At 39.8% G+C, this 266,498-nt stretch overlaps 2 protein-coding genes and 1 long non-coding RNA gene across 7 annotated transcripts; 2 read left to right on the top strand and 1 right to left on the bottom strand.

Annotated features, from left to right (window-relative positions):
* Positions 1-26,046: 26,046 nt before the first annotated feature.
* On the bottom strand, positions 26,047-256,548 carry LOC113744455 (uncharacterized). Of its 3 annotated transcripts, none has more exons than XR_003461545.1 (3): positions 256,043-256,548; positions 65,130-65,160; positions 26,047-27,210 (listed from the first exon to the last, which is right to left on the bottom strand). It is a non-coding gene; the product is annotated as an uncharacterized LOC113744455 (long non-coding RNA). The 3 variants fall into 3 exon arrangements; XR_003461547.1 differs by lacking the exon at positions 26,047-27,210 and adding an exon at positions 62,855-63,027; XR_003461546.1 differs by lacking the exons at positions 26,047-27,210; positions 65,130-65,160 and adding exons at positions 154,878-159,243; positions 159,503-159,721.
* Positions 67,350-84,904, top strand: si:ch73-206p6.1 (phospholipid scramblase 1). 2 transcript variants are annotated; one of them, XM_019258576.2, is made up of 8 exons: positions 67,350-68,171; positions 68,903-68,987; positions 77,711-77,800; positions 79,336-79,378; positions 79,516-79,736; positions 79,922-80,083; positions 80,613-80,774; positions 81,254-84,904. In XM_019258576.2, the coding sequence occupies exons 2-8, from the start codon at positions 68,943-68,945 to the stop codon at positions 81,281-81,283; spliced, it is 753 nt and encodes a 250-aa protein (XP_019114121.1). In that variant the 5' UTR covers positions 67,350-68,171; positions 68,903-68,942; the 3' UTR covers positions 81,284-84,904. The 2 variants fall into 2 exon arrangements, with proteins under 2 accessions (XP_019114121.1, XP_010751757.1); XM_010753455.3 differs by lacking the exons at positions 67,350-68,171; positions 68,903-68,987 and adding an exon at positions 76,657-77,128.
* plod2 (procollagen-lysine, 2-oxoglutarate 5-dioxygenase 2) lies at positions 91,304-120,342 on the top strand. Of its 2 annotated transcripts, XM_010753467.3 has the most exons (20): positions 91,304-92,098; positions 102,154-102,245; positions 103,038-103,174; positions 105,717-105,880; positions 108,097-108,209; positions 108,302-108,365; positions 108,665-108,762; positions 109,899-110,000; positions 111,830-111,955; positions 112,073-112,194; positions 112,790-112,894; positions 113,835-113,960; positions 114,635-114,776; positions 115,510-115,572; positions 116,824-116,937; positions 117,220-117,285; positions 117,497-117,601; positions 118,256-118,402; positions 118,634-118,759; positions 118,916-120,342. In XM_010753467.3, the coding sequence occupies exons 1-20, from the start codon at positions 91,996-91,998 to the stop codon at positions 119,069-119,071; spliced, it is 2,271 nt and encodes a 756-aa protein (XP_010751769.2). In that variant the 5' UTR covers positions 91,304-91,995; the 3' UTR covers positions 119,072-120,342. The 2 variants fall into 2 exon arrangements, with proteins under 2 accessions (XP_010751769.2, XP_010751776.2); XM_010753474.3 differs by lacking the exon at positions 115,510-115,572 and having other exon boundaries at positions 118,916-120,341.
* Positions 256,549-266,498: the final 9,950 nt, after the last annotated feature.

Below are 266,498 nucleotides of genomic sequence, written 5' to 3'. Positions count from 1 at the left end.
GAAGAGGAAGAGGGGGGTGAGGAGGAGGAGGAGGAGGAGGAGGAGGGCTGCCTTTTAAAGGAGCCCAAAGAATCCTCCGCTGATTTGTGTTAAACGCTCTTTCCTCTTATTTGGAATCAGGTTGAGAAATCAGCATCTTCCTCCTCCACCACCTCCTCCTCCTCCACCACCTCCTCCTCCTCTATCCACCATAAAGCGGGTAATCACATCCCCCTTTAGAAACGGAGGTAGCTGCAACTCTTTGTCCCCGTTGTGTTGTAGGTGAATCGGAGCACACTTGAACTGAAAGAGGACTTGACCTTTGCCTTTATGTTTTCCCCCCAATGTTTGTCTAAATCACAATTGTCTTTTGTGCGGGGACATGCGCTGCCGTGACACGTCCCATTGAGCGGATGGATGTTCGCAGTCAGGCTGGATTGGAGAGGACGTCAATGGCTCATAGGTGTTTGTAAACTTTTTTTTTGGGGGTGAGAAATATGGCAGCGTAGAAAAGAAAACAAACTTACAGAAATAAATGTTGCTGCAGGTGTCTGGATGCTCACTTTCCTTTAGGTGATTAATTTCTCGCTCGTGTGTGCTGTAAACACGTTTGAAACGCATGTAAGGACCCCCGCGATGCTCCTACACGCACATGCTTCATATTGCGGGGAGGGATAAACTTGTTACCATTCATGTCACCGCGTAGGTCTACCTACATCTCTGCTGGATGGACATACGGGTCAGTGGAGCTCTCGGAGGTGGGATTCCTCCAGGTTTCTGTCATTGTTCTCTTATGACTTGACTGTAAACAAACACTGGCCTCCATACAGTCATGAAGAGGCAGTTTAAAGGCAAAGAGGCAAATTAACAACGATGGGAATGAAAGAAATGACAAATTCAAAGAGTGTGTTTGTCTTTCATTAGAATAATCTAAGATGTATACTTAAAAATTAAGACATGTTTACAATAAAATTCAAAACATGTAACTTCCAGAAATCCACCTGAACTGTTTCATTTTGTCAGCTTTAAACACTCATTCAAATAAGCACTGATTCATTCAGGTGCAGTGTGTAAATAAAAAGTAATAAAAGCTTCATGTTTTCCTGTTTAAATAATTCAAAGACTTATTTCCATGTCATCAAAAATGCGCAGGGAAACATTCAGAACTTTTCATTCACACCAACCCAGCCCGATACTAAACCTATACACTGTGTGTTTAGACTTATCATGGTTAAACAGTGCAAGAAAAATGGGTCATAATAATGCCCCCCGTCCAAAAATACTTCAGGCTAAAATTAGTATGTACCATCACTGGGGGGGTTATTTTGATGCACCCACCAGCAGCAGCATAGTGTGTCTGACCCTCCTCCTGACAGGCTTTCTGACACGTTGTAACACTCGACTTGTCACTTTTCACAGTATCTTTATTTCTATGTTGCACTTACTCTCAGCACTCACTCAGTAAACCGCGGGGAAAGTTGCTTGGGAGCGATAGAAATACTAACGGAGCCAGTAAAACGACTGCTGTTTATGACAGGAGGGACATGATTGCGTTGCTCGCAGCCTATAAGGGAGCAGGAATGTGTTCATTTATCATGAGTGGCAGCGTGTGATATGACACGCAGACCCCCCCTCTCTATTTTTTCTTTTCTTCATCATCATAAAGCTTCATCAAACGACTCTATGTGACGATAATTACGCTGCTGAGTGTTGCCATTTTTTTTGCGTGTGTAGATTTACGCAATGTAAATGCAACGGTGTAACGTACATGTGATGTTCATTTGCGTGCCGCACCGCAAGAATGAGGCTCATGCAACATTTTGGGTGAAACTAAAAAAAGCTGCTCTAATAAGAGCTGATAGATGAATGTAAACTGTGCATGACTCATATAGAAAAAGTCTCCTGCTGATGAATATCAAGTCGCTTTATGAGACTGAATTGTGCAGAAACACGGTGCATGATCCACACAATAAATCTATACATTATCCCCAAGTATAAAGAGAAAAACATGCAACTCCAAAAGCATCTCCACTTACCACTTCACAGCTCTAATAAGTGTACAGAGTGATGTCTTAACTCTGCCTCTGATGCTGCGCCTTCAAAAGGTGAATTGTGAATATTTTGGCACCAGTAAACTGTTACTAATGCATACACTACTTGAGCTGTACAACAGCAGCCCTGCCAACACATTTCAGGGGTATGAGTGTTACCCCAAAGAGGAGCTTATTGCACCCTTTACTTCACTTCTGTATGTTCTTACAGTGCGGCTCAGAGGTGAAGATCAGAAGGTGAAAACAAGGATTTACCCAGACTGTGTCAAATGTTAAAGCTCCCACGAGACAGAGCCTGAATATCATAATTAATGTTCAGGGCAGATTTTTTTTTTTTGAAATGTAGACTCTTGACGGCCTTAAGGGCACAGAGGGGGAATGTGTGGAATTTCATATGCCTATCATTTAGCCATGCTGGAAGACCTGCAAATTGAGTCACTGCTCACACTTTCCCGGTCATATTTTCACTCTGTTTTTCCATCTCTGTACAATAATTACAGGTTATAGTCTGTTATAGCCTCCTTAAGAAGATGGAAGGATGGAAACAGTAGATGTCAGAGAAATCACGCTGTTGCGCTCCATAGTCAGTTTACTTTTGATTCCTCTCTTTGCTCATACAGTAACTGCATGAAGCATTACATAAATTTAGCATGTGAGCTGCTTATTGAAAATTATTACAGTTATTTCTCATGTGAGATGACAGTGGGGGGAGTGTGATTCTTTATGGGTTGTACTGATAATCAATTTCTGTCTTTCTGCTTTTTTTTTTTTTTTTTTTTCAAACATGAGACCAAGGGGAGGGGGAGGGAGTGAAAAAAAAATCCTCCTCTATCATCTCCTTCTCTCCATAACTTTGTTCCTTTCGGTCTGCAGATCAAAGCTCTCTGAAATTGGTGTCCCGAAGATGTACATTGTTGAGATGACAGGGCGACAATGCGGAGAGAAAGCGTGGTCTATCAGACATGTCAGGCCGCAGAAAGGAGAGAGGGGAGAGGCTGAGAAAGGCCTGGGTGTCGATTTAATACCCCAACTGGAGGAATTTGAAGCTTTTAGCTGTGGCCAAGTCGTTTCTCCTCAGTATTCTTCCAGTTAGCATCTGTGATCCATGTCTGGGAGGGGGGCTGCTAAACACGGGCAACAACAGGACACAAGGGAGTCCAAATATGACATTGTGGATTCTGTGATGTTTGTCGAAAGGAAAATATTCAGCGTTGACGAGTATCTGGAAGTCATAATTTATGGAGTGATATATATCTCCTGCAAACTGTGTGAGTCATAGCTTACTATGCAGCCCATGAACTATGAAACAAGGCGCTTAAAGTAGATAAAATGATGGTGCGTAAAAGTCAGATCTGAATGCAAGAGACAGACAGACTCTGCGTCCACACATTGGAGCGTCTTGGGCGTTGCAACCTGCTGCTCCGACAAAGACTTTAATAGTTTGAAAAGCATCCGAAGTGACAGAAGCGCAGACATTCACAGAATAAATATTTGTATTCATTTGAGAAATGAGGATTTGAACAACGAGACAAAACCCGACACAAAAAAGAAGAAGAAGAAGGAAAAAAAAAAAAAACAAGCATGAATGCAAGTATTGTCCCCGGCTTTGAAATTCTGATTCACCATATCATAACCCCTGCGAAGAAAAAAACATCAATATCCCCGCGGAAAGGACACGTTTCTATGGAAAACTAAAGAATTTTAGCGCATAACAGATCTGGCGTAGGAAAAGGGGGGAAGAGAGGAGGGTGAGGGGGGGAATGAAAGGGATCAAAGGCTCGGCTCGAGAAGGCTTTTTGCGTGAAGAAAAGATGGACGATGTTGACTTTTGAGTGTTGGCAAGATTTTTTTTTTTTTTAAGAGACCTATTTTCTGCAGCATGTGTCTCTGAACGTGTCCTTAAAAGCACTTTACCACTAAAGTTCCGTCATTACGCAGAAGTTATTGCTTATTTATTTTTTAATAAATCTGTACACACTGTATATTTGCATTAAATGCTTTAAGAAATTTAGAGAGAAATAAACCCAAACATACATGGAGTTTTTATGCACTAAAATGCTCATAAACACATGTCAACGGATTAAACATGAATTATTATTTTATATAATCGGGGGAAAAAAGAATTCAGTCATATTTTTCTTTTATATGCTCGATCTGCGGTTTGAAAACAGCCGCAGCACACCTGGCACATAAATAAAGTCGTGTTAAACTGTTTTTTTTCCTGCCTATAATAATCCCGACAGGACCCGGGGAAGCTGAAATGTCTCAATTGTCAAAGTCCTACGCACATTTTTATCCATACGCCCTTTCAGGTACCCTGACACGCAGGCGGCATAGAAACAACACTAAAGTAAACAGGACTAACAGGAGACTAGTCCCTTTGTTGTGCCAAAGGCAGCTGCCCAGCCCTCTATTATCCAGGAGCAGACTGACCGCATCCTTCCCCACTGCCCCCTCACCAACCCACTGCACAAAAAGAGAGGGATGTTCTGCTTGCATGGGTAACACTGTCGTTCCAGCCCTTAGCAGTCCTCTTACTCGCTATTGAAAAGAGTGGGAGTAGTGGACACAGCCTGATCTGCCGAGTACAAAGGCTCTCCGTAGAGTCCCATTGGAGTGAAAGGAATGAAGGGGCTGGGCATTTCTGAAAGAGGGTCGGAAGATTTAGAGAAAGAACGGAAGTTTTGTTGTTGTGCTTGATTTCCCTTCCTAACTAGGGATGGAGTGGATGGATAAACCCACTTAAACTGAGTTTACTCACCTTTTAACAAGCAGAAAAGAGTTTGCTCACCTGTTTAGTCTGGAAAAGATACACAAGATATAATATTTATTGGCCCACTGCATATTATAGCCTATTTAACATAGTTTAAGCTGTGTTACTACTGAACTTAATCATATTTTCTACTGCATTTGACCATGTGTAGGAAAACAGTTTAAGATTTTATGTATTGTATTATGTGTAACATTTAAGGCCCTGATTGACAACATTTACTCACCAAGTAAATATAAAAAGAATATTTCCTCCATCATAAGCCAGATTTATGTACATCAGTAAACAATTAACTAAGACACAATCCCTCAAAGTTAAGCATAAACGGCATAAATGAGTTCACAAGCCAGCCATTTTAATTACCGGTAATGAGGGATTATAGGATACAATTAGAAGAATTCGATATGAAATTGTTGCCTGGCAGAGATGGGAATGGGAGACCAGCGTGCCCTCGGGGGAGTCCCATGCTGGCAGGGTTTATGTGGACACACACACTTTCAACAAGGATTGAATATGACCCTGTTGTTTCAAAATGGCCTCCTGATTTATATCCATCAGGGTTTAAAGGGCCTGTCATGTCTGCTGAAATAGAGGTGTTGACAGCCACACTTGACAGCTTCTCGCTCATACTGTTTTAATGTTGCTGTTGCTGTCTTATGTGCTGTATACTGTCCAGGCATTCTGGGCTGAGGGACAATACGGTTCTGGGGCTCATGTTGCTTTGACTTCCTGTCTGGATCACTGTGTGTCCACTGTGTGGAAGTTTGCAACATTTTGCAGACGAATAGATGAAATGGATGCTACTTTTTCAGACCTGGGTTCAATGATTGGTGACATTAAAGGGACAGAAGTGAGTTGGGGGTTCTTGTGCAACAAAAACAAATGAGCATTGACATATTGCACTATCAATATCATAGCCTGCTCTACATTTCTGGGTAAACCCCGGTGAATAAACGCTGGTTTAACATAGTGCCACAAGACTGAAATCCTCAGAGAAATCCACACAGCCTGAGAATCCTCTTTGAAGGCACATTCCATAGGTCACAGTGCAGACACCACGCAGCCGTTGCCGTTTCATCCTCATCAACATTTGTGTGGGCCACACAGCCCCGAGGACTAAAGAAACACGCTCGGGATTTCTCAGTCTATAGTTAGCGAAAGGCCAGCTCCTCTGGCTCCACTGAGCAGGGACAGGACTGACATCAGCACTGCCAGCTCTCTGATTGGTGCAGAGAATGAAACAGCAAAATCAGAAAACATTTGCTGCCTGATTATGTTTCAACTTTATACTACGTGCACTGTAATTGAGATTCATTGTTGGTGTACTTATACTGTATGCACAGCAGGTCTTGCATACATTGTGTAAATAAAGGGGAGCCTATGTTTTGCTGCCAGGTTATTCCAGACTCAAGCGTGTGCTATTTTAACTCTGTGTGCATACTGTGACGGTTCACGCACTTATAAAGCCTCTCGTGTTATAATTACATCATCTTGAGCCTTGTCATTCAGACACTAGCATGTGAAGCATGTAAACCCCATGGCCGGCTATATATCAGCCTGCTTTGTTTGACATTTATACACAGCCATGGTCTTGTGTAATTATGAGCTTACTGTTCTGTCAAATATTTAATACCTTGTAAAACAGCTAGCTATTTGTAATGTACAGTGAATGCTGCAGTGTTATCTGTGAGAGAGGAAGAGGCCGAGGGTTTAAAATACAATCCTTGACATGTGCCCAGTAAACATGATTATAGCTGTAACTGTGTGCAAGTTTAAGATGCCAGCAGACACCAATAACTCATCACACTTAGGTTTGGACTCAAAAAACAACACCCATATATTATACAACTCAGCGGAACAAAGTATGCTGCATTTCACATAAGTATGAATCCATTTCTACATCATTTAGATGCATGTGCTGTGATCTGAACCCTGAAAATGATATGTACAGCGGTGGGAGAACAGTTCAGATCCTTTAATTACGCAAAAGCAGCAACACAGCGATGTAAAAATACTCAATTACAAGTATAAGTCTCACACAAACCCAAAGAACAATTAGCAGCACAATTACATCAAGGTTTAAAAGCAAAAGAACTAAATTTCTTGTGTGCTTTGTATTATATTTCATGTAAACAAATCATTTTAATATTACAAGGAGGAGACACTGATATAACTTATTTATGAGGTTATTATATGAGTTTATGTACTTCTGATGTGGTGTGATAAGTATAAATCTGCACATAATGAAAATACTAAAGTACAAGTACGTGTACATGAAGTAGCGGTGAGTATCTTTTGAATTTATTTCATAAAATACAATAAAAGACTTTTCAATACTGATAGCAAAACTACTTTTTTCAAAATAATACGTTCTGATTTTTTTTCTTATTTCATTAAAAAAAGAGCCAAAATTTTCAAATGTTAAATGAAGCAATGTAATGTAACTAAGTACATTTAGTACTGCTAAAAGTACTGTTCTTCACAAATGTGTTGTTCTGCAATTCACTGGGAAACACTGCACTATTTACTGCACTACATTTTAGCAACTAGTTACTTTTACAAATTAAGATTCTATATTAATAAAAAAAAATGCTAATGCTAATGATCCACCTTTACACACAAAACTACCAAAATAAGTGTAAAATAAGACAAAAGTAAAATGTTACTTAGATATCCATGCATCAGCAATAATAACTGATTGACTTATTGATTATATAAGAAGGGCTATTTTGCTGTGATGAGTATTGTTACTTTTGACACTTTGTATGTTCAATACAGGGATTTGACTTGTAACACAATATTTTTTTTATAGCTATAGAACCAAAATAAGATGTAGTCTAAAAATGTCAAAACTGTATAGAACAGAATAGTAAATACTGGTTCAAAGAATAAATGACCAAGACTACAAATCCGATTAGGCGTTCGATGTCTACTTTCAGTACATTACAGCTTTCAAGTAGAAAATAAATGGCAGATTCAGATTCGCTTAGGAAAACACAGTCGAAACATTCTCCATTATTAGTAAGATTTAAAATGTTGTAAAGGATCAGTGTGTAGGATTTAGTGGCATCTAGAGGTGTAGTTGTAGATTGCAACCCACTCGCCCTCCAGTTCCAAAAATAACAAAAAAAGTTACGTGCCATATTCGATAGATCAGTAAAGTACAGAAGTATTAAAATATCCAAAAATATAAAAAGTAAATGCATTAACCAGAAAGTCTTCTTTCACAGTGTTAAATCAATATAGGATATTACATTATATTTTGTAGTCAATGTGGAGCCAATTTTAGATCCTTAAACTACTGGGTAGATAAGACATATAGTACCGCATGTCATATAAGCATATCATATTTTTTAATGTGAAATGTATCTAGAAGTGTCAAATGAATAAAATAAAAAGCACAATATTTCCCTCTGAAATGTGGTGTAGAAGTATAAAGTAGCATAGAATGGATTTAAGCACAAATATGTCAAAATTGAACATAAGTACAGTACTTGTCAAAGGAGACTGCTGCATGAATCCAAGTCTAAGAAAAACTGTGGTCTAGTGGTCAGTGCGAGGGCACAGAGAAAGTGCTCTAAGTAATGTTGAACACATGGTGGCTGAACATGTTATCTCAAAGCAGTGTCCGTCTCGACTTATGTCAGTTTCCCACCACAGGGAGCTTGACGTGTGGGAATAGAGGTTCCATGCATGGCTGCCATGCATTGGCCCTTACGTTTTGCACATGTAGGTAAACAATCCCGCCTTGTCTGCTGAGAGGCCTGCGTTCATACATGGGTGCAAAACATGTGTTGCGGCCAAAGTCGCATCAAAGGTCACTAAGCTATGCTTTGAACACTTCAAAGCTGGGGGATGAGACTGTAGCTTTTAAGTTTTATGGCAGGTGTAAGCAGGGGTTGCTGACCAGCACAGGGTGGTCTGCTCCCTGGTCTGCGAGAGGCTGCTGGTGGTTAGCATGGTAGAGGTGGTGGTAGTGTGTAGAGGGCCAGGGTGTCGGGGGTAGGGACATAACCGAACGACCAGGCTGTGTCCAAAACGTCTTCATGCAGCAGGCCACATTTGGAGTCCTCGGATCTGAAAGGGTTTCTGGGAGCAGACTGGACCACAGGCAGACGTCCACTTCAAGGGTCTCTTGTTTCAGAGGACCTCAGCAGGGTACGTCTAAGGCCTGTGTCAGTCCCATTTGGAAACAGATACACTGGCAGAGAGGAGCGGAGGGGCCAAAGCCTGATGACCATACCACAGAGTGACCACAACACTGCACCCTCCCCTGACAGAGCAGAAACAGACCCTATAGCAAGTTCAAAGGATCCAAAGGGGTCTTGCCAAAGTTCATTTGCTGGAGTTCATTCATCTCAGCACCTGATGTGGTTCACTGCTTCTTGTTTCGTGAGGCATTTCAGTTTAAAGCTCGAGACTTCAAAGGTGGCGACGTTATTAAGAGTTCTTATTTGAAATGAGTCAGTCTGTCTTTTTAACAACTGCATCACCCCCCGTAAAGTTTACACTCCTTATGGACACGGACAAATTCGTTAATAATGAGCAAAAATCGATTTTTTGCACATTTCTCTCCTGAGCTCGTGCTAATTTCGCCATCAATGGATTTTTGTGACAAGGCGAAGAATCTGAATATAGTGACTATTGTGGATGGCAGCAGGGGATTTTGTTGAATTTGGCCTCGACACAAACTGAATGGATACTGCTCAAAATGACTCCACTCCACAAATATACTTCTGCCTCAAGCTGCACAAATCCATGTTCTGCAACAGAGCTCCAAATTCACGCAGTCGGGCGTGCTTTAAAAAACCACATTATGAACATTGAAATCAACACAAAGTGGCTTAATAACTCCTCCGCTGACAGAGCCTGCTAAATTGATCATTTTGAACGCTTTACAATATCCATAATTATGCGAGTGGAATACAAGGTGCTGTGCGTCTGGTTGATGATCCTGGAATGACAGGTCTATAACAGCCCCCTCTCCTTGAGATAGTTGGAGACCCACATGCACATTGAGAAAAGCCATTACAAGCCCAGGGTGAAGCAGGTGTGTTTGCGGCACTTCACAGATGGCTGGGAGCGTTGTTAATGAGAGAATAGTAAACAGCAGAAAACTTTTTATCTTTGATGCGAGATTGTTTTACCAAGTGAGCTGTAACTTGTCAGAAGCGAGTGGAATTCCAGGTCAGTCCACACACATGATTTGATTGACCGCCGCTGCTAATAAGGTCCTGCCTGGATACTTAGCATGCAGTTTATGGACTCGCTGACAAACATTTTACTGGAGGTATTTACAGTCTTTAGATGAATAGCTCAACAGCTCTTTTAACTGCATAACACATAGCACACATGTCACAAGTACGGTCCAAGGATGGTGGACCTCTTACTGACTCCTTATTAATCGTTTCCTTTTAGAAAGGAACATTTTGCAACACCCAGAGAAACATTATCCTCCCAGAGAGCGAGGCTTCTCTCTATTTTACCGTTGCACTGAGGTGCCGAAGTGAGATGATTAAAAGTGCATTACCTGGGCCTGGTGATTCCCTGAATGAGCTATGCTAAATTGGTTGTTTTCTATGTTGTGATTAATTGAACTTCCAGGGCCACATTTCAGCACGCTTTGTTTTTCTGTCCCCAGTCATCACCTATTATTAAAGACAAATTTTCAATATCTCTCTGGGAGTCCAATTAAGGATTTACATTGTGACAGTATTTTTCACTTTAATTACTATACATAGTGCAAGTGTTGACGTACTTCCTTATTTATCAAACAACACAGAGGAATAGAATTCATCAAGTAAACGGATAGTTAGATTCTGTAATTGCAGCTTCTTCTTCGGCTGAGGAAAAAAAAAATCTGAATCTGATGAACAACTGAATAATATCTCCACTGGAAAATGACTACACAGCATATTCATGGAGGAAGATAAACTGCAAAGAACAGAGTAGCACAAAGGATGTGTGGCTCATTATGGTTGTGCTTTTAGTAGACCGTACATAGATGAAAAAGAAATGAAAAGAATGGAATTTTATTATTATAATCCTCAAATACTCGACAGTAACTCAACAACTGCTGTATTATTACACCACAGGTTTCTGAATCACAATAGCTTGTGGGACTTAGCACAAAATGTATGGTCAGTGATATTAATTTCATTTTACCTCATATTGGGAAAACAGTTGGAATCCTTTTGTAACTAGCGGTGCTGTAAAGCATTAGTTGATGCCAGCGTTCGCAGGGATGCCTCGTGGCCACTGCACTTGACTGGTATACAGCGTTTGACACTGGCATTCTGGGATTCCCTCCTAATACTTAAAACCTAAATGCCTCATTGTTGGAGACGACTGCAATAGTGTTGAAGTTAAGTGGCTTCAAATTGAAATTTCCTGTGGGTTTGCAGCCTGCATATGGAGCCAATAAAAGTCCTGTGGCCCCGAATAAATGTAAATTTTTCTTTTTGTGGGTCTGCAGGGTAAGAGAAATGATGACAGTTCTTCTACTAAACATGCAGATATTCTGTGAATAATCATCTCATTTCTTGAAAGAAAATTTAATAAATAAAAAATAGTACGACAATCCTCTTTCAGTGATGGTTCCCTAGAAGCAAGGCCCGCAGTAGTTTGAAGCTACCCATGGCATCCTGCTTAATGCCCAATTTTCATTCAGCATCTATACCACCTCCTTTGTGTGACCCTGCAAATATCCTCTGGGCCTCTTCATTAGTCTATGGGGCCTGTGTGCAAAGGCTCTCTAGTTAATTTGCCCCGGCAGGACTGTTTCCACTACTGGAGATCAGCGAGGAAAGAAAAAAAAAAAAAAAGCCTGCCTCAGTCACAGAGGCACGATGGATGCAAATATATACAGCGGGTTTCTGTTTCTCCATTTTTAACATATTCTCTTCATCCATTTTAAGTGCTTCAGCAAATCTCTCACACCACTCATTGGCTTGTTTATGGCCAGCTTTCTGGTCTGATCTTGTCACGCACTGGTGATATGAGCACGGCGGTGGATCATGGCTATAACAATTTTTTTTTCTTTTTTTCTGTATTGTTTGGCCGACCACTTGCTGCTACAATTGACCTGCGAGTGGAGCTGATGACCAAGATGACTAACCCCTGGGGAGCCCGAGTCAGGGAAATCATGCGAGAGATGGAGAGAGACAGAGAGGGAGAGCAAGAGACCAAGACCAACTTGCACAACACAGGCGTGCAATCACACACCAACACACACTGTACTGTGTTCTCAGCAGCTGAGCCCAGTGTATTTCAGGTGGAAGCGTATGGGAAAGAGAAGAGATGCCACATTTATGCAGCAAAGAAGGCCTTCATTTCTTTTGGGTTCAGGAGCTCCTAGCGAGACGCTGGCATGATGCGCCTGGCTCTGACAGGTGCTGCCATCCCAACAGCGCGGCTCGGCCACCAACCAGACAAGAGTTGTCTGCTTGAGCTGCAGAAGACCCAGGACCGTGCTGGGAGCGTGATCCCAACTTGGCACTGACCACAGCACCAATCACTGGAGCTGATTTAATTGTGTCACTCTTGGGGGAAAATGGAAGTTTGGGGAAAGCAGAATTGAAAGGCACGGTTGCAGTAGAGTATAAAACCATGGCCGCAACATTTATTGTTACACTTTTACTTTAACACGACTCTAAAATCTCTCCTCAGCCTCCAGTAGGGACTATTTTTTCTTTGCACAAATTGTCATGGTAGGGTGCGTACTGCAATAGGTGTAATGTTGTTTGTTATCAGAGGTAGACGTGGAAACTGAGTGAAGGAACTTCTCACCATGAAACATTTGGAAACATGTCTTTCTCCACTGCAGGGCTGTGAGGTTGCACATGGAAAACATTAAGCTCTTTACAGATTGAATAAGGATGGGCCAATAAATGTCAGGAATTTCTGAAAGCGGGACCAAATCAGACAGGGTGGGACTCCATCACTTGCCTCCAATCCGGCGTTGCATTCATTACGAGAACAAGCATTCCTCACCACATCCCACCTTGCAGTTTTGCTGTCTGCTCTGTAATTAGCTCAGGCAAGCTATTGTTTCCATGACAGCAAGAGCAAGCAAGAGGCAGACAAAACACAGACAGGGAAATAAAGAGGGAATGAGGAAAATACAGACCAGGTGGACATTTTGGACATATCTATAAAACAGTAATGAGACATTCACAGTTCACCTGGCAGATTCTCAGTGGCACTCCTCTCTACAGTGAATGGAGAGCGGTGGGGTTAAAGCTGCAGAAAGAGAGAGGGGGGGGGGGGAGAAACAACCTTTAAAAGAAATGAGATTAACATGGTGCCGCAAAGAGATCAGGTGACAGTGTGAGAAAGACACATTAAAAATACCATGTTGATGAGATTGAATGTGTCAGCTTTAATTTGGGGGGACTTTGGCTTAGCTCGGGCTGCAGATGATCCGGTCCATACTTTTGCTGGACGGCGTCCAAATCTGTCTCCTTGGAAGAGTTACTGGGCCATGGGACTTTGTCCAGACACCCCAAGGAAGGCAATCTACACCACAGTGCTTCAGATGGGCTCAATTTAGATTGGTTGCAAAGGTGGAAGCGCTGTGGGTTTTTTTTTATGATCAAATGTTAAATATCTGCATGGAATTTGTCTTTTTTTTTTTTTTTTTTTTTTTGCTTTTTTTTTCATCATCAGATGCAAAAGTTGGCTGGCTGCTCTGGTACTTGATCAGTCTGAACAATCTTTTGATCTGCACATCAGACTGTAAATTTTTGTTCTTTTTATGTTTTTTTTTTCTTCAGTAAGTTTGCACAGCGCCTACTGTGTCTGATGCGTTTAAAGTCAAAGATTTGTCAGTTATGCTTATTTAAGCATCTTACAGTGGACACAAGTTGATAATTAATATTATTTTGATTTTCCTCAGGTCCCAGCAAACCCCCTCTATAAAGCATCTTATTGAGGATCCTATTCTCCTGCTTCATCTCCCATTTGCCCATTCAGACTAATGATATGACATAAGTTTACTTCTTATAGTTTAACTTTGAACAGTTTAGATCATAAAGTTGTACTTATCAAGTGACCATTTTTCTGCTCATCCCTCAGCTCCGAGATTTACGGGGGGTAGAATCGTCAGAGTGAAATCATAGGTCTACAGATGTTTTCAAGATGTTTTTTCTGTCAGTTGCAGATTATCCCCTGTAGCAAAATCTCATTAAAGTGCAATTTACAGAGCTGCACTGATGTTGCCATCAACCAAAATTAAAGGCATTAATTTTTCAAAGAAGTTCACCGAAGTCCTCACAATAAATGATGTAGCACTTTGTAAGAATGATTTGCCAAAGTATTATTTTGGAGGAAGAAATTAACTCACATTAACGGAGCGAGGGGATTGGACATAGGCTGCAAAAAAAGATGTGCAAATGTGGCCATTTAGTCAGAGCGTGTCGGTACGGAGACATGCATATTAAGGCTACCATGCTGGGACAGATGAGGGAAGAGGGAAATATGAAACCCTGATGGAGGTTATGACACAGACACATAGAGAGACGTGTACACTGGAGGGCTAAGGCGCCCACTCTGCTGCACTCACTGCTGTTTTGTGCAGGAAGACTGAAAACAGCCAAAACTTACATGTAGTTTAGTTGAAGAAAAGCTAATTCTTCAACTCGTATGTTACAAAATGTAAAAATCAGAACACAATAATAAATGTTTGTCTCTGATTTTAAATTGTTGCTGTGTTAGTGACAACCTTTGATATCTACTTCCACTTTTTTTTAAAGTTTAATCATTCAAAAAAAATAAATGTTGTTTGAATTGATAAGACTTCCCACTGTGGACAGTGTTTCTTACAATATCACCACAGACGTTGTGCCTTTACAAGTTAAAAGCAGGCTGAATTCCTGTGTTTTCTGCCCTTATTAATTTGGATAGTTTGGCTTTATGAAGTATTAATAAATTATGACCTCAAAATTAATTTCAAAAGATTGAAATTCTACTTAGAAATTCTGCTCAAATAACATACATAATTCTTTGAAATTAAAATAAGGGAACCCACTAGAAGAGAAAATGTCAGTCACTGAGAACATTTAATTAAAAAATCTTAAACATTTTCAAGATGTTAAATAAAAAAAGGTTGAGATTCTCCATGAAATGTTTTAACATCACAGTGAGTGTCTACACACTTTAACACTTGTTCAATATTTTGACTGCTTGTCAAATGCCACACTTTAACACTTGTTCAATATTTTGACTGCTTGTCAAATGCTTGCATATTAAATAAATAGTCGACAAGTAATTGTTAAGATTTAAGCTGAAATAATCTTTAAAGTGGATTTTATTTTAGAGTCCTAGAATAATAATAATAATATAATAATAATAATAATAATAATAATAATTCACATTTTATTACAGTTTAAAACGAATCCCTCTGCCATCGTTTATTCCAGTGACTTATCACAGAAATTACAATTACCCTGGCTGGATTTTAATATTCCGTGATGTACATTATAAGTCATGATTGATTACTAAATGGACATCGAACATGGGAAGTACAGCTCCATCTTTTAAGTACATTAAATTAATACCATGAATGGGCTCTAAGCTGTGGAAAGTGTGCGGGCACTGCTCGGTCCCTGCAACCAGTCCCGGAAGCTGCAGGGATGTGATTTATAGTGATGAGGATGTACTCCTGCAGACCACGTAGGGGACATAAAAAAAAAAAAAGAGAAAAGAAAAAAAAAAAGTAGAGCATAATATTGTATAGTCCGATGATTTATGTTAGTATTTATGATTCGGAAACGGTGCAATTAACATTCATAGACTCGTGGTCTGAATAAATGCAGCCTTGCATGAAGACTATAGGCCTGTGTGGAAAATGGCAAGATGCTTTAATGAAGTTAAGCAAAGATTATTATTATTATTATTATTATTATTATTATTATTATTATTATTATTATGCTACAATTGTGTGCTTTTTTCCCTGCAAAGTGAACCCCCCCTCCCTTGCAAAGCAGTGGCGGGACAGACCTTTATTTCAAAGACCAAAGTCTGTCTGGGCAAAACAATGTAAGGCGGATATACGTTTAATTAAGTTAACTCATGAAAAAGATGTCACAGCATGCCGCAAGCAGCCTGCCCGCTGCACATAATGTAGGCGAAAGAGCAAACGCAGGGCTCTCTATATAGCTGGACGCTTCTCTGAGGCACTTGTTTTTGTCCTCAGCTCACACCGTCGGGGCGTCGTGCCAAAGCCTATCAACTAAATATCAAAGATGCAGAGTGTCGGATCTTTTCCACTCTTTGCATTTTTACCTTATTTCATCCGATCCCACCTGCTGACGCGGGTTAAGTTATTTAAATGCACTTTCTATTGGGAGGCTGCACACGCACGCACGCTCAAAAATGCCATTGTCTTTTTTTTTCTTACCTCTTTCATCCTCAAATACAGAAATCATATGCAAGGAAATTATAGGCCTCGCGAGGGCAGGTCTTTTGCATACTAATTTTGTTAGACTTACCTCCCGTGGTCAATGTTCGATGTGACCATTAGCGAGAGCACTAGAATTTATTTTATTCGATTGAAAAGACAGTGTTTGGAGTAATGTGGCGGAGGCGCCTTGTGTCAGCTTTAAGATAAATGGTTGAAAACGGTCTTTGTCTGTTCTTGGACTCAGGCCTGCTGCAGATATGTCTCAGGAGTGTTTGAGTGGCGACTTGAGGAGATTTAAGGAAAACACGTGGCCTTTGTACGAGGCAACAATGGCCTCATCATCAGGTGCCTCCTCAATATGAGAGGACTTCCTTTTCTTTTTTTTTTATTGGAATAATGAAGGTTGCAGAACTTGAAACCGGATCTCCTCCACCATCACTGACCATTTATCTATGCGCTGACCTTTATATCTGCAACCCCACCCTGTCTGCACCCATCTCTGTGCATGACTGAATTACACAGGCCCCCATATTTCCACTCATATTATGTCTAGAAGTTTTTAAAAGGTGAAAGGAAATATTTTTTACAGGCTAAAAAATAAACACTACTCCAGCTTTGGGATTTGTAAGAAAGAAAGAAAAAAAAAGAAAAGAAAGCAGTGGAGTGAAGCTGGAGGCAGGAGAGATTTTACTCTTGGTTACTTTGGGGGGTTGGTGTGTGTGTTTGAATGGCAGAAAAAGGGGAGAAGGAGGGGTGGAGAAGGCTTCAAAAGCTGCTTACCAGCAGGTGGCGGCAGCATAACGTTTGAGCAGCCCCACCCCTTCAGATTCTGGGTTGTGGACTTTCTGGTAATATTGACAGGTGTTTTATCCTCCAGCTCAGGAGAAATTAAAACTGTCAACATGTCAGCAAATATGATATTATTGATCATCGGTGAGTGAAATTCAAAGCTGCTTTTACATCTCTGGATTTTATGAGTTGATTATTTAAAAAAACAAACAAAAAAAACACACTAGTTTTTGGTCAGTATCTTTATCTTAATTGCAGACCTTATGCACTCATGTGTCTGCTTTGACAATAAAGCATCTTCGCTTGTTGAACAAATCATAACAAAAAAAAGTCTCAGCATCGCTGGATGACACCTGGACCAGACAGGATAGTCATCAAGGTCCTTTGTGATGACTTATCCCCAGTGGTCACGTCCCTTATGTGGTGGGAGTCATTCAGAAGATGAATCACATGATGCATTTTTAATTTCCCTGCCGTGGCCCCAGTCCAGGACTCGGTGGGTCAGATGGAAATGAGCGCTGGACAGGCCGGCGACATCAGCCGACGAGGGCTGCAGCACTTAAGACATGATGTACGACGGTCATTACCGGAGGCAGGTCAGGAGGGAGTCCGGGTCATTCTTGCCACCAAAGAGAAACAGCAGAGGAGGCAGAAAGTGTCTGGCCAGTTTAGAAAATGCCACATCTCTTCAGACCTTCTCCGGGAACGCACGCAGGGCCCCTGATGGGTGAATGGTCCCTCAAGACAGCAAGGGATTATTACCCATCCTCACCTCTGCTCTTTGTTCTTGTACAGTATACGGCAGCAGCACTTGGCATGCTCTCTCCCTCAGAGTTGCATCACAAATAATGGCTTGACATATGTGCCACTTATCAACACGTCTGCAGACAAGTTGGCAAGTCACACATCTATTTTAGTTTGAGGTCGGCTGATTAGTGGTGCAGATACGGGATTGAGCATATGTGTCACTTGCACTCTTCGGATTGGCATGGTGCAACTCCAGCACAGTTGAAGCTCCCGGCTAATTACCAAACGTCTGACGGTCTTTTATTTCTCTAAGTTTGATTGAAAGCTTGACCTTTGCCTCCTGAGCGGCGTTGTCAAATGGCTCTTCTTTGTGTACGTGCTTCTGGGTGGTGCACAGAGCAACCGGCCCGCAATACTGGGGCCTCGGTGTTGTGTCTTGGTGTCACAATATTTGGGGTATCAGAGAGAGCAAACAGATTAGAGCAAAGCAAGGTGTGAATGTCTATGAATATCACCGCATGTATCTCTGCTATGAGATTTGATCGCTTCCTTATTATGAGCAAAGGGTTCATTCAAAATTAAACAAAAGTGCCTAACAAGTAGAAAGTTAATTGCATTCAAAGCCAGTTCAAACCTTGCATTCCTAACGCAAAGAGAGGACAGCATGTCAAGGAGATTAAGAAGTGAATCAAGCAAGGAGAGAAAAAGGGGAGGAAAAAAAAAGAAAGGAAATAACCAAAATGAAATAATGTGCTGGACCACCTCTCGAGCGAGTACAAGCGTGGCATCTGTGTCAGATGTTGTTAATTAATGTCAGTATGTTCCTCGCTGGCACTTGGCTTCCTGTCCTTCGTGCAGGGCAGATCCTAGAGTAGAAGTGCTTGTGGGGAACAAATGTGTGTGCATGTGTGTGTGTGTGTGTGTGTGCATTGAGGGGTGGGGGGGCTGAGGGGTTAGAAACAGGAGAGGTAGGGGGTGTTAATCCCACTCATTATAATTCCAGTCTGTGGCCTGTCTTGGGGAAGGGACTACAGGGGCCTACCGCCGCATCTTTTCAATATGTATTTCCCCTTTTTCACCTCTCCAAGTGGCCCCTGACTGCACTGTGGCTAACTAGCGTCTCTCACTGTCTCTTTGTCAAGATAGTGTCCAACTCATCATGGCAAAGAACATGATGTAAACCTGTGACGAAAAATGACGACGCAAACTTGAGGTGTCGAACGCGAAAAGTCTGTCCATAGAAATGAATGACCACATTTAGTTACACACCTGCTATAAATTTAAACTTAAATATTTGACATATCTTGTGATACTGTTTATTAATTACTATAGAAACCTCCATGTTCTCATCACTGTACTACGGTGTGGTCAAGAGGAACACAATGGCACATTAGTTATGTAGAAATGGACCCTGCATACTATATTCTTTAAGTGTATGATTCTTTTACAATTTACGGGATACTTTATTGCATATTATCTAAATAATAGTGTACTATTTTGACTCTAATTTAGGCTAGATCCACTGAAAACTTACCTAACACAACATGCAGTGTTAAATTCATGTTTCATAACCTACATAACTACTCATAGTAGGTGATTTTAAGTTTCCCCTCCAGTGTTTTTCTTTAGTTTGTTTTCTGCAACACAATAAACCCTATGTCAAGTTGTTGTACATTTTGTCATGTCTTTGGGGAAATCAAAGACTTTAAAGACAGTAAATTATTTTTAATGCTTGCACAAAAATAATAGGCCATTTTCTAAATGATGTGCCATGCTGGTGCCTGGGATCATCAGGATGCCAGTTTTGCCTCCCTGTTGATCGGCTAATTTGAGACTGAGCGCACCTGGTGTGTCTTATTGCGTGCACAAGTGCCGAGAAATGGCACTCTATCTACTGGGTTTGGTTATTTCCATGCAGAGCGGAGGTACTGACGATGTTAGCATTAACGGGCCATTAAAATGAAGAAGGATGAAGTCATTGCCACGAGAAGTTGCTGCGCCTTGCTAAACGAGAGACCAGAGCGGGACGAGATAAAGAGGAAGTGGAGCTTTCAACATGGCCACCATGTCCTGTAATGACCAGTCTTCAGCTTTTATAAGCCCTCCACTGAGCAGGGCCTCAGATTAATGTAGACAGGAGCGTGACAGCAGTGGTCTGAATGGACTGCTGTAGGGACCCCATTGGGGCTTGTTTCAGACAGCCAATGCCTGGTGGTAAAAGTGGAACGGCTGTGACATGCAGATGTTAGAAGCATCTAGAACTGTCCCATATCCAAGAAAAGCTCTAAAACATTTAAAAGGACTACAGTGGGTACTGGTTATGATTCTGACTATTAGATCTGCTGTTTATCACTTTCACCTGCCTTGCTTTGGTGTGCTGTGGCGTCTAGCTGGCGACTGCTTCCAGGGGAGCGTCAGGAGCTTATCTTTTCAACAGGTTTTTGGGTTGTTGTGGACAGCAAATCAGGGCAGGCTCAGCAAAGGAGTAGAGCGCAGTTTGGGGTGGCGCCACACCTCTGCACTAATTTCAGGGTTAGCAGAACGCCCAACAGGAGTACAGCATTGCCATGGCAACAGTTAACAGCTAAAAGCACTGTCTACAATCTGATAGGAGCCCCAAAATAATCAGTCATCATGACACACAGGCGATTATAGCAGTCTTTTTCCAACATGGAAAATGTAGGTAAGTTAAATCTGTTTTCGGTTTTCGACCTGTTTAAACATTTCATTGAATTTATATAACACTATAAATGCAGAGGCACAAGAGTAGCACATTTAATACATTTTTATTCCCCTTTTGTTCAAGCCTAATCTTGTCTTCATCTTCAGATCTTGTACAAAAGCTCCCATTATTTGGCATTTGCACACTATCACGGAGTAATAACACAGGAACAATAGCTTTATCCATTTGGCTTTTCTCATTCATCTTTTAGCAGACGCACTCTGTAATAAAAACACTGTTACATTTGCTTTCCAAACCAACCAAGCAAATTTACTCTCTCCACGTCTGTACTTGATATTGAAATGATTTTTTCACCCCCCCCAGCATACAAGTGATATAAAAAACGAATGAAATACGTGAGAGTACATGGCAAATCGGAGAGAGGGAGTGATAGTCAGTCAGGGGCAACCACAATATACTTTCCATCAGGATCTAGTCAATTTATCAGAGGGGAGATGTTATTAGCTTCCAGATAGCTGCAGCAAAAGCATGTAGGTATTTTCCTCCCCATCAGTCTCCTTTATATTTTTAGATGTTTTTTTATGTGAGTACAATGGCCTCAATATCAAACATTTTAAATGATGCTTGAAATACCAGTCACTTGACTTTGATGTCACAGGCAATTAAATCCAACCTTACCCCTTTCCACCGTTAATAACAGCAATCTCGCCCGGCCTAGTGCCTAATTAATATGTGCTATTTGTCACTTTGCCTTGACACATGTATATCAAAGTGGGGGTGGGGAAGAGTGGCTGCAGTGGTGAGGAGGTGGCTTTGGAGAAGGGAGGGAGGGAGGGAGAAGGGGGGGGGGGGGGAGGCGGAGGGCAGTGGTGTAAGAGTTGTATGCTGGGCTTTCATTAGGTGGCAAGGGAGCGCTCGTCCTCACTCCATCTCCATGCTGCTAAGTGAATGGCAGGTGTAGTGTCATTTGATTTCATAAGGGGGCATAAAGTAAGACATTTAAGGTGCGGATAAGGTGCTGCACAGAACTCAGACAGGGATTGTAAAAGCAGGGGTAAAATAATGTGGATGCTGAATTGAATGTCATGATATCTGAATTCTGGGAAATATTAGACAAGACAGAGGATTAAAATAATGAGTAAATAAATAACAGCGTGAATCATATCTTGATTTATTCTTCTGATATGAGACATTACTTGTGATGGTGATTTACTTGGCATGTAATGACACATTTTCATATGGTGGATGCTTAATTTTGGTATGAAAAATGTCATATTGTCTATCTGTCCGTAATTCTGCGCCTTTTAGGAAATCATCATCCTTCACTGGAGTTTGACTGTGGCAAAGCGGTGCTTATAATTAGGCGTGTGTTTGTTTGTGTGTGTGCATGCATGTGTATTGCGCATTTGAGCACATGCCTTGTCATTGCCAGTTTCCACTATGGCTCGGCGGGTGGGAGGGCAGCACTGCAACATTGCAATGAAATCAATGATCCATGCTTCTTTAGATGTGACCAACAAACTAAGTTGTCATCTCATTCTGAAACAAAAGGGGTGACGGGGGGAAAAAACTGAGAGCACAGTGCAACGAAGCTACTAAGATTGCATCGCAAATGTGCAGGGTTTCATGCCAGCGTAGCTCTCAGTGGGGTCAGCAGACGAACACCAAACGTTCATACATATACATCCACACTGTACGTCTCTCTCTAAGCCCACCCCCCGCCCCCCTTCAGTCCTCTCCTCACTTTCCGCCTGAAACCTTCTGCCAAATGCTGCCAGACTCTCACATCTGTGCCGAAAATGAATTGTATCCCAGAGCCCTCTGAGTCAAGGATTCACTTGTAAAGAATGCAGTTTTATTGGATGAACAGACTAATGTACCATGCAATGTAGTTGCACTAGCATTTTATGCCACATTGAAAGAGTCAATTAATTTGCATAATTCAAACGAGCACGTTCTTCCACTTTGAAGGCATGGCTAGGCATCTTGGCTAGTCATGTCAGCTCCTCCATTTCTGATAAATTAATCATTCTTGCCATACAATTAATTACATTTATGACAATTTGAACCTTTGTCCCACCCACCGGCCCGGCAATTTTACAGCTAGGCTGCAATATCAGAGCATCCTGATGAAACCCTGGTGATTTAGTGAACACCTTAACAGAGAGCCCGTGCCTAGGGCTGAATAAAATTAATATTTTGTTTCCCATCTGGTGGAATCAGCAGAATTAATGAGGGAAGGAGGCCCGTAGCTACGCAGAATCCAGGGATCAATCTGCCTCTCTCCGCTGGTGCTACTCTTTGCTGGAGGTGTGTGTGAAGCTGGGTGGGGGCGGGACGAGAGGCGGGTGGGATGAGGGAGATAGTGGGTTGTACACTTTTACAGCGTGGGCATCCGTCACCCACAATGCACTATGGTGATCACTACTGTAAATGAGTGATTACAGCAGTGCCAGTCACTCCTCGAAGCCCCTGACAGACAGCACAGTTCCTTACCCACCACCACCCTACTGATTAATTTTCAGTCGTGGCTGCCCGTCTGTCTGTCTTTGCCTTTGTCACTTGTTTACAGCCTCTAATTGAATTGCAGCGGGGCAAATGTCTTGGAGCTTGCCGGCGTGGAGCGCTGGCGGTACAGTGACGATTGTGCTGTGGCAGAGCGAGGCTAGTTTAATGCGAATAGCTCAGCATCTGGACTGCATGTGGTTCTTGTCGCCATGGGGATGGCTGGGGGTCAAAGGGGTTTTGATGCTGTCAAAACAGGAAGAGGGGAATTTGCAAACTCCCTCATTGTTCAGGATGTTCTACATTATAGATTATTCTAGAATTTTCTGGGTCACTGTTTTTTTTCTTCTCTTGATGAGGGGTTATTGTGTCAAAGCAGAAGGAGGGAAATTTGCAGACTCCCTCTATTTTTACATTTATTACATTGCAGATTTAGTTTCTAGGTTTTCATGTTTGTTTGTTTTTTTTGTTTTTTTTTTCTGAATTACTGGGATTTCTGATACGGTTGTGGCAAGGCGTAAGGAATTCACCCACTCACTCAATAATCAGGATTTATTGCATCGTGGATTTGTTTTTCTGGGTCAGTGTTTTTACTATTTTTCTAGATTTGTGGGGTTTTGATGCTCGCAAAAATTGGAAAGTCTGCAAAATCACTCAATCCTTTGTGAATTTTTCTGGGTCAGTGAGATATTTCTGATTCGGTGGGGAGTCAAAGCGGCAATACAGTTTATAATGATGTGTGTTTTCTATTTTCATATGTGATTTTGGATTACAACATGTGAATGATGATGATCATAGCAGCAGAAATGATGAACGCATGCATCTTCATGACGACCTGCGTGACCCCATTTGTCAGTAGCAACAAAAGTCATGAATAATGATAAATGTTTGAATACTGTAAAAAAAAAAGAAAAAGAGATTGAATATATGCAAAATAATACATTTTGGGATTTTGACCCCATTAACACCTTTCCCAGACACTGGAGTCACACTCATGCATGCATAATGAACACATTAAATCTTTTCAAAAGTTTGAGTTAGTGGAAGCATCTTGCCCAAAGAGACTCATTCAGAACTTCTCCCTGTTTTTCAAATACTTTCAGTTCATAGCAGCGTGACTTTGGCTGCACACATAAAACGCGCCTGTGTGAAAGCATCACATGTTCATTTCATTTATTCATTTGTGGCTGAGATGCAATTTGGCATTTTGGTCATCCATTTACCAGAGAGAAAGAGAGACAGAGAAAACACTTGTATGACAGAATAGGCACTCACACGGTGTCATCCAATCTGGGCACCCCATTACCTCCTTCTTCTGCCCTGTGTGTGTATATGTGCGTAAGCGCCGGTCTGTGTTTATGTGCGTGTGTGAACTGCTCCCCCACGTCTGTCTTGCTTGCTCCATGCAGCGTTTTGCCGCCTAGAGAAGGTGGTAGTCGTCTCTTTGAAGTATCACTTCAATTACGGGGTTTAACCCTACAGGTCAGCCCTTGATTATTTACACAAAGCTGGTGTAATTCTGCTGGAAAGCTTCGCCTTTGCCATGAATACAAAGCCGGGCTTCAGTCTAATGGAGTGAATTTCACATCGACGCTCGTCCTATTTTGACCTGTGTCTGATAGGGTCACATCATGTTTGGAAAGTTACACCTGACAGAACTTACACTGCATCTTGTAAAATGTAGACACACCTGACATACAGATGTGTAAGTGTGTAATATGTGATGTTTATAGGCGAGCTATTATTATCTTCTTGCCCTGGAGCTGTATTAAAATCAGTTTAAAACACTCTTGATGGGCATTAAGTAGTTCTATTTGGTTGTTTCTGATGATGTGTCACCATCAAAGATTTTTTTTTTTTTATCACACTGAAAGCTTGTTTATGTGTTTTGTCTGCTTGGCTTGCCTGATAAATTGGGGCCATGTAAAAACTGATCTTGCCAAAAATGGCATTGAATAATAGATTGTTTTGTTGATCAGGTTGCTTGTTTACTTACCCTTTTAAATCCCTATTCTGCCTCCTCTCAGCTGGTGGCCTTCTATTGACTTCTTGTTATTTTTTCATGAAGTGAAGTGGGGGCAATACCAAGCGCTGCTATCACTCCTTCTTAAATAATATAAACAAGGGAACAACAAAAAAAAAGGTATGGTCTAAGTCATCTTCCCTGTTAGTTCATTTCAGCCTAGATGGCCCTCGTTCACTGGAGCATGATGCGTGCAATGAAAATACGAGGGTCCTCTTCTCTCTGTGGCCCTGTGTGCACCACCCCCATAAAAGTTGCAACTGCCAGCTCAGGTGGAAAAATGTTGCAGAGTAAAAGATGTATTCAATAAATAGAGAGGGACAGCATGGGGCCTGGGGAAAGAGCGCATGAGACGGAGGTTTGGAGAGTGGAATAATGGAAGAGAAGGTAGATGGGGCATGAGTGTACATTAAACAGCGGTGCTTGACGCCTGTGAGAGGAAGCATACCGCTGGGAATATAACTCTTAACTAGCATTGTCTCCTTTCAATTTAAAGGAGGAACCAGGGCTGTCATCTATATAATTCTTTCTTTTTAAAGGAGGATATCAATGAATTTCAGCATTCAAATTTTTTTGTGCCCCGGGATATGTCAGCTGGCACAATGTGAGCATTTATGACTGTCCCTTCCAGCCACACATAGATTTTTATGGCCGTGAAAATAGTAAATGTTGTAAAATATAGTTGACAAACTATTAGCAGACTTGTTAGGAGCATGAAATACCATGTATTGGTATAAGATGTATACCGTCAGACAGATTACAGACCATTTTTGGAGAGCACATGAGAACTAGCTGGCAAGTATAGAGAAGTCTAAACAGTTAAATTAATGGCTGAAATAGTGAGATACAAAATTGAGAGATGCCTGAAATGGTTGGAACGGTTAACAAGAACAATGGTTGCAATAATTAACTATGAGAATGGAGTTTTGGTTGAAATAGTTAGCTATGACAACAGCTAAGATAGGTGATGGAGAAATGGCTGAAACAGTTAAAAGGTAGAAATTGCTAAAATAGCTAGAAGTAATGGAGAGTTAGTTAATGCAAGATAAATTGGTTGAAACAGTTTTCTTAAAAATAAGCAAAACTAAAAATAAATAGACAGAAAATGTAGCTAAAATAGACAAATTAAACAGAATATAAATGACAGTGCAGCTACAGTGCTATGCGAGATGTGAATACATTTAATTAGTGTTGATATTTAATTAATAGTGTTGGCATCTGCTTCAAAATAAATTAAAATGAACACGTTTGGAACAAGATGGATGGTTTTGAAGAAGAGCTCATCTGACAGAGCTGTATATGTCAGACACTGATACACACATACAGTATGTGGCCTAACGAAGTGAATAGTTTCCTTGATGGCACTCGAGCCCATAAGAAAACGTGTTGTGCGCTTTTATGTCTCACAATGAGGATGATTACAGAGGATATTTGGGTCTTGATGAAAGATTTTCTGCGATGCCAATCCATCAAACTGATACATACCTGTCAGAAACAGAACAGAAATGTGCCATTGTAGTCATGTGGTCGTCACAAGACTCGACGTGGCAGGGCTGGTGATGGGGCTATGAATGACAGCTGGTCCCTTGATTGTCAGCTCAGCACTCCCATGACCTCCCATGAGTCTATTTGAACACCACACATACAGTAACATGGTCTCCTGGCAGTGAAAGATTTCACATAAAGGACAAATGATTCAGTTGATATGTGGAGATGACAGCGTGCAGACTGAAGAAAATGACATTCATTTTAATCTTTTGTCCAAATTTCAGCTGTATATGAAGAGAAAATTCAAGCAGTGTCATGGAAAATACTTTTCAATGTAGACTGATTGACCAAAATATCATAAAGAACGGTTTTAGAAATGGATGCTTTCGCCCAAACTATTATCCCCCGCTACAGTAGATGGACACACATTTTCTCCAACCGCTATAAATTTGAATAACATAAACAGCTGGCCCTGCGTGCTTTAAAAAGCAAACCAGTCAGAATGCTCCAAAGCTGAGATCCAACAATGTCCTGGTGGCATGTCTTTGTGTCACCGAAGCACATTCATTACGCCTCCTTCTGTCTATTTCAGACAAGGCATCAATTTGAAGATGTAAGGTATCACAGAGCAGAAAATGTCACATTTTCCCTGTCAACGGTGCCAATGTTTCTCTTTCTGTAGCCCGGAGAAAAAGGAGTGGCCTCTGCATGCATCTCTGCCATCTTTTCATTCCCCACGGAGATATTTGAGTGCGAGATGAGTCTCCTTCCATGCTGTGTACACACAGAGAAAAGAGAATTGGTGCCGGCGCATATATACTTAGGAAGAATAGCAAGTTTTTCCTCACCAATAGAAACAGAGCAAAAGTATCCCATTTGCAGCATCTGCTGCACTTCAATAATTCATTGCATTTGAATGTTTTATAAGTAAACGGTGTGATCTTTGCTGATGCAACTCTGTCTTTCATAAACAAGAACGGGATGATGATGTATTTTTCCTCACGGTTAACCCTTTCCGGCTTGACCCTTAACGCCTGACAGAACGTTATTTTGAACTTGTTAGCACTGGATGGTTTAGCTTTAGACGGTGAGTATGATTGAACGAATGATGAATGATTTTCACTTTGATGAAATTGAATTATGACAATTCCTCCGCACATAATAGTTGTTGTCTTTACTGCCTGAAGACAATAGCCTAATAGGATCAAAAATGAGGCAACAGTGATTTCAGCCATGCAGCCCAGCTTTATTAACATCCCTTTATCTCTGATATCATCAAAAGGCTATCATCAACTAAAAGTTAACAGCACAAACCCTGAGCTCCTCTATCTCCTGAATGCGACGCACCATCATTTGCTGTGTTTTTTCTGCCCCCGTGACTGATTATCATTACCTTTTCTTGCAAATACCATGCTCATTACGTTAGTGTACAGCCAAAACATTAGTAGAGGGAGCCTATCTCTCTCCCATGAAGGGAGAGGGGAGGAGAAGAGCTATGGAGGCAGATTTTCCCCTAGCCTCAGCAGCCAGCCCTGGCGCGCTTGGCTATTAACCACAATGAACATGGGCTTTGTTATTAACATCTGTTCATCAGGGATCGGGCCCAGGCCTAATCACCCCTCACACCTTCTGTTTCTGCACAAGAAGAGAGGCAATCAAGGGCATCATTTGGCAGCTGGCTGGAACTACTAATGCTTTTTTCCTGCTCTACTCTGCCCCCCCCTCCCCTCCTACCCCTCCTTCCCTTCATCGCCTTTTCTCTCTTCACTGCCATCATTTTTTCCTCTTTTCTCCCCTTATCCTCAAAAAATGTCTCTCCCACCCTCTTATGGGATTATGTTATTTGAGAAGAAAACACACACATACAGACAGGCGAGGACTTGCACTGAAAAGACATGGACAGACACCACACACACACACACACACATATATATAGATATAAACGGACACAGAGGCAGAGAGTGAACCTTTGATAGCAGTGAGATGGTAGATTTACTGATGGCCGTAACAGTCCGGCACCATGGGTGGTTCACATGAACTCAACCTCATCTCAGTCTCTCTCTCGTCTGTTCCTCCCACTGTATCGCAGGCAGATGTTCACAGGTTCATATCAGCCCCCAAAACGACATTCAGACAGGGTGTGAGAGAAAAAAAAGACAGACACAGGAAGAGACAGAGAGAAAGATGTGAGAACCGACAATGGCGGTGAGAAAGCAAGAGGTAATAGCGAGACTGACAGATTACCAGTGGGAGATACTATATGTCAATAACAAAAAAAACATCACTGCCACAGATTCATTCCCAGAACTAACGTAATAGGTTTCTTGAAGGTAATTGTGGTGCTAAAATCTGTGACACTCATACATCTAGGACAGCAAACTATTGAGTTTCTTTTCTTTTTTTTAAAATATTCTCTCATGATTTTTATTTTTTTGGACGTTTCTGGCTCTCTGTGCATGTTTGTCTGTGTCAGTGCTGTTGCGACCATATGATATGTATTTTTCTGCCGCGACTTATGCCAGAGATTGCAGCATTTGTTGTCATCGGATTAATCCCTTTGTCAGCTCCGGCCTCTTGAACACATTGTGTCTCCTTCTGTTACCCACAGGAAGGAAGGACTGGGGCATCTGTGTTTGGGTTGGCTATGTCTAAATCAGCACTCCTTGTCCTATCGCAGAAAGGATGCACGCGCACGCACACACACATATATGCACACACTCTCTCTCTCTCACTCTCCCAGTCTCTCTGAATGTCTGTTTCTAACTGAGAACAACATGTCCTCTTCTGTCTCAGTAGAGAGGCTTCACAACACAAAGCCCTTTCATGTGTGGATGTGGGTCTGTGATGGCTGTCACATTCTGCCTAAGTTCTCCAGGGCTGTCAGCTTGAGATGATGTTTACCAGGATGCTGCTGTCAATCAGAAAAAGTTGCTATTACTGATATTGTTTAAAAATCTTTCTTTGCTGTTAAAGGGTTGGTCCAACCAAATCACAAAAAAACGAAAATATTTTAGAGGTGTGTATCTCAATGCCTGGGCACATGAAACCAAAAATGTGCATGGCTTGATATTACTATGCTTTATAATCTTTGAATCAATTTAATTATCACTAACTCGATGCGGTTACATGAGGTTTGAGCCAGGTGAACCTGTCTAGTTTTTACATTCAGAACTATTTTAGGGGTTTTAATCGTGAGTTCATGTCTTGTTACACAAAAAAAGATAATAACACTTAACACTTAAATTTTTAGGGACCTAATTATTGTATTAGCATACTTCCCTGCATGGACTATATTTGGGTGAACATTCTCCAGAGTCTTCTTTTTCCTAATTTGATTTAAGTAACACTGTGTAGGCTTGTATGTGTATTTTTCTACAAGTGTTTAAGATAAGAAACATTGTTCTATCATTGTTCATGATGCTGACTTTCTTCCACATCCATTAGCTTCAGTTTTTTAGCACCATCAAATATGTAGCCATCAATTGCATCTTTAGAGGATGCTCATTTCAAAACGAGTAAGCACAAAAAGAGACAGACAATGCACTCAGCAAACCCAAGGAGCTATGGTTGGTTAAATGAGCTAATTAGCTATACAACTGATCAAATCTGCCAGTGACAGTTGTCATTATAGCTGTCCAAATTGATGGTTGCAAGCTAGAGAGCACAAGCCTGCTTGTGTCTGAAATAAATTACCCAATTTTAAGGCCTGACAGGAGTGGCAACAGGATTAAAACGTGACACAAAAAAAACAAAAAAAAAACTTGTCAATACCTGGAGCCTACATTACCCACACTGCAACTTGAATGCTGTTATGCTAGTAGCAGTTAATTCAGCCTTGAACCGATTTTTTTTTTAGCCAGCGTTGACTCAAGTGACATCACTTGAGGCAGTTTGTCAAACCATGCAGCTCGCTATGGTGCTAAAAAGGCTTTATACAACTGTTTTCACATATGCAGTAGTACTCTCAAAGACCTGTAAACAGAATTTCATGTGTAAAATCATTCCCCTTTAACATATTTACGTGACTCCATGACTTTCATATTAGAATAACTGTTAAATCAACTAATTAAACTATTAATTAACAGTTCAGCTAATTCAAAATTATAAAAACACTTTTTTAAGTTGCTGACAACTGAATGTTTTAACAGTGTAAATAAGAATGGTGAGAGGTTTACTGATTTGGGTGTACTTGGGTGACCATTTAAACTCTCAGGTTTACTAAAAGGCCTTAATATAAAAATCTATTAATAGTTTGTCACGTGAAAACTTACTTTATTTCTTTTAATCCTCCATCCTTTTATAGACTTGCTGTCCTTTCAGTGAGTTATGTCCCCATCCATCCATAACCAAAACTTAACGCATCCATATGTCCATGTTCGTGTATTTTAAGGTGTTAATTCAATGTGTATCTCTGTATCAGTTTGCCTTCCTGTTTCACAGACTTAATTGACTTTAGATGTTTGCACCAAGATCAGGCGTAAACTTGCTTTCTTACAACATTTAACCAACACATAAACACGATACGATCTCTTGCAACCCCCCACTATGTGTAGTACTGCTAAGTGTGAGCAGGATTTGTCTAATTAGCCTGTTTGCAGGCTTGGAGCATCACTTTTAATGAGGTATCAGGTCCTCAAGGTCATTTCCGTTTTTTTAGCTTGTGTGTACGTCTTTGTGTGCAAGTGCGAGTGTGTGTTTTCTCTTCCCTTCTGTTTGTTTGTGTTCTCTTTTTTAATTGAAAAATGTTGACTCAGGTTGTCTCCATCTGTTAAGTGAGGAGCAGCATGACCGCAAATAATTATGACCTTTGCAGTCTGTCTTCTCCCAGAATGCCGTTCTGTCATGGAGAGCACTGCTTGTAAAGAGAGAGAGAGAAAAAAAAAGTGTTGTTGCACTTTCTTTATGAATACAAATATATTACCTGAGGATACTTACTACTGTGCAATCATTTAGAGAATTGACTCTGAATGTGTAAAGACTCGTTTCTTTTCCTTCCATTGCCATTTTACCACATGTTTGTCTGTAATTCATATTTGCTTCCTTCCTTCACTCTCTTTTCCCATTTCCAGCCGCAGGGGTCAAAGATAACGCACTCGGTTGACGTTAGTCAACAATAGCTTTTTGGTCATGGCTCACAACGTCCACACTTTACCTCTACAGACAAGGGTCGTCAATTTTATTGTTTAAAAGTCATTCTGGCTAACCTTTATTGACTCCATTTTCTTTCATTTCTTGACCTAACTACCCGTTCAGTTCTCGTCTCCTTCTCACTCGATGGCTTCAGTGCATATGTATTCACCACGCAAGACCTCTTTCGTTTCCAGCGTTCCCTTCATTGTCGTCTCATTCTTCACGGACAGTTCTATTTCTGTAATGGTGCACGGTCAGCCATTATCTCTCTATCACACATTTGTCTGTCTGAGGCATTTGCCCATATACAGATTGAGTTTTTCACCTTGGTGTCACCTAGACTTGCTTTGTCCAGAGCATTTTTACTTGTCTGACACCTCGAACCATGTTTGTCTTACAGAGCTAGCACAGCTAGCTAAGCTAAACTGCCACCCACATAAATACCTATGATTCAAGGGAAGGAAGCGTGCCCACAGTGGAAATGATAACAGTGGAACTGGTCTAGGCCCATATAGCCAGGGGAGTGCTAGTGTCCCTCCTCTGTCAAAGTAAAAACAGTGAGGTGCTAAACACCTTCCATCCCAGCAGTGGCGGGGGGCTCACAATGCCATTAGAAAAAGTGTGGAGAAACACTTGGAGTGTCAATTCCTCAGGCTGGTTATACTGCAAGTCTCTGTGTCCAGGGATGCTATCGTCATAGCAGTAGGACACAGAGACAGGGGGTGGGTGCTCTAGGAATTATATATTGAGGATCAAGGAGAGATGGGGGTAGAGGTGGGAGGATGTGAGGGATGTACTACGCTACTGTATATGTGGTCTGACCCCAGGATGGCTATTTAACTACTTACCGGCAGGCGCGGCGTACTGAGGAGCCCACCAACACAAACAGGAGAGAACGGAGCATGGCACTAATGACTGTGCACGCATTAACTTACACACAGACACGTGCACATGCAATGACAGAAGCATACACCATTGCAGACACACACACATACACAGTCGCACGTGATAGCAAAGAAAAGTAGACCGGGCCTTGATGGGTTAAATGGCCTTGTCCCCCCTGTGTTGAGGGGGAATGTGCTCCTGTGCTGTGAGCGATCGCTTCCTCTCTCTGGGGCTCCAGCATGGGGCCAGACTGGTGGCTGTTAGCTGGAGATGGATGACTTCTCATCCTGCCCCTTCCGACAAGTAGTGTGCACAGGCAGAAAACAACACAGAAAACCTGAACATGCAGCCAGGAGTAGCACTTTTGTTTATACAGTAGGCAGTGCTGCGTGGTTTTTGTGGAGGGAAACCCACCCCACACCAAAAAAAAAACCTGACAAGTGAATCAAATGCATGAATCAGCTTTAAGATTAGGATACAGTATTACCTAATAATTTAACATGATAGCTAAAATAATGTGGCCCCTAAAATATCGAAATTTGACGAACAGACCAGAGCACAAAAAGTAGAAAGTAGAGATAGTACACCATAACTACCCACATTTCATCACATAGGGGGCAATTTGGGTGGTTTTAATTTATATGTCTAACTGAGGTGTGATAGAGAGTAAAATCTTCAGTCAAGTTCTATGTAATTGGATATTTTAATAGAGTAAATCAGGTGGAAATTCAGTTTAACCAAGATAAAATATCTGTTTTAGCTAACGCAGTGAACCAGATACCTGATAAAGTGTTTCATCATGTTAATGCAAAAGTGCAGTAAATCCAAGATTGCCATGAATTGGTGTTGATTTGCAGCAATGGCACCCCAGGGCTATTACTTTTGATTTGAAATTGGATTTACTGCTGAAAATGAGAGAACTATTTGGCCTGTAATCATCTGTGTTTAAGAGCTACAGGCCTGGTACACCAGTGGAGTTCTTAAAAAGCATTGTCCTTCTCTAATAATAAACAACACTACTGTGGCTTTCTAAAACTAGCAAGTCGTGCTGAAACTAAAACCATGACACCAAACTATTCGAGACGGTCAAAGGAATTACATGTAAGTTTGGACTTGTAGCCCCACTACACCCACTGACGGCTGCCTGGGTATAAATCTGCAAAGTCAGTAAAGCAAATTCTGTTGACGGTTTGCAGATTTCTATGTCATGTTTGTGAAATCGCCCAATCTCATGTATTCTGTAGACTGTATAGAACCCCAGTGACTGATTGCAACTTAAGAAATTAAGCTCAAACATACCCTGAAAAGTGTAAGAAAAAACGTATCCCATTCTGCTCGGTCCATGTGTGTGACGGCATGAGTTACTGCACACTACATGGTCCAAGAATGGAGGTCACCCTCAAAGCCCAGTACAAAGAGTGGACTGATCCTGTGGTGTTGACTTTAACATAATGTCCCACCTCCCCTCTGCAATGTTCAGAGAGGCCTGAACAATGTATCTAAAGTGAAGTTCTCTCAGCAGGTGGAGGTTCAAACGGGTCCCAGACCAGAGGCACCTCGGTAGGGATCGGATGGCTGCCGCCTTTAGGCCTGGCCAAAGTTTGACCCGCACTAAAAAACAGGCCTGTTCCAGACCATTGCTGCTCTCCCCCTGCTAAAACAACACCAGGGAAAGTGTGCGTCAATATGGGTATAGGTTTGGGTGTAAATGGTGTGTGTGTGAGCGATTATGAGTGGTGAAAGAAGGGCATGTAAAGGTGTATATGCACCTGAAAACACTGACCCAAACCTGGGTAAACACACAAATGACCACCTCGTGGGTTTCCTTCTTTGAACTCATGTGACGTGCAGCTGAATGTGTCAGTGCACAAAGCTATGACCCATGTGTGCGTGTAGCATTCTTCATGCGAGGTCAAATGTGTTATTTCTATAGATCTACATGAAAGCACGCTGATAAACTTGCCTTGCAATATGCACTTCTAAAGTTTATCATAATGAGAATCATAATGATACTCAAGTGGCTATATGTATATTTATTAATTTATTTTTAAGGCTTTTTAGGCTTAACAGAAATAATGTCAGACATGTGATAGGGCTGGGACTACTGAACATCTTAACGGCCGTTGACGGCCACCAGCTGCTAGGCCCCGCCCTTTGGTCAGTGACTGATGGGACAAACTTGACCTTCTCTCAGAGCAGCGAGGGGGTATGAGGCTGGGGGATTGAAAACATCCTTTCGGAGTGATGGCTGTTTCAGGGGCTGGAGACACGAGAAACATGGGCTGCCAGTCATACACTCTCTGTGGTATCAAAAAGAGCCAGCAGTGGCATGCCAGACATGTCACCCGTGCGCCAGGAAGACTTCTCAGGCCAAGCTGAACCAGCCACCGTTGGTCAATAACTTTACCATATAGAGAAAGGTTATGTTTACAGAAAAGTAGCTGTAAAATGAGCGTTTAAAGTGAAAAAAACTTTCATTGCAGATTGCACTACACTACGTACGTATGTTCTGCAGCTGAACAGGCTGCAGAAAGTGAGACTGCTCTACTGTGGATTCTGCCTCTTGGAGTTTAGCCAAGATTCAGCAAGACATCTGCTCTATTGACAGAAATGTCATAGCCTGGAGACTGACAAAAAGGAAATATGAAAAAAGAAAATATGCATAGTGTATGTCAATGTGCATGTACCGGCATGTGTGCAGATAAAGGAATGGTCTGGAGATTACATTCATTAGTACATTATACTACATATACATGACTATATGATAGAGGACTTTCAGTACATTTTATCTTGTGATTGGGAAATTGTCTAAACAAAAAGAATATTATGTGTTTTTAAATACTATAACATGCTCATATAGGAGGTCTGTGGCCCTAGCTGGTGGTTATTTACTAAATCAATATGGTGTAGTACAGTGACACACGCTAATAATGTTCCTAATGCATGGATTTCTATTAAGGATCCAGTGTATACAGCATTCTGTGATTTGAGCAAACACATAAAAGAGAAAGGAAAGGGGGGCGACGACAGTGAAAGTGCCCTTGATTGTAATTGACAAAAAGCCAATTTTGGGGATATGGGGGTGGGTTATATGTGGATTGGATGTTTGATTTGCCGTTGATTTGCAGAGTCCCGCAATTTAAATCAGCAACAAGAACTCCAAAAGGCATCTAGAGGTGATTTTTCTTTTTCTTTTTTCTTTTTGGGAACCAAGACTCTGAGACAAAAAGAAGAGCTCTAAAAACATTATTTATTATGTATTTAGGTATATATTTATAGCACATTTGAACTTTGTGTGGGAAAGTAAGTGATCCAGATTACGGGGAGTTACGCAGTTTAATGCCAGTTCAACAGACTCCCTCTGCTACCTCAAGAAGTCATCCTGGCTTCTCCTGCAGTTATCAGGTGATAATGGGGAACTCGGTTGATCAAATTGCATCTATGGTTTTTGGTGACCTGGCAGGAAAAAGTGACATGTGAAAGTGTCACAGAGCTCCGAGGTCACACCGCCGTGTGGAGAGATCTCTCTCGCCATGGAAGCAGGCATGACAGAGCGAGCTGTGCAGCCTCACTGAATGAAAAGAAGCTATAGGTGACTTGGGGATTGGGTTGAGTTAGCCACATATAATGTTAACGGGGACATCTCCTGATAGTCATGCTTGAGAAACTGCATGAGAAAATGATGTGCACCCAGGTGGTCAAATGCTCTTTTTGTCTCTCAGCAGACAACCGGTGCTGCTTTTATTGCTGTTCATCACTTTAAAGGAGGACCCATGGCGGGTGTTTACGGTTCCTCGCTTCCCCTCGGTTCTGCATGCTTCCATGCTCCCCTCGCCAAACGAGCAGGAGCTTTTGTTGTAGAAGGGGAAGTGAAAACTTGTAAGGGCTTATAATATATGGTGTGAATATATGGTGTGTGAGTAATAAAGCACACATCTAGTTGGAGTCCAGACGTATTCTACATGCCTTTCAGGAAGACCCCATATGGGCACCCAATTTAATCTATACAATAACAAAAAAAAAAAGAACACTCCATTTATTTTATGCCATATGATATGTATACAATAGCGGTCCTATTGGGCACACAGGCTGGAACATATTGTTGCCAGTCATTAGGCCCAGATTAATACTTCCATGGATATACATAAAACCCAACAGAATGACAATGCTCTGAGTTGGCATCCATAAATTGTGGAGATATAGTGTCACCAGATAGAAGGCATATGGCCATGGTAGGACACTGCTCCTTGTAATTGAGCAGCAGAGCAAGCAGTCCATAAAGATGCCAAGACATAGTTAAATATTTATGTAGATGAATGGAGCAATAAATAAATGGTTAAATGAATAATGGCTCGACTAACGTGATCGCAATAGATAAGTCATGTTTTATTCAGGACCTCTAACCCGTTTAAAGAGAAAAGAGGACATTATTCTAATGAGTCGTTTGTTTAAATTCCCTCTGAGTGAATGTATTTTTTGCATTTTCAGTGCTCAGTTTAATAATCTCATGGCCTTAATAAAGTTCTGCGCACACCCTTTAATGCCGGGATACTCCACAAAGTTGACAAAGGTGATTCCAGGTAATAGTTCTTTGGTTTCAATCAAATGTAGTTTCCTAAAAAATGTTCTAAAATCTGAGTTAATCAGCACAGCTCCTAGCTTCATATTCTCTGTATTGTAATATTAGTATTCCTCTATCTAACAAAACCATTTCCTCCCTTTATAGACAGATGAAAGTCGCCCTGTGCTTTTCTTCTGTGGGGATATTGTATGTCTCTGGACTCCCCACTGAGCTTGACCAGATTGCTGTTTTGGCATGCCCTCTACAGGCTAAAACTGGAACTGAAAGTCCACAGGCAAATGGATAAACTGTCCTCTGAGATCATCTTTTCAAAAATAACTATTAAGGGATATGAACAGAGGCATTTTTAATCAGAAGACAACATTCGGTTATTCAATCTCCAAATTGACAAACAATATTACTACAATTTAAAACTGTTGTTTGTTTTTTAAAGTTAAAAATCCAAAAAGTGGTCAATGTTATTACCGCATCGTGCTCAGAGATACTTTGCCGAGTGGACACGAGGGAAAAGCTGTCAGCAGCATAGACACACAGAGTCCCACTGTGAAGTCAGGACCACATCAGACATGAAGCTGTCCACAGTATGCCAGCAGGGCTTCACTCTTTGTCCTTCAGATTCCTCCCTCGTCTACCCATGGATGAAAAAAGGATTCCATTATACTATTTCACAGTCACAAATACGTTTAGTCATAATGTGGTTGTGTCAATAATCTTCATAACAAGGAAGCTCAAATCCAGACAAGCACAGTAAATGAAAATATTTTTGTCATTGTGGATCTATTTTAGATTTTTCTAATGAGAAGGCATCTCCCTGGGGGTCCCTGGTAGACACCAGTCCACATTTTAAGACAAGACTTTAAGAACCACATACAAACATATCTGCACAGAAGCAAACTAAGCGGTTATATAAAAGCAAAGAGGCTGTGTTACTTTCAAAAATTAGACCAGAACTCTTTAGGAGGAATTAAGTGAAAGGAAGGAGAAGAAAGAGGAGAAACTCAGCACGATCTCATGATTTGTCTGTAAAGACTGCATGATATTTTAGTGGAGTAAATTATTTTCAGAGGGTATTGTTCGTGTTCATGTGCTTGTTTGCCTGCATGTCCACGAGTGTGTGTATTTGTCTAGCCTTTAAAGGCTCTGCCTTCCCCTGTGTGTCTTTATTCTGGGGCAGCTGAGGCCCTGCCTGTAGCTCTGTCCAGCACAGAGACTCAGACACCAGCTGCATTCACTGTCACAGACCTCTACCGGCCTTTGATGTCCGCTCTGCTGCCCAGCCCATGACCACAGAGACACCGCGTATCCACCAACCATCTCCGGCGAAAAAAGACAGAAACAACTCACTCCTATTAACATGTTTTTATTATCTAACGGGAGAGGAGAAGTTGTTTGATATCCGTGGACAAAAAACAAGCTGTTCGGGTCTGGGCACTCTGGGGTGTCTGACTGATTGACTGCATGGGCAAAGTTCCCAGGGTCTGTCTTTGTGTCCAACTGCTTTTCAAACAGCCCCAGGCTTGAGAGAGTTTTGCCTCGGGCAGAAAAATGATAAATTAGAATTACATTTTACCAAATCTGTGTCTAGGTTTGGACTAGAAAGGTGCAAGAATGAAATGAGATAGTCTTTTATCATGTGGAATCAAAGCACAATGGTGTTGACGTGAATGTATTTGTCCTTTGGACGAGTAATCATATGAATATGCAAAATAAAAGACAGGGCTTCCCGCTGCTGTGTTGATGCAATTGATAGGACACTTTTGAATTTGATTTGGTTTGCATTTTTGCACATTAGCATTGAAATGCACAACCTAAGACACCTTGATCATGTGCAGTTTGCCTGCTGAAGGAAATTAATAAGATTATGCGCATGCACATTTATTTTCCAAACCGATTTGGAAGTTTATAAACTTATTTCACGTAGGATTTATCATGATACACACCTAAGATTAGATTTATACAGGAGAGAGGAAACTGTTCTGTTCAGTTTGCAGGTTCGTCTTTGCTCTCCACACACTACAATTCACGTTCCAAACTAAAGTCAGAGAAGTCCTCAAATTTGGCCGTACCTCCCTTCCCCTTTCTCCCTTTTTCCTATAGTTAGCTACTTAGAGTATAGACTGTCCTTCAAGACAGCAAGGTGAGTACAGAGCTGTCCAGCCGGTGATGAGTGGAGCAGAGGGGCCGCCATCAAAGATATGCCTTCTTAAGAGAAAGAGAAAACGAGTAAAAAAAAAGAAAAAGAAAGAAAGAGAGAGAACAATATGTACTGATCCTGTTATCCTTTGTGCTTTCATTGGAGAGGTTTTAGAGACAGAGTCTGTATCATAACCTCTCAATAATTCACTGTGTTCAGTATAATGACATTTCCATCACAGGCTGTGCTGTAGTGCAGACAGATGAAACAGACATCCATGTAAACCCTGGATAGTGGCTCGCTTCACGATCATTGTTAGCCTTAAAGCCCTTGCGCAAGCAACTCACAAATGCCTAATGGTCTTTATCATAAATATCAGTACTGCAAAGGTTATACTTAGATAGATATGTCCCTGTGCCCCATTTAGTTGCATAGCAGACACTTTTGACTGATGCTACTTTCAAACAAGTAGAAGCACATTGATAGAGGAGGCTTAGAGCTAAATAACAAGTAGGTTACTCTCAGGGTAATCTTAATGCAGGTGAAATATCTACTCTTGCGTAAAGGTTATCTCAATATAACTTCTACATTGTTCTCTCAAATCTCAGCAACCTCCTCAGTTAAACTAATGGAGGATCTTGCCATTTTACAATAACATGACTTAGGGGCAGGACTGGGAACTTAGAAAACAGTCTGCATCAACACATGACCCGAACAAAGACTCTGCAGCTGGAGGACTGTAGACAGACTAGAAAGACTATTTAAGTTTTGACTAATGGTTTACTCCACTGAATTATAATCACATGATAATATCTATTGACTATCATTGATTTGCTATTAGAGGACTAGTTTAACCTTGATTTATAGTGCCAGACCTGTCAAGTCCAAAGCCATAAAGGGTTCATTGACAAGCAACAATAGCCCTTCTTAACATGCCCCTAAGGTCCCCTTCAGCACCGGATCAATAGCTGACCTCTATAACCATTATTTACAGGCAACAGCAGTTCACCTCTTTCTGGAAATGATGTACAGTATCTGTCTGAGTGGAAAGGGGGACACATTGTTCTTAACTGAGCTAATAGGCTTAAATATTTTTGCTGTGACCGATGTGTAGGAGAAGTGAAGACAGGTGTAAAAGCTGAGTAAATTATCTTTGACTGCATTCATAGGGCTGCAGCTAATAGTTATTTCTATTTTCTTGATCGATCTTTTTTGTCAATAAAATATCAGAAAACTGGGCATCTACTGGCTTGGAGGTTAAGAAGCTGTAATCTCAACGTCTCCAGTTCGATTCACAATCTCTCTTCCCTCGTTTCCTTTAATCTCTCGACTGACTGCCTTTAAATAAAGACACAGCTGTCCAAAAATATATGGTATATAAAAAGTAAAAGATGAATAAAAAGTGTCCATTTAAAAGAAAAAAAAAAAGCTACCAAAACAATTTCCCAGAGACGTCATCATTACTTATTTTGTCTGACAAACAGTCCAAAACCCAAAGATATTCACTTTAAAATAAAGAAAAGCAAAATGATATATATAAAGCGAGTTACAAGCCATTGTTTGGCATTTTTGCTTGAAAAGTAACTGACTATTATCAAAATAATACTTTCAGCTCTATGCATATTTCCCTGTAGCACCTTTTAAGCAGGAGATCAATGCCACCGTGACAATAAGCTTACTAAGTCTCTCTTCCCTGTGTGTTAGGTCAGAGGTCGAGAGAAAGAGAAAAGGAATATGATGTTTTGTTGCCATTTTTACTTTGAGGAAAAATATTAGTTAATCGTGAATTAAATGTTGAAAAATAATGAGACGTGTGTGCAGTGCTTTACATACATGCTGGAGTATCTAAGTCAGTAGTGTGCATTTGGTTATAAAAGGTACGGCGGCTCCCCATTAAGGAGGACCTGGGGGGACAGGGTATCTCTCACCGAGTGACCTTTATTATGAAAAGAGCCAGTGGGTCATTGGATGTGACACATATGTATTAGGCTGATTAGGACTGCGGCCCTGACCGGGGTCCGCAGGTGTCCAGCAGCATGACACCAGCCTTTCTCTCTGTCCGAATTAAAAGTAAATGACATAGATGTGACCTTTTTAGTTAGCAGAGAAAACGACTTTACTTGCCATCCAGTTAGCGGAAAGCTTGATTCTTAGGGTGGAGCACTGTTTTGGAATAGCTCTTTTACAAAGAAAAAAATTATAGTGCTGCCTACATTAAATTTGATGGTAATGTTGCTTTGATAAAGGAAGCTTTGATAATGCAAACTTTCTTGAAGGTTGTACATGCACAAGAGTACATGTCTGCACGAAGTGCGTGTCTGTCGGTCAAAAGAATCCACTCAGACAGGTGATGTGGGTGAGTAATCCATTAGAAGGATACAGAATCCCTTCCTCAGCAGTGCACAGTTTGAGTGCACTCAGCAAGACCTTGACGGGCCCCAGAGCCAGGGCCTGTCAAGCCAGGAGGCAGAGTGATGGAGAGCCCCCACCATGGTGCACTGGACCCTGGCTCTCACCCACGCACTGCCACTGAGGCCGCACACTCAGGGGCCTATGGTCACTGCAACACAATCCAGATGTACTCTACTGTGCGTGTGGATGTGTGCAGGTATGCGTGTGCTGGGTGTACATGCACATGTTCTTCTCACTAAGGGTATGGGACTGTGCCAACAAAGGGTCAATGCAGATTAAGATATTTCCTGCCAGTCTCCTGTCTGTTTGTCTCAGGGGCTTGAGATATTTCCATTATTACAGGAAAATTCACTCAAATCCCTAAACCTTGTCAGCCAATGACATGCAGTCCCAGAGGACATTAGGCTTTAACACTGAGGGACATTAATGAAAAGGCAACTAGTTCCCCGAAGAAATAGCACGAGCACTGCACCAGATAATGGCCAACAGAAACTGAACGAAGAGCTTTCTTACAGAGAAAGTTTGCAAAAGTTGGAAACTATATTTTTTTGAAGTCATCATTACTACCGATCTGACATAAGCAACCACAAAAAATTCACAAGAACTACACTGGATAAACAAAGTGTTCAACAGTGAGTTGACAGATTCCTGACAGAAAGCCAATGCCCTCCCTGTAGTGATTGTTGTAGTTGTAAAAAAAAAAAAAAAAAATCGCATTAATGATTAAACATAAAAGTTTTACTCAACAAGATGCATCTTTCTTTGTGTTTTCCTGTGCGCATACAATTCCCTGCAAAATGGCCTGTGTACATACTTGTAATGTGTGATATACCTCCTAAACGTTCAGTAATGCAGTAAATGATTTCAAATTAGCAATAAGCCATCGCCACCGTGAACACAATGCTGTTCTCATTATAAATCAGATCTCAAAGGACTGATTAAAGCGAAAAGGAGAAGCTCCAACTTCACTAATTGGTGCAGTGATTTTTTAAATAAGTGTGTGTGATTCCTCCTTCACCAATTGCAGTGAATAAAGACACTCTGGGTTGTTATGAAACTGAATCAATAATGTAGAGCACTGCTGTGCCTTTATTGCATATCTGGGGAGCTACCGATTCATAAAAAAAAATAAAAAAACATTACATTATGGGATTTGCTTGCCCAGGGGTTTGGCTTATTGAAATTAACAAAAAAATAACATCGAAGTCTTTTGTAAATATGTCTGTTAATTTATTGATGCATGCATCTATAATAATGATTCATTAAAGAGTAAAAAGTTATTAAGAAGTGATTCTTAGTTGCTGACACATTGCTAATCACAGCGGTGTCTAGGAACGCTTGACTTAAACTTGAAGCATCAAATTATTAAAATAATTATCAAGAAGTACTGTAGATCCTGTGATTGGAGAATATAACAGTTACTTAAAAAAAATACAATGCATTAACATCTCATCACCATGACATGATATCGCTGTGTTTTTTATGTGTATCTCTGTGTGAGTGTGTGTGTGTGTGAACCCTGCCAGCCTGAAAATCAGTTTGGGCTGTGAAATCCCTGTCAGTGCTCAGGGCTTAGGCATTCTGATCTGCTTGGGAAAGCTGCTACACTAATAAATGGCATTCACCCGGAACGGTCACATTGTCTCACTGTAAACGTTCTATTCATTTTTCATACTTTGAGTGCAGCAGTCCCGCTCTCTCCAATATTGTGTGTTACTGAAATCAGCAAAAAAATAAAAATAAAAAATCCCTAATATCCTTCCAATAGAACCCTCAGGGGTTTGTTTGTTTGTTAAACTGTCTGATATTTTGGAGAAAAATGTATGTTTGCTGTCAAACCCCAAAGTCAGATGAGAAAAACGTGCATCCACACAAAGAGATAGCTCTAGGAGGGGTTTAACTCAGTGGGCAAAAAGACAGTTTGCACGGTTACATTTTATCTTGTTATTTAAAAGATAATTCTGGTTTCTGACAAACTTTTTTGCAGTTGTGCTCATTGTTTCTATTGGTTATGAAAATGACTAAAAAGAAATCAGGCAAGAAACACAAGCAGTGAAAGAGGCTTTAAAGAAACCCAACAAATTAGCAAATAAGTGGATAAGAAATCAAAGTAATGATTACTTAAACTGCATCATACACACACTTTTATTTCAACTATGACCTGCCCTTCTTGACGAAGCAAACCTGGCTAAACCTTTGGTCTTTTTTTACAACCTCTCTGATTGTCTCACCACTGTTTCTTGCCCTGGAGCACTTATGATGTCAATATGTTTCCAAAACAGCAATTACCTGTAAAGTATGATGTTAACCCATAGACATGATGACCAACACCATGAAAACAAAACAACAGTTGTAATAACCTAGAATTATCTTTTAACATGTCAGGGAAAATACATTAAAAAACAGATAGGGTGTTCTTTTAAGAATGAAGGTATTCTTGGCACACTTACAATATCGCTGTCTCATATGGTTGTTAGGATGGTACCTCGACCCTACCAGAAGTAAAGCCCATGTAACAGTGTATATATTGTGGATTAGCTGCTAACAAACTAGATAAAAAGAGGAAACATGTCCAGCTTTTGTTTATGCATTAAGGGTTTATTAGATATATATTTGATTTTTTTAAGCTCACAGTTTCCTTACAATTCAAGTATTTGTGCTAATGTACACTAAAGGAGCCATTCTCATTAGACAGTGTGTTTGCCTGCAAACATTTGCAAAATATTTAACTGTTCCTTTAAACCCTTTGGGCTACAAACCCACATACTGTAGATTTTGAAGATTTCACCATCAAATATTTGTACAGCTGTATACTGACGGTTGCATAAGTTAACCAGCTACCATCAAAATATCATTAACAATAATTGAAACTCTCTGTGGATCTCTGCCCTCTAGGTGTTAGGGCAGTCAGTGTTAGTTATGTAAAGGAGGACATGATGACAGTGGATGATGGTGTGTGTGTGTGTGTGTGTGTGTGTATGTGCGTGTGTGAAAGGTGAGCGTGGTCGGTAGCTTGGACAGTTCGCGACCCAGCGGGGACATTGGCGCTCCGGCTGGGTAGGTAATGATATCAGATGCCACACTCCACAACAACAGGTGCCTTGGCACTGCCACCTTCTACCTCCACGCTGTGTCAATGACATCAACACCGACCCACTGGTTAATTATAGATCACCAATCCCCTGCTCTTCACTGTTCAGCCATGAGAGGAGCATGAGGCTATGGGGGAGATGTTCTGTTGAGGCAGGTTGTCAGGTTTGGTAAAGAACATGACACCGCGAGTTGAATTTTTTATTTCGCTTCCTCCCGCTGTGAGTTTTTTTAGATTAATGTCACAATGTCCTGCATCCACAGACACTCCCATCTCAGTATCACACGCGTGATGGTTAAGTGATTTTTGCTTGAATTTCCAACTATCCAACCATTTAATGCTAGGCTAAAAAGTCCTAAAATGATAATCATTTCCTACAACTAAGAAGTGAGGTAAATGGCCATGAGTTCACTCTTTCTGGTAAATGGTCCACACAATTGGAACTGCTCACAAACTTGAGGAAAAAAATAGACTGCATTCTAAACACAGCTTCTGTTTTTGTTTTTCATTTGTGGCCATAGATACGTCAGTGCGATCCAAACTGTTTCGTGGCATTCTTGGGGCAAGCCTGGTCTGTTATTTCCACCCAGTTTATTATCCCTTACAAAAATCCCAAAGTAACACTTCAGTGCAACAACAAACTCTGAAACTCATTCCCATTGCAAATCAGCCCGTGCGTTGGAGATCATTTGCCACATCTCTACAAAGGCAGTCTGAGTCGCAAGAAATGTGAATGATATGTTTACATGTTTATGTCTGCTAATAAACTCCTGTTTCTCATCCACTATTGCACCCCCTACCCTGTTTTTTCCATGAAGGACATATGATTTTTGTTGTCTTGTATCTCATATGCTCAGAAGCCTTGTGACTAATTCAGTAGAAGTGCTCAGCTCCGGGGTGGAGATTGGGAGCAGATTTAGGTGCAGCATTTGGATGACCATATGGAACTCTTTGTGGCGCCAAGAGACCATGCAGCTTGGAAACCTGATCACCATCTCCCTGGTGACAGCTGGAGCCTTTACACCATCAGAACATTTGTAGACTTCTAATTTGTCATAACCACCTCCTGTGGCAAAGAAATATGCTCCAAAAATTAGGTAAGCAAAGTTTGGAATTTCTGGGACAGAGCAAGATGTCGGGAGCGGGGCCAAGGGAGATAGAGAAGTGTGTGTGTCAGTGCATGCTGGAGTCTTATTTTATGCTTACATAATTCTCAAATTATAGGGGTGTTTTCATTGCATAGGATAATAAAAAAGGGTGTATGTATGCAACCATATGTAGACATTTTTGTCATGTCTCTGGCTTTCTCAAAATACACCCAAAGACTGCTCTCAGTGTCCTCTGGAGGTATGAGAGGGGTGCTGTCCAGTTATAATTTCACAAGTGTGTGTATGAGTGTGTTTCTGTGTCTGTATGTTCAGGTCATGTGCATGTACCTCTGCAGCTAGTGGTTGTCAGTCAAGCGCAAGCGCTCTCTCTCTCTCTCTCTCCCCGAAGCCCTGAAGAGAGCTGCTGGTTCCAGTAGCTTGTCAGTAAATATATCCCATTAATATTTCATAGGACTGTTTTTTTTTGTTGCAGCTTTTTCTCAGTGTACCTTGTTGTTTCTCCCCATTTGTCTGAATGGACCATGTACCTTATGCTCATCAACCAGAAAATACCCCCCTTCCCCATTCTCCATCTCCAGTGTGTAAAGTGTTTTCTGCCTGAAGGCACAATTCTCTTGTCATTGTTGTACACTCAGGACCTTGTTGTGCTGTGATGTAATTGTTTTGCTCTGAGACCTTTCATGTTGCACGGTAGAAAACAAAGGATGGTTTCATGATCTACACAACTCTAAACCTTTTAAACTCACAGTTAGAGCGCTTTAACCATGATTGTTTAGCTAACAAATTAATGACTCTCTAACAAAGGCTCACAGTAACAGAACAGTAATTACTTGAATACAACTCGGGTATCAGTGGTCAAATTGGTGTTGTGGGCCTGTGACGCTGGCAGTAAACAGAGAGTCAAACTCTCATTGCACTTAGAAGAGCTCTGGGAAAGGCTTGTAGGCCAGCATTTCCAAGTGAGAAATAGCCTAAGTGTTTTTTTTGTTGCATGGTGGTAATGCTCTCTAATGCTGATGGTTGGCTCTCTGCAGGCAGTCTCACAATTCTCAGGTGGGTCTTCCTAAAGCACTAGCTGAATTAAGTGGATATGGCTGTGAGATTTTTAAAGTGCGTCACAGCATACAGATCGTTGGTCTACCGTGACATTACTTGGTTGTTAAGTGTTCTTTAGCGGATTACAGCAGGCTTTGGCATGTTTCTGACAAAGCAGAATGGGGCCATCAAAACCAGTTGGCCTGATAGTGGACGGAGAAGTGATAGATTCTGTTTCTGTTCATTTGGCTCAAGCTGGCACCTCTGGGAGAACAGCAGACAGAGAAATGTCCAAGTGGGCATCAGGGAAGGTTTTAAAAACAATAGATGGGAAGCCAGACGTTAGGAAGCGTAAAATGGAAGCTGTGTGGCTGTGTTTGGTCCACAATGAGCGTGATAGAAACAGTACATTACTGTACATCTGTAAGGCACATTTCGCCAAAAAGAGACAGCTGTATTTGTATCAGTGACCACAGTGTGTAAAAATGTCTTTTTCTCTTCTGTCAAAGAAAATAATGAAGATCTGATACACCAGATCGGTATCAGCACCAATACTGGCCTGATAAAGAGGACCAGAGAAAATCGATTCACATTAAACATATTTTTTTTTGTCAATGCCATTAGGGAAATTGAGCGTTCTGCTATCAGTTAAATTCATTCAGTCCTGGTGGGCTGCCAACTCATTTTATAGTGTCACAGCTATCACTGCTCTCTGCCTTACATAATCCACACGGTGAGGTATGCAGATTTTAACTGGTATTAGATTGGTACTCATATTGGTAGATACCATGAGGTATTAGAAGAGAGGAAATGGTCTCAGTGCATCCCAAAATAGCAGATTTGTCTTTAAAAAAATTTGATGTTAAACACCGTCTGCATTTGTTGAACATGATGATCACTGAAACAGCTCTGACACTAAGTGAGGCAGTAAGCTGTAGTTGCGGCTGTCACTTCTTTTATTTGTTCTGCGGCTCCTGAATCAAACAGCCACCAATCCACAACCATTTCCGGACAAGAATAAGAAGTCTTGTTCAATGTTAGCGGCCAGGCATAAAAGTCAGGGTGAGAGCAAAGAAGAGAATAAAGGGAAAGAAAAGAACTGGCTTTAGAAATGCTCAGCTTCAGTGGCAAGCTAGCTGAACTGTAACTTAGATATGTAGTTCGGAGAGTGTGTGTGTGTGTGTGAGAGAGGGCTATGGATTTTAATCCATCAGTCGATAAAGGTCAGTGCTCGAAAGGGCTTTATTCCTCAGCTCCACATCAAAGTGTAAATCCGCTGATTGCAGGCGCTGAATGGGAAGACAACAAGGCTCCATTTGTGGTCTGTTTCTATGGCTCAGTGTGTGTAAGACCCCGCGTGCGCGGACCCATAATACAGGGGGTTTCTATCAGGGGCCCCCTAGATCAATGGGCCGCATGACCTTTGCATTGTGCTGCTGGCTTGGCCCGTGATGTCATGCCATCTATCCGGTGCTCCACTTAAAGGGGAGAAAGAAAAGCAAGGCAAAGTCCCACACCTTCCTCCCACTGAGTCACAGAAAAGACAGCATGAAAGGCATCATCTGCAAAATGTATCCACCTGAAACACAATTTATTCCTCTCAAAACACACCTTCACAGATTAGGGAGCTCTCTGAAAAGTGTGTAGGTGTTCGAAATGAGATGCCTGCTGGTTAAATGCTGCATGGAACAACCACAACTGTAGGTTAATGCTGAATCACTATTTGAATGCATGTTTGCTGACGTTAACAAAAGTCCCGTTGGGTGATTGAGATCAGCCCTATCACTTATGGAGTGTTGTTCTGCATTGATCTATGGCTATTGAAATTAAACATGGTGTGGCACAGACTCCGGGCCAAGAGACAAGAGAAGCCCTCTCATTGTTCCCAAGTGAAAGGTCCTCTTTATAGTGAGGAGAGACGATGGCAGCTGGTAGGTTCTTCCCTCTATAGAAGATAGAGCACTTTCACAGAGTTGTGGAGTGCATTTGAATGGAAATCTAAAGAGGTAGGCGTGAACCATTTGTTTTGCTATGTTTGTGTTTGCTGTCAACATGTCTGTCTGTGTTGTGGGGCGGCCCCTTTTTACTGCACAAAGTGGCCAACCCACCCCCTCCACCTCACCCTACCCACACGACCCCACCAACTTTGCATCTCTACCCCCCCCCTCCAAACCCCAGACATAATCGCGGGGGAGGAAGAGTTGCCCCAAAAGAGAGTGTCGGAGCCATCTTTGTGGGCAGCTTTGTCATGGCGACAGATGTTGTAATTGCCAACTGATGGATCACTTGTCAAGGACGTCATTAGGATTTTGGTGGCCGGGCCCATTGGAAGAAGAGAGGGGCTTAAAAGAACGACTGGGAAAAGATGGAGCTGGCTTAGGCGGGAATGGATGGGAGACCGGGTCACATCTATCAGCCTTTTGACTGCAGCCATGGAGATTAATAATGTGATTGGCCACGCGTTAGAGGAGACACCACAGAGGATAAAAGAGTCTCTACTACTGCCTCCTTGTGATGGTCTGAAAACTTTAAAGGATGGGTGCATAAACAAAACAAGGCTTCTATGGTTTTCTATAAAACCTTATATTACACATTGACATTGTGCTCCAAGCAACAGATTTTGGCTCCCACATATACTTAACTATTTATATTACTCATATCTGATTTATGCTTTATTTTAACAGGTTCAGAAGTTGGTTAAAATATTAAAAACATAAACATCTATGTCTCTAAAACTAGGGCAGCTTTCCATTCTGAGTGCCGTCTCAATGTGAAAGATAGTGGGGCCCCCTAAGAGAGCAGGGCGAGGCTTCTGAGGGGCCCAACCCAGAGAGAGGCGCTATTCTCTGGTGGCACATTCAAGGTCATTTAAGCAAGTGTCCCCTCGTTCTACAGAGTGTCACTCTACACCAAAGTAAATTGTCAGTTTGTTTATACGTGCCATTCGATTATGTAAGGCACCCTCCAATGCACACACATACACACCCACGCACACACACATACGCACACACCAAAAGCTCCCCAGAGGTCAATTAGTACAGACAAGGGGCTTTCAAACAAAGGGTGCTCATGGCCCAGAGCAGCCAAGGGAACCACATAATTAACAGTTATAAAGTACTTTACTCTGTTAATTTAATTAGTTAATCCTTTTATCAATGATTCTTTGTTGGAGGGAGTCATTACAGGGCTCCTCTTCCGTTGTCACATGTGGACTAGGGCTCCTCTTCCAGTGTTCCAGGGCTGAATGGCTGGTAATGGAGCTTCAGAAGTGATCTGATCTGCGATGGCTACAAAGTCACTCAGTATGCTGGGAGAATTACACACCACATCTGAGGTTTGTGAACTTGCAGAATAATGACATCAAGAAAATGTTGTGTTATGTTAATTTTCCTCATTAACCTGGTATCTCTGCCCCGGTAAGGTGTGGGGATGTTACGGCGAATCAGTGTTTGAGACGATTGAGATGGCTATTTCACTTTTGATTGTACAAGCACTCAATAAGAGAAGAGACGTGCACAGATCAAATATATTTGAGCATATGAGGTTTCTCGTCTCTGATTAAATGGGGACGTTTGAAGTCACATGATCATTTTCATGTGCTGCCAAGTCTCATCCCTTTGTCCCTTTTGGAACCCCCCCCCTTCTCTGCCCAGAACCCATATCTGTCTTCGCACTCTGGAAATTATTCAAATGAGCAGAGCTTGCCATCACATTTATTTTACAGCACCACTTGAAGCGATGACAATAATGTGCATGTAATCCTATGTGATGTAGCTGCACACAGTGTCACCTCTTTTCAGGTGTAGCACCTTTGAAAATCAAATTATTATTTTTTTTGGAAAATATTTTAATAATCACATCCACCGCCCCCTGTCGGGAGGTGAACCCACCATCCAGGGTTCAGGGGGGGGCACTAGGCAGACACCCTCCAGCCCCTCGCTTGTACTTACACAAGCATTTAACTCACACCTAAGGATAGAAAAACACTCACATTCAACTTCTGATCACTCCCAGAAATACGCACACACAAAAAAAAAAAAAAAAAAAAAAAAAAAAAATCATCAACAGGCTCTGTGTGTGCCTGCCATCACCCCCCTATTCCATATTAAAGTGGTACACAGGGTCCTGCTGATTGCTACAAGCCTTACAGTCACAGCATAACACCATTACAGATGAATGTGGTGAGCTGAAGATAGATTTCATAGCTATTGTATGTAAATATTCTGGCACACAGTTTGTAACACCTTCATATTTGCTATGGTACATTTTATTGACAAAACACAAGTGGTGAGGTGTTTGTGCAGCAGGATGGACCATTGAACAGCAGCTATTTTTTTTCTGGTGCACATTCACAACAGTTAAGTCATGTATATATATATAAAAAACGTATTTCTATGCAAACATATTATTGTTTGTTATTGTTCTGTGGCAAGGCGGCATGATGTTTTGCAGTAGGTCAGTGCCAGAGTTTGCAATCAAACAACAACTCCTCATCTGACCAGATGGCTGATTGTTTATTTGGATGATAAAAAAAAAAAGCATATCTCTGATTGCAATCACTCTCAACCATCGCAGCTTCATTAGGCAGTGAAATCATGACGAGGTAGATACAAAAACACCTGTTAGCTACTATTAATGTTAATCTGGACCATGTGCATCTTCCCGACATGTCAAGATGACGTCTTGAACATGTGTCATTTACAACACTGGAGAATTAGCTCCTGCTTAATTAAATGCACCTGCTGAAGAACCCTCCAGCCTTTCATTGGAGAGTTAACAAAATCGCTAAACATCACGCACACAAAAAAACTTCTCTTTTCGTTTAGGTGTTTTCCCCTTTCACCAGGGTTCCATGTAAATGATGCACAATGGCACAAACAAAATTACTTACTGTCAGTACAAGACAGAGTTCTGAATTTTTAATAAGGACGTGCGCACCTGAATAACACAAACCTTTAAAACCTGAATGTTTCATGCTCACTCTGTGGGACGAGAAGGCTCAGTCTGTCACATGAAGACAAATAAAACAACCGCTGAACGATAAAACTATGAGAGAAGAAAACACATGCTTCAAGCGTAGTGTGTAGTCAAGCACATCTGATTTTACTTTATACTTCTCCACTATGTTTCAGAGAGAAATATTGTACATTTTAATATTTATTTTACAGCTATGGTTACTAGTTACTTTACTGATACTTAGTTTTTTTTATATAAAAACATGTGATGAGCATATAAAACGTGACAAGCTGCAGTGCACAGTATAATGCAGCCTTCACACTGCATCAATAATGCAATCAATTGCAATTACCCATATTATTGTATTCAGTATTTGCTATACTAAACAACAATATAACAATTAAGCATGTCTAAGAAATAGTTTTACTAAGTATATTACTGATATTGTACTAATAAAGACTTGATAATATTTTTACACTTTTACAAAAGTTTAGAATATTTTTTTCACCACCGGAACTTAATGTATATTAAATCCAATTTCTCTAAAATATTAATAATAATTGCTAATCTTTACGAAAATTCAAACTGTCCAAGACAATGTAATCCGTACTATAACCTGCATAACTTCAGGCTATAGGATCAAGTTTACAAACTCCCTCATCCATGAAAAAATGGCTCCTCTATAATTTCTGGCAGTCTTTGATGGGGATTTGTGCCCAAATGAAAATGCATCCGAAATGAGCAGCCCTCTGTGGCCCCCACAGTGTGCAAAGATGGCATACAGCAATAATCTTAAAAAATGTAATTAAACACAGATAAGATTAATACAATCAGGGAGAGATGATTGAAAGATGCTGTTGTTGTGTGGGAGGGTGGTGAGGCCCCCGGGCCCCTGGGCCCCAAAACGAGGCGGCTAGCTGTGGGGAAGGGGGCCCTTCGCACTGGGATTAGCTTAGCCAGGTGGGGGAGCTTCGTGGTTTGAGCATTTAAATTAGCGGTGAGATGACAACCCCCATTAGGAGGGATTAAAGGCCTGCTGGCAGGCAGAAATGCACTGGCACTGGCAGGGGCATCCGTCACACAAAACCCAAGGCGATGTGGCACAAGTCAGTCACTTGACAGCCGCTGTCGTTCTCCTCATCACAACCACATAAGATGGTGTAATGCAATTTCATAAAATTTATATTAACTTTGGATTTTTATTTACTTATATCCATGTTCCAATAGCATTATACTGTGATGCAAATGCACTTTATGGTTAATAAGCAGAAGGTAAACATGGATATTCATGCTGAAGGTGCTTTGTTTTTTTTGTTTTTTTTACTGTATCTATTTGTTCAAAACAACACAGGTGTTTGCAATGAAGCAGTTTATCGCATTATGTTCGGACCGGATAGCAACTTTGTCTTGTGACCTTGCCTCATAGTTTGGTCCTGAAAACACCTTTTGTTTTATGGATTTCATTTATTTTTTTATTTATTTTTGACAGCTGCCCTCTTCATGGCTCCATTTCAAATGTGGAAGCTGTAGCAGCCCAACTATGCAGCCCTCTCTTAAAGTTAATTCAAGAGGACAGCGCCCAGGTTCAGGGGTGAGATTGCACAGAAGCCCAATCACCGTGGAGGTCCCCGCAGAGAATCTGTCTGTCGGTGGGATTGTGCTAACGTCAAAAAGCTGCAAGAGGAATTACTGGCTTACTGCCACCTGACAATGGCACTTTTTGTTCCTGATGTACTCCCAAGTTCTGAAGGCAGACGAAAACAAAACAAAAACCAGCAATCCGATTAAAACAATCTCCTTGTGTCCTGATTAACGTACATTTACATGAGAATAGCCCTCTGTGATTAAACAGTGGTAGGTGAGTCCGGCGCTCTATGTGGTGTTATGGCCAGAAGGGAGCCCACAATGCACTGCACTGCGCTGCACGCCACGAGAGGGGAATCTTCCCCTGCTTGGCTGTATCCAGGCTGTTTGGCCTGTGCTGCTCATCGTAAATGTGTCATCTCTCCCACGGCAGCTTACAAACAAGAACTTTTAAAGCCCACCACCTGCTGGACTAAGAACTGGGATCAGTGTGAGATGAGAGGATCGTATCTCTATGCAGACTAACCGATGACAAGCCCCAGATAGACACAATGTCAGTCCAGGGTAGAAATCAAAACACTAAGTGGAGGTGGGACTCTCCCTTTAAAATATGCACTTTAAAAAGCTAAGATTTATGATTTAGCATTTCATGGTTTCATTGATTTCCTTGTATGATCAACATACAGACATAGAGTTATGTCCTTACCTTATTAGTGAGGTGAGGGCTGCAAAACAAACAATGGCAGGCACTGCAAGGGTGTCAGTAACAGCTTGAGATGGCGGAGAGGGGGGAAAAAAAAGCGGAGATGATAAAAAAGGAACTGTAGACAGACAACGTCAGATGTCACTGTTTGGTATTTCTACAAAGCTCCAGAGAGAGAGGCTAGCCTGGAGCCATCGCAGTGTTTGAGACAAATGAAGTGAGAGTGTGCAAGCTCCTGTGCCAACCTGGGCCTTCTCTCTTCCCCTACAGTACGCCGAGCTCTCCAGCGGCAACAGGAAATCAAACAATTAGCAGGAGGGAAATAAAAGGTCCTATTTCGCCCTCTGGCACTTGTAAACATGGTAACGGTGTTTGGAAAATGCTGCCGTCATCATGCAAAGTTCTGTTTCCCGCTGTATCTGGCAACACTATCAAACAACACTTCATGGCAAAGAAAGAAAACACGATTAAAACAAAAAGGAATTTATAGATTGCAAGTGAGTAAACTGTTTATCATTTATACTCATTTGGAGAAAAGGCATTAAATCCCTTAAGTAAAATTCCTGGATTTATAGACACATTCTAATTTGCTTATTTATAATTTATACACTAACTGGAATTAATCATTTGCATATTTAATATGAACACAATTCCCACGTAAGACTATTTGACAAATCAGAAATTAAAGATGTAAATGCACAGATTAGAAAGCACTTTTCCGTTACGGCTATTTTAATTATTTTATTTATGCAGTTCAACAGCGACATAATCTCTGAAAGTTAATCTTCTTACCACATGCCGCAGTGTACTGTAGTTATTATTGTATAATGTTAAATGTTGACCATGTCTTATTTAACAACAATTAAATCAACATAGCTTCTAATGTACACATTAATTTACTTGCATTGAAATCAGTGGAGGTGCCGACAAAATTAAAAACTCGCAAATGAATAAAATCATAAAAAGTAAACAAGTTTGTCACTTAAGCTGAATTGTTTATTGTACTTATACACAGTCAACTGGGCATTGAGACTACATTTAGAGCTACATGAAGTAGCTTTAAAGCAAAAGGCAAGAACATGAATCTCCCCATATCGCTGCAGAGTTCAACGTGCTCTCTAAGTGGAATTCTTAACTATGGGACCCCTTCACAGCGAGGAGTTTCTGTTTACATAAAAGAGCCGGCCAAGGTCTGGGACATTGCACTCGGGACTGGGGCATCCCAGTTCTCTGTCTAAATGGAATGGAGAAAACATGGATGTTAATGTACAAGCAGAAAACAAGGAACATGTGTTTTCTTCCCGAGATGAAAGTTTACAGGCTGGATTGTTGAGAGTGAATTGAGAGCTACTTAAATGTAGGACAAAGTGCTGAACCCGATGTTTTTCATTTTAATTTTTCAAATTAATAAATTTTTCCATCTGTGTTAATTCCTTACTTGCAAACAGTTATATGGTAGTTATAACTGTTGCCAATCGTGTTTAATTTACTCTTTTGAAAATAAAATTGCTGCAATAAAATATTAAAATTATAATATTGCGGCAACATATACTAATAATTTCAAACAGTATGTCTATTACATATATTCAAATTTAAATGAATACTAAAATGCAGACTACATAAAAGATTCATATGACGTTGGTGACACTGCCACTAAGGACATCATAATGAATGGCTCTGTTAGAAAAATAATATAAATGCAATTTTGCAGAAATAAACTGTAAAAATCAAATTATTCAAAATGATATAGAGGCTATTTCGATAACATAATTCTTCGTATTCTGTTGCGCCTTAGGAAATAATATTCATTCCACACAGAAATGAGAATCATAAAGGGCAGAAATTAAACTTTTGAGTAACTTTGGAATTTTCGGAGAAGTGTTCGAATGCATATTTCATTTGTCATAGTTTGTAACAGCCATTCGACATCTGAAAGATGACTTTGAATCTGGAAGTGTTCACGTAACAGTGTGTCTGCTCTGTATTAAATGGGGTTTAAGGCTCATTTGAAATGAAAGTAGATTATTGGCCAAATGCATTTGAAGGGATTTGTATAATACATGTAACAGTGGAGCTGATGGATATTGGCACAATTTCCTTACAGTATTGAACTGTTATTGAAAAAAGGATTAGAGGATGTATGTCCAGACAAAAAAAAAAAGGTATAAGTACAGCTGTCTTTTCTTTTTCTAGAAGGCTTTTAAACAAGAGTATTGAAGTGCATTGACTGCTCTCGGCTGAATAGTGCTGACCTTAGATGTCCTTCTGCAAAAATGACAGGGAGTTATTTGCTCAAAGGACATACAGTAGATAATAACTTTATGATTAGGAGAGTTATGCTTTAAAATCCAAGACTCAGCATATAATGTTGAAAATGGAATTTTATCATGTTTTGTGACACGTTGGTAAATGCATAATGTGGAATTTCATGTGTATTGATGAGCACTCTCAATATTATAACGTAAGAGACACTTACATTATTATATGCATAAATATAATAATCAATGAGCTACTGGCTAAATGCAAATATTATATAATAATTTCATTTTGTTTCTGTTTAATGTTTTATTTCTAATATCCACTTTTATTCATGTGTAACTGCAATTACCCCCCCTCCTTTCCATGGTCTTGTTTCAGTCAGTCTGTCTCTTCATATAAAGCTGTGAGCGCACATGCTGCACAGAGTCCATAGAGCCACTGGAGTCCAATGTTGGCCTGACCTGTCCACATTTTCCCCAGCCTGTCTCTGTGCTCCCAACATCCCTCTAAGTAGTGCTTTACACTCGGGCACCCTCTGGGGCTACGGGGGCCACTTTGATAGAGATGGATGCGCTGGTGCTCTACTGCCCTCCAATGGCAGCTGCCACACACACTCAGCGGCACTCCACACCGTTCTGCCTGCCAGTGCTGGGCAGTTAGCACTCAGCACTGAGAGGATGGACTGGAGACCATGAGACTGACCAAAGCGGGGGCCAAAGGAGAAAGGCCTCCACACAGGAAAACTAGTTCAAGCAGATGATGCCATGCAGGAGAGGCATGTAGTGGAAGGCTGTGAACAGGTGTAAAGAAGCATGCTTGCATGATGGATGCTATGGCCAGCCACTGCTCCCCTCCTGCATTCACAACTGCAGATGGTTATGGTTTAGAAAGCAATGCAGTATGGCTTATTAATTTTTACTCTATTATTTTCATCCCATTTGCACTTATACCCGCATGCAGGAGGGCACACAAATACACACAAACACAAGCATGCACACAGAGCCACATATAGTTCATAGAGATAAATGTAGACAGTGTGCTGAGGCCCAGATGGCTCAGTCACAATGGCGGTGCAGGGCAGCCTTTGATGGGTGTGAGTGATTGATTTCAGGCTTGACTGGCTCTGATAGAGTCACCTCAGGAGGCGCCTGGCAACCACAGGCCCACGCCAGAGCCTTTCGGCAAGAAACAAGATGGAGCTGAAATTCGCTGGATGCCCAGCAGCTTCATTCGCGTCCCCATAGAAGTCCAATACATTCTGGGTACTTACAACCACTGGAATTGGATAGATTTTGTCACTGGCTTCAACTTTCAATAGCAAAGCGGTTTACAGTAGAGTAATAGGTCATTCAATGTGTCACAGCATGTTGCTCTAAACACAAAACATGCCTATTTTCATTTGGGAACTTTTTTTCCTCTTTATTCTTCATAGAGCATACGTGCAACTGTGAAATCATGATTAACTATCAAATCCACAAATAAAGCACAATTTGGGAGTTATGAAGTCCTCAAAATATGCTTCCAGTTTGTTTTATATCCATATGGCTCTTCCTTTGTTACTTTATGCACCGCTGAAACGCTGTAATTTGCCCTGCATGAAGATATTGAGCGATAGCTGTAATGGAATATGACTGTCATCTTGGGGTGACATTTTCAGCACTGCCACTGTGCTGCGACTGACTCCGCTGAGCTCACTGGGCAGGAGGGCACCGTGATCACGAGGACGTATTTGCCCTGGAGTCATCTCAGTTACCCTCTACACTATGACATGATTTGACAATCAATTAACCGTCCCCTCGCTAAACAAGACTCGAACGATTCCAAATCCCCGGTTACTGAAAAGTAGTCAGTCCACGATGTCATCATCAGGCTATTCTCCGCTGTCAGGCATTGACAGCGTGAAAAAGTATGTTTTTATTTCAAAAACAATAAATAGAAACTGTTCATAGAAAACACTATTGGTTTTCAAAATGGCATATTAGCTGCTGAGCCATGATGATGGCTCCAAGGTTGTGTTTTGACTTTGTTCATTTCCTTGAGTCGAAAAGCTTTTCTTTGCCAGTAAAAACAAAAGAAATATGACCCCGGGTTTTACTGTATTTTCTATACTACTGCATGTACATATTTGTATTGAAATATTTAAACACTGCCATGAATGCTGGTGACTGTGGGGGGTCGTGTCAAAGGTTACGAAGAGAAACATACACAAAAAAAAAAAAAAAATGAAACCGGCCACCAAAAGTGAAAAATCGCTTTAAATTTGCAATTATGTTTGTATTTCTAATCACACTCTAATTGCTTTAACTAAATAAATCACACTCTGATTCGCCATGGCAATAGCATTACCATGGTAATAATTACTACTGTGATGACATTGACATCAGGCAGGTACATTTTGCCTCATTTGAATAATTAACATCTTAAGAGCCACTGCTCTTTCTCCTTTTCCCTTTTTTCCTCCCCATCAACCTCCATTTATACTACTAATTGTGAGTTTATTAAGGAAGGGATTGATGAGCCCTATGCATAATTTACCAATTAGTTCTACACATTTGTAAAATTGCATCCTCAAATAACACGTGTCACATTTATTTAAGATTAAAGTTTAATGTGTGTACTTGCTTATGACTCGGAAATTAATTTGTCTCAGAATATCCCCCAGCTATTGGAGAGGAGCTTCGATATAAATAGTAGTTGGTTTATGATGAAATGAAATATATACATTACATTATAATTACATTATAAATATAAAGATATAGATGAACTGTTGGTGAAGTAATTACAGTGAAGTTTGCTGACAGAAAACTAAAATAAATTCACATTTGAAAGAGTAATAAAACTATTACTGTAACATAAAGTGCACAGCATGAGAACTTTTGCCACAACAGTACTATAAATTATACTGTTAATGTAAAACAACATTTTGAGGAATGCTTTTCAAAAGCAAATACTCTCAACTGTCTTAACCCAGATCTGTAAGGAAAGTGAAGAGTAGTATCTTTGCCGCTGGTGTAGCCCTGGCTCCAAACAGACATATATCTAACTGGAGACAGAGGGGCGGGCAGAGAGGTGAGAGAGAGGGCAGGGCAGTTCTGCCCGCCTGGGGAGTTTGGCATGTGCCCTCCCTGGGCCTCCCGTGGACCTGGGGTCAAAGTAAATAAAGGGACGATATGGACCGCCTCCAGCAGCCCCCTTACCAACCCCTTTTCCGCCCTTCATCCCACAGCCCAGTAACAGGAATCGGCCTCTTTATCCACTGACCACGCCTTCCTGTAGCCATCCATACCTCCACTGCCACATGCCGCCTTTTCTACATTCTCCAGCTCCATGTCCAGACATGAGGCCAAGGCCCCTTCTCCACAGTCTGTAACAGTCTGACACTGAAACACAGTTGGGTAGCTGCAGTATATGAGCTCCGGTGGTGCCGCAAACAGCGTTACACCATGTGTGTAAAATATTCACAAATGCAAACACGTTGCTCTATAAAAACACACGCTCACATACAAAATGTACTGTGTTACAGCCGCACATGTACATACATCGCAGCTATCGCAACACATGAGCGTGCTTCGGAACAAATTGCATGCACGTGGTGTAGCCACAAGTGCACGCTACCTTAAATTAAAAGGTTTTTTCAAGTGCGGCTGACTCCTCCATCTTGCACACAAACATATGTGCACACAGATACACACAAACTCACCGGTAATGAAATCCAGAGCTGCGTTTCATTGCAACATGGGTGGAGAAAGTATAGAAAGTGATTTGGAATTGAGGCGATGGTGGACAAAGTTCCCATTCCCCCATAGCTTTTTTTAGAGAGTGGAAAAATGCTTTACACGTAATAAAAAACAATAGGTAGCCATAGAGCTTGCTGAGCTCATAGCAGGAAACACAGGATTTGCAGTTTGAGCAGGGTCTAAGAGAGCTTAGCAGCTTTATAACGTCATGTTAAATGTCTATTAGTCTACGGTTGTTGTAGAGGTTAACACTCTCACACACTGTTCCCCTTAACAAGTTCAATGTACCACTACATATAATATAATGCAGCAACCTTCCATCCATGTTACACGTTTTGTCACCCTCCCTCTAATCCCGCTTCACCCAAATCCACTTCAAACTTTCATACATCTTAAATTATTCAACCCTTTCAACAAGACACCAGTCATGTCTGACAAAAGGACAATATGCCAACAACCTCTCCAAGTTAATGTCAGGGCGCCGCAGACACATGGAGACCGGCAACTCTTCCTCCTCCTTCTATCCCTCCATCTCCCCATCCCTCCTGCTGGAGGAATTCCCAACCCTCTCTGCAGGTAGCCAGCCAGCCAAGACCAGCAGAACATGTGTTTTCCTCCCCTGGTCGGGTCAAAGTGAGGTCGTTCATTCATTCCCAGTGATATAGCGGCCCCGGCTCTCCCGCTTGCATGCTTATCATGTGCCGCGCCCTCGCAACAGATGATGAATTCCACTCAGCCCGATAGATAGAAGAAGAGAGAGGGATGGAGGAGTAAGAGAAAGATGGAGAGAGACCCCCCTCCGATGCCTCCAGACGCATCTCGTCCCAGCCAGTTTGCAACTCAATCAGTGACATGTGCGATTTTAAGAGGGGAATTGTATGTTATGCCACTCTTTTTTCTTCTTTTTTTTTTTTCAGATGTTCGAGCCGGGGAAGGTTTTGAACTTTGACCGCAAAGTTATGAATTTTCTTTTAAGACTCAGAGGAACTTAAGGAAAATATTTTCAGGACAATGTACACAGGATATTCATGTTTCAAAGCATGTTTAGATTTCAATAACGTTGGGAAGTCTGCCTTTTAACCATGCTGCTTCCACAAGTTTGTTCTGTTCATTCTTTCGATCATTCATAATATTGTTGCAAGGAGTTTAGACAACCCGAATGCAATACTGTTACACTGCTGATCACAGGATCCTTATTAGCTCATTTACTCAGGAAGAGATCTTATTTATGGCAGATTCTTTGCACCACTAATTTTGCCAAAAAACACAACAAACGGGAGAATTAGGCTTTCAAATTTTATGCTCTTATTATTGATCAGATTGGCTTTGCTGTACACAGCAACCTCACCACATCCCCATGGCTTGTGATCATGCCAGAGGCAGCCACTCAGGGGGTGTAATGCTTGCCAGGAGGACCAAAGATGCTGGAAGGTATTTTGTATGTGGTCAAATGGATCGCAAGGGACTGTATGAAAATGCAGGAAAAAAAGGACAGGGTAGTGTAATTTCTGTTGGTTGAAGGTAAAGGAGTTTGCAAATTGTATATATGTTTAGAAGAGCAGGTGAGGGTCTTTTCTTCCTAAATGTATTTTTTTCTTTTGCAATATAGTTAGTTGTATAGTAGTTATAAATAACTACATCAGTTACTAACTACATATTTACTTACTTACTTTTGTCCTAACACTAGACGGGTTGAGAGAAAATCTTAATAACAGTCATAATTTCCATACAATCCCTGAAATAGTGGTAAAGTTCAGGCGCTTGACCCACAAGGAACAAAGTAATCTGAATAACTTGGCTAATTAAATCTCAGAAACAACTTAAATCTGGAATCTGGGCTACAACGAAGCGACTTCGCTTTCTCTTCTGGTCCAGAGAAAAGTCAACTTAAAGACAAGCAAGCCGCCGTACCGCTCCCTTATCTTAGCAAACGACAGCTGCAGACAGGCTGAGGAGGCTGTAAACCGCTAAGGGGACATAAAATAAATAAACAACAATAATAACACTTAGGTATCACAGCCTGTACTTAATGTTTATCAGGTGTCGTGGCGGCCATGACACCGTGCTGAGTAAGATTCTCTACAGGAGGCATCCTCTTGGCCTCGTCGCCAGCATGTGGGCACCGACGGGAGCTGAAAAGGCGAGACAAGAGATTAAGGAGGCAAGAAGCTTTGTCTGTGCACCCTCCCTGCCTCAAACACAACAACCTCTCCATATACCCTCCCTTCCCCCTTACAACACACACGTAGACTCTTCTCTGCTCCCATTTTTTCTTATTACCGTAAGCACGAAGGGAAAAAAGGACAAAATAGTACTTACTAATGGACTAAAAATGTCCCCGACTCCCTGCCCTTTCACTCCTCAACAGCCAGAAAAACCACTCACCAAATCTGTTCTCAGTCTCACCGTTGAGGACTGCATTCAGTCAATCACACAATTCCCTATAAGGAATGGATTTCGGGACATCTTGTGAGACTGGGTGAAATGTGAGTTAATGGGAAGAGAGTCGGTGGTTGAGTGAAGAAGCCAGGCAGAGTAGGTAGTTAAAGAGCAGAACAGTGCCTTAGGGGTACTCAGTGTATCCGGACTCACACTGGGAAAAGTGTATTTATCAACTTAATAGCAGGTGTCTGATTGAACATGACTATGATTACAGTAAGTTGTTCCTTCTTTTGGCTCCTCTCCTCCTCCTCCTCTTCCTCCTCATCATACTCCCCCTCAACGCTCCCTCCTGTTTTCCACCTCGCCATCCTGTACCTTCTTTTTTAAAGCTACAGGAAGATGGTATGGTGGGTATTATCAACGTCAAGACTAAGTGATTTAATTATTTTAAGACAGCATAACACACTAAAAGCACAGATCATTTATAATTCACTTTACGAGGCTTGTCAGCAACCTGTGTGCAGCAACGTTTTCAGAACTTCCTCTTCTGCTGCTGTCTTTTTCTCTGGTTTTTAAGTGTAACCCGCCAAATCTGGAGAAAAAAAAAAGTGTAATATCAGAAGCAGGACTGGTGTTCGGAGAGAAAAACAATAGTGAGTAAACAAGAAGAGGAATCTGACTTGTGGAAGATGGGGAGTGGGAGCCATTTAGCTGATAAGGCAGGGAAGGCCCTTCAGGTGTCTCCTGCTCCACTGCTGTGTAAATGAGCTCCAATTAAACAGGCGGCCCCTGGCTCAGGGTCTCCCCGCAGCCCTCCCCAGCCTCCTCCATCCCCTAAGCCTCCCCCAGCCCCTCGCTGCTCGCCGTAAGGCCCAACCCACCCCATGGCTCCTGCAGCTGCTCGCGCTCACTCCCACTCTCTGTTTTTCACTCACACTGCGTGACCCAAAGGCCTGCTTAACTCGCGTGTGTACGTGTGCTTCTCTATGTATGTCTGCGTGTTTGTGAGCCCTGCAGCATTTCAGCTTATTGTCAACTCTCGATAAGTGACAGCATGGTGGAAATGCTGCATCCCAGTGTCTGGTTGATTTGTGTATATTGCAGTAATTGCTCTGAAACTGGAAACTTTGTCTCACTGTTGAAAATCAACCATGAAATGGAAAAATTAGGTTTAATGCTCTACTGATCCAAACTTCTTTTTTGTTTTTCCCCAGGACCTTATAACCTGTGTGTTCCTGACTGTTGGAAGGGTCTCCGAACACTGACCAAACACAACATTAACAGTTTACAAACATTGCCTGATTCCTCAGAAGGCCTTTGCCACGCAGCAATGGGGGTCTAAGAACAGCGGGTGATTTGGCCAATTAGATGAGGCGGTGATTTAGGTGGCCAGATTGGGAGTGTCACTGTTGGCTGCTGGCCAGGACACTGGGGTTGCCACCCCTGAACCTCGAGAAGCCATGCCACGGGTTCCTAAATGACCACAGCGAGGGAAGAGGAGGGAATGAACATTTGACGACTAGTACTGCAGTCAGTTTTTGTAAAATATTAGCTTCTTGTTCACAAAGAAAACCTGAAGGGGCTTCGATTTAAGATTATTTAGGTGATAAGTTGATTATTTAAACAATCAATTGTACATAAATTGAGTAAAAAGGTCATCACAATTTACCAAGATATCTTAAAATTGCTTTTTCTCTGACACATTCACAACATTTTGCAATGATATTAAACCCAAACAGGCAGCAGAAGAGGCTGATGTTTGGCAGTTCTGTATCATGAATGACAATTAATCATTAAAAAATAATATACCCAACTGGATACAGACAGCAATAAATAACAATTAACTGATAATCAAAACTGTTGGTGATAAAATTTCTTGGCCAACTGATTAGCAATTAGAATTTAACTACTGTCTTGTAGAGTAAAATAAAAAAAAGGACAGCGCATTCTCACGCCTTTCCTTATTTGATCATATGGATGAAAACTGAGTTTGGTCTGAAAGGTGCCATTGTTGACAATAGATGGGTCAGAGCTACAAGTCAAGACTGCAGCTTGTGTGTAACAGATCGCTCCCCTACCTCCTACTGTACGAGGAAAGCACAATTACCTGTTCTTGTCGAGGCATACAGGCCCTGTCAGCAGCACCTCGTGCATAATACATACCTGACATTCTGCTAACGTTACCTGCCACATGTAACCAGTCACAATGTAAAAGGTGTTTGTCTGCTCCCCCGCCACTCCAAATGCTAGATATTTAAAATTAATGGCTGTGATTAAGATACTTTAAAACCGGCAAATGGTATATTTAAATATTAAGTCACATGTAATTAAGCAGGGAGAAATATTCATTCCTGTTGTTAGGGCAATTATAACAATTTCCATCAAGGGATTTCTCAGCTTGACTTTTGTTCTGAGCAATAGTGATTAACATTATGGTTAATTGAAGTCATTTTCTAAGACTTGGGGTATTTCTTATTCCCTGGCCTTAGAAATAAGGAAGCTGGACAGAGCGAACGCAGCAGGCCTCGTGTAGAGTCTTAAGGACATGATTTTCTCCTCTCTGGCACCTTCCTGTGAGCATATTTAACGGTGCATAGGGGGGTCGTCCCCAGGTGGCTGAGGAGGTCAGTCTCCCCCTGTGGGAGCGGTGAATCAGTGGACAGTCGGAGATGAGGACCCAGTGGGGAAACACACCTTGGGTTTGCAGCCATTTCCTTACATCACTCTAGGGGGAGAAAAAAAGAGGGTTCAATGGTGTGATGTCCACCTTGTTGGGCCATAACAGCCCTGTTATAACACACCATGTAATGTTTTTCTTCTCATTAGAAAATCCCATTTCAACTATATCAGTAATTAAGCTATTAACTGAGTGGTAGGTAGAAATTACAGTATAATGGTTTCCCTACAATCAATGCTTATTGTCACTTGGATGTTTGACCTTCACCATTCAGAATGATGCATGAACATCCACTGAAAAAAAGAGAAATAACTTTGTGCTTAAGACGTGCGTGTAGCTAGTCTAACTAGTGTAACTAGTTTGGAAGCTATCATTGGTCTAGTATGCAACTGCGGTGCACAAACACAGAGAATAAACTTTTCAGTAAAGTAGAAAACATCTTATGTTTCATATTTAAAGTTTGAAACGATAATTGCATAATCATAGATTTTGGATTTTTCAATGAGGGAGAACGAGTAGATGTTTTTCTTTTAAGAATTTAAAAAGTTAATTGAACTTTTTTTGGCGGAAAAAACACATCAGACGCAAATTATCATTCCAAGCGGAGTAGTTTTATACGCTCTTAAAAAGCTTGTCCAGAGGGGGCCTTTAATATGAGCAGCATTGCATCAGCTCATATATTTCCAGCATCGGGATCTGCTGAAAGGAAAATCCCACTTTTATACTTCACAAGAAGTTTGCCCACTGCCTCATGTGGTATTCATAACTGCCAGTGCTGAGATTAAGTTTTAATGGTGATGTGGTTGAGCAAATCATATAATGTGAAGCAAAAGTAACTACGGCTGACATTGTCAGTCAATCTGACAAACTGCTAGATTGAATTTCGAATCCGTTTATGCGACAAGTTCTCCTTTATTGTCTGTCATTTGGCAAAATTGACATTTCATTACTCTAAATCTGTTTACGTGATAATGTGCCTCGGTATCAGCTAATTACTCTTGTACAGAGAGCACACAGTCACATGGTTGCCCCTCTGTTAAGATGCTCAAATCAAGACATAATTGTCTCCCAGCATTCACGTCAGACACTACAACTCCATTTCCAAATCTGTCTTAGTGTAAGTAATACGCCTGCATACTGTCATGAGTGACACGGGCCTCTTCTCTGCAGCGCCATGACCCGTTTTAAAGATCAACGCCAGCCCATGAGCACGCACCCAGCAGTTGTCCTCCCTCTGAATGTTATTACAGAGGGAAGCAAGGTCAGATTGCAGAGATGATGATACATGGGAAGCACTTTTGAAATAAGAAAGTCCTCTCTCTTTTTTTTTTTTTTTTGCTGCTGCGTCGCATATTGACCTTGGCATTTCTGACAATAGCATCCATCACACACATGAAACCTTTCCAACAGGCAACACTGGTCTGCTGAGCAGCCAAGTGAATCAGATTAAGGAATAACACCAGTAGATGGATGCCTGACGTCAAAGCGGCAGAGGGATCAACCTCCCTGTTCCTCATGCATTCCACTTCCTCTGCATGCCCCCTGTGCTGTCTGGCTGGGTTATGTTTCTCCCATTTTGACACAAATGATTAACGGCCATAGGATTACTGTGTTTTTGATCGATACTGCAGCATTATGGCAGTAATTAATTCAGTGGAGCATTGAGAGGTTGTCGATTGAATCATCTGCCTACCACGGTCCAGCAGTTTAGGAAAAGTTCTGTGAGAGTAAAGTCTATCACTCATGCCCTCCGTACTTTGCTTGTTTGCTTTGTTGAGCATTATTTTTATCACAAGTTATTACAATTTATTGTAATATAAAAGGCCTGCCTTGTAATAAAGTGAAACTCAGTACCTTTATGGGCTTTCCAGCTAATCACTGCAGGACATCCCTTATAGGACTAATGAAATACCCAGTCACTGCACAAACCTTGTTTTTCAATATCTTGTATGTCTGGTTTCAATTTTCCTGGACCATTAATGGTCACATTATTGTAAAATAAATATAAAAAGAGATCTCACGGAGAAATTACTCATTTTACGGGGATCCCTAAGTAAGATTGCTTTCCCCGAACAAGACAACTTTCTACAGACAGAATTGAGGCAGAATATATCCTGCAGCACCTGTATGACTTGATCGCTTCATTCTTTTGTTTAATTTAAGTACATTATTGTTTTCTAAGGGTTAAAATGCCCCAATAAAATTAAACCGTAAACAGAATTGGAATTTCTGACTGATTTGTCTAAATACTATTAAAACATTTGACTATCAAGATTGTTGTTCTTAGCAACAGAGGCAGCATTCCCTCACCCGTCTAAGAATGTTTTTGTGACACAATTTTTACTGATTGTATAATGAATGAGAAAAACATTCAGTTAATGCTCGAGTTTCAGAGAGAAATGCAGACTACAACATCGCCAAAGCTTTGTACAGGGTGCCAGCATGGAAAAAGACATTAACACAGTGCATGTGCGGATGTGTGTGTGTGTGTGTGTATGTGTGTGTGTGTATGTGTGTGTGTGCATGTAGGTGTGCGCCTGTGCGCATGTGTGTGTTTGAGAAGGGCTGCACTGAAGTACTCAGCTGGGAGCATCCAGTCAGTGACCCCTGTCTTTCCAACTGTGTGGAGAGAACTCTTCAGTGTGCGTGCATGAGTGTGTGTGTGTGTGTGTGTGTGTGTGTGTACGTGTGTGTTTGCAGGACAGAAAGAGAGAGACAAAGAGAGAGTGAGATAGAAGTACAGCACAAAGAACAGAGGAGCATTGTGCGCTGCTGAGCCTCCTCAGGGCCACTCCGAGCACGTCGTTCACACGCTGGGGCTCACGTAGCACGGCCTGAGGAGAAGTCCTGATCCGCACTGGCCTTTGCACTTTGCACCAACAACGACTCACACAGGGCAAAGTGGCCGCCTCGCTGTATCTGTCTGGCCAGGCCAGGTTCAACACACACACACACCCTGAGCAGCACACTCACTGTACATGTGTTGTTTCTCATTTAGCATTCAGTACTGGTGAACTAACCTCAGCAGAGGCATCTCGACGAGCATTTCTTCAGCACGGGTATGGAAAATTAAATTGAATCAATTTGAATTTGAAATTAATAATGAATCCTAAGATTTATTGTTTGATTTCTAAATTTAGAAAAGAAGAAGTTGTAGAAAAATGTGGAAATTACAACAGAAAAAACCCATAAATGTTTAAAAATGCTTTTTTTTTAAAACGAAATATTAAATAGAAAATAATCACTCTTAAACTAAATTGCACTGTATTTGCAGATGCAAACTGCAGAATAGATGACAAATGTTATTAATTAGAACATGTCGAAGCATCTGTGGTCCTTGGCATGCAACATTTTTCTTCTAAAATAAAATCCCAATAATTTATATTTAATTCAAACTCTGACATAATATCTAGTTATTCTCTATATGTAGAATATAAACAATATATATAGGAAAAGAAATTGACAAAGTACAACAATTGCTAATAATTTTTACACACTAAATATCCATAACTGCGCACCACCTAACAATTTTAGAATATTTCACAAGTTAACCTTTATCCACACTGTCAGATCATGTGCCAATGCAACCAAGTTGATTGTTTTCAGAAGAAAAAGGGCAACAGGCAAAATTAAATAAAGTTTCTGGACTCTTAACATTTGTCAGAAATCCACAAGGGGTTTTGGAAATAAAAAAAATAAAAATGTTATTTGAACAACAATTTATTTCCCTCCTCTGCTGTTACAACCAAAATTTGAAAATAAAAACATCTCCTATTTTTCCTTTTATCAGTCTCAGCGTGGTGGTGTTTTCCACAATCAAGTTTTACGGTATGCCAGCAGGACACCATGTCCACAGGGACTCTCCGGAGAAAGAGGTGAGTACCAGGTGCTGCGAACCCTCTCATGCTATTACCACCATACTGTCATGGCTTTCTGTCCCATTTTACCTTGCATACACCCTCCCCCCAAGCCGCAAGACAACAGGATGGCACCACAACAGCTGCATGTTCTGCAGCTGTGTCCATTTACAGCATATTTCATAGGCTTCATGGATGTTTTTTCCCCCTTTAGTTTTGTGAAATGGAGACCGCGTTGTAGCACAAAACATGGAGGACTCATTTTGTGTAGGCAACTTGTGAGCATAGAGGCACAAAACTAAAATGGAGAGGGCGATTTCATTTTTTTGGAGGGGGAAGAGAGAAGGCAGTAGTGTAGGGTTGCAATGCACAGAACAACGTTCACTCTTCAAACATGGACTTGGAGCACCCTCTACCCATCGCAAGTCAAAGTGCAGGCCCACTCCAGAGTCCTCCCATCACTACGTCTGTAATTGTCTGGGAGCCAGGCCTTGCTCCCGCTCCCCAGAATTTTAACAGAAACCATGAGAGGGGAGGCTTCTTTAAAGGCTTCATCAACTGTGACCAACCGCCGTCAGCAGTAACCCATGTTATACAGGCCGCAGTTATGACACCCTCAAAGGGCTGCCCCCAAGGAGGCAGGCGACAGGGAGGGGGGTACAAGGGGAACAGGGCCTCAGAAGTTTCCCACCTTCCCTTGAACCGCAGCCGCACACCCTCGGCAGGAGGTGGACAGGGCCAGCTTTGAAAAATAACACCTTTGTGATCCCCAGTGTTTGGGGATGGATCGTGGTCTGCAGATGGCTCCGGATACTTTCTTTATGGATGGATGGGAAAGACAGAGTGAAAGAGAAGGAAAGCAGACTAAGCTCTTTTTCCATCCATTTTGTACCTGAGAAAAATGTGTAGAAGTGAGAAGTGTAATGTCTAAAAAAGCTTCCAATTAATACAATTTCTGAATCTTATCTAATCTTGGCAAGTATGAAGCAAGTTGAGCAAGCTTATTTTTTCATCCTACCAATGTAGCTTCAAGTTTGTGCCAAGATTTTATGCAACAGAACAGAGTAGTCCATGCCCAATACTGCTGACAACACATGCAAATACAACATTGAAAAACTACCTCTCTAAACGCATACAAAGATGCTCAACAGTAAGCAGTTTTGCAATAATGCCTCCTCTTACACAGTCACGATGATGAATATGGGCTGCAATTAAGTTATACGAAGAGCCGCCATCATTCTTAAAGTTCACACGTGTCCTGCATGTGGCTAGCTAATGGGCGTGAGTGCTAAAACTAAGAAGCAGACGTAGGAACGGGGAGCCAACAGAGTTTTGTACAGGGGGGAATAAATTATTACAGGCCCAGCAATGGTGACAGCGTTTTTCCCTCAGTCTGGGGGGAAAAAAAACAGCGCGCTGAACTTCTAACCCCGGATTCTGAAATCATTTTTAGCTGCAGTTGACAGTCAGTAACCGGCACTTGACAGCATGCTCATGAAGGCTGGTGACACTTTCCTGCGGCTCAGCGGGCTCCTCGAATGATCCAGCCCCTCTGTAAAGGTGATCGGCTGTTGTGCTGTTTTTCTTTCCCTCCTCCTGGCTCTCGCGATGGAACAGAGCAGGTTTGATCCCTTTTCCACCTCATTTACATCTTTCTCTCTTGTTCGGTTGCTAGCGTCATATAAAGATCAAGTGACTCAAAGGCAAATGTCACAGTATGAACGTCCCTCCTTTTAGTGACCAGTTAAAGCCCAATGATAAATATCAGTAACAAAACTGATGGATTTTATTCAAGCAAAATAGCCAGCCTTCTTTTGGTAATATTATTTTGTTTAAACTCGATTCACATGAGCCTCGTCTTGGAAGGTTTTCTACCCGCAAATTTAATGTGATGATTGTGTTACAGTATTCATATAACAACTCGGCTTACAAAGTCAGCGTGAGTGCCAGTCTGGGAGCTCAGTGCAGAAGACAGTGCCTCGTGAAGGCTTGTGTTGCCTCCAAACAGCTGTGGTGCCTCTTTTGTGTTATTTGGAGGGCCTGTTGCCCCGGCTCTATTCAGGGCTTTCACACCAGTCTCACTCACTTCTCACTCCCTGGGTTCCTCCTCACAGGTCATAAATTAAGCGGAGGGAGGGGAGGCTTGAGATCAGAGAAAAAAGATCAGTCAGGACCTCATTTCAGTTCGGTTTTTATCACACATTCTGTGATATAACAGTGCCGAAAGAGGAACATTTCATAAGCAACGGTAAGAAGTAAACGTGCTGCTCGGAGGGAAATTCTCTGATGCAAAGACAAGTCTGAGGATTTGTGAGTTAAGACGGAGCATTTTGGGTTTATCCACTTGGGGCCACACTGCTGTTGACACTATATGTTATTTTAATGAGTGTTGCGGCATAGTGGTTAATGTGGCCACAGCTCATGGCTCAGAGGTGCTGTTAGTGTGTGTGTGTGTGTGTGTGTGTGTGCGTAAGAGAGACAGAAAGATGGCTGGGGGATGGGGGGGGTCACAATATGGTTATGGTGACAAGCACTGGGATAACTCATACCGACTCTCCTGTCAAAACAAAGACAACTTGAAGTGAATGAGGCCAGCAAAAACGTACTTTATGGCAAGTGGAGAAAGCTTTTTGGTGCCGGACACTTTTATTTTCTTTCATGCGTTCAAGATGGACTTCATTCTCATTTTCACTATTCAGATTTCTTTTAAAAAAATGCATCATGATGGACATATTGTATTCAGTAGGGTCGCCATACTCCACCCAGCAGTGCATACTGTGACAATGACTTAATGACATGAATAGGGGAAATATTGCACAGTTCAGTGGCTTGTATTGCGTGCTATTATCCCTTTGTGAAACAGAAAGATCAAAATTATGAAATATCATGCGACACATGTGGGATCTATTCAGCGGTATCACAAAACTCCCATTGAAATACGGTTAAATGGCTTTGCGTGAGGCTGTGTACAGAACCATATGGACGCCTCCACATCTCCTCATTTCATACATGTTTCTTTTGACATCAATAATGCCTCGGTATCCAGTGGCGTTTGGAACGCATCCAAAACAATTATAAAGTTGCCGTGGAAACTGAGGTCCTGTGCCAGGGTGAGGCATACTGTCTCCGCTCAGATAACCGCATGGAAAGTCACAGCAAACAAAGCACTTGACAGGGGTGCAGAAATGGGAGAAATAAAAAGAGGGAGGGAGGTGAGGGATGGGCAGAGGTGAAGAGACAGAGACGGAATAACAAAAGCGGTGAATGTGGCAAATTTGGACATCCACAGATGATGGAAACATACCCAATATATTTGCATATTTTGTGTGTGTGAGGGTGAATTACAGACATATTGCATTAGAAAGCCTTTGTGAGGTGGACATTAATACAACCCATTCTTCAAACATCCCAAAGAAAGAGTCACATTCGGGTTGAATGCGAGTGTTATGTTGAGGTTCAGTCAGGGGTTAAGTTTAGGCAGGTACAGTAACACTATGTAATGCATTTGTGTGTGTGTATGAATGAACATTATCATGGCAAACTAACACACAACCCCTCGGTGACACATGCAATTTTGTGTGCGGAACATTGGGACTGGCGTAATGTATTGTAACCTTATGCTAACCTAATGAACAAGAGGATGAAAGCGGTGTAATGGAGGCATTTTTACATTCATCTTTAGGCTCCTCATTATGCGGCGAATATGACAACCTCGTTAGGAGTGCACGAAAGATTACCCATGCGGGTAAAGAGCACCACCTTCACGCACAAAAGAAGAAAAAAAAACAACATACAAAAACACAAACACACAGACAAAACAGGTAAGAATGTAGACTGTACAACTGGTTCACACATACACACACACACACACGCAAACATACAAACCCCTAGTGGGAGTAACTGGGCTCTTGGAGTCAGAAAGACAATCTGACTGGCTTTCAAAGACCCCTGACTGTCCGGTCTGTTTATTCAGATGGGAGCAGAGAACACCGCCATTTCAAAGTCATTGCATTACTTTGTTTTGACCTCACTGATGAAGAACATAAGTTTTTAGTGTTCTTGTTGGGCAGTTGGGGGGCAACTGGTGCTACCAGCAGTTGAGTGTTTAAAGCTTAAATAAATATATAAATAAAATATAAAAAATAGCAGCAGAAAAGGCACTACTTAATGTGTATGCAGTGTTTTCTAGGTTGTGTAAGGTCACTATGGGCAATTACTGTAACATGAATCAATTAAAATATGTTTTTAGTTGTCTGCACCTGAAGTGTCAGCAGATCTGTGTGCGAGTCATCATTTGTTCTCATTAGTGTTTCGTAGAGAAATCAGTAGCGCTTGAGGAAATCAGGTAATTTGTATTCGCAAATAAGGATACTCGACCCAACAACGTCATGTCATTTGTAACAGAGTAGTAAGTGTATTTTTTGTGTGTTTGTGCGTACTGTGTGTTTATCAGTGTGTCTATTTGTGTCCATTTTGTTTTACAATGAAAAGGCAATATCTGCATTAGTCTTAGTAATGGCCATGAGGCCGGGCATCATTAGCTCAACACTGCTCTCCAGTGGACACTGAGCATAAATGAGCGGCATATAAAGTTCAAGTTCAGCTGTGTGTAATGATTTTTCTCTTAGATGAAGTTATGTTACTGCATTGAGCTTTGTAATGGTATTTATAAGTGTTTTTTGGTTTTTTTTTTTAGATATTATGAGATGAAATTACATTTTTTGTTACATTTCTTCTTGTTTCTGACATAAAATTCACTCAGATAACTCAGAACAAAGTTTATGATGTTCTTTAGGAAGCCCATCTTTAAGTTATCTTCCATGAGAGTTATTTTCTTTACTACATGAAATCTCACATGATCATTTCACACATAATGAATTTGAAAAAGTTCACTCGACACAGGACACATTTCACATGTGCCTTTTTTTAAAAAAACGGATTTGATTTTTCTTTCTCTACATACCTGCTGACACTGAATTGATCAGATCACAACAACAGAGAGCCTGCAGCTAAAAGTGTGATATTTTCAAAATGAAAGAGAAATCTGGTTTAGTACTGACAAAATAATAAGCTGCCTGACCAATGTTGCTATAGCCACCTTCCTAATTCTGACCTGTACAAAAAAAACTAGAAAGATGAGAATGAAGCTCACAGAAACAGACATTCATAACTTAGTTAACACACTTTGTATCATCATCACTCCATCTTTTCTCAGAGGAAACCACACCAACAACTCCCTAAAAGATGCCATGCCTATAGGTTTAAAAAAAAAAAAAAGGATGCACAAACATATCCAGAGAACTTTTACCATCATGCCTCCACTGCCTGTGCATGCAAGCATGGCGGTTGCAGCTGTTAACAATTATTCTCCCACTGCATTGTAGTGTAGTGTTTCTCATAACATGCAATTTGCTAGAACAAAGTAGATATAGTGCAAACATTGCTTGACATTCGATAGTATAAATATGGCCTTTACAGTGGAGCGATGCTATTCTTGAAAGATAGCATTCATTCGATCCTTTTGTGTTGTGTCTACACATGTTGTTTTTGTCATTTGTTTTTTGTGAATGATCTGCACAGATTCTGACTGTTAGGATGATTTACAGCGATATTTACAGGGGCATTAATACTTATTAATACTATTAATACAGTATCTGCTTGTAAATGTTTGAACAGGGTTGGAATCCTGTTTGGGTTCTCTTTCCAGGCTAGTATTTATGTGAATGTATACAAGGATGTGTCATCAGCATACATAAACGGTACACTATACATAAATAAATTCAGTACTTGCTTCTTACACTGCAGTTGAGATTGTGTCCCACACTGGTGACTTTTTCAATTTAGTCCAGCATTAAGTGAGAGCACTGCATCATCACAGCCACAAAATGGGCTGCAACGTAATCCTTGCAGGCAATTATGTCCACTAGAAGTAATTGTTCAGAGTGTCTGTCATCACTATGGACAGAAAAATTAATCATTTTCTGAACCTCTTCCTGATCAGGTCTGTGAAATCTCTTCTGTGGGCCACAGCACCCACGGGAACACCACCTGTCTCCAGAGTTTCACAGTCTTGCAGCAGCTGTTTGACCTCCTCTGTCCTTTGCCCCTCCTTGTCCACTCTTCAGTTTTTAGTCTTATCTATATACTCCAGCTCAAATTATTACGAGCAGCCATTGCATTCAAAGGCCTTATCCACATTGTCAAAATCAGCTTAACATTCAGCTAGGACAACAATGGAGGAGCTATGTTGTCTGTTCTGAGTCTCCAGCATCACTCCAGTGCATCACTACACTCATATTTCCACCAATGACTTCCTGCAACAAGTCACCTCAGAATGAGAGTTCTCCTTGACTCACAGTGGATCCAGCAAAACAGAATAGAAAATGTTTAATTTCTCTGTTTGGTCTTATGGTCAGAGACCTATAATAACAATCTGAACCAGTCAGTCACAAAAACAAGCTATTTTAATGGAAATATTTTGACAGTGTGCACTTGCCCGTAAAGATTACATTTTCGCAGCTGCCAGCTGCAGTGTTCTCATCCAATTCTGGACCAAGTTCAAAACGTCTTATTTCCATTAATCACTTTGACACTAAAAACATTTGAGAATAAATAAATAAAAAGGTTGAAAAATGCCTAAGTTACCCTTTAAGGTGATGCATCTTGAGTCACGCTGGCTACAAATATCTTATGGCTAATGTCTAACATATTTGTATATATGTATGTACACATGCAGTGTATAAATGTCATGTGGTTTTGGGTGAATGTTTTGGTGGAAGGCCTCATGCTTTCGTTTGTTCAACATCTGTTGTGCCAAACACAACAACAGAACCTTTGAAATCATCAAACTGTCATTTGTCATCAGTGTTTAGTTCTAAACTCTACATCCAGTAGTTTTATTTTTTTTAGTCCGACAAAGGCCAGCATTATTGTATGAGGGTGGAAAGTCTTACTGTAGACATGGCAACATGAATAAACTCATTGAAAACTGTAAATGCATAACATATAACAATAAAATAAATAACATTATTATTCGGGAGGACAAAACAAAAACACTTGTCAATGCTTAATCGTGGCTTTTATGAAGTTTTCTTATAAATCTAAAGTAAAAGGGGGACCCTACAATAAAAATGTGTCTTAATGGACTGAATGAGTTCAAAGTTGTTTTTAGCTTACTACAGAAAGCAAGGAAGTGCATTTCCCAAAATATTGAATGGGTGATTCCTGCACTGGGGTAACCAGTGGGTACCTCTGTAGCTGCTGGGTAATTAGTTAAGTAATGGATAAAAGTAATAAGTGATGAATACATCTTGTTTAAACAAGCTGAAATGAGCTCAGACATCCGGAGGGAGCTCTGAATGGAGCCACTGAGGTGGTTCAGGCATCTGATTAGATTCAAGGCCTCAAAGTTGCACAGTTCAGCGAGATCTGCCGACTTCATATAAACCTCGCAGAGTATCAACATCAACCCTCATATATATTAGAGAGGTAATAATTTAAGCATAGAGTGTGCGTGAGTTGGAGTGAATGTCTGAATATGAGTGGTGGAGCAGGTATGCAGAGGTATGGAACATGTTAGACCGTGTTATACACTATATTCTTCAGCAGAAATGAAGACACAAAAACAAACAACACTAGATAGACATAGAGCAAAAATGGCACGACTAAAACTATCTGAAATAAACAATAGTGTATGAATACAGATGCTAATTATTAGTTTTATTTGCGAGATATTGATGTAACATCTTTTCACTCTGCTTTAGTTGTCTGTGGGATTGTTAATTATTGTCATATGTTAACTCATCGCCACTATAAACACTTCTAATAAAACCTCTTTGAAGCATCAAACGTGTGCCTATTCATCAGAAAACAACATCAGATACAGAAAAAAAAATCATTGCTGTTAATATGAACTGTGTATGCTTTCTATACTCTATATTTCTGCAAACTGTCACTTATATGATAGTGATATGTTCTAATATATTCAGTTCTAGTCCATTCTGCTCTGTTCTGTTGAGTTCTCTTCTATACTCCCCATCTTGTCATTGGCGCATGGAAATGGGAAGTACAATGACGTCGACCAATGAGATTATAGGTTTATTCCGTAGGCTTGGTTGCGGAGTGGCCTGTTATTATTTTAAGTAGCAGGTGAAATATCGGTGAGTACTTCTGATTCTGATAAAACAGCTGTCTCTTTCGTGGCTTATATAAACTGTATGTGCTGTAATGTAAATGTTGACGATGTTTAACTGAACTCGACGCTTTTAACAAGAAATGAAAAAAGTATGCTGGTGAAACCACGCCGTGCGCTCTCTTTACCAGCTCAGGAAACCTCCACAAAACACCCTACTTTGAGCACAATCAGCCACAGAAAGCTGAGATGTAGTGACCTACATAAAAGTGACGGGCGGCTTTAGGCCTGCTAAACAAACGGAGTAAAGAGGATTTCTCATGGTGGTGTCTTCCCGTCAGAAGCCCCCGTCACTTCCAGATAGAAGATTATCTGTGTCGCCCACCATGTACGGTCTGCGGCGGCTCCCCTCCCCCGAGGCTGCTGGACTCGTTTACACCCCCCCGACATGGACGGATGTTTGGCAAGATAGTTAACTTGACAACATAGCACTGATATATGAACCGCTGCTGTCCATCTGCTGCGATTTATCCCCATTTGTTTATGAGTGTCACCTAAATAAGCACAAGATGGCGCCATATCTCATTTTGAACACTCCATTTATCAACAGGTCTCCCTCGAGTCTAACAAAATGAATATGTATGCTGTGCCCAACCCGGGAATGCCAGGCTGTCCACCAGGATTAGAATACCTGACCCAGGTAAGGCATTTTTTTTTCTTTTCCTTATTTTAAAGTAGGCTAATACTTGTTATGAGGGAGGTCTTTTTTATTCTAGCATGCCACATGTGGAGGTTACAGTGTTAAACCTTAGATAGGGACATTGACTTCTCCTGGAGATACAAAGCAGGCACCATTGTGATCATTATTATGGCAACCAAGGTCAGAGGATAGGGTTGTGTCACTCTCTAGACACAACTGTAAAGTATTATCTGTATTATCTGTAAAGTAATGACCAATACCTCATACCGTAGATGCATTGAGTATGACCGTTTAAGTACATAGAGTAGTTGTGATACTATTCGAGAGGGCCAGAGAGGACATCTTCTTCAGGATAGAGGCGATATCACGTCACAACAAGCGTATTGATGAATCCTTCATTCTCCTTGGCCAAGCTTCAATAAACCTTTCAGGATAAGACATCTCAGATTCCTTTGCACTTTCTCTCCACTGGCTGACTGTTAGTGCCACTTAGTCCTGCGGCTTATAGTCTCCATACTATAAAGTCTGTTAATCGAGACCAGGGGAAATGAGCAAGTTTTTATTCCTTTAGTGTTCTCAGGATATAGTACCACCATCAAGTCCAAGTAGCACAGGGGAAACCTGAAGAAGTAGGACGTTTCCTCTCAAGCAAATTGGTTTTGAAACATATTTCACACCAAAAATGTGAAGAGGCTGATATTACAATGCACCGATAAAAGAAAGGGTCCTCATCATGACGTCATATGATGAATGATGGCTGAATTTCATTAAGCTTTCAGAGTCCTCTATTGTGCATGTTGGCTAACAGTCAAGTCTGGCTGGGACATAGAAGATCGTTAATCTTGTGAATAACACTTTGCTGCTATGACAGGTCAAATTGTCAGCTGTAAAAATAGTCTGATGGGAAGGGAGTAGCTTATTGACCGACCCGTCTACCACCCCTCTCTTCTGTAGATTGAAAAAATTTGAGTATTTATGTATAAAACAAGTATTGCTTGGAAAGTACATAACAACACCCACTGGAAAATACAAAAGGTACAGAGGTATTTTAACAACTTAGTGGCCCACACCATCTTTTGCGTTATGTGAGCATGTTTATGCCAACTTTTTTCAAGCACTCTTACATAAACCACCAGTGTGTAAGATTTAGGTGTCCCCATTTACATAATATATTGGAAAAAGAATGCAATATGCACAACTGTGTTTTTATTAGTGTATAATCACCTGAAAATAAGAATTTTGTTTTTGTTACCTTAATATGAGTCTTATATCTCTTGGCGAGATATCTTATATCTACAGACGCCTCTTCCAAAGAGTTCGCCATGTTGAACTGTAATGTTTCTACAGTACAGTAACCCAGAACAGTCAAACTAAACATTGGCTCTAGTACAGCCTTTCATTTTTCCTGGTTACCATAGTAGCAATAGTAGTAACTGTGCCACTAGATTCCACTAAATCCTACACACTGGACCTTTTAAAAGTAAAAAAAAAGCATAAATTTAAATCCAGTGTATGTGGTAATCTGATTTTTCTAGGTCGATCAGCTACTCATCAAACAGAAAGTTGAACTTGTCGAAGGTAAAGTATGTAGATATGCATCGACTTCTGAAAAACTATATAATTCATGCTGCTAGCTCTGTTTCATACACATGGCACATTTCTAAAAGTCTGTTTAACAATGACTTCATCTTTATACGTATTGTTTATCCACGCAGCCCTTGTTGGTTTCGAAAGCAACAACAAGTATGAAGTCCGTAACGTAATGGGCCAGAATGTGTTCTACGCTGTTGAAGAAAACGACTGCCTGAGTCGACAGTGTTGCGGCCCATTACGGCCCTTCAACATCCACGTCCTGGACAATTTTGGACAAGAGGTCATCTCTGTAACCAGGCCGCTTAAGTGCATGTCTTGCTTCTTCCCTTGTTGTCTACAAGAGGTGAGTGAAACCACTTTTAGGCACACTCACTTTGTGTCCATAAAATTACAGTGTTGAAGGTGGTTTTTGTGCACCACGCCTAGTATTGTTGTCTAGTCTAGTCTAGTTTTTTATGTTTCTTGGAAACACAATATCTTGTGAGGATATCACTACAAATCACACTCTGTTCTCAATCCCTCACTCAGCTTGAAGTGCAGGCTCCCCCTGGTAACACAGTAGGGTATGTTATACAACAGTGGCACCCGTTCTCCCCTAAATTCATCGTTGCAAACGAACACAGTGAGCCTGTACTGAAGATCCATGGGCCCTTCTGTGGATGGAGCTGCCTTCCAGATGTTGACTTTGAGGTGGGTTTATCTAAACAGAGAAATCCATTAAATTTGTGAAAACATAACACGACACGGTAACATTCTCGCCCTCTGGGCATTTTTTTGTAAGGGATCCTCCTCGTGCACTGAAGCAGGAAATATGTTTCCAATCAGAGCGGGCTGTAGCTTGGATGAAGCCATCGCACAGGGCATGCTCTTGTGTGGTACAGTGTGGACATTGTTCCACAGCTCAGCTGGTTTTATTAGATTGAACTGTGAAGGGGATTTGGGTCAGTGATACAGACCTTTTACCAGACCCAGAGGAGGGTTAACTGAAGCATGATATTACCATCTCTGTTCCTCCGTAGCTGCTTTGAAGTCATTACTGGGGATACAAAACTTCAGTTATTGTGGCAGCAGGCAAAAAGCTGCCAATGGATGGGACTATGAATTGTACCATGATCTCCCTCCAATGAAAGCAAACACGTTTAGTGACTGATCCTGATCCTAATGCAACATATGTCAGCATCTTTTTCGTTTCGTTTCTTCTCTGTAACTCTTTCTGCAGATTTTGACAATGGATGAAGTCAGTAAGATTGGGAAAATCAGTAAGCAGTGGACTGGACTTCTTCGAGAAGCATTTACAGATTCAGACAACTTCGGTATCCAGTTCCCCATGGATCTGGATGTGAAAATGAAGGCCGTCATGATCGGTGCATGTTTTCTCATTGTAAGTAACAAGCATTATTTTATATATATGTCTTTAGTTATTGATTCAGCGTGTCAGAAAAATAAGTTATTTATAAAGTTAAATTCCCTTTTTAGGATTGTCCAGTTGCCTATTTGTTAAAATGTGGCTGTTACAGATGCAGTAGCCTCATACGACCCAGATTTTATGTGTTTCTCCTCACTGGTAGCCGGAAATTCCGTGTACCTACCACTTAATGTGCCACTTAGTCTACATTTGTGGGAAATGTGACCTGAAACCACCCCAGTCACCACAAATGCCTAACAGCTTGTGAGACTTGTCTGTAGTAGCATGTGGTCCATTTGCTAAAATGCTTAAATGCTAAAATCTCAGCATGTTTTTACAGTGAATTTGGCAGTGACATATCGGTGAATAGATTGTACACTTGATATATTCTAACTGCAATTAGGCATTAGATCTGTCTAATTTGATTTTCACTTTCATTGTATTCTCTCTTACAGGATTTCATGTTCTTTGAGAGTACTAACTAGGAGCCAAACAGGATATCCATGAAAGCATACAACATTCCTGGAAGAACAAGGCCATTAAGCCATAATGATCATTCCCAAATGCCCTAACATAGGACAACCTTCAAACAGATAGTTTAAAGAATGTACCACAAGGTACCTAAATGTTATAACTTTGCATGAACAATGAAATAGAAGGTTTGTTTTAGTCTTTAGCTGCTCAGGTTGGTTGTTCAAACACGTTATCAGGCTGTGAGTGCACAGTGCAGTGTTTTTTTAGGCAATGTTTTCAGGAGGTATTAATTTCAGTTTACATTATGGTTACTGAGCCCATCTGGGCCCACAACCTATAATTACTACTTTAAAAAAATGAATAGAAGGATAGTATTAATATACATGTAATGAAAAGGGAACACCATTACAGGCAAGTGCTGTTATACAGTTTGTGAAAGACAGATTGGTGTTATTATGGTTAGTATGCAAAGTGGGTCAGCCAAATGGCAGAATTTGGTCATATTAGTAGTTGAGATGTTAATTTATATAGAACACTATGCTTGTAGCTATATTGTGTGAGAACTGAAGGACTCATGTAATGTAGTAGTATGTAGTTCAAATATTTAACGTTCTTATTTATTGATTTATATTTTGGTCTGTTTTGTTAACAAAGAGCAATGCGTGTGTGTGCACTGCTTTGTGTGTGACCTTGTGTGTCTGTGTGCTATGAGAGTTCTTGTGTGTGAGTTAAAACAAACTATCAAAGGATTTAATAATATTTTCAGATGCCATAATAATTATGCATTGTCGACCCTGAGGTGGTCTTTGGGAACAGATGGGTTATGGCTTGATGTCATGTCCCAATCTTGTCCACAAGAGGGAGCTAGCTTTTCATTTAAGAATAACCCCACACAGATACACTGCCTGCTTATGCCATAGGTTTTTATTCAGATATTAGTGTCTGGTGACATTGTATATTTTTGGACAAACTCAGGTTGAAATGCATGCTACTGTATTATAGTGTTGGATGTTGTTGGCTCCTGGAATTACACACCTGCACCTGATACTATGAATATTAAGATTAGGGTTTTGTCATTCAATCATCTAAATGTACATTTTCTGGTGTATCAACTTGAATTTTTACATTACACATGGTGACACAGCTCTCCATGTGTCAAAAATGCTAAATAAAATCTTAATTTCCATTAAATGATTTAACTGATAGAATTCAAATTCAAATAGGAGAGTGGCCATGAGTCAGATTAGGGATCGTACAAAGTATTGTAGCAAAGACATTATGTATGTGCTCTTTTTGATATTTGACATTATGATATAATATGATTCATCCATATAAAGTCATCTGTGGTTCTGGAGGACTGGAAAGAAACATACAGCTTAGGTCATTTATTAACATATAGCGGCATAGCTACAGTTTCAAGCAGTATTTTATGCTTTTAATATATTCACTTGTTTGTAGAGTTACCAAGTGGATTTATCTTAAACCTGATGAGAAGCAACTTGATAAGAGAATAAATTCATGATTAAGCCTTATCGTGGATGTTTTTTGCAGTCTATTCTCTTTTCGTGGCTTAAGTTGTTGAGAAACTACTCAATTTAAGTAAACATGGATAAGATTCTTGCCATTAAGATTAGCCTGATCATTTGACATGTCTTGTTCGGTTGCATTTATTGTATAAGATGCTGGTGCTACATCTCTGAAGGCTATTTGATTGTGTTTAACAGCCAAAAATTAAAGTCAGAATGTGATACAAAGGGAATTTTGCTATTCCCAGTCAGTTATATATTAAAAGAAAAAGTACTTATTCTTCTACTTTTGCACTACTACTGTGAACTAATAAACCATTTAGTCATGCCATGAATGCAAATAAACTCTTTGAGCTAAGCTTAAATTGTGCAAATAGTCCATGGAAACACTTCAATAAAAAATAATATTGTGATGTGTGCTATTCTTTTGATTTTTGTTTCTTCAATCACCAAATGCATTTGGCATAAAAACCACTGATCCTCAAAAAAGATTTTTATAACAGCACTCGTTACCAGGCTCTACAGTCAATTTAATACAGTTTATATGAGTGTTACCACATAAATGGTCATGTATAACAGTAGCCATGATGTTAATCAGTAGGGGTCTACCTACAGTACTGTAATTGCCACCTTCACCTTTTTTAAAGCATTTTTTTTTTTTCTTGGAACGTTCCCTGTGAAATGTAAATGTAATTTCCCACCCTTTTTTGCTTAAAAAAATTTGGCTTGTAGAGTAATTGATTGGGCCGATTACATCAAACATAGATGTCCTTGAAGGATAACATGAAAAGGGAAATGAGAACATTTCATTTTCTGCCTTTTCAAGTAAGCCATTAACCTGAAGCTGTTAACCTTGGATGAACCTAAAGAACTCTCATTAAAACTGCCTTTTTAAGCTTTTTTTAATCGCACATCAATGAAAAGAGCTACTTTGGGGCTGAGTAACTTTGCCTTTTCTTTGGAACAGCTCATACATGTACGGTGTTTTTTCACAAACTGGTAAAAAAAATAACGATATACGATTGGAAATATTCCAACATTTGAAGGTAACACTTTATTTGGATATTCCGCCTACAAACAAGTATTTGCACGATTTCAATTGTTTCACTTTGTAGAGCTTAACAGATTAACTAAAGAGTATATGTGACAATTCATTAACATACCCTGATATGAGAATGCAATATCAGAAAAAAACATTTGTGAAGCAGTATTACCCATTTTAAATTTCACATGAATATACTGTCATTTTTCTGTGAGTCATGGCAAATACCACCACATAATAATGATAGATTTTACACATTGCTTGGCATGGTTTTCTGGAATATACGACACAGCAGTGCTGTAGTTATTGAAGTTGGTTGGAGCAATGCTAACTGTGGATGCATGCACATGAAGGCTCAGAGGGGACATGGATAGGGATGATTTTTTTTAATCCATTTTCTTGTGATCATGAAAAGAGTTTTAGTCATGTATGGTCTTGGGGACAACAATGACGGTCTGTCTTTTGCTTACCAGCATCACTTAACAGGTCGAAATTCTAATTTGTTCACTACTATCATTTATGACCAATTACCTGCTAAACTAATGGCAGTCCCATTGGCCTAAACTGCTGGGCCAAGTGTAGCTTTACCGACCCAAAAGCCTGGCCAAAGACTTTTGGGTCTGTGTGATATGTGATCACAGTAAAATAAAGAGAAGTGCACATCTGGATCATGGTCTGTGTGCCTTATATACATCATGACAGACTCGATTTTTATTCCAGTAACTGCAGAAATTCGTGGGAATCTCTTGTTAAAATTCTTGGATCTATACTCATTAATCTCTGCCCCCAAGGTTTAGAGTTAGCTAACAGCCAAAAAGAAATTTGTTGTGCTGCCTTACTGGCAACTGTAACACGTGGCTATCTTTTAGCCACATTTTCTCTGGTCTGCTCTGCAGAGACTTCCTTAGAAATCACACTCACTGGGGGCATTTCGCAAGAAAACATTTGCAGGAATTGTGCTGCGATATTACACTACACAGGAACTCTCTACATTTGGTATGGATTAAATGGTCAGACCACACATAAATGATGTCGCTGATGTCAGTAGTGTGCAGCAGTGATTTTCTGGCTGAGATGACGCAGACTGGGGAAAAATGCATATGATCGCTTGAAGTACAGAACATTGGGTTCTGTGCATCATCCCACTTCATTTATAACCTTATAATTAAACACATATTCTAGCTTTGCAGTACATCAAATGTGTGACCACTGTACATGGTATGTACAAATGACACACATCTGGTTACACAAACAACAAATAAAAGCAATTTTAACATGCTGTGCTTGGGTGGTTGAAGCAGACTCAGTTGAGGCAACTAGACATCCAAAGTAAAATGTTTACACTACATTCACTTTCATTCAGGCTGAGGTGCGTACAGTTGTTTCATTGAACTACTTAGTTGTGGTATTGGCCACATTTTGGGTATTGCTGAAAGACCATAAAATGAATATGAAATGACAGTGTGAAGCCTGATTGGTGTCAGCATGTCTTGTTACAGTTACAATTAACAAATCACTGAAGCCAGAGTCTTAATGGAAAGTCTGTTTAAACTCTGGCTAACTCAAATATACTGATTACTTACTGGAACTAAACACACACTGTCAAGGGACTCACTACAGACAGCAGAACTACAGTATCTGGAATTTCTGGTATCTGTGCTTTAAACTCACTTTGACAAACAAATGACTAAAGCGACATCTGTGCAAACGCAGCCTAAGAAAACACCATATATACACACAACTGGGGGAAAGAGAGCAGATGTAAAATTTAAAGGGGGGGATGGTTATTTGCTTTTACACTGGCATTCCCAGAAACAAATCAAAGACCGGAGGTATTGTTGTGACTTTTCCGTGGCTGCCGAAGTCAGTCTGTGGATGCTTAAAAAGAAAAGAGCCGGGTGCATTTCCTGATTAGATCCCTTCCAAATCTCCATGCCAATTCCTCTCAATTGCCCTCTCCCCCTTCTTCCGGGCTAGCTTTTATATCACCAACACTTTTTGTAAAGTACTGCCAAGCCAAAAGTCATAAGAGAGGATGCATTGACTTTTTACAAAATGTAACCACTATCTAACCAAAAAGTAACCTTTACTGAGTGTTAAAGTTCTAACAACACGTTGGACACAGGACCAGAATTAAAAGTCCTGAGATTTGTACCCACCCTGTCCTCCTCCCTATGACTTCAGGGCAAAATAAAGATGCCACCCTTCCCGATGAATCAAGTCCAAGTAACAATTAAATTTCCTCCAAACTGTTTTCGTCAAAATCAGTGTAAACATTTCTTCTTCTTTTTTTAAAGATTTTTTTTTGGCCTTTGGCCCAAGCTTTATTGTATAGATGCAGCTGAAGAGTGACAGGAATGAGGGACGAGAGATAGGGGGAATGATATGCAGCAAAGGGCCGGCGGTTGGATTCGAACCCTGGACCGCTGCGGCAAGGACTGAGCCTTTGTACATGGGCTGGCTGCTCTACCAAATGAACTAAAAAAACACCCCAGTGTAAACATTTCTTAAGGCAATAAGGTGGTACTGGAAGGACAGGATTAATGCATGGTTGAATCATCCTCCCCTCAACCTACTTCTGGAACAATTTTGAAGCCTTGTGGTTTCAACGTGGCTGCCTAATGATGACATTCAAATGAAAGGCTAGCAAAGGAGCTCATTATGTGTAATTTTGAAGCAACACTGCCCTAAAACCCTAGTCTATTCAGGAGAAATGCAAATTTATAGGACGGAAACTCACACAGGTTTGGAAATTGCAAACATCTTCAGCTGTGAATTTTATATAATTTGCTGCTCAAATCTTACGTTAAGCTCATGCTTCTGGTTGGAGACAATAGATGAAAGACCGCCCATGATCAAAGTGAATTAATCTATGTCAAACCTCTTTCCCCTTTTGCGGCCAGACTCAGGGTGAGGTGACATTAAAAATGTACTTGCTGTGCTTGTTAAAGTTCTTCGGTCTTGGATTAAATGTGGTGTTGATGAAATCCCCTTCCTTTGCACCCTCCCAGAACCCCTGGACCACACCCTGGGCCAGTGGATGCCCTGTGGCCTCATAAGCGGGACCAACGTAGACAGAAGTAAGCTGGGGATGACGTAAAAGATAAATGCTCATGAAGACGAGCTGACTGGGTAATGGAGCGCTGCCCTTTCCATTGATCTGGACTAGTAATTAAACCTTCTGTGGACTGATCAAAGCATTTGGGATAAAAATAAAAACCCATTCTTTTACAATCATGGTGCAATTGTGGGTTCTAAAGCAGGGTTTAGGGGATCAACTGACTCACCAGGCAATTGCAAAACTATCCGGTTGTACCACCAAAGGAGGGTTACGTCAAAAATAGAGTAGAAAGTAGAAAGAAATCTAAGGTGTGTCCCAACCACTGACAGTTCTGTGATTTTGGCTTAAATATCGGCTCAAACAATGTATGTGTGTGTATATATATATATATATATATATATATACACACACATATATACACATATACAGAAATGAGACAAAGCGCTGGTTTCAAGGTCGGCTGAGACACTAGGAGACACAGATACAATCCGACTGTAAATGGAGGCTTGGTTTAATGTTTGGTTTCTATTTTTCTGTTCGTTCTTAAACATGAACCCTGCTTTTCTCTTCATTTCTCATTGTGCATGCGTGGGTGTAAACACATCTGCAAGATCATTTAATTTTTTTTTTCATCATCATCATCATCATCATAATATAAAATATATATATATATATAATATATATATATATATTATATATTATAATATATTATATATATATATATATATTATAATATATTATGTGGTGTGTTGGTGGGAATCCGGATGGAGGAACAATTTCAGCAGCATTATCCCACGTGTACCTTTTCCCAGTTCTCTTTTTCCTCATAGGAGTTTTATGCTCGAAATTGGGCATCTTCTTTATAGTCTGCCACCCTAATGAATCATCTGTTTCTTCTTTCAGCTTGATTAAATTTAAACAGAGCCTGTAAACCCTCTGTCTCCACAGCAGTGCTGAAAATAGAGGATGGGCTAACGTCATCAGGAAACTGCAACACTGTTTAGTCTTTTGCTAATGCAAGGACAGTGGAGGCTGGTGGTTTGTGTGTTTTATTTGGCGTTGAAATAAGCCAAAATGAAAAAGCCAGCTCAAGAGCATACCACCTGTGCTGTTAAAAAGGTTCCATGCAGTCTATCCTCCCTTTTAAGGTTGACAAACAGCTGTATTTTAGCTGCACGTCAATATGTTCTGCATTCCAAAGTAGTCAGTGTCTTCTACTGACACTGCGGAAGAAATAAAGTGTGGGGATTGTTATGGATAAGTATTCTTCGATGGCCTGATGAGCTTGTGACTTTCTACTCTGTCTTCATCCCACTTACCGCAGCAGTCTCCTAGCTTCTGTATCCGCCAACTTTTGTGTAATTAAATGTAATTTTCTCACCCACACCACAAGCTTCCCAAAGTTAATCTTTGGTGCCACTGCCACCACCACATGCATAAAACGTGTCGCATTACTGCAAATCCTGATTCAGAAAGGTAAAAGACATGGCCTCATGTTTCTATACAATATCTCACATCTTCCAGTAGAGGCCTCTAATGGGATATTAAACTGCTTATATAACTTCAGTACATTTTGGGGGTAATCAAATCCAGAGGGCATTTTACTGACTATTCCAAATGTTTGGTGGGTTCTCAGACTTGGGCCAGTAAATACATTGCCTATTCCATATCACTTGCTGCCAAGGTTTAGTATGAGGTTCTGTACCACAAACACTTACATTATATTTTCCAGCAGTTAGAATTCCCTCACCAAACCATAGGGCAAAAATCACTGTAAGCTGTTTGTCACTGAGCTGTTTAATTGTAAATAATCAGACTGATATCTTTACAAATCTGGGTTATCTCTGTGTTGTTTTGTGTTTGCTAGAGTTTCACAGTAGGATTAAGTTTTTTGCTGAATGTGTTTCTACTTGAGACAGTTAGATAGCAAAATATGAGGCAGTAATTTTCTCATGACATGCTTATTTCCATAAAAATCCCTGCCCGGTGCTCTTTTTATTGTTGGCCACATGCATACAATAAAAATATTGTCTAAAGGCCAAGTATTGTATGTTCAGTTTTCTGGCACGGCTCTCCGTTTTTGTGGTTTATCACAGCCTCACTGGATAGAAGTAATTTAACTGACTTTGGCTTCAACTCTCTCTGTATTCAAAACTGGAATCTGGTGATGTCATGAAGTAAAAACAATCTGGGCACTGGCAGTTCAACTGCTACACAAAGTGTTTGCCAGACAGGAATGGTTTGAGCCAGGGGGCAAGTCTGTTATTTCTAATAAAGAATGAGAGACAGAAATGAGACAAAGCGTTGGTTTCAAGGTCGGCTGAGACACTAGGAGATACAGATACAATCCGTCTGTAAATGGAGACATGGTTTAATGCTTGGTTTCTATTTTTCTGTTCGTTCTTAAACATGAAGCCCTGCTTTTCTCTTAATTTCTCCCTTGTGCATGTGTGTGTATATACACTGCTGTAGGGGAGAAGGAGCCACTCTAACATCTGCAAGATCATTTAATAGTTTCATCATCATCATAATCATAGGGTTATCTACTCACTGTATAGAGTAGGGATTCCCAAACTTTCTTTGGAAATTACACTGCACTGCTGCTTTCACACCACTGCCTCTGCTTATTTTAACAAGGGGGCGGCAGCAGAGGGGAATCAGTTTTGATCGTGGCAGTTTACATTCAAATAAATAAAGTAAATAAAGATATGACTGACTGTCGGTGGGTTGGAGAGAAGGCGGAGGGGCCCTACATGCTGATCATCTGAGCAGAACAGACCAACTTAGAAAACATATTACAGTAACTCTAGTTGAGCTTAGGCCTCTAATTTCATAAATTTACATTTGATAACATTGTTATGCACTTTATTCTGCCAATTAGGGATCCCATAAAAACAGGTCTGCAAATAATAGTGTCCCAACCTTGATTTTGGGAAACACTGATATTGAGAAATGGTGGAGAAAAGAGCTGAAGTCAGTAGTTCATTAATCAATTGGCAGAAAATGCGATAGTGCATTAATTAATTAAAAAAGCAATTTGAAGATAGCATCTTGGATTCTGGGCATTTTTCACTATCTTCTGACTTTTCAAAGACTAAATTATTTGTCTATTAATCAAGGAAATAATCAGTGGTTGCAGAAACGGAGGAAATAGAATGCTCAAGTGGTAATTGGTACCTGAGTATTTCGATTTTATCCCACTTTATACCTTTACCCAGTGGTCGAGGAAACATCTAGATCCTGTACTTAGTAAAATACTAATACCACACTGTGAAAATACTAAAAGAGTAAACAAAAGTAATGAAAGTTCTCATTAATTAATGTAAAAGCAAGATTTTACTGTTGGTGCAACTCGTTTTCAAAAATGTTGATAAATAACTAATTATGGAAAAATCTTGATTCTACATTCAACACTGTAGTCGCGATTAAGTCTTATTTTGTCCAACCAACAGCCCAAACCTCAAAATGACTTAGTTTGCAGTTTATGGACAAAGAAATAAAGCAAATTGTTACATTTGAGAAGCTAATACCATGAAATACTTTAATGAATCAGATATCAAAACACTCTCCATTTTTGGATAACTGATGGATCAATTAATTGACCAAAACTGACCAATTATAATGTGTTTTTATAAGTTTAGAATGTGTTTTGCTTGTAAAGTCAGTAAAAAGTACAATATTTCACTCTGACATTCAGTGGAGTAGAAGCAGAAGTGTGATGAAATATAAAAATTTAAGTAAAGCATAGATACATCAAGTTTAAATCTATTTTATTTACTCTACCTGAGTACAGTACTTGTGGAAATATGCTAGTGAATTGTAAGTTCTATCACTGCTTCTACTCCACTACAATTCACAGTGAAATATTGTACAACCACGTCTCCGTCTATGATGAAAAACTATAATTATATATAAAAATATGATCTATTGTTATACATTTAACTATGTAAAGCAACATAATGTAAGAACTAGTTTTTATTTTCCCATTTAGTGCCCCCAGTTCTGGTATGCAATACCACTGTCATAAATATGAACAGCTGTACACGTGTCACTGAAGATTTAAAAAAAAAAAGTAGTGAGTCGAGAACTCTCTTTACAGCTTAACATCAAGTGCAACACAAGCCAGCTCGCATCTGCATTGCAGCCTTTTATTTCATAAAGTTTTCCCAAACAACTAAAAGCCAGTGGTGTGTGTTCTTTAGTGCCATAAAGAGTTAAGCAGCTAACACAGCAACCCAAGAGGTTCCCGGGGGAACACAGTGGAGAAACAGGTGTATGGGACTAACAGAGACACAATCCAGCCTATAAAGTTTTACTTTAACAGAATATGAGTAACACAACAACAGAAATTACATTTAAAATGTGCATACATGCTGCTGACACTTTGTTTCGTTAAAAATATAAAAAAGGACTGTTAAAAAAGTACATATATTTCTACTTTAAGTTCAGTAAGGGATCTGAATAGTTTTTCGATTGCTGCACATTGGATATCTGAGGGGGATAATGGATAAAAATCCACTATAAAGCAACTACTGAAGAAAGACTGATATTGTAGACTGCATACTTTAAATGTTTTCTCATTTTCTTCCCCTGGTTTACACTAATGAGGCTGCATGAACCACATGCTGTGAGCAGAGCAGGGTGTATAGAGGGAGAGTGTTGGGTCAGGCTGGGTGCTCAGGGGGAGGGGACCGTAGGAGGGATATTTAACAGTAAAGAGGGTGGGGGAGTTCAAACACAGCTCTACATATTCACACTTTAACGCAGGACGCCCCTGCGTCAGGAGTTTAAACACCGTTATCTTTCACTCCACTTGTCCCCCTTCGTGGGCTGTAACTTCACCGGGAACCAGAGTGGCTGCAGTTGCAATTAAGGAACCACGCCTGTTGCGCTCTAATTTCCCCTCCATCGCCCTACTTATACTACCCTTCCCTGGAGCAAAAAGAACAGTCTGAAGAGCTGCTCGTCCACAAAACTTCATAGACCTTTTTTTTTAATATCGCGAGAACGTACATTAAGACTCTCCAGGGCTGATCCTGACCACTGCTGGGCTGGGAAGTAATAGTCCAGTCGGGAGCACGCACTATAACAGCAATGGAGTACCTCAAGTTTTGTTTTGTGTTTTCATGCTGCCTGAAGTTTGCAAATTCCGTCTACTCTACTGAAACACCTCAAGCTCCTGCGCCTATTCCCAAAGGTAAGCAACGACAAACTTTGTTCTCTCCTCCTTCCCATTGTTCCTCCGATCTTAAACACTATAGGATGATGTGGTGCCATAACGCACGGAGCCGCATCATACATTATTTTTTATGCGCCTTTTCACGTTTGATCCAACTCTTTAATCACACATCTTTTATCTGGATTCTGACAGCTGTCATGGCAAGTGCGCAAATCTATTTCTTAAGAGGTAATTTACCGGCTACATGATGTTACACTGCATGAGGTGCAGGTCGCATGCCAGTGGAATCTGAATGCAAAATTACATGATGGTGCTGAACACAAAAGAACAGTCTGCGGTTTCTCACAGTCCTGTTTTTACATCATGTTGTTTGGCTGCGTGCAGCCCAGGCTTTTATATGCAGATGCCAGGCTGTAAAATGCCAGTGCGAGAAATAACTAACCAATTGGAGGCAACTCTTTAGTGGTTCCAGTAGCTTTCCCTTTGCTCTGCATTTAGACTTAAAGTGAAACACCAGAGCAATCATACAGTTATTAGCCAAGATTTAGCAGAGAGATCCTTTTGATTTAATAGCAAACAAGCAATCATGTGCTCGAGAGAGAGAGAAGCAGTTGTAAAGCTGTTATAATTAAAGTTTCATGGAGTTCAGCCAAGTGCAACCTGCTTTGACTGCTCAGCTGTTCATGCAACCTATATACCTTACATGTCTAGGTTTATGTAAAGCACCCCAGATGTGTCACAGTTTTATTGACTTGTTTGAAAACCCTCCCCCCTGTTAGCATTTTGCGCTGGTTAAATTGTTCCAAATTGGCTTCAAATTTGTTAAACACAGAGCTCATTTCATGCACTCAGGGCATGTTGTAAAAACCTGCAAACACCAACATAAGTGGATACATATGTGTTTTTTATATAGATATACCAGCGTTGGTGTTATAAGTACTGTCTGCTGAAGTCTGCTACTTTTCTAATGATGCATTCTGAACGGGTTAGGTAGTGAGAGCCGCCCTCAGCCTCCACAGGCTTGTTTTGTCCTCTGGTCTGGACTAACTGGGTGTCTTTCACACAGTAGTCACATTAACTTTTACGAGGGTCAAAATGTTTACTTGTGAAAGGCTTGTCAGTCCACCTGGGAGGGATTAAAGCTCACGTCATACAGCTTGTTGGGATGAAAACACTGCATTTACTAAATCGCTCATAAATGGAGCCAGAGGCAAATCTGCAATTGTAAATGCAAGCTTTCATACTTAATGTAACCATACATAATGATTACAGTGAACACTTCATTTAACGCGATTATATCAAAGTATTTTAATTAGACTTTGCACAGATTTTTCTGCTAATAACTTCATAAGTGTGAAAAATACTAGTTTTTGCAATATCTTCATTTGAAATCATTCTTTAACTGCTTAAGACGTTTAACGAACTGAACAGGGCACTGCGGAGTAATTCTACAGACTCAGTTAATAGTGTATGCAGCATAACCCCATGAATAGTTTGCAGACCGCAAACACACTGCACGTTACGTATTATTTTACAAAGTTGCCCCTATTTACCAGTTATCAGCCATTTTGGGGCCTGTCTGGGTCCTAACGTCAGAAACAATTGTGCATCACACCTCTTATATGAAGTGTTAACAGTTTGGAATATCAACTTCATGAGTCATGTTTTCCCCCCACCGAGTTCTCAGTCAAACACTTTTCTTTTCCTCTATGTCCTGAAGAAAGAAGGATGCGGGGTGTTGTGGTAAAAAGTGTGGAAAGTGAAGTGAATAACTGGTGGAGTCGTGTTGGGTTTTTGGGCCAGCTGGGTATAGGTCTAAATCCTCTCCTTTGGAACGAGGTCAGGTGACGTGTCGGTCGTCCACCATATCAGGACGAGTCAAGCCGCACATATTGTTTGTGAGTGACTTTCCTTTTAGGTGGGGCAAGATGTTGGTTGTCACAGTGACGGAGTATTACCAATCAGATAGTAGTTATTAAGGACTCAATAAAACAGAAAAAATGGTGCATTTACAGGTAGCATACATGTATTTATATTTATTGTGTTAAATGCCTGATGTGTACAAGTAGAGATGTCAGGCGAGTGTCTTTCTGTTTCTGTTGATTCACAGTTAACGCAGATTTATAGCAAAGACGTGAGCGATGTGATTCAGAAGTGAAAAAGGGACAGCGGAAGAAGTAGGAACGCAGACCTCTGCCCATTTCTCACCTATGTGCACCTGGCCGATGTGAACAGCGGACGTGGCTGTTGGTCTGTCGGTTTTGGAAAATTACAAAAATTGGGCTGTGTAGACCCCCACTGTCCAGCCATCTGAAAGGAGCCTTTCACTTCTTTCTGACTGACTGTGTGAACGGCACTTCTGACAGAGTATATATTAGATTTAACCTGTAGTTCTTGTGGCCCACGATTGAGTAGTTTGCTACAAAACATAAACTCTCACTCAAATCGTGTTTTTAGATGAAACTGATTAGATCGCTTGAGTTGATTTTGGAGTCGTTTGTGTTCCAGTAACTAAAACGAGCAAGAAAGTTAGCGTTTCTCCAACAGTTTGAAGTTGAACTTGTAAAGGACAAATGGTTTATAGCAACAATATTTCACAATGATGTATTGCTGATATATATATATGAGGATATATTTCTTGGGGAGTATGTGTGAGGGAGTCCAGGATAAACATCATTACTCATTATGATCTGGTTTGCTCCACGGTCCCATGGATGCATTTAGATGAGACCTATCCCAGACATCACTGACGTGTCAGCAAGTAGCATTTTATAGACAAGACAAGGAAACTCCACCTAAATTTGTCCATGCCTTATATACTGTATAATAGGGTTCTCTATTGCCTGTAATTCCAGTCTAACAAACTAACAAACCCTGTTGGCAGGCCGAGCCTATAATCATGCCTTAGAACATTGTCACTATATGACCACAACGTCGGTTCCGTGCCTCGTTTTCAGCCAAATATGCGTTGTGTTGTCTGCTTTTGCACTCTCTGTTCGCTTAGCTATGTCTGAGGTGTTTTCAGCCAAGTATCAAAAAGATAAAAAAACAGCAGGATATCAAAAGGTCCATTTCCATGACGGAAAATTTTCCTTTCATACAGTACCAAAAACAGATGGAACTTCAGATATGCTGTCAGGATTACGGCTATCGTGCAAATATTCTATTGTTCTACCTAGCAAGTCACTTTAAATGATGAATAAGAGTGGGAATTGAGCAGCTGTTGATCTTTGACTAGAGCTATGTTGGCTCAATGTTGTCTTGACACAGCTGGCTCATTGTTCAGATTCATAGAACTCTGTTTTATTCTGGAGTCATTTGCAGTTGTCAAGATGTTTAGGATACTACAACTAGAACGTTTATGCAACACACCAACGTGATATAAATTTCAAAAAGGAGAGCAATGTCTAAAGACGTTTACTTACTTTCAATGATTTCAGTTGTGTTTACTAATCACTAACACCTGTTAAAATAAATCTACTAGCTGAGGAAATAACAGCATGTGGTTAAATTGTGATTAAAAGACTCTGCCCATATCCCCTTTACAGCAAATTGTATCATTAAATGTGTTCTGCTTTCTACTTACAGTAACTTTAGCACTAAAATAATTAATATATTGATTAAAGCACACTGATTAAAGTGTCCTATGTTGAATAAAACTAGGTGTTTGCCCAATAATGAAAGATCTAAACTCCCCAGTGACACCGGATTGTGGCCAACAGAGGAAATGGCTGCATTCATGGCCACTGACAAAAGCACAGCATGACAAAAAACAGATTAGATTAGTTCTACATCATGGTTGTTTTTGCTGCGGGGGGAAAGATAAACTATAGAAAACGACGTGACTACAAAATTGTTTCCTGGCCAAATGCTGGTGACATCATGCCACATCCTAAGGCTGAAGTGCCTGTGGTTTGACATGTGTAATTGAAAATACAGCCCTTTTCTGCGGATGCCCTACAGGGCTCTTTTATTATGGATATGATGTGTTTTATCACGTATGGTGGCTATGGTGGCTCATGAGAGACGAAGCTCTATTTTAACCATGGACTAACCAACCTGTGAGCATTGGGTTTTCTAATCCCTTGGGTACCCAGGCCGCAATTTTGGTGACTACCGCTAATGAGAAACACATGAAGTATGCACCTAGGTAGCAGTAGTATTTTATTTATTTATTTCATGTCTAACACTTTTAGACATCAAAAGTGCTTCTTCTGTGCCAAAGCAACTTACAATAAAAATCTAATGCTTTCTAAAGCTGGACATTTTTTTAAAAGTAGCTGTAGGACAAGTAGTATGTTGTACAGTATACGTGAGGACAGTTTAAGAAATATATTTGTCTAAAAAGGCAAAATGAATACATTTTGTTCCTCATTATGTACATATAGTTCCATACACAGTGTCTCCGCTGTCCATATGCTTCATCAGAACTTCTTGTTAGATTGTTAAAAAGCTTTGGGCAACTCCTTCCTGTCCATCATCAGATTTGGATGTGGCCTTGTCTGACCATTTCTATGACTTTTTTGAAACACATAGTGATTAGCCAGCTGTGCGGATGTGACAGAGGAGCCAGGGTTTGAACTTCTCTCTCTAGCTTTCTTTCAGGACAGACTGTCTGAAATTGTACGTCATTCTCCCCATATTTAAATGATATCATGTCTCTCCCCAATCTGTGTTGGCAGACTTCTTCGCGCCTTCAAGTGTGAGATGAGATGAACACATTTGATTTTTGTGTTTTTTCCGAAAAGGTGAGCAGCTAACCCAAATAATGAACATTTTTATTTATTTTAGAATTTAAATTCATAAACTGAAGTACAAGTAGTGTACGGATTACAGCACACAAGAACATAACACTTGGCCTTGTTTCTTTTACAAAATGGACCTGAAGAATGTTCTGCAGCAGTGAACAAAGATAAGCACTGTCTGCTGGGTGATTTAGCCTGTTCAGTGTCCAAAATATGATTTGGGATTCATGAAAAGGAAATGTTCTGTCTTCCTTTTGCTGAGGTGACAAAATTGGGCAACTGTCTTTTTATTTTTCTCTAGACATTACTTTTTTTTTATTATTAGGGATCTGATGAATGTCTCCATTTGTATTACTCATTTAGGTGGTCAAACTATGTTGATTTCAACATGCCTTGTCTGGAGACATAGCAAAGATGTGCTTTTGCCAACCATACATTATACACCAACAGAATACTGTAGTTTTGGGGGTTCTTTTTATTCTGCTGATGCTTCTTATGCCTGGCTCGAAAGATTGCCACAACATTCCCTTTTAGATAAAGTTGTTGCCAAGAAAAAAAGGTGTATGCTATCTTGAATAATACATTGAGGGGTTTCAGCTGTACAACCTGACAGAGCATTACTGCTGCAATCCTGGCACAGCTCAAAGGCCAAGGCCCATCCATGAAAATTAAGTGTCTGGGAGTCTGGTTCACTCATCAGGTTTAAACAGTTTCCATGTACTCTCATACTGATGTCTATTTTCATTATTTCAGATGCAATAAAGGAACACAGAGATTGACTGGAGTTATTTAAAATCATTTCATATGATGAGGAGGATTTCAGGAGGTTTGTCATGCTCAGGCAATGTTCAGGAATAGAACACTGGGTTGCACTGGGTTGCACTCAAAAAAGCAGAATTATGCATCCCTTTTCAATCCTAGTATTAGAGTCTGAACCAGACCTTATTTGTTTAATCATTTCCCTTTGTCCAAGATGCAAGAACAAAGGAATGTGGGCTATCAACTGAAGTACTTTTCTTTGCCTGACACTTTCACAGATAATTCTGGTGAGCTTTTAGGTAAAACAGTTAAAATGATGTTTATTTACTTGGATGACCAAAATAGAAAAAGAAAAAGGGTTTGTGTTCACTGGCCATGACTGTCCTGTAAAAGAGGAAGGATTCTGTTATCCTTATGTTCAAGGCCAGGGCACATTCCCATGATAGCATTTTCCGTCCTGCAAGAAATGCTTACTTAAGGCTTAGCCCACATGGGTGAGTCAGAACTTTCACTCACCAAAGTGTGAACGTTTACCTAGACGGCTGAGACCCATGTGGTTCAGAAAAAGAGTGAGTCTGGAGGCATCCATTCCTTTCTTGGAGTTACAGGAATACTGTAGGGGCTACATTCCTCTCCTTCTTTTAGGCTGTTGAAGATTACAGATAATGGGCATGAGGGTGGGATGTGTCTACTCCAACTAGACACTTATTCACCAAAATTGCGGCTGTCAAAAAGACACTCCATTTGAATCTTGCAACATGTCTCGCAGTTATGCTTCATTATCAGTCTTTACAATTACTGTTTCTCTTCTTAGGAACTGATTTGAACAATGAAGTAATACAGGACAAGCCATCCTTACTGACAGAAACAGTCAAACTACAGTCGGAGAAAGGGAAATAACCAGATTTCTCTTAAGACATCTGTCACTATTTATAAATTGTATGCAAGGCTTAATCAAGTGAGACATTTTGGCTAGACCAGAGTGACTAAATTATAACTGTTTGTGGTTTAGGGCAAAAAGCAAAGTAGCAAAGCACTCATGGAGCGCTAACTCAATAAGACGATGCCCTTGTTCTTTAATAAAGTGGAGGAACTGCACAGAATAGCATTGATCTTAGCTGGCCAGGCAACTACAAAGTAGCGCCATCACAAATTTTTATAAATGATACAAGCCTGTTCTTGTAATAGTTTAAATAAGCAAATGAAAAATAAAATTAATGAATAGATTTAACTTTTAAATAATAAGTGGATGCAAATCAATGTGGGTCAAATAGAACCGGATGTCATCTGAATACACGTAGAAGTTGATACTATGCTTGTAGATGAGGCATCAGTATATACAAACTAAACAGTGTAGTGTGAAGGATTGATCGGAAAGATATACCTCATGAAATGTTATCTGCACATGAGAAAATATGACCTAAGGCGACCAGGTGATCAATCTGTTTAAGCCATGACGTGTTAATTAATGGTACATTCTATATTCCCCTTGTTACATTATGTTGTTCAAGCGATCCTGTATGTAGGTTTCAGAGAACATCTGAAAGAGTGACCCTTTTACATATTTTTAAGTTCTGTAAAAGGGATGTAATATAAGACTAGAGTTACTGGAGTCTTTTGGTGAAGGAAACAACACATTTTAGCTGTAGGACGATATAAGATATGGGTAAAAGTCGAGTAAAAATTTGTGTGTGCAAGGTCGGTCACCTTCAGATTATAATTCTTCCCCCTGCAGTTTGTGTTGTATTTGGAGACAATATAATATCCAGGCAGGGTTTCCAGCTAGAGTTCACATGAGGCCACTGTGAATCTTAAAGGATTTTTTTTTTCCCCCATTGGGAAAAGCCATGAAAGAGACTTGTGTTTGAACACCAACTTTAATGTAGGAAATAAATGTGTCTGTCGCATTTCTTCTAAATCAAAGGTGGTTTGTATCTCCAGGCTGTACTTAACTGGGAGCTTGCTTGTTGAGATGCACTCATGTGGCCTGCATGTTTATGACGAGGGGAAAGTGCGTGATTCCATAAGGTCAGGGCAAGGACACCGAGGGTTAATTGGTGTTTGTCAGTCTATTTCTTCCTGATGGGAAAATGTCTCCCATGCCACAGGCAATGCAGTTGTTTTGTTTAATTGTTTAGCAAGGCAAAATAAATAAGTGATGCTAACTGAATAGAGCAAAGATCACAACAAATGTAGTTTGGCAGTAGCTGTCATTGCATTAATACAAGCAAAGCTATTGGTGATAAAGTTGCTTTATATGAGAACCGAAAAATGAAATTTGATTATTGCAAGGAGAAATCTCAAATGTGCTCTGGCTGTACACAGCTTTATGAAACGGAGAATATTTAAGGAGGTTTCCAAATACTGCCAAGAAATCCCAGTAGAGATTACTTAAGGAGGCAGTATACTCTGTCAGAACTGCTTGTCGGATGGTCAGAAAACCCACACCTTTCCAGTTTTGGCTGTGTACAACCATTTCTGTAACTCCTGACATTTACAGCCAATTCAAGCAGTGACTGGCCAGGTTTGCAAAGATGAGAAAATAAACTTGGTGTGAACTTCACTCTCAAGCGGTCTTTTTTCATGTTGCACAACTATTTCTGACACTTTTAGTTTATACAACATTATGAATGGTTTCCGGGAGACTGTCTGAAACTGCATCCCATATTTAAACAATAATATTAAGGAAAAAAGCCTTGCTTCACAGAGGAAAGAAGAAAAAGGGGCAAACAGTGTCTTTTCATGCATGCACTAGCTGCATTAAATAGCTAATTGCTTCATCGATACCAAACTGGGCCTCAACTTCTCCAGTGTGTTTGGTGCAGGATGACAGGAAGCATATAAACCTTGTCTGTAACCTTTACAAATCACTTGTTTTACAGAGCTGCAAAATGTGTTTCCCAAATGTGAGAGACACCACCCTCCCTCCCTGCGCTACGCTTGATTGTCTCTTACCTTCAAGCTAAAAACAAGAACAGGGACACACCTGTGACTCATACCAGCCATCCCTTCCCCTGTGCGATTTGAAACTCATGTTGTTCTGAGCCTGCCCAGTTCTTTGCCATATTTCATCTTATGCTGTTCGGTTAGAGGCAGACAGGGAACTATTTCTAACCTGTAACAGAACCTCTGTGTCAGTGGTGTACTGGAATGGCTATTAGACAGATGACAGGGCCACCGGCTAGACTGGGATGAGAGAATGGCTAAAGTCACATTAACAGGAAATGGATGGAAAAGAGCTGCAAGGAGACTGCTTCTAATGTTCTTTAGTTATGGCGTGTGGGTGGGAGGCGGGTCATTTTGATTTTGCTGACGAATAATGGTTCAGAATAGGACATAGGATTTTGTTTGCCCCCAGGGTTTTATTTCAGTTTACTTCGCTGGTGTAGAAATAAAATACAACTTGTCATACACAGCACAGATTGTCTGGTATCCTGTTATGGCCCATTTTAGGATTTGTTTAGCATTATCACAACTTTCACCTCCATGGCAACCAGAGCTATTTTATAAAAACACTCAGATGGGTAGAGGAGGCATTGACATCACCACATATTTCTTGTTTTATATGAATGCACATTGGGAGATCTGGTGAGCAGTCAACAAAAGAAAATAAAAATCTAAAGATTACCAGGCCTCTAACTGGGAGAACACTTAATCTGTTCTTTCACACTTCCAATCACTCTTTCCCATGCCCAATAAATAATTTACAAGGATTTATTAGAACATAGTGCAATATATTAAAAAGAAGGCGCGTGAGCCTTTGAAACATGAAAAGCAAGATAAGTATTCAAGTGGTCTTATAAAACCATATTAAAGTGTGATTAACTTTTTGTTTTATTACTAACAAAGAACAAAATGTGGCACATTCTGAAGTTATCTTTTGAAAGCTTGAAATGAATGAGCTCTTTCCCCTTCAAGAGTTTGATGAATCAGATCTAGGGATCAGGGGACTTCCTTCCTTGCCTCACAATCACAGATTGCGATCTTTCTAATCAAGCTACCCCCAGTTGCTTTTATAATACGCAATACAAGTGAAAGCAAGCTTAGTGGGTTTAGTCTGTCTCTTTCAAGCTTCGTATGAGGTTGTGGTGCTAATTTGTATTTGGTCAAACCCTTCTTCAAACCTCAGACTACAGCACTCATGGCCACTGGATATGTCCTGGATGTTTGTGGGAGTTCCTTTTACCGAAGAAGAGAGAAATTATTGAGTCTGGGTTTAAAAATATGTTTCTGTTTTAGAATCAGATCTGAACTACAGTAGATGTGGCTAATTTGAGATGTAGGTTTAGACTTCTAAACCAAATAGTCACCAGAATGTTGACATAGGTCTGAGGTTTACAAGGAATCTGCTTCACAGAAATGGTCAGTACTAAGGTATATATAAGCATCTATACATATACTATGCATATTTCTGTGAATATCCTTCAATGGAAGCGATAAAACAATGCTATAAAGATCTCTTTAAATGTTACTGTTTTTAGCTTCAGTTTTTAGAGTATATCTACCACATGCCTATAATGTAGAAGCAAAAAAAAGTTTTGGAAAATTTGCTTTTTTTTTCTTTTTCAGAAAAACTGCTCGTCCTCACTGTTGCAACAGAGAAAACAGATGGCTTCAACCGCTTTATGCAGTCTGCAAAATATTTCAACTACACTGTGAAGGTAAGACGGTCTTCTCATATTCTAAAATGAGCAGTTTGCCCTAGTTAACAATGCTGCAATCGCACACACCAGCCAAATGTTTGACACGCCTGATTGATTAGGCCTGTTAAAAATGAAACAGTGAAATGCAGCAAGCTGCAAAAACATCCATCTTAAACGGACACTCCACAATGTGGGTCCACAATTCCTCTCTGTGTTTGAGGCCAGCAGTAACACTAAATCGTTTTTTTTGGGTTCCGAGCTCAGAGTTGGTGCGAGCATTTGCGTTGCCCTCTGTCTTTCTGTCTGCTGCACCAATGGCAACAACATTCCATCACCTGCACACACGAAGTTGCAAGCTACTTTTGCCATTATTTCAAATGATTCTTAACATCTACTTTATTTTAATATTGATAATGGAGTTTAAAGTGCACCAATTTCTCTAAAGATTTTAAACCTAATGATTTAACAGTGATATAAAAAAAAATAAAAAGGACAATTTGACGGTGTTGCCTCAGTACTGCACGTAGCTCAGCCTATGTGAATTTTCAGTATGAGGCCCCAAACTCCAAGGCTGTACATCACTGGAAAATCTGCCTATAGGATAACATTATTGCCCCTTTTCCAAGACAGCTTGTTTAATCTATTTTCTTGATATTAGTAGATTCATCTTACTCTGCCCTAAGACAAGTGAAAATGTTCCTCCCATTGGCAGAATTCCTAACTAATTATGAGGCTGCCTTCTGGTGAAGTCTCATGTCAAGCCAATTCATGTTGTGCTTTGCATCTTGTCCTTCATGTGTTTCCTCTCAGGTGTTGGGAATGGGAGACCCCTGGAAGGGTGGTGACGTCGGTCATTCTATCGGTGGAGGGCAAAAAGTCAGACTACTGAAGGAGGCCATGGAGGCTTTGGCTGACCAGGAAGATCTTGTTGTCCTTTCCGTGGACAGGTATATATGATATATATTTTTTATTTTTTTAAGCTTTATATGACGTGTTATTTTAACCTCAGAACAATGTTTCCTCATAATTCAGACTCACTATTTTGTTTAGTGGGAGCAGTGACAATCTAAAAGCCTAAACTAATCCTTACTCATGGAGGAATGCACTTTAATGGTGACACTGCCAAGAGATGTATTATTTTAAAACACTGTAGAGAAATAATATCCCTCATTCTGGTTCCATATGTTTGTAGCCAACAAATATAAGAAAGAAATCTAATTTTTATTCATTTTTTATTTGCTCATTCTTCTTGGATGTTCAGTTTCCACCCAAACATCAGTGTGAGCTTTGTTCTGATTTATCTTTGATTTGAAATATAAAACATTTTCATAACAAGAAAGGGATGCAAGATACCTTTAATTGCTATGTAGATATTTGAATTAGAAATTAAACTATTTTTTACAATCACAGACTGTAATAATTGCTTTGAAAGTGATGTCTGCTTAGTGAGAGGTGTTTCTGCACATTTATGTAGTGCTAAACCGCCCTCCACTCATTCATGTAAAGGCATTATTATAGACTATCGTCAAATATATGAGGGGAGTAATTTTCACATGCAGGTAGCTGAATTATGAGTTTTCAAAGCCAATGGAAAGTTTTCCTGAGATAATGTGAGTGGTTTAGAATAATAACAGCTTTGTGAGCCATATTTCCTCAAATAGAGCAGGCAATGATGATACTTATGCACCATGTCACATGAATAATGTTAGCTATAATTGCTGTGCAAAGTTGTCACGCCCTTGAAACAGGTAATTGGAATAGTTTTTTTCTTCTTCTTTTAGAAGAAATAAATGTAGTGTAAGAAACTGCATATGCATTTCCCAAGAAGATTATGAGCCATTCATATTTATTTTAAAATCTATAATCCTGCAGGACCACCTTGGCTGTTTTGACACTTTCTGCTGCTGATTCGGTCACAGTTTTACATTTTGTTTCACATGTAGTTCACTTACTTGTGTGAGCGAGTGACATTGAAATTCATTCACTGTCTTGTTGAGGTTTCTTTTTGAAAGTGAAAAGAAAATGACTGCATGCAATTCAAAAGCCATACACCTTAAATGGAGACCACAATTGCCATTCACAGCCAGAACATTTTGCTCGAGTTGGCGATACATCAGTCGCTCTATGCATATTTGAATTGGCAGAAATTTGTGAAGCGTATAGTAATGACTATTGGGCTTTACAATGGGAAATTTGGAAAACCAGTTAAAGATGTTACCTTATTTCTAACACCCCATCTTTATAATGCCAGTATAAAAACAAAAAGAAGTATGTTTCACTTACACACTAAGATAAGTTTGCTGCTTTGTGGTAGATGTGACTAGAGTTAAAGAAAAAGTATATAAAAACAACAGTATTCCAAACACACTATGCATATTGTGCATCATTAATCATGTAGCACGTGTTTAACACTGGCTTTTAGTGTTCTCTGTTACTTAAAGCGCATATATAACATACAGTATAATGCAGCTTTAAACACAACCCTGGTTTCTGTCTTTAAAAAAAAGAAAAGAAAAACTGTTTTAGTCTTTAGTTAAGCCCTCAAACCAAATCAAATATCACAAGCACACTGTAGTTTGCAACTTTAAACAGTTAATTTAATATCTTAGATGATAAACTAGGCACCCACACAAAGAGAAAGTAAAACAGAACAGTTCAGTCCCAGGCCAGGTCAGTCTTACATTTATTTTCACACAATCAACATAAAATACACAGACTCTCAGGCTTTTTTTATACTGCATCAACAACTATGACCGATGACCTAAAAAGTGATGGAGGACACTTGTATGAACATGTGTTAGCCAGATGTGGATAGTCTATGTTAGCCTTCCCTTCTGCTTTAACCTTTCCTTCCACCTTTAATTAAATTGGTGTGTATGTATATATAGAACAGGATTTTTTGGGATCAGTCAAATTTAGACTGGTGTGTAGAGTATATCGACTCACGTCAGAATCAAAGTCACATCTAGAAGTGGGTATTTTATAACCAGTGACTCTTTGGAAATAGTGCCACCAAAATGAATCTGCTCTTTCACTGCTATGACTTCACACCTCAAAATAAAATCACCCGAAACATTTAGTTTCCACATCACCACCACCTAAAATATCTTCCCTTTGAATAACACTATGCTTTTAAAACAAGTCACCACCAGCCCTTGTGAAGGGTTAGGCACTGTTTTCCTCTGTCACACAGCTTCAAAGGCCATGCATGCACCAGCACAGTTTGAATGTCTTTGTGTTAACGTCAAAGCTTTTGGAAATACCTTAGTGTACAGTACAATCCAGAAATGCTTGCTGATACAGATGCCCACTCATGAAGAATGTCCATGTTTACATTTAGATGTCTATCTATCTCAAGCAAGTAGAAGCCTAGATAGTGTGTCAGATGCAAGATAAAACATACTGTCAGAGAGGAAACTGTCCCTAAAGGGAAATTTAAAAAAGAATGTTAATGTTCTGTTGTATTTTATCTTCACTCCTTCCTTTTAGCTATGATCTTATCTTTGCTGGTGGGCCAGAAGAGATTCTCAGGAAATTCCAGCAAGCGAATCACAAAGTGCTTTTTGCTGCAGAGGGACAGATATGGCCAGATAAACGGCTAGCTGACAGGTATCCCTCAATCCGCAGCGGCAAACGCTACCTCAACTCTGGAGGTGGGTTCAAAAATTCAAAATATGGTGAAAATGCTAGAATGTTAAGTCCTCTGTCATGGTCGACATGATGCTGTGTTGTTTTTGGTTCAGCATAGTTGTGTTCTTTCCCTTACCATGATGAAACAGGCAAGACTCTGAGGTGTTATACATATGTAGAACCATGACCTTTTACTCATGCTAAACACGTCACATGTATCTTTATACTTCATGTATGTTTTCTTCTGTTTTACATGTCCAACTACAGTGATACAGCTCTGAGAATTGACAAAATTCAGTGCCTGAATGCATCTGGTGTAGACACTGGTGTAGCAGCTCTGCTAACATGCTGTTCATGTAACGCCTCCAGTATAGACATCTACTGACCCCTAACTGACACTATGGGTTGCATTAACTTGGAGATTAACTGTAATGCACTCAATACACTCATCTGTACAGAATGAATAATCCCAATTTATTGTGATAATTTTTGTTGGTCAATCATTGCCTCATGCAATGAAAAAGAAAAGATCAGTGAACCAATTGGTCCATGCCTCACATGACAACCATTTTATTTATATTATGTGCATTAATTTCTAGTGTTTTAGTAACCTGGTTGTAAACCCATAACCGGTGTGGTTGTACATTGGCTTGCATTACACCATTGGCTGTCAAACTTTGAAGACTTGCAGGCTTAGTTGGAATTCAGGGGGCTAAGCAGCAGTACACCCTCAGTGTTACTGGTTTAAAGAGTGGGGGAGAGACTCTAAGGAATGACAACAGACATGTGTTAGTTTTAAAATATAAAACCACAGGAATCTTTTTTTTTTAATTATCTTTTTCTGTAAAATGGAAGTATATTTTGGCTCCCTTGTGGTATTTCCTGCCCAAGTGGCCCACAATTGACCCTCCTCAAGCTCAAGTTTGCATTGGCAGCTTCTTATATTGCAAGTATACAAAAGATATATATGTTCAGATGCATAATCCCCATAGTATGGCAAGATTCACCCTGCCAGTCAGGATCCAGTCGGGACATAGAATTACTACTTTCCCTGTGGTCATCAGCCTGGTCTGACCTCCCATATTGGAGCCTAGCTGCCTCAGACTGATCAGAGACTGTTTTTAGCTTTCATTGTCATTGACATGACATGTGGATTTGTCTTGGCCCCCAGAATGTTCCGCAGTTTGTGTAAAATTGCAGGTTTTGTTTATGTTCCTACGGTTACCGCCCAAATGACCATTGGGAAATGGTTTATAGCATCTGGACAGACCCACACTGCTGTGTTACAGAGAGTACAGTGTCTAAGAGATGGAATCAGGACACAGTAGGGTTCTGTTTGTTTGAGGTATTAAATCTACTCACTATCAAAACTAATAAGGGTTGAAACCAGGGACCTGTAAATAAAAAGGTTTTCTTAATTTAAAGAAAAAAGTGTCAAAACAGACACATATCATGATAACGAGTTCTATTGTTCCATGATAGATGTTTTCTTTGTTGCAGCTTTGCAGTCAAAATAATATATTTTGTGTTTTCCACCTAAGCAATGCAAAAGCAGTGAATTTTTCCGAAAACACTGGGGCAAAATGGCATGCACCTCCCAGAACTTTCTAGGATCTGTTGTTTTTTTTAGTCCATCATTTTGTGGATGACCTACACAGTTGCGTGAAATGCCACAATTTCTTTTGATCTATTCTTGCTCCAGCCATTTAGATTATGTCATGCCTATCCATCCACTTGTTGACAGTGTCTAGGCCTTTATTTAAATGATGGGATACAAAACGGTGCACACCAGCAACATAGCCAAACCCTGCAATCTGTTACTGTGGTCAGTATCCTTGAGCAAGTGAAGAAAAAAGCAGAGACAGGGGAAAACCTGGGTAGAGCTTGCCATGAGAGTATACATTTAGAGAGGGTGTGAGACACTATACTAGCACATACTATTCCAGACACTCAGTGAGTTGTGAGACCGTTCTAACACATATTACAGCTTTCTAACTGCACTTTATTGTGCTACAGACTGTGGGAATGTGCCCATTTTTTGTGTACCTAGGATTACTGCCAAAAATCACACTTTGTGTAAAGCGTTCAGCCTTCCTGGAGTGAATTCCGTAGACCAAGGAGCCAGCAGATAGAGTATAATTGTCACCAACAGTATCCCAGTTGTATATGACCTTGTAAACGTCTCTCAACCCTATACTTTACCGCTGGATATGCGTTTCACACTGTTTATTATTTGCAGGTATAATCGGCTACGCCCCATACATAAACAGAGTTGTTTCACAATGGAGCCTCCATGACAATGATGATGACCAACTCTTCTACACTAAAATATACTTGGATCCTTTACAGCGAGTAAGTCTTGTTTAAATGCTTGATGTGAAAACATATCCCTAGAAAACATCTTGGACCAGAGAAGATAATCTCTGTGTTTTCATGCCTTTCAGGAAACTCTAAACATGACTTTGGACCACAAGTGCCAGATTTTCCAGAACTTGAACGGGGCTGTTGGTGAGAAACTGATTCAATTTCCTCCTAATCTGTATAATATTTTTAAATCATGTACTGGGCCCAATTTTTTGTTTTGTAAGTAAAAAAAAGAAAGAAAACTTGGGCATTGAATAACTCACTGCACTAAAACCAACACTGTACTGTCATACTCCCACACTCTATGAAAGACTGCATATTTTCAAAGAACTCGTAGACTTGGCAGTTCACCTAACAGGTTATAAACCTTCACAACTCTTGTCCATGTGGTTAGTCGATTTTCATAACCTGGACTGAAATATCTCTTGTCCCTCTTTTGGCAGATGAAGTGCTTCTCAAGTTTGGAACGGACCGCGTAAGAGTTAGAAACACAGTGTACGACTCTCTGCCAGTGGTTGTCCATGGTAACGGAAACACCAAAGTGAGTAAAAATTGTTATTCTAACATAGTATACTTACAGCATAGATACTTTTTTAGTTGATCATTCTCACCAAGGACACTGGCTTTGGGTTGAGATATTGAACTCTTTCTTTTTGCAGATGAGTTTCTGCTGGCCTGTGCCTTTTTATCCAACTAACAATTACCAAAGATTGCATTTCAGTCAATGATTTCGCCACACATTAAGGAAATACACAGTTTCCATCACACTTGCCAGTAACTCTGGCCAAAAAACAGCTCGTTATTCAGTGAATAAGAGAAGTCTGCCCAAAACTAGTCTACAGCTCTTTTGTCCATATGTCCCCAATTTTCTTTGTAGCATCACTCTCTGTACATTCTGGTTCAGTGACTGGTTCAGGAAGATGAAAAGCAGGATGTCCGTATGATATCATCATCATCCTGTGGAGGTTTTTTTTTTTTTCCCCCCTCATCTCTTGACAAGTCTCACTCTACCACCACCCACTCGTCCCTGGTCTTCCTTGATAATGACCCAAATCCACAAAACTGTTGAGTCATCCTTCCCGGAGTCATCTGGAGGAGAGGTTCTAAGTGGTAGATCACAGAATCCTTGTCCAAGCAGTGGCTTTTACCATTTGGAGCTTCCTAGCTGGATCTGTGGCCATTATTTTTATTTTTACTTTCAGTTATTATGCCAAGTTCAATATGCTTATAAATGCAAGGTCACTATGTTCTTATCTGCAATAATAGACTTGTAAACAGTAGTGCACTGGAACTATTATGTTACCCATAAATCTGAACTTTTCAAGCACACTAAATACAGAGTAGACATAATTATGATCATAGCATGTTGACATGTATAAATGAACTGAGAAGAAACAGTCAAAATGACACCGACAGTAAAGTCTCAATTTCACTGGAAAAGACAGTTATAACTCTGAAAATCTGACAAGTGAATCTGCACGATGTTTTTACTTATCTTCTCCCAAATTCCGACAATAAATCATTGGACTGAATATCCATCGTCGTATTCCAAGGTACAGTTGATATTCCAAACACATCATAACAAATGGGAGCTCTGCTGAATCAGAGTTTTTGCTTATGCTGATATTTATCTTCTGTGACCAGGTATTTACCTGCTGTGAATTCTTTCCTTTACAGATGTACTTGAACTACTTGGCCAACTATGTTCCCAATACATGGAACTATGAACATGGCTGTAGCCACTGTGATGACGATCTTGTGGACTTGTCTCAGTTAAAAGTAAGTACTTCAAAGTTTTTCTTTTTGCAGTCTTCTTTTGTCCATATTAAAAATTTAAACGCAGCTGTCGAAAGTTTGTATTTAGCCACCTCCTTGTTGACATTGGAAAGGACCAAACATCACCTGGTCTTCCAGCATGAACCATTCATCAGTGTCTGTCTAGACAGTCGGAGAGGAACTCTGCTTGCCCTATTTTAACAGATAGGCAAGACTGGTGGTGCTGCACGTACTCGCTTTCCAACAATAATGGGTTATGTGCCCGTTGGTCCTTTTGGACCCTCTTAAAAGAGCATAAGTGCCAGGGAAACTACTTGGTGGAAGAGGAAGTACTGGACTGCTGTGGTGCAGGATATGGCTTCTGGGGTTTTCAGAAGGGTTCATTTAAAGGGGTGTCACTGTCGACCAGCCTGCCTTTTAGTGGCCTCCTCAGTATGGGTTTTATCCACAATAGTAAGTTATAGTGGTTATGCTGAAAATTTGTCATAGAGTTCAGCCAAGTCTGGCAACGTATAGAGAGCAGGAATGGCAGGCACTTGGAAATGACTCTCACTGTGTGGTTGCGTCTGTCAACAGTGCTACCAAACTTTACTGTACTTCTCTCTCTGTGGGTATAGTACTGATTAAAATCCCAGGAAATCTATTCAGTTATCCTTGTTTTTATCTACTTAGATTTTTCTTGATATGGCATCAAGGTCTTAAAACTAAACAAACAGTACAATGTCTAGGAGAAGATTTAATACCAAGATGATTTGGAATTTTACGGTAATGCTGCAGGCTCCATAAACAGATGTGCTTCAATCTTTACCTGGAGCCGGTTCAAAACAAACTCAGCTACATGAAAGGCATCTTTGTGAAAGTTACTCTCAGTGACCCTCCATAATGAATGCAGGAAAAAACATCTTTTCAATAATAGGCAAGTTAGTTTAGATATTTCCTGCCACCGTGCCACTGTGTGTTTGAGACTATTTGAGACTTCTGGGAGATCAGGTCATGCTGTGGTAAACCCTGGTCACTGGCAGTCTAGCTTGGTTCTTTGTGTACTTTGGTAGTGTCACAGTCACTGTCTCTTTGCAGTGCTTCAGTTCATTTTCAAAGCTCAATTCTTGTCTTGTGTTCAAAGGAAAGTTTGGGTGTTGCTTCTCTCTGCTTTAATAAATACTTTAGTTATAGGCTACTTTTTCCTGGTATTCTTGCCACTCTTTTCTTTTTGCTGCCTGTCCAGTTGTATGTCCATAACAATTTAAGCTCAGATTGGCAAGATGCATGAGTTCCCGTTCTTGCGCTCAAAACACAGTCATTGCGGAACTTGCAAATTAGACGGTTCTGCACCGAATCCCTTTTCATCCCTGGCCCAGACCTTTGCTGTGAACTGGTCAAGAAGATCAGGGATCCAGACTGAGCTGTGTGGGCTGGAACTGGAGTCTCATGGGAAAATGTTTTCTCCTCTCCTCTCTGTGTCGCTTGCTTTATTTTTCTTTATCTTCTTTAGCCCAGCTGTTTGAGCAGTAATTTTGTCTATGGGGTGTCTTCTGAAAAGAGTTATACGTGGCAATCTGAAGTCAGAAGTTGGAATACCTGTAAAGCCGTGCATATCTAGTGATAGTTATTATATATTTATACTTTTTTTTCATGTAACAGAACAAAGCAGTTAAAAATCACAATTAAATAAGACAAAGTAAGTGACCACTGTAGCAATGGTTTGTTGATGTCTAACCAGGAATGTCAAAAACATTGTTTAACATTCATCACTGATTACTGTAAACAGTGTTCCATAATTAAGCTGTTTTGTTTAAAATGGTATTAATTTATCTCTGCTCTTATCTAAACAGGAGTATCCAAATGTTTTGGTGGGAGTATTTATTGAGCAGCCAACACCATTTCTTCCTGAATTCTTCCAGCGGCTGCTAACGCTGGATTACCCTAAGGACAAACTCAAACTTTTTGTCCACAACAACGTGAGTCAATGCAGCTGGAGCTGCAGCTGCTCTTAGGGTCTCATCTACGCTTGATCTCTACCATGCATGGCTCTGCATATGTGGCTTCTAATCCATTAACATTGGTTCCCTGCCCAGGAGGTTTACCACGAGAAGCACATCCAGAAGTTCTGGGAAGAGAACAGGAACGTGTTCAAGAGTTTCAAGGTTGTGGGACCAGAAGAAAATCTGAGCCAAGGGGAGGCCAGGAACATGGGCATGTATGTGTGTCTCTTCTCTTAATCTATCATCTTTCAGAACTCGGTGGTTTGAAGAACAAAACTGATGAAAACAGATGATGGGGTTTTGCCCTCGATTAATCATGTCTGAAGGAAAACTTTTAACCTTTAAACAAGGCATGCATTTCTATTTTTATTTTAACAGTTTATGAATTTAACAGTATGCAATATTCTCAGCTCAACAGTTGCTCAACACATGCCAGACTTGTGATAATGTGGTGTTCTTGGCTAGAGCATACAGAATTATGTATGTGATATACTGTACTGACTACATGGCTCATCTTTCTCATTGCTCTGTGTTAAGTATACGCTGCTGTCATGGTGATAATTCAATCTGTAAGGTCTCATCACAGAGATCATATCAAACAGCACAGCATGCCTAAAAGCATCAGTCAGACACTAACTATAATGAAGAAGTGCAAGGTTTATTAGCAGTCTCTAATCTTCCTAAAATCACATTATCTGCTAGAAGCATGAAGATAGTCGGGGGTCTGTGTATTTGCATTCATACTGCATTCAATTCTGGATAAAATGTTCACTACTTTCTCTGCCATTCCTGTGTTTTTGATTTCATTAGGGATATTTGCCGACAGGATGCAACATGTGACCACTACCTCAGCATAGATTCAGATGTGATGCTCACCAACAGACAGACACTGAAGCTCCTCATTGAGCAGAACAGGTAATCATATAGTAACTGGAGAAGAAGCTGCACTGGAGCCCTTTCAACAATCCTTCCTGGTAGTTGTCGTGATCGTTGAACCATTGAATTTATCCCTCAAGTGGCAAAGCCACAGGAACATTACAGCCGAGTGAGTGAAAGTTTAAAAATAAAGTCACTCCGGTTTCCTGTTTTTCGCCTGGCCACATGGAAACTGAAAGATTAAATTGCACTAACCCTGAAATGCCACTTTGCATTATACAAAAAAAAACATGCAAACCCTTTTCCCTTCTGCAGCTCATGAATGTGAAGTAACCTTACCATAAACTACATGTCATTGTGGTGGTGGCATGGTATTGTGATCTGTTGGCATGCAAAGTAAAAGCCTCTTCTAGGATATTTAAAGAAGGCATGGGAATTCTCTGCTGGCACTGAAGTTGTGGGAGGAAAATGCCAATCTATCTTAACCAGGAAAATTCAGCATTAGTATACAGTACAGTAAAGCATCCATATCAACCAACACTATGATTTATGGCTCAATTATTTTAGGCCTGCCCAGTTTATTTCATGAAATTGAAAAAAAATCCCTTTCATTGTGGTTTGGGTTTGTAAGACTAAAAGAACAGCAGTGGAAAAATCCTGTGTTACTGCATTTCATGCAAATAGACCAGATTCAGGGAATAAAGAAAAAAACTGCTGCAGCAAGCCATTACAATCATCTGATTCCAGTCCAGTATGATCTATGGGTCTGGTTTGCATTATGCACATCTATGATCTGTTACAGACTTGGCAGTAATCATATCTTGCCACAAAGAAGTTGATCTCCTTGATGCAGCACGCTGGTTCTACGAGCGTAGAGACCCAGTACATTAGGTGGATGGCTGTCTGTGAGATTGTCACTGAGTTTTATCTGTTCTGACAGAATTACCATCTCTCCATTCTGTCTCTTGCTTCCCTACAGAAAAATAATTGGTCCCCTTGTCACTCGTCATAGCAAGCTGTGGTCCAACTTCTGGGGAGCCTTGAGCCTGGATGGTTATTACGCTCGCTCTGAGGATTATGTCGACATTGTGCAGAGGAAACGCGTGTAAGTCACAAGTGCAAAAAGGGTCCACAAAGCAACAGTTTAGCATTTTTATGGTTTGCACACCAATGTTAGAACTCTCAGTGTCCACAACTAAATTAAATATTTTCTTATTGTGCTGAAATGGTTCTCATGCATGTTTAGCCATAAACAGCAAGATGCATAAAATGAGCTCCATCCCAGAATACACATGCACTGTCATTAAAGCCACAAACTAAGGCATTAAAAAAGCTGTACCCAAATTCAACTTACTTTTCCCGACGACTTTTTATGTGTTTAAAAATAAGTCGAAATGGCAACCAGATGGCACAAAGAAGTAAACATTCACCCACCACAGTAGAAACCCAGGTTTAATCACCCATGGATCTGTGGGAAGGAAGACAGTAAGGGATCATGTCCTCGCTATTGCACTTGCAATGTGCGGGTAGAGTGGATTGGGGTCTGGGGATAGACTAAACCTCCAAGACAGTTCAAGTTGTACAAGAAAGGGTTTAATTCAAAAAATACAAACAATTAAGAAGAGCAAAAAAAGTCTGTCATGTAATTGTAACCAGGTAACCAAAAGATACCAAATGAAATGAAACATTTGACATGCTGCCTTGACTTAACCATGTTTTTCACCAATACAACTGCTGTTTGTGTTTATGTGTGCTTCCTTCGCGTCTTGTTGTTTTTAGGGGTGTGTGGAACATTCCGTACATGGCACATGTATACCTTGTCAAGGGCAGTGTCCTGAGGAATGAACTGAAAGAAAGGAACTACTTTGTTCTGGAGAAACTCGACCCAGATATGGCTTTGTGTAGAAATGCCAGAGAAATGGTAAGAACACGCAACCTCCATCTTTAGGGATTCATGTCTCAGTGTTGTAAACATAAGATACTTCAGCAAAACATGTGTGCATTAGAGTATAGCCATTGCAGGGGATATTTATAAGAGAAAAATGTGTATTTACATAGAGAAAATATTTAGGACTAGTTTTAAAATACAATGAAATTTAACCTAACAAAAGTCAACAGCTCAACGGAAACCAAAGGCTGGCAAGTATAAGCGGTTTGAAATGTTTGTCTGTCATAAAGGCATGAATCTTCTCTGTTTATGGTTTCTCTGTGGTGCTTTTAGGTTTTCTGCTCCAGTTGTATCCCATCATCCTTCACTTTCACTTGTCACATGACAACCAGTTGCAGTGCCTGACTGGCTAGCTGACAAAAGTAGTCTTGTTTGTTAAGTGTTTGCCTTTACACTTGTAAACCGTTGATGCAGCTGTGTTTTATGTCACCGACACCTCACCTGTGTCCATAACTAGCATGCCTGATCCAAACTCGTGCACTTTTGGATTGCTTGGCCCTTTTCCCACAGCATGCACTATTCCCATGTTAACCCATGAAAAACATCAGCTTCAGAGGGAACCTTGCTCCTTTTTCATGCAGGTGCATTTCCTCTCCTCCTGAGTTGCTATGTATGTGACATATATATTTCAACTGTCACCTTGTCTCATATTCTGAAACAATAATTCATGTTATTCTATTTACATGATGCTTCTCCTTTATTTTAGACCAGTCACAGAGAAAAAGACTCCCCTACTCCGGAATCATTCCATATGCTCAGGCCCCCAAAGGTTTCCATTTGTTTTGATTATTCTGCTTTCTGAAACATCCATTTCCAATGGGTTAGCACTCAGAAGCCACACCAAGCTTTGGCTCATTTCATTGGCAGAATCTTCACATGCAAAAGACTTGTACTTGGTTTGATTGAAGATTTCTTTGCATTGAGCTCTATTCTGTAAATGTGTTGGTATTTTATAAAGTTAAACATTTAAATTTCATGTTTCTGTATTGTCCATTGAAATATGAGAATTCTCAAGTATTCTTGCAGATTTGGCTGTTACATATTTATAGAAAACAATATTTTAAGACTCAACTGCTGCCTATATTTTCATGTAAGAAATCAGGATGGCAGCTCTTTGGAAATAGATGTTGACATTTTGCTTGAGTTTAGGTTCAAACGCAGATATATGTCTGAGCTAGAGAGAGAAAGACCTGTTTTCTGTCCTGTTTTTATAATGCCTTCCAAGTGGAGATCAAGGAGGAAAAAGACGGTTGGAGAGTCGGTTCACATGCAAGTCCCCTGTCCTGATGCTTTACACCAAATAGCCAAACTTAAAGAAAACACACGTAACCAGCTGCTCCCTCTAAACACACTGACTGATCTCAGACTAGGCTCCAACAATACGTTTTTTCCACTCAAGTAAACCACCTGGTCTAAATCACACACGATGATATAGTACTTCAGTAATTTGGAAACTTACACCAGGAAATAACAAAACTAATTCTTAATTAATCATCTCTTGTCCTCCACAAAGCCTAGTCTGATAGTGAGTCCAAATCCACCCCTACACAGCGCCCTTCCCCATGCTTCACTGTAGAGGGAATCGCATTCCTGGATTTGCTTTGTCCCAAGCTACCCCTCTGTTCCTGTTCTCCCATTCCTCTCACCTCACTCCCCCACCCTGTCCTGTTCCTGACCCACCAACATCCTGCAGCCCACCATCCATAAATAATCTAAGATTATTTATATGGCATCTGTGTCTCTATCTAAGTTGAACATACTTGATTACAGTGTGTTAAACACACTTGAATCACACATTTTTGTGCAAATGAAACTTTGCCACAAGTAACAGTTTCAGATTTTGTGCTAACCATGTTTAAGTCATGAATAGTTACCATAAATATAGCCTGCAGTATGCTTACATACTGTAAATCTGCATGTGTTATGGTTGTGTAGATATGGATCTGTTAGGAATTGTTCCTCTGAGAGATTTCAACTTTAACTTTTGAGAGACTGACTGAACTTTCCCTGTTTGCTGCAGGGAGTCTTCATGTACATAACAAACCGGCACGACTTTGGGAGGCTCATTTCCACAGCCAATTATAACATCTCTCATTATAACAATGACTTGTGGCAGATATTTGAAAACCCTGTGGTAAGTCATTACAATCTCTCATTATTCTTCAACCATAAGACTTTTTTTTCCTGAATAGCTGAGATAAACAGCAGCCACCTGTACAGATTATGAGCCATAACAGAAGAATTGCATATGTGAGACGATTTTGAAATAATGACTTCAATGTGATAAGACTCCTGACTGATAAGGCTTTATGATTTACCTCTGTATCTAGCACGCTGGGACACACCCCTGTGGTAGAGGGGATTAGCTCTGAGGTATGCAGGTCAGGAGACTAATCAGTTTTTTTTCTCTTTGCAGGACTGGAAGGAGAAGTACATTCACCAAAATTACACTCGGATTTTCACAGAGAACCAGCTGGAAGAGGTTTGTGTTTGTGTGTGTGTGTGTGTGTGTGCGTGCGTGTTCAAGGTGTAGACAGTGAAAGAGAATGACATAATATCACACAGAAACCCCAACATCTGTTTTTAATATATCTGGGTATTAAATTACAGACACTACAGCTCAAGGTAGAGGTGTGATTTAAGGCTATTCTCATAAGTCTGACCTTGTATGTGCGTATATGTGTGTATTTCAGCCTTGTCCAGATGTATTCTGGTTTCCAGTATTCTCAGTGAAGGCCTGTGATGAGCTAGTTGAGGAGATGGAGCACTACGGATCCTGGTCTGGAGGCAGTCATGAGGTCAGTACCAGTAGCTGAGACACTGTTGATGTTTTACATCTGCAGACACAACTTTTTCGGGAGCTCACACATAAGGGCAAGAATCTTTGAAGAATAATATTATAGCGGCAAAATGTTGTTTCTCCTGAACCACAGAAGTGGATTCAAAAGTGGATTATTCCTTATAAAATGCTTTTTGAATTTTTATGTCATATATTTGCTATGACACGCACAATCTCACACACAGACACATGGTGGCTGTACTTGTACACACATGCTTAATTTCATTACTATCCTCTCCATGTCGACCATTTAAATAGAGCCAAACAAATGGTTATGATGTTGTGTTTTATGTTCATCGCTCCTAATTCATGCGGCCTGTTTTATGTACTTTGAAATTGGTAATTAATGTGTCTAAAAGTTTGCCTCAGAGACTAAATGTGCACAGATACTCTGACTAACTCTGTTTGGGAAAAGGCTGAAGCTGAACACGTCATTAAGCCTCATGCAGGCAGACAACAGTACAGCCTGCGGTTTTAAAGACACACACATGCACACACACACACACACCACGGTCATCACCATCACTGTGGTCACACACGCAGAGGATGGTGGGTCATTTGTTCCGTCGTTAATGACACTGCAGTGCGCTTTATTTTCTCTCTTTTTTCTCAGGACAAGCGGATCGCCGGCGGCTATGAGACTGTGCCGACAGATGACATTCATATGAAGCAAATCGGCTTTGACAAAGAGTGGCTGCACTTCATTCGAGAGTTCATATCGCCTGTCACGTTAAAAGTTTTCTCTGGCTACTACACTAAGGTTAGCGTGAGTTATTGGAGAAATAAAAGAAAGACAAACAGTTACTCCTACCTCTATTTGCCCAAAGGCTAAAGCTGAAGAACTAACCTGTTTTCACAAGTACAGCATGAGCCATTGTTTTGTCTAATCTGAGCTTTAAACGGTGGCTGAACGGTTTTCCATCTGATGAAACATTCAAAGACACACTGACTTGTCAGCTAACTTGATGTATGTATGCACCCTCCATCACAGGGGTATGCTGTTATGAACTTTGTTGTAAAATACACGCCCGAGAGGCAAGCGTACTTGAGGCCCCATCACGACTCTTCGACCTTCACCATCAACATCGCCCTCAATAACAAAGACACAGACTTTCAGGTAGGTGTTGTGTTAAGGGAGATGAGTCATGCTGATGTTGGAGAGGAAAGTATGAGTGAATCTGGATGTCATCAAGTTTGCTACTGACATAATTTTCCTAATATTGTTCTTAATTATCTGACACAATTAATCAAATTTTAACCTATCTCGTTTTAGGGTGGAGGTTGCCGTTTCCATAGGTACAACTGCTCTATAGTTTCACCAAAGAAAGGCTGGAGCTTCATGCACCCAGGACGACTGACTCACCTTCACGAAGGCCTGCCCACCACCAACGGCACCCGCTACATAGCAGTGTCCTTCATCGACCCTTGAAAGACCAGATTAGACTATAAATTTGTCTTTTTTTTTGTTTGTTTTTTGAGCTTTGCTTTTCTCTGTCATGTTTGTTTTGTTTCGTCATTGGCATGTTGTGCCCCAGATGTTTTACTGATGCAATTCTGTTTTTCTGAAGCAAAAGCTTTAAAAGAATCAATAATTGCAGTAAAGGGTTCTCTGTCAAACAGAGTGTTGAGTGGAAAGAGAATTGACAAAAGTAATTCACATTTTGGTTCACAAATTTGAAAGAGTATGCTTTCAGGGTACCCAATTGTGTCACACTCCTGTTTCCATTTAATGGTCCCGTGTGTAGAATTTAGGAGTATTACTTTGCAGGGACTGAATACAGTGTTCATTAGTATGTTTCCGTTCCATGTAGAATCAACTGAAAATTCAAATTGTTGTGTTTTTGTTGTCTTAAAATGATCTACAGTGAGAGCAGGTCCTCTTATATGGAGTCTGCCATGTTGAACCACCATTTTTGTACAGTAGCCCAGAACAGACAAACCAAACAGATATGGCCTTTTGATTTTTTGTGAATTTTGAGTTTTTGCTACATGCTTGGAAGGAGAGGCAAGGCATGGAAGAGTATTCAGTTGGTTGGAAGTCTGCAACTTCACCGCTAGGTGCCACTAAATCCTACATACTGGACCTATAAGGCATTTATTTTTACATTTAAAACCAACATCCTGTCAGGAATCATTGCTACTGTAGCTTGTCATGAATTTTACAATACCGATTTATCGTTGTCATGGTAACCGCCTTCAATACGCACTGGCTGCTTTGCTAGCAGTTAGATTTATCATGCTAGCATGCAGACGGCTGTTGTGTATCTATTTGTATTTCAGGTTAAGCGTCACTGAACACATTTACACTGTAAAAACTTGTCATAGCTTTAAAAAAATGACTAGAGGTGCTTTTTTCGACAATCCATGTTTTCAACATTAGAGATTTAAGTCGGTATTTGGTGGAGTGTAAGTGCTGTTTTATACCCTGAAACAGGCCGGATTCTATTGATGATTTCAATTAAATTAAAGTTTATTTTGTGCCCAGTGAAAAAAGAAATCTATTTTTGGAATTTTGCACACCAGAAAAACGAGACGGCAGAATTCAATATGAATTCTGTTTGAATGAAGTTCAATGTTTTACTTGACATGTTTTTCTTCTTTTCTAAGAAATGTGTGAATGGATTTTGAAACAAAAAATAAATAAAAAGTCGTTTTAACTTATTTTCAAAATTTAATAAAAGTCTTTATAAAAACGTATTTTCCTATGTATTATTCTAATGCTTATCTGTATCATTCAAACAGTTGTTTTGCATTTAAAGCACACAATAGTCCAGCATACAGTCCCTTCAGATACTCAATTCAACATAAACAATTCAGTCCTTTCTGCTGAAGCAAAGCTAGGTCTGGGAGCGATCACTCGACAGTCCTCTTTTGTTTTTTGTGTTATCACTCGACCAGTTAATCTTCTAAGTCTGTCAAGTTATCTTCACTGAACACATGTAGAAACAATCAGGTCCCGCCTGTCCAGGCCAGAGTGAAGTGTTTAGGGTGTGGTGTGATGATGTACACCAGTGCAAATGTAGTTCAGTTTACCTTAGGGGCCGAGTGTAAACATGTACATGTAACCTTATGAAAGTTCCACAGATGGGGGTTGTGAGCCTGATGACAGAAGAGAGGGGGAAAGTATGGAGGGTGGGGTCTACATAAAACCTGTCATCTTTTAAAAGGGAGCGTCAGTGCTCTTTAATTTATCTCTACCATTTTAACCAGCCAGTTAGATTGAACAACTGGGACAAACTGATGAAATCTCATCAACAAGGGAACTGTGAGCAGTTACAAGCCTCAAAAACAAAATACAATCCTTAGATCAGTGCGTCACTTATGAAACATCGTCTAAGGTCTCACCTTGCTATCAAATCCCATTACTTGTTAGCACCAACAATCTCTGGAGACTCAACCTCCCCCTCCCTGAGGTCTATGTTTTTACCCTGCAGGGTTGACTCCCTGACTAGGCGCACGTTTCTGCTCTCCACGAAGCCTCGACGAAGGCTGAATGTCTGAGTAGCTGCTGTGAGGCAGAGAGAGGGGGGGTGGGGGTAGGAGATTTAGGTCAGCATGGGGGAAAGGCTCTCTCCTGCTGAAAGAGTCCTTTGTGGGCATCATTTCCCCTGGTCTGCCCTGTGTTCAGACACACTGAAAGGTGACATTGATCCCTGCCAGGCATGCAGGAAACCTGCATACCTACTAAACTAGCAGGTTCTCACAGGAATGGCTTTATCAAAAAGGCAGAAATGGAGGAAAAATGTTTTAAGCCTGATTTATTTCTGAAGTCAGACAGAAAAAAAATCATATTGGGTATTTGAAATGTAAAAACAGGTTGTTTTAGATCATTTCCCATCCTTGAATTGTAAGATAATTCAACTCTGGAGTGCATGTTTTTACAGTCAAAGCTGAACACACCAGGAGGCTAAAACTCCCTGTTTATATACCCATGCTTAAGGTCAATGGTTCCAGAGATGGGAAATGTGATCTTATACCAAAGTAAATTCAAGTGTGCCACTAACTGCAGGGTGCCTAGTGAGATATAGTGATTTAACCATCACTGTGGCATACACTCTGGTCCTGACTAAACACAGGACTTAAATTAAGTGTTTGCAATAATGTGAGAATGCAAGTGCCTGAGGCCAGTCAATGTGTGGCCATATTTGGTGCGTCTCTCACACTCATAACATAGTGGGGAACTGTCGAGGTTAAACAGTATATTCCCTTACACCACCGCAGGCACTTCTTTTTTCTAGTGAGGCCTCACAAATATATAGTTTCAATGAACTTTATTCTAATTTCCTCTTTAACTTTGATTTCCTTTTAAAACATCTGGGTGAAGAAAAGAAAAAAATTGGTAACTACACATCGACACACCTTGGATGTGTTGCTGAGTATTTTTGGCAGCAGCATGGTGTACGTGGAGGTGACTCAAAATAACCAGAAGTGCCTGTGTTAATTAATCATATTGAATAAACATGTCACCCAATGCAAGAAGGCTGCTTACTGAATTGCTTTTAACACAATGGAGGGACAGAGAAATAAGAGCTACGTCTAGGTCGTCTAGGTCATGGGAGTTTGTGAGTAATTTATTGTGTCTTATGCGATAGTTCTGAAACAGATACTCTTGTGGTAAACAAGTCACTGCCTCATTTGACATCTAGTTTAAATCAACATATGACAGCTATCCCTAAGGTTTAGGCCATCTGTGAAGGATGCTGTGGAACTTGTTTATCAAAAAAATAAAAAATAAAAATCTGACGTAGCAGACTAAATATGTGTGTGTTATACACAATGTATCTCAGGGTTAAGAAGAGGACAGAGGAGTGGGAGGCGTGGGGTCTCTGGGTTCAGGCTTAGTGCAATAGTGAGTCAGACATTAGTGGAAAAGTACTGGGGCAGAACACAAATCCAGCGAGGAAACGTCTGCTGGGCACAGATACAACTGATGGGATTTCAAAGGACATTCTAGAAACAGTTTGTGTGTGTTTGAGTTAGATACATTTAATACAGGAATGTTTGAAAGCTTGAAACAAGCCCCCCCCGTCTGTATAATTTGCTACTTGGCAGTATGAGACCTCTGCAGAGTGCTGAGTGTCTCCATTTTTAACACTGCTTTAAAAAATGGGGATGACGAAGAACAAGGATTGCTGCTGTTTTGTGATTTCTTCATTAAAAAAAAAGGTACCTGCATGAAACCAAAGGAAATAACAAAGAAATAAAGATGTATGAAACAAAAATGCGTCTGGGGAAGCTACTTGCACAATGGCAGTAAGTTCCACAATTTCAGGCTCATAAAGATGAACTCAGGATTCATATTATATCAGGATTATTTTGGTGCGACTGTAGTTTATCATCTTTACATTTGCAATAAAGCAAAGCAAACAAAAAGAACACCAGTATTTGTCTGTAATAAATAAAAAACTACAAAACCGTTCTGATCACAGATAGATTACAAGAATTAACATTTAACCAGACTCTGTATAATCTTTCCTTTTAATTAAAATCTTCATCATCATCATCATATGGCAAAATGAAGTGCTTCGCCAGCTGAACAGTAGGAGCTTTTAATTCTTTAATTTGTCCAACTTACAGTAATACCACTGAGTCTGGCAACAGCGGCAGCTCTAACACATCGTAAAAGTCCTTTATTTTAAACAAACTTTATTGGGCTCTTTAAAAAGAGGCATGGTATGTATGAAATGTACGCAATCCCCAATCATTTCTGTCTTTTATACTGATATTTGGGATTATACAGTATGCGATGCAAAGATGGATCTACACACATCAGGTAGAACGTGATATAGTGAACCACGCTGTATAACCAAACCAAAATACTACTTATTATTACGAGCCTGCCATCATGCCTATCTCCCAGGTAAGTAATCAGATACGTCCACAGTCCACAATACCAATTATAGATGATTGTATGCTTTGAAACTATCAGCACACTCCCTTTTTACTAGCCAGACTGTTTACCATTTCAGAGTAAACTGGGTGCAAGTGCCATTTAGCCAAATTACACAGCAACGCTCTGTAAAAACAATCAGCAGCCCCACACTCACAGACAGATATTGATTTATGGAAAAGACAAAAGTGAAATGGAAGACGGGTGGAGGATGGGGAGCTGTTGAAAGCCGCAGAAGCTCCGTTTATAGTAAGCATACAAAAATATAAGTCACACAAAGTGCCTTTTATAAGCTATTTTGGGGTCTTTTGAATGATGCTTCAAGCTTGTTTGGTCTGGTTTTGCTCCTTCAATCAGTATTTTGCAAGTTGAACTAAAAAAATGAAAGAATAGGACTGCATGGTGGTCTGGTGTCAGGGTGTGGATGCCACAGTGTATGTGGAGGCTACGTGTCTGAGGTCATCATGGGGTCTAGACGGAAGAGCAACAGGAGGCCTGTGTTCAGACCCCCAGAGCCCCCGTGTGGGTACAGAATGTCTGTGCCATTTTTAGGACGGATATCACAAAGTTTTTCCATAGAGAGATGAGCAGTCTAGATACAATACCAATGTCAGAACAAGTTCTTCTTTCCAGACGTATCACAACAAATCAATCTTTACTAATTCAGGCGGGTTGGTGCAACAATGAAGCACAATGTTTCTTGTTTTCTTCTAACATCTCAAAGAAATTTAACATCCATGTCAGGAAGGTCCAAAGCAGAAAAAAATAACACAATATTGTTGTATCACAGTGTATACACAAATAAAATATGATATTGAAGTGTTGCTGTTTGACAGGAACAAGATGATGTAATGTCTGTGCTGACGTTTCTTTGTTTTAGACCGACAGGGAAATGGCTCAGACGTCAGAAGATGATGCAGTGTTTGTTGATATCCATCAAAAAGTTGTTTACGTGCACTCAATTTCCTATTTCCCTGTTACTTCTGGCAGTGTTCGAGACAACCACCCACAATCACTGTGTCCGTGATACATAGCACGAATGTGGTGTTTGTGGACAGTGAGTTAAAAAGGATGTTATTCAACATAGCAGGTCTATCTGCCAGATGGAGATTTAATTGTCTAAGCCTTGCAAGTAAACATTCTCCTCAGGCTGTGTATGATTTTTCCATTCTTTGCTAAAGTAGAAAAAAAATATCTTACCTTCACATAACAAAAAGGTATTTGAGTATGTTTTGAAGTTTGCGTGCATTCATCTGTAAGCTATCTAAGGACAACTGGAGATCATTGTTATCTGACGGGCAGATGTGAAAGGACTGTGGAAAAAGAAAGAAAAGATGAGGCCTTGAGACGGAAAAAATAGAAGAAATAAGAAAGAAATCTGCACTCAACGGTATCAGTGTGGCCTCTTGAGCTGATGCCAAATATGTTTACTTTTACCTGTCTGGCAGAAAACACAGTCCACCAATAGTCATGTCAGCTATACCAGCAAGGAAGAGCCATAGGGGAAACTAAAGTAAAACATTACTTAGTACACACTGACTAGAAACCACCTATCTGAACCTGCGACTACCATGATAAAAGTAAGCATCAAATATCTTTCTAATCTGAATGTGCCACAAGGCATAATCAAGGCTCATCCGGGAACACATAATGAATCCACCACATTCATTTTTTCCCGGGGTCTAAGTCTATATTTATGTTGCTGTTTATTTTGTAGATGAGTGGTTCATTCACTGAGAAAAAGAACTGGGTTCTAGCAGCGTTTGTGACATGACAGCATTCCCACCATTGCTCTTGACCTCATGCCATAGAAGGCTTTCTCCCAGTGCCTTTCTATCCATCGGTATGATATAATTGTATGTTTTCAGCTGTGTGGCTCTTGTTGGATTTGTAGTTAGCACTTCGTCTTCAAGTCCTATCAGATACTGAAGACGAAGAATCCCTCGGGAGGGGTGTGTTTGTTTTTCAGCCATTCAAGTGAACCTGCTGCCCTCCGAGAAGCCAGAAGCAATACAGCAGCAGACTGGCAATCTGGTGACCACAGCACATCAAGACAAAACCAGTGGTGATCCACCCTAATCCATTTTAATTGGTTCCCTGGCTCAAACTTAAAAGGCCAACCACAAGTGTGGGCTTTTTTTCCCTTGGATACCTCTGGTGCATGTACAAAAGAAATCTTCCACATTGGACGTTGTGGTCTGTAGCTCAATGTTGTGGCGTCCATCTGGGCACCATGCCATAACCCTTTCTTTCTTTTCTTTTTTTTTTTTTTTTTTGACTTTCACAAGTTTACATAGAGGGATAATTTATGATCTGGGTCAAGTGTAACTAGCCATGCAATCCTTCTATATCAGTTTTCATGAGGAGGATTTGAGGAGGACATTCCATGCATTCAAATATTATGAGTGAATGAGTTTCTGTAAGACAATTCAATAAATATTATATATATATTTATTTTTTTTTTTTTTCTACCAGCTTCGTCCTCAAAAGAAGACAAAGATATTCTTGTTTTCTGTAAAAGCAGCACAAAGGCTAATAGCAATCAAAGAGTGGTTTTAGGTTTTTACCACAAAATGTTTACCACAGAATTGTGATTGTATTTATAATGTGATCCAGCTCCCAAGATAAATAAATGAACTAGACTACAGTCTACAGTCACAATTGCGGCTGTGTGAAGGTCTACTGGCCTAAACACAAATGTCAGCATGCGAGTGAGGAATTTCATTCAAAACCACAAATCGATCTCATGATGGCGCAGGAAGAAAAGTCATGAGATCACATACTCTAGAAACCTTGAATGTCTTTAAAAATGTTCGTGCCAGCACATCCGGTAAATGCTGAGAGTTTTCACTGGATAAATGAAATGTTTGGTGACCCCCTGACTGTTCATCTAGTGTCTGTAGCAGGTCAAAGTCATCCTTTGATCCTCTGAGAACAAGGATGTCTGTACGAGATCTTACACTGATCCATCCATCCATCCATCCATCCAACAGTTGTTGATATATTTCAGGCTGGATCAAAGTGGTGGACCAACCAACAGAACACTGCCATGGCTAAAAAGTAATAGCAAGAACCCTCCTATAATGTACAAATATATTGCACATTACTGTAACAAGATATGTGTTGTATTGAGTAAGAACTTCTAGCAATAGGCAAAAAATAAATGTAAGTTTGCATGGTTGTCTGGTAGCTTTTTCCCAGTTTTAGTGAGACAGAATGAAATCATTTAACAAGCTTCTTAAAGTCCAAGTTGAAGGGCCGATTGGCAGTCACTGCCATCTTCAACATGGCTGAAGAAAAAAAAAAAGAAGAGAAAATTAGTTAATTTAAGGGTTCAATTTGTTTGTTTGTTTTTCATTTCACCAATTTTAGCCATGTCTCAAATCTCCCAATGCAAATGGTTCTTAATGACAGAACAAAAACAAAGTCTACTGTATCTTTACAAGTCATACCAAAACTACAAATTATGTGTTTGACAGGTCTGAACTTTCCATGACCAAACGCAGTACACTTGCAAATATATTGTTTTGTATTACAGGAAATCTGAAAACTGCAGTCAAAAATGTCTTTTCTCTCGATCATAAAATGACTTTATTGACCATATTATTTATTTTATATTGTTTGTTGTGGCAGATGAACAGCAATGCTGCCATAACTGTCAGGTGCTGCCATGTGTAATATAAGGGTTGGTTTGATACAATTACAGAGTAAACTGGACATAGCAGTGGGTCCTCTCTGAAAAATGGCAGGGAATTGAATCTTTGAAGGTCAGGTTGGTTGAGAAACAAGTGCAGAGCGCAATGCCAAAGTCAAGTGGTGGTCATGATGGAGCACACATGGGAGCCCAACCCCCACACCCTCACCCTTCTTCCCTCAATGCACACATAAACACAGAGGCTTAAAACCAGGGGGAGTTGTGAAAGCTAGAAATCACACAACTCTCTCGAGTAACACAACCTCCCAGGAATGTGAAGCCTGATAGGTTCACAAGGTCAAAAGTGTCCTTCCCTCTCTCTCAGATCACTTTCTGTATCTCACTTTTTCTTCTTCTCCTCCACCACCACTTTTTTCTTTTTGAACTGTAAAAGCATGTTAAAAATAGTCACAGGATGTTTTTGATATTTTCTGCTGTGTGGCTTGGGAGTTGCCAGTGAGCTCATTCATGTGGCAAAATTCCGCAATATCTACAATTTATTGCTGGAAATGGGCACACTGCAAGCCTGCACATGTTTCCACTTTGGTACATACAGTCTTACTCGTGTAAATCCTGACATACGGGGCTCCTAACCTCAGATCACACACACTGTAGCTCTCACAAGGCTATATTTCTGTTACCGCAGCTTGAAAACAAAAACCATGAGAGCATTATTCAAAGACACCATTAATTCAGGCTTGCAACACAGGTTTATTTACAGTCAGAGTCACAAGGTCTGCGATAGATAAACTGTGTTGTCATACATATTGCAGTTAAATCAGCTTGTCCGTTTAAAGTCTGACAGATTTAAGAAAATGCAAAGCTTCGCTGGCAAGAAAGTAGGACCTGAAAACGTTGTTGTTGTTTCATACATTTATATCTACTGTACATCTCCACCTGCTGTGAATCATGTGAATCATGTACAGCGTCAAACACACATTGAGTCTCTCGAGATAGCTTCATAGTTCATTGCTTGTCTTTATGCTGGCATGCTCATGAATACTCATAAAAACAGCTGGAATACTGGATGTCGTATATGGGAAACATTCTGGTTAAGCACCTTTTTTTTCCTGCAGGTGATCAAAGCAGACTTGGACTGGAGGTTGATCCAGAAGAACAGTCAACTTCCTTAATCATAAATTTCTTTCTTATGTGCTATGTGCACTTCAAACCATTTGAGAGTGTGTACTTTTTGTCTGTATATTTGTTGAGAGCTACACAAATATCATGAATAGTCAAGCTGTCATTGTCAAAGATCAGTCTATGTGTATAAATGAGGATCTTGTTCAAGTGCCACAGGTTCAATTCAAATCAATTTCATTTATATAGTACCAAATCATAAAGTTAACTCATTACACTTTCCATAGAGAGCCAGTCTAGACTGCAGTCTTCATAATAATTTTTACAGAGACCCAACAATTCCCACCACAAGCCAGTACTTGGCGACAGTAGCAAGGAAAAACCTGCTTTTAACAGGCCAAAACTTCAAGCAGAACCCAGCTAATTGGTGGGTGGCCATCTGCCTCAATCAGCTAAGTTGACGAGAGGGGGTGGGTGGAGGCATGAGACATAGAGAGAATGATAGCAATTAAAAATTAGCTATAAACTTTAATGTAGATATGATCAAAGGTAGTAATAATGATAATAAAAAGTACTGTAGTAGTAGTGGACATCATATGCCTCTATATGTCTTAGGAGCAAATTCTTAGATTGCATACTGTAGACAGGCACTACATTCCACATACTTGTCTGCTCACGTACACAGACTATTTCAAGCCACTCATTTGATTTAGTCGGCAGGCTGAAATAACTTGGGTCAATCATTTGGGTTGCTCTATGTTTGCCTACGTGCATATTCACACATAATTTCCTATAATTTTCACTTTCCCAGGAAGCCGGTTAAATGTACACATATGGCCACCCAGCGCTGAGTGTGTGTTGATTGCCTTCTGTCCCATCCACAATGTGCTGATTCTGCTACTGAAATCTCACAGTCTACCTCCAGACTTCAAGGAATTTCCTCACTGCTGCATGTACGGTATGTTGTGCAGGTTTAGGACTTGGCTGCTCTAGCTGCTCTCATAATACATTAAGAATAAAAATGGGAATACCTAAAGAAGAACCCAGTAAATTCTAATTAAATTGTGATTTTTTTATTCCTAGCTATTCATTCATTTCAAGCTTACAAACTTAAAATAAGCACTAAGAAATTCTCCACTGCTGCACAACTCACAATGCAAACATCCAGAGAATCTGCAAGAAAATTATATGTACATAAGCAGTAATGTTCTAAAACGGATCTCCAGTGAGTCATGACGGTATGAAACACATTTAACTCGTAGGACTGCCTCCTGTGCCGAATCCAAAATCATCAAACCTGCATGTACTGATCTACATTTGTGCCATGCTCCACGGTTGCAAAGAGGAACATAATACAAGAAGTAAAAAATTTACAGCTTGCTAACAAGGCACTAAAATGTGCTTTATAAAAGAGCTGTGAGACAGAAGTCAGTTTGTATTCTGCACCTTGGACAAGCGTGAACAAATCCTTGGCTTGTTTTTCTCGCAGAGAAAAACATGGAAATGGGTGGCGAGAGAAAATATGCCATAGCCAAGGTGTTCTTCCTCATAGAATTACCGTGGCACTGCCAAGAAGTCTAAATGTAGGGCAACATTAAAACACCGCCTGAAACTAACGAGTCATGGTAGTCTGGACAAGGGTGACATCATTTCCTTATAGTCTTAGTCGCTCTGGAATGTGACCCCTCCTCCTCACCCACCCTCCAGTCCGGACTCCTGTTATGTCTGGTTTGGACAAAGCTGTGAAATTCATCTACCACAGAGATAATCAGGGTTCGCCAACACCTGGACCTCTGAGGGAAAGTCAAATATGAGACAAGCAGCAACCTCGCCACTTATGGGGATCCACAGATAAGAAGACATTATCATAATATAATTTCACTTGAGGCACTTTAAGAAACATAAAGAAAATAATAAGAGCCCTAAAATGACAGATATTTTCCTGACTGCTATTTACAGAGATGCACTGTAATCCAGCCTCTTTAAATTGCAGGGTTGTACCACAAAAAAATAGGCATTAAGTGAGTTTTGCTTCCATTATGTCCCAGGCATGGGTGGGAAATAAAGCTAAATACCAAATTGAATGGTGTTATTATTGCAATGTGATGAAATGCTGTGAATTTAAATGGGGCCGTGTTGAAGATGCAGAACTGAATATGAATATCTTGAAGGGATTTGGGCACATTGGGAGATGTGTATTCAAAGAGAGGCCAAAAAGATTCCTGAGCATGACATCTTTTTCCGAAGAATTACTTCCCCCATATTGATGTTGTTACTTAGTGCTGATAAAGATGGATAAATTCTCTGGTAAGATTATGTGTGATGGACAGCAGTGAACAGTCATACACTCTATTCCTCTCTGCTGTGGGAGTGGGACAGACATCTGGTCAGTGAAGTATGAGAGTGGAAAGTAGCCAATCATGCAACACTGTTAGACTAAACCTTGACTCACACAAGGTTTGGTGCTTCATAAATCCAGTTTGCATGGAAACAGTTATGACAATTTAATTTTTAGTTATGTAACAAATATATTTTCTCATTAAACTGTCTGAAAGAAAAGCAGATGCCTCCTCTTTGTAGGTTTGTTCTTGATCTATAAGATTAGTCAACGGTGCTGACACATCTTCAGTTAAAAACAGCAAGAGTTAAGCGTATTTCAGACTATATTCTGTGATGGAATACTCACTCAAGAATTGTCACCCTTGAGTGAAATAACTTAAACTGTACTGAGACTTTAGCTCAAAGGATGCATGCTGCTTATGTCAGGCAATCTCCACAAGGTGTCACTGTGAGAATGACCCTGAGCAGATGTGCTCCTACAAGATAATCAACGTGGTACAGGGGGGAGATTTAAAAAATATGCTTCTTAAAAAACATTTTGATCAAAAGGACTGATTAACATTTGCTCATCTGCATTTGTCAAATGCTCATTCATCAGACTCATCAAACGTTGAGTGAAGTTGTTGTCAACATCATTAACAACAAAGCAGAATTTCAAATGAAAAAGAAATATTTGATCACTGAGATGAGAAGCTTGCATCTGTTCCACTCTTCTTCCCCCTTGTGGCTGAGGATGGGACACAAAATCAGTCCTAATGAAGGAGTCACCATCAGAATTTCAAGCACGTATTTTAAATGTGTTCATTCTTTCCGTTTGATACTTTGGCCAAGAAAATATTCTCATGAAGTTTTACTTCTGTGTGATTCAAATGAACACAATTATTTTTACATATAACCTCATTTTTATTGATTTTTTTAACAATCAAAATAATTACAATAACTGAACAATAATATGTGATAATGTAATGTACTATTTATTAAGAAAGCAGATATTCAAGGGGGAAATTAGGATGTTTGTCTTCACACCACAAGGCAGCGCCAGTGAGCTAGGAATGGAATTTCCAAACTCACAACCTGCATCCAAAATCCAGTTTAACCCAACAACTCAACACCCCGACTGCTCACAGTGGCTGTGAGCTCCTAATTGACGATGTGGGTTTTGAGTTTCTGCGCCATTCATTGGGAGCAAACTGGGTCATAATTTACAAACATCATTTAATAATAATGCCAATTCATTAGTGCAAGACCCAAGCAATCTCTTTCATCAGCTGAATAGAGGAATGCCACTGGGGCTTGAAAGCGGGTTGGGGCGGGGGGGATGGGAGCGGGTAGGGGGTAAACAGCAGTGCGCATTCGCTGGCTGCCTGGTGGATTTCTGTGCCCTCAGTGAATTTGTGATCAGAAATGAGCTTCATCATGCAAGTATAAGTAAATATTTTTTACAGAGGCACGGCGACAATTTGGGAATTACTGATGTGTTTGACAAAAGCATAAAAATGTGCTTTTATTCTCCGCTCTGTTCTCATAAACAAACTGAATGGCCCATATCTTTTGTAATAAACTTATATCTGAAACATATTTCCCCTTGAAGATGCAAACATATTGGTGTCAGTATTTTCAGAAGCAGAGAGAGGGAATAGTTGGGATGTGTTGTCATAGAGAACTGTTATTCTGCCTTCTTCTTTATAGAAGATCAGAGGAGACTGCACAGGAAGAGATGAATGGTCATGGTGGAAGCTTGGTTTATCTTCTCTGTGTTTGTGTCCAGGGAGATATGATGGATGCCTGTAGTAACCATGACTCTAGGTGTTGTCTGGATGGCAGAAGCATAATAGAATGTGAGGGATTTTTCTCAAGGTGGGTCCCGTATCACCGAAGGATAAGGACACTTATCTACCAGAATTGCGGTCCTGAGAGACAACATCAGGTGGCAAAGGAATGGAATTGGCTCTCATCCTGCTCTTTGTGTCTGACAAATGACGGCATCACAAGCACTTTGCTCTCGCGTTATTGAATCAGCTTGCAAATCCCGGGGACTGACTCATATCATAGACACTGTGAATGGTAAAAGCACAAACATTCACACCCATACTCTGAATAAGAAACAATGATAAAATTCATTTTAAGGTTGACATGATTAAGTGTTTAGTCAACCCTCAGAAACTTTTTTCCACCAACTTTGACAATCAATTAATTGTCCTTTAACAAAAAACATGTCAAATATTTGCTGATTTTGGCCTCTCAAATGTGAGGATTTATTGTTTTTCTCTGCTTGTTATCATAAAATATGGCTGCAATCATTTTCATTACAGATTAGCCTGCAGAATAGTTTCTCCATTAATCGTTTGGTCTAGAATGTCAGACAAAAGATAAAAATGGAAGACAAGTCCCAGAGCCAAAGACGACTTCTGCAAAATGCTTCTTTTGTCTGAGCAGTTCTAATCCCAAAGATATCCAGTTGACTATCATATAAGATAAACAGGAACCAAACAAATGTTTGTCCAAAGTTAAATCAAAAGTTGGTTTCTTCTATGAGTATTTATAATATCCTTGACATTTTTCAGGTTTCTGTTCACATTAAATACTATAATACTGTATGATACATTAAAGAAGTGATCTTTTACTTACAGCTAATGCTGGAGATTTCAATTATTCTTGATCTTAGCTCAGCAGTTGATACATTTGATCTTTGTACTCAACTGTACGTGACTGTACTGACCTGCCCACCTTCAAATCTCTAACAAAAACACACCTTTTTAAAATCACTTTTAATGTTTAATGTCTAATGTGTTTTTAGTGCACTGTCTTATATTATTTTTGATGATTTATTGTTCTTCTCTGTAAAGTGTCTTTGAGTACCCTGAAAAGCGCTTTCAAATAAAATGTATTATTATTATTAATTGGAAAACCAGGATGGCATCAAAGATTCTGCTGAACTTATTTACCAAAAGATGTTTTTCTCCTCCGTTGCCCCTCTGACATATGGTGTTCCCCAAGGCTCAATCTTAGCCCCCCAGTTTTTCTATATAAAGATGCTGCCACTGGGAAACATACACTATATTCAGTACAATTGTTATGAAAACAATACACAAATTTATGTTCCATTACATTACTAAATGACTTCTTTTTTTTTTCCTTCAAAGTCTATCCCAATTTTACACAAACATCTTGTCTCCCCATCTATAAATGTCAAACGTGCAGTCAGAAACCCAGGTGTAATATTTGACAGTGACCTTTCCATTTGAACAACAAGCCATTCAATCATGTTTTTATCAACTGTGGAGCAGGGCTGCTCCCAAAAACTCGATGATCCGAGTCATCAGACGAGAACACCCTGAATCTCTGGATTTATTTATTAGCTGCACCATTGTACACAGAACAGCAGCAAGACTATGAACTTTACAAACTAAGCCTCAAACCACAAAACTAACTGTGAGTTAGGTGGGATGGGTGATGGAAACGGCGATCAGCATGGTGTCGGACAGTGGCTGCTCCAATGCTCTCTGCTTGGCTAATGACTGTCAGTGAGGTCGACTAATGAAGCAGACGGTGATACCACCGCCTCTGGGACTGACAAGTGCTCTCAGCAGCCCGGCAGGAGAGACACTTCGTGATGTACTGGGATTTGATAACCGAACTCTGACCAGGACGCACTTTTACTTTTACTTTCTCTGCCTTTTTGGACATCTGATGTTTTCATTATCAAATATAACTAATAAATTCATTCAAACATCTGGTAGGCTGATAAATGAGACTCATCTAGGCTAATATAGGAGTTCAGTGAAAAACAAACAACAAAAATCATCTCAAAAGACAACGTAATAGAAAGTTTGTCTATAGCTGTCTAGCTGACAGTCAGAGAGGTTCAGTTTTGACTCAGGTTGAGTTTAGATTTTGTCTATTAAGTCATCATGTAACGCACAGTTCGACAGCAACTGAGGAAATTATGCTAGTATCTCAGTTTGGAAGCACACTGAATTCTTAAAGTATCTTAGAGCGCTCATCTCCAGAAACCCTCTCAAGAACCGTGCAAAAGGACAATGCAAGGTGAATTAATTCAGCCAAGAATAAAACCTATTCAGGTCCAAAGACACCTTTCAATGTCTTGGATAAAGTCCCACATGTGGAAAAGGTAGATGAATTATTAACAGTCGATTCTACTCCCTGTCCATTGCGTATATATACTGCCAATCTGATTTCCCACCATCCTGTCAGGAAGATGAGGTCAATGTCACAGTCATGAGAATCGCAACAGTTTTTTTTATGACCTTACAGCTCTAGTGTGAATTTTATGCGAACAGAAGTGCAAACATTTGGGCTGCTAAGATAGTTTGCTAAAAAAAAAACTGCGCTTATTATAACATGTACTGTATTTTCTGTACTTTTTGGTAAGAACACTGCAATGTTGGCATCTAACTGGTTCTCCAGAGTATTACAGCCAGTGTACTTGCGTGGGTGACAAAGGCATCAGGAGTGGCAGAAGGGCAGCAGGTGGTATCTGGGTGACAAATTTAAGAATGATGTGGGAGGTGAATCATAAATTGAGACATCACCTCTCGCCTACCCCTGCAGGCAGTTGCCTGTAGTGCCATATCTACCATGTTCCCATTACATACTCCCGCTGCATTTTCCTCTGGTGAATCACACCAATGTGGTAAATAAGAGGGACAGAGGGAGGATAAGAAAAAAGCAGAGTTGGAGCAGATCTGAAATACCAGCATCCCATATCCGGAGCCCTCCCTCCATAAATGCTGTTGTCACTGCTGGGTGCAGGAGCAATTAATCTCAGCCAGAGGAGGCAAAAAAAAAGAGATGCACAAGTACAAAAGCTATCAAGATGACAGGACTTCACAGTGCAATTTGCTAGTTTTCTATTGCTGTCAAGGATATAAATGCCATGATAAACTTGTTATTGTGTGTTAGGAACATAACGCTTAGGAGAGGCTTGTGTTGATATTGCTGTAATTGTGATTTTAAAATTACATCCGTTTTGCAGCTAATGACGATAATATAGAGCTCAATATAAGCACATAGCACAAAATAGGACACATTCGTAAGGTTACTGTGAGGTATTAAAAAGAGGAGCATATAGAGCGATAAATGTGCAAATTAGTTTCCACCGGTGAACCATTGATGAAACAAAACAAAGCAAATATGAGCAGTCTTTTGAAACATTAATTCTGCCAGGCTTACCCACGTGACATCACAACGTGAGATGCGTGTTCAAGTGGTTGGCCTTCATGGAAAGCATACCATTTTAATGACCAGAGGACAAAGAGGTTTGATGCACAGCACCGTGTTCGTTTTACAACCATAGCAGTGCATGCATTGACGTAAACCAAAGGGACAATTATGGACTCAAGAGGTGAACCCTTCCAACCTGGTAAGCACTACTGTCTTTATGACGCATTTCCTACAATGCATTTCTTTGTAATTATGTTAATTAGTTAGACTGCCATTCTGTAAAATAGCACTGTAACATTTTATAGTATGTGTCTTTATTGTAATATATCTAAGCCATGATACAAATACATGCTCATATTACATATCTTGTCTATAGCTGGAATTTATTAACGATTCTACTAAAACACAATGTTTCGGTACAGAGCACAATTATGTATGGAATGGTAAAAAGATTGCAAAGAAAGTGATTTTAAGACTTGATACGGCATGATAGACAATTTTGATATCTCGGATAGATGGCTGTTCATCTTGCTAAATATGACCCTGACCAGCAAGGTGTGGTAAGATGCTAGTGCCAGTCATGCAGTAGTGTACGTAATTATTCTTTTTCTTTTTTTCTAAATATGCCATGTGTTTATTTGTTTCTTTGTTTTATTTCTGTTCTGTTTTTTTCTGATGACTGTTTTCTGTAACCTGTTATCTACAAAGATTCTAAAAAATAATAATACTAATAATAAAGTTATTAACAATGACAGCAGTGAGAACAGACATTTCGCCTAAATGTAATCCGCAAACTGAATTTACAGCGTTGCTTCATATAAGCCACACTGCCACAGAAAAATGTTTAAAATATACTGTGATTTTCAAGGTTATGTGCATGTACTAGTGTGATTGTGCTTTTCCCTGTCAGACACTGTAACAGACTGGATTTTAGGATCCACGGTAGAATCCATCAAAGCACTTGAGTACAGCATTAGATACATACGGTAGTTCTGTAACAGATGGCATGAATCCAGTCTCTGACATTTCAAAGAAAATACAAATCATGGGCTGAACATCCCTTATGCAACATCACCTCTCATATTGCTGAGAGTATGTTTTTCTTCTTTCTTTTTTTGGAGCCGTTGATGGATGTGACATTGATTGACTAATTTCACAAGACATCAAACAGACGGAGTTTGTTAGGCTCTTGCAGTAAACCCAGATTTGAGAGCAAAGAACAAATGAATGTGAACATACAGTCGTTGTATGTAGAAGTATTGCAACGAAAAAAATCCACTTTATAAAATGATTATCCTGGTGAGTATAATAGACAGATAATAGCAATGGCAATAGCAGGAAAAAGTAATCATTAACATTTATGAGCTATCTATTTAAAAATGCAACAGCAGTCTGTAGCCCATATACTTTCAGCATTCATTTATGGTGGAGTCCTCCACAGATATCACAATCATTAAAACATGCAGTGCTTTTTCAAGAAGAAAACAAAACAAATGATGAGCAGACTCGTTCTATATATCTAATTATTGCAGTCTAGACTGTGAACTATGGCGGTGATATAAGTTTATAAGCGCTGCATTAATTGAAAGAGCTTATCAAAAATGAAACTGAATAAATAGAGGCGAAAAAATATCAACCGAATAAAAGAGTATGAAATCAAATGGAAGAATCTCTGCATTATTTATTTGTACCAAAACAAAACAATGAAAATCCTGCAGAAAAGAACAGAAATACAGATGGGCTTATAAAACACAACAAAAAACCACAACCCACAAATCATAAAATCAACAAAAAACAAGCAGAGGTACAAGTTAATATGTTCCGGTGTGTGGATGGTAGGCAACTGAGCATGGTGAGAAGAATTGGAAACAATATATTTTTGTTGAGGACAAAACTTAAAATACTTTAGACCTTCGGCTGACAATGGACAGATTCATGCAGTCTGTGCATGAAGGCAACTGTAGTCTTGTATGTATTGTCACAAAACCCCAAAGACAAAGTGTCAACTGGTCAAATCTTAAAGCTTTCTTTATGTGCAAAGTACAGCGCGTACAATGCAGAGCATCAAAACCCAGAAAGGTGGTGCAGAAATCTGGGTGTTATCTTTGGTACGAAACTTAACTTTGACCAACAGATGAACTCATGAACTTCATGATTTCAGCAACTTTGTAAAATCTCTTTTTCTTTTTATCTTTTTTTTATCCACTAAGGATCTGGAAGCTGTCATTCAAGCTTTCATTACATCCCCGCCGACTAGACTCACTGAATACTTGTTGTATTCCCGTCTTACTCGCTCTCCAAACAAAAAATTTTGCTGCAAGACTACTCACAAAATTCAATAGGAGAGTTCACGTAACTTTTAGCATCTCATCACTGGTGACCTACACGTTTTAAAAATTTTAAAAATTTTAACTATCACTTTTAAAGCACAGTTGGAGTTGGCCTCTGACTATATAACTGTCTTACTAACCCCTTACACAAGCCTGAATGCAGCCTGAGATCATCCAGCAGATTTCTGTTATAATTCGTAGGTCAAGGCTAAAACCCAGTGGAGGCCGAGCCTAAAGGCCCGCACAACCCAGGAACGACCCGTCAGAGGAGAGCAGGCAGGTTAACTCTGTTTATTCTTTTAAATCTCTCTTTAAAACTCTCTTTTTCAGTATCTTCTTCGAGACAACACAACAGGACCTTGATGTAAATAATGCAGTGTTTATATTGCTCAATATGTAGTCTGCAGGTTTGTTAGACCATGATGCAAAAGATTTGTTTGTTTACATTCGTGTCTCACCAAAACAGAGTTCATGATGAATAAATCACTGGTACTTTAAATGATCTGTGGTCAATATTTCTTCTGGGCTAAAACCCAAAAAAAAAAAAAACAACAACTTTAGACTAGCAAATACATGCATATGTTTTAAAGCATTTACACGTTTAATGATATATGGTAACACTAACTATATATGACATTAGACATTAATTATCACTATGATATCAGTATCAAAAAGAAAATTAGAAATCAATGAAATGCCATTTTCACAAATGTGTAATTCAGTTCCAAATGTTGATAATGTTTTCCACTTCTTGCACGTGTTTTGATTTGATCATCGGTGATTCATTTCAGGTTTGTTAATTAAAGTGTAACTGATGAAGTTAGACTCTAATTATCCACAGGCATCAAGGTAGAGGCGCATAGCCCATTCTGCTTCACACTCTACTTTACTTCCCTCTACGGGAATGAGATGTGTGGGTTATTCAACAAGGCCGGGATCAGCTGATCGAACTTTCCCCATAATTGGGTTTATTGAAGATGCAGTTTACTTTTTATGCCGCAGAGACGCTAGATGTCCCAGGGATGTGAGCAATGGAGGAAATGATGTTTACAGAAGCATCACAGTACCCTTCTCTCAGAGGTGTTCAACCACTTTACATTACAAAAGAGGAAAACAGCGACAGGGAAAGCTAATTATTCACCTGATATTTACCATTCAGCCGCAGAATTCAACGTAGTGGGTTGTTTTCGTAATTTTTTGTCTCTGTATTTGATAAGATAGCGAACACAGAGCAGACTTTTAATAAGGCGCGGGCATCACACTGCCTTTCTGCTCCCCAAGAATCAACATTCCACCAGAGAGAGGCAGAAAAATGCATACCAAATAGGAAATCATTATTTCTGCCTTTCACAATGCAGAAAATGAGGGGCATAAGGTTCTTCTTTGGTAGCAGAGTAGATGGAAAACATTAAATTTTTCTTCTTTTTTTTTTGTGCAACTTGGAGCTTAGCTCTCATAGCAAGCTACTGTATGCTCCGGACAGATCTGATTGAGTGAGCCTTCAGCCACTACAAACCATGAGACCAATAACCTCAAGTATAATCTCCAGCTCAAACATATGGTTCTCCAGCCAATGAACAGTGATTTGTGTCTTTGTTACAGTTCTACAGAATTACAGAGGAATAATAAATGCCAATTAATGGACTAAAGCTAAAAGGTTCATGCCTCCTGATTCTGACCTCTCTGAAACATCGTGTGCTTTCTCAACTGCCCCAGCTGACAAACTACTGTGCAGATGCCAGTTTTCACTTGACTTTTTGCAAACATAATGTTAGGTCCAATTCAATTATGATGGCATTTTAAATGTCTTGGCCCTGTGGCAGGCGGCTCAGTGGGTTCATTTTAACAAAGCCTCCCCAATACTTTAATCTACTCTTCTGGACTGAACGTTTTTTTGTTAGCTACAGTGGATGGTCAGACGTGGTAAGTCCCCATTTCAACCAAGTTGGCACTCCGCTTGAGTCCTGAAGACATGGCCAATCAGTGATGGTAATGGAATAGCTAATTAGCTTGATTGTGTTCAGCTGTGGAGCTTCTAGTCTGTAATCAGTATCTACGCAGCTGACCTGACTGCGCTCTACGGCGTAATTATTGCTCCTCACGTTCCAGATTTCTATGATTGCATCGAAATGTTGCACTATAGCCCTTCATATATACAGTTACTAAAGATGATTAGCCAATTAACTCTCCGTAGAGTGTGTTCACATTCGGTCAAATTGACTGGTATACAGTTATACTGTGCTGTACAGTTTTCTGACTTATTCATATGCATTTACTGTCAGATCTTATAGTGCAGGTGTATTCTGCACATCTAAGTACATTTCCCATTTAAATACTAAAGCACAGTGATTCATTACAGATAGACTTCAAGGACATTTCCCACTGTTTTCATAAAAGACGAAAAAAAAGGAAAGAAAAAAAACATCGTCCTAGTACAGTATATGTGAGAATATATTCAGCATGCTGCTTTTCAAGATTCATAATAAAGACATTCTCCAGAGGTGATGGTGGCAGGAGCGATGATAATGAATTATTAATTGTTGTTGGCCGCAGAAACTGTTCTCTGCCACTAGCTATAAGGGTTAAACACATACAATGTTTATATTCCTTTTTTTTTCCTTCGGTAAGACAAAAAATGGCAATAATGTAAACGATGCCGGTGCAGTAATGTGCTTAACTTTTATCATACAAAAAATTCAATATCTTACTCAATTTACACATAATAAGTGTCATAGAAGTGAAGAATCTGGACCTTTAATAATACATGTACCTGTATCATATGCAGCCTCTGGACAGACATTAACAACATTAAAAATGCAGTGTGCAAAAACACATTTGCATCATTATTGCTGCATTAATAGAACAACAAACATTGAAGGTAGGTTATTTTTAGTGGACTGAAGGCAGAGGGATTACTGCTGGAGGTCTCGTCCGCCAGCCTCTCTCTGGCTTGCTAACAGATGGCCACTCTGTCAGACTTGGACCATGGGTCAACATTATTTGCATATCAAATCACTCTCTGAGCAGGAGTTGCTCAGCTTGCGCTCACCTATTTCACTCATCCTCAAAGCGCAGTTGGTATATTCTGCGTGTATCTACACAGTTTCAAATGTATAAATAAAGTGTTTTCACAAAAATTAATTGAAAAAAAAGAACAAGAAAAACTCACAGGAGGCATTGTGGTTGAGTAGTTTGTACAGTTACTATACTTCCCAGTAGTGTCTCAAATCCCAGCCTTGTGTGTTCTACATGTTGACATCGGTTTCCAGTGGCATCAGTACACACCGAGCAGTTGTGTAGCAGTTTTTGCTAAATGTTGTAGTGTGCTCTATGAGCTCAGGTCAAAATAAACTGTACACCTCGAACATGATTAATCTCGTCACAAACTGTAATTGTCCATCCTTCGTGAAATAAAAAATGTAAAGTGACACAATGCATTTGCCCAAAGTAAGAGGTTTAACAGGACGATCATTTGTTCTGACAAATTTGTTAAAGCTATAAATATTTCCCCAGGAAGTAGCTCTAAAAATTATGATGCTTCTGTCAGCATTTCTGCAAAATGATTTCACTTCTGTGGAAAAAGGCCTTCAATTTTTCATGACTATGGATAACAATGATGAAAGACATGCTCTTTCTAAGGGGCTGAAGTGCAATATATTCTTTCCTTTTGGACTAACTTTTCTTTTCCGTCATGGTTACGGACAATGAGGTTTGTAATGAACTCGCTCACTTTCCCTGCTTGCAGGTTATTGAGAAAGATGCTGTGCCCGACTTGAACTTTCCCTTTCAGGCTACCCTCCACTGCTCCTCACCAGCGCTGTTTTGTGGGATAGAATTTGCTCATATAACACCCGCTTCACCTCCATAAATTAAAGCAGGGAAAAGTGATTTATCTTCTTCCTCTTGTGGTTCCTTTCAGCTGACTCTCTGAAATAACAGCAAACATAAATAGGGGGTATAAAAAGGGGCTGTGAACGCTTGAGAGAGTGGATTACGCCATGAATCAGTTTATTAACGGTGGGCCATGGAGCAGTGTCGGCATGGGAGGAATTTATTCATTCATAAAGCAGTGTTTACAGCATTTATCTTCACCCGAGAGCAAGCCCCTAAAATGTAACAAAGCACGCTAAGACAAAGATATGGCATGATGGATCTAAGGCTTCCTGTGTCAAGGCTGCCAGCAGACTCCAAGGTATTCCTGAGCTGCTGTAGGTTTGGCGAGTAATAATATAATCTGCAGCGCAATGGAGTGCAGCAGACAATGTTACTATTGTTTCTGCATGCTGATTGGATCTGGTTTGCACAACATAATCCTCGGTCGGAACGACAAAGATGAGAATGAATGTCACTGTAATGTATGTTGTGTCGAAGCTGCAAAATCAATGAGCTCCCTCCAGCACAGGAACACCACAAAAACGCATGCTACTAAGGTTTAAAATAATTTTTTTCATATGCTACATTTTAATGAGCTGGTCCCCTGGAGAGTACAATATGGTTAGAAGAATACAATTTGCTTTGATTCTTTTTTTTTTGTTATTTCTTTTAAAGATGCAGACTTTAAAGATTGCAAGAGCTCTTTGAGTGCAGATGTTTGACATTTGAAAAGGTAAATGATGTCAATACCAGGCCACAACAAAATCAATCAGGCTAGAGGCTAAAATGTAAAAGACTAAATAGGGTTATGCTTATGACAAAGACATCTCCGTCTTCATCTTCCTCTTCCTTACCAACCTTATTTTGTTAAGATACATTCAAGCACCATGTACCACACATACCAAAAATACCAAAACCAACAGTGAATTGCTCCTATCAAGTATTGTCCTGATATTGCGTATTAATCCGTGCCATTGAAGCCCATTGTTGTCCAAAAACTGTGAAGAGCACATTAACGATCTGCACTGTTGCACTGGCTAACTGTGGCCCCCCCCTTTGCGATAAATAGGGCGAGTGAGTCATCCCAAAAAGACTGTCCAGATCAACTAAACATTCAGTGCAGAACAACAAATGTGTATTAATCCACAAATAGGCCCCAACAAATAAATATTTTCCTTAGTTTTAATGTTTTTGAAAAATAATTAAACAATATATTTGTAACATGAATCTTTTATAATCATGTGAGTAATAAGTGGGAAAGTGATAGTACAATAGTAAAGTAGGGAACACGTCGTTGATTTTGGCGTTTTTATAAAGTAAAAAAAAAAAAGAAAAAAGTAGCTATCTTAGTACCTGTTTCTTTATAACTTGTACCTGTTTCTTTATAACTTAAGTAAAAGTACAATTTCAACCATGTCCATAAGTACATGGTGCTATTTTGATAGAACTGCCATGGTGTGAAGCAATCATCTCTTGAATAAGTAGTGTACTGATGCAAGTTAGTGTGGAGAGAAGAAATGATTCTTCAGGGTAGCATGAACAACACAAAAATATCCCCCCCTACACCAAAGCCACAGAATGTCACAATCCAACTGCAACCCCGACCCATCAGAAAGTCCCTCAAGTGTGCAACAAGCGAGCAGAGAGACGGTAAAGGCACTTTGAAATGAAATGCAGAGCAGATGGCACCCTGTGGGTGGTACCGGCCATCTCTGATATGGGCAGCCATGCTGGGTGAGACGAGAGTTTTGGTTGATTGGTGTCTATCTAACCCACTGGTTGGTTGATTACTAGCATCTCACGCCACAGGATACAGGCCTAGTGTTTGTGTAGCGGCAGCACAGTGGAAAAATCATTACTAGTGTTGCTTGACTTCAGTCGTCATCGAGATATATCATTCTGCAGGAAAGAAGGACAAAGCTGCAATCTGTGCCACGATTGACATCGATGACAAAAAGGCTGCGAGTGCAACATTATGTGTCCGTGTTTGTACACTGGTGATGTGAATTATTTGGCTGGGTCCAGACCTTCAAATTCACACACTCCACTGAGTTGACTGATTCATATTGAATGTATAAAAGGAATAATGAACTATTTTTTTACCACCCATCGTTGTTACATTCAATTTACACCCGTTACACAGGCACTTTATTAGCTTGATGCTAACACATAATGTGAATTACCATTAGCGTGCTAACATAAATTCAGATCGTAGTAATATTATCTTAACACAATGTTAAAGCACTAGCTTGACAAACAGGAACTGTTAAACAGAAGTTTATTTTACTCTAAAGTATAGCAATGACGCTGCTAAAATGGAACTCTGAATGATGTGATATGCACTGGTTTGGAAATATCACTCATATATCATTTCGTCTATAGAGTATGAAGAACTTTTTCCCATGCTTTACTGTTAAAAAGCAACAAATCAGAATATCCAATCGCAATGCCTGAGGAATACCAATCCTAATACATATCAATTGGGAGAGCATATTATCCCACCACTAGTAACACATAGACAATTTAGACAATTCTGTCTGATATAAGGCAAGTGAATTATGAAATTCAAGGTGTGAAATAAGCTCAATGATAGTCAAAAGAGAAAGTTTCACAAACACAGTTTGAGCAATTTTATAAAACAATGTGACTTATCTTCAAGTTTTAATTGCTTCTTATCATCCATAATGGTATTGGCTTTTCTCTGTTCGTATATCTCTTTGTTACTTTTATATTTTTCTTTGTTTTTGTAATTGACTCATTGTTATTGTAAATGAGGGTCTTGAGTAAAAAGGTTGAACGAATAAAAAAGGTCCCTCCACACCGTTGCATCATTACTTGCCATTTACCAAAGCACGTGACCTGGTAATATTTTCTTCTACCCTAGATTAGAGAATCCATTATGCCCCACAACATGTCAAGAGCACAGTAAGTGTGGCCAATTTACTGTTGCTAACCGGTATGAGCACTGACCTTCCATGCTGACCAATTTACTGTCTGGAAAATGGTTCTACACAAAATTACCTCTTCTTTCTTTTAAGATCCTGTATTCAGCCACACCAGTTTGCTAAGTAAACTATCAAGGCTGCAGATGACTCAGTTAAGATAACTTCAATGTCAAAAATACGTAACCAATTTTATGATCAATTTGCTTAAAAGTTTCTTTGTATCGGCAAGGACATTCTTAATGGAAGGAAGATAAGGTAAGAGTAGGGACAGGCATTAATCAGAGAAGAAGGAGAAGAAAGCAACATAACACAGTATGTCAGTTACCTCAAAAATCCTTTTCATATGCTCTTAAAACAAGCAAATAGTTGGTTGAGTAATAAAATACAGATTTGCAAAAAAGAAAAACCTGATAACAGGTTACAGTAAATTTAAAAAATGTTTAGTCATTGGCTGGGGTCAAAAAAGTGAAATATTGATGAATGCTGGAGTCAGATTTGAGTAAAGTCGCAGTGAATTTGATGACATTTTCATATGATCGTTATCCACTTGGCAACTATCAACAACAGGCTAAATTACTGTCTTATACAAGTAGTTCATCAACCAGAACAGTATGGCTCAATGCTTATTGAATGCAACACTGCCACTTCCAAGTTGCACGTCTTTCAAATAACTCAGTGACATCACGACAGGTATTGAAGCCAAGTGAGCTTTCAGTATTGACTTATTCTACACTGGTAATCAAGGAAATTAGGTTTTCAGTAATTGAAGCAAGAATTATTATTATTTTGGTTGTTTGCAGACAAAGACAAATACCAGACTTGTTAGATTACCAAAGCTGTCATGGGACGACACATTTTTTGTGGCCCCTTTGTGCTTAAACATCTCTCATCTGATAAAAATGTTAAAATGACAAAACAGCGCTGCCACATTACTTATCCTAGTAAAATTGAATAGCCGCTGTACAGGGCAAATACTTGACACCATCTGATTTAATCTTGTAATATTTCCACTAAGAAGCATCTTTATTATAATGTATAAGTAACAAAGTTTTGAGGTGAAGCAGTTTGTCGTTTCTTGTGCTCTTGTTGTTCCTGCTGTTTCTGTCCTGCTAAACAGTGAGCCCCCCTTGGCTCCCAGCAGCTCATTTTTCCTTGTTCGTTACTGGAGCGGGGAATATTGATGCATGTCAGAATCTACTGCACTTTGTCAATATGAGACTGCAGAATGAAAAAATAGGAATGTGAGCACATGGGAAATGCATCCGATACCCTGAGAATAGCTGCTGTGGCAGAGCAATCTGTCAATCATCAACATAGCATGTCCCATATCCCAACCCACTATCACACAAACAAATGAGCAGACAAGCAGGGACTCAAGTAAATAAAGGTTTGGGTCTGTGTAGGTAGATTAGTTGGATCGCTATAGAGGCATTTCACAAGGGAGCGTAAGGTTTCCCCGGACTGTGGTTCACATCCACATGGCGCATATATGATGGTAGAGCTATATTTTCCCTGGGATGAGATTGCTTTTTCTGTATGACGGCTAATAACTGCTAACCTTCTTGCTGATACTGAGGATAGCGGGCAGACAGAATTTCCATGTACACTGTACCATATCTACGCTTATACATTTCTGTGACAGTCTTAGTGGGTGTAAATGTGGTGTTAAAGAGAAGTGTGCATACCAGTAAGTCTGCATGTTTATGCACTTGTGTGTCTGTCTGCCGCTGTTGGGGTTTTAATAAAGCAGCTGGGGCCGACACAAGCTGTTGCTGGGAGGCGTGCGAGACAGCTGCATATGGTAGGGAAAGGCACAAGCCAGCGGGCGGCAGTGAACAGGCAGGGCAGCAGTGACATGGGGCCATTCTGAGCCAGGGGCTGTCTATGTCATGGAGTCCCTGCTCAGTGGACATCATTGTAGAACTGGGCATAAACAAGATGATTGCACAAGAAAGCTGGATGTGTGAGGGTGCATGCATTTATATAAAGTCACCAATATACTAGGAAAGTACTTTTTGTGTTTAACTAAGCATCAGAGGTGTCCTGATCTTACAAACCCAGACATCTTGAGCCAAGATTCATGAGCATTGGAAAGATGCAGTCTTTTATCTTTTAAGAATATAATTAAGGGTCATTTATAAAACACAGTGGCTCATATAGCTATCCAAGACTCCATTGGATCTATGATCGTGATTAGATGTACAGTGCTTAACAAATTTATTAGACCATCTGTCAGAGACCATCCAGCATCATCAAGTGCTTTAATGTGGAATTTGAAACTGAATTCACATTTTTATACCCAAATTTGAGGCGGCTCACTGGGCTTCTCTGAGAACACTGAACCACTAAAACTACATCTTAATCAAGAAATAATAATGTGCTTTACTATTTTCTCAGTTTTTTTGCTTGTTTGTTTTTTGTAAAACAGTAAATTTGAAAATTCATGGATAACAATGATAATTCAATTTTAGCATTAAAAATATCATTTTGGTTAAAGAGCTTCTACATACTGATGTATTAACCATTACAGAGACATAAAAACGATTTTGGTAATTTGCTAAAGGAAAGAAAGAAAGAAAGAAAGAAAGAAAGAAAGAAAGAAAGAAAGAGGTACTACTATACTAAAAGAGGCAGTTAGAGAACTACAACTTTAAAGATTTCAAGTTATGACACCCAACTGCTAATGACAGATAAAACAATTTTGTGTTGGAAACTGGGAACCACCAAGTTAAGTGGATTTTCAGTTTCTAAGCCGAGGCACCTGTGAAATTGTTCACTAAAACAATGTCTTCTTGGAGTAAAAGATTGGTATTCTAAAGATTGTCAAGGCCAGAAAGGCTGGACAAAGAAGCTTTTTATTTGTTTCCTGCTGCATTGAAACTCTTGATTTGTCCGTGGCCTTTTCCACAGACGCAGCATAAATCCCTGTCCATGGTGCTGAATTCTGTCATCCTTGTGTGGACACCCTTGACAACCATTAGTTACAATAGCATCAAAGGTTTTCTGGAATATGGGCACGCTCTTACCATTTAGCGAGCTTTGCCATTTAGTGTGACATACCCCGATTGAGCTTCTGAGAGAGCACAGAGTCAAACAACAATTGTAGGCTATTTAGAGATATTCAAACTACTGCAGCTGAAAAGGAGAATTCATTTTTATTTTATCCAGAGGCTTTTCAGTGAGGCGGATACCCGTCAGCATTAGGGGCGAGCTTCTTTGTGCTAAGCATTATGCCCTTCTACATCACCTTGTGCTGAAGAAGAGTGTGAAAGGAACAACATGTGTGTAGACATTCATTAATTCAGAGTTCCTGGCTGAAAATACTGTGTTAGTTTTTGTTTTATAGGTTACCATTTGCATTAGTTTAGGACTCAGCCAGTGAATAGTCATTCAGTGCACGAGCTCTTATTGTGGATAGCGGAAGACCACACAGCTATTGACCAGGGTCCTTGCTGCAGCCTTGAGTGTACATTTCTAATGTAATGGTCTTTTTCAAGCTAAGGCTGAGCTCAGCTAAGGCTTCTGTACAAAAAAAAGCCTCAGCATTGCTGAGTGCACTTGCATACATTACTTGCTTAGTATTCACACATAAATCCCTAATCCTCCCTGAAAGACATACAGTGTTCACTACCCTTCTCCCCACAGTTATATTGTTGGCATGCTATAGTGCTACAACCTGATCTCAACCAAGTACCTTATTAACTACTTGAGAGAGGTCTTATGCTGAGGGTCGTGCCTCTAGAGACCTGATTAGGCTAATAAAGCATATCCAGAAGCATGTACTGCACGTTGATTTGGCCAATTAGGAAGGTGACAAACCTTGGACGTATTCTCTATGCAGACACTCAGAATCTCATGTTATGATAATGACGCAAGGGAGGAATTTTGAAACTGGACTTGAAAAAGGATAAGAGAAACCTGTACTACCGAGCATCAGCGTCTAGACCGATGGGGGTTCTGGCAGTCCGACACGTTTCTTCTAAGGTCATTTGACGGATTTGACAGATTGCAAAGGATGTATTATGATATGATAATAAAGACGTTGCAGAGCTACATGTTCTGCCACTTTGTTGGAGCTGGGTTAGGATAAACATCATTCACTGGCATTAAGTCAGCAATTTCAGATCCTTCTTAACCACTGATTTCTGTGACTTGAAGGTCAAGTGCCAAAAGTCCCTATGGCGGACTGCCTGTAGGCGTGGTTGCAAATAATGCAAAATTTAAATTAATACCAAATTTAAATTAATACCAGGGGGCATTGTATTAACCTATATAAATAGGCTGCATGGGCTTGGTAATCTTGTAAACCTTATTCTTACAAATTGCCATCCAGAAATCAGTTCTTGCACATCATAAAGTCACAGTGCATAGGATCAAAAGATCTCAACTGTGAAGAAACTAAACATTCACACACACCATTAATCACAGTTTTACTTGTTGCAGGTCTGAAGGCCGACATGTTGCTGCTGTGAGTAAGTAGATTCTTTGGTTTCTTCATATCCACTATCAGATAGAGCAGGCCAAAGATACAGCTTTTGAAATCGTAATCAGAAAATGACTTTTTCTAAAAGTGGGTTTGGCATCAAGATTTAGATTAGAAAACCAAAGATAATCAATAACCAAGTATTTTCGAAGAGAAAAACTTTTTCTTTGTTCATGGTTGTCAAGCAGTTTCAATCATTCTGAGCCGACATGAGAGAAAACAAAAGCAACAGTGACAATTGATTCCTAAAACTGGGTTGATATTATGACTGTATACGGTAGCCAAACAGATGATTTGTCAAAAAGAAAGAAATATTTTATCACACCACAACAAAGCCCAATATAATGAACCCACAAACCTCTCACTACTGACAAAACTTCAGGACTTAAACATACTACCTTTAAGTGAAATTTTGATATAAAGAAAATATCCGGAGTCATGCTGTCTAGTGTCAATAGTGCATGATATGTGCTTTGATCTAAAATTGATCATGAAGATTTATAGAAATATCACGACTGCAACTTTCATTGTTTGAGTATGACAACCAAGAAAGTGTGTAGGTGCATACAAGTGTGTGTGATAAAGACAGAGAGAGAGAGAGAGAGAGAGAGAGAGAGACAGCTTTTCTTTTTTTTCTTTTTTTACACCTTGGTTGAAGGTGACATAAATCACTTTCTTAGCAAGAACTCACATTCCACCTTGAGAGCACCTATTCCCATTTTTATCAGTATTAATGGTTGTCCCCTTACTTAGCCAAAGCTATTTCACACTTGGTTAAGTAAGGTACGAGAACGTCTCCTTGGCTGTATATTTAGCTGGGCCCTTCCTAAATATTTTCGAGATCCCTAATCACTACGCAAAAGCTGCCATGTGCGCTAAAACACTATGAAAGCTCACACAAGTAATTCATTTTCGTTTCCCATATTGAGCATTTCTCAACTAACATGCTATGAAACCTGTGGTGAGGTTCTCGAAGAATCCTAATTGGTAAATGTTCAATAATGTCGAGCAGCTCTGCCTTTGTTTTATGTTTTGGTCACACACACATTCACACTCTTACACACATAAGAAAATCAATCTCACTCACAGCCTCCTGAAAGATCAAAATCTAAAATATTCAGAAACTATTATGTCTGATAAGTCTACTTAATGAAAAATATCACAATCTTCCGAAACTGCTTTTACTGCAAGTAGATGTACGTGATTTTAATACCAATTGAATTAGCTGTTTCATTGTGTTTTTCGCTTCTACCAATTCCCAGTTCCCACAAGCTGGTGGGGCTTCTTTTAAAAAACATTTCTTTCCAGTGAAGTTTAGAAATGTTAACGCAACTTCTGCAAACGGGTGTAGGCAGGCTGTTAACAGTTCTGAAAGAGCCAGTTCACAGCAAAGCTTTCAAATTCTACTTTCCAGAGCAGAAGCTTTGATGGCTAGCTGTTGTTAAACGTCCACAGAGCTAGTCTTCATCCTTCACCCCATGTGGCCTCAACCGGAGCACCATCTCTCCTGACCCCCTCTGTACTTTCTTACATTCAGGAAATGTGGGTGAGTTTGTATTTGCTATTCAATTCCCATTACTAAAAGGAACATTCAGTTTGCCAGCTGTGTCATACCCTTGGTTGAGTAAAACTAGTAGGGGCAGTATTTGCCTATAATGTACTTATTATCTCAAATAAAGCTGGGAACTTGCCCTGCTTCAGGAAGCACTCTGCAGAATTTCAGCAATGAAAAGTAGAGAAGAGATGGATGTTTAATATCAGACAAGGTTGAAGCACATGCCCAGTCTTGTATAAAACTTTTTGATGATCTTATCATCAATATACAGAAATAAAAATCCCTGGTCCAAATATAAAATAAGCAATATAACAATCCCATAAAAATGCGGATTCCCGTGAAGAAGAGGTCACCTGTGGTGCTTTTATCGAACTTATAACTTAGGACTGTTGCTGCTAGTGTGTCATCATGTACTGATTCAGCCAGTTAACCACTATTAGAACATCCTACAATATGTTGTGTAATCTAACACCCTCAAGATATATCTTCCTGGATGGCTTATCATACTCTTTAAATCTAACAGCGCATGAAATAAAGTCTATTCATTGCCGTGAGATGTGCCCAAAGATTCTATTTGACTTTGACAAATTCAGGCAGTATGCATGCAGCATGGGTACAACATGCAGCATTATTTAGAAAAAAAAAAGGGAGGCCGGGAACGAGTGGCTGCAGATAATTACAAAAGCAAACACACTCGATGGCCATTTAGGCCAAAAGTATTTCTAATTTCACAGATGTGATCAACCTTGCCGGGAGTCTTTCTCTCTCCCTGTATGTGGTGAATTGCCTCACTCCTTCTGGATGTCTATGACAGTGATGATGAAGTGTTAAACAGGTTTCTGCTGCACACTTTGTCACTCTGCTGTCTAGATGATTCGGCGAGTCTCCCAGGCAGCTGTACAGAGCTTACAGCAGACCAGTGGACCATGAAACTGCCAAGCATGCCCTCAAAGCTGCTGGAATACCCTTGAGGAAACACTCTGGCCTAAGTAATTTTAGGATATAAAATTTGACTTCAATAAGAGAAGAGGTAGACTTAATACAATGATGGCAAACATTACTTTGACAGAATTGATGATTAACAGCTTTCTAACAGGAATATTGAATGTTGTGGCTTCTGCTTGCATTACGCACTGTGCTGAACTCAACTGTTCATTTGCCGTGAAGGTCAATTGAGAACATTTAATGGAATTGTTAGGCTCTCCTCCTCCTACACCAAGGGCCTGCTAACATTACCTTTAAGTGTGACTGCAGGTGTAATCTGTCAAATGGGCCCCTCACAGTGAGTCATTGGCTTGGTGCTCTGATTCAGCCCAGGCCCCTGAAAAAAGCCTGTGATTAAATGGGAAGTGTGACATAACTCTTGTTTAATGGTAGAAAAACAGCAGCCAGTGTGTTGGCATAAAGCCTGGCCTACGGAACATAAATTCTATTTCCCCACAGATGTTACTTGTAAAAGGTCAGCATGACTTTGAATCATTTTACTGTTAGGAATTAAAAAAGGCAGAAGAGGGTAATCCATTGTTTTCATTTGTTTGCATAGCCCCCCCATGTGTAGCATTTATCAAGACAAGCCTGAGGTTGTCATCAAAGCTTGTCAGGAAAAAAAAAAAAAAAAAACCTGAACCAGAAATCAATATAGTTGATCCACAGTGAGGTGTCATTCTTTATCTATGTGCAACATTGCACATCTCTGCACACGAGCTATTCACATGCAAATCAGCTGGATGAAATGATCAATAAAAAGCATTAGGGAGCTGGCCTCTTATAAACTTGACCCAGGGGCAAAATAAATGTTTTTAACAGAAACATGAGTCTTGAAATATTATAGCCTAAGGGACGTAGTCAGAGTAATAATACTGAGGAAGCCTCAACACATACACACACAATATCTTGCTATTGATAAATCTCATGCTTTGTTGTTGCGAGTACAGAAGAGTACAAGACAGAAAAGATGATTCTGCACTGAGAGCAGAGGCGATGCTGATTTCAGGCTACGCCAGCATCTCTAACATGACAGTCTCACTGCACCTTGATAAATAACACAGAGTGTCAGCTGTGTATATAATACAGCAGAGTCAAAGTCCCTTCAACGTCAGCCTGACAACCATGCCTTTAAGAAAAAGCAGAGCAAAGCATATGACATAAAATCGACATTGCCTGGGGTCCTACTCAGCACAACCGAAAAGGGACAACAACTCTGTGACTTATTGGGAATGATCGACTTTTCCCTTAGAGAATGCAATGAATAATTCTCTTTTACCAGGAAAGAAAAAAAACTCCCCCAGGGTATTGAACCAAATCGTCTATTCTTTCTTCATTAGAAAAAAAAAAGTCTACAAAGTCTTATCAGCATTCTGCATTCTCTGCCATTGGAGCTCAGATAATTGATTATGTTTAGGAGGTTCACTATTGGATATGCTGCGCCTTGGTAGTGGAAAGAGATATAGCAGTAAATTAAGTTTACCTTCCCAGGGCACAGTCAGACAAAGATTCATTGACCTCAAAGGACACAGTGAAATTGAAATTACATTATAGGAAAAAAGTTTTATTCAGAAATATCATCTCAATTGGCTACACTGCACACCCACATTTCCTTCTTTAAATGACAGAATCATGAAGCAAGTTTTCATGTCATCTATGATTACAAGCTACATTTTATTGGCTCAATTTATACTGCTTTAGTGAAGCTACTGTTTTACAGTCCAGATAAAAGCTTGTATACATGCTGCCCCTGCACAATGTTTCCCCAGTTTTACTCTTCAGTTAAATCCCTCTATTCAATGCACATTTACAACAAGAAGCAATTAAACTTGCAAACCAGGCAGCAGAGACATTATTGTCTGAGTTGCAGCCATGTCAGATTGTGCAACCATATGAATTAGCAGGTGGGTTTCATTCAGCTCCAACTGGTTCGCCAAATGTGGTACTAGATTTATCTTCATTTGTTCAGTCCGGACTGTTTGCCTGTTGCCTTATTTTCTCTCATACCCTCAATCCCGAGTAAAGAATGTTGTTGTTCTTTCTCAGACAGTGGCCTTTTAAAAGAGGCAGAGTTTTTCCTAAGGTTACATCTCACAAAATCATTAACTGACCTTCCTTTTGACTCCTTGTGCTGGAGCACTTTGTTACTCTCTGAAGAGTGTCAAGCTCTGTGCTATGCTGCATGAGAGGTGTTGACAGAGAAATCCACCAGTTCTGACTTGAGCACCACAACAACACAAAAATCCTCTGTGCTTCAAGTCTAACTCCGCCTGGCAGGATGTCATTTCACTTTGGGCCAAAACAAAACTACATCTGGTTGGTTTGTGCAGATAAAATCGTATTAACCTCACGTTAAGGTTATTTTCATCAAAAAAAACATGATGTAACAACTCATTGTGATTCATTATAATTTATTTGATTTTGTTGAGTTATTACATAATGCTGTGTTTATGCAATGATCTGCTGCTTCTCATAATAAAGAGCCCAAACACAATATGTAATGATTTTTCCCCACATTTCCCAGAGTTGCACTAAAAGGAAATATAACATCATGGTGCATTAAGTAATAACCAACCAAAATGGATGTCTTCATTAAAAAATGTTATAACAGCAATGATTACTTAACAAATTCTAGCATGAATTATAGTGACTCAAAATGAATTTTAAAAAGATATCAATCCAGTGTATTAGTATTTATCTCCCAAGGTCCCCCTGTGGAATGTGATAAAAAGAAACATTCATGAACAGAGGATTTTGGTATAATGCATTGGAGTTCATAGAAATTGCAGACATGAGTGTTATGGCAACACAAACATCTATTAAGTATTGGTATCCACAAATGTCAGGACACTTTATTGCCCAATAAAAGACTAATATGGAACAGTCATTTTCAATTAAATTCTTTATTCTTCCAATGCTCAGTCAAGGCATGTTTAAATAACAGAATGTACCATACTTAAGAATTATCTTCAGCTATGTTGAGATATTTAGCTCCACTGATTTGCCATGGATTTATATAATACACCAACCGTAATTTTGACTAAAAACTATCATCGAGTAGGCACTCCAACTTCCTTTTAACTAGTGAAGCAGAGTAGAGTTTTTGGTCAACTAGTCGACACTACAATTCATTCTCCTTTGACCAAGTCAATGCAACTTTACTTTACTACAACGCATTTTTCATAGACAGTGTCAATTCAAGGTAATTTATTCAGACTGAATTAAGAACAACTAAGAAAGCCGTGCATCTACATTTTTAAAACAAGTTTAACATTTTGTAACAACTCAACAAACCCAAGCAAAAGCATCCATCTACAGTGTTGTTTTCAGTCCTGATTCAAAGGTTTCTTAGGATTTCGACAGACTGCCTGTCGATCTTTGACAATTTAACCCTAACCCCAGCACAGGGCACTACTAGCATTTGCAACCTACTTGACCTGAAAGATCTGACAGGAGTGTACTCCTTAAAACATGTCTAATGTATTTTGGTCCCGTGCCATGTCAAAAGACTCAACTTCAACTCAGCTTGAAGTAAATTCATAAAGAGTTTTTCTAGTTCGGCTTTTGACATAAAGTCCCTGAGTTTGGCTGTATTTATAAAATGATAAAAAGCTGATCTTGTTACTGCTTTTATGTTTAGTCAACTTACTGTAGACTAAAAGTCAACTTTTGACAAGAGTCAACTATAACACTGGCCAAGTTTAAGATATGGGAAGTGTAATTTGGCTTAACTGTTAAAAATATAATGTTTAGAGATGAAGCCATCCATTTTTCTTGGTTTTTACATTATGCACCTCATTATTACACATTGTGTCCAAGCCTAAAATGTGGAAATGTATGTATGAATATTTCATTTGACATACGTATCAAATTCACAGCTTTGACAATGGTTGGTATTTGGAAAACTTTTCAAAGCATTTTTTTTTAAAGTGAACACATTCAAATTACAATCTTTAAGATTTTGATTAAAGACGGTATTTATATTCCGTAATTACCTCTCTATGTATTATTTAAAATTGTTAGTTGCAGAGCCCACCATTCACGAGCTGAATTCAAATTGCCTACATACTGTATGCACAAGGGACTCCTTGAAAACGATAGACCATGACTAAATCTACAAAACAAGATGTCATTTTTGGCATTTTATTTCATCAGCGGATCTTTTTTTTCCTCGGCAAGGGAATAGAACAAGAAAGAGCAGTCACCTTGAGCTGTTGTGTGAAGGTGCAGGCAACAGGCTGCACACCTCCAACTTCTCAGCAACATAACCACCTACAATTACCTGTGCTGTGCTCTGTTGTTGTGCTCAGAAAAACATAACATTTTGCAACAGTTTACTTTAACGCGTCCATCAAGAAACTCTGTAAATCACAGAGAATTGGGGCAGAGCAGCCGCAGAACATCAGACAGAAAACTAGAAAACATTTTCTCAATAAATTATGATCCAGTTTCACCAAAATCAATGAAATAGTTGGTGTATGACTCAAGGCCTATGTTACATACTTCCCACTACTGAAGCTCTAAAGTTATCTAGTGCAAGAAAAGGCATATTACAGACACTATTTATCATATTATAAGTCAATGTAGCATCAAAATGATTTGTTAAACAAAATTTGTTATTTTATGGTAGTGAAGTTGTCACATATAATTATACACGTTCAATCATAATGAAATTTAAAACATATACCTACACACATACACATGCAGGTTTCTATGATAACAATGGTAAAGTGATCTCTCTCGTAGATCTGCCTCGCTTACTGTCCAGTTTACACAAACACAAAATTGCCCACTCTCTTTGATTACTGCTGAAAATGGGCAAACATCTCAGGACCCAAAAAACAGTTTCCTATATATTGACAAAATGTGAGTAATTTATAGCCTCTCCAGCAGGTTAAGAGATGTCCAAGTTGGTAAATGAGTACAAGCATTCCTGCAGCATCTACTTTTCTTAACAGTCGGATTCGTCCTCTGTACATGAATGTTTCTTTTATCACAGTCCACAGGGGGACCTTGGGAGATGGGGGGGCTATTAAGGAAATAAATAAAACCCTGTACAGACACTTAGCTTGATCAAGACCAAGCATTAAATAATTACTGTAATTCACTTAGGTTTCTTTTAAGCTGTGTAACGATTTTCCCCCTTTTCCTCCTGCATAAAATTGATCTGATGAGGAGGACTAAACAAACGACCTCTAAATTAATTGGGATTCTCTCCACCCCGAAGTAGTGCATGTATCTGTATAAGACTTGTAGAAAAGCTTTTAAAGAAAAGGAGATAGGACAAAAAGACTAAAAAAAAAAAAAAAGATTCAGAAAAGCCTTGTACAAGCTTTGCATCAGCCACCATCGCAGCAGATATGTTGTAACTGAAATGAAGGTGACTGGTACATAACAAGAACCAAAGCCACCAAATGAACTGGAATCTTACCCTGTCCTTCTCTTTAAAAAACAAACAGAAAGAGAAAAGGAAAGAAAGTGCGTGTTAGTGTGCAGAAATCTCCACGGTTTGTGTGACTGTATCAGTGTTGAAGTCAGTGAGCTGTAAAATAGACCACATGTGGATAAGGGATGAAAGAAAAAAAAGAAAAATACTAGAAATTGCAACAAAAAAACCCCATAAAAGGTGAATGTCACAGGTCATGACACAAAGTTAATCTCGACAGCTGGGGCCAAGCAAGTTTAGGGGCCAAATCCTTTCGGAATCAGATCACACTATCTTTCTAACGTGGCTGACGATCGCCATCCATCTTCTAGAACTGGTGACCAGAGAAAGAGGCAAATCCATGAAATGCGCAGTAATCACAACTGTACCGTTCTACCCATCTCCTACTCCTGGTTGTGGATCAAAGAACCTGTGCTCCCTTTGAAGTGGAAGGGCCGTCCGCTCAGGGAGGAAGGTACGCTTCTTTCCATAGGCTAATGAATCAAATTCTTCTCCTAATTATCTCTCTGTACGAAGGGAAATTGCAAAAACATCTCTGGTCCTCTGGCCTTCTTTTACCACCAATGACGGCAAATGTGAGCGTACAGATACTGCAGGTGTTTGACTTCAGTCCATAAAAGCCACACCACGCTCTGCTCTATTAACGTGCAGGGGAGGGATAAACCCCCCACAGATGGCATTAACCCCGAAACCAAGAGTGATGTTCGTGACTTACAGAGAGAGACGACGCTGGCATGTAATCATCATTAAAACAGAAATGATACATTTGCATAACTTATAATAATAAAATAATTAAAAGCAAATCTCCATGCAGTGCAGTCTTTCATTTACAAGATAACTTCACATAATGACAGAACTGGCTTTTGTGGGGGCTGATGCTACACATACTAATAGAGCAATTAGAGAGATAATTTTCAGATGAGCTTGACTAATACAGTAAATACACTGTTATTAAAGGTAATTACAGTTTAGAAGGGAGCAGGGATGTTGATCATTTTTCTTCCACGGGGTGAGACGGGTCTTTCTTTAAGATGACTTACTCTGCGTTCAGATTACCAAGAAGACAGCCAATAGGTCAGAAATGACATAAATCCTCCTGCCAAGTCTGAATCGGACACTTCTCTGATGTTCATACTCTTTATGAATGACTGCAGTGAATATGTTAGCAAAGTTAGTGCTTAGAGAATGCTTGCATAAAGTGTTTCACTCCATTTGCAGCAGTTGTTTGCATTGATTTTCAATTACTTACACCTTGACTCATCACAATAATGTCGTAATATCAACAGCAACACCAAAATAGAATATATTACATGAGTAATGTCTTCCCTACACACTGTAGACTCAACTGCAGCACTGTCCCCAATTCCCCACATTTCCTGGACTTTTTGTACATTATGTATTTCACATTGAAACCATCCATCTTACCTTCAGTACTTCTACTTGCTATGCATATTTACAAACTATGCAGAATTAATGAGGTCACAAATTACAGTGCACTAACCTCTTAACATTCCTGGTATCTTTGCACACAATATACAGTGAACAGAACCTTATTTCCCCAGTACATTCAGTCATGACCTGTTTTTTAGTTTGTGCATTTGTATATTACTCTTTATATGTATTTTCTACTCTTTAATACTGTACATTGCATCCATATTTTTACAGTATTAATGGGTATAATTTATATGTACTGTATTAAAGGGGTTGCTAATCATTTTGGTTTGAAGGCGTGCAGATTTACTGTTTTGGTTCAGTCTCACTGCTCTCATCAAGCTTGTTTCCAGCAGCGTCAGGTAGCTGTTGAGCAAATAACAACAAAACAGCAGACAGACAAAGTTAGCAACTGGCTGCCAAATTGCTAATTTGGTGGGGACCCAAATGGAGCTAGAGGTGAGTAACAAAACTCTCACCTCTAGGTTCTATGTTTGTAATATCAGCTTTATTGCGGCCTCTAAAGGTCTGCCAATCCTGCCTTATCATTGTCACTGTAAATTTAACTTGTGTTTGAGAGTATAAAGTTTGACCTCTACTATATGGGATGGTTTGGCTGACTTACTTGATTCATGACCCAACTACAAAGACCACAGGTGAGAGCAACTGCTGCTAGATGCCCCTGAACAGTCTGTCATTCCTGAAATATACCATTCTCCTTTTCTCTTCTTCGTACTTTGCTGCTCTTTCCACCTTTCCATCCCAGGTGTGGTGTCAAAATTCAGATCTATGTTTCAGAAGAGATGACCCGGTTCTGTAGGGGTCTAGAGATGGTGACTGTGGTCTGGAATAAGATGATAAACAATAAGAGGAAAGTTATGGACAGAGACCTGCTCGTTTATGACTACACTCCCTGACAGAAAATATATATAACATGCCTGCGAAGGAGCGGGCTGACTTGGCAGCTTTACAGAGGCCACAGCTATATAGGCTTCCTCTGTGATGTGTTTGGACAATAATTGAGAATTTGTTGCCTTAGATATGGCCTTATGAGAGGATATGGCAGACAGATTTTATAAGCTCCACTGTCTGCGGGACAAATGTAACTGTAATTCATATCAGCAAAGAAGGTCAGTCTGTGCTGACACAAGACAGCTCTGTGCAAAAAGATCTTGCAAAGGTACAGCAGACTGTCATATTTTCTTGGTTCATGGCTTCACTCTCTCAGTCACTTTGTTGTGATTTCTCTTTGAAATGTGACATGCATGCAACATACTGCGACTTGTGCTTACCGCAACTTCATAATATCTTGAATTTAATCTTTTTTTATCCGTTAAGAATCGGGAAACTGTCATCCACACTTTGATTACATCCCGTCTAAACTACTGTAACTCGCTGTATTCCTGTCTCACTCAATGAAACCTCTCCCAACTTCAACTAGTTCAAAATGCTGCAGCAAAACTACTCTATAACAAAATCCAATAGATTTGCGGATAGAGTCCACAAAATTCCCATCTTAGCATCTGTATACTGGTTACTCATATGTTTCACAACTCATTTTAAAAATTTAAGGATTACTCTTTAAGCACGTTTGTGGATTTCATCACTGAATTATTACCTCCTTATGAACCTGAATGCAGCCTGAGGCAGAGGTCTTTCTTTGTCAAGGCGAAAAAAACAGCCTCAGGCCCCTGAAACAACCTGCCTCTGTTTCTTCTTATAAATCCACCTAAAATACATTTAGGGTTCTACTTTTTAATCTGTATTTATCTGGCACTTTTTTTTTGTTTTCATGTCTTTGTGAAGCACTTTGTAACTCGGAAAGTACTATACAAATAAAACAATCATTGTTCTATATATTATTATTATTACTGTACAAGGCAAAATCAAGTACATGGATAATATTCTGTCAGTCAACACCAACAATTTTTGCATATGAATATCATCAGATGTATTGAAGTCTGTGTGAAGTAAGAATAAATGTGTGCATGGGAGCAGTCAACAGCAATTTTGAAGCAACTGAAATGCGTCAGATGAGTTTAGAAAATGACACGACTAACTTTGAAACATGCTGGACGAGATGAATTAATCTCTGTCTCTCTGCTAGGGGTGCAGGGGAATGCTCAGGGTGGCCTCAGCGTGTCATCAAGCCACCCTTTAGGACCGCCCCAAAAAATCTCAGAATTGCCTTTACGCAGGTTTTAAGAGTAGTGATGTTTTGTGCTGCTATGTTGCAGAAACATTTATCCCTTTGGTTTAGATCAGCTCTGGCAGGCTGACATGAGAGGATCTGTATCAGCTACCCAAGTGGTTGTGTTACACCTGGGATTGTGTTGTACTTATCCTCATTTGATAGGATTAGCTTCAGCACCAGAAGTTGCACAGCAAATTTTGTTACATCACATATGGCCCAGAACTGCATTCAAATCCAGCTCAATTTCTACTCGTGATATGTAATTAGGCTGTGTAATTTTAAGAAAAACTAAGATAAGGGGTCAAAGATGACGTGTAAGAGGATTAGAAAGGTGCAGAAAATGGCTCCCATTTACCGCTTTCTGATGCATAGCAGAATCAAGACAGAGAAAACATGCCACCATAAAGAAAATGTGACACACATGTTTAGGATAAGTCGGTTTAGAAGAAAGCTAGCTGTCTCCCAGTTGTGCTTTCCAAAATAAACTGAGACTGAGGCTGCACGGATGGACAGAGAGTGTCATTCTGAATTAGCCTTTAGACTGCTGACTGACAGCAGAGTCCACCGTGCACCTGCATCAACTCAATTGGCGTTCAGTGGCAGGTGGACAGAAAGGTGGTTAAGAAGACAGGTTCAATCTCATCCAGTGCAATGAAGTCAGACATTTCTATGGGGACTGGTCTTTATATCTGCCACCAATTCCAATCTTCCACTTTCATCATGCAGTAACAAAACCATCATCTGCAGTAACAAGAAATGGAAAAATGGTGATGGTCATTTGTAAGATATATGGCTACTGAATATCACGGTCAGAAACCACATGCGCTGTGTGAACAAACAGAAACCTGCTGGGCCCTCATTGTTGTTCCAGTCATGTTGGAAGGATTCACCCTTGATACGTCAGATAATTTTACTGGCAGCAAAAGAATTTCTTTATTATTTCCTTTTGCAGCTGAAACCAGAGAGAGACATTTTATTGAGACCCAGATTGCTTAACATCTGTGTTCTTGGCCTTGCATTGTCTGAAAGTTGTTACTTTTGTCTGGGGGATAGAGTGGGTGATGAGGCGAAAAAAGGCACAGTCTGCAACCCTCCCTTTGGGCTGCGATTTATCCAAGGTTGCTTCCTTGCAAACAGGGCCGGTTGTCATGGATGGAAAGGCTGATAAAATCAACAGAAAATGTGACAACAGATGAACTGAGTTGACATCATTTAACATTTAGGCCCCAGCCATTTTCTTCATTTTGACAGGGCCCAGTCTCTTGAGGACAGTACTAAAATATATAGACGATCCCAACACTGTGATGTTTCTGTAGTGAATTGTTATAATCATTAAGGCTGCATCAGCTTCAAGTGAGAATGTAATTTACAGTAACGTATTATCATTCACTGTGTAGGATTTAGTGACATCTAGTCGAGGGGCTACAAATTGCAACCAACTGAAAAAAAAAAAAAACTTCTTAATTTTAAACACTGGAGCTTTAAGCTATAAAAGTGTTGACTTTGCTTTAAATTTTTTGCATTTCAGGTTGCATGGCAGAGAAGTTTATTAAGATGCCATTTGCTTTTACTTTGAGAACTTGGCAAAATTATTTCTTTTTTTGGTTTGTTTCCTACAGGCAAGCCTCAAAAGAAAAGAAAAGGGTATTTTGTGGCAACAATTTAAAAAGTATAAGTTCTTACAGTACATTTTACATAAGAATTCTACATATATGAAATTATATTGACTGACCCTGTAGTCTGAAGAGCAGCCCTATAGTTTATTCACATTTTGATAAATCCCTAATAATCAAATTAGTTTGGCATGCTCTTGTACAAAATTAAAGGTTTCACTAAGTATATCAACATCTGTTGAGTATTTTTACATCATAACCACAAACTTCAGCTTTTTAATGGATAGAGAACAGTGTAGTCTCACTGTGGAACATGAGATGTCTTTTGGCATTTGACTGCTGAGTAATAAGGCTTAACGCCAACAGGCTTTATTAAGGCAGAACCTAGGCTGAGATTTCAGCTTTGGGCACATATACCATTGTTGCAGACTGCAATGAATCACCCCCTCAAATCCCTATCTCACCCCTCCAGTCTTGTTTTTCGCAACAACACGGCTGCCAAGGCATCAACCCACCCGAGCTGCTGCACCGTTCTTCTCTTCTGACATAAATTGGCTAAAAAAAGAAGAAGAAAAAAAAAACTACTTCATGAATGTTTCTTCTGCGCCCTCACATGCAAGCACAAAAACACCCACCACCCCAAATGTGAACTCTAATCCAATTTGACTGTGTCTTTTTGGGGACCTGTGGCACGGTAAGGGAAGCAGTAAGCTGCTCTTGTCTTAAGGGCAGCATGTGGAGAGTAAGACACATTAATCACAAGGGCACAAGGTAGGAGTGGGGAAAAAAGGGATTGGAGTGTGAGGTGGGTGGTTGAAAGGTTGTTCTGCCAGAAATTACCATCAGTTTGTCACTGCTGTTGTCTCACATGCTGGAGGCATCTGCAGACCAAGTTGGCAATGCATTACTATTTGTCCACACAACATCAGGCTGGGTAACTAATCATATCAGGGAAGCTCTGTTAAATAAATACATGCAAATGATAGGTGGTATGCAAATACTCCCACAAGATATATCCATGTAGATGCAAAGCAAATGTTTTCTGCCAGTTCATTGTCTAGTGGATTGAGAGTCATGACTTCAGATGCTTGTAAATATAAATTTTGTATTATATTTGTAATGCTGAGAAGATCCTGAGAGACCAAGGCAATATTACAGTACATTGAGCATGTTAGGAGCACTCCCAGCTGATTTGACCAAATAACAGTGAGGACTGTGAGAAACAAAAATCAGTTTGGAAAACCATGCAGTAATAATTCACCAAGGGTTTAAAAGTATAAGTTGATATATTATAGATGGGTGGGAGAATGAACAGAGCAGACAAACAGGCAGGCAAGCAGGCACGATCAACAATTTTAAGACTGGCAACATTTCACTTGTGGAATCTAATACAATGAAGCATTCTTTAGCCAGCAGTGATTTCATAGAACACGCCTGATTCCCTGCAAAAGAACTGATAAATCCTGGTACCATCTTCTGTTTAAAATCAGAAATGTTTTGAGGATCTGATGTTAATGCATTGACAATTTTGTGCAGCCCAAGAACCATAAAAATCATTCCAGAGGCACTGGAAAAATAATCCCTCCAACTCCATTGATCCCTGCGGGTTGAGTGTCTTTGAGTAAAATGAGCCTTCAGCCCTCAGTCTGTACATCCCAGGCTGAAACAGGAAAAAAGGAAACAGACCTTGGATCCATTGAGATATGAAACCTGGAGGCTTCCTATTTTTAGATGACTCCATTTCTTTTGTCTCTTCAGCTTTGGGCAAGACGTTTAAGTAGGTCCAACTTGCTAAAAGTCTGCAAGAGCTGATAGGCTGTGTGATGGGGTTACTGCCAATGACGAATGCCAGAGGCCAACATCCAATGTCCCAGGGTCAGTGACAATGCATCTGCATTATGAGGAAACAATTGAGCATCAAGAGGTCTTTAGAACAGTCGCTTGTAGGGTGTTTATTAAAGAATCAGGACCAAATTAATGTGTTTTTACTTCCACATGAAACCAATTGAAATCCAGTCTTTTTTGTAAACTCTAATCAACTGAAATCAATTACTCCCAGTATGCCCATTGTTCAACTCTGAGCTTCTATTCCTTGAAAGATTGCAGTCCCAAATTAGCATTTCACTTCTATAACATTGTCAGACTTGTGATGAACAGTTTAAAAAAGGGATTAAAATTCATGATGCCTTCATTACCCACACTGCAACTCGACCACAGGCAGTTCAGCTGGTGAATCGCGTAAATTATACTAGTAGTGGCTAATGTTGCCTTGAGCCATTAGCTTCAGACAAAGCTGATGAGTGTACTAAGTGGTTCTCACTTCTTTCTAACTCCAAACCCTGAAATTTACTTTATTCTCAAACTTCTAGTTTTCCCCATCACTTGAGGACATTGACCAGTTTTTGTGCCACTCCTTCTGAAACCACAAAAGTCTGGATAAAAATTTTTCCCCACATATGCAGTAGTACTCCGCAATAACTATAAACTGATTTTTATGTGTAAACCAGGTGGAGGACCCCTTTAATGCAAAGTATTAAGAGCAAGCTTACAAACAACACACAAGAGAGCAGAGGGTATCACTTTAATTAAAAATATATTCCACACTGAGAGTGTGCATCAGCCAGTGATGTGCACAGAGAATAAACACACACAAAAGAGAGGACATTTTGCTCTTATTTTTTCTGTAGATGGCCTGCGGTATGTCCATGCCTCTTAAGTGGTACTGTTGGCTGAAAACTGCATTTAAACCTCTGAAAAGAGGCTGTCAACATCCTGTCCAAAGCTTCCAGCTAAAACAGATCTATGTTATTATTCTTCTCACATAGTAACACTTCAAGAAACTTTTTTAATGGAAAGCTGTGAAACAGGTTGTGTTTGTTTAATGCAGAACTATTTAGCTGTCAAATACAATACATACTGAGCTATGTGGGCATTGTGTAGCTGTACTGATTAGGAATTCAATAGGAGTTATATTGGTGGAAGATTCCAACTTTTAGGGGGCAAAAAATGACTTGGAAATCCCCAGGATCAATGCTGCGGTTATCATGCACATACAGTATGAAAAGATAGCCCTGGCACACAAACTTTGACAGTTTGTCAGTCATCGCTGATTGCTCCTTTGTGACATTTAAAAACATTTAACCTTTCAGTTTAGCCTCAGGTGCTTCATAGATCAGATGAAGGTTGTTTACAGCTTTTTAAAGGGTTGTCAGAGACAACATTTTGCTGAAGATGTCTTTTTTTGTGGATGCTTTGTTCTTCTTTTAAAGTCCGCTGGCTGATTTTCTAACATTCGATAACTAGCTTGAGGAAATTATTGAATCTGAGCCCATTAAGTTTTCTATCAAGGTGTAATTACAATGTCTTTCAAGAGTGTAATTTTTCATCTTCAGCTGATCCCCACCACAAGAAATGAAGCTGAAATAAAAAAACGTCATCAGTCCTTCCACACAGATAACAGCAACCAATACTAACAGTGCACTAATGGGCTTTCAATCACTCTCACCATGGTAACCTTGTTGCTCCTGCTGAGCATGATCCTGGTGGTGCAGTACAGGTTTGTTGGACTTCCTCTATAGCTTTCAACTATTTAAAAGACATCAAACCAAGAGAAGACACTCAGTAGCCTAATTCTATGATCATGTATTATAATGTCATGTTACGGACTGGTAAACAAGGAAAATGGTGTACGAACATTGGAGACAACAAAGGGTTGCATTTTACGGTCGATGGAAGACTGGAGAAAATTGTGTGATGTGGGTTGTGAAACATTTAATTTCCAACATTTTCTTTGCTTCACATCAAACCACTCTCAGCAAAACCGTCTATTCCCTTTCAGGCTCAGCCTCACTCAATGCCCCCTGCCTTCAAGTAGCCAAGCTAAAATGGGGACCATCTGCAGCTTCAGTAATGATGATGGCAGAGAGACCTAGTAAGGTTTTGAAAGCCATCTCTTTGACTTTTGGGAGGCCAAGATTAACACCCAGATGGATCCAGCTGCTGCTCCTGGAGCATTGGAGCTGCTTTGAAATCTCAAATGAGAAGCAAGAAGGAGTGTTTCTTATAATCCTCTTATCTTTAATACATCTGCTTACTGCATCTCTATCTCTGTGACCACACAATGTCTTAATAGTAGCCAGAAAAAAAGGAGAATTTAAATATACATATACATAACAGAAATCCATTGAGATGAGCAATGGTGTGCCGTCTGCTTTTAAAAAACTAAAATAAAAAGTACTATTTAAACATTTCCTCAGCTCATGAAAAGTAATAATGAAAAGCTGACGCTGCAAAATGTATTTATGTTATTGTTGGTTTGAGAGAGAGGCTGAGAGTGAGAAATAAACAGGAATGTTTTTGTTGTTCTTCAACCAGGAGGCTGGTTTGAGTTTTGGCTCTCTGTGGACTGTGGTCAAATAGGGTAAGGTGTCTAAGCTGCAATAGAGTAAACAGGATAAATGCATTATTACATCAATGGCAATGTTTTAGCTGAGTAATGTTCCTCTTTGATCTAAATACTGACTTGTAGAAGAGTATAAATGACTTGACAGATCCCTTCAGAAAGTTTCTTTTTTTCACCAGCTAATTATGAGAACAAATAAACCCATGATGTTTTTACATTTCAAAAGCAAAGAGGCTGAATAATTCATCAGGAATAGAAATTTTGGACACAACAGATCTTTCATGTTTTAAAGGATATGTAAAATATTGATGTCTTCCCTGGATCTGTTCACAGAAACAGAAAGAGGCACATGAATCATCAAGTCGACTTTCTTTTTCTTCTTCTTCTATTTTCAATGCAAAGCAACTTAAAGACAAGTATTTTTGTCAGCGTTGTTATGCATTCCTCTGAATTGTTCGACGAAACGACGGATATCACTTCTTGCATCTTAGTTAAAACTCATATTTACACTGCAACACACAGCATCTGTTATAATAAATAAAGAAATAAGCAGCACACATTCGGTGTCTTACTTTATTTTCGCTGCATCAAGCCTGCTCATGCAGATTCATCCTCTGCAACATCAGGGGGATAATCCATCCCTCACTCAGGTGGTGCAGATCCGACCCAATCAAGTTCTCCCACACTACAGCGCTCGTCCACTCCCTGCATTGGCTACCTACCTTTGGCTTCTTGAATCTGATTCAAGACACTGGTACTTTCCTACCATGCTGAGAATAGGTCCACTCCTCATCCAGGACATGGTCAAAACCACACACTCCTCCACTACGCTCTGCTACTGCCATTCGATTACTGTTCATCAAAATCACGACTTGGCTCCAAAATGTTGGAACGGGCTCCTTATTTTCCTCAGATCTTCCATCACAGAATAATAAAAGCAGCAGAGTCTGCACCTCAGCCCATTTAAAAATGCAACAACAAAAAAAACCTCTTTCTCTATCTTTTATTATATCTCTAAATGTAGCACCTGAAGCAGTTCGGCACATTTGATGAATTTCATGTACTTTTTGGGTTCTAACTACACGGTTCACTGAACTTATTGCTGCAAGTACTGCATAGTATTGTCGCTTTGGATAAAAGCGTGAGCTAAATAAATGTAATGTAATAATAAACCCAGTAAGTGTAACATGAGGCGGTGAAGGGGAGAGAAGTTGTAATGCCAAGGTGTACTAGTTTGGGCTACAGCAGCTGCAGAGATATAGTTTATATTATGTGCTTGATTAAAAACATACAGTAGATGATCAACATCAGTAATGGGAAGCACTAACAGATAATTACATTAAAGGCATTGTAGTGGCTTGAGGAAACACCAACAGCATACAGAAGTGTCTGCCAAGACTATCTCTGGGCCAAATAGTGGCTGCTGAATATCACTAATGTCCAAAATTAAAAGAAGGAGACCTGAATATTCAGGGATTTAAAGTGATGTTAGACTAAATAATTAGAGCATTAATCAGCAACTCTGTATATTTAAAAGGTGGTTATGAAACGTTTTTAGTTTTGGCTGTGGTCAGCAAGTATCAAGTGACATAAGAAACTTTTGAAACCACTCCTGAACCATAATCTGCTTCTCTGCTGTCCACCTAATATGCTCCAAATAGTCATATTTTCTTCCTTTTCAATCCGTTACCACCGTTCCTATTGGCTAATAACACCTCGATGAAAATGTTTCATTCAATCAGTCCTTACACTCTCATTATTGGTTATTGTTAAAGTGTGCATCAAAATTTCAGACACAATCTTATGAGATATAATCGTCCACACATATACAAGGTGAGGTCTTCAAAGAAGGCCCAGTCTATGTTGGCTGATCCATCCCGTGTCTGAGGAGTTCAAGTTACTTCTGGCAGATTACTGTCTGCCAGGACAGTCGAATAGATTTAAAGTCTAACTTGTTCCTGCTGCATGCCTTTAAATAACTTTGTATTTATTGTTTACAGTTTATAGCTGTCTGATTGTTATGTAGTTACTGTAGATTAACAGTAATTCCTGACCACACAGATGTGTTCACGCTTTAGCCCGTCTGTCTTTCTATTACTGATTTCCACGTCTGTCATTGTTACATTTACTGCAGAGCTAAGGGTTTCAGTAGGTGTTTATGAGCGTGAACAACAGATAGGAGACTTATGTTGCTTTTGATCTTGTTATGAAAGGAGAATTTTCTGCATTTTTTAGAACGTTTCCCAAACAGGACCCAATGGGACCGAAGGAAGGAATAGAAAACATGTTTGATACAGTGGAGTCCCAAAAGGACCAAGACCCTCAGCTGTAAAACATGTGCAACAATTTCCTTAGGGATGATGTACCGTTTTGGAACAATTCACTGACAAAACTGTCACCATCTGAAATGCAAAAGGAAATGAAATTTTGTCACGAGGCTCTGCTTTACTTTCTTCTCCGTAGCCTGATCTCCCACAAATTGTGTCATTATAACAAGGCCGTGTGCGCTTCCCTTTTCAAACACCTCTGAAAAAAGAAGTCAAAAGTAGTCTAAGAAATCCCTGCGAGGAGCGATCCAGATATTTACTTTTAACTGTGGCGCTCACTAAAATCCTTGTCAGCTTGCCCTACCTCTGTGATGCATGTTAAACGCACAGAGTAATAGACCAAGGGTTGTTGGTTATGATTGCTAATTATGTGCGGCACAGAATATGGATTACAGCTAACCGTTGGATCATACAGCCCGTGGAAAAAAAAGAGAAGAAAAAACGATCATTACACATTCTCTGGCAGTTACAGCTAAAATCCTTTCCTGCATTCAAACAGGTTTTCATCAGCACTGTGGCGCATTATAACACCATCAACCTTTTTTTCCACATATGGCATAATTTCGCTGCACATATGTCTCTACATAGAGAACTTGGGTGTGCAACGTTCCATGAGATTCACAATTTTGTACTTTTGGTCCGAATTTAATGAATGTCAGAAAAGAGATGCAGCACAGGCAAAAACAGAGAGAGAGAGAGAGAGAGAGAGAGAGAGAGAGAGAGAGAGATTATGCTCATGCAGACGGGTATGATTAATCTGACACAGTATATGTGACACAGGTGCTGTGCCTCGCAGAATGAAGATAAACCTGGGGGTTTTGCCCAATGGCCATTATAATTGCTGATTCTCTAATCCAATCTGTCACACCTATCATCCTCACGAGAAGATGTGATTGAAAATTTGTGCTGCCTCCATTTGTTACAATTACACGTGTTTCTATTTTCCCCTCCACTTGGTTGAAAATAACTTTTCCAGAATATAGTTTTTTCCACGTGATGTGAAAAATAAAGTTTTAAAAAGGCAGAGGCGTCCCTGTGGATTAAGCCGTTACCACACTTAATTAACACATCTTGTTAGCATTCAGGTGTACGAGAAATTCCCTTTGTGGCGCATTACGTAAAATCACTCAAGAAGACTGTCAGTCAAGCCGAGTCAAAGAACACCTCTCTCCCACTTCACATAAATAAGTCACAGTTAGCAGGTCCAAAGTCTCAAACACTGCGAGTATGTACTGGTGCTGGGCCCGTGATGCATTAGAGGTATCGATGTTCTGTGCAGAATGATTAAGGTTTGCTTTCAGTCCTAAGTGAAGAACATCAAAGTATAATGGGAAAGTGACTTTAATTGACTATTCTTAACACAGTCCAACCAATCAGGTTTTTTGTCCAAGCCGACTGAACTCAAAATAAAGATTTTTTTAATATATCTATTCATACTATCTTTAATTTGAAATGTTGAAAATGTTTATAATTGTATGATATTAGAAATTATATTACATATTTTTTGCTTTTGAGGGGTGAAAAAGCCTCTAACATAATGATTAGATCATGAGTAACGCAGTATGATTGCTGCTTTGGATGAGATCAAGATGAATTTCAAGCACGCTCTTGGTCGACCACATGATTTGCTGATATCTCACACTGAAACCTATATCGACTTAAACTCTAGTTATTTAATGCTGCAGTTTCTGATCTGATTATCAATACTGGCCATTGGCCATGATATTTTAAAATATATTCTAATGGTGATGGTTTGTATCTCTTAAACAAGAAAGGTCTGATATTTTATATTTATCTTATGGTCAACAAATCCAATGAAAAGACCAAAACTAACAATGAATTTATCTACTACAGTACCTGTGTAGCCAAAGCTTGATGTAGCGTATTCCACTGTGCCAAGAGTTGATTACGGTAGGTTACAGTACAGCAGTACTTTAAGCTAAATGCTGACAACAGCATGGCAACATGCTGAAAGGGAAAATGCTAATATGCTGATGTTGGGCAGGTATAATGTTTACCATGTTCATCACAGGCCTGTTAACATGTGCTAATAAGCCTCAACCACAGCTGTATTTGGTATTATAACAAGCCAAAGAATTACAATTCATCCCGGACCACTGAATGACCAAAGACGTTAAAAAGTCATCACCCAGGAACTAGCGATGCACCGAAAATTTGGCCACCGAAAATTTTCGGCGGAATAGTAAGGCCGAATAGTGGCATGATGCAATTGATGCAATGAAACAACGTGCACGGTGATCTGGCCAGGGTTGCTGATTCTTTTCTCATTCACACACAATAAACCCACGATGCAGGATATAGGAAAAACACAGGCAAGAAATACATCATACACTGCTCTTTAGCGGAGCTATATACTTCTCTCTAAACTACAGCATCTCACACATGCGAGGTGTGTTCAATGACCGTCGGAATGACTATGATCCGTTCATGAACGTGGGAAAAATGGAAATTCACCAGAAATATAATAAAACTAAATAGTATTTCTTTCAAGAACAAATTAACAGTGATTAAAACAACATGGGCTTTCTAACAATATAAATGAAATAATAATTATACTGACTGGAAATTCTACTGGAATATTTGAAGGATATTAAATAAACATTTACTTTCTTTGAAAAAAACATGTCTACAAATTTATTCTAGGCTATTTATGCAATAGTAAAAAAATAGTGAAAAATTTAGCAACCGCATTTCATATTCGGTTTCGGTATTCGGCTAACCATTTAATTTTTATTCGGTTTCGGTTTCGACCGAAAATTTTCATTTCGGTGCATCCCTACAAGGAACAAATAGGGAAATGCATATTTCAATGGTGAGATTTTGGACCTGCTAGAGGCACTAGAGGAAAAGTTACGGTCTCACAAAAAAATATAAAGAAATACTCATGAATGTCTGTACAAAAGTGGTGAACAAACAAACAGAGATCGGCATTTCCATCCCACTACCATTAGCATGTTGTTAATATTGTTAAAAAGAAAAAAAGAAAAAGATGCTACACAACCCTCCAATTTCTCAGCCAGTATTTATTTTCTCCTCCTATTCTCTCCTCAAGGAGCCTAGTTCAGTGTGTTTCTAGAGTTTTCAATTGCATGTGTGCGTGACATTTTCTTTGTCCACCGTGTATACAAAGCTGTTAGCCAGTTGCCAGTCGTGCCACTGATGGATGCTGTTTTCTCTGTGCTGTTAGTGCTTTGCAAATTGTTATGCAGGAACTGCAATTAGGCACACACAAGTCTCAAGGTCAAATGTAATGGCTTCCTTTATAAACAAGACATCAACAGGCTGTGCTCTGAAATACAATGATTTTTATAGTAATAAAATAAATGGCATAAGACTGATAAGAGTTTGGCTTACTAGAGCGGGGATTTTATGGCACTGAGTGGAATATTAAAAGCAGACATTTTCAGTACAGCATGCCGAGTTTGACTCTCTACTTCTGACTCATAGTCCACAAAGTAAAGAATGATTCAACATCATATTTTTAAACTTGTTTTCATTGGAATATGCCAGTAATGACAGCTTGATCTAATCTTTAAAAGGCATAGGGCATTGCAGCTCCTATTCAGATGATTCACCATGACCAAGCTTATTGTTTTTCACTGAGTTTATACTCTCTTTGCCGTATACAGACATGTCACCTTGAACCAAATCTCACATTCATTCACAAGGATAAACATGAATAGATATGCCCACTCAGTCCAAAACCAAAAAATAAAAAAATATAGGCCTATTCCCAGTGTCACCCCCTAACCTCCACCCTGACTTGAAAATTCATCAGAAAAGGGAGCAGGACCTGTCAGAATATCCATCATCGTTGTCAGAAAAAAATCACATTTGTATTCATCAATAGACACGGGGCAAAATGTGAACCTGCTTATCATCCCTCATGGGCCGCTTATAAGGGTCACTGCTGAAAAGTCAAGACAGATTCTGAATGCTGAGATAAATGCTCTATTGTTCTAAAGTCATTGTATCTGAACATCTATCTATCTACAAAGATATAGATTAATATTTTAAATAGATTTATGTGGATTGTGAGCGAAAGTTGATACATGGAGGTGCTTCGAAGCCGACTCTCCTGTTTATGTCCACCTCAGCTGGTAAGCTATCAATATGAAGACTGTCCTACATGTTTCCACATAGCACATTGGCCTAATCAAAATTATTTTCCCATTTAAGATTGAAAAAAGGTTTATCCTGACACTGATGGACATGCATCAGTCTGACTTGAAATGTTATTTATCCAAAGCTTCTATCAGTCCTACATACATGATGTAACAAAACATCTTTTCATTGGCCAATAAGATTTTTAGATGGAAGAGAATATGTATATTTCATATATATAATTAAGTCCAAATGATCAAAGGCAACAAAGACAGTGACAATATATACATATACACACTGCTACAGTGTAATTTGTTCTCTGTTGGAAGTAATCTGTTCCGACAATGTCCGTCTAAAGCCACCGGAAAAGGCGTTTGTTCCAGATCAAACTTATCCAATCAGCTTTAGCCTTTTGATTAAAGTTCATATCACAGAACTTTGTTTATTACAAAAGTCTGCTCTTCGTTTTGATCTCGTGGGTCACTTTAGACGATCATCTCAAAGCCCAGAGCGCTATCTTTGTACTTCACAGCCGTTCGTGCCCAAAAGCATGACACAGACTGAGATTGCAAGCATGATTAAAGCTTGAGTGAGCAACCACACTGCTATTTCAGGAACAAATCAGTAATTTGCTTCTGCTAAAAAAAAAAAAAAGAAGTAAAAAAAAGATTGCGGGTAAAGAAATGTTGAGTAAGATTTTTCTTGAATTGTTTCCTTTTTCCACAAAGCACCCCGTGGGAGAAAAGGGGACAAACAAATTAGCAGTAACCTCACTGGGAGGGGTCAGGCATCTGCTACAATCTTCTCTCCATCAGTTTGAGAAAAGAGGCCACTTTGCATTCTGTGGCGTGCGTCTCCCCTGAGCAAAACATAAAGTCAAATAGCCACAGAATGATTTCACTACCCTGACCTCCACTAAGATGATACCTACTTACCACGCGCAATTACGGTCTTATTGACTTGCAAAACAATGTTCATGCGCCATCTATCCAAGGCTAAGCAAGTGAGAATCAGGATGACATATGGGATTAGATGTAGAGGGCACAGATTTGTTCCTTTGTTGTTGTTCTCAGTGGGTTTTGGGTTTTTTTCCCTCACATTTGCAGGTAAAATAAGGCATTTAATGTCAGTTACATTCTTTATCTGACATCCCAGTTAAAGAAATATTAATGTTATTGCTTCTAAAAAATGTGAAAAGAAATGTGGGAATGCATTTTTGCTCAATTCTAAAGGCAATCAGTTACAGCGGTTAGGATTCAGTATCTGATAGAAAGTGAAGTGAAGTGGGGGTTTTTTCCTGATAAGGCATGGGCATAAAAAGGACATAATAAGTGCATATGGTGTATTGCAAGCCTTGCTTGGTGTGATAAATCCCTCCTTAAAGTGCTGCTCAGCTTTTGTTTTCTTCACTCTTGCATCTTTTATAGTAATGTTCGAGCACCATACTGATGTTTTTGCATGCTTTATCCTGTTCACTTGAAAGAATATGCTACTACATGCTGCTATGTGTGCATATCCCAAAAGATTATTATTGTCTTGTGGTGTGTTCATGCGTTGTGGGAACACCCAGCTTGATGTGGCGGTCGTTTTCATCAAAAAAAAAGAGTTACCTCAAGTGAAGTCTAGGTTTGCTTAATGCGAATATGAGAACATAGCAACTGAAAGCAATGCTATGGGCCAGTCATCACTAGGTAAAATGCCCATGTTTCTACTATTCTTGCAAACGGCAACTACTGTTTGCTAAAAGGTTATGGAAAGATCCTGAGTAATTGATAAACAAAAGCTTGAACTGCAAGTTTGGAATAGTGATAGTGAATAGTGAACACTGATACTGCACTGGCACTGAACATTCACATTAGACATTAACTATGAGGCATGAAATAATGTAATCACAATTTAATTTATTGTGAGAAAACATGCATTCCTGTGTACAATTTCTCTCTTTAATATAATTGGAACCACTAAGACGGCAGGACCATTTAAGCGGAGAGAGTTCTCCTCCTTTTGTGTCACATCCACGAAGATGTTAAGTGTAGATTAGAGTGGGCAGTTTGATTAGGTAAGGATTTTTCTGTCAGGGCGAAGGAAAGGTAGGGGTCTGTGCCGACGCTGGCACATCCCTCCTTCCTCTTATCCCCCCACTGATTAATGGCACAGTCCTACAGTCCTCTAAAAGATCGCTGAAGTCCAGGGAAACCTCCAGAGATGAGGCTCCCTGCCAATTACCTTCCTCAATAATGTCCGCTCAATGCCTGAATGACAGGGACCCGCCCCCGAGGATCTGAGTGGGCTCCTATTAAAGCCAAAAGTCGCAGGTTTCATGAGATGTGTGGCTGCATATGGAACCGTGTGTAGGTGGGAGGGGAAAATAAAATTGTATTACTATTGCAGTGCTTTTGCTATATGGCTCTGCCCACCTTCTGTAATTATGTAGAACTGTGTGAGTGTGAAGAGGGCACTGCTCAGTGATCCAACACTGGATTTGAAAATTGGTTTAAAAAAAAAACAAAAAAAAAAACAAAAAAAAAAAAAAACAAACATAAATTAAACTTAAAATGGACAGAAAATGCAAAATATTTGCATGCCTATGCAAAAAAAAAGGGTCATGAATAAAATTATTTTTTAAAAGAAAAGAATCGTAACGGTTCCTACTATACTAGAAATTCTACACGACGGTACTACTGTGGATTGATATACTACTGGTGCCAGTTTCCGCTACATAGCGGCCGCCTCAACTCTCCTCCCGGCTTCTCACTGCATGCTACTCCCTTGTAAACAAACCAACATAGAACCGCAACCGAACTACACAGCTGCTGGATGATTGGCTGTTTGCCTGTTACTGGTGATGTCCGGAGATATGATAGCCTGTTTCCTCACGCTGGGTCTACCCGCCTGTTAGCTGATTGGCTGTTCGTGTGTTTCTGCCGACAAGAACGAACTCCTAGAAGACAGCTCAACTTCGATAGAAATTCGCTTCAAAACAAACAACAAGCTAAAGTTCTGTCTCGCCCAGACGCACCACGGCTTAGTCACAAACACGAGACAACACGTTCACCATGGAAGAAGCACCGGGCCTGAGCGGTGAGTCCGCCGCGGTGTCAGTGGCACTCACATATTTGTTTCAGTCTAATTCTTACTTCACCAGTATTATGTTTATCATGCACCAAACAACATTATAAGTAATTCATACATATTTAGAACTTGTACAAATGCATTGCAGTTCATAAAAATAATTTTTTTTTTAAAAAGGCTGCAGTATCGCGATAATACCCAGAACCGTGATACTTTGTCTGGTATAGTATCGTGGTTACTCATTTTGGTATTGTGACAACTCTAATGTTCATACACTATATAGCCTATTTACAATAGTATCCTTGGAATGGGTACCTAAGAAATAGGTTTCAGTGAATCAACAGACAAATGTTGCATATTCTGAAACTACAGCCCACCATGTGCAAAAAAAGAAGAGAGATGACATGTGCACAAGTGATGGGAGTAAACTTTTTGATTACACACCTGGGGGGGGAGATGTGAGCCTTCAAGGGCAAGGCACAAGGACTTCCAACTATGCCACCTTTGGAGAACTTCGCTCCGAGATAATGCAGATAAGCAGGGCTCAAAGGAGAGATTAGGAGCTTGCAGGAGAATCTGCTTCTCCCCGCTGATTTGGACATCCATTTTAATAGGACACTTAACACTTATTCAGAAGCTAGACCTGGAGACTCACAAAGTTCCTCCGAGTGCAGCCACACTACTCCCCGAGCAAGGAAATGGTAGCCATTGTGGGTATCAAAAATGCATTACCCATGCTCCTCTGTCTGCTCAGCATTCTCACCAGTGACACAGCTTATTGTCAGCATAGTCACCTTGCTGACAGCAGAGCAGTTTCTAGGCTAAAGAGAAACAGGGCTGTGAAGAACTGAGCTACACCCTTGGAACAAATTCAAGAGAAAATACATGCTTAAAAAAATTGTTCGGTGAGAAAGAGTTCAGTGTTGTGAATGTGCACAGACATGTGCATGTAATGAATTCTTTTAAGTCAATCAGGCTGACTTCCTGATTGTCAAATATCAAATGTGGACATAAACTGAATAAAGCATTCAAGGATTCACAAAACTACTCTACAATTCAGTATCAGAGGAGAAAGTTTTGCTTTTGATGTCTAAGGACTTGCTGCTGAACTCCATTCTTCTTTTTTCAGCATACAGATCGATTCCAAACCAAAATCTCATTAATTGCTTCACTATAGAGCTGCTTGCATCCTGCTTCCCAAGTGTAGGACCATCCAATCCTACAGGGCCAACAGACACTCAAAAAATCGATCCCAAAGACACTGAAGGCATAATGTCAGCCACTCTGTGATAAGAAACATCAGCAAAAAGGTGTAATTGAAAATTATAAAGACCTGCCTTCCTCTATCCAAAGTTTTGTCTCGAACTGTAAATGGCTTTAGGACTTGCTTTTTCTAGACTGGCAGAGAGTAGCTGCCTGTCTGAATGCACTTAGGTGTAAAATGGTGTCAAGCACACAAGACTATTAAAGATAACAAGCATCTGAATGTAAAAGAGAGGCAAGAGTTTTTTAACAAATACACTTATGATCTATCTCTATATAGATGATATATATGATGATATACATAAACGTATAAATATGTGTAAAATGTTTGTCTTGTGGTGAAATATATTCATTTTTTCTTGCTACAAATTACTTCAGTTTGTCTTTCCTTGACAGGATGAAATGGGAAATGTATTCTCCTGAGAAAACTAATTTCAAACCATTACAGACACAAAAACACACAGCCAATTAGAATGAGTGAAGTACTGCAACAATGGGCCCTGTCCTGTCAAATTATTTTTCTCATTTCCCCTTCTTCTCTCCAACAAACACCGATACTTCACACCACACTCATAACACTTACACATGTTGTGGACGTAGATGTCTTTTTCTGTAGTGCATGGATTCATGTATGAGGAAGACAAAAGATGTCTTCTTTAACTCAGTGGCAAGGTGCATAAATGATAAGAGCACATACAATGAAGGAAAACACAGCAAGAGGAAATGGTTTGGTGTGGTTTGTCAGGGAAAAGGCGGCATTGCATGTGATCTGTCAAACAACAGGATTTTCAAGATATTTCCGGACATGAGCACTCACTGACCTCTGCCCTGCAACCACTTCCCCAAAGAACAGCTATTTGTTCTCCTGTATTAGTTATGATGCAGACATTCAGCTCTCTTCTTCTACTCTATAATATAATACCTGGAATATAGACTACAAGAGGCATTTTATTCTAGGCAACTGTCTTTGCCTTGTCAAAACAGAGTATGTAGAGGGAGTGTAGTACATTTTCATTAGCATACAGTACCAAGAACAGTTTGTGGCCAGAATATTAATGTGTTTTTCAGAGTAATGTGACAAGCATACATCTTGGCCTATGGGCTCAACTGAGCAGGAAGAGAAGAATGGGAAAGCAAAAAGTATTTAATCGTGTTTTGGTTCCAGTGGCTGGAAGGTGAAAGAAGAAAATTACTATTATCTATAATGTGGTAACAAGAAAAAGTGGATAGCTCAAATGGTGCACTTCCAGATTCAAAGTGGAGGAACTGAAAAATACTAGAAAACATACTGGCTAAACTAGAAAAATATGTTTTCACAATGATGGGTAACAATTTGTCGGAAATAGTAATTGTCTGAAATCCAATCGGCAACATCAAAATGACTTATTTTTGTTAATTACATCATTGAAATTTTAAACTACTTGAAATGGCAAATACTAATTCAAGACATGTCAGCCTTTAAATGGTTCAAGCCCTACAGAAGTGCCAATTAGTTAGTGCATATAATTGCTTGCATTGAATCATGTATGAATCATTGCTTACTGACAGCATCTGTCCTATATTTAACATCTCGTCACAAATCCACAAAGGGAGCATTTCATGGCGCCAGCAGTGCCACAAGCAAAATGCATACTACAGAGGGTATCAATTGATATCCCTCTTTTCATCTCCCTGCAATCCAAACCTCGCCTACCCACCCGCCACCCCCTCTTCATTTCCCAATATAATTTTGTCGTATGGCTTTTTTTTTTCTCTCCAATTCCCTATAGGCTCAAACAGAATCATGATTATAATAATAAAATGCGGAAAGAGAATGAGCTTCTTTGGTCGACTTGTCAGCCAACTGAATTGTCTGCTTTGTCTCAACTCAATCCATTGACCTTCTGTTTCTTGTCTACAGGAGAATAGCAAAGGTGCCGTCTGAACTCACCCACCTCTACAGGCGGCTGATCGAGACAAGGAAGTCATCGATACCTTTGTGTTCACGCTCAATCACACCAGTAAATTACAGTTAAGTGTGAAGCGTGACAGCGCTGTGTTTCTACAAACGCAGTGAAGTTTCTCAATAATAATAAGAACAACATAATGTTAATTAAAAAATGTAAAGTGGTACCCTGTTGTAATTCCTGTAGGTATAACCTGTCATCTCTGCTTTCACTGATTTCACTCAGGACCACAAGTTATTGATAGTGTGCAGACCATGTGTGTATGTGACAAAGTGTTATATTGATATTTAAGGATGTACTAATCAATATTTTTCTATTAACAATGGAACAAATGTTGGTGTACTGTGAAAGTGAAAAAAATCTAAGATAACTGTAACACAATGGTTTCCCATCTACCATATGGTACTTCCACAGGTCTAAAAAGCGAACATGGTTAGTTAACAGGGTAAGATTAGCTAGTGAATATTTTGAAGCATCTAGCAAACTAAATAGGCAGGTGTCTTGGTAGTTGGTGGAACAGAAGCTAGAGGAGATTGAATACTGAACATAGATTTGTCAGGTGTGGCATCTAGCAGTGTATTTGCCGCAATGCAACCCTTTTACTCAAGGTCCCATCTACCACCAGTATTTAGTTTGTCCATTTTGGTAGTAACATGGAGGTTGCACCCGGCAAACTCCATGGAAAAGGACCCTCTTCCAAAGTTACCATCCAAACTTGAGTCAACTTCCACAGGTGGCATGTGGTGTTCCTATCACGTATCCATCAGACAGAAGAAATCAAACTGGCACAATAAACTTTCCTTTTAGGTTATGTTCCCATTCATTGCACTGTTGAATAGTCAATTATAGATTTTCACATTGGCTTGCAGTTGATTGGTTTACAGTAAGAAACATGCACCTATTAACCAAGACTGATCTTCCCTGATCTAATTAATACACCTGGTCCTCATTTACAGTCAGTATATACAAAGAAAACAATACTCCCCCTAGCGGTTAAATCAGCTTTCAGAGGTCTATAAAATCAACATCTGCTATGTGGATTAAAACTGACAAGAACATAAGGACAATAGGATTGAAATACTAAGAATGTAGCCTAAAAAGGAGGTGGAAAAGAAACTGTAGCAAGAAAGCCAACAATAGAAGCAAAATGTGGCAATTTTAAAGACTATTGATGTTAAATTAGACACTGACCTGTGGAAGCAACCAGAGGGATTAGCCGTTCAAAGGTTGGTTAAGTGGAAGTTAGGTGCCCACCACTGACCCCTAGAGTCGCAGGTAGAGATCGGTGATAGGCTTAATCGAAAATGGTACTAATCGCATTAAAGTGACAAACATCATTGACTGGTATTAGGTAATAGGGGCCAGTTGGTGTTAAATAGTTCAGGGAGGCTAATAGGCTTGGAGTTTTTTTATTGATTGGCAGTCTGGTGGGACTGGTAAACAAAACATTTCCCAACAGGCTTTGGCTCCAACAGCTATGCTTTCCAAAGCAGTATATGTGGATATTGTGTTTTGCTCACTGTGTCAAAAAGAGGCATACATCTGCTGAAACAGTCTGTGATCCATTGTAGCCATATAGAGTTCACTAAAACATAACTAGCTCAACTAATGTATTACAATCACAACATTACTATTATCTTTTTCTCATCTCGTCTTCCCCACTGTTGTTCCTTTTTATTGCGGTGTCCACCTGGAAAAGTCGTGAATGTCAATGAAATGCTTTATTTCACTTTGATAGTGACACAATCCTTGCACCTCTCCCTAGCACTATTTCCAGAAGTAAAAATTACCCTGAATGTTTGTGTTCAGTCCCTCTTCAGAGCAAGATAAATATTGCCAATCTGACTGCGGCTGGCTCTTCAACGGCTCTGTGGCCAAAAAGAAAAATGGTCTGCTTTCCCAAAGGGGCAGACGCAATAGAGCTACGTGCAAGGCTATCAGGGCTGTGCAACTTACGGATGCTGTAGATATTAGATTGCACTTTCTCTTCAAAAGAATGCCATTTATCTCTTCAACCTGAGCCAACTGATTGGTGGAGATGGCTTTCTTTGTACAGATGTCAGGGGTGACATTTTGAGACATCCAGCTAAAATGGAATGTTTGGAGACAGTCAGTGCAATAGCTCAAATGTAGACAGCAGGGGATATGCCAGGCCCTAAGATAGCACATCCCTCAAGTGAAACATTTTTGAAGACTGGAACCACCATATGCCAGATGGAACAAGATTATGATACACTGTCTATTCTGACAGCATCTGGCCTTGTGCTGGTTATCGCAGAATGCTAAATTTGTTCAGACACTGGTATTTACCTGTCTGAGAAACTGTCTGTGTATTCATGTTGACATAATGACTTTATTATCCCTTATTTGGCTGTTAAGGAAATGTATCCTTCAGTGCTGATGTTCATAAAATCACGATTCTGAATGATTTGATGTGAGTGGAAAAGTGGAAAGTTCTGATGTGTGGATTCAATACTTAATAAATGAAAACTGCTATGATATATCGGATCTCAGTTATACAACATTTGAGTGTGGACTTCCTTTAGAGACAAGTCAAGACGAGTATACTGGTGAGATCCTGGATTCAATTGACAGGTTCACACTTCCACTATTGTAATTAGCCCCTTGGAGACATAAACAACACACTGTTGAAGAAGATATCATTACTTTCTCATGCTCTTGACAGGAGTCACGCAACTAGTCCCAGTTGGAATATCTAAACTAAGACAACACCTATATAGACTTTTAAATGTAAAACACATCATTAAAACGTCTAAATGTTGCTTTGTTTTTTGTCGTCTTTGGATCTACACAGAAAAGAATGCACATTTTGAACATAAAATAGGAGATGCACTGTAGTATTGTGTTTTCAAAAGGGAACATGGATGCAGCATAAGAACTATAAATACCATCTTCTTATATTTCATAGGATTTGTCTTTGTCTGCCTTTCTGACGGCTCATGGCATGTAATTCCCCAGATTAAGTTGCTGGTGCCTTGGAACCAACTTGTTTCAATAACATGAAACTAGGCCAGAAATAGATATAGAGAAAGACAATAAATTAACAACACAGCCAGAAATCACGTCCACAGGATATAATAGCACCATTACAATAGGCTTTTGTCAACTTTCGTCTTAGAAAGAGTAGTCATTGTTTTAACAAACCCAGAAAATCTAGACTGAAACAGCCGCAGAGCATCGGAATATGTTCAAGCAAAAACAATATCTGGCAATGAGAAAGTATGTTATGAGTATTTGGAGGGGGTAAAAAGCTGTTGTAGGCTTAGGCCATTCATTTTAAATGCATCTGTCCACCAACTAGCAAATCATGCTGTTTCGTGCACTGATTGTCTTGAATTTCAAGGCAAGCACCATGCACAAGAACACAATGTGTTCAAACCGTGGTCGTCTTAGATTACAATTATAGATGCAACCAGGAGAAGAAAGTTCTTTTTTTCTGCCGTTCTGTTTTGTTGACTGACTGAAAAGATGCAATTTGTTTGGTATGAATGAAAGTAAGAAGCAAAGCTAATACACATAACCTGTCACGGACAGAACCTTTCAACCCAGTCAGTATTAGGGCTGAGCAACTTTATCGATCCTGCGATACATCGATATTTCGTTTCCCCAGAAATTAACGATTTTTCAGCCGCAAGTTTCGATACATTAAGTCCCATTCAAATCCCCCATGTTCTGCCTGGCACCCCACTCGCTGCCCATTTCCCAGTTCACTTTGCAGTAAGAGCGATTAGGTCCTCCAGCCGCTAGTGTCGTTGTAGAGCATTTTTAGCAAGTTACCCGTCTAGATACTCTCTGTATACACACGCCGTCTTCCTCGAAATGAAAGTGAAATCAACCCAGCACCTTTGTGCTTAAAAGCCGATGTGTGGGACTACTTTGGATTTAACAAACAAACCATGCTGGACAGCGATGGCGGTTGTTCCAACAAGTTCCCATCTACTTCACCAAGATCGCAGAAGATTAAAGAGTCCATTGCCTACTTTATTTGTCAGGATTTGAGTTCTTATTTAGTGGTGGAAAACGCAGGCTTTAGGCGCATGGTGAACTTGATGAAGCCCCGCTATCCTATTCCAACCCGCTAACACCTCACCAAGGTTTGCGTCAGGACACACTGATGAACAGACTGAAACCTATCGAAGCTGAATTTGCAGTTATAAAATAGATGAAGGCTGCCATGGCTGGGGATCTTCAGAAGAGTACACCAACCTCAAGGCAACTCTCCATGCATGTTTATTTACTTTTCAATGGCTTGTAAGCTACAGTTTGCACTTTTTCAATAAACTAATTTTCTCACCATGTCTTTGATTCATTTTGTCCAGCATTTGCAAGCTGTAGACTCTCTGTCCAGTCAGAGCCATATATTGTGCATTTGATGCTTTCAGTGTTCAGACTTGTCAGTATCATAATATTTCCATATTTACTGTACTACTTGCACACTTTTTGCATGTGATGGCACAGAACATGTACATATACAGCAGATATAGGTTATATGAATACAAGAATTATACCGCTAATAGTTGATACTCAACTGTACTGAACCTATGTAAACACACAGAAATACACATTTAGAAACATCTAGTCTATTCTTTTCAATACTGACGCAAGTTATTTGTTTTCTCTATATCAGATTGATTTCCTATTGTGTACCACTGCAGTTGCATGGCTGTTGTCTGCTGTGTCAGCTGTACAGTAAACCCTGACAAGTGCATTTGAGCTTGGCTGGCCAAACACAAAAAGAGATTTGAAATACAGCAAACTTTAAAGTCATAAATCAATAGCAAGTGCCAGTTCTCTCATGATGTCCATGATGAAAAGCTGCATATGTGATGCATAGATATTGCTGATTGACATCTTTGCAATTATGCCAAAGTGTGATGGATGTACTCACAACCAGTGAATATTTTCCTATGGGTTTGGAGTCAGTTTGAACATTGGGCTGAAATACAGAAATCATGAAATATTAATTGAATTTATAAAAATATAGGGAGGTAAAGGTGATGCCTAGTGCAGTGCAGAGGCCTTTTTCTATATCTATCTATCTATCCCAACACACTATATTATTTGTTTGGTACACTTGCCATTTCAGAAGTAATGACTAAAATAATGTACAAAGAAGCAACATTTTGTCTGCAGTTAAAAAATTTTAAAAAATGCAATAAAAAAGCCATCTTGTGTTTCACAGTTATCTAACCCTGTAGAAATTAGTCTGTGAATGACAGTCAGCAGTTGAATCATCAAAAACACTTGCTGATTAAAATGGGTAATAATGGTGCCTTCAAATATTAATATACCGTAATGTAAAGAATAAATGCATTGCTTAAGCTGGCTGATAAAAACAAATGACCTGCCCTGTGTTGAGCAACAAACAATATATTAATATACTCCCCTAGGACTATGCGATTTGTTTCTTTGAACTGCAAATTGCAATTATCACAGCTGAAGGAACCAATAAATTCTGGGCCCTTTGGAACAATGGTGCAGACAATGAATTCAGATTCCTTATGGGTAGTTAAGGATTTATGAGAATGGAGACAATGATTGTTCATTGTGACTGTTTGAGCTACAGCAGAAAACTTGAAAACACTTTGTCCACAAGGCAGTGGACTATAAATTAATTCAGATTTCAACTCCAATACTCACATATCACACAGGACACATTCGAGGAAATTATATATACATTGGTGGCAAAAGGAACACAGATTTGATCAAATAGAATTTATATAAATGCAAAAAGCAAAGCACCATCCAGCAGGTTGTTGTTTGAAACTGTTTGGAGGGCAGCCGCTTTAAAAAAAAAAAAACTTGGCAGGTGATTGGATAAAACATCTGTCTATCATGAGTGAACTTCAAAAATATACATCAATGAACCATACAATGAAGTCAAACTCTAACCAAACCCACAACTGATGCTAGCAGCATCTAAACAACTTAACAACCAACTTTGTTGTTTTTCGAGCAGACAGATGTGTCTAACACACATTGTCAGACGCACCTAAGGTAAAACCACACAGTGATTGGTCCATAACCACTGTGTTCGGACACGTAGCACAGCTTGAAGCCAGGCAAGACGGATAGTTGCGTAATTTCTTGATATCCCGCAGGGTTAGCCTGAAGCAGTATCAAAACACTTATCTCAGGATTGTACCCATCAGTTTTAACAATTAACTGTTCACTCTAGGCAAAATGGGTAACAACGTACGCTGCATTTTCCACATGAATAAGGAGACACTATGGCACTGATGCAAAGGACATGAAACCTGACCCATCCAATATTATCCTGCTGCAGAGTTGCAGCAGCATCGTTTTCACATCTGCTTCAAGTCCAACCTGTGTCACCTATTTGCAGTTCTGCAGTCCGATTTTACATTTGACACTATATAAATAAATATGTTACATAAGCCTCCATACTTCATTAAGGGGTGAATCCAGCTGTTAGCTGTGTGTCAAATATTCAACAATATTGAAGAGCGCCTTCATAACACCACAAAATGTTGGGTGTTCATCATTGCAAAACGGTCTCCAACACGCTCATCTATCATAATACATGTCAACTAAATATAACTCCCACCTTGCCAGTGATCCCTGAATCCAATCCGACAACTACATAAGCAGCTGCTTAAAACAGAGGCTCCCTTTTGTTAATGCAGTGCACTTATCTAACATGTCCTGGGGCAATGTTGTCGGTGCGGACAATAAATCATGCTGTAAAACCATGTGTGCCAGTCTAGAAAGAAATGTACGCCTGTGAATGTTTCCATCAGAAAGCTTGCTTCAGCCTGCAGGTTCTATTTTACCTGAGGGTTGTACTGCATTTACAGGAAATGGCTGGTTGCTCAATGAGGTACATAGAGAAGAGAGGAACAAAGGGATGATATCAAAGCAATCCAGCGTACAGCAAAACAGGTGGGACTTTTCCTATCAATAGGTTGAGTAAGTCTCATTTACATACAATATGTTCTCTCATATGCATTCACTGTATTCTTTTATATGTTTTTTTCTCACATTATTAATATCTACTCCTCCCAGATGGAAATATGCCAATAAGTGGTGTGTGGAAGATACCACCCTCAGTGTTTTATAACCACTAACCACATAATTTATCAAGAAATGCTTGGCTGCTTTTATTGTCTTTTTTCTTCTGTTCTTCTTTCCCTTCTTCTACTTAGTTTGCTTTAAAAAGGCTTTTTTTCATGTTTGCAAGCTTTTGGTGCTTTACATCAGCTCTTTGGATGGGGGTATGTTGGACTCTATCCAGATGTGTAGCAGGCATGGTTTGCAACACAAAAAAAAAAGATATTGTATTTCTTATCTGGCTAGCTGTGTGGCTCAGAGTAAATAAAACTGTATACTTCTCATCCGTCTGTGGCTGTGAATGTCAGTTAATCTAAAAAAATAATCACACTTATTTAAACCATTTTAAACTCGAAGCTAATCCTGGAGATATCTTCCACAGAGACAGACAATGTTGCCTTTAACTTCAAAGTGAAATGTGAAACAAAGACAGAAAATCTGGAGTTAATTTTTTTCATTTAACTCACAACTGTAATTTGAGGCACTTGGCTGTGATCGCCTGAGGACTGTCCACAATCTCCTTGTGCTACAGTGAGCTCCCTCCCACTCTTTATGACAAAACGAAGTGCTGCTCCTTAGTTCACACTTCATTACCCACAGTAATGCCTCAGCACAATGATGTATGGAACTCTTCTCACTCCCAGACTTGCTTCTGGCAGGAACGGCTCAACAAACTTGTAAAAGGGGCTACAGCAAAAGTGTTTGAAGCCGCATGCTGAAACTTTTATTTCCTCTTAAGAGTAATGGAGGGGGTTGCTAATATAAAAACCTCTTTGTATTAACATGGCCATAATGGTCCTTGATTTTTAAAATGTTTCAATTTGAGATAGAATGTCTCATCACAAACAAAAACACTACAAAAACACTCATTACATTTCCCAGGAAGTTCCCAGGAACGGAGATGGACTTCTATGTATCTAGCACTTTTCTCAAGGTTAAAATAGTAAACAAAGATTGTTTGTCTTGTGTGTGGGTTTGGTATATGTGATCACTTAAGATTCCATCCTAGACGTATGGCTCTGTGTAAAATTTCTTGTAGAAAAAACAACAATTAATATTTACTTTTTTGCAGAAAATCAGTATTTTATCTTAGAAATTCCACATCGTTTAGGCTCTATGGCAGAGGTGTCCAAACCTCTTTTAAAGAGGGTCAGTTTTTACAAGTGAAGATGCCCGGGGGCCAATACTAACATTTTAAAAATGAAAAAATTAACAATTTTGTTTGGTTTGGTTAGTTTTGGCCCGCGGGCCGCTAATTGCCGACCCCTGCCTTAGAGGTTAACGTTTAGTGCATTAAAATGCTCCATTATGTCAACCAAAAAAGCCAAATCTGCCAGCCATACAGTTATCAGACAATCCTAGCAGGCCAAAAAAATATATTATATTATATATAAAAATTAAAAGAAAGAAAAATAAAATATGACTGCAGGTCATGATTGGCCCCCGGGCCATACTTTGGATATCCCTTCTTTATGGCATACATTTTTATAGTCATTTAACTTTGTCCAAGACCTACAAGACTTACATTAGCTTCAGCCTATAATAACATAATAATAACATAACTTCATTTTAATTTTCTGACTTAACCAAGTGAAAAAACAGGTGAGATAAAATAATTTTGGTGACCTGGCTAAGAAGGCAGTAAAGTACACGTCAAGTGCACAGATATACACACACAGAAGTTTTAGTTTATATTAATTGCCACATATAATCATAATCTCTTTAACTCAACCAGTTGCCACAGATGTCCGCCCACCAATGAGCTAGATTCTGCTCAAGGTTAAAATAGCAGATAAACACAGGTGTTATCAATGACACTAATCCCCTTAAGGTTCCATTCAGTTCAAACAGAGTCAGGGTGTTTCTGTGGTGCATGTTGGCTCATGGGAAGGTCTCTGCTTCAATAAATGGAATGGAACCTTAATTAGTATCAATGGAAACACCTGCGTTGACCACACTATTTCATGTCAAAATGGCTGCTGTGAAAAAGGTAAGCTATTATGAGATTTACTCTACTACTTAGTACATATATACACATGAATTTCAGAGTCAAATGTTAGCCAAGATATCAGCCCTGTCAGTTCAGTCGGCTCAGCAGGGAATGTTTACATAAATGTACAGCTGGTAGTTGCTAATGGCATCCACATATTTACAGCTCAAGACGCATTTCTTTTTTTGAAGTGACTTCTTAACCATTCATAGCAGTCTGATGTTAAAAACATGATGTTGCACATTACCAGATGGATAATATTTGTTGTAACATGTGCCGTGTTGAATCCTGACACATTCCTCTGTGGTGAAGTGAAAAGCGTACGTGATTTTAGCATTTGCCTATGGTTTAGTAAGTTTCACAACCATAAACATGAAAATCCCTGACACCACACTAATTCAGTGATTCCCCTCGCTCACCAACTCGTATCTTTTTCTCAAAGAGTTCTTACCTGTTCAGTCACCCTCTTTCATCACTCACCCAATCCTGGGCCTCAATCACCAAAAGAGCCCACTCAGGGCAAAGATAATTGGAAGTGTGTAGTGGCCCGAGTAAAATGTAGATTGAAGACACAATAACAAAGAGAAAATAGGAGTTGGGTGAGAACGCAATACTCAAGAGGAATAATAAAACACTGTACTGAGGAGAGCATGAATTTGTGTTTCTATAACTGCCTTACAGGACAGCAGGAACACAAACTGCTGAAGTTTTATGAATCACGATATAAGGAAAGGTCTTTAAATTTTCAGGTTCTGTAAATAATCAGATTCCAGATGTTTTTGCTCAGTGTTCCATAGATTTACAACTCTATATATAGACGAGTTAGACATCACTATGGCCTCATTTGAATATCTAAAATGTCTCTTGAAAACTTAAAAAACCCTAATTATTGCTGAAATTATCATAAATCCATGATAAGTATTCTGAAAGCTTATTAAAACTTTTATACACTGAACAGACATGAAAATCACTGTACTCGGGAGCCACGCAAACAATTTTCAATAGTCAAAGGCTGTATGTGTTTCGCACCTCAGCTAATTATCATCATCATCATAACCAAAAGCCCTGCAGTATTTCATTTTTTTCATCTAATAGGGACTGATTTGGACCTAGAATGCTGTATGAATATAAAAGGACTACTCAGAGTTTAGAGAACCAGAGTTCAGGGAGTAAAGTAACCGAACAACCAAATTAAAAAACATTAGACACAAAAAAGTTTAAACTGTCATATGAGTAAATAGGATCATGTAACTTTTTGAAAAGAAGAGCTAAAAAAAAAGCAGAATTCTCCTTTAACAGTATAAATTCTCTTTAGACATCTTTCCAATGCAGCTGGGATGATTAAAGCAGGATTGGCCTGAACGGCAAAACCTACATTTAATTACTTTTCACACAAATACTTAACCTCCACTGCAGAATAATGGGAGCCGCATGAGAAGACATATTGTGAAAACCTCATTAAAATGTTTTGCTGTGTTTGTCAGCAGCGTACACGGAGGATCATGATGGGTAACTGAGATGACACCAGGATTGACTGAAGTGGCAAGAATGCTCTGTGCAAGGCGCAGGAATTTCCCTTCTTCAAGACAATGGAGAGCAATTATGTGAAATGTTCCTCAACCAGAGACACTGAAGCTGAAATCCCATCTCTAAAACCCTTAGTGGTGCATTATGTCATGAAATTTTCCTTGGCTAAGAATGATGACAAGCCAGGAGTTTGGACTCAAGAATGTGCTGTATTAAAAAATTTTGAATACTATATTAGGTTACGAAGGACAGACACATATATCGACTACATGAAAATATGCTGTCATTAAACCACGCGCTCTCTCTCTCTCATTCAGCTCAGATAGAAGCTTGGTACACCTCACCCTGTCCTGCCTGCGTTTGTGTGAAAGGCTTTGGCGTTAATGTGCAACTTTAACAGCATAAGGTGAGGCAGTGTCAGGGATTTTCATGTTGCCTGTAAAACTAACCAAGAACCATAGCAGGGTGTTAGAATCACATACAGTAATCAACATGCTACAGAGAAATGTGTTAAGATGCAACACCATATGTACAGTATATTAATGGCAAAGATTAGCCACCTGGGAATGTGCAACGTCAACGTGCAACGTCATATGTTTAACGTCAAACTGCTATTGCATAGCTGAGCCAACATAAAGCATTAGTCAGACTTTGTCAGCACCAGAAAAAAAAAAAAAAAATCAGGAATTTCATTCAAACTTCAGTTTTTATAGCAAGAACTGTACAGAGGTGCTGTCAAAGAGCAGACATTGATACCTAAAATATTTTGTGCTGTAGTCAACCATTTATTTGTCCATCCATTAATTTCTATGCCTGCTAATCCTGCACAGGGTCACAGTGACAATGTAGTTATCTTTCAGTGTTATGTGAACATTTCTGCAAGTAAATTGCATAATTTATAGTGCTGCATTTATATATATATATGTGTGTTTTTAAAAAAAGCCCTGAAGGTGATGCAAATATGATATGACCTGTAACTTCAGAATATAAACTTAAATAATGCTAAACCAGCTAGAAATTTTAAGTGAAAAAAAAACAAAACAAAAAACACACTGGACCACTGCAAAGGCAAGACACGTCTGTCACAGGCTAATAGCCGCTAAAACTCTGCTGAGATCAAATTAATCAGATTATCCCTCCATTAACCTACAAAGGCCTCCAAACAAGTCACATGACAGCATCAAAGTAAGTCTTAGAATAGCTCTTTGTTGGCTGAAAGCTGTAGCAGACGGAGAATAACAATTATTCTTAACAGTGGATGGAGCCAGTCGACAGCCTAATTAGTGGGTCAGAATGTAAGTGGTCACTCCAGCACACAAAGACACTAATCTAGTTTGAGTTATTAAAATTTTTGTCAAAATATATTTCTTCGCTTTTGAGAAATAATTAGTTATTTTCATGCTTGCCAGAGGGGATTTGCCTGTCCCCAAAGTCAGAGGAAAATCCTGATGGAAGGGTTGGAATGGATAATTAGCAATGATTATCGATGATGAATCAAGTGACTATTAGGATGTACCACTGATAGAATTTTTGGAAACCAAAATCAGCAAATGGCTCTGAAATAATCCTGTACTGTGAGGGTTTCTCCCGAGACTACAGCACAAATAGCAAATGAGACCTTTGCAGAAAAGCCTAGTAGACAAAACAGTGATGTATCGGAATAACAAGTGAGAAAAGTGTCTTTTGCTTGTTCTCAGTTATAAACAAACCAACATGCAATATTTCTAGAGTTTTACAAAGTTTAACTCACTGCAGCATATCATCAAAACTGGCTATCAACTAAGGATGCGCATAATTAGTCAACTAGTCAATTAATTGTTGCTAACCTAGCAAGTTGACACGAGTCAGTTAAACTAATTAGAATTTCTTTTGATGTACAATGCCAATTATCTTGTCTTTATGCAGCCATCTGTCACAAGCAGAGTGGCAGCCCCGCCAGGCGGAAGCCCTCCCCTCCCCACATGAATGCCCCTGCTGGCTGTATGAGATGTCATATTTTTCCCACTCTAGAAGTAAAGTTCTAGTCATAACTTTTTGCCACTGCAGTCCGCTTTGGGATTCTACCACAACAAATCAGTTTGAGATGGCTATATCCAAGGGTAAAAGGATGGTGGAACTGGCATTGAAAAGAAAATACCCAGAGTATGGTAAGTTACAATGACATTAAGCATTGAAAAGATAGTAGTAACATAAAATATGAGTGTAAAGCAATGTTTAGTTAGCAGCTCTCTGAAAGCTGAAACATTATCCTTGGTTATCATCGGTTTATCCAAACAATTATTTATTAAAATTTAATTTTATTATAATTATTAAAATTTTACTAGTCCACTAATCTAGATTTCCATTTTCTGCTTAATAGGGATGTAACAATACACTCAACTCATGACTCGATACGGTTCACGATACGATTTTCTCACGATTTTTTTTTTATCAAATTGAGCTACAGAAAAATTATGACCAAATAAAATTATCTTTTTATTTGTAGGAAAAACATCTTAGGTGCTTTTTCTTTACAGAAACTCTTAAACAGTTTGTGCTCGCTTATAAAAGGTGCAACTTACACGGTCATCTTAAACAACAAAATACATGACAAATATCTCCTTTCTTTAGAAACAATCTCACAAGTAAACTGGTGTAATGTGTTTTCACTCACGAGGTGGCGTAACGTTACTTTGCCTCTCACTGTGGTGGTAGCTGATATGCTGCTGCATGTTGCTCGTGTTGCCGCTATATGCTGCAGTCTCTTGCAATATTTACATGCTGTTTTGGTTTTGTCTGTCCATTTCCCACGGTTGTATTTGTGCATATAGGGAATCCAAAAATGCCGCCACACAGGTGATTTAAAACTGCTCTGTGCATCCTCTATTTCAAAGCTATTTTCTATTACCTACGTACGTACGTAAGTCACGTGACTTGACGTCTGACGCTGAACAAATGAAACACCAGTGACTTTTATTAAAATAACGTAACCTATTTCTAATTTTAAAAAAGAAAAAAAACATATCCTACTTCTCTCTCATTCGCGAAGAATCACAATTCATTTTTTCTGTCAACCGTTGCGACTTGTCACGCATTTGTACCGATTTTTAATCATGTCACGATGCATCGTTACATCCCTACTGCTTAATCAACAGCGAGATTAGGAACATCCCTACTATCAGCATCCAAAATGATGCCACACTGCACCTTTAGTGAATTTCTATTGCTGCTTGTCAGGAGGGCAACAGACGATACTTCTGCAACAAAACAGAATATCTTTAACCTATAAAAGGTTAGTGCAGCGATGCTTTAAGTTTTAATGACAGTAACTCGGTAATGAAGGGATATTGTAGCTTAAAGTTTGTTTTAATGGGCTGTTGTCAATTGTTTATGCTTGCATTGCAAATGTGTTTCAAGGAGGATGAACAACAGGAGAAGCAGATACCTTGAGAACAAAGGGAGGGAATATGTTTGTCTGTTACAGACAGACAAGGAGGAGAGTACAACCAGCCTATGTCACACATTAGCCCCTGGGGTAGACAGCGCTGTTTAAGCTCTGGTGCCATTTCCAGGACAACTGGGACTGTTAGACTCTGAGAAATGGGAATTCAGGTAGCAGAGGGTGTAAAGCAAGCCAGTTGCTTGTGTTTAGCACCCAGCCTGGGTCAAATATCCTTCCCAAAGGGTGTTGAAGATTTCACAATAACGAGAGATTATAGTATAGCCGCCTGTCTAATGGCGGTGGTACCAAGCCAGGAGAGGATCATTCACAGAAAACCAGAAGGGTACTGCAAGGCAGTGAGTCGTAGAAGTGAGCTCAACCTTCTGTTGTTGCAGTGTGAACATCTGGATTTCCAGTTAAGGCATAGCCAGAATGAAACAATGACATACTAATACACTGAAGGCAACATTATAGAGAAAAAAGCTCAAATCTAAATGGTTGCACCTAGTCTACAGCAGCAAAAAATCTGATAACATGTTTCCAAATAATCCTGACTGATAAAAGCTTGATTTTAAGGTGAGCCAGAATCAGGTAATCCCACAGCACTGCAGTTTGCACACAAACTGAACAGCAAACAGACAGTAAATCCGGAATATTGTTGGAGGATTTAGCAGCAAAATGAGGGAGCATGTGTTTTGGCATGTGTGCCGTTTGAAATGTCCCAAAACAGACAGGCACTCTAAACAATTTGAATTATTTAATCATCACTCTGCTGGTACATTTTTACACTCAGAATTAGTGTCAAGCTCAGACTTTCAGTCGGTTTTCTCCTTTTTTTGCAGCATCCTTTAGGTTTTACATCGATCAACTTTTTTCTCATGCTGAAGGCTCTACACAGCACTGACTGAAGGATCAAAAGGACCTGCTGCGTGTACCTAAATATAAAGAAGCACGGGTCAATCAAAATTGAGCTGGCTTTTGAAAATAAGGAGATGATGCTTAATCGTGTTGCAGCTGATATTTGTGCATTTCTGTCAGACTGCCTTACACATTGGATTAGGCACTTGACTGAAAACCGGTGTTGGCCCGTGTTACCTTGTATCCTAGCAGCCAATTGTATTTCATCTCATTGCAAATGGGTACAAGACTATTATGCTCTGCTGTATTATACATTATATTAAAGCCTGAGAACTGAAATGTGCACCTCGTAAACTTAACAAGCAGCCCAGTTTTCAAATGAATTGCCACTCTTTGTAGCTTTTCAGCACAGTGGTACGGATGATTTGTTGTTTTTGCTGTGCTCAATGTGCTGAAAAGATGATGGAGGCTTACAACAGTGTCTTTTGATATTTGCATGTAGCCGAAAATTTTGGGGTTTTGGTTCATTAGCTGTGTCCCTCATGTATGTCATGATTCAATCCCTGGGTTGGCAATGAATTTGCATGTTTACCCAAATTAAAATACATATTTCAGCAGTCATAGTTAACCCCCTTTGGTTGTTTGATGAATCTTTTCCACATAGGTACACTGCAAAACAGTAAAATGACTCAAGAAGCACTCATCATGAGTACTGTCTTACATATCTGCCTATATGCTCCACGACACGTTCCTGTGGCCAGATCTTAAAATTCATATTCAGCATTCAGCCCCCACCCAGAGCAGTTAGTCTCTATTGTTAGCACTTCACACATTAGCATCCGACTTATTATCATACCCACAGGTGATACCGTGGATCAAAGGCAAGGATGTACTGTTTAATATTTCTACCTCATTACAGTAGAAGGGCTTTTGATTACTGGCCTTTGTCTGCCTCTGTCAATTTGAGGCAGTGATGTCCTTTGCTGTTCAGCAGGAAGTGCAATATTAATAGCAACGGATCCTCACTGCTGGATTAGGGAAGCACTCTGAGGTGCAACACACCAAGTTCCAGGCAGTACAGGCCCTGTAATTGGTCTTCATATGTCACCTGCTTGACTTTGTGTCACATGTTCTCCCTTTGGGAAAACTACTGTACCCATTAAACTTATCTCACTGTCTATATTAATCTCACCAATGTAATGATCCGTTCTTTCACAATTGACACTTCTGAGTCACTGTAATGGCTACCCAACACAGTGTTATTAATGGACCAAATGTCATGAATGCATAACTGTAACTGGGTTCCAGCTTTAGTTGGGCTCATGTGTACATACTGTCCCACTTAAATGAGAGATTTCACTTTATTTTCCACCCATTTAAAAAAAATAGCCTCCATACTTGCTTACCTGTCACTTTGTATTTTAAATGAAAACAACAATACAGGTCGTTTTGCACGTCTACGTAAAGTGTTACGTTAATAAAGCGCAAAAAAGCAAAGCCTGATGTATTCAATTCACCCCATGGCCTTTAAGCAAGAAGCACTAATTTCACCTGAATCCAGGCTTCTACTTAATGGATCACAACATGCTGTCTGTGAGCAGGAAGAGTATTCTACAGTCTAACTCCCTTGTCAGTATTATGCATATGAGGCCATTATCTGCTCGTTCGCAGCTCTGTGAGGATACATTCACATTACCTGTTCGGGAGCGTCCCCGTGCTCTTCTGTGGGAGAAGGAGCAAACCGACACTCTCCAGGTACATACATCTTGGTTTCTTATGTGCTTGAGTAATTTGAAGAAGAGGCCTGGGCTAGAACGAAGGTTGTTATTGTTTACCGTGTTTGAATAAACAGGGTGATGAGATGGGCTGGCTGACTGATGGTGCAAGAACTACCCCCGGTGTCAATGCATCGATTCACTTGTGAGCTCAACCCAATGAAGCAAACAGTCCTGAGATTATACCCTCCCCCTGATCATTGACAATCTGTTAGTAACCAGGTAGAACAAAAGCTGCAAATATTGTCTTTCTCTGTTGCATTATTTCCAGTATGTGGTAAACTGATATGATGTCTGTGTTTGCATGTATTTGCTGAAGAAAAAACAACATCCACCTGCTTGATCATCTATAAGCTATTACCGTATCGACTGCCTGAGCTTCAGGACTTCTGTTAAAGTCGGTAGTAATGATCTGATAGAGCTCTCTTTATAAACTTTGCCTTAAGAAGGAAACAAGGTCAAGGATGTATGGAAGACCAAGAAGACTCCCTTAACATCTCATCTTTCTCTTACTCTTCAAGGCCTTCAGGGATTTCAAACCAGAGCAATGAAATCGATATTTTTCAATTAAATATGAAGTGAGTTAAAAAAAATAAATAAATGAAAGACTATGAAATATATTAATCTGAACAAGTATTTGTGAAAAAAGTTGAATTCGAAGAAAAATATTATCACCACAAATCATTTTAGGAGTCTAAATCCCCCAGTTTCACCTGGAAGATTTAAGATTGCAGCTGGTTCTTATCAAGCCACGTAGGCAGACACTGAGCTAATCCCAAAAGGGAACGGCCTCATCTAAAGCACAGCATGGAGGAGCTACTGTAGGTATAACTACAGCATACAGAGTGTGCTATATATGTGAGATCCATACGCTTTCATTAGCTGCAGATAGGAAATGAATGCACAACCTTTTGTGATGAATATGCCAAAGAGGTGGAGGGGAAAAGCAATTAGGTTTATATCTCATTCCTAAAGAGACATCCATATAGGTCAAATCTTAATGCAGCTACAGTCTACAGCAGTATCTGGGCACAACCTATACTTGGCACAAAGAAAAATATAATCTGTTCATTAGTTAAATTCAAGTCAGTCAGTTCATCAATCTCAAATTATGCTCTCTCTCTATCCCTCTCTTCACATTAAGTGATGCTGGCTCGCCCAGTCCTGAGCATAACTTTGCAACCTTGGTGATTAATTTATGAGCAAATTTTAAAAGGCAAATATTTCTGTCAAAACTAGACTGAGCAAGTGAAGCAGGTCTTTGCTTATCAGGTTGGGAATTTATTACGTCTACCCACTGCTGAACCAACTGTGCTTAGTGAACCAACACTAAGCACTGATGCCTGTGTTACTAGCAGTGGTTAATATATCCTGGCAAAAAATGGCTGTTTGAGTCTAATTCTAGGTGTTAAAATGATTTGTCTGGGTAACGTCATCATAAGAGAGATATACGGCTACCCCAACTGTGAGACATATGGAGCCTACGAAGTGACAAATGAGATCAAACTAACCTGAAAGTGAAATTAATTCAAATGACAACCATTTTCTGTTATCTCAAATCTGTCGATAAGATGTTTTATCTGATGGTTATTTATCTTCTGCTAGTTTTTTTTTTTTTTTTTTTCCCCCCATTTTACTCACAATATTTTCAATTTCTCAAGTTTCAACCAGGCATGGTTTTGTGACACATTCTTGATGCGCGGTGGCCGCCGGAGCTAATCGCAGCCGTTCCGAGTCAATGTTTGAAACTTTCAGAAGCGGGTCTCCGCTCTTCTCCACTGAGGATACCCAGCTGTTCTATTTTAGACGGACGCCACGAGCAGTGGCAATCAGCACAGAATACATTATACACACAAACAGCATAGAGAAACCGGCCGGATGTCAAAATAATACACCCTGTGCAAGTTTCCTATTGTAACTAGTTTTATTTATTCCTTTTATTTGAATACGGTGGTGTGTTAGTCAATGATCTGATTTACATCACGCCTAACACCACTTAGATACTTTACAAATGTAAATCATGGTGCGTAATAGCTTACTTTTTCATCAAGATTCTACTAAGAGAGTTTTTCCAAGTTGTAAAATACTTCATCTAGCTCTGGCTTTTAATTCCTGTTATAGTAAATCACTAAATGTATTGGATGGATACAATTGTTGAGCTTTTTTTTTCAAACATCTGTTGATAATTGTTTTTAATGACACAGCCTGTTTTGCATTAGAAAACAGAATAACGTGCCTATAAACACCATTCCGCACATGCCCCATTAATGTATCGCTGGTGACAAATTGCTCAAAATTGTTCAAATGGGATTAAACTGAACATAAACACACATTCACACGCTATAATTCTCTTTCACACTTACGCGCAAACAAAACATTTGCACACCTCTTGTTTACAGAAATGAGAAGCCCGATTTTCAGCAGTGTGTAGCATTAAATGAGGCGGATTCCCTGTGATGTTCTTATCACCTCATCCCGCTCCTCTCCGGGGTCCACTAATGCTTCCCCCCTTCCTCGTTGATGCTTGACAGAGCCGATGCAGTCCGGAATGAGATGAGCGGCTGGCCCAGATATGACAGAGAAAACAGACAACAGTGAGGTCCTCTGCCCAGTAGGGATGGAAGTAATTACTGACAATATTATCTCCAGCTGTGGGCTGCTAGGGCTGCTGTACTTTTTCCACACTTTGCCTCAGAGTCTTCGAGTCTACTGGGAATTTTCTTGTGTTGTTCCTCCATTACCTTTTTCAATTTATTGCACAGTTGCTCTCGTACAAAATGCATGCAAATTTGCCGTGATATATTATACATGCTTAGTCTTAAATATAGCATGCAGGAATATGCAACGTCACACTCCTTTTATCCTTCTAGGAAAAAGCGAGGGGGGGCAAAAATCCCTCAGCACTCCGCAGTAATAAATGCATGTTGTTATGCTGAAAATGATTTTTGGAAGTAAGTAAATTAACAGGAATTCTTTTAAATCATTGTCGGTTGCTTTTTAACCTCAGGGAAATTATGTCTCGCCCACATGAGTTTTGTTTTCATTGTTAAAGAAACGTGAGGATGCTCATCAATTATAGCCACTAGAGGTATTAACTGTTATTCACCTTGTTAAAAAATGCACCTGGCAGAGGAAGGAGAGTTAAATAATAATGTCACAATCTTTATTTTAGAGTGAGTTTGAGAGGTAATGGTCCAGAAAGATGATAAATGTATTTTTATCCTGACTTTTCCATTTCTACCAGGCTGTTTATCATGATGAGGCGCTCCCTGCAGAGCTAATGTCACTCACACCGGTAAACACTGAAGTGTGATCAGCTCATTATGGTGAGTTAGCATTGGATAACAATACTGGGACACTTTTTTCCCCCCACCCTGTGTGTTTGTGTCATTCCACATCCATGGGCCTGAGATAGATACACAGTGCGTATGGAAATGTGCACTGCATTGCAGAATTCACAGTATTCTCTTTAATGTAGGAGTACAGTTGGGTTTTGAGGTCGCAGCAGAAGGAGCCGTGTACAGATTAACTGTAGCCAAAGTACAAAATGAAGTAAATGGTTTATTGATTTTGCCCCTCCTTCGGACAGAACATTATAGTATGAGACGAGATGTTAATAAAGACTGAGGCTTTAATGGGATGACACCTACATTGTCTAGCACCCGCTGAGTGATGTATTCAACTAAAGCTCCTGTAGGCTGATCCACTCCACCTCCTGGTACTACAGTAACATCAGATGAGCGGTGTAGCAGAGAGAAAGTTGCCAAGGTGTCACGACCAAGGAATGTAACATAACTAAGTTACTGTGTCTGATCCTTTTCTAAGACTTAACATAGTCTAAGTGGGCCTGGACAAGTATTATTAATGAGTTGCATCAGCCCAAATTGATCAGAGCCTTAGAGAAGATTATCAAAAGCATTTGAGAGAGAAAGAGAGAGAAAGTATTGATTCTTAGGGTTGGTTGCTTAGCTTTTCCACTGAAATCTCATTAAGGATGAAGAGCCCTGCCACAGTTGGCTTTGAGCAGTGTTTACCATCTTCCACATAGAATTTTTTAATTACGGGAGCTGCCTAGCTGCCAGAATCGATAGTTAGGAATCTCACACCGATGGTTGGGGAGAGGAAACGCACTTCATTTTGGAACTGGAGAAATGAAACAGATGGACTTTGAGCTCTTTGCAGTCTTTGCACTGGGCCCCAAGTTCACAGCAGTGTCCTTCAAAGCTTTGCTTTCGCCTCTCAAGGCCTTGAAAAAAAGCAGAGAGGAAAAAAAGAAAAACAGACGGGCTGACTGGCAAAACGGACAGAAATGGGTCTGATGTGGAAGGCTGGTCAGTTATGCTTGTTATTTTTTCTCTTGAAAATAAAAGCATCATTAGCTCAAGGTCAGTCCACTTGCACTTCTGCATTTCCATTTTCTTCACATGGGTTCTGCGGTTTACAAAAGGCGAAAAGCTTTCCTCCTGCCAAAGACCTTGCAAACATGATTAGTCGATGATTTCATTCTCTGTAAAAAATCCCCATCAGCACTCTCTCTGTTAATGCAGCACTCCGAAAAGATACTCATCATGAAACAGTGTGACCAGTGTCATTGCCGAAAATGAAGATATTTGCATTTTAGTACCAAAGTCCACCAACGGGGATGTTAATTTAAGTAATACGGTCACCTTTCATGAATGTTTGTGCAGAATATTATTTATTTATATTTCAAATCATGGATACTTTGTACACTGTAGGTCATAGCTATGACCTATTTTTTTCTAAAAGAATAGACAATGTATACAAATGATATAATGGGATTGTTTTCAAATTTTACTACATTAATTCAGGAGTTCTACTAATATACACACACATATTTGACTCATAAAAACATACATTAGTCACATTTTTTCTTATATTACCTTAAAATTAACAATGTCCAGTTATAAGTTATTACTAATAATCAAATATGTTCCTTTCTTAACCTCCAGTGCTGTTTCTAAGGTGGATGTGTTATTTTGGAATAGGAACACTCCATATGTCTTCTGCTAAGTCCAATTTAACTGAAATGTGAAACAACATTAATCATTAATTAAAGATAGAATTCATTCCACATAATTAACATCTTCCCATTTGAGTACTGCAACCGCACAGCGAACAGGACGTGGCTCAGGAAAATTAGGGTTTAATGAGCGCGTTGCAGCTGAAAAAGAGACAGCGCGAGACCTGGTGAGAAAATATTAATTTTTCATTGAATAGACTGAAGGGGTTTTACAGCCTCTGAATTTCCCTCCAGGCAACAGCGCAGTAAAACAATTCTGAGGCCTATCAAAATATTTGACAGTGCTTGAAACACATTACAGCGATCAAATCAAAAACACATTAAAGTTGAAGATGATGGTGTCACTGTATGCTTAGGTATGTTCCCAGTGAAGCCGGCTAATCAGAGCAGAGGCGTGAAAAACGTCAACATTGATCAGTGCCATTTTACAAGGAGAGCATTAGCGCCTCATTAAATATATTGATAAGGGTTATAAGAGCTAAATTCAATTAGGACAATTCCTTAAAATAATGAAGCTCCATGCTTCTTCACAGCAATTACATCCATCCTTCAAGTTAATGCCAATAAATGTCGATCTTTGATTAGCATGACTGACTAGATGTATTCCTTTGCATATCACGTCAAAATGTCAACACAAATGAGGATGAAAACTCAATTAAGATTCCAACAGGTGGTATCTATTTGCTGATCTAAGAACTACTTTTAGATTCTTGAGGTGCGCAGTGACCAGGCAAAAGTTATAGCTATGAAATATTTTACAATAAGCTGCTTTTACTTTAATCATTTTGGCCACAGATAAGGTGAAGCCTCCAACCCTAACCGCAGTGTGGCATTCATTCATTGTCCACTCAGTCTGTTTTATAGGTAATGAAACCCATCCAATATTGCTGAGCACGGTGTGAGAGTGCAAGAGGGAACAAAATAAACAGTATCGACACGCAGCGTACATGCTTTCTTGATGTCCTCGTCAAACTGTCTGGCTTAAAAGCCTGCTTCTCTAATTAGCTATAGATTCTCCTGTATAGTGGCTCTTCCTCATTATTTGACATGATGTCATTTGTCCAACCACCAACAGTAAGTGTTTGAGCAGCTGCCTTAAGTGAACCTTTAAAATATGCTTCACAGAAGCGTCAGTAAACAGAGCCGAAATTGCTGTCACAGTTTATGTAGTCAAGGATTTCCTTTTGGCCTGACATGACATCAATGTCCACTTTAGGTGGGAGATTGGAGAACTGGATCTTCTATATGTGCTAAGATGCTACAGTGAAGCTGTACTTTGAGCTAACCAGACAATTTAGGAGTCAAAGTCTGTTCTTAAATTTAAAAAAATGTAAAGTGAGCGTGCAGATGTAGGCTGCTTGCTGCCTTTTGCACAACGTAATGAGACTTGTCTTGAAATATCATGTCCTTATCCCAGTGTAAAAGGATCTCTCTGACGTCTGACACTGTGTGCTAGTAACTGGCTCTGTTTCATCTTGTTTGGCATGTTGTGTTTACTTTCTTCAGCCAGCATGGAGCCTCCGCGGAAGAAACTCATCAAATCTGAGCTGTGTCGTCTTTCCGATTTTAAGACGAGCACTAGCGGGTATTCTTACGTAAGTATAAGAACATCATTAAACTCACTTAGATGTCTTTGCGCCTTTATGGAGCAACTACTGTTTGGACTACGCATGCTTTGAAGTGTCCCAGATTTATTCCCCATATCCCTTCTTGAGTCATGTATGGAATTTGCTTTGTGCTACAGTTATTTGTCCTCCAAAGTGAAACATGAAAAACAGCACATGGCCCAGAAACTTATTTCATTTTTTTGTTGTACCTTAGACAAAGAAAAATATATATCAGCAATGTTTATATTAGGCAGTTTCAAACTTTCAGTACATAGTTTAGTGTCAGTGTCCCGAGGCTCAGTGCAAGAATGTACTGGTCCAGTAGATTCAAAAGCACCTGCATAGACACCTGCAAAAATCCCCTGTGCATTTCTATGAAATGCTTCCCTCAACACTTATCAGCACGCTTTGTGCTTGTCTCAGTAAACAAGATCTTCAAGGTGCGCATTTTCAGCTGCAACCTGCGTGGCCTATGTCACCCAGTGTTTCACACTCAAGCTCCAAGCCTCAGAACCACTCAGCCTTTTTCCCTCTGAAGAATTCTAATCAATCAGGAAGCCCTCCAGCCACCTCTACAAGAGCTCTCTCATTCCCAGCCAGGACAAAAAAAGACTTCAGTCAGTCGGGAATATAGATAGCGGAAATACCGAGGCCTGTGGACAAATGAGTGCCTGAAGTCTAATTTTGGTAGATGAAAGCCTGGGAACATTGTGGTAGAATCAAGCCCTTTCCCAAAAAACCTTTTCACAGTTAGGACTGAAATGAAGGGATCCTGGGAAATTAGATATTTGTTTTACAATTATAAACTGACTGGCAGCTAATGTACGTTTGATTAGCCAAATGCACCAGGGACTAAACAAGCTGTACGTCTTCTGCTTCAGTTTAATCTTGTTGTGTGGCAGTGAAATACAGCAACAGGCATTTAAAATTAATTTTACACATAGGGTAGATAATAAGGAAATTAGCAGTGTCTCACTGGTGATCAAAGGCATGCATGCGCAGAGGAGATAGCTAAATGGCTAAATATGTTTTATTAACAGAAAATCCAAAACATTTGACTGCCATTGCACGTGATCCCCTGACATTATTGCCTAAACTTACATTTGTTCTGTGCCTAAAGAGCATGTAAACTCACACTTGATGTTGACATTCGTGATATTACTAGCAAAGTTTAGGTAAAGATTAACTTTGCATGGCTGCAGTCCTTTTTTTTTTTTTTTTTTTTTTTTAAATAAATACACCAGTAAGAAAAGCAACACTAATCTGATTGGCCAGTGAAAGGTTAAGCCAGCTTGTTAAATATCCTGCACACTGGTCAAGTTCTAGTTCAGCTCTATAAGAAATTAAAGAACCACTGGTGACATTAGCAAACTTACTCCAAGATGGTGATGGGAAGAGACATGGGAGAGAAAGCTCAGATGGAATTTGCCCCCAAGCTAGTGGGGAAGATAATCACTTGTGAACTCTATCTATGGGCACAGGTTGAAGACATTTTGTGCAAAATGACCTTAATGTTATGGCTTTTAAACTGACTCCTATAAAATGACACGAGGATCTGTCTGGAATATGGTCACTGTTTTACAGGGGAAAAGAACGTCTTGGATTCAGACGAGATTTTCCTTTGCAAGACATTAAACTAAATCTTTTAATTAAAGTTGGTACTGAATTATGATATTTAAATTGATAGTACCTTGGCTTCACACAGTCTCCAATGAGTGTCAAGATGAAGCAAATTGAATTTATGTCACTTGTGTTCTCAGAAGAGGTTTGCCAACATTTTACAGAAGCCCTGTGCTGCTCAGATATCTAATTCTTTGTTTACTGCCTCGGGCAGGATCGTAATTTTTCCCCATTAATTCTATATTGCAAGGCGAAGAATAACAAATGTAAATATGGGAATCGTGCGATATCTCTGCAAACAGATGTGCAACTGTCTATTGTTCAATTACATAGACACCCAAGTCAGATTACTGCTACCTTTTAACTTGTCGGATTTAAATGTAGATTTGATTTTCTGCATATGAAGTAAATGGTCTATGACGTTACTTATCATGGCCCTAAGTGCATTAAGGGTTCAGCTGAGCATGTTAACTGTATTCTTAGTCAAGCTTACTCACTTAGTTATTGATGCAACATACCAGTAAGAAGACAGTTGTGCACGCACACACACACAGACACACTATTTCCCCTGTGACTGCTTGCCATCTCTATCTCTGCCTCTTTCTACATAATCAACTATATCCAATAAGCAATATCAACAGCTGCTTAATGTGTAATTGCCGTTACATCTTGGGTCTTATTTATGTAGTTTTTGGCCATTATTCCTGTCTGTGATAATATTTTACTCATGAACTAAATTGATGAAATCTGGAAACATGTCAACCTTGTTCAAGCAAGTTCTAAAGAGACGGAAGAGGAGAGGAAACACAGGCAGTCAGACGAAACAGGTTTTGCAATTCACCAGGTTAGCCAAATCTATTTGGGAGGGAAAATTCAAATCAAATTGTTAAACTGTCTGTTAGACAGTGCAAATTTTGGGTTAATTAGTTTAAATCATTTGTCTGTTGTTTATTTACCTGTCTGATTTCTTGTCTTTTTTGCCCTACTTGATGTAGTTGTAGCAATGTCACCATGTTTCCACCAAATGTAAAGCCACCGTTGCTTTGTGGACAACCATTCTGAAGCCTTGAGTTTGGCATTATGGCTGCTGCCGTCTTGGGTTTTTGGAACCAATAGTGACGTCATTTGGACATGGAGCTGCCTGGTGCTGTACTCGGAGATAGGCTGAGCTGGGTTTTCAGTATCAGTAAAATGATGCAGGTAATTTCTAACATTATTCATATTAATCGTTACAAACAATGACTAAACTGTGTTTTTACTGTTTGTCTGATTTTACATCAGAATGTATAGTTTATTGACTATAATCCAAAATAAAAATAATAAGCCCATGTCCATGTGTGTTATAGTGTTACTAACGAGAATTTTCTTCACTGTGACTATGTTTTGGATGGAGAAACTATGTCATCAGCATGTTTTTAGCACATTTTTAACACCCACATTCAGACAACTTATGCTGTTTTGATCATATTTTTACAAACATACTGCAATAAATCCAACACATTGACCAGTCACCATGACTATTATAACAGTGTGTGGGCGGAGAACAGGTTCTACTGGCTCCACTATGTAAAATACCAACAATTGTTTGGCAGACTGCTGTGGAGACGAAAGTCTCATTTTCTTCCAGCTCTGAGAATCTTTCAAGCTTTAAGATATATTACAAAATTGATTGGGTATGTGCTAAAATGTAGGTGCACTGCGATTGTAAGCAGCCTACAAAATGAAGTGGGAGCCCTTGTTTGTTGGTTATATTCTAAAGCTCTACATGTGAACTGTTGGAGGTGACATATGCATATGCGTATGACATTATGCACTCATAATCAGGGGCTGAAAGCAGACAACTTACTTACACTTTATAGTGGAATCAGCAAAAACAGTATGTTTTTCACACTACAGGGATTCATTTTATACGTTAACAATAGTAATATTGCATAATATAGCTTTAAAACAAACCTGTATTGATGAGGTATCGATTCAAGTGGATGGAAATAAAAGCGAGAAAGTGGATAAAAGGTTTAGGACGTCAGTAGCTCGTTGTGGTGTAATTAAGTCAGCTTGGCATCTCGCTCTCTGCACAACAAGAAGTGGCACTGAGTGCCAGGCTTCCAACAAGCCTGCTGAGCGGATGCTAATAGAGATGCCAGCAGGCGCTGTGATATAGTTGTTGAATATGAGAGTTTTGCACAGTCACATCTTGGTTTAGAGAACTAATAAAAATAAGTTTCTTGTAAATTGTTGTATGCATTACTCATACCACATTAATTCTTACATAATTTTTTTTGTCCTCTGCATCTATTTATGGGACATAATCACAAATAACCCCGCCTATTAGTTGCATAATTGGTATGTTTATCATCATTAGCAAAACCCGTCAATTGCCATGATGAAATATGTTAATATTTCAAATTGAAAAACGTCAAAGGGTCAGATCAGAATCATGTGGTTCACTCATTGATATTCATCTTGAACCCTAAGGTTTCAGAATAGTTTAACCCGGTCTAGCTGTGTGAAAGATTGATGCATCTTAAACTTCAAACATTAATCTTTCACTGAAATATAACCCAACAGGAAGGCTCCATGGAAAATCATAATTTTCGATTCAGAAATTTCCACCAGCGTTCATTTGCTGACATTGCGGAATAATAAGCTGCTGCAAAGATGCTTTCGAGATCAGTTGGATGACGTCAGACCATGATTAGTGTGTTTGGAGATGTATTGAGGTAATCACCCTCATAAAACTATAACATAGCATTACACTGACCTAAAAAAAAGACTTACACTGCCAAACAATGTGCCCGCACATTGTAGCCAGCAGTAATCAATTATTTTCAAAGGGGGAGCCGAGCATGTGAAACATCAATATTAAGAAGTCTGAGAGAGAAACTAGTTATAGTCATTTCACCATCCAGAGCAGTGCCCCGCAAATCAAAGCCTGTTCACGATCATAAGTATTGCACTGAAGTTTATACATGTCGCAACGAGTGCTGAAGTGCTGAAGTCAGTATCACACGTCAATAAATTCACAACGCTGCATCATTTGTCATCCCCAGTCCCCAACGCGCACTAGCATGAATGCACTCTTCATATAAATGGCTCTTTGCTATTATTCACCGCAGAGAAACACAATTAGTTTAAGTACCGAGCATCAGAGATTCATGACGAGCCTATTTGTTAAAGGAACACTTTATGGTTTTAATGGTGCATAAAAGAATTTACATCACAGAACACTAATCAAATATGTATAGTCTCCACTTAAACCTGTGTAAAAGAAAATGGAAATCTTAATGCTGGCTTCTATTTTGTGAGTAGGCAATATTTTGCACAATCTCCCCCTGCTACTGTGAAGCTATACAGTACTTGCAGACTGACCCAGCTGCAATCATCTTTGAATATAAGTGAGTGGAGACACCGGAGTGACACATGGCAGTGGTTGAGTCCACAACGGCTGTGAGCAGTAATAATAATTCACTTTAATTTTCCCACATACGTCGCTGCTGTCCACTATTCTGGCGCCTCTCTTGTCATCTTTGCTCTGTCATTTTCTTTCCATCGCAATGTCAATATCTATACTGAGCCCATTTCCCCGGGCGGCTTCCTGCCATTTACACAACGACATTCATTCAGAAAGTTATTAATGCTTTATCATAAGGGGCGCGTGCCTCTGATTTCTATGTATATTTCCTGAATATCCCCTAGACAGCCTCCAAATTCTAATTTTATTGGCTTATTATCAATGAGCATGAGAGCCTGGGCTAGGGCACAAAGCAAATTAAAACTCTCCGTCTCTGCTCAGAGTGAGAAACGGAACAGACACAATGATATTCAGCACAGTGATTGGAATGACAGATGCTGGGAGGAAGCCACCCACCATGTAATTACTTGCACATTGTTATTCCACATTTATTCTCCTAAAATATATGTTAAACGCATATTAAACATCAATACACGTGCAACAGCCGATTCAATGGCACTCGACCTTCCCGTAGAAAACCTGCAAATGCCTGCAGAGTGACACTTTACATGTGATGTCTAATTCAGACTGGAAGATGTGGGTTTTATCAGCAGTAACACAGGTTATGTTCAGGTTATTTAAATACTATTGTTTTGCTAATTCATGTTGCTTTATTTCATTAACTATACACATCTAATCTATGTAGAAATAATTGGGAATTGTCACTTAAACATTTTTTAAACATCAAGCCTGCAAACACATTTTGTTTTGGTAAATTTACTAACACTAACACCAGCAATTTACAGTAGAAACATATGGTCATTTATAACATGTGCAGCAAAGATATATAGTGAATTTGCACATTTTGCAGTATTAAAGATGCAGTGTATACAATGCTAAAGATGTTTTATACATTTTTAAATACTGATTTGCTATTATTGTTATTGTTGTCAGTGATTATAACGCTTTCTGGAGATAAAACACCAAAACAGTCGCTGTGGCTGTGAAAGATGACAGGAAAGCTCCAACATCCAGGTTTTATCAACATAATGTAGGTAACTTTGAAATGAATGCACATAAATCCTTTTTCTGGTGTCTGTAGAGGATTAAATAGAAAACCTGAAAATAAACAAGAGCAAAACAAGTACCTCTCAAAAGCATGAAGTGTTTACACACTTTGCTAAAATAATGGCCAATCTCCTGGATATGATAGCAATTTTCAGATTTAATTATTCATGTTGACAGTTTATGAGTTGTGGTCCTTTTCACGGCTAATAGGTACGTTTACCTAATCATTAGTAACTTTGGCAACTTCAGAAAGAAACTCTTTTCGGTCTTTTCTTTTTGCTTCAAGTAATGACCATCCATCCACTTTTTGCTAATCTATCATACAGCTGGAGAATGAGAGGGAGAGAGAAGGATAGCAGGCGCTGAGGAAATGGCCTATATTTCTCCTCTTGACACTCTCCTTTTAAAGCGATTTCACTGAATCTCTTAATCAAAACCTCGGTGCAGGAGAGGATATTTAGGATGGATGTTTTGCACTTAAACTAAATGAATCGCGTCTTTTGTCATTAGTGAGTCCTCCTTTGTTCCCCCTCCCACTATTGACAAGTGTTGATGGAGAACCCTGTATGAATGTAAGAGGAATGTCCTCTGTCATGTAAAGCCATTCGACTGGGAAGGACGCACCGTGGCCCCTTTAGTGAATGACAATGTCAGCTAACGATGAACAATCCTGTAACTATCAAACTGTGCTTGTATCCTGTGCTCTTTTCCGATTGCATTCTGGTTGAGTGTTATTGTTGGCAATGAGAATAGCTTGGCATAATGGCAGCTAATGGGGATTTAATGGAGAGTGTCATAGAATAATCAATCTGAGGAGGAGAGCTGATGAACAGAAGAACCCGCCGTTAATGAATTTCTGCAACAATAAGACAAAATATTGTTCCTACAGTAACTTGCAAGATTCATTGGCAATTTAAGTCAACACAAACAATAATGGAAGGCCATGGGGTTTGGAATTTAATCTGTAAAAAGCAGTCATCTTTGTAATAAAAATAAAGATGAAATAAATTGGAGCTTTGTTTGTTTTCTCTGCAACAGCCTCAGATCTGGGTACAGTACCAAGCTAATACATTCAGGGCAGAGAGTCTACAGTTATAGTATCTGTCCTTGCACTGTTGCATCCTAAGTCACAGAACATTCACACTTAATGTTCAGGAAAGTACAGAAAATGGCAATGAGGTTGTGTGCCTATGTGTTTGTGCGCACATGTTCAGAAAGCATTTTTCACCTCCTACTCCCAAACTCCCTGCGTTCCTGCGATAGGTCTGAGTCACTCATACTGACCTAGATGTCACCCTTCCTTGCACCCTCGCCAAACATTCAGCAGGAGCAGTGGACCAAGAGGACTGAAGAGGGGGGATGGTGATGGTGTAAGGAGGGGAATTGAATTTAGGGCCAAAGCTATACTTGATGTGAAAAGACATCTCTATTTATTTCCGAAAACATTTTCGACTGTGCTGACAAACATAAAGTGACATTGCTGCCACACTACAGCTAACTCCAAATGCTGTTGCTGCTACTTGTTCTGTCCAAATACTGTGATTCACGCAGGAAGTGTTCCACATTGCAGCAGGGTGCCAACAGCTTGCAGACTTCAAAGTCTAACTTTCTTCTGATTTGGTTTAGCATTATTTCTTATCACAAACTGTGTTTCCTTTACACCCATCTTCCCCCTAGATATTAAATTTCTTCCACTGCACCAGAAATAACTCTTGGACCCTCTATTGGCAGATAATAAGCAGACCTCCACAGTGCCCGATTGATTCAGGGTTCCCTGAAGGACCCTGCTGTAAGCAGCCATGATGAAGACAGCAAAATTATTTAGAGTAGCTCAGATGAGCCTGAAGAAGCTTTTCTATTTGTTGCAGATTTGACTCCCTCGAGCTCGACGATCAATAGCGCCTTGTTGCAGATGCTGAGAGAAAGGACTGTCTGGCCAGATTTGCACTGAGGCTGTGCCACCGCTCTGATATCAAGTACAGGCATTAGAGATTTCTGCCTTCTTCAATGAAGACGATAAACAATGTTTTGGTAAATGTTGAGGGAGGATTAGTTTGCATCGTTCATCTCTTGTAAAGATAATGCTTGAAATGCACAAAGCAGAAGACATTACATTGTGCATGAGAGACGCTGCGGTCAGGATATGCAATTTTATGGAGAGCCCTTCAGGATTTGTATTCATCTGTGCTTTTGTTGAGCAAGATGTATTACCCTGGTGTGTTGAGGGGCTGGAGTAGATGTTTTTGAATCAGCTCATTTTACATTTTCCTGACGAGAATGACTAAAACAGGTTACCGTTTGTGCCAAGCACAGTGGCTAAACGGAGAGAGCCATGGAATTAAGAGAAAAAGGTGTCCCCTCATTTTATTATTTTAAATCGGTCTCTTTATCTAAATTAGTTTAACGTCTTATCAGCATGATAACAGCAGAATTAAGCTCCACAAACGGGAAATAATCACTGTGACAGAGGTGACCTGTATTGAATTGCACTGACAAGGCCCTGAACATATGCACTAAAGGCTATCAAAACAATGAAACCTGATTCATGACCAGCTTCTAAACGACTAGTGAAGGCCTGGGAGTTCAATGAAAAGGACATAATGGATTTTTTTTTTTTTTAAGCTATAAAATAGTTATTTTGAAACATACTTTATTGTAATTGCCAGTCGCCACTCTGGGTGAGATTAAGGGAAGATTTTCAATCACTTTATGAACAGTGTAATATGTGAATGACCTTTAAGATTTAAGGGAAAAGGCGAGACATAAACGGAGCGGTTTTAATATTTTGTTCACTTCTATCTACTACAGTATACCACTGGGTTCATTTTGTTTCTTTATTGCCTCCCAATGACTGAATTTGGTGTTTCTATCAGAGTACTGCTTCGGATGAGCAGGAGCCAAACTTGAAAAAAATAATCTCTTCCTCATATAATTTGCTAAATGTATGTCACAGGGAGTATTTTTTAATCAATACTCACTTGTCTAACCCTCTTCTGCCTGCCTTCTCGGTTTTCAAACTATGGATCTGTCTCACTGTTATACAGTATGTATTACATTCTGCATCGAATTCTTCCTCCACAACCACACCCTCCATCACCACCGAGCACTTCTGCAGAGCACAGATCAATTACAAGCTGGCCTGCCAAGCGATCAAGTCTATAATAACACAGTCTCTCCATCTTGTTCTGCTGCAGTAAATTACCTGGGCTGCAGGACAAGCCTCATCTTTCCCTCCCTCAACCCTTGAGGGATCTTTATTAATGCCCAGGCTTTACATCAAATACAGTCAGGTGGCCTGGTAATGAGATCACAGCCAAGCCTGGCCTGATTTAAATGCTAAATACAGGTCAAAGCCGACCAATGACCTAAACATCCAACACTCCATCGGCTGGGTGTAATGAAAATCCAGAAACTGATGTCGCAGGAGAAAAGGAGAGGGGGCATGTGTGTGTTTGGGTGAGTGGGAAAAGGATGCATGAAGGGTAAGACCGGAGCAATGGTGAGAGAACAGAGACAGGGCGATAGAAGAATTTTTAAAAATCTGAATATAAATATCTATTCAGCTGTGTTTTGCAGAGGTGTCTGTGTGGAAAGTGTGGCAGTTGCTGTAAAACGATTGGCTGCTCCCAAACTACCTTTACACATCTTCTGTCTGGCAAACAGAAGCCAGACAGACTGTTCCTCTGCATATTCCTTCACCCCTCCCAAATACACCAATTACTCAGGCCCTGGGCTAAATGTGAGCTGTCTGAAAGTTGAAAAAGTAACAGATGAATAAAAAAAAAAAACAACAAACTTGTGGTAATTAAACATCAAGGCTCTGGAAAAAGGAAGTGCTAATCCGCCCAACTCAGCTGATTCCACCATTCCAAAAGCATTTACACTTTCATTAAAGTGTGCAGCCGAGCAGAACAAAATCATTTAGAAGGCCCTGCATAAACACCAGAAGTGAACCTGTGGCTGTCTATGCTGCACAGTTCAGAATACAATAATTAGGACTTGCTGAGGCCACGTCAAGATATTCACAGAGAGAAACTTCAGAGAAAAATTACACGCTTAGATAAAATGTTAGCTCAGTTTTCTTCACCAGGATGTCTGACAGAGAGATAATCATTCTGCTTGGCTCTTTCACAATGCACAAATATAAATAAAAAAATATGATAAATACTGTAATATGACTAACACAATTATTATTTTCAATCTAATTTCAGCACTTACAAATATACAGTTGTTGAAGCTAACAGTTCCTTGAGAGGGGTTAACTGAGTTTCTTTCTGATTAAATATGGCTTATAAAGTAACTCTCCAAATGGGATGTTAATTTCAAACCACAGAAACAATCCCACTGTTTATCTATTAATTAAATCCTTAATTAAATGATTGACCTGTTATGACTTTTCCTATCAGTCTAACGCCCAACATCTGTACTAATTATGTTTATTTGTTACTTCCCACATCACTCAATCAAAGAAACTGTAACCCCTCAATTCTCTAGAATATTAACATTTTAAATCACTTACTAAAAAAAAAAAAAAAAATACAAGAAGTACCTGTAAACAATCTCACCTCATAGTTCAAGGAACTTAAAATTGCAAGATCTTCATCTTGCTGAAGACTGATGTGATATGTTAGAGATCAGGATTAATGCTTTCGAGTCACTCATCACGAAAAACAATCCATGACGCACATTGTCTTTGGTCCCTGGTGGATCTTGACCTCTCTGAAATGGCAACCGTGCATACAGCAGGTTGCTTTCCAATCAAGCTGGCCAAAGCAGCTTTTCACGGATGACTGAGCAATCAAGCATTGTTTTTAGCATAGCAGTTGTTGCAGCCCTTGCCAGCCAGTTAGGACATTAGGTTATCAGTCGGTATAAAACAGAGCATTCAAAAGCCATTTGCTATAAAGATCCATTTCCAGCCATGATGGATTAAATCTACACTTCCCTAGTAAATTTTGTTCTCAGTAACGGGTTCATCGAGGCCAGGGAGAAAGGAAAGGGCGAGACGGTGATGAGTTAGACAGTGAGACAGTGAATTTCTGATTCTGAGCAATTAAATTCTAATAACTTTGTCAAAATATAAGACAGAGTTATGTGGTTCATTTTAGTTTCAATTACTTTTTAAGCACATACTTTCAATGTAATCCAGTATTTTTTTTAATAATCCTGAATCAGATGCTTTAACAAAACAAACAACCAGTCAATAAGGCTCATAGATGATGGAAATCTGAATTGGTAGTGAAGAAATGTGCTTACTGCGTCACTACTTTGAATGTTCCAGAACTTTTAAAACTCAAGGAGCCATTGCTTAAAAACTAAAAGAAATTAAACCATTACTGATTAGCCGATGAAGATGTAATGACTGTATGTTCCTGATCTTATGCAGAATGGCTACTTAACGTACCTTGGGGTGAGATTTGAAGTTTCTTCTATTCAGTTTGTACTGTATTTTATGTGGGAGCCTTAAGTTAATAGTACAGCAAAGGGAAAACTTTATTTCACAAAGCAATACAAGTAAGTACATAAATTAAACATATTTAATATTTGCCACAGCAGGTGTCAAGGCAAGAAAAATATTCTTTAATTTTTTACATTTAGTGAGCTAATCTGTTGACTATATCCGTCAGTTGAGAATAACAATTATAAGGCTAATTTTACTTGTTGAGGTTGTATGTGTGTTTAGGAAGTATTAGACTCATGGTCAGGTCATTTACTGTATATCATGACTACAGCTTTCTTGTGAAGCCACCCTATCCATTAATGAAATCATAAAGCTTTCAATTATGCATGGGAAACTAACTTATTAATGTCAGCCAGAAAGGAAAAGCAGTTCACTGGACGAATCTTCTTTTTTTCTTTACAGTTCATTAAGTTTTAAAATAAGAAAATCAATGCCTGGAATCCATAAAGTCGGCAGTGGCTTTGAGTAAATGCATTCAGTCAGTGGGTAGAAGTATGATTCAGTCTGACTCTGTCTGAAGGCTCTAACTGCTACTCCCACCTGCTTCACTGCTATCGGAATTATGTATTTATTTTTAATGATTGTGTTTTTCTAGGGGTTGAGTGAGTATTGTCAGTGATGCGTGTAGAAAGTGTATTGACAGAGCCGGTAAAGGGCTTAGAAAGACATGGGAAAGCACCAACCACAGAGTTCGTAGGAGTGAGTTCATAGCACGTGTCTCTGTGCTGCTGTGATTGGTGCCATCAAAGTCAACATCGTGTTGGCTGAGTGGCATGATCTGTCTCCGTAAATTGCTAGGGCAAATTGACTTTCCTTTCAGTGCATATAGCACTATCATTTTGAGCATTCTCTGCAGTGCCAGAAAATAACGGCAGTGTGTCATTCGGAGTGTAGCCATGGATTGATCGCCCTGAATTTACTTCTGACAGCAAACCTTTTGCAGACAGATGCAGGTTATCGTGTATGTAGCGATCAGCTCCCTCTATGTCTGATCAGCAATCTAAAATGGCCCAAGGCTTCAAAAATTCACTGCCTAGAACCAGTCAGTCAGTGAGAAACTCAGGGGTGATGGTGGCAAGCACTAGCAAAGATGTTGGAAGGTGAAAAAATACACTTCAATGCTGCAGAATGAAAATTTAGAAACACTGTATTTATATTTAATTCAATAGTTTTCTTCACAAGGTGCACTTACTTCTAAGACCTTCCGAGACAACACAGCTTTGTTGGTGTAGCAAATCGTATTTATTAATGTTTTGACAGCCACACTGCAGGTCAAAAACTGGTCCTGCGGATAACACATTGCCTAAAACCAAAGGATGTGTCCAGCTACAGGTAAATCTACAGTCTGCTGCAACTCAAGTTGATTTGGTAAAGATGGATGTGGTGGATTGACATTCTATTATTCGTCATGGCCACCATTTGCTGATTAATTGTACACATCACTGTCTCTCTGACAAAATATTCTACAGGGTTTCTCAAAAGGTCTCTCTTTGGATGACCAAGTGGAGGCAGCTTTATTGTGACGATAAGTAAATGTGAAAGTTTTAAGCTGACAGACAGGACAGGCAATTTTTAAAATATTTTTCTTCAATTCAAAATGTCCAAAGGCTATTGAGAAAAGTAAATAATGTGAAGGTGCAGAGAAGAACTGTTAAGTGATGTTTGAAAATGGAAACAAACGTTGAATGAAATATGATCATTCTGTCTATGTCAAAGTGAATGTTGCATTGTCATCAGATCATTTTTACTGTTTAAACAAAGTTTAGATTTCAGGGTCCTTGGATTTTTTTTTTTTTTTCCCCAAGAGTCATTTACATCAACAAAGTCGATGAATACCAATTAGTGTCACTGTAGTGTTATTTTATGAAAAGAATGATTTTTGAGTTTATAATCACCATTTAACTCAATGGGTATTGAAAACCTTTAAGGTCAATAACTCACAGCGATCTTGAAGGCAGAGAGAATCATATAATTTTAAGCTCATGAATAAACCCAGCATGACACCTCCATTAGTCCTCATATGCTTGACAGCTGGCGCAAACTGAGCCTATAAACACAAAAAATTGGAAATGGCTTAACTTGATCATTTTTAAAGCTAATAAAAGAGTTTGGTTTAGTTGATGTGTATTGATTCGAGTGCTCAGTGTACCTTCCTCTAAAGATTCAATCATTATTTACAGCCAATATCAGCAGACGTGCAGGGGTCGAACTGATTCAGTAACGTAAGTGCAGGAGGAGATGTGACAATACACAGTACATGCCAATTCATTTTCTCCATGTTCAGATGTGGCCTTTGCTTCAAGCCACTAATTAATACAGAGTATCCTTGCAGTTGAATGGTCTCGTCCTTATCCTCAATGTGCAGGTACACAAACAATCAATGCTTGCCAAGTGCCTGTTCGCTTTTTAATTAGGCATGCTTTCAAACGTATTACATCTGAAACACACTGTGTTCCTCTCCGTGTCCGACAACCAGCATGTAGCTAGATTACACCCAACACTTACACTGCAGCACATCCATCTACAACACAAAGTAGGGGCTCTGAAACTGATACCATCAGTGGGCGCACACACACAGCTTCAAACTGCACAGTGTCCACTTCTGTCCAAAAGGAGACAAATGACAGGTAAATACAGCAAACGGCCTGTCACTGTACTGATCTGCTGCCCATTTTTCATTTCATAATAACAATGCAGGGGGAGAGTCCTTTTTTGTTGGGGCCTACTGGTGCGTGAATGACTTGGGGAGGAAATAGGCCTAGTAATTATTCTTTCCTACACTTGTCCCTCCTGTCGCGTCCCACCATCGCTCACACGCTGGAGATACAGGGTATTGAATCCTGATGAAATCCCAGCACAACAATAGCTAGCATACTAGTCATGCAGTCATCACTGTGTTCAAGTAAATGTTCCTGGTTGAACATTGAATCCGACACTGAGAGATTGGCAATTATTAGAATTTCAATCACCCAGTCAATGCGTGGCATGCGACAAGCCGTATAAGGCGACCAATATGTAAGAAGAAGAAGTGAGAAGTGGATTAAAGAATGCTTTCATGTGGGTTTCTGGCTGATGAAAGCGATATCAGTCAAACGGATATGTAAGGTATTATACGCTGAATATTTTTCTGAGCTGTGACAGTGTCAATTTATTAGACAAAGTAAGCATAATGTGAAAATCCAGGGCGCTAAATTGAATGTCAACACGGCAAAGACAGGGGCTCACCTTGGACTGAATGGAAATGCCCTATAGCAGAAATTCAGGTCCAAATCTACTTAACACAAGTGAGTCACAGCACAGAGATGAGCGCATTATGAAAAGCAGCAGCAATGGCCTTTACTATGCTAATATATATGTGTAGCAATGTCCTACAAGAGACAGGAGGTTGTGGTTTATTTACATCTTGCTTTATTTTCTTGGCACAGCTGAAACCAAAATAAATGTCCGTTGACCTGTAAAAGGCCGCTGTCCTCGCAGCCAACTACAGAAATGATTCCACTGTCTGATGGTCTTTTTGAGCACATGGAAAGAATATCAAACAGAATAAAAATCCATTATTAATATGTACTGTCCTGTGCAGAGACTTTACACAATCACACGAGAGGCTTTCATCTCTAGACAAAAACAAATGAGTCTACCTTCCAGTTGTTTGGGTGTGCATCAGTGGAAACCTGCTGTCCGTTGTGGTTTATACTGAGCATTCAATGAATTGTGCACGGCTTTGTGCAGGTACATGTGTGTTTGCACGGTAAAGAAATCACCACAGTATCTTTGTGAACACACAAGAGAAAACAATAAAGAGAGTGGGAGGGAGAATGCTCCAGATGGCAATGCTGCTGTGCATGGGGATGTTGACAGTAGGCCATGGGAAGGCAAGCCAGCTGGGGGAGGTCAGGATTTCTTTCCTCTGGGACTCCAAAACCAGAAAGACCAGCAGAAAGACAGACAGACAGAGCACCGGTGCATGATAGGTTCAAGGGCCAAGGCCAAGGCTACAGCTGCTTCATATCTCTGCAGTCCTGCCTCACCACTCTCCCTGTTCACAATGCATCATTGTCTATCTCACAATTCCATGATTTCTTTTTTATAGAGCATCTCTGAGACACTTTCTGTATTGCTACCCAGTACTCTCCGTGGATTTTCCTGCAACTGCAGGTGGAGGCGTTGGAGGTGTTGGTTGTGTGGCCAAAATTTACATTTTATTTGACACCTCTTGCATGACACACGTTACCCAAGCTTATGAGAGAATGTGCCTCATACGCAAGTGCAGCAGCCAGTAGTTCTGTAACGTTGCATTGTAATTTTTTGGAAGAATCCCCCCTAACTCTTACTGATACTGCTTATTAATATTAGTACGTTAATGGTTTTCTTTTGGTTTGAAAATTATGAATGACCAGAATCAACCAATATGCTCTTCTAACTGACCAAAAATAACACAGTAAGTCGACTGAATTTATGAACGGACACATATTTACATATAAATGAGCTCTGCGGTCAAAAACACTGCATTTCATCGCTTATGTGCAACGTCTTGTAACGTCTACATGAACACATTTCTAGTTTTGTCATGTGTCTTCTCTACCATAAACTCCTACAGTCCAATATCCCCAGAAGCACCCAACGCCCTCACCCTTGCCATGTGCCCTCAGTTAAACATCGAGGTATGAGAGGGTATTAGGGTCATCCCCAGGCAGCAGAAAGAGCCGAGGGAAAGCCTGTCATGACCAGTGACTTGGAAGGACTTCCAATGCTGAAGTGCGTTGGTGTAGGCACGCAGCCAGTTGAAGGCAACAAAATAAGCAACCGTAGAGAACTAAAGAGAACATCACAAAAAGGCCACAAGCGAGCTTTGTAGGTGACCTGCCCTCTTTTCAGGTCAAAGCCTGGCCTTTTGAATTTATGATACAGAGGCTGCAGAGAGTAACATGAACAGAATAAGACAGACATGACAAAGAAGTGGATGAAGTTACTGGTAGGGTAATTCAACATGTATACCTGTCAAACACCCCCACTGATCAAGTCGTGCCTAGGGTCAGGTATGTAATCTGATGTTGGTGCGTATTAGTACTCAGCATGTCTTCCACCTTTGTTTGCAGTCTGCAGCTTTGGCCCACACATTCACTTGACATAAATTCACATCACAGAAGCGGCAGCCTTGGCCACACTCGGCAGCTCTGGTTTTCCCCATTCTGCTGCAACTTCACACTTGTTTCAGTCAAGGTCCATTGACTTTGTATGCCCTTAGTCCTTGTCCAGACAACGTGTAACCTTGCATGTATGACATGGTCTGACAGACTCCAGCTGAAAGTGAGAAAAAAGAAGGTAGAGGGAGAAGGAAAGAGCTGTCAAAAGTCACTAAGGTGCAAAAGCAAAGACTACTCTTAAATCATAATGTCACCATCTCCATTTTTCTTTCACAGAATACAAAAAAAGAGGAGGACAGATAAGGAAGCGGGATTCAACAAATCAGGGACACCAGATGTAAGCCTTGTTTCAGGTCTCTGTACAATCTAAATTAAAAAGGTCAGGCTTATTCATTATTTTGAGTCAACTGACATTTTCTTTTTATACTATCAGCTCCGGTTTTTTATTTGAAAAGCAATGAGATAGTGCTGCAGCTGCGTTATTCATTGAGCCCCACTCAATGTAAGAAATGCCATAAAGACGGTGCCTGTCGAAGAAATCATTGAGTCCAGTTGAGATGTTTGCTGTGGTGGTGTTTTTATTAAGAAGCATGCCGGCACACTGGTGAACTGACAGTCACAGAGGGTATCTGAGCCAGTGAGTTAACCAGGAGCAAATGAAGAGAAACTCTTAAAGAAAACAGCTATGGTTACACTATATGTAAATGGCGGTGAAGCAAAAGGTGGGGAAGGTAAGGGAAAGGATTGGGCAACATGGTTAGAGGGAAATGAGGGGGTAGGTGACAAACGGTAGACACTTACATGAGGTCTGGAAGTTGGAGCCAAACAGACAAAAGGGCAAGAATACACATTTGGTATGTGAGGAAGGTTCAAGACCCAAACAGTGGGGTTGGGATGATTCCTAAACATTCGCCATAACCAGCCCTTGTGGATCTTTTCAAGTTGCTCTTGGTTCCATAAATCTGCAATGTTAAATATCTTAACTGTGATAAGTGTTTAAAATCAGTGTGAAACTGAAGTTATTCATTAATATTTCTAGCCTGTTTTCACTCTAGTATATGCACAAATTGATTAGTTTTGACAGTCATGTAAAACATGGCACCATGCTTGTCTTTGTTTGCTGTACTGAACACTCATTTCTGACCTATCAAGGGGCCACAAAGGAGGGGAGCAGTTTCCAATAATGCTTCATTACAACCACCCATCCCTGAAAATGATCAGCGTGGATCATAAACCTCTGTGAATGTGGCTTTAAGTCTTGCCCAGTGAAGAACCTAACAAATATGACCTTTGTGGGTATGCAAATCCTTAAATCAGTCACTGCAGCCATTAAATTGTTAACAAGCACCGTTCTTCCATTTACTCCCTACGCTGCAGAAGACTGGTTGTAAACAGGCTATTAAAGGGTCTGCCTCTGCCTCAAGCGGCCTCTGGCCTTGGGCTCACAGTGCCAGCACTGCAGCTCTTAATGAAGCGGAAAATTAAAAGGTTTGGTTGGACATTGAAAGCTTGTTTCCTTCTATGAGGGTTTGTTTTTTATTCATCTTGCCTTACCCGCTTCTCGTCACCACAAGCCTCCACCCTCATTTCACAATCATACTCAAATAATCAAAAGGTCACAATCAAATTAATTCGCACAGTGCTTCACATGTAACAGAAATATGGTCAAGTGGCTGAGCCTGGCATTACCGCACATGCGAACAAGTCACAAATACTTAGCAAAAATTGAGCAAAATTAAAATCACAAAAACATGATAGGAGAGAGTGAAAAGCTAAATCTAATCAGATTTGAAAATGTGGGGTCTTGATAATACTTATTTGCATACTCAAGTAGATTTTTAATAAATTATCTTCGCAATGACATGCTGTATGAGTTCCTTCGGGGCTGTTGCAATATTCAAACCAAGCACAACACAAAGGTCTCATCAGAATATTACATCTGCGGGCTTCACAATACTTACTTGCATACTTTAGTAAATGTTTAATAAAGTGTTGTACAGTAGAAGCTCTATGGCATGCCGTGTGTTTCTAGAGTTCCTTCAGGTCTCTGTTATATTACTCAAACCAACCAGCACACTGAGTCCTCATTGGAATTTAATATGTGGCAGCACTGGTGTACATCATGACATAAGTGACTGTATGTAGCGCATTTAATCTGTCACTGACTAACCTTACCAGGGGGCCATGGCACAAAAGAAAAACAACATTAACATCCTGTTGACCTATTGCCATGAAATATTTACAGCAGTTTTTTTCCTGCTCCCATATTATACAACAGGCTCCCACTCACTCTGCTGTCAGACAGGAGAGTGTATCTCACGCTCAAATAACTAGCAAGGTGCTTACGGCCCTACCAGTGGCAAGACTCTATGTCATTTCTAAATGCCACTCTCCAGCTTTTTAATAACTGCAACCATAGATATATCATCACTATCCCACGGGGCCACTTAAAACCTAAGGGCCAACTGAAAACATGCTTCGTCTTTATAGCTTGCCATTTTCAAGAGGTGGGCCCAGAGAATCTTGGTCTCAGTGGTTTTAAACTGACCCGTAAAGTACAGGAAGTAGTTTTCCAAGGGGAAATGTGACAGGCGTCAATATCACCACTAGGCCTAATTAAATTCTAGAGGGTCAACTCAGAGTTGAGCCTCTAGAACCTCAAATACTTTTGAACAAAGCAAAAGGGTTCACAAAGTACTTTGATTGGTAGCCAAGGGACGAGAAATTGTTTGCCAAAGGTAACAGGAACTTTGCTCTGAAAATGGCATGCTGACCTCTTGAATTGACCTCAATCACTCGGTCCTGCTGTGTCCCACAATCCCCTCAACTTTTGGCAGTTTCCCCGCGTTTCCACGGTGATGGCCTAATTTGGAAGAGGTTGTTGGAGTAGAGAATGCAGTCGCTTATTGTAGAAGAGAACCTGGGACTTCAAACTAAGGATATGGCCCTGTGACCTCGCTTCCTGCTTTGTTTGTGTCGTTGCAGAGTGAACATCTAAATTGGCTTGGCTTTTGTTTTGGTTTTGTATTCCCGGAAGCACTCAGGAAGAAGACTTTGTGTAAATAATGCTATTTATCCAGAGCCTCTGTTTGATGGATCATTTCTTACAAATCACAAAAATATAGCATTTTTCCATCTAATTGGTGGTGCAGCGGCATAGATGATTTTCCTTTTATGTGCAGTGGTTTTAAGAAATCTCAAGGAAATTTGAGATTGGGATGATTTTATTTGTGGTCCTCAAAGCATCAGAAATGACATTTGAAAAGCTCAACAGCGATATTACATTGGAGAAATAAGGTCCTTTGTCTGGATAATCTACAGATTTTGCTGTGAACTGTTTTTATTGGAAACAGTTTTCTAAAGAAGAAACTATGAAATTGCCTGGAGCACTGATTCTGGAAGGACACATTGCTGATGACTTTTTTTTTTCTTAATATAATTTTCAGTGCTTTCAGCAGCACAAATAAAATTCCATTCACCTTCATTGTATTGGGTTGGCAAGCAGGAATCTTGGGCAAAGATACCTCAAACCTAGGCACATACAACCACTGAAGACAAATGAGAAAATATCTTTTTGTTATTTCACTGAAGTGACCATTTCATTTTTTTCTGGTTTCGGTATCTCAATAAAAACATAACCAACTGAAAAGACATAATTTACCAACTTATAATACATGGTGGATATTTCACATGTAGTAATATTCACTCATTTATATAGAATATTAGTTATTTGTCACAAATAAAAGACTCAAAGGTTTAAAAAGACATGAAACGCATAATATACACCTAACACTGCCATGGCTCTGGAGGAGGTAATTTGACAAGGATATTTGACAGGGAACACTCCTTGCATATTCAGTAAAACATTCTCCATAAACCTTTGCTTTGTCCAACCACAGGGTACAATGATTTACGAAAGTAAACAATGCAAGTGTAAAAACAAATTTATAGCTTTGTCTACTTGAAGGCACAGAAAGTCCTTTAAATCTCCCCCTAATGGCAAAATTATGATGATTAAAAAATTAAAAAGCTGTATGGTTACTCTGATACTTCGCCTTAGTCACGGAACATATCCGCTGAGATTGTGGATCATTTTAAAAGGCAGGCAGATAGGACTGTTCATGACCAGTGCTATCTGTCGGTGTGTTTACAGTATACTTGGAATCAATTCCCTGGACAGAGGTAGATGAGTTCTGCCTCCTCGTTCTCTTTGCAATTTCAGTCCATTGGGGATGGATGCCATCAGTGTTCCTGGCACTGAACAAGATGTTCTCTTGCATAAGAGATTTCCCTGCTGATGTTGTCCTGTCATTTCCTTTCGTGTCCATAATATAATGTGACGATGTGGTGTCCCACACAACACAACACGCTACATCTGAGGGGCCCGACAATGTCCCGTGTCTCCACCCACCCACACAACCAAGCTGCGATGTTCTTCAACACCCAAAGCTGTTTTCACTGATGGTGTGAAGTCTAAAGGAGCCTTTTGCATTCCTGTGCCAGGTGTTATCTGAATATTTTAATTGCAAAGATATTCAGAACATGTTTACTTGACTACAAAGACAAACCAGACATCTAAAACCAAACAGAAGCCAAACATATGAAACAGCAAAGGTCCATTTTTACCATCTTAAATTATAGTAGTAATAAATTATAATAGTTATTTGATAAAAATTTACTTCACTGATAATATGGGGTTGTAAGCCTTTCGGCTTGGGGCAACACATCTTTAAACCTTAAACAGAGTTGTTATTTTTTACATTTTGTGTCAAATGGAGTATGAAAACCAGCAACTAATTGAAACTGAACACCAATTATCACCTTTGCATGGTAGCAGAGTCACATACAATTATCCACACTCCTAACTCATTTAATAATAACAAACTCATTGTATAACAAGATCAGTACGAACTGTAGTGCTCAAAAAAAAGTGTATAATAATGTCGCTATTCTCGGGTACATCACACATTGCTTTTCAGAGTTAAAGACTCTCTAAACTGAGATCATAATGGAATGAGATGAGGATATATTAATATTTCTAACAGCAACAACAACAACATTTTTACGAAATCAATTGTGTCTATGTTCATTCATGACTGGTTAATGTTGGAGACTGGCTGAAATTAACATTTATTGGTCCAAAGGAAATGAAATATTTCAAAACAATGACTCTAGCTTTTGCACATGCTCCATGTCCACTGGATGTAGAAAAAACAATGAGAAAGTTTCTCAATGAGGGTGACATTTAAAGGATACAAACTTAACAGGCATATGCAAGAATAATTTCATTGAATTGTTTGGTATTAAGGGTAAGTAATGAATATATATATATATATATATATATATTATTTTTTATGAGAAGGGTTAGGCTAGTTTCCCTTTAAATATCATTTGTCACTATTCTCTCAGGAAATAATATTTAGTTGTAGTAATTTGTATACATTCCAGGTGTTAAATACATTAAATACATTTTTCGCGCCATTAAAAACACTGTTCATATTTCACGATGGAAACATGGTCACAGAAAATAAACTGGCAGTTTCAATCAAGACAACGCTGTCATTTCAGTGAAGGTTTAAAGAGAATAGCGCATGGCAACAAGTTTGTCTTATGGGAACAGAGCAGTAATGGGTGAGCATTTATTTCAGTTCGTGGGCAAACCACAGCATTCTAGACCCACTGCTGCTTAAAAGCCAGAACCAGGCTAAAAAGCTTAAAAATTAGGTCTCATAACAACATTTCACAGCAGTAGCTCTTGGAATGCAACAAGAAAGTGAGTTACTGGCCAAACTTTTCTTAGAGCACTCTTTCCAAAAACATACGCGTATAAAATATCATAGAGCACAATACTAAATATTATCCTGTAGGAGTGATCGCAGGTAAGCTGTTGTGTAGTCTGTCTCTTCTTAATGCAGACATATTCTGTTGTCAATTGAACTGAAATTGCTTTACTAATTTTAAGTAATGCTTACTATAGGCTGTCCAGTGGGCATATTTTTTCTGCTCTGAGCCATAACATAATATCGAAATTAGTTTAGTTGCAGGCATGACGTTTTTTGACACAATTTGTCTTTTTACCAGGAAAGTACTTTATAAGTTTTGCCATTTTGCTGCTTTTTCTAAGGGCCATGCCAGCAGTAATGTCAAATTTTTCATATGCAGTCAGTGGGTTTAAGGGTGGAAACATTTTGTGTGGTTCATTTTAAGCTAGTGGCTCTCACTTGAATATTACCCCCTTCCTTCATTGAATATTATTGTAATGTTGTCATATGAGGTGAGTATATTGGTAATGTTAACAGCCCATGCATAATATGCACTGTACATCTGCTGTCTACATTTTTCCTGAGCTACTTGCTATGCATGATGCAAAGACAGCAGACAAACTGAGCCATCTCATGTTGCACATCTCTCAGATGTGTGCTTATAAAATTATTTTATGACAAATGTGAGGCTATAATTCAATACACAAAACCCTTGGGCAGTGTCATACCATTCCTACATCACTACTGAATAGGTAACAGTGGCATGAAGTGTGGGGAGTATGTCGATTTTCACCCAGCCAAAAACAGATTACCTGAGCTTCAAACAGAGCTGAGGATGTAATCACTGCAATTATTTGGCCAGAATGAAAACCAGCTTATACGCTGCACTCTCTGACACATAGGGGATTTTAGAAGAAATCTCATACAGTCCTTGAGACAAGGTTCAAATATTGAAAGAGCTTGTTTTTAGCCTTCATGGGCCATGGTGGAGGTCACTGTGTTGTTTGCAAGTTCTTGCGTCTTGCACATAGTTAGGGTATGGCAGCTTGCTCAGCTTAGAGACTCTTTTGCACATAGTTAGGGTATGGGTTCTTCTAAAATCCCCCATGTGTCAGAGAGTGGCAAGGTTAGTCATCAAAGGACAATTTGGAAAAACAAGCTGCTGGGGTAAGTAAGCTTGAAAAGCCCCTGGCATGATATGTGGTTACTATACATAAAGAGACTGTACAAAATGGTTAATAATAAAAATAGTAATTCTGGTTATTTGGCATGGAAGCCATTTGCAGGGTTTCTACTATTTTAACAATTCTGTGAATAAGCAGGATGCACTATGCTCAGGTGTTTTTTAGTTTCAGCAGGGTCAAGTCCACAGGGTAAAAATGTAGATGTATTCAAGAGTACAGGAGTGGAAAAAAGGACATCACAGAAAAACACAAGTTGGACTGTATCTATTCAGGTATATTTCACCTTGATTTTAGTCAGGAAAACCTTATCGGAGCCATGACAATGTTCATAGCCCTGAGGCAAACCCTCTTTCCCTACAACTACTGTTTACTGCAATAGGTCTTACAGTACAATTGCTTTGTACCATTTTCTATGCTGATCACAGATTTGTTCATTGGCTGAATTAAATACTGGCCACAATTGTGGCAATCCACAGTTTGAAAAACCTTGACTAATCTATTGTATTGACTGCTCTGTTTTATACCGACTGCAGACTCTTGACTTCTCTTAACCGGTGATCAACTGCTGCTAAAGATAAAAACATGGCTTACCTCATCTGTTGTAAGCAATATTTTGGCCTCTGTCATGGTTACAAAAACTGACATCTATAGAAAGGTTCAACTCAACTTGAAATAGAGAATCTGCTGATCCAAACAAGGGATTGCTGGATAACATTTTTTTCAGTCAATTGCAGAACATCATCATGTGTCATAAAAGGCTGATACGATTGTACCTTGTCGCAGAAATGCAAATGAATAACACTCAATAACACTGTATTATATTTTGCTGAAAGTTTTGTTCAAATCATTAAAAGTAAATTGAGAAACAGATATCAAAATTCATCACCATATCGCTCTCTCTTTTCTTTCTTCCTCACTGTGATGAGCTAGTTAATGAAAACTAAATATTCCAGACAAGTGTAAATGTAACCCAGCATGGTTGGAGATTGATCCTTATAGCAATTTGTTTGCTACATCAACTCCTGACTCTTCACTCCTCCTAACTGCCCAGTAAGGGCTGCAAGTAATCAACAAATGCTAGGCTAAAAAGTAAGCCTACCTAGTATGTTGTAGGCCACATTAAAAACTGACATCCATAGACACATTTGGTCTCAATTTGAATTAGTTGTGAGCCCCTAAAGTTAGACATGATATGAGATGAATAAATCCCTATTTTCGTTTGACCTCGCCACCATCTTGACTGGAAGGAAGCCTGCTGTGTGTTACCGCTCTGCATCTGCATGGTCACCATAAAAGAAAGGTCAAGACCTGCTAGTAATCAAGTACCAAGTGTGGAAATGATTGCTTTACATGATTCATTCTTCAAGAGGTTAATTATCTGTGGTCGGTCAATCTGGACATCTCTATTCCCTATGTATATACGTATGACCCAAAGTTAGACACTGGGTAGCCGGAGTAAAAGAGTAAAAGTCTGTGAAGTCACCATATTAGAGAGGTCAGGATCTAGTGGGATACAATGAGCTTTGAGAGATGGAGAATTCTCTGCAAAAAAAATTCAAATCACTCAATTTTGGACCAATTTGATGAAATTTGGTTCTTAATTAACTTGAGAAACTGAACATGATAGCAGTTACTTGTTGGATCCATGCAGTTCTATGCTGAAACATTACCCTTCTCAATAAGCTAACTTTCACTGGGGCATGCAGGCGCCAATCTATGAACATGCAATATCAAGTGTAAATATTCAAAACTTTTTTTTTTAAATCATTGCGCGATAATGACAATAGTGCCTTGTTGATGTAATAATGTCACGATATTGTGCACAGCAATAATAAGCATGGTTGAAACTAAAAGTAACATTGCTACCAGCTCCATGGTGAAGGAGTTCAGCTAAGAGATTTCATTTGTAGGGAGCTGGTTTGTTTACAAAAACATAGATGTAATACAAACCACTGTAATTTGTAAGGAGGAGACAAGGCATTACAAGAAACTTATTTCACCACCTCAAGTAGAAGCACTCTGCTGAGTACAAGGAGAGCCAAAAATCCTACCAGGAGAGCTCAACAGCTAGTCAGAGTTTTAAATCAAAATGATTATCACAGAAATCATGAAATCTGCACTCTACTGAGAGCCCTCATCTCGTTAACACTGTAATATTTTTTTTTCAGTTTCCTAAAAGAAAGCACACCCCACAGAATACATCTAGTACTATTATTCCTACAAATAATAAGTACATGTATAATTCATCATCGTTATTTAATGATGTCGGTCAGAGGGGAAGAAGCCTTTCGGATCAAAGGTGAAAAATCCAGTTGCCCTTGACTTAGCATTTAGAGATGTTCACAGACATGTAATAGTTACTGATTGCATTTTTTTTGTTGATATTTTGATATATATATATATATATATATATATATATTGAAGAATCACTCACAGTACATTCAATCAATTACCAAAAAAAGCCAAAAGGGGAAAATCTATAAATTCCATTTTTGCCTCTGGAATTTTAATTTGAAATCTGATTTGCAGTCATGTCTGATAAATGTGTAATGAGGTCGTTATAAATGTTAAATTGTCATGCAGAGAAAGTGTGATCAAACAAGTCATGCAAACCCTGAGTTAGCCATGTGTTGCTGATTGACAGACGGAAATTCTTGCACATGATCTGCTCTGAATGATGTGTGTGTGTATATATATATATATATATATATATATATATAATATTTATAAAAATATATATATATATATATATATATATATATATATATATAGTATATATATAATAATATATAATATATATATATATATATATATGGTTGGCAGAGACTACTGTTCAACACATCACTCGCTTTTTCTGCTCTTGATATTTGTGATGAAGTGGTGGGTGTGATAGAAAATCTCTCTCATCCTTTTCCTCCCCAGTTAAAATGGAAACCAGACAGGGAGGAAAAGAGAGTGGCGGGCCACAGCAGCCTCCATCACTTATCCACCACTCATGCATGATTGAAAGGCCTCTGCAAGCTTGAAGGACTGCATCATTTATACCGAGCTCCTTCAAAAATCAAGAGGCAAGCAGCAACTATAGTTAATATTGACAAAGCATTAGCTGAAAAAAAATTAAAAGGCAGAGAAAAGTCTAAATAAAGTACAAGTTGATGCCCTTTTGAATAAAGCTTAGACTTTTGTCTTTTCTGTTTCTTCTGTTCCTGCACTAATCTTTCAGATGGATTAAGCTAAATTGTTATAGTCTCCTACGGAACATAAATGGAGAGCATCCAGGGATTTGGAGCTGCTATTAGGGAGACAAAATGATCAATCAAAGCAGCTGGTGAGGAAGGAACTGGGAAATAAGGATGATGTGAGAGAAGGAGCTATTTTTGTAGGGATGGCATGTGGTGTTTTCTTTTCTCCTTTCCTATTCCCTAGTTTTCTTTGTTCGCCTGCACTGGCAACACCAGTGTGGTGAGCTAATCTCTTGCCTCATGTGTGCTCCATACATTAGGTCTTCATCAAACTTGTATCCGGTAAGAATGCATTAAGCTTAGGCCATCAGACCACTGACGCGACCACCGCCTCAGCAGCAGCAGCATCGGCCTCATCAGGCCTACATTTTGGGCTCACAGATGGTTGATCACAGCTAGAGACCGTCTTTCTCTCTCTTCTTCTGCTTCTTGTCCGTATTGAACAGCTTTAGGTTAAAGCAGAGGATTTCTGCTCATCACTCAGAGCCCGAGGGGTGTATGATGTGTTGAATCTGCATTAGATGCCTGGCAGGTGTTGAGAGAGAAAGAGCTGAGGGAGTGGTGGATGGTAGAGGATGGGGGTCACCACGCTGATTAATGACTGAGAGCAGCAGAGCACCACATTCTGTTTCCTCCGCCTACACCACCCTTGGAAAGAGGAGAGATATATCCAGCGCATGACTGTTGCAGAAGTCTCATTCAGTTGTGCTGTTGATGTTGAATCCCAAACCTCCCCCTCTAAAGATTCAAATCACTCAACTCAGCTTTTGTTTTAGAAGCTTTTCTTTTCTCTTCACTGGTCCCGGAGATGGAAAGCTTGCACCCGTCAGTCACAGCTGCAGCTGGATTTTGATGCCTTTAAAAGTGTGACATCGTGCTGTGATATGAGACAGGAGCCAATGGCTCCGACTGTGGCTGTTCGCCAGCTGGGTTTCCGATGGGAAATGAAAACCACTGCAGTATTTACTCTTTCGTTTTTTTTTTTTTTTGCAGCCTTTTCTCACACATCACTACAAATCCCCCACAACCCGAAAACAACAGTGGAAAAATCTACATAGACTCTATCTCTGGAGAACTAGAATCATGGATCAATATGGATTTTCCTTGTTTCAAGTCATCCAAGAGCCTGTTTCAAGTCATGCAATCTGGCACAACAAAGGTCATGAAGACTCGAGAAGTACTGGTGTTAAATTCAACTTGAGGTTCAGGGGCTGAGAAAACTGATCTGAAATAAAGATGGCAAAATAAAACGGATATTTAATGATTCCTAAAATGGCCTCTGTCCCCAAAGCTGCATGCAAGTCATTATATTAATCAATATCTTTTAGCAAAGGGATAGATGAGATGTAATTTATTGACAAGAGACGAGATATAATACACTCACCAGAAGAAACAACAAGAAACTAAATCATGTAATAAGCGCAGGCAGTGTCGCAGATGCCAACTGTTCCCCTCACTCTCCCACATATTGTTAGCACAAGGTTGATCCTCAGAGTCCTGTCCTTCAGCACGGTGCAATTCTGTGATAAGACTCACGATAACATCTGGCCACAAGATCAAGAATCAAAAAGGGAAGAATCTTGCATGGTGGGCAGAAAAAAAGATATATAAAATGTTTAAGAAATACTGCATTGAAGTTTTGCCACTGCTCTTATTAAATATGTCTGTATAATCCTGTGGATGTAATTAATGACTCATACATGTCTGGCTAGAAATATCAAACTACTTTAAGGCTAAGGTACATGTTTTTCTGGTGAAGTATACTGCCAAGCTTTCAAGGATGTCAATCAATGCACATCTTTGCAGAGTTTCCTGGGCACATATTTTAACTATGAGGCCTTATTATACAAAAGACATACATTATACATAAAACAAGCTAAGTGAGATGTGTCACTGTATAATTTACACCTCATTGTCATACATACAGCCGAGCAGCTTAATTACTCTGTCAAACAACTGAAAAAGCCTCGATGGGAGTTTGAACAGGGCTCTGACAGCCTCTGCAGCTTGACCTCAGGTACCCGCTCTTAGACACTCCATGGGTACCGATGTAGAAGCAGTAGCTGACAGAGCTCAAAATAAACCTGTCTGAGACAAACTATTGCAAACTTTTCCTCATTTGTTTTTCCTGCACACAACCAAAAGGCTTGGCTTATCATCCAAGCTTCACTTGGGAATTATCTGTGATTGATTGCTGCAGCCTAGAATTTCAAGGACTCACCAGAAGGATGCATGAGGGGACAGGTATGCTTAGCTGACCTCCCATGCCATTGATTAATGCTGTGTGTACTGCTGATTTGTACCACTCTGGCAGAGAGCACTGAGAGACAGTGTGGAACACATGGTCCTCTCTGCTTTGATAAAACCAGAGCAGAGGGAGAGGCGCTCTTCCACCATCCTCTTGGAGGCAATGGAGGAAAAGATTCAGATGGTAGAAACACTGAAAGGAGTCTAACCAACTGCTCTGACAATCTATACTGTTGCTACCACCGATGCTTCCAATGAGTGGCAAAGGCGGTGCCCGGAGGCTAACTACCGTAGCAAAAGTGGATGAAACGGGGCTTGCTGACCGACGTGAACCATAAAATGAGAAAAGCTGGGAAACTTTTGTGTAAACACAAGAAAATGTTTTTCATAGGCACCTCCAGGGGGGTTTAGCTTCACATCTCTCAGAGGTTCCAGTGGATAAAGAGGCCATGCTTAAAATCACATCCAGGCACCCTGAGTAATAAGCTACTGAATGGAAACAGCCTGGGAACATGTGGACGGGATGAGGCAAGCAATCCATTTCATGTGTTTATACTCAAGGCCGAGGAGCAAGACAGGTCTGCGCTGTCTTTCCCCCAGGCTAAGCGTTTTTGTTTGACACAGATCGGCTCAACTTTGTTTACCGTTTCCTTGAATTTTCTGTTTAGTTTCCTCTCTGCACAGCTGCGGGGCTAAACATGTGCTTGTGTTGCAGAGCTCAGTGTGATGCTGGAGGTCCCTTGGTTCAGAGTTGAGGCTTTTGACTGATGGACAGGTTCCCCTCTGGCCATGGTATTCTGCCTTTCTGCCTACTAAGACTCACTTGTGCAGCATCAGAAGACAGTCTGGAAAAGCTCAACAGGAAGGGTTGAAAATCGAGGGGGAATTGCTTTGATTTTGTTTGGTCTTTTTTTTATTTCCTTAAGTTTTTTAGGTTTTCATGCAGCCCATTCTGATAACTATCAAAGCAAAAATAAATCTTGGCTATATCTGCAACATCTAGTTTACAATGCAGTGTGTCACAGTCTGCACAGCAGACTGCAGCTAAGTGGCACTTTGCTCGGCAGATAATTTTTTTCTCACATGATACAGCACCATTCGACTATCCAAATAAAGTGTTACCTTACATGTAACACTGTTCAAAGATGAAAAAAAAAAAAAAAATCAACATTCCACTTTCTATTTGCATGTTTTTCTTCACCACAGCAGACAGTAATTTTCACCTTTTGATCCAATTTTCACCTTTTTATCCATCTTTTACTTTCCTATAAAAGAGACGAGCGGAGGACAAAAACTTACAACACAGAGCGTAACCCTACAAAATCTGTTTAAAAGCGCCACTCTGTTATGAGGTGATTTACGCCGAGAATGGCAAAAGATGAGACAAATCGCTACAGGAGAGAGCATGTCCCCCAGGTGCGTGTCATGGTGGCAGCCCAACTGGAGCTTTGAGCAAGGGTCAGGGAATCACTTGTGCGGGCATATGCAAACACACACGCATATGTAAAGCGCGCGGCAGCCACAGCGAAGTAACAAATGGCCTATAAGAATGACAGATTAGCCTCGCAGGTAGGATGAAATGGCGTAGAAAGTGCACAGGGGGGACGAGGCACCATCCATCCCGGTCTGCAGGTGATCCATCAGGATGCACAGGGGTCCGGTAAAGGGCAACCCAGGAGATGTAGCAGGAGACAAAACCCCTGTGTGCCAGATGTTGAATGTTATTCCCGGGCTAGATCGTCTAACAAGGGTGTGTGTGTGTGTGTGTGTGTGTGTGTGTGTGTGTCTGTCTTTGTGTGGGCGCATGAGAAAAAGACAGCCATAAATGATATGGGAATATTTGAATGGTCTTGCATGTGAATTAGGCTGTGGGCGAGATGTGAGAGATCCAGCTGCGTGTGTGTCTGTATGAGTGTATTTAAGCGAGAGGCACAGCATTACTATGGGAATTCAAGCACACTAAAGGTAGATATGAGTGATTTGGGTGTGTACTTGTGCGTTTGTATGTGTGCATATTCTCTAGAGAGACAGCCAGCAATAGATGAATGCTTATGTGTGTGTAAGACTGAGGTGGTGATTGGAGGAGGTGCTTTGTGTGTGAGAAAAGAGTGAATAATACAGTGGGGATACCTGAATATCGCTTTGTTTGACTACAGCTGTGTGTATGCATGCGTGTGCGAGTTACACCCTCGCAATTCAAACACGTTTAAGGTTATGGGCCTGCATTCATTGCTCAGGTACGGTTGTATCAACCAGCTCGGCACAAAGCCTCCACATGCTCAATCAGAGCCGCATAACAAAGGGTTAAAACAATACCCTCTCTGATAACTCGGGGCTGAATGGGAGTGAGATTTGCTCCAGTGATTATGCAGTCAGACACAGCAGCCACTTTGATGCGTGATCATACTGTTGATAGCTCGAGAGTGTGCGGATAAAATGACAGTTTTGTATTCACGTGTACACCGCCCGCCCACCGTCGCCACTAACACGACACACACACTAATCCCCAGACTGTTTGCCCTACATGCTAGAGCTAAAAGTGTGCCGGAAATTCCAATGTGGGGTTCGGCTTTGAAATGGACTTCTGTTGTTCCGGGTGCCCGAGGTCGTGAAATCAAAATGAGAAGAATGTTTGTAAAACATCATTTTACATCTCTGTCTTCTTCGGTTTGGGGTGTTTGCATGGGGGGAAAAAGGGGGAGGACCACAAGGTGTTGAAAGACAGATGTGGGACTAAAAGACACGCTGGTTTGACGACTGTGCATTTCGGTTGCTGCTGAACAGAACGTGGAATCAAAATGCACGATCACACCCAGCCTCTGGGCCTAAGCTTCAGGCTGTCCATGCAATATTTCTGAGTACATGGGTTCCACTTGCATTGCATTTGTCATCACAAAGCAGGGAAGGCGCTGATGACACACAACAGTGACAGCAGTAAAGCTACAGATTTCACTGCTTCATTTCTGCAGTAGCAGCGGTGTTTAATCATGTTTTAGTTGAAATGTAGCAACAACAAAAAAAACCATTCACTTTTAGTTGGTAACAGCAGTGGAGCAGACCTCATATCTTTTGACAGCATTAGGGATCTATGCACTGGTTAATGGTGCCTCCAGATTGCGAAGGGCTGATTAATTGATTAGGCCCATTAGGAAAGGAGCATTAGAAGTGCTATTAATTTTGCAGCAGCAGCGCCCCTATGCGTGCTGCCGGAGAGCAGATGGCAATGAATGATGTATTTTGTTAGAACAGTAAATATTGACAGGTGCGCCCGGGCGCCTCCTTGAGCTCCCCGTGGACCAGGCAAAGGGAGAGCATTCTAATTGGCTGTCTCCAGTGAGGAGACCTCTGGAAAGCAGATGCCCCAACCTGTTCTGGCCCAGAAAGGGCAGATGAGGAACTGAGCAGCTTCCAGACGTGTGTTTTACCCTCTATTGTGAATGAATAGTGTGCGGAGGGAGAGTGGTGGCGGTGGTTGCAGGGCGGGAGACGAGAGTAACAGTAGCGAGCAAGCTGATTCTGAACGGCTTTGGTTTGGCTAGGGGAGCACTCGATAATAGGTCCTCGCCTAGCTCCACTTTGCCTCCAGTCACAATGGCTCCACGTCATTTCAATCGGAAAGCCAAGAAAACTCATTTCTGAGCTGCCTTGACATCAATTGCACTCTCCCGCTCAGTGGCAATTTTAAATCGATTGCTTCACACAGATCCCCCTCCCAGACTCTGTGAAATTTAGACACTTTCAGACACAACACAGACACTGTAAAGCAACATGGAGAGGGCCATGAAAGGAACAATAAACTTATATTGGGATTAACTGATCTCTTTCTGTCAGAGCATCACATAATACATTTTTAGTGCTTGACTTGTAAGAAGGAGACACCATGGGAAATATTTTCTCAGTCCTATGAGGCACAATCAAAGACTTCAGCACTGTTTTAAGTGTCCGATCCATCTGAGTTGCATGTCTTTGTGCTGTGAGAAGTGACAAGAACCATACGCAAACACAGCAAGATGTCATCGAGGTATTGATCGTGGGTGCTTCTTGCTGAGCGGCAACAGTGCTGCCATGTGAGAGAGGCATCAGTTACGAGCCGAGGGGGGTGGCCCCTGGGAGTTGGACACCATCAAGATGTTTAAATTAACCCAAGTTAACCAAGGTGGCAGGGAGCCACATCACTGAAACTGTCTCCTGCAGGGATACAAAGTCAGGAGGGTTGCTGTGGAGAACATCGATGCTACCTGATGATGGTAGATAAATAGATTATACAGATTAACAATTCATCTACTGTGATATACAATTACTTCAAATTTGCAATATTTTGTTAATTGTTTCTTAATTATTTAAGTATACAGCTGCACCGGATAGCTAATTAATTGTAATTAAAGCCAATTATCTCAACAACTGATTAATCATTTTGAAGAAATTAAGTGTCCACAATGTGTTTCTGGTTCCTTTAGTCCTCTATGACAGTCATTGACAGGCATCACTCATTAGTAAATCTATACTTTCAGGCAGTAATCAATTACTAGTTGCAGCCCTATTTGTGGCTCAAGAGGTACAGCAGGTTATCCACTAATCAGATGATCAGGGGTTCGATTCCCGGCTCCTGAGCAGTTGGCACCTGTCATGGCAAGAATGTGTATGAATACGTGAATGAGATATGTAGTGCACTGACTAGAAAGGCAGTATATAATTAGAATATTTATAGAATATATCCATTTTATCATTTACATAAATGGTAAAATATTGTGTCTAAATATATTTGATTTATAATGAAAAACAGAAAATAGTTGATATTTTTGCCTATTTAGATATCAAAATTGTTGACAATTATCTAACTCCTGCCTGCTGGCTTCCCTCCCTTATCACACAACACAAAGGATCAGTTCCCGTTTCCTTCTCTGACACAATACACGGCGCCTTTTAGTTACATGACAAAGATGACTGGTGTGTGATAAGAATGTGGTTTTTCCAGCAGCGGTTTTCCCTTCCAGAGAGATGTGTTGTTATTGTTGTTAGCCAACCAGTTATAGCCCCCAGGAGAAAACCACAGATGATGCTCCGATGAAGTGTCGTTCCCAGAACTGTGGGAATAATAGCTGCCCTCATTCTATCTTCACTCCCATGCCTCCTCTATCCTTTCTCTGTATTTCAGTCTCTGAGAGCCAGCGGGCCACTGTACCTCTGATTCTACTCCTTCATCCATGAAGACATGGGAAATTAGATTATCCTTGGTCTGTGTGCACATGTGGGAGTGTGTTTCTGTATGGTGGTGCTGATGGAGGAGATGGGGGTTATTTTTAGGCTACACTAAAAGTGTACTCACATCATTTTCACCTTAGCTCTAGACCTCTAAACATAATATGATAACCTTGTTCCTTTTCTCATTTCAATGACATGTTCTTTTGTCTTAGCTTAACTGCTTTTAATCTCTTTTAGTTCATTGTGTCTGGGTTGACCTTTCTGTCTTTTCTCTTTTTTCTCTTGGTCTATAGCTTAACCGTTTCCCGCTGTGTTATTGAACTTTACAGTGCCTTTTTAATGGTGCATGGTGGTGTGTGATTATGTTGTAAAGCTCTTGGTAAAGTTGTTTTGAAAAGGTGCCATACAAATAAAGTTATATTGCTACGAGAGAGAGAAAGGTAAAAGGAGAACACATTAAAACTGGATGACCCACACACCTACTCAATATCAGGTTAAAGTCTGGCCTAGTGGACCTTTGAAAAGCTTTATTTTTCTTTTCACATGCACACATGCAACAATCACCTCGACCTTAAAAGTCCAGTATGTAAAAGACCTCTATTTACAGAGTATGGATTAAATTGAATAAAATACATGTATAATAAGTGTAAAATTAGCTCAAACAAGAAGTGTCACATTTTTGTTACCTTACGCCTGGATCCCACTGGGCATGGTTCAGTTACCACGACTGTTTTGATCTATTCTCCACCCATTCTCATAACCTTCCAGGAGCGTTAAGCTATGAGTGAGTTAAAATCAGACGTTTAAACACAGTGTTATATTTTGAAAATAGACTGGATTTTGACTCTATGCCTTTTGCGTGTGTCTGACTTCTGGCCAGCTCGATCTGTTATGTGGCTGGTCACGACATCCATCAAAAATAGAAGAGACACACTTCTGGGATTTTTCTGAAACTTGCCAGAACACATCATAGCCGTGCCCAGTGGGATTCAGTCATTAGAATGTTATTATTATTATATCTACAGCACAGCTCTTTATTCATTCTACCATGTCAAACAGCCATGTTTCTAAACACTAAACACTGTCTCTAGATAAGGCCGTTCACATTTTATGCCACTCCCTCATGCTAGAAATGAGAGGGTGAAATGAAGAGGTTGAAAACCACAACTACGCCGCTAGATGCCACAAAATCCTCCGCTCTGGTCCCTGGTAAGATTGATGGAACATTTCCTTGGCTCTTTGCCTGAGCAGGATCATTCTGGCAGTTTTTATATGATAAGTCTTGCATTACCTTGCACAGAGCAGAGAGGAGAGAAAGAGGAGAATACTAAATAAAAAAAAGTCAGAACCTTCCCAAAATGTATGCTTTCAGCTTATCAGCATCACTCTACCATATATGCAAAATGTCTTAAATATACTTTTTCTGTGAATCATTAGCGGAACCAGTTCCAGAAATGCTTCCCAGCAGTTTCCTTTCACTTTTTAACCTTAAAGACAAATTCATTCTGGACAAGGCGCCCTGTGGAGTTCAGTGCTTTTCGCCAAATCCCCCTGTGGGAATCCACTTACCTTTTCATACAAACATTTTCAAATCCAGATTTTGGATAATTTTGAAACCTGCATTGTTGACATCCATTTCTACTTTTCCTACTGCTGGTGCATTGTTACATTTCTTCATGTGATACCTTTAAGCTCTCATTTAGTTTCATTACATGACGATGATGATGATTGTGCTTGGAATCCGTGTAGCCAAGTATATTATGATGCCCAGCTGCATTTCGGCCCACCTACCTAAATGCAATTTGGGCCCTGCGCTCATGTACTACACCACACATTTTCATTATTTAGCTGCATTAAAAAAAATCAAAGCACAGGCGCTCTAAGGCAGGGCTTGTGAAGGACAAGGTAAATTGAGGTGAAGAAGAAGAGGTGAGCCATTCTTCCACTGTCCTTCTCTAAGCCTTATTACCCAAGAAGAAAATGAACATAACTGATACATTATAAAGGGCTGAAAAAGCATGGCTATCTCTAATACGGTCTTTCCGCTCAAACAAAAGAACTGAAATAAGGTCTTTGTCAGCAGTTAGGGCATCTGTCTTCTTTCCCTCCTGCACGTCTTGAGATAAAAGAATCAGCCAAGTAGCATAATGATTGTTAATGGGATCTTTATTAACCAAATTATTGTCTCGCTGATAATTGCTTTCTCAATGTCATGTAACTGTGTTTTACACTGCCATTGAATTAATGTTGGGCATGAATGGAGTTTATTAGCCAACATCAATGTGACTCTCTATCACCTCTTTGATTAGGATAATCATATAGATTTTACTAGACTCAGTTATGCCGTTAACAACGCACAAAGTACATTTCAAACCTTGGAGTAAGGCGTTTCACAGCAGTGCAAGAGCAGCTTTTCCACAGGGTTATCTAATGAGAATTCAATTATTTTTTTTGCGTGCAGGTGTTTTTTTATGCGGACATATGCATGTACATGCACGTGTGCATTAGCAAGCATCCATCTGAAATGCCATTGTGTTGTAACCCCACCATATCATTCTGCCTGAACTAAGGCCCTACGATTAATTGACTCCTCCGAGTTGGAACTTCATTTCCCCAGGACACTGAGTTCACAACACATTTTGCTTGCACAAATATTGAGCCTTTAGTAATGACACATGGTGAAGTCCTAGAGTCCTTTGAAGTTCGATTTTCCATCTTCCTCACAGCCATGAGATGTATTCATTTGGGTGACTATAAGCTTAAAAAAAAAATAGGAAAAAGGTACATTTTCTGCCTTTTTCTCTTCACAAACTTGTTACAGGTTTAATTGTTCTTTTGAACTGTCAATAAATTACACGCTGCCCTCAGCTGGTGACTCTATTACTGTTTCCATCCAACTGTCAAGAGAATCCGAATTGCACTTTTGAAATGTCAGAAAAATAAAATGCAAATTAGGTGCATTTTCATTAGCTGAGCTGCAGGGAATAAATAGTCTTTTAGAATATAAAACCTGCTAAATCAGAAAATAGACCCAGAAGAAAGGTCTAACTAGTCTTAATGCTACATTATATGAAAAATCGTACTAATAATGTACTGTTTGGAATCGTATGAAAAAAAAACTGAAAAAATATGAACACCTGCAATTATTATGATGAGAAATAAGAGTGACCACTCCAGAATATGCAAAAAAATGTTTTGCATGCTATGATTAGAAATGCCAGAGATGATGTATGAGGGGCACACCTGAGATAGGAAGGTACCATGGGATGCAGAAAGCAAGCCATAGCAAATAGGTATGCTCCTGCCTTAGGCTGCACTTATATATAGACCTGGGTACTTACAATTCCCTTGCAAGGAGTAATGGTTCTCAGTCTGCCAAAGAATGTGGACCTCAAAACTCATGAGGGGATCTTGTGAATGAAAGAAAAGGGCTAAAAAACAGAATAAGGTTTCCTCTGTATAGGTATTGCTGGATAAACATTTTCGTCTCACAGCAATAACAGATGAAAACAAACTTCACTGGAGCTTTCTGAAGTAAACTTTGCCCAATTAGCTTATTCCTGTTTGCCTTTTCTTTCCAAAGGCTTATGGGCTTCTCAGCTTAATTTAGTCTGTATTGGTCCAGACTTCAAAATATCAATAAATACACATTAGTAGCAAATTATAGGCCCGTAGTATAACATAACCTACCGTACAGCTTTAGGACAATACTCAAAAACATATATTTAATTTAACACATGTATTTTTTTCTTTTAAATGTATTCATGGTAATTAAGTATACCCAGTGCAATGGTGTGGCTTTCCAATACATTATTAATAGCCTTTGGATATAAATGGAAGTGTCCTGCCATTAGAGCAATGTATTATTATTATTATTTCACAACAACACTATTTATAAGTTAACTGAATAAGTGGCAACAGATTATGATTTGTTTATTTATCATTTATTTGGCTCTGTCAACACAAATAGTTTTGCAACTGGAATGGGACAGCACAGTTGCCAAGCAACACAAACATCTCCTGAACACTAGCTTGCAAGCTGCTTTGTGTAGATCTACACGTTACCACATACTAACTGTTTTGTATCATGTATGCAAGCAGTGGAATAAAAGTCTGTTGATAGCCGCCTTGGTGGAAATATCAGTCTTTATCTCGTCTTGACGTTCTGATGAAATGTTTATTATCAGAAGGTAGTTGCTCTCTCTTCAGCATCAAACAGACAGCAGGGAACTGTGTACTTACTTTGGTAACGGCTGAAAAAACACATGAAAGACAGTGAATTATATATTTTTTAAATGGTTCGCCTCATTCCTGTGGTCCACTCCCATTAAAATAGTGCATTTAACCAAAGGAGGCTGATCTGGAGTTGGTGAGGCAATAAAAACAAAAATATAAAAAGTTAGCACAGTGTAACAAAGAGGACTTGAGATGGAGCTGGGGGAACATTGCTCCATGCACTTTAACCGAGATACATGCACTTTAATAATTGTATGGGCACTTTTGTAAAGCAGGCACTTTATTGGGTTTGCGCACTTTGCACAAGCCATATTTGCATATTTGATATACATATAGGTTCATAAAGGATTGTTTCTATATTTATTGTCCTTTTAAATCTTATCTGTGCTGGTAGGTTCTGTGATGGCCATGTGGTTCCACCTGCAAAAGAGGAACATGAGATTTATTGTGCATTTTTTGGTAATTGAATGCTAAATTGACATAATGTCAAATCTAATATATGTTGTGCAACTGTGTGTGTTGGTATATTGGGAATGGCAAAGTGTGTGTACTCACCAGTCTCCTTTGTCTCCAGGGTGTTCGGGCAAAAGGCTTACCCAGGGAACGGGCACCATATTTCATAGTTCCGGGGGCATCCAAGTGGTGATTAGTGGGGGTGTTGGAAAATGGTGTATTTTATTAGTGTTTATGCTAGAATTGGGATGAGGTTGGGTTTGTAAATAGATGTATGTGTATATAGTGGGAAGATTATGGGGATAACGTAAATAAATAAGTGTTTCTCAGAAGGAGAGCAAGTCAGTGTGGTAAAGGGGTTCTCCCTCATTACCTAGATACCTTATATAAGGCGCCATTTTGTGATCATTGGGGGTTGTTGTTGTATTATGTGGAGAGTGTTTGCCATGCTGTTAAACACTTAACAATAAAAGACCCGTCTGTGACACTCGACAATCCTGCCTGGGTATTCTTTTTCTGTATGCTCCAGCCATAACTGTGACACACAGAAATAGTTTATCTTTATAAATTATATTGGTACAGAATTGACAGGAAAACTGTCTAAATATGACGTCCTTTGTCCCGTGTTTCTAGAGTAAAATGCTTTTACACATACCGTATTCTCACGACCATAAGGCGCATATAAACGTCTTATATTTTTTTCAAAATGTGTGGCGCGCCCTATAGTGCAGCGCGCCCTATGTGTGTTGTTAAACCTGTGTTGAGAACGTTAAAGGGGGAAGTATGGGCGTGTATAAAAGAACAGGTATCTGCTTTATGCAGAACATTGTTGTCTTACCAACCCTGAAAATGGCAAAGAGACACGCGTATGAAGCACAGTTTAAACTGAAGGTTATAAGCTGCGCGGAGGTGCTTGGCTGCCACGCTAATGGACAGAAACTGCTGCCTATGGTGATTTTTAAGAGAAAGACTTTGCCTAAAGAGACGTTTCCAGCAGGAGTCATTATTAAGGCAAATGAAAAGGGCTGGATGGATGAAGAGATGATGAAAGAGTGGCTGAGGCAGGTGTATGTAAGGTGACCAGGTGTTTTTTTCCACGCATCACCATCGCTGTTGATCTGTGACTCTATGCGTGCCCATCTCACAGCCGATGTGAAAAAAGAAGGGAAACAAATGAACGCTGCACTTGCTGTTATTCCGGGAGGTCTGACAAAGGAACTCCAACCGCTGGACATCGGTGTGAACCGGCCTTTCAAAGTAAGGCTGCGAGCGGCGTGGGAGCAATAGATGACCGATGGAGACCACAGTTTCACAAAGAGTGGCAGGCAGCGCAAGTTACGCCACAGTTTGCGGATGGATTGTAGATGCGTGGACTAACGTGTCTACTGGCACTGTTGTTCGAGCTTTCGCAAAAGCCGGCATCATTCCCGAGGGGCCGCACGGCACGGAAAGTGACTCTGACAGCGAAGAAAGTGGAACTGGCATATTTGATTTAACGCAGCTGTTTAACTCAGAAACGGAGGATGAGGACTTCGATGGGTTTGATTAATGACGATTACCGGTAATGTGCTAATGTGTGCTGTGGTAATGTGCTTAAAAAATGTTAGTACTTTGCAATAAAGACTTAAATAAAGCACAATCAAACTCAGTTTTGCTCCCACTCTATTTTTAAATACGCACACTTGTATGCTTGTGTGTGTGTTGTTGTAAGGCGGTGTGCCATGTGTGTGTGTGTAGACTGCGCCTTTTCGTACGATGCGCCTTATGGTCGTGAAAACACGGTATAAGGAATTAGGAATTGTTCAAATGTCATCAGCACTCATAGAACAACTCTTGTCCAATTTAATTACTTGGTCAGAACTAACTGTTGTGTAGAAAGGATGTTGACAATACCAACATGCAACTCCCTCCTGTATGTTCGCCAAAGGAGGTACAATCTAATAAATGACACTGTAAAGCAATCATGACTTGGGGCTTTAATTGTTGTTAAACGGTGAGCAATACATTTGTTTCTGCAGGTATTGGCAGCTTCATCCTGTTATAAATGTCTCAGCAGAATTGTAGGCCAAGTGCAACAGAGGAATTAGTTACCTCTATTTAAGGACTGCTGCCTATGCTCCACCATTAAGCTTACACCCACAGATTTATAGGGAAAAGAAGTATATACGGCTGTTGTGGTGCAATCTCGATCCTCCAACACTGAAACTGGAGCAGTGCCCTGTGAACTCAGCAGGAGAGCAACACTTATATTGAACCTCATCAGTCATACCTGGCTACACACACAACTGCTGCTCACCTACTGAGTATCACCTCCCTGGGATGATAATCTATTCCTATAAACTCACTGGAATGAGGATCTCTTTGTAGAACATAACCATTTGAAAGTCAGTAGCACATCTGGAACACCTGGGGACCGATCTCAAGATGCAGCTAAAGATGATGCGACAACCTCATTGACCTACGAGTTTATATAAACGGGTACAATTTCTGTAAGTTTCGTATTGAGCTGTCAGAAATTGTTACAATAATCCTACAGAGGAATACAGCAGGGGGTTTTGCAGAGTCAGTTATTGTTATAATAGAAAAACATATTAGTCATTTTATTTTCCTGCACTTCACTTCATAAGAATTCACCCTTAGCTGAATATTTAAAACATTACAGCTTTCTGCATACATTTTCCCACAAACTCTGCTATGATTTATTGGATCTCATATCATTTATACTTCTCCTGACTCAATGTTGATGTCACCCTTGAGTTCTTTTATTTATAGAGATGGTTTTTGGTCTCGTACTGAGCTCTTGGATCATGCAGTGGATGAACATTTTGGGAAATTAAAAAGGTCAAACTGTGGACTGTTTATGCTTTCGAAGACAGCAACAACGATTTACCTTGATGAATCTTTCACGAGTGAAACAGTCCAGATGAAACATTCAAAGTTAGTTAGCCAAGTGCAGCACAAACAGGAATATATTTCCATTGATTGATATTTGTAATGAGCCTCATCACCAGTTCTGCTTGCTCATCCAGATGCTAATGTGACAAGACGTCATCTCAGCTCGAAACCACATGCAACAACAGAACTGTTAGGACTATAGTCTTTTTTGTATTGTTGCCCGTATGGCGTGTATTTCTCCCTGGAGACATGAAGAGAGAGACTATTCTGCTTTTCCTGGACGTCACCTAAAGCTGCACTTTTAAAAGGGCTTTTAGTCTAATTCGTTTTTCCCACCTCCACAACTACTTCTTCTCAAATTAATGGGCCCCTAAACGTCTATCAACTGAACACATTTAGCAGCGCTTTACTGTGCTTCAATCACTGCCAATGCTTTCAAGCATTATAATTTTGCTGCTTTGCATCAGTTAGAAACGTTTACTCTGTGCATTAACTACATTACAATTTTACCCAGAGCCCAGAATACCAGCAAAGAATAGCTGGCTCAGAACAAAGACCTTTACACAAACTTTATGATTATGCCTTCATCACATTTCATGCCATCACACGGGGTAAGCTCAGATTTGCAATCAGCAATTGATGTCAATCATCGCTACTCCATGTAGCATTATTGAGAATGTAGACATTACCATGGTCTACTACCAGTAGGAAGACAACTTGGTTTTCTACAACTGAATAATCCTGTTTATTAAAACTGCTGTGTTTCTTTGAATAAGCGGCACAAGAGGACAATCTTATTAAAAGAAACTGAAATATGCCACCACAGCATGAAGCAACTCATAGCTTTTAAGACGAGTTTCAACAGAGTCTAATTCTTTCATGTGATATTTACTCAGTGGTCTCAACTGTGCTGCCATCGCTCTCTTTTAAACCTTGAAATTTTAGGTAAACAGCTGGATATGAACAAAGACTAAGAAAGCACAAAAGCTGTTTGAGTCCAGCTGGTTCCTCAAACAGACTCAACTTAGGTTGGACCAAACATGTTTGGGAAATAATTAAAGCAGTCATGGAAGTATATGCCACCTCGCTGCTTCACAGGCAAATTTCGATTCAGCCAGCACATCAGGAGGATGTGACTGGCTGTCATCGAGGCCGTCACACGCCTTGTTTCTCCTTTTGTTAGGTTGTCATGTGAGGATGTCGCAGATCAGCCCCTGCTTGTTTATGCCAGCATCAAGCAATCAGATCCCGGACGAACGGTGTGGTGATAGAGCTAGTCTGGGATCACTGACACAAACGCACAGACGCATACATAAATACAGCTGCTTCCTGGGCTTCTTCCTTTCAAACACACCCACACATATACCAATATGAGAGAGATAACACACCTGCAGCATCAAATTGCAAACTCAGCCCACAACAAGGATATGGGCAATCAGATACCCATCTTTACACACTCAGGCAAATACACACAAAATGTATAACAGTCCAGGAAAAGGCCTAGGAGTCACAGTATCCTAGAGACCAAACTAGGCCAGAACCATTCTCCCGCTCTGCCTTTTCCCTGTCCATCCCTGGCTGGTGAGGTGGCTTTTGACTTGAAGAACAGAGAGCAGGGAGCCTCTGCCAAGCTGGGAAAGGACACAAAGCAGCAGCCCAGACACCCACAGAGCCTTTTATTTCCTTTCAAACCAATTGCCATTCAGCCACCGGTCTGCCAAGATCCAGGACGGGAGCAGAGGGGAAAAGTAATTGACCCCCAATTAGATTGATTAGACCATATTGAATATGATTAATTGAAAATACCAGAATAAGACACACAAGACAGAGTGATACATTCATGGTGCCCTGGAGTCGTGCTACCTCTTAATCGCTCCCTGGATGGAGTTAGAAATGTATCAGATAGATGAGGAAGTCAATGTTCATTTGGACAAGGGCCAATAAAGCAGTCCTCCTGGCTGAACTCATATTTAGCATTCATTGCATTTGACTTCTCACAAGTACATGATCTGATATCTGCTCAAGGCTGCATGAAGAAGCAAGGCCAAATATAAACTGAACACACCGCCCCTCCTTCATTGACTGAACATAATATTGATCTCCCAAAAAAGAGATTTATGCAAACATTCAGATAATGTCTCCTGCATTCACAATCCTCACGAGATCCGTGTGTAAATTCCTCCTCAGAATCAAAGTTTAAGCATCCGTGTTACAGTCTTTAGGGCTCAGCTCAAGCTAAAGCCAAGTGTAATTGTCGGGCTGCTTTTGTTTTGCAGTGTTAGCCATTTTATATGTAATTAGCTGTCAGGGATAGTGAAAAGGGGCTAATTCCCTTTCTATTTTTGCCTCCCTGAGTGGAGGCTATGCTCAAGTCTGACACTGACAATAATTAAAACTCTGCCTCAATGACTCTCATGCGCAGTGTTACATTTGTTTTCACCCGTGTAATGTGTAATATAGCTGGGCATCACCCCCCACATTTCTCTGAGTAATTTGTTCCCCCTGAAGGGTTTGACCGCTTGACAACGCTGGGCCATGATACTTAGCCATGCTATCACTCACAAGTCTAGTTAAGAAGTATGCGAAGTGGAGGGCTTTTTAAGTCAACAGAACGTGAGCTCAGATCGTACAATTGGTGTCAGAGGAGCTTCAATTATTCATTGTGACAGAATTTTCAACTTTGGCAGCTTGGAGGTCAGTCTAGAGGATTCAATGGTCTCCCAAAACATCATTATTTTTCCAATCTTGTTTTCTCCTAATTACCAAATACCTAATTAGTGAACACTCAGAATTTTGACCTTAAATGTTTTTCATGGTCAAACTTTAAGGACAAACGGTGACATACAGACTAGTGTGAGCTTTGATATTAGTCCATCGAATGATGGATGATCCATCAATCTTGTTGGGATGTGATCGTCGGCTATCTTGCTTTCAACAGTTTGAAGTGGTTTCCCTATACACAAACCAGTAACCTATCCCATTCCCTTCGCATTCTTTTCCAGTTTCCTTTTTTTTGTTTGTTTTTTACATTATAGATCAACCCTGAAGAGATCAAAACCATGGAGATAACACACATGGAATTATATGGCCAAAAGTGTCAACTGAACAAAGTCTGCTCTATATTTGAGGAAAAATATAATATAAATAAAATATAACGTATGTGTTATTTCATTTCTGTGTCAATCTACATTTTAAAATCAATGAAGGTGTGTCTGAACTTTTGTCTGGTACTGTACATCACCATACATTCTATGAAAAATCTGTTATAGTATACATGTGATCATATAAAATAGGTTTGACAAAATACAATATTTACTCTTTGTGGATAGAAACATTTAGAAGAGAAAGAGAAATTACTGTAGATACAACATATTATTAACACAACCAACTTTAGAAAACACTGTTGACAAAGTAGAATGTTTCTACTTTAAGTCATGTTGAATGTCAAATTCTGAACTCTTTCAACTTGCACAGTAACTCCTCCCCTCACTTCACACATAGATATCTGTATAATAAATCTAGAGTTTGGCTTAACATCCCTCCTTTAACTCTTCATATTAGTTTCGAACACTGACACCATGCTGATGAAGGTAACTGGAAAGTTTTAGTGATTACTTAATTAATTATACACATTAATTATAAATACTTCATGTCGCACAGTGCAATGTTTTCCGTTATAGCTTTTAATTAAACCCAACTCATTTATAATAAGTACGCTCACGTTAATCATAGAACTGTAGATGCTGGAGTGGGTTTGTTTGGTTTGATTGGTTTGTTGGTTACTGAAGGTAAGAAATGATTAACAGAATATCAGCAGTGATGCGCTGACATGCTCAAACCTTCCTAATCCAATTGTCAAAGTGTGATTAGCCTTCAACTGGAGGTATCTATAAAAATAATCAACAAACAACAATCTGATTTGAAATGAATTTTCCCTCCAGCTATGGCATAAATCTAATTATAGCACACAGAATTATGCATCTGGGATCCAACAGCTGTTATTATAATGATTATCTTTACCACAGTTATCAAAACGTCATCATTATCATCATCATTATCATCATCGCCACATATACAGCAAGAAAAACAATCAAAGTGCAAATACTTTCACCTAAAGAACGAAGGTGTTTTAGAACACCAGAATATAACATGATATTCACCATGGTGAATAACAATCACTTAATCCTATTAGCACAATAACCGTAACCATGGTAAGCCCCACAATGAAGTGCGAATTTTATCAAGATGTCCTGCATTTGCACGGGGGGGTGCACAGATGTTTGCACTCGTAAAGCGCTGTGAGTGAAATTCAGCACTCGCACTGCTTTTTTCCTCCATCTCAAAGCTGCAGCATATTATGTAAATTTCACCACTGATGTTTGCATATGTGATGAACATCATCATCATCAGTGTGAATTTATAGCTAACACAGAGGTGAAGCGTCAAACACTGAAAGTAAATGGAAAACACAACATAATTACGGTAAATATATTTACTGTTCTAGACTTTTAAGAGAAAAGCGTGCTAGTTTTTGTGCTGACATAAAGAGTTTTACTTCTTGTCCTCTCCTGATAATGCACATAAATCCTACTCTGTCTGGACCGATAAGTGATTCAGCTGCCATGTTAGAGAAAATGAAGGTCTGAAACTGACAATCAAGCATGTCAGAGTGTTTAAAAAAAATAAAACTGTATTGTTTGGAAGCAAATCTCCAGGCAGGTGCAGCAGGCATCGCTTTTTAATTTGCTACATGCTCAGTATTCAGCCGCATGGATCAAAGGGACACTTAATTTTCCTCCCCTCTCCCCATTATGTGCAATGAGGAATGAGGCAGACCCTCGCGGGAGCAGATTTGGTTACTGTTTATCATTACTGTCGCTCTCCATGGTGTCAGAGGGGCTGATCCCAGGCCGCTAAGACACAAGCGAACAGATTAGTAAAAGGGTCCTTATTTTCTGCTGTACTTTACTGAAGTTAGATTTTAATTCGTTTCGGAAGGCCTATTTCCCCAGCAGCTGCCGCTACATTTTACAACTTTGTATTCGTGCTTAAGCAGTGGACAATTATCCAGAAACCACTTTGAACATCAACCTGAAAACTTAAAATAAATGAAAATCATAAAAATGAACAGACAGCTGTAAATCCAGCCTGAGTGCTCACCAGCTACAGCGCTGTGGCCCATTGCAAATGCTGATGTATGCTGATGCCTCTGCTGTTCAACGCAGGGGCAAACTGTGGGCCTAATTATCTCCCAGCCAAGTTTGCTGTTGTCTGTGTTTCCCCCCCATCTCTTTTCCTCTCGTCCTCTCTTATGCATCCTCAGCTCTTGCTCTAAACCCAGCCCAACCTCCTGCACAATTGTGAATATTTCCTAACTACACACTACAACCGTATTCATTTCCAATTAGAGACACTATACTTTCATCCCTCAAGTGAAACTGGTAATTTTTTATCCGATTTGCTTCCCTCTCCAGCTTTTTTTCCCCTTCCTCTCCTTGTGTGATATTTTCCTGTGTCTACATTAGCATAAGTGCAGCAGTGATCTGCTTCAGGTTGACGGTTTTTAATGGGGCGGCATTTCCATTTCACAGAGGACACATGTGGCGGTGGGATGTCGAGGAGTGCTGGGGGGGGTGGAAAGCGGGTAAGTTGAAGCAGTACAAAGAGAATGGTAGAGACACTCTGCAACGAGTCCTGTCACCCTTAATAATGCAGCAAGGATGGGAAAGGAGCAGTCGTCTTCACTCCTAAATGGCAGACGTAGGTTGTATGCCTCTGGATGCCACAGAGCCCAAGCCTCATCTACTGTCCATAGGCATGTGACCATCAAATATGAACCACAGGAGAGGCTCCACGGTCCTCTCAAAGGCCTCCAGGGAGCAGAGGTGACACATATGTAAGTCGCGGAGCCTGGGGGGACAGTGGCTCAGCCCTCATGGCAGGGACTTGTCATGGATGTCAAAAGGACTTGACCCAGTTGCTGGATTGAGTGCTGGCAGCTGTCTCATCACCAGGGCATCTGTCAGCCTTGGCTCGCTAACTCACTATGCAACAAAATGCAAAGGAAAAGGTGGAACATCTCAGAACAAAAGTCTCACTTTAATCCGATTTCCTCAAAAAATGTGAGTGTGTGCTCTATGTTTGTGTGTGTGTGCGGCTGAGCTTACTGTGTGTGAAATTTCAAAAGGTTAGAAGCAGTAAGTGAGTACAAGCCCCAGAAATAAGGCAGGCTTTATAAAAACAGAGTAATATTGTGTAAGTCACCGTGGACTGTGCATTTTAAACCTCTGCCTTCAATAAAAAGTTATCTGTGAAGAAACAATCTCAATATCGCAGACATAACACCCAAAGCTTTTCACACTTGTACGTTTGAAAAGAGTTCTGAAACTAATCGATTCTGACCCGGCCCCTACCATCTCCACGAGTTAAACAAAGGTCAGCTTGTCAAGAGGAGACTTTTCAGACGGCTGATGTGAAACGGCAACACTCTGATTAACTAATCAGGTCTGTTCTACACCGGATTATGTAATTAATACAGAAAGTAGCAAAGGTTATATTTTCATAGGGAATTTATTTGAACTTACAAATCTTCACATCTAAGCTCCTCTTAGCTGCAGTTTTTTTTTTACATTAATACCATAATCCTCAGGGCTTTGGTGAAAGAATGGAAAAACCGAGGCGGCATCATCACACTTTCCTATAGTGCTAAGTGTGTAGAATAATCATTTGATACAATTATAGGACACAAAAATAACGTCGGTGATACATTTTTCTGATTGCGTGATCACTTGCAGTAATTCCAGAAAGAGCCCTTATACTTGTACTTATGTTTTTCATTCATTATTTAGTATTGACTTGAAGAGATATGACAAATATACACACATAGGCCTAGTTTATCTATATGTATGTTTGTCATATGACATGTATATTGTACTGTATAAGATATTAATACTAGAAAGGCAATCACTGCGCTTTAAATAAAAGAAATGTAGGAACAGCTGATCCATTAATGAGCTGTCGTAAGAAAATCTGCAGAGAAATACATTATTAATGATAATTTACCTGATAAAACAACACTGTCACATTAACCCGCTGCAAAAGCCTTGTCTGTCACATTAAAGCACAAACACCACTAATGGTGTTTTTACACTGAATTTAAGGTTTTCGACTGAAGTTTAAGTCGACCGTGCCAGGAACAGTACCGGAGTGAAGCATCGTCAGTTCTACCAAAGGAAACGACGACTGTGACGGCTGGCACTGCGTGTAGGTTCTGGTTGTGTGTATTCTCAAACATCAGTCAACACTTTTAGATGCCATTTGTATTCTATATGTTTAGAAGTATGTTGTGTATACTAGTTTTTAACTCACTTGTGTCTATTTAAACCAGATTCAGATTAAAAACAACTCTGGTCTGGTCTTCTTTTTTTTTTAAATGGTAATGATATGGTATGATATACTGTTTGTATTATCCACCTTTATGGACGTTCAATAAAACATGTTCTTTAACAACAGGGCCATAGTTAACGTACATACCTCTAACTAATGTCCTAATTAATCTACGGAAATTCAAGGTCTGATTCAGATTGCACCTAGGCTTTTCAGGGCTTGGCAGAGTCGTAGTACTGTAGCTGTGCTTTTGTTTGCTTCTTTGTACAATGCTTTAGATACACCTTTAACTGCCTCGCTCGTTAAATTTCCCATTTTTATTTTCTAAATCTGTTTCATGTGTCCAAAGCTACATGATGCTTACACTGAGTGACATATTTCAACTCAAGCTGCCTCTTACGCATTCTTTTATATACTCATTTCCCTTTAACGCATCCTGACATATCTGGTGTCTTTGGAAAGGTTTGTGTCGTGACTAGAATTTCAAAGAATAAGAAACTTCTGTGAAAGTGCTTGTCCTCACTTGTCCCCCCTCGTGGGTCCTCCAGGGTTTAAAAGGTTAAATCCAATTCTGAAAGACCGCTTGCAACAAAATTCACTTGCAAAGTTACAACCCTTATTCATTTGGACAAGGACGCGTGTACTTATGTTGCAAAGGCTCGTGGTGAGGCGAGTATTGAACATTTGCAAAGCAAAGCGGCGAGGTGGACACGTTTAAAGGAGAGTTGTCTATGCAAATTTAAGCAGTCTCAAAGAACTGTTGACTAATGAACTGCCAGGTGTCTTTTTTGATCGACGTCTGCTCATGAAACATCCCAGTCTAACTTCCACCTGCTTTACCCGTAGTCTACAGTTCCACTATGGAAATAAAATCATTACAAGAGACAAAATAATTCTTACTGCATTCAGTTTTCCCAAAAATTATGATACACAGGAACAGAGTAAAGGCTGCTGCAGCAGCACTGAAGAAAGTCTGTGAAACTGTGGAGGTTGCTAAAGGACAGAGAGGATGTCGGTCCAAATCTAATTTAGAAACAGCAGCTATCATTAAATTTAGAGTGAAGCAATGTCAAGTGTGTTGGGGAGCATCGGTGGACATGTGGTCTGACTGAGCTCATAGTGACCATATGGCACGAGTTGCAGACTTGCCTTATGTGCACTATGGTAATCTCACACCTCCCAGACAGATATGTGTGCTTGAAATCCCCAGAAGTGGTGCTATGAGAAAATGCTGCTTTTTGCAACTCTTCGACGAGACAAAATAATAATCCCTTTGGAATCGGCGAATGCCTCCGGTTTCTCTTTGTTTTGCAGAGCCTGGACGCTTTGGCACCGACAACCATTGTTTCAAAATATCAGGTGGCACTCAACTTTACACAAGATTTCCATTCGCCTATTAATTTTTAGCACAATTGTGTAATTTGTGTTTTCTACATATAGTCCCACGGCACCTTTTAGTTTACCGGGCCAAACTTTCCTTTGTGCAGCTCTCAAAGGGAGCTTTTTTATTGGTGCGTGATGAAAGGCACCTCGTCTAGCAGAGGCAAGCCATGCTTTTCTTCTCTTTACACAAACTACCACTAATAACTGCAAACAATACGGGTGAGTCAGGGCAGAGACTACACAGCAAGTGAGGTAAACTGAGGTGAAGTTAAGGCACCAGTTAGGTAGATACTGGCTAATGAGTAAGCCAGATTTATGCAGAAAAAAACCTTGATTATTACTTAATTCTTTTGGAAAAGAATTGAACATAATTACACCCACTATGATAACCAAGAAAACGTGCTGTTCCATACAAAATAAAAAGTAAAACACATTTGGCTACCCTTGCAAATAACAACTCAAGCCACAAAAAACATCAACTATAATGGGTCGAATAACAACTGGATTTGCAGTTTCCAGCTCCACAAAGAAGAGAGGACACAACATAGTAGAAAGATAGAGTATGTATGCCAACTGAGACAAAAATATGTAACACACATGTGCTGTGCAACACCCACTGGGACAAAAGCAACAAGCATTAAAGCCAAGAAATGACAGTGATATAATACAAACAAATGAAAAACAAGAATTTGTCCCACTTTTACTGTAAACATCAAGCCTAGATAAATCGCACTCGAGTTAATGAACACATAACGCAGGAGTGTGAGAATTACCCAAGCTCTGCGGCCTCCAGCTTCACAGCCACAAGCGAGGTCACAGCGTGAGCACGGTGATGGCGGGGTGGCAAACACAACAAGAGTGGCGCGGCAAAAACAGAAGCGAAGAATGCAGCACAATTCAAAACAATGACTCGCACTTACCTTTTTGGAGGTCCGCTTGAGAGCAAAGTGAAGTCCATCGTGCATCAGTCCTCCTTTTGTAGAAATGTTCGCGGCGGCATCGCACATGTTTTCACGAGTTTTAAAAGCCGAAACGATTCTCTGCTGTCAGAAACTTGACTTTGATGCAGCTCTATTGCTCTACTTTGGCGATGACTGTTCTTAAAACGCCCTTATTCTTTCATTCACTTTATTATTCACATCCCCACTGCAAGACGGCACATCATTTCAGGGAAATTAACTCTTAATAGTAAATGCATACAAACTAATGTGAGATTGCTTTCCTTTGCACTCACCCAGATTATCAGAGTTTAATTAATAGTAAAGTGACAATACTGCAAACACAGATCTCTACTTTGATCTCTACTTTTACCAAAAATGGCCCAAAACTGCATTTCGGCTTTCGGTGAAGTGGCCGAATAGTAAGACCGAATAGTGGCGTGACGCAATTGATGCAATGAAACAACGTGCGCGGTGATCTGGCCAGGGTTTCTGATTCTTTTCTCATTCACACACAATAAACCCACAATGCAGGATACAGGAAAAACACAGGCAAGAAATACATCATACACTGCTCTTTAGCGGAGCTATAAACTTCTCTCTAAACTACCAGCGTCTCACACATGCGAGGTGTTCGTGGGAAAAATGGAAATTCACCGGAAATATAATAAAACTAAATAGTATTTCTTTCAAGAACAAATTAACAGTGATTAAAACAACATGGGCTTTCGAACAATATAAATGAAATAATAATTATACTTACTGGAAATTCTACTGGAATATTTGAAGGATATTAAATAAACATTTACTTTCTTTGAAATTTACGTCTACAAATTTATTCTAGGCTATTTATGCAATAGTAAAAAAAATATAGTGAAAATTTTAACAACAGCATTTCATATTCGGTTTCGGTATTCGGCTAACCATTTTATTTTTATTCGGTTTCGGACGAAATTTTTCATTTCGGTGCATCCCTACTTTGTACTATACAACCCAACCTCATACACACAGTACAACATTTTCCATGGATCTTCACAGGTGAGGTCAACAGTATCAAAAGCACAAGGCATGGCAGCCATCCAACCACAGGCAGTGCAAGAAAATAACAACAACAACAAGATTATGTTGATGTAAAGACAATAACAGTGTGAGAGCAGGTAACACACACACACACACACATATATATATGGCTCAGCGGCTCATACAACACAAACATAATTAGCATAATAAAACCACTTACTGTTTGAAGGTCTTCTTCTAGATGAAATCGTTCAGAACAATGTGGCGTTGTTGTTGTTGTTTGTTTTCGTCTGCGTCAAAGCTGGAAAGGTCATCCTCTGTATGATATGTTCCTCTTGGCTCTGGCTTTTTCTAGTCGTTAAAATATATCCAGTGTAGACATTTTTGGTTTCTTTAAGTCCGTTTTACTATTTAACATCCCTCCTGTGTGAGTTAAACGAACCGTTTCAGGGTTTTTAAGCTAGCAAAGTTTGTTTATCTGGTTTAACTGTTGTCATGAAAGAGACAGGTGGACGGCGACAGCTCACCTGAACTCACGTCGACGTCAGACGTCAGCTAAGTAACAAAAAGTTAGTTATTTAGAGTTATTTAGAGTTATTTAACGAAAGGTAGGGAGATAAATTTTAATTACCGACGACGAACTTGGTGATTTAATTCAAACAAGGCGCGAAAATTTTCTTCTTCGTTTATGAGAAGCGGTGGCGCCGCATTGTGCTCTGTGCTGCCCCCTGCTGTCCGAAAGCTACATCACAACGCTCCCCCAGTCTAATAAATGACCTGTTTTGTCTACAGCCAGTGCTTTATACGATGTTTTTGATATTACTTTGCTTCACCAGTTGAGGGCTTTTAATGTGAAGCAGCAACATGCGTGACTGGGGAAACCTCAATCACACATGGGTATAAAACCAGTCAATCTCCATAAGTGCCCCATATTAAAAATGTTTAACTTCACAGCAGAGATAAACATGTTTACAGCTTGGTACCAAAAACAGTTTTGGTCTCTATAGCTAATTTCCCATTCATGATGACTGCACTGAGGCTGGATTTCTATATAACTCGCCCATTCATATGCTCAAACAAGCCATCTCTAACAGCACCCACCTGTAAATCAAAACAGCTATACTGTTAATTGTGTAGAATTTTAAGCCTTAATATAATTTGAACAGCCGTTTTTTATGTACCTGGCTGTAAACACGTTCATCTCTGTTGTGAAGTTAGATGTTTTAATAAAGATGCTTATGGAGGTTTAAATGTTCTGTAGCCAGCCTCAAGCGGCCGCTTGAGGGCTTGGGCTCGAGTCTATCCCAGCTGACATTGGGCAAGAGGATACACCTTGTACAAGTTGCAAGTTCATCATTACAGGGCTGCCACATAGAGACAGACAACCGTTCATGCACACATTCACAACTATGGGCATGGAAGAGTATCCAGAGAGAACAAACAAACTCCACACAGAAAGGCCGGGATCTTGTATGTAGCACACCAGATTATATGTTTTGCACAACTGTATCGTCACTATACATGATGCTTAAACCTTGTGTCGCTGCTCCCTCTCAAGTTCATTTAGTATTTATGAGAGAAATGATTATTATGAACAAAGGGAACTTTGAATACTTTCCTGTACTGTAGTTCAATAAACAGGTTAAGTGCGGGGTATATGTTCAAATCTAATTGCAGAAAGTATCAGTGAGAAACAACACAAGCTTGGTTCAGCTATCTGGAGGCAGTAACTCATGAGGTTGCAATGACATAAATCACTGTATTTTGCAACAGCCTATAAATTCATATGATGATAACTCAGATCTAAGTAGGTAGTTGGCAAAATTTTTGCTCTATCTCAGCTGCCACTGGTAGCCTGGCAGTGTCGAGCAGATGGCGCTTTATGTATTTATAATTGTCCAAACATTGTAAGAACCTCTCAGTATTTGGATCCTGTGCACACTAATTAGCTTGATGGATATAAATAAAGTGCTTAAAATTTAGCACATCACAAAAACTGTGTGTTTGTGTGTGTGTGTGTGTGTCAGTATTGCCCAGACATAATGTATGTGACTTACTGATGAGTGTTTGCATTAGTGTGAGTAAGCGCCTACTTATTTCCAACTACAAGTGTGCATTAGCCTTCTATACAACACAGTGTCATTAGGTGTTCTCAGTGGTGCCAGAAAATCAACAAAAGATGTATGATCTTACCAAGCAGAGTTTTAAAACTGCTTAGGATACCGGCATCGTATATTTGTTATACCTTGAAAGGATTTGAAGGAGGCATACTTGATATTTCTGGTGACTCAGTTTGTTTGTTTTAATTACATTTACTGTGACGTAGGTGAAATGACGACCTTGAGCAAGCTTTAATATACATTTTACATATATAACTTTAGACTATGGTATTTTCATATGGACATACCATACCTTGTTTCAAACACTTAATAATATGCTGTGGGTGACTAGTTTTTGCAAGAGGCATATAAAAATGTTAAAATTAATTAATTAAAAACCTTTGATGAGCATTATTACTGCAAATTATGAATCAGAGATTGTATCCGTGTATCTGCAGCTAATGATGCATGCCAGCATTCCCTGGATTCCTCCTTGTATACAAGTAATTATACAAAAATGTGTCATGCTTTTCTTCATTGCTTTTGCTGTGGCTGATTTTCATAATGCTGGTGAGAGAGGGACACCTATCAGGTTCCTCCTAGAAAGCCTGAGGATTGACATGGCTCGGTAAGACACAACATGACACACGTAACTGAGTAATTTAAGACTGACAGTAACATATAACACCAGCTGCAGTGAGGTGAGATCAAGATAAAAACAGATCAATCCCTCTAGCCTCACACATCTAAAATGGAATATCTTTTGTGGATAGCAGCATGATGCTCATCTAGTGAAACATCTGCAGTGGACTGATTTCTGGAGACATAAACTAATCTGCAAATGATTTCACCTTGATGAATATTACTTTAATAAGAAGTGGTAGACTGTGACTGGCTGCTGAAGTCACTACGTAAGATCTTAAAAAAAAACAGTGATTGCCTTTGAGCATAATTTAATCTCAAAAATATCCAGCTGTGCTCTGACATTGACATTGTGCTGCTACAGACTTCTTAAATTTGGATTAAAGGCTCAGACACATGACATAACACAAATTTGTCTTATGAAGCAAAAGGTTAAATTCATGTTTTCAAAACTCAATTTGTAATTTAAAATCTTTCAACCACATGTCATCAGTGGATAGAGATGGTTCTGGTTTTATCATGTGAAACTGAATATCTCATATCTTGTGACTTATCTTGTGATAAAAAAGTGGTCTTGGGTCTGGGAGGATGTTAGATAGAGTCCTGGTTTCCTGGTGTTGATAAGGCTCCAGGAGGTCACCACAATCATCCACAGTTTAACAAGAAATGAAAAGCACATAAAGCACTGCCCGGTTTTAATTTAGAGGTCTTGGTAGGCAGATCGGTTTACCTTTGGACAGCTATTCCCTTGTTTCCAGTTTTAATGCAAAGCTAAGCTAATCGACTCCTGGCGTGAGCTGATTACTTAACACGCAGACATAAGAGTGGTATCAATTTGCTAACTCTCAGCAAGAAAGCAAAAAAGGATATACTTCCCACAATGTCAAAATGTTCATTTGTGGCTAGGTAAGTAACTTGGGTCAAGGTTATGGCATCAGGCAACTCAGACAATGTATGGGAAAATAGTTTGGTCATGGAAAGGGTAAAATATTATTTAATGTGAAATTAATTAAATAAAAGATGTTTTTTATGCCAGACTGTTACATTACTGCCTGTAGCTACCTCCTTAATTTTTATTTGCATGTTAGATATGCAGTAAACAATTTGTTGGCCACTTGGGGGCAGCACAAACAAGCAGCAAACACAAAAACAAAATATTACATGGTGAACCTGTTAGCAAAATGTTGTATATTTCTACATCCATTAGAAATGGAGAGACCTACTGTATGCTTTAATTTGGAGTTATGTTTGTGTCCACCTGATGAATGAAAGATATGCTGGCACTGTATATCAGATCTTGGTCATCTGGATTGACCTTGGCAAAAGCGATCGTCTCATAAATCTGATGGTTCTCAAGTTTTGCCTTTACTCAAAACTGGAGAAGCCGCGGTGCATGTTGCACAACCTTCTTCTGCCGAGTCATTACGCCTTGAAAGAAATCAACTACAGCATAAATGCTTCACAGATGATTAGCATACTTTAGGGTCAATGACTTGCAACAGGAAACGACAGGTCCTTGTCTAGCACCTTGCGATGTAGACAATGTAGAACAAGATTTAGGGCTCAAGGCTCAATCTCTTTCCGTGTTGGCTTCTTCAATGCTCCATCCTTTCTCTGTATGATGTGTTGTTCTAAAGTTATGTAGATGTCTGCCAAACAACATTGGGAGAATATTTAACATCAAAATTAGTTTAGAAGACACATTGAGGATTACAAAAAAGTAAGAAAATGATATCAGTTGGGTGCATGGGGACTTCATCTTCCTCTTAGACTATTAGTGGCTAAAAGCGTCACCATGTTCACCAGCTAATCGCTAGCTTTGATTGTCTAAGAATCACTGCAGGGTCAAGTGATAATTCTCTGTGGGTTTATCACCACAAACGACCCTTTTCACATACAAGTATTCATGCAACCTATTGTTAATATAAAAGGAGATTAGAACCACTTTGAGAAAGTGCTCTCATTACACAGAAGTCCCATGTGTGTACTGGAACTGTAATAAGCACACAGTGAGCGTATTGTCATCAGAGATCACCTTCAAAATCCATCATAAAGTCAAACTTTACACATGTTCACTTAAGTAGTAGAGGATCCTAACTCTACAGCATATTTCCGTTGTTTATGTTACATGGGGGCACCGTAATTATGCGAGTACACCATTGTAATTTATGGGAAACGTGTCCTATTTTGATGTAGAAGGATTAAGAAGCCTCCAAGGCTTTTTGACATCAATTCATGCAGGAATGAATGCAAAACATTCTCTGCATGTCACCAACAGCCAGATCTGCATCAACAACATTGTGCTGGGGAAAAGATTACACTGATGATGTGTGTGCTGCGTGAGTGTAGTCATCCAAACAGTTTGCTACTTTTTTTTTCTGGATGTAAAGCAGCGTGTTGTCTGGCCTCATTTCTCCAAAACAGTTCCCATTGCATCTGTCTGATCACAAGAATGAATAAATATACAGCATGTATATTTCATATATATATAGAATTATATTATAATATAATAGATATATATATAATATATATATACGATAAGTACATACACCTAAGGTAATATGTCAAATAAAACTTTTATTTCTCAGTAACTGTAATATAAAGTGTTGCATCTACATGAAAACTCCTCCTAAAAGATGTAACTGCGTGAAAAAATTACAGGAGCCAAGTTGAGAACTTGGCATACTCGAGCTACACTATGCTGGAATGAAATAGCTGTGTTTCAAAAGAAATCTTCATATCAAATAATTGCATAATAAATTGAAATGTCCAACATAAGAGTGACATTAAATATTCAGCAATTTAATTTGAACATTCTGTCTCATTCAAAAGCTCTTTATAAAATATCACCATTTCAAATTAATAAGAAATTATGCCAGAGGGTGGGCAAGATTTATCTGGAATAAACAGACAGTGCTCTTTGGGCAATGAGTTTCTACTGTCATCTTTTCACAGGAACTAAAAAAACCTTCTGCTCCCACTTAAAACATCAACAACTCTATCCATGTGGGCAGAGTAAATAAAACAGATTGACAAAATGATACGACTTTTTTAGCCTGACCCTCAACCTCGACATGCTTGTTTTCCTTTCTTGTGAACTTTTGCGTAGGTTTGGTTTGTCGGCTTCCTCTTGTATGTGTTTTTCTTCTCCAAAATTAACATGAAACTAAAGCAAACAAATTTGTTTTTGTGATATCTTGCTCAGCAGAGCACAGGCTCCCTTTTGAGACAGACAAAAAGCTCCCAATAGTTGGATTGACACAATAATTACATCAGAACTGTGGTTTATATTAGTGTTTGAATCCACTAGCGCAAGATTATGAGAAAAATGAACGTGATTGTAATCACAAATTCATGTTGCAGATGCAACTGCAAATTTAAACCAAAGACCTAAAGTAAAGCCGTCACAAAGAGTCTAAGTAATTTTAAAAAAGCCCTGACTCTGTGAGCCTGACCACTGTGAGCTTTTTGCACAGGTTGGATGGCCTTGTTTAGCAACCTGCAGGCGCACCCACTGGTGTATTTCCATATACAAGGTGATTCTCTGGTTACTTCCATACTATCTTTATTCTTTTATTTCTCAGAAGTGTGATAGACAATACTCATTCAGGGATTTTTACTTGTTGTCTGTACCAAATGCTTGTACTGAACTTGGGAAGAAGGATTGAATACTCTGCACTGTCAGACTGGAATGTTGCACAGAACATCTTAAGATCTGATTTCTTTGAATGCTTTTAAATCCACATTTAAAGACCTAGAGACTAAATCATTGGGGTGTCCTTGATTAAACCTTGATGTTGAATTTATGACTGTACTTTTATTATTTTTCCAGATTGCTGTGTGTAATTCTGTCTGTCTTGTATCTGTTTTAATTTGACCTGTTCTTAGTTTGTGCTGCTGCCTGCCTTGGCCAGGACTCCCTTGAAAAAGAGGTTTTTGATCTCACCGGGACCCTTTCCTGGTTAAATAGAGGTTAAACAAAAATCTACAGAAAGTGGAGACCAGTGAACCATGCTGTTAAGAGTCAAAGGAATAGTTTAAGGCTTTCAGAAAGACGCTTATTTTCTTTCTTGCTGAGAGCAAGATGAGAAAATACAGCCAGCAGCTGGTTAGCTTAGTTTGGCAAATTAGCACATCGTGTTTATTTAATCTGTACAAAAACCAAAGACAAAGCAACAAGTTGGGATTTCTAGGGCCTAATGTATGTTTCTACCCTGTGTACAGACTTCTACTGTATGTTGAATGAAAAATGGCAGTTGTTAGCATGCCACAGGCTAAACTAAAATAGTAAAAACTATGATGTGGACCCATAATTTATATAGAGTTACTTAAAAATGAATTTGATCTGTAATAGAGAAGCAAAGATGTTTCATGGTTCATGAAACAAGGTTCATGGTACAAAGATAGAATGAATGAAAGTGTGTCACACAGCATAATCCCAGTGATTGTGTTCTTTGCCCAGGATGGTGCCATTGTTTCATGGATCTGTTGATGGCTGGTTTCCAGCACAATCTTCTTTGTCACATCTGCAGCTCATCATCCCATCTCTCTCTTTTTTTCCTGGAAGCAGCCCTCTTATCTGGATTTGCCTCTTCCCTTTCTTCCATTGCTTTAATGCATCTTGTCAGATTGAGTGTCTCAAAGTCACAGCTCTCTCATATTTTGGATTATAGAGCCCTCGAGGGTTTGTTGTTTTTTTCCTTTTTTTGCCTCTACAAATTTCTCCTCTTCAAGTTCCTCTTCTTTATCCCTCTGTTTTTCTTCTTTTCTTTCTGAGATATTCCCAAATAAGCCTCTTATCCCAAACCCTCACCTCCACATTTCTCTGCATCCTCATGAATGGACCAAGAAGTCTATGATATCCAGGAGGAAGGGGGGAGTTCATATGTCACTCGACCAGTTTCTATCTTTATGCTTCTCATGGATCATGTCGGGAGGGGTCAAGGTTTCCAACACCTCGGGGATTCCTACAACTGCTATGCACTGTTATCAGTGGTTACACTTGGCATTCAGGATTCAGCTGTGCCAAGTGGAAGCACATCTATATCACAATCTCTCCCTCTGCTAAACCAACAGTTTCACCAGTATGTGTGAGGCCAGAGCACAAAAATAAAGAAACAACTCAGCAGGAGTGGCCTACTTAAGCTGGCAGTGTGATGTGCTTCCGTTTGACTGATTTCACAACTGCGAGTTCCAGAAAGACTTAGCTTTCAAACCCTAACTCAATGGTCTTGAGGGTCCAGACCTCACGAAAAGATCAACTTGACGTCTTTTTATCTTTAATGTCTTTGGTTTCACTGTAACAATACATGTAAAATATTTATAAAGGGCCTGGGAGCTACAGAGGGCATTCACATTTCTGCATCAGTAAACCCAAGGAATCTTCTCTTTGTTTTTCATCTTGAATAATGGGATTTGTATCATAATGTGAGTGGTTCAAACTACAATCACCATCAGCTTTGTTTTTATTTTTAATGATGTTCCGAATGAAATCAGACGCATGAGTCACGGTAGGATGAGTCTTTGTGCTTTCTAATCTTCGTGGATGCAGATTTTCTGTGCAACTTCAGTGAACCGTCGTCATTTATTAGGATTTTTACTACTACAATCTTTTCTCTGTCACCGCCGGAGGTTATGTGTTTGTTAATTTCTCACATCTCTGCACAGGATGGAGAGTGTGTTGCCTGGATGAAAAAGGAAACCTTCAGCTCCTGTCTTTTCCCTCTCCGTTCTCCTCCTCTCACTCGGCTCAGCACCCTACGGCGCGGCAAAGCTAAGCAGACGGCTGTCCAGACTCCCCAGATCATTACACAGGAATCACACTGGGAAAGGTGTGTGGGAAGTGGTTGTGACTCAACGTGCGCACCAACGTTTACTGACATTCATCTCCATATGTCACAACCCCCGTCCAATCAGAAACCACGGATGTTGATTTGGCGTCGGTTTCGGGGGAATAAACAAAATTTGGTTGCCTACGGTAGCTGCATGTTACACATTTATTATCACACCAGATAAGATTGTATCTCCACAGACACAGTTCATTTACATACATATCAGATAAGTTTACATTTTGTTTTGCAGCATGCTCACTGATCTAGTATAGGGAGAATAAAACATACTGTTTAGACGGGGGGGAAAAAATCTCAAACTGCAAATGAACACCCTCAAATCTCAAATGAAAACGACCAGCTCTTGTACCGACTCCAATTACATTTTGGCATATCAGTATGAGAATACATACTCCAGAGCAAATTAAACCCCTTGCTTAACCAACCTCCCCCCAGCAATTCAATTCTATGCAGTGCTGAAATCACTTCCCTGACTGCACTGCCAATCTCTCCATACGAGGGGAGAGATTCACTCCAGTCTATTTCTGAAAGTCTAATAAGATGAACCCTCACACTTGCCATGCTTAGATAAGGAGCCGCTTGAGTGTGTTGAAGTGTTTACCATGGCTCAGACTTGCCTTCCATATACACAATACCCCCTCTGAATGTCTTAACCATTTAATTTCCTTACAAATGATTTCTGGAACAAATTTGTAACAAAAAAGCATTAGAAATTCATAGCTCCGGTGCTTGTCGCTGAATAAATGATTTCCTTTAGTAATAAAACTTATCCTTAACATAATGGATAATGTTGCATTCCAGTCAGAGCCAATGTTTAGGTTGGTCATTCAGGGTAGCTACAGTTACACTTCTGGAATGACCTGAGGGAAGATTGGTATAAGATGAAGAGGGAGAAGATTGTTGTTCAATCGGCATTCTTTGGCCTCACATCTTGTTATTAACCTTGTTATCAGCCTCAAGGCATACAGTTCCGCTCTGTTTATGCATTCCTGCTCTTATTGAGTGGCCATAGACCAGACTGCCATTTCATCATAGCCTGTTAAATTACCGAGTTGAAAGATAGCCTATCTCATCAGCCAGACCGGCTGTGAATCACTTTTGTGTATGATGCAAAGCAGAAAATGTCATCCTCCGTGTTGTTGCTCCTCATGTCCTCCGAGAGGCCGGATCCACCTCCAATTTCAGATGCATCAACTTCCCCTGCTCTCCGACTCCCACGCGAGCAGACAACTCTGCGGTAGCGGGCGTTTAGGTTGTTTTCAAAGTGCACGAGCAAAATGCAGCATGTTAGTTATTCATTAATGACATTATTCTTTCAAGTGAGCGCAGAGAGGTTTGCAAACATGCCTGTACGTGGTAGCTTTTACACACACACTCCCACACAGATCAGCTCAGAAGTCTAAAATAGTCCACACAGTATCCTCTCTTCACTCATCTCTCAGAGTGAATTATTGAAATGGAAAACACAGGAAAACAAGAAAAATAGTCTTTTTCTACATCTGATGTTTTTTATGTACTATATAATGCTCACACACTTTTCCTGAAATTACATTTCGCATGAAAAAAAATTTTTTTTTTAGAAATACAGCACATTCCAGCAATAGCCAAACTATAACCTTGATTGCATGATCACTCAGGCCACAGCAGTGTAGCATAGCTGCATTGGTTGATTGTTCTCTCTGAGCTACTAGTACCCCTTGATTATTGCAAGTGATTGCTCTTCAAATTCCTTCAAATATGACCTGTAGTAATCAGTGTAACCGATTTGTAATCACTTTGTTCATCTGAGTCTGGATGAAGGAATGAGTTTAAGCAGAGTACAGTAGTAGAGTTGGCCGCTGTTTAATCTACTTGGTTCCTAGTTTGTAATCCTCTTTCTTCTACCCTGACCTCCAGGGCTTAGAACACAAGACTGAACACACCAATCTTATTCAGATGATACAATAATAATAATCATCTCTCCTCCTTCTGTCCCGTGCCCCTGCCTGCACCGCATGCCACCATGGATCTTTGTAATTATCCCTGTGCTGCAGATGGCAACATTTGATTAAAATCCTCTCCAAAAAAAAAAAAAAATCATGCTTTG

The sequence above is a fragment of the Larimichthys crocea genome, chromosome XXIII (genome assembly GCF_000972845.2).
Source record: "Larimichthys crocea isolate SSNF chromosome XXIII, L_crocea_2.0, whole genome shotgun sequence".
NCBI classification, from domain to species: Eukaryota; Metazoa; Chordata; class Actinopteri; family Sciaenidae; genus Larimichthys; species Larimichthys crocea.
The sequence above is the reverse complement of the archived record's forward strand: the minus strand, read 5'-3'. Positions and strand labels throughout refer to the sequence as shown.

What these genes read in the sequence shown, in the direction of transcription:
- si:ch73-206p6.1 (XM_019258576.2), top strand. Translation starts at nt 68,943, where the DNA reads ATGCCAGCAGGACACCATGTCCACAGGGACTCTCCGGAGAAAGAG. An exon ending in GATTAGAATACCTGACCCAG is followed by an intron (nt 77,801 to 79,335) that starts GTAAGGCATTTT and finishes TGATTTTTCTAG; the next exon opens with GTCGATCAGCTACTCATCAA. An exon ending in TTCCAGATGTTGACTTTGAG is followed by an intron (nt 80,084 to 80,612) that starts GTGGGTTTATCT and finishes CTCTTTCTGCAG; the next exon opens with ATTTTGACAATGGATGAAGT.
- plod2 (XM_010753467.3), top strand. Translation starts at nt 91,996, where the DNA reads ATGGAGTACCTCAAGTTTTGTTTTGTGTTTTCATGCTGCCTGAAGTTT. An exon ending in GTTGTCCTTTCCGTGGACAG is followed by an intron (nt 103,175 to 105,716) that starts GTATATATGATA and finishes CCTTCCTTTTAG; the next exon opens with CTATGATCTTATCTTTGCTG. An exon ending in ATTGTGCAGAGGAAACGCGT is followed by an intron (nt 113,961 to 114,634) that starts GTAAGTCACAAG and finishes TGTTGTTTTTAG; the next exon opens with GGGTGTGTGGAACATTCCGT.